The 264,142-nt window shown below is 44.8% G+C and overlaps 2 protein-coding genes and 2 non-coding genes across 5 annotated transcripts; all 4 read left to right on the plus strand.

Moving 5' to 3' along the window:
* Positions 1-18,114: 18,114 nt before the first annotated feature.
* TNPO2 (transportin 2) lies at positions 18,115-78,077 on the plus strand. The gene is given in 28 exon segments (XM_077470403.1): positions 18,115-18,253; positions 28,444-28,557; positions 33,637-33,712; positions 42,937-43,086; positions 46,110-46,216; positions 47,070-47,203; positions 47,324-47,405; positions 48,770-48,892; positions 48,974-49,092; positions 51,786-51,846; positions 53,897-54,065; positions 54,248-54,400; positions 55,807-56,032; positions 58,002-58,173; positions 60,733-60,819; positions 61,023-61,130; positions 61,218-61,376; positions 63,997-64,084; positions 66,508-66,606; positions 67,569-67,622; positions 70,218-70,288; positions 70,290-70,314; positions 70,428-70,465; positions 70,467-70,504; positions 70,602-70,701; positions 70,856-70,930; positions 73,088-73,235; positions 73,994-78,077. Coding segments are annotated over 26 exon segments (2,721 nt in total). The 5' UTR covers positions 18,115-18,253; positions 28,444-28,458; the 3' UTR covers positions 73,196-73,235; positions 73,994-78,077.
* Positions 43,903-43,972, plus strand: LOC143965209 (small nucleolar RNA SNORD41). Its single transcript, XR_013271590.1, has one exon. It is a non-coding gene; the product is annotated as a small nucleolar RNA SNORD41 (small nucleolar RNA).
* On the plus strand, positions 58,268-58,337 carry LOC143965210 (small nucleolar RNA SNORD41). Its single transcript, XR_013271591.1, has one exon. It is a non-coding gene; the product is annotated as a small nucleolar RNA SNORD41 (small nucleolar RNA).
* A 13,114-nt stretch (positions 78,078-91,191) lies between the features above and the next one.
* FBXW9 (F-box and WD repeat domain containing 9) lies at positions 91,192-185,139 on the plus strand. 2 transcript variants are annotated; one of them, XM_077470405.1, is made up of 11 exons: positions 91,192-91,338; positions 106,014-106,486; positions 109,357-109,496; positions 123,546-123,674; positions 123,827-123,939; positions 138,922-139,013; positions 143,559-143,707; positions 149,426-149,539; positions 166,327-166,416; positions 176,065-176,130; positions 185,050-185,139. In XM_077470405.1, the coding sequence occupies exons 2-11, from the start codon at positions 106,075-106,077 to the stop codon at positions 185,122-185,124; spliced, it is 1,380 nt and encodes a 459-aa protein (XP_077326531.1). In that variant the 5' UTR covers positions 91,192-91,338; positions 106,014-106,074; the 3' UTR covers positions 185,125-185,139. The 2 variants fall into 2 exon arrangements, with proteins under 2 accessions (XP_077326531.1, XP_077326530.1); XM_077470404.1 differs by lacking the exon at positions 91,192-91,338 and adding an exon at positions 96,452-96,678.
* The last annotated feature ends 79,003 nt before the right edge of the window (positions 185,140-264,142 follow it).

The following is a 264,142-nucleotide window of genomic DNA, read 5'->3' on the forward strand; positions in this document are numbered from 1 at the left end:
AGGAGAACCAGGACCATGAAGTCAGTACATCATTCTGGACCGGAACCCCCTAACTACATGACGTCCGCATTTTAAATACCCTCTCCCAGAAAGCACAGCAAGAGCGCCACTCCCACTGGGCGGGCTCCAAGAGAGAGTAACCTAAGCACCTAACCAGACCATAGTTCCATGCCTGCCAGAAGAGACAGTGCCTCCTGTGGCCAGGCTGAACATCTCACAGTCCAATCAGACTGATGCTGAAGTCCAAATTTAGACAATTGTACCCAAACCAAACTGCAGTTTAGGTATAATCTTAACTTTGAAAAATGTATAGCGCGTGCTCTTTAGGAGCCGCCGCTACACCCACATAAAAAAATAATAATTGTGAAGTTTTGCATAAATCCATGCCAGACTTTTATCCGGACATGTAAGCCAAATAAAAGGGGGGGGGGGGGGGGGAGCGTGCAACCATTCCCTCTCATTCCTACTAGAACCATACCAAACCACAAGCCTTCAACATGGGGTGATAACCCCTTTGGCAATGTACCTTATTCACACTGATGAAGATAAGGGCCTCGTCTCCACAATCCTGGCCCAGTGGTTGTGGGGTTCTGTGGGTGGGGGCTTATCAGGATCCGGAAGCCCCCTATAGCAGTTGTTAGTTGTGGTGGAGGCATTTGTTTTCTTTTTCTGGCTATGAACATTCTCGGGAAGATAAAATACCCATTGATCTTGCACTGCCGTTGTCGCTTCCTTTGAGCTGATCTGAAAACTGAAACATTTTTTTATCACATAGTTCCCAACTTTTCCTAATTTTGAGGGATTGTCCCTGATTTGAAACATTGTCCCCCTGTCCATCCTCATTTGTCCCTTGTTCTATATAGTTGTATATAAAATGCATTATTTATCTTTCAAAAAGTGTTTCACGTGTTAAACCTTTTAGGCCTCTTTCACACGGCCAATCCGTTCAGGTTAGCCTTTCAGTTTTTCAGGCGGACCTGAACGTATGCTCCATAGAGGTCTATGGAGTGTCAGATGTTAGCGGTGACACGTCCGCTGACATCCGACCCGCTGCGATCCGAAAAAGTGTGACAGAGGAAAAACCTACTTTTCTATCCATCTTCAGATCGGGTGACGATGGACTCTGCGGTCCGTCGTCGCCTGATCTCCCATAGGGGAGAGCGGCGCTCTGACAGGTCCGTCCCTGCACAGTGTGCAGAGACGGACCTGTCATCTTCCTGCTCAACTGGGATCAACAGAGTAATCATCACTGATCCACCCCGTGTGAAAGAGTCCTTATCCAGTTTCTGAATTGCTGCATTTGTAAATTTCAAAAGCCATTATAAAGCAATAATATTGGTAGAAATATGCCTACCTACTTTTTTAACAGGTGTCCCTCGTTCCCATCTCAAAAAGTTGGTATGTTTTTAGTTTTCCCAGCAAACTTCTAAGAGCTACAAAATAACTCCCCTTTATGTAATGGAGATGAAGAGAGTGGAGGAGTTAGTAGTCCTAACATACTTCTTGTTCTAAGGTAACAACACTGCTCTTCTATAGATACAGTGCAGCGAATGAGTGTTACAAGACAACAAACAGGGGGTGCCGCTCAGGGATCCAGCTGGCTCCTCTCCTGTAGTACACTGCTGGGAGTGCTTTCAAGGACAGAGCTCATCCCAGCTTAGAGTTGCCACCTCACCCCTTTAAACCCAAACACGTATGAATTACATAGGTTCTGAGGCTAAATGCAGATAAGGCACTAAGTGAGTTTAATCAGCCACAGAACCTGTGTAATTAATATGTGTTCGGGTTTAACCACCTGACCACTGGGCACTTAAACCCCCTTAAACCAGACCAATTTTCAGCTTTCGGTGCTCTCACATTTTGAATGACAATTACTCAGTCATGCAACACTGTACCCATATGAAATTTTTGTCCTTTTTTTCACACAAATAGAGCTTTCTTTTGGTGGTATTTAACCACTTGAGACCCGCGCTATAGCGAAATGACGGCTACAGCGCGGACCTCCTTTGCCGGGACTTATTTTTTTTTTTTTTGCATCTTTTTTTGTTTGTTTAGCAAAAAATAAAACTCCCAGCTGTAATTAAATACCACCAAAAGAAAGCTCTATTTGTGGGAAAAAAATGATAAAAATTTCATTTGGGTACGGTGTTGTATGACCGAGCAATTGTCATTCAAAGTGCATCAGTGCTGAAAGCTGAAAATTGGTCTGGGCAGGAGGGGGGTTTAAGTGCCCAGTAAGCAAGTGGTTAATCACAGCTGGGTTTTTTATTTTTTGTGCTATAAAAGAAAAAATACAGAAAATTCTGTAAAAAAATTATTTTTTCTTTGTTTCTGTTATAAAATTGAGCAGATTAGTAATTTTTCTTCATACATTTTGGCCAAATTTATACTACTACATATATTTGGTAAAAATAAGTACACATTGGTGGATATTATTTGGTCTGTGTGAAAGTTATAGAGTCCACAAGCTATGGTTCCAATACCTGAAAATTGATCACACCTGAAGTACTGATGGCCTATCTCATTTCTTGAGACCCTAACATGCCAGAAAAGTACAAATATCCCCAAATGACCCCTTTTTGGAAAGAAGACATTCCAAGGTATTTAGTAAGAGGTTTTTTTTAAGTTGTCATTTTTTCCCACAATTCTTTTCAAAATCGAGATTTTTTTTCCTTTTTTTTTTTTTTTTAACAAAATTGTCATATTATCAGGTTATTTCTCACACACAGCATATGCATACCCCAAATTACACCCCAAAACACATTCTGCTATTACTCCTGAGTATGGAGATACCACATGTGTGAGACTTTTACACAGTGTGGCAACATACAGAGGCCTAACATGCAGGGAGCGCCATCAGGCGTTCTGGAGCACCCAGGACAATTCTGACATTTCTCTCCTACATGTAAAAATCATCATTTATTTGCTAGAAAATTACATAGAACCCCAAAACATTATATATATATGTTTTATTTTAGCAAAGACCCTAGAGAATACATTGGTGATCGTTGCAACTTTTTATCTCGCACGGTATTTGCGCAGCAATTTTTCAAACACTTTTTTTTGGAAAAAAATACAGTTTTGTGCTTTAAAGAAAATAAAACAGTAAAGTTAGCCCAATGTTTTTGCATAATGTGAAAGATGATGTTACGCCAAGTAAATAGATACCTAACATGTCACCCTTCAAAATTGCACACGCTCGTGGAATGGCGCCAAACGTCGCTAGTTAAAAATCCCCATAGGCAACTCTTTACATTTTTTTACGGTTACATGTTTTGAGTTACAGAGGCGGTCTAGGGACGTTCACAGCGATACCTCACATGTGTGGTTTGAACACCGTTTTCATATGTGGGCGGGACTTACATATGCGTTCGCTTCTTCATGCGAGCACATGGGGAAAGGGGCGCTTTAAATATATATTTTTTTTTATTGTTCATTTTACTTTATTGTCCATTTATACAATATTTCTAACACATAGTATGTACATACCAAAAATGACACCCCAAAATAGATTCTCCTACTCCTCCTGAGTACGGCGATAACACATGTGTAGGACTTCCACAGCCTGGCCACATACAGAGGCTGAGTACAGCTGAGCATGGCTGAGAATGGCTGGGTATCACTGAGTATTGCAGGGTATCACCGAATATGGCTGGGTATTGCAGGGTATCACAGAGTATGGCTGAGCATGGCCGAGTATGGCTGAGTATTGCAGAGTGTCACCGGGTATGGCTGGGCATTGCAGGGTATCACCGAGTATGGCTGGATATTGCAGAGTATGGCTGGGTATTGCAGAGTATCACACAGTATGGCTGGGTATTGCAGAGTATGGCTGGGTATTGCAGGGTATCACCGAGTATGGCTGGGTATCACAGAGTATGGCTGGGTATGGCAGCTTATGGCAGAGTATTGGCAGGGTATTGCAGATTATTGCTGTGTATTGCAGAGTATTGGCATGGCATTTCTGGGTATTGCAGAGTATTGGCAGGGCATTGCAGAGTATTAGCTGGGAATTGCAGAGTATTGGCAGGGCATTGCTGGGTATTGCAGAGTATTGGCAGGAAATTGCAGGGTTAATTGTCGGTGAGCAGCGCTGTGGGCTGGATCTGCAGTGCCCACAGCGCTGCTGACACCGATCTCTCCCCTCTCACTGTACCGATCGGTACAGAGAGGGGAGGGAGGAACCGGCATGACGTCATAACATGACGCCGGTTTGTTTACAAGTGATTGTGCTATCATTTGACGATCACGTGGTAAACAGTCGTGATGAGTGGCCATTTGCCGTGATCCGTGATGCACCGGGTCCTGTGGACCCGGCGGTCATGGATGCTCTCGAATGCCCAAACACATGTGTTGTGTTTTTTTCTTTACATTTTTTTTCACCAGGTGAATGGGTAGGGGTACATGGTACCCCAATACTCATTCACATAGGGTGGGGGGCTGGTATCAAAATACATATTGGCCTAAATTGATGAATACATTTGATTTTTTACAATTTTTATTGGACATGTTTTATAGCTAAGTAAAAAATATTATTATTTTTTTTTCAAAATTGTCGGTCTTTTTTGTTAAAGCGGAGGTCCACCCTAAAGTGGACCTCCGCTCATCGGAACCCTCCCCCCCTCCGGCGCCACAATTGGCACCTTTCAGGGGGGAGGGGGTGCAGATACCTGTACAGTACAGGTATTCTGCACCCACTTCCGGGATAGCTCTCTGCGGAAAGGGGCGTAGATTACGCCCCTTTCCGCAAGTGCCCGCCCCTTTCCGCAAGTGCCCCGCTGCCTGCTGGGAAACACACAGATCCCAGAGGCAGCGGGGACCATCCTTATTGCGCAGCGTGATTCGCGCATGCGCAGTAGGGAACCGGGAAATGAAGCCGAAAGGCTCCATTTCCTGATTCCCATACCCAAGATGGCGGCGGCAGCACCCGACAAGACGATCTAGAGATCGGCTTCGGGTGCCTACATCGCGGGCGCGCTGGACAGGTAAGTGTCACTATTTTAAAAGTCAGCAGCTGCAGTATTTGTAGCTGCTGGCTTTTAAAAAAAAAAAAAAAAAACGCGGAGTCCCGGCGGACTCCCGCTTTAATAGCGCAAAAACTAAAAACCATAGAGTTGATCAAATACCACCAAAAGAAAGCTCTATTTGTGAGAAGAAAAAGGACATCTTTTTATTTGTGTACAGCGTCGCACGACTGCGCAGTTGTCAGTTGAAGTAACGCAGAGCCGTATCGCAATAAATGGCCTGGTCATGAAGGGGGTAAACCTTCCGGGGCTAAAGAGGTTAAATACGATTACTTTTGGGGGGCGTGGCCTGGCTGGCGATGGAGTAGGACGCGTGTGAGCTGAGCTCCGTACCATCTAACATCCTACAAGTCCATCCTTGAAGCCCGCAGATTTCCCTGTGTTTGCCCACTATACCAGTCGGTGTCCGGTTAGTGTGCGAGTATGTCCCCATCAAAAAGAAGCGCTGCGGCGGCCGCGGCACTAGACAAATTCCGAAGGCAAGAACGGGACCACGAGGACCAACATGGCGGCCCGGCCGCCCCGCCTGTGGAGCCTGCCGCGGCGGAGACGGCGAGAGTGCTGGACGCGATCTCCTCCTGCCAATCTGTCCTCACGTGCAAGATTGAGGAAGTTAAAGTGGACATCTCCCTGGTCCGCCAGGACCTCTCCAAATTGCGCGACAGGGTCACGGAAACGGAGACCAGAATTAGCCAAGCCGAAGATGTCCTGTTCCCGCTGCAGAACGCACAGGAGGATATCCACAGGAGATTGCAGGCACTGGCCCAGAAGCAGGACGACCTAGAGAATAGGGCCCGCTGGTCCAATCTGAGGTTCGTGGGTCTGCCGGAGGGCTCGGAGGGGACTGACCCGGCTACATTCTTGGAGAACCTTCTTATTAAATCCTACGGCAGGGAGGCCTTTTCTACCTCTTTTGTGGTGGAGCGGGCGCACAGGATGCCGGCGCGCCCGCCGCCTGAAGGTGCCCCTCCGCGTACCTTTATAGCCAAGCTGTTGAACTACCGGGACAGGGACACTATCCTGAGACTTACCCGTGAGAGAGGAAACATCCCTTTCCAGAATGGCCATATTTCCGTTTTCCCGGATTTCTCAGCAGAGGTTCAGCGGCAGCGGTCACGTTTTGTGGATATTAAACGACGCCTCCGAGCCCATCACATTAAATATTCCATGCTTTTTCCAGCCAGACTCCGTGTTGCGGGGGAGGACCGGGCACATTTTTTTGAGGACCCGGCGGCGGCGGTGGCCTGGTTGGATCAACAGGATGCGGCCCGTAACCGGCCGCCGCGGGATTGATTGCCTCCCGGCCCTGTGCATTCATTGTTTGCCCGCACCCGGCCTTCTTTGCCTCTGGGCGCTGTTGTTATGGCGGACTTGCGGACTGGGCCCTACCGCAGCGGCTGCATTGCTGACTCTTCTGGACCCCTGAGTTTCCCTAAGTTTACTGTGTATTGAATACTCTGCTCCCTCCGTGGATCTTGAATGGACACATCTATGTCATCCCTTTGTCCGGAGACTTCTTCACTCTGCAGAGGACGTGTAACGGCTGGCAACCATTTTATTGCGGTGACCGTACTCCCTTTACTGGTGTCTGTTGCCTCGTGGGGCCCCTGATGTAACGGTACTCCCCTACCCCGGTATCGGCCTTGGTTCCCCCCTCCATTTTTTCCTTTTATTCTTCCTCTTCTCCCCCTGTGTACCTGGTCCTCAGCCAACCCCCCCCCATTTTCTTTTTGTCCCCCCTCCTCGGTTCCCTCTCCCTCATGCTCTGTTCCACTCTCTCTCCCCTCTCGAGGCCTCTCACACTTTTCTCTTCCTCTTCTCTCCGTCACTCTTCTTTCTCTCTTCCCCCTCTGTTCCTCTCTGAACCGACCTTCCCCACCTCTATCTCCCCCGTGGCCGGGTTCCTACTACGATGGGGATTGTTGTACCGGGAGGCCTGGCGGATTTTCTCTGCTGGCACCTAGACCCGGGACTGGGTCTTTGGCGGGCACTGAACTTTCTCGTGAGTTCCCACAGTACGGGACATGCTGGTATACTTAATGACTTTTACGATTTGCATATGTATTGATGTGACTATTTTGGGCACTGTATGATTATGGTGCTGCGGGCTCGGCTCACTCATATGCCTGGCTGCTGGTTGTTGTACCAGTGGGCGGTGTGTGTGTGCCGCGCTCCATCGCTGGAATTGCACCCAGCGGACTTTTCGCTCTCATAATTTACCAGAGTTAAATCTGGTTGGGTTTCGTTTAGGGATGTATGCTCCGGCTTGGTTGGGGGGGCTGAGAGCAGGGAGGGGGGGGTTGGGATGTTTCACAGTTAATTTCAGGTTTAGTTGCAGGTTTTACTCGGGTGCTATTGTTCTCACACTACACATGGCCAAAGGACTTGCTCCGGTACCAGTTATACTTTGTATGATTCTTTCTGTGATGTATGACTATGCTGTGCTGGGGGGGGTCACTGTCTTGGGGATCGCCCGCCTTCCTCCTTCTCCTAAGTTTATAGCTTATTGTCTCAGGGTGAGTTAAAATTCCTGTCCTGGAACGTCCGGGGGTTGCGGGATAAATTGAAACGTACAGCGGTGTTTGACTGTCTCAAATCATATAGGGCTAATGTTATTGTGCTGGTGGAAACGCATATTACCGGACAATTGCAGTTGGCGTTGAAACGCCCCTGGATTGGCTGGGCGTATCATGCCACCTACACCCCCTATTCCCGTGGGGTCACTGTCCTGGTGACTAAATCTACCCAATTTGAGCTAATATCTATGCGGACGGATCCCCAGGGCAGGTACCTGTTCTTGCATTGTGTTCTTTGTGGGGTCCAATATCTTTTGCTGGCGTTCTATGTTCCTCCGCCATATAACTCTACAGTTATCACTGAGGGCCTATCCTATATGGCCATGTACCCCTCCACCCCCGCCATTTGGCTAGGGGATTTTAACATGGTACAAAATAGGGACTTAGACAGGGTGCGTATTGTTGGGGATGCCTGTGGCCATGGCGAGACCAGATTGGGTCGCACATTGCGAGAGTTTTCACTTGTGGACCCATGGCGTCACAGGTATCCCGAGAAACGGGAGTACTCGTGTTTCTCTGCAACCCATTCCTCTATGTCCCGCATCGATTATATTTTGACGGCTAAGAGCCTACTGCCCGGACTGGCGGACGCAGGGTACTGCGCCCGTTCGCTTTCGGACCACGCTCCCTGTTGGGCAACTTTCAAGCTGGCACGCCAGGCAGGTCCGAAGCAGTGGAGACTCCACCCCTTTTGGCTGTCGGCGTTGAGCGACTGCGAGGACATAGAGGAGGAATGGCGATTTTACTTTGACACTAACAGAGACTCGGCCCGCACGGACCACGTTTGGGAGGCCTTTAAATTGCATGCTCGCTCCACCCTCTCGCGGCGTATAGGCCGGCTGAAAAAGGCTTCTCTGACGCAGATGAAGCAGGCTACGGAGGCATTGGATGCGGTTACAGCCGACTTCTGTGCTGACCCCACCCAGGCCAAGGCACAGCTGCTTAGACAACACACCCGAGCGGTTGAACATTTACAATTTGAACAGGCTAAGCGGAAGCTCTTTTTCACCAGACAACGGGTATTTGAGCAGGGTGAACGTGCAGGGAAGCTTCTGGCATATCTGGCACACCAGGACTCCAGACCCCCGGGGGTGGTCTCCTTGACCAATCACCGGGGAGTTAAGGTGTCCGATCCACAGATGGTGGCGGAGATGTTTCGGGAGTTCTATATGACGACTTATACCTCTCAGGTAAATACACCAAGAATAGAGACTAGGACTTATTTGGAGGGAATATCTCTTCCCAGACTGTCCCCGACGCAGGTTGCAGATCTTGATGCCCCTCTGACTTGTGATGAGGTCGCATTGGCGATTTCATCACTGGCCTCAGCAAAAGCCCCCAGACAGGACGGTATCCCTCTAGATTTTTACGCCCAGTATTCTAATGTGTTAGTTCCAGAATTGTTGAAACTGTTCAAATATATGCTCGACTCGGGAACCCTCCCCGAGACGCTGCGTCAGGCCACCATCATTGTGCTGCCCAAGCCTGGCAAGGATCCACACCTTCCTGAATCTTACCGCCCCATTTCCCTGCTCCAGACTGATATCAAAATCTTAGCAAAAATCTTAGCCATCAGACTGAACAAGGTTATACTGTCCCTTGTACACCCAGACCAGACAGGCTTCATGCCGGGAAAGAACACGGCTATGAACATTCGCCGGGTATTTATGAATGTGCAAGCTAGGCATAGCTCGGTGGGGTCGAGGGTGGTGGTGTCCTTAGACGCGGCCAAAGCCTTCGACTCCATTGAGTGGGGTTATCTGTGGGAGTGCTTGGAGCGATTCGGTTTTGGCCCTGTTTTTGTGAAGTGGGTCACCCTGCTCTACTATCAACCGACGGCCAGGGTCGCGGTGAATGGTTGGGTGTCGGATCCCTTTCCGGTCGGGCGGGGCACACGTCAGGGATGCCCGCTGTCCCCCCTTTTGTATGCCCTCGCGGCGGAACCCCTGGCGGCCAGGCTCCGGCATCATCCGGGGATAGCGGGCCTCCGCAGTGGTACCCTTGTAGAATCCGTATGTATGTACGCGGATGATACCCTATTGTATTTGGAGGATGAGGGTCCATCGCTACGGAGTGCTCTGGAGGTGTTGGGGGAGTTCGGCAGCTATTCGGGTCTGGCCATAAATTGGTCCAAGTCCCAGATCTTACCATTGGACGTGTCGGTGCCGGACCGCTGTGCGGCCTCCCTTCCCCTCTCCAGGGTCTCCGAAATCAGATACTTGGGGGTACGTATTACCAGGGAGCCGCGAGATTATCTACTACTTAATGTTGAGCCCTTGTTTTTATTTCTTAAGTCACGTACTCAGGCCTGGTCCCGTCTCCCTCTTGGGGTGACGGGCAGGGTTAATCTGACAAAAATGATTTTGCTCCCCAAAATTCTATACGCGCTCTGGCACTCCCCGGTTTTGATCCCTCTTCGATTTTTCAAAACGATAGACACTATTTTGGGTACTTTTATATGGGGATCCTCTAGACATAAGCTGGCGTGGACTACTCTTAAAAACCCAACGGGATCGGGGGGGGGTGGCCCTTCCGTATTTTAGGGCATACTACTTGGCGGCGCAACTGTCACATTTTTATCACCTGCACAGGTCGGATGGGGCAAGATACCAGACGCTGGTGGGTGGTGGGGAGGGCGTGCACACTCATACTCCCCTTCAGCTGCTCTTCCGGGCTGGGAGGGCAGGGGGTGTCCCGACCCCCCTACTGTCCTACCACAGGCGGATTTGGAGACTGGCGTTGGGACTTGTTGGCGCTGACTTTTGCCACTCGCACACCCCACTGTGGTGTAACCCTGCGCTGAACGAACTATTAACTGTCCCTGGAGCCGCCCTTTGGGCCTCCAGGGGCATTGTCTTTCTACACCAGGTTATAACCCCTCTGGGCGTTCGCGACTTCTCAACGTTACGTGCGGAGTTTGACTTGCCTCATTCTATGCATTTCCGATACCTACAACTGCGGCATGCACTTCGAACCCAATTTGCTGAGGGCCCTCCCAACGTCCAGACTTTGTCTCTGGTTGAGCTGTTACTGAGTGACAACTCGGCCCAATTGATCTCCACACTTTACAGTTTATTGAGGATGAGGGAAATAAACCAGATTTCGGAGAGGGCTAGGATTAGATGGGAGGGTGACATGGGCCCACTGGACGGGTTGGATTGGGAGGAAGTGTTAGAAAACGTTAAGCTGGTGTCATTGAGTATCCCAGACCGCCTTACACAGCTATATATAATTCACAGATCGTACCTGACCCCTATCAGGCTGGTGAAGTTCCAACCTGGCTCTGATCCGGGGTGCCCCATGTGCTTCAGTTCTTCTGGATCTTTCTACCACTTAGTGTGGTTATGTCCTAAGATTCAAGTTTTCTGGATGCAAATAATTTCCTTCCTACATGACCACATGGGGTCACCTTTGCAATTGGACCCGAAAGTGTGCATATTAGGAATGTTCCCTGATGTCACGATTGATGTGTACCTTACCACGTTCCTACAGTCCACACTGTTTACCGCAAGAAAGCTGATAGCAAAGTTGTGGATGCGTTCAGCTCCCCCTGTGCTACGGGACTGGATCGTAGCAATTAATGATAAACTGCCTTATATAAAATTAGTGTACAGCCACCGTGGATGCCCTGCCAAATATAACAAGGTGTGGGATAGATGGTTAAATGCTGTGGAAACTTGTGTAGACTGATGTAGATACGCTTGGTGCTCGGGTCACGGGGCGGTTGGGGGTGGGTTGGATGGGAGGTCCGTATGGCAACATATTCTGTTATCTAGGATGACTCTCCTCATTGTGCTAGGGGTATGTCCAACATGGCATTGTTATACTGTGTGAGCTGTGTGGTTGCGCCCACTACCATTTTTTATTGTAACCTTTTTATATGATTAATAAATTGGCAGTTAGCTCTATTTTGCCCTCTACCATCTACTGTATATAAAGTTGCTTTATAAAGCACTTTATATCTGAACCTTAATGCAATACCTGAGAAAAGAAGTGCCTTAGAAAAGACGTACTCCACATACAGCATTTCTAAAGAATCAAAGCTTTCTGGAGTGCTGTTTCTGCTTTGGCTTTTCAGGTCACGTGAAGCTTTCCTGCTGCTCACAGTTGACAATGGCTTGGCTGGTGGAGAGGGGGATGTATGATGATCCCTGGCGCTCTGCTGCATAAGCTTTGTTTAATCCCTCCTGTGCACAGGCACGGTTCTGGGACTCGCTGAGCTGTTTGGAGGCAGATTGGTTTCTGTCAAAGATTGCCAGTGCTGTGATAAATGTTTATTGATGATCCAAGAACCGTATTTATTCTGTGCATTCAACTCAAACAAAGAGGTTGCCAATGCAATTTTATTGAAATACAGAGGGATCTTTTTATTAAAAAATTCATATAACTATTCGTCCAGTGAAACTTCTTTACATTAGTTCTGTGCGTTCAGTAACCAGCTGTTGTGGGAATGGGGGAAAATCAAATGTTTTATGGGTATTTTCTCTGCTGGTCAAATGTTCTTAGGGAAAATTCATACATTGCATTGTAAAACACCTGTCACTGCACTGACACACAGGAAACAACTGTTTTCTGTGTGTCCCATTCACACTGCAGCACAGCCTGGAGCTATGCTGCAGTAAGCTTGCAGCACACTGTGTACGGAACTGTGTAGCAATGTACAGCAGCGTAGCACATCGCACTGCTGCACAGTGCCATGAATTAAGTGTACTTTTGTACACTTCAAATAAGGTTTGTACAAAAAAAGTGCAGCACCCTCTACATGGGTAGGTGCTAGGGTTGCCACCTGTCCAGGATTCACCCGGACAGTTCGGGTTTGGAATCATGCGTCCAGGTTTCAGACTGTCTGAAACCCGGACACATTATTTAGACTGGACTATGGTTTCCCAGCAGGGTTTCTGGCTGCAGTTTTCACTGCTGAGAGTGTCTGTTACATTGTCTTTCACACTGCCCAAAGCCACCACTAACAAACCATACCCTCCACCCCCCACCAACACATACAGACGGGAGAAGAGAGAGGGCTTGATCTGCACCTCTTCCCCGGCGCTGTGCCTCAGAAAAGGAAAGTTGAGGCTAGAAATTTGAAGTCCAGCAGCCTCAGATCCATCTGAATGAGAGGTGCAGACTGCCAAGGGGTGAGTGAGCTCACCATCCATCCCTGTCTCTGAATGAAGTCTCCCCCCTTCCCTCTCCTTCCTCAGAGAGAGTACACTAAGTCAAATCAGGGTTCTCAGAGCACCCCTTACATCAGAGTTACCCTTTACACCAGTGTTTCCCCTTACAGCAGAGTCCTCTCTGTACATCAGAGTACTCAGTGTTCCCCCATAAATCAGGGTTCACAGAGTATCCCTTATGTCAGAGTCCCCAGAGTTCAGAGGTAAAAGGGGAACTCTGTGGACTCTGATGTAAAAGAGGACTTTTGTTATTAACTTATATACATATGATTAGAAATGTTATTTAGTAGCAAAATATATGTATAGCTTATACTATAAAAAATAAATTTCTGTGCGCCACAAAACTGCTCGGGTTTGACTTGAAGAAAAGGTGGCAACCCTAGTAGGTGCTAAAAGTGTAGTGTGGTAGGTTCTGTCAGTACAGGTAGATTTAAGCAGGCCTATGCTGCAAGTTAGGCCTGTTTGTTCTTGATCTGGGGGCAGGGAGAGGTTAGTGTAGCAGTGGATGTGACCACCTGTACTTTAGTTCTGAGGCGCCTCCCCTATTTCCAGGGAGAATGTTCTGGAAGAAGGGCAGGGCCTAGAACTGGAGTGGCAGGCAGCTCATGTGAGGAGCCCTGACCAATCCCCAACTGGAATTGGCAGAGGGCGGGTGTAAGAGAACTGCTCTGGCGCACACACGTGGGCAACAGCAGTGTAAGAGAACTGCTCTGGCGCACGTGCGCGCTCACTGGCAACAGCGGACTTCCAGGGCGCTGATGCGCATGTGCAACGGACTACGTGCAGGGGCGTGTCCTTAATGCCAATTGGTGCCTAATAGCCTATTTAAAGTGTGCTCTGACTCACATATAGTGCTGACTGGTCTTCAGCTGTGTTCTGATCCTTGATTCCTGTTATACCCTGCCTGATACCTGTTGCTGAATCCGGCTTTCCCTGACTCTGCCTCTGGACTCTGATTCATTCCTGATTACCGGTTCTTGATCTTGGCTTCCATATGACCTTGCTTCTGCGTATGCCTTTGTATCTCGCTGCCCATCTGTTACCGAACTCGGCTATTCTTGAGACTCTTCACCTGGCTCAAACACTGCCTGTTGTCCTGCCTCTGCCACCGAGCCTACTACTCCATCTGCAAGTTCTGCAAGCAACACCTACAGGCACTCGTGTTCCTCCTGGCCCTAGCCTCCATCTGTCCCACCTTAAGTGGGGCTTGGGCTAGAGATACAAGGGAGGCCGACCTCGTCATATCAGACTCCTACCAGGTACGTGACAGCGGGCCTCCTATATAAGCTGAGGTAACAGGCCACTGGGGGGGAGAAGTCGGCCAGGAGAAGTGGAGAATGGAGTACTAGACAGCAGCAGGGGGGCACCCCCATCTGGGGGAGGGTAAGCCGATCGCGGGAGGAGGCCTGGGAGAGCTGTGAGGGAGCTTCACCCTTACACGGTCATGGGTGAAGTCCTCATCTTTTCACTGTCATTGATGAAGAGTTCCTGGAGCAGAGGGGCAGGAGAAGCTGCGGGAATGTACGGTCCAGCTAATTTCTCCATCATAGACTCGGGGCAGAGAAAGGTCAGTGAGTGGACCACAGTGAAGTGCTGGATGTGGAGACATGCCAGGAAGTCTGGGAGGGAACCTCATCCTTACACGGTCATGGATGAGGTCCTTATCTTACACGGTCAATGATGAGGAGTCCTGGAACAGAGGAGAGAGGGGAATAGTGTCAAATAGTGGAACAGAGAGACTGTGGGGAATAGTGTCAAATCGATGTGCAGGCTTTGCAGGTCAGACTAGCTGGGAACAGTAGTCCACCATTCAACACATGTTACTAAATTACTAGGCCTCCAGGGAGAGGTACTGCAGACCTCTGGCCTAGTAGCAGCAACCAATCAGAGTCAGCATTAGAGACTATTTAGAGTGGGTTCTTTTGCATATAGAAAACAAGAAACATAATGTGCTACAGTATAAGATTGTGCAGGAGGGAAGGATTCATAGTTCATAGTTAGTTAGGTTGAATAAAGACACCAGTCCATCCAGTTCAACCTGAGTGAGTGTCTAAAATTGTCCCTATCCCTGTACATTGCACACTCACGTCGGTCCCTACCCTCAAGGAGCCCACAATCCAAGGTCCCCATTCATATACTAGGGCCAATTTTGGACAGAAGCCAATTGACCTACCTGCATGTCTTTGGATTCCTGGGAGCAATAGTCTGGAGGAGTTATGCTGAGGAGGTGCAATAATCTGTATGCTGATGCAGGGAAGAGACTGCAGATGTTGTACATGTGCATCATTTCTTCAAGGCTCAAACGAAGTTCTAATTTATGAATATGATGGCAAAGTAATTTGATCTATGGGCATCCCTTATATCCTTTCCTCCAACCAAGTTATAGTCCCCCAATAAACAAAAACAAAACAAAGCAAAAGACTTTTCATTGTCTACCAGTGTGACGTATGGATGTCTGGCAGCAGTGTGACTGGGCCCAGTCAGGATGTGGCACAGAAGTTGACTGACAGCATGTCAGGGCAAAATGCAGAGGTCTTGATAAACAAAGGCCCGCACTGAAAATATTGACTCTTTGCATAAACGTAATGTAATTGTCAATAAAAGCCTTCGACACTCATGAAATGCTTGTAATTATACGTCAGTATACCACAGCAACATCTGACAAAAAGATCTAAAAACACTGAAGCAGCAGCCTGTGAAAATTAATATTTGTGCAATTCCCAAAACTTTTGGCCACGGCTGTACTTACTTGCTCTGTGCAACAATATTGCAATAAAAAAAAAAAGGTTGCTTTCCTCCTCTTTCGGCAGTCCCCTGCCGGTGCTGTCAGCTTCTCCTTCCCCTGGGTGCCCCCTCTAACAAGCCGAGTGCTAAGGAGCACTCAGTGCTCCAGAGCTCAGCTGCGTGTATGCATCCACAGACTTACACAGCACTGGTAAACCACACCCCCTTCTCCCTCTTTACAAAAGTTTGATTGACGGCATCTGGAGCCTATGGCTTTGCTGCCCTCAGCTTATCCTGGGAAAGCAGGAAATGGGGGGAGCTGTGCTAGAGCCAAGATATCGCTAGAGTAGTGACAGGAGGCAGGTAAGTGTTTAAGCAGGTTAGAACAGGAAGTGGGCCATTTAAAAAACAAATGTTTACCTTAATGCAGAGAATGCTAGGGGAAAAAATGTTTAGACTTTAGTACCACTTTTAAAGCGGAGTTCCAGCCTGGGTGAAATAAAATTTAAAGTCAGCAGCTTCAAATACTGCAGCTGCTGACTGAATATTAGGACACTTTCCTGTCCAGTCATCCAGCAGTATCCTCGCCTGAGCCAATGTTCCAATCATTACCTACTGTGCACTGCTCTTTGTGACTAGCCCGGCAGCGGTGGGAAGTAGGAGGGAGCAGCGAAATTCCAGCTGAGTTCACGGCGGGGAATTCAGGCAGAAGTGGGAGTGAGTACCTGTCAAAACCAGGTACCCCTCCCCCCTGAAAGGTGCCAAATGTGGCAACAGATGGGGGGCAGACAAGCAGAGCTTCCCCTTTAAGGTTAGGGATTATTTATTTATTCATTTTTATTAGTATTCATTTATTATATTTATTTATGATTTTTATCTATCGGTGTATCTATTTTACGTTTATTTATGCATTTATTTATTTTTTAAATCAGAAATGTTGTTTATTAATCTGAAACAAGTATACGCAACAGATACAATTATGCCTCGTTTCCACAGAGCGGATCGGTTCGGTTTGGTTCGGTACGGTACGCTATTTTGAGTGTTTCCATTATGAAAATGGCCCATACAACTGAACCATACCGCATCATTCAGGGTCCTGCTTCAGATGTGGGGCCATAGAAAATGGTACGGTACTGTTAGGGCGGAGCTACTGGCATCACACAATACATTCCACTGATTGGCGGACAGAAAAAAACATCAATGCTCACGTCAAAGGCATTTTTTCTAAACCCCGTATGGCTCCTGGTGGTCCAACTTGAAGTGGAAACGATCACCTGAATAGACCAGACCATTGTAACCCTTCCAAACTGTACCAACCCGAACCGTTCTGCTCAGTGGAAACGAGGAATTTGTGACAAAGAGTTGCTTATGGTCCTGTGGTCGGACTCACGGAGCCCACGGCAGGCACGCGCGCGTCTGCTATGCAGGCCTCGTGAGATCACGTAATATAAAGAAAAAGAGAATCTCATCGCTCCAGGAGCACACATACAGGCTTTTAACTGTTCTCTCGGCTCGGGAGCCACAGGTGCTGGCGTTTACCAATAGTAACAGACGAAAAACAAGCTCTGGACTGCCGCACTCCTCAGAAAAACCATCTTACTTTATTGAAGGATCACATCACAGCTCAACAAGCACAGCAAACAAGGAAAATGCTGATGTTTCGCACTAGCTGTTGTGCTTAATCATAGCCTATGATTAAGCACTACTATAAAGTAAGATGGCTTTTCTGAGGAGTGCGGCAGTCCAGAACTTGTTTTTCGTCTGTTGCAGATCACGTAATATAACATGATTTTGCACAGTGGAGCGTGCTGTGCACACCGCATTATTACTCTACTTGGGGCACCCAAAGGTGTCCCAGGCCGCTAAAGTGTTCTAGGTTTGTCTTGAAGAAAAGGTGGCAACTCTAATTAAGGATCAGCTCCAGCGTGTTCGCACAGCCCACGTGCCGAGCCCGCCAGGAAGTCGGCGCTGTGCTAATCACAGGCAGTGAGACATTTCCTAATCTCTGCAGCCACGCATCGGGAAAATGTCTCACTGCCTGTGATTAGATTAGCGCCGTGCCAACTTCCTGGCGGGCTCTGCACGTGGACTGTGCGAACACGCCGGAGCTCATCCTTAACTGTAAGGATGCGCTCCGGCGTGTTCACACACTTCACGTGCAGAGCCCGCCAGGAAGTCGGCAGGGCACTGCGCTAATCACAGGCAGTGAGACATTTCCCGGTCTCTGCAGATGCGCATCGGGAAAATGTCTCACTGCCTGTGATTAGCACAGCACTGTGCCGACTTCCTGGCGGGCTCTGCACGTAGAGTGTGTGAACACGCCGGAGCTCATCCTTACTTAACTCTAATGGAGCCTTATGGGTATTGTGTGTCATATATTTGAAATTCCACTGCCAAAACCGGACTTTCCCATTCGGAAGAAGCTCTGACAGGAAACTTCCTCTTCCCAGCAAATCAAACTTGCACAGGCATGACTTCCCCCACCCCCTCATTGTTTACACATCAATTATTCATAAAGATTTTTTTTTGTTCTGCCCCAACCAAGATGGCGCCGCGGGCCTCCAGTCCCGGCGCGTCACGTGGCCCGGCAGGAAGTGGGCGTAGCCAAGTTTAAAATCCCTAGCTCGGGACGGGCTCGGCCACGCCCCCCAGCTCGTCACCCTATTGGTCGGAGGGGTGAGTTCGACGTCATCAGCCCGCGCTCGATCTCTTTTTCTGTATCTCCGCCGCCCGCGAGTCTGCTCCGTCCTGAGAGGTGAGAGCCCGGGGCCTGCCGGTACCGGAGGGGAGGGGAAACGGGGGGCGGGTGGAGGCGCTGGGTTGGCAGGCGGGACCCGGCAGGTCTGGTAAATGTGATATGCGTACGCTGGTGCCGCCGGATGCCCTGCCGGCTTATCGCACGCTGAGCCGGGCGGTGCTGCCGGAGAGCCCAATGGGCCAATGGGGGGGGTTACAAAGAGGCCTGTGTACAGAATAGACGCCACTACTACCATCATCCGCGCCTTTCTTCTTTTGTACAGGAGGGCGAGGAGCGGGCGGTGTACAGCAGAGGCTTCTCACCCAGGCAGTGCGCCATATACAAGAATAGGAAGTGTCCCCTCCCCCCCCCCCCCCATCTCACCACCTATACCCCACTGTACAGGGCAGCATGGGCCTCCATATGGGGCAATGCTAGTGGATAGTGCCTGGGTTTTTTATTTATTTAATTTTTATTTAATTTTTTTAGGCCAAAATTTAAAAAATTGTTTTTTTTTCCCCCCCCCAAACTTTTATTTGTATAATTTTTATACCTATTATGATCACCACCGAAAAAATTAAAATAATCTCTAACTTGCATGGGGGCACTGCATATGTTTGTTTGTTGTACTGCTAGTAAGGCCCAGAAACGAGTGTGCATATAACTTACATTTTTTATTTTTTGTAACTAATCTGAAATGCCCAGATGCTGACCATAATGATGAGGCCTCCAAAGTTCCGCTATGCTACGCAGTGAGCAGCCATTGAAACTAAACCCATCCATGTAACGGTTTCAGAAAACCATTAGACCCCCTTTCACACCTGCCCATAAAGGGTTTTTTTTTTTTTTTTTTTTTTTTTGTAGTTGTATGCTCAAAAAAGCAAACCTGTAAGGCAAAGGCATAATGCGACAGTATGCACCGCATACTAACTAATTCTGAAATATTTACCTTTTAGAACGAAACTCCCACAGGGCCGCCTGGTCACCGCTGAGGGAGATATGTTTCTTCCGGTGTCCGTGGCTTCCGGCGCTGTGAGTGACCGGGGCCGCAATGTCACTCCCACGCGCAGGCGCCCTCTGTTCTGGCACGGTACATCGGACCCTTACTGCGCAGGCGCTGCTAATGTCTGCGGCTCCATGCAGGGTGAATATCTCCAAAAACGTACTGGTTTAGGGGATGTTTATCTTACCTGCCGGTAAGCCTTAGTGCCGGTTCACACTACCGCGACTTGTCAGGCGACTTAGCCGCCTGACAAGTCGCGCTCCGTTCTGTACTACGGAACCGTTCTAATAGGAGCGACTCAAGTCGCTCCGACTTAGAAAAAGGTTCCTGTAGTATTTTCGGGGCGACTTCAGGCGACTTGCATTGACTTCTATACAGAAGTCATTTTGCAAGTCGCCGCTGAAATCGTGTGCAGGTCGCGTCTGTGAGACGCGCTGCAAGTCACGTCGCCCCTGTGTGAACGGGCACTTAGGGTGCTTACACGCTGCGAGTGCCAATAACTGTAAAGCGCTGCTATTTTTAGCAGCACTTTACTGTTGTTTTTTCAGTGCTTTTTGGGCGATAGCCCCCCCCCCCCCCACTAGCGGCTGGGAAATGGTTAAAACCACCTGCAAAGTGCAGTTGGCGATTCGGTGTCCCGGGCAGGGGTGCTTTAGGAGTGATATATATATATATATATATATATATATATATATTGCAAGGAAGCTGCTTGCAGGACTTTTTTGAAGTACTGCCAGTGCCCCAGTGCAGTTGAGGCTTTTTTCCAGGTGCTATTTTTTTTTAGCGGTAAAGCGCCTGCAAAAACGCCTCCAGTGTGAAAGGGATCTTATAATAGGCTTGCCTGTAGGTAAAAACTACCAAGCGACAATATAACTGCTTTAAGGTTACGTGTCTCAAAAAAAACATTTTGTGGTGTTTTTTTGAAGCGCTGCCCATTCATTTCAATGGAGAGGGGTGTTTCTGGGGCGCCTTTTATTTATTTTTTATTTTTTTGCGCTCCACATATGCTATTTTAGGTCTTTTTGCACTGCCTCACCAGTGTGCTACCCCAGTGTGAAAGCATCCATTGGAATAAATGGGAAGCAGTTTTCGGCACTATTTTTAGCACAAAAGCACCTCAGTGTGAAAGATCTTGGGGATTGCTAACTGTCATATTGCTTGTGTGTGTTCAACCCAACTGTGAAACAATCAAATGTCTGGTGTCATAACTGATCACATGTGCATCACCGGGGCAACTGCAGATCAGAGGCCAAGATGGCAGCTTCTTTGGCTAAAAGGGATAGGAGGGTGTAGTTCCTGTTAAAGTGGATGTAAACCCTCACATATACCCAGTGAAGTGAACAGTCTCAGATGATACACAGAGATGAAACAAATCTTCCTTCATAAGTTTTACATGTAGATCTGTTGTCTTCATCTTTATAAAAAAGCGATCGGCGCAATTATATCAACTAAATAGTAAATGAAATATAAGTTACTCCTATATAGCTATCTCCTGTGCGAATAGGTACTTGTATAGAGGCGCTAATAACTATAGCAATGTGCATAAAACTACTGTGCAAATTATAGCAAATGTGCAAAAATATATAGTAGCCGTGTGAATAAATATGAGGATCACAAATGGTCCTAGTAGAAGAAACTGCAACAGAATCAATAATGGTGTAATGATGCAAGATAATTCACTCTATGCAAATAAGCAAATCTGATCCTGTATGAATAAACGTAACAATAGCATAAAGTGCATGAACTTCTGTGCAAAATAGCAAATGTGCAATGTAAATCAATAGTGCAAAAATGAATATCAACCATGCGAATGAGTCCCAAATGGGCCTAATAGCATAAAGCAGCAACACAATAAAATAGTAATATGAAAAATAGTTCACTCTATCAATAATGGACCAATGGAAAAAGTGCTGAATGTGCGTCACGTGATCTTCAATAAATCTTTATGTGCACCACTTAATGGACTCTTGCATTAATTAGAAGTATATAATGCTACAGAGATAAACATGGCTAGGGAACAGCCACGGATCCTATAACAGCCAATGGTGTCTCCCCCACAAATGAAGGCTCCCGGATTCTCAGTGTATTAGTTCATGGAAACCTGACATATAAGAGGGATACTCCCATAGTGTAAAATCGTATAAGCTAACAAGTTTAAACAGCCAAATCACTTTACAAAGAAAAACATTTAAAATGGCAGAGATATGTATAATTCGGCATTAGACTCCCCTTAAGATCACTTCTGGTTTACTCGGTATCTGGCCACTCCCTATGCATTACGTTGCGGCATGTGACTTCATCAGGGGATTTTTTTTTTTTTTTTTTTTTTTTTAACACTGTCACCAGTCAGTGTCTCTGATCATAGCCACACCAGTTCTATAACGCTGAGTTACATTGGTGACAGTATGTTAAAAAAAAAAAATTTTACTTTTTTTTTCCAAATAATTGTGACAAAGTACAACCTCAAAAAAAACAAAACTGCCATGCCTCTTACTAAATACCCTGGACCATCTACTTTCCAAAAAGGGGGTATTTGTACTGTCCTCAAATTTTTCAGCCCATATTGTAGGGACATTTTTGTTACATTGTAGGGGTATTTCCTTTTTTTTTTTTTTTTTTTTGTTCTTGGCTAATTTGCATAAAATACAAAGGCTTCTGTGATTGAGCGGGAGGAGGAGAGGGGCGGGCATAGCAGCATCAACTGTTATGTTAAAGATGCTGAGACCTGAAGCATCACTCATTGGGCTCCCAGCAATACAGTGTGATGACCATCTTCTAGAAGTGCAATAAAACTGCCAGTTTTAATAAAGATGATCGCAGGAGATGTCATGAACCTCCTTGGACTTTACTCATTGTGTGCCCTCACTTTATTTATTTTTTTACAAAGGAGCTACATTTCCAGCATTCAGCTTTAACTACTTAAGGATCAAGACTCTTTCTGAGATTTGGTGTTTACAAGTTAGTAGTTTTTTTTTTTTGCTAGAAAATTACTTAGAACCCCCCAAACAAAATAAAATGGTAGTAGTCATTGCAATACTTTGTCACACCGTATTTGCACAGCAACCTTACAAGTGCACTTTTTTTTTTTTTTTAATTAAAAATAAGACCACAGTAAAATTAGCCCAATTTTATTTATTTTTTTATTATATTATGAAAGATAATGTTACGCCAAGTAAATTGATACCCAACATATGACGTTTCAAAATTGCGCCTGCTCATGGAATGGCGACAAACTTTTACCTTTAAAATTCTCCATAGGCAACGTTTAAAAAATTCTACAGGTTGCATGTTTTGCATTTAGAGGAGGCCTAGGGCTAGAATTATTGCTCTAACAATCGTGGCAATACCTCACATGTGTTTTGAACACTGTTTTCATATGCAGGTGCTACCTGCTTATACGTTCACTTCTGCGCGTGAGCGATTTTACTTAAAAAAACAAACAAAGGTGTAAAAATAAGTGCCACTTTTATTCCTATTGCAAGGAATGTAATCATCCCTTGTAATATAAAAAAGCATGACATGACCTCTTAAATATGAGATCTGGGGTCAGAAAGACCTCAGATCTCATATTTACACTAAAATGCAATTAAAAAAATAAAAATGTCCCTTTTTAAGAGCTGCGGGTGGAAGTGACGCTTTCGCCCTGCAATGATATAGAGATGGGTGGGGGCCATCTTCCCCTCACTTGTCTCCATGCCTAACAGGCCCCAATCGCCTCCGCCACTACCACCGGCTCCGGTAAGAAGCAGGGTGCATCGGAGGGGGTCGACCCTCTCCCGCTGCCAAGTGATCTCGTGGCAAATCTACTGCAGAGTCCACTTTTATCTGAAAGCGGACCTCCCAATGAAGAAAATGCTGGGGTTATGGCAGCTAGCTGCTGCCATGATATTCCTCTTCAAAGTAGCGACGTAAAACGACGGCGGGCGGCCTGTAAGTGTTTAAAGCAGAACTAAACCCTACTATCTACAGCGATGGAAGCCATCTCAGACTCTTTGCTCTGCAGTTGCCATGGTGCTGCACATGTGATCAGTTATGACACCAGACAATCAGTCATTTGATGGTTTGACAGTTTTTTTTTTTTTTTTTTTGGTTGAGAGCACAAGCAATTTGACAGCATTCCTGGTATGCTAGGAATTTAACTGTTTTTTAAACAGTTAATGATGGGTTTAGTTCTGCTTTAAAGTGGAACTAATCACGTTGGTTAAACAGATTCAAGGCATGCCATGAATGACAGTGTTGATTATCCACGGTGCTGTTTGCCAGTGGGGAGCCATCACTGCCAGCGACTATGGCTGCCACCAGTGATCACATGCAAATAATCCGACAGGTTGGTTGTACTGAAGTCGATCGATGGATCAACTTCAGTAGAATCAGCCTGCCCATACATGGTTTGATTCCGCTGGGATTTGATCCACCTTTTGCCGGCTTGACATGGAGCTGCGTACAGGCAGCATGTGTACAAACACAGCAGCATGTCCAGATTTGACTGGTTTCCCGCACCCACACATACATGCCTAATGCAGACCGTTTGCCTGCATTAAATTTCAGGCAGACTGTCTGAATGAATCCTTCCTTTTTAATATCGGGAGCTGTTATTGACAGGTTGTCTCTGTACTGTAGGTTCACGATTGAGCAGGCTCCCAGGAAAAAAATAATCAGTATAAGGCAAGTAAGCCAATGGCTATTGCTCTCCCAATGAGCCCAGGTGGCACCCAGGGTGAGAGAGGCTGGTGTAGACAGCCCTCCTCGAGCTCCTAGTTATTTTCAACTGGGCTGTGCATAAAAATATAAGGTCCATTTGTGTTGCAGCTCCCCTTCCCATCCAATAAAAAGTTTTCAGTGGAAGTTGAGACAAATTAGTGGGCGAAAAAAACGAAAAAAAAACCCAGCTCATATTAAGGTTCATACATCAGTCAGGTACACACTTAAAACGTTGTGCTTAAAGTGGAACTTTGATCATTTGTATTAAAAATTAAGTTGATGGCTACAAATGCTACAGCGCTGTAATCACCCGGGCTGGTTCTTCATCAGTCTTCGGGTCCCCGGCACCACCATCTTGCTTGTGGGAATCAAGCTGTGACTTCCTGCTGGCTCATAGCAGATCCCCTTCTGCGCATGCAGGCATCATGCTTCGCTTCCTAAATGGACCCGTAGCCCCCTGAGACATATATGTCACAGGTTGTTGCAGATGGGGGGGGGGCTGCAGACTTCTGTGCTCCCCTAGGCGATAGAAGTTTTTGGCCAACAAAGCTTAAGGTATTGATTTGTGTGTTAACCTAAATACAATCTGTGACAGTACAGGAAGGTGCCAGACCAGTGAGGGCTACTAGAAGGTAAGGAACAGATGTTTGAACTGTATCCCTGAGGATTATGGAGCACCAGTGCAGGAGTAGTCAGGAGCAAAGGATTCTGAGGTGACCTTTGTGGGGGGGGGGGGGGAGATCTGAGGATAAAAGGGAGGGATATGATTAGTTACAAAAGAGGTTTTCAGTTGAAGGAATCAAAATTGGTTTGTAAGTTTTACATGCAATGCACTAACCACTCAAGGAACAAAATCCTTCAGCCAAGGTAGCTGCCATCTTGGCCTCCTGTTTGATCTGCAGTTGCTATGGGGAGGGTTATTTACGAAAGGAAAGGACTTAAAAATTGAGACAAATGCACACTATAGAGGGATGTGCTTTTGTTGATCTTTCACTTCTGAGGTTTATTCACGTGAGAGTTCCGCAGATTTTATTTTTATTTTTTACAAATACTGCAGGTGCTGACTTTTAAAATAAGGACACTTGCCTGTCTAAGGTGCCCATGTTGTCTGCACCCAAAGCCGATCTATCCCTCGGCTGTCGGGTGCTGCCGCCGCCATCTTCGGTAGGGGAATCGGTTAGTGAAGAAAGCGCCGTAAGTGGTGTAGATACCTGCGGGTGGCTCGGATATCTATGCCCGGAACTGGGGGCAAAATACATGTATTAGACAGGTATCTGTTCCTCCACACCCCCCCGAAAGGTGCCAAATGTGACACCGGGGGGGAACCGGAAAAGCAGAAGTTCCATTTTTTTGGTGGAACTCTGCTTTAAAGCAATGGGTTTACTTTTTCTTGAAGAGATGCATCTTTAAAAAATAAAAATCCAGCTCTTCTCCCCCCTCTACTATTGCTGGCGATTGCCATGTGTTGTTTCATTGCATATGCTATTTTTTTTAACACTATTGAAAATAGGAAGCACTTTTCTTTTTACTCTTTAGTCATATTGTCTATGAATTACATGAAAGAAAAAAAACAAAAAACCTGTAAAACAACATTACCAAAGCATAGTTTGCCCCCCCCCCCCCCCCCCTCAAAAAAAACAATGTACTGTATGTATTCTGCATTTTTAAGTAGTCACAAAGTTATCAAATAGAAATATTGTAAGTGGGTCATTTGCATGTTTGGAGAAATGGCAGAGGATGTTCACATCCAGTCATAGGAGGCAGTAAAAGGGTTAAAGAATAGGACCCTCACAAGAGCATATGTGAGGGGGTCTGTGGATTAGGTAAAGCTCGGATTAAGTTAATTTGAGTGAACATTTGGAGCGTGGCATCATTGAAGTGCTTCCTTGATATTAGCAGTTGAAAGCCTATGAAATACACTCATGACATCCCATGTATGAGAGGAAAAAAAAATCTAATTTCCAGTCAGGTACATTAATCACTGAAAGCTGTTCTTTGTATAGATCTACGGCCTTTTTATTCAAATATGGTGACAGTGGGGGCTCCAGAGGTGATGCAGAAAGGATTCCCTGAGTATCATGAGGGTATTCGTATTCATACTGTCTGATCTGGAGAACCTATGTCCATCAGGAGCACGCAAAGTTTAACCACTTTGTTAGAACACGGTACATTTTATGTTGATCTAGAGAAGCTCAGAGAATAGGGCAGAACAGTTTTATAACTAGGGAGGTTTGAATGGGAAAGGCTTATTGCTGTAGGTCAGGTGGTCTCCAAACTTGGGGGGCCAGATGTGGCCTTTTGCTTGACTTTATCCGGCACTATAGATGCTATTCATTCCACTGATGAGATGCCCTATTCTGCCCACTGACACCAACAATGGGGCATAATTCCTACCACTGACACCAACAATGGGGCACTATTCCTCCTTCCTCCCCCAAATACAAACGATTGTGTACTGTTTGTTCCCATTGATGAAAAAATACATTTCTATTCCTGCTGGCCACAGTTCAGGCCCCCCCTAAGTCTAAAGAACAGTAAACTGGCCCTTTATCGAGAGTATGGAGACCCCTGCTTTAGGGGCACAATGCAAAGTTCCCTAGGACCATGTGAGCAAGCAGAGGGGGCGTGTAGGTCCAAACAAAATGATAGTCATAATTTAGTTTCTTAGTGTATTTTTTGCCTCCTTGTAATATCCTCCTGTGAGTTGCCAAACCTCTCCTCCTCCCCCTCACTTCTGTTTTATTTGGAACAAGCAGCGCATGTTGGTTGTAGTTTTGTGCACTTCTTTATGCACATTGCAAATTCCCCTAGTCCAGTGGCCCGCAACCGCCCTGGCACCAAGGACCAGACTCCTGGAAGACAACCCCCTCCATGGACCGGGGTGGGGGTGTTTTGGTGGTTGCTGCCCAATTATCACCTGCCACTCACCGATATGGCCTTCATAGGAGTTTCCATACAGCACAATCCAGTGTGGAGGCTCTAAACCCCCACAAGTTGCACGCAGTGCAGTGCAGCCCACAGCAGGGCCCCAGTCGCTAACCAAACAAACCATTTCCTTTGCAGTTTTATGCTTTTACTAATAAGTGATTTTTATTTGCGCTTGATCAGAGAATACCTGTAAGCAGTTATAGTTAATGGCAAGCTGGGTTAAACGGTACATAAACTCCCCCTCTAAAAGTGTGTACAGTAGTATGCCATATTTTTTTAAAAAGAAGGGTATTGTCATCTCTACCATCACAAATCCAAGGCTTTTATATAGTAATTCGCTATTTAGCCAGACGTTTCTTGTCTGCCTATGTTTGGAGAAAAAAAGATCACATACTGCATAGCAGAAGTCAATGATGTCACTAATCCCCAGCGAGCGCAGCTTACAGCAGGCCGCCAGCCTGACAAGAGGCAGAGACCAGGCAGCAATGTGAGCTGCTGCAAATACAGATCAAGCCTCGCTTGCACGCCTGCCCCCGCCATTTGGTCCTGGCCCCCATCAGGTCACACCTAGGCATTGCGTATAAAGGCTGTTTGATCCTGGCTTCTGATCCTCCCCTCCTTCCACTGTCCCCGGATAAAACTGAGTCTATGAAGTCAGGCTGCACATGCTCAATGTTATACTTACCTGCTCTGTGTAATGGTTTTACACAGAGCAGCCCGCTCTTTCTCTTCTTGGGACTGAGAAAAGGCTTCACTGAAAAGACCACTTTTACTTTACCCATTCAAAGAAAGTAATAGGTTCAATGGGTGCCCCACCAGCAGCTTATTCTTTCCCTTCACTTCACCACCTCCATATTCATCTGCTAACAAGTCTTAAGGTATAATTTCACTTTTTCACAGAAATGAAAAGGTACAACTCCCTGTGCCACTTCTGTTACTGCTGTGGCCAATTAAGTTTCATTGCCCACACAACCAATGCAAGGGTCAAGGGATCTGACAGTCATACAGTCATGGTCCTCTTCCCCCTCTTAGATGACAAGGTGGATCAGGGTGATTGACCATTTTGGTGGAATTACTCTGATTCATCCTGGAAGGAAACCACAGATTTGAAATCCTAGGACCCCCTCCAATCGCTGCATGGGCATTGATGGCTTATCATCCCCAAAAGTGCGTGCACCTGGGACTGGGGAGTGGTGAAAGGTGTAGTGTTCACCTTTTTCGTTTTTTGTGAAAAGGTTATTTTACACTTTATAACGCTTTATGTAGGCCTGGCAAAAGGCTCGCTACCCCTATGTGACAGGGCCGCGCACCGCTACCCCCTATGTGACAGTGCTGCCTACCTGAGAAGCCAGTTGGAAACTTGCTGTCCTATGGGAGACTGGAGTGTGCCTCCTTCCTTCCTTCCTTCCTTCCCCCCCTCCTTCTTTTAATACCTGGACATTTTGAGCATTTTTCTTCATTTGTGGCTACCTACACGGGATATTGTACTAAGGGTCTGCTCTGATGCTGCATAGGCAGAATTTATCGGCTTGGTTTTGCTTTGATGTTAACAGGTCTTCATTTTGCTTTGTTTCAGCTAGTGGCTATAACGATGGACTGGCGCCCTGATGAAGAAGGATTACAGCAGGTTCTGCAGCTCCTGAAAGATTCTCAGTCACCAGACACAGCCACCCAGAGAGTCGTCCAGGATGTATCCTTCTCATTCTGCATGTGTCCACTCTGCAACAGACCCAGTTGAATACATATTTTATTGTGGGCCAGGTAGTCACCGTCACACCAGAGTATTCAATCCCAGCACTGCTGGTTTGGTGAAGGTATCTTTCAGTCAGTGTAGAGATGGCAAGAATACAGAATAAGGGCTTAATTTAGGTGCTGTATCAGGTTATTTCAGGGATCATGGAGTAAAGGATTTATTTAAAAAAAAAAAAAAAAAAAAATGTAGCCAACCCAATTAGGTTGTATTTCAGTTTGTGCTAAAGTGTGTATTATTTTTTATTTTATTTTTTTTCCTCCTGAAATGTGTATGACCAAAAGCAAATTTTTAATATACGGCAGCTAACTGATCCTTAAATGTGGTTGCTTTAGTTCTCTTTTTTTTTTTTTTTTTTTGTCTGGTTCCCGATGAGCAGGCAGATAACCGATACGCGTTCGCTCTGCTATGCAGAGTGGACACAGACCGCTGTTCTCTATGGGGCAGCTGGATGAAAACCGATCGCCTGTCAGTTTCCATCTGACTCATCCGATCCACGACTAGACAGATGGTAAATGGATCACTAGTTGGTTTTTAGCGGACCGGATAGGGTGTTAGCGAACACAAGCAATGGATGTTCTGAGCCTTAGGGGGCCTTAGGGCAGTGATGGCGAACCTTGGCACCCCAGATGTTTTGGAACTACATTTCCCATGATGCTCCACTGCACTGCAGAGTGCATGAGCATCATGGGAAATGTAGTTCCAAAACATCTGGGGTGCCAAGGTTCGCCATCACTGCCTTAGGGTGTCTCTATTCTGGATGGAGACCCGGAGCCACTCTTGGACAGCAGCATTTTCAATCTGGAATACAGCAACAGGTTTTTTTTTTATATTTCTTTTTGAGATGGTGGGGGGGGGGGGGGGGTTTGCATGAATAAAGTGACCATCATAAGCACCCCTGTCAGTTTTAAATGGTTTGTCCCTAGCTTTTGCTGCACATCCTGGTCTGTAAAGAGAGTTGGAAAAATGTATTTACAAGGTGAAAAGAAAAGCCTAATAAAGGACCTTAATGCAGCCACCACATTTAGGTAATGTAGGCAGACCATGTCTGATAAGAGGGCCTGGCTGGGTGTTGCACATTTCTGAAAACATCAAAACAACCTGCTTTAAGCCTTCTCTTGTGCCCTTTTACTATAATAAAAACAGAGTAGGGAGGAGTTATTCAAATATCAAAATGCTCTTATGAGCAGGTGTCAACTTGGGTTGGGCATTCCTAGGCGCATTGTGTTTGCATGCAGCCTGCCCGTGGTAATGGCCTCATCTGATGCTGAGCCTCCATGATTGAAATAACTGAAATCCAGTGATAGAAAGGGGCAGATCAGGAACAGAGGGATTTGCGAGGAGAGGACTAGAGGATACTGGACATCCTCCACCCAGGAAAAGATGTAGGTCTATCTGATTTGTTGCCATTTCTAATGCACATGTTGTTTAATGTAGGTTCAATGCACACTGCTTGTCAATTTTATTACTGGAAAGGAGCCTGTACAACTGTGCAAGACCATAGGTAAGGAATGGAGTTCAATAATCTCCTCCTGTGTCACGCATTGAAATTTTTAAGCTTTTCCGCTTCAGTCTGAGGATACCCCGGTAGCATACACTGTACACCATTATTAGGCGAGTTTGTATTTTTGAGGATTAATTTTTGAACTACAGTGCTCTGTCAATTCAAAATGTTAGCAATGTCGAGCAACTATAGTGTGCAGAATTGTTATGCAACTAAATTAAAAAAAAATTAATCTGTTAAAGTGAGAATAAACAACTCAAAATCTTTCAAATAAACATTTGACATTTCCAAAAAAAAAATTCAGTGACCAATCTAGCCACCCTTCTTTTCAATAACCGTCAAGCTTTCCATTCATGGTCTGTCAGTTTCTTGATCTGATGACCATCAACTTTTTGTGCAGTAGCAACCACAGCCTCCCAAACACTGTTCAGTGAGGTGTACTGTTTTTCCTTTTAAATATCCTATTTAGGAAGAGCCCACAAGTTCTCGAGGGTTTAGGTCAGGTGAGGAAAGGGGCCATGTCATTATTCTTTCATCTTTAGGGCCTTTGCTGGCTAGCCACACAGTGGAGTACTTTGATGCATGCAATGGAGAATTATCCTGCACAAATATCATGGTCTTGAAAGATGCAGACCTCTGTGCCCATTACTGATTCAGTCCCAGGCCCATCCATCTGGTCCGTCAAGTCACTCATCTCATGAGTCCATAAAACCTTTGAAAAATCTGTCTTCAAATGTTTCTTGGCCCAGTCCATTTCAATGTATGTGTCTTGTTCAGTGTTGGTCGTGTTTCAGCCTTCCTTACCTTGGCCACGTCTGAGCACTTAATGCCTTGCACTTCTGGGCACTCCAGGTAGTTTGCAGTTCTAGAATATGACAGCACTGGAGGGTAATGTGTTCCTGATAGCTTCAAGTTTGATTCTTCTTTAAGTTTTGACAGTTAATTTTGCGTAGTGTTTTTTTTTATTTATTTATTTTTTTTCTCAACACATTTCTTGCAACCCTGTTAACTGTTTGCAACAAAACGTTTGGTTCTGTGATCACACTTCAAAATTTTAGCTATTTTAGAGTGCTGCATCCCTCTGAAAGATTTTTAAAACTTTTGACTTTTCAGAGTCGGTTAAATCTCTTTTCTGGCCCATTTTGCCAGAGGGAAAAAAGCTGCCCAAGAATTATGCACACCTTGATATAGGGTGTTGGTCTCCTTAGGCCACACCCTCCCTCATTAAACAAATGCACATCACCTGATATGCTCCAATCCAATAAGCATTGAAGTTTATACAGCATGGAATTGGACAATATGCATAAAAATTATGATTTGGTCAAAATACCCTACTAATTGTGCACACAGTGTAATTGCAATACCGTTTACAGTATACAAATCTTGGATGCACCCTGACTGTATCACTGGCTATTTTGGTATATAAATGTAATCAAGGTAAGCCTTTATAAAGAAAACCCCTTGGTGAAGAATTCCCTATGGAAGCAGCCATCCTACAAGTTCATGGACTGTATTGCAAAGCTGGAAGTGATGCAGATGTTCAGGACCTGATTTTGCAGTGATGGTTTTTGTATTCATACAGTCTGATCGAGGATATTGATGGTGTAATATGTGGCCTTGCCCTTTAAAGTTGCACTAAACTTGCCTGTCTGCAGCATGGCATAAAAGACAAACGTGTCATGCTTTAAGTACTTTTTAAGTGACAAGACCTGAGATCAGAGTTCAGACTGGCTGATTCTTCCCTTCAAAAGAATTCAACTGTTTCAAGCTCTCTTTATTTAATCAAACAGCGCTGAAAGAAGTTTGGAGATGCAATTTTTCAAAAACATTTCAGCCCCTCTTAAAGTGGAGATCCAGCAGGTCTCGTGCTTAAGTCAGCAGTCACAAAAAGTGTAGCTGCTGACTTTTAATAAACAGACACTCGGTCCAGCGATGAGTCCGCCCGAAACCCTCGCTTCTCTCCTGTGCTCTCCCTCTCCTTTGTAGCTCTGGCATTGCCAATTTTGTCATCTGGCTGTAACGGCTTTCAGCATCAGTCAGGTGTGCACTGCATATGCGCGAGCAGTGCTCTGTTTCGTGAATGGCCAGATGATTTTCTGGGACCTGTCCCAGAAGATTACAGGTAGGGAGGGGGGAGAATACTTCCGCTCGAGCCACCTAGGCCACCTGAGCGGAAATGGGAGCTGGGTACCTGTCAAATTGGGTATCTGCTTCTCTGTTAACCTCCCTGAATTACCTGCTAGATGTGGCATGTCGGGGTAAGGAGCACTTAAAGCGGAAGTTCCACTTTTGGGTGGAACTTTGCTTTAATCCTAATTTTATTGTGGGCAAGAATAATATGCCTTTTAAGCCTAAGAAATTTCCCTAATGTCAGCACTGTATGAGCATTATATAGAGCATCAGATATGCAGAACAATGCTGTTCTCTGGCAGGGGTATAGGGGATTTCCCGGAACAAAACCAAGTCCCGGTGAGTGCTGCTCAGCAGATCACAGGAGGCTTTGTATTTTTATGATCAAACAAGACTTCCTGATTCCACCTCCCCCACCTTCAGGAAACCTCATACTCCATTCATAAAATACAAAGCTTCTTGTGAATGCCCGAGCAGCAATTGGCCCAACTTGATTTTGTTCTGGGGACTGGAAGTCTGCTTTACCGCTGCTGGAACACAATGACTCTATACTTTGTGTTTTTATGATGCTCCTTATAGTTTATACAGCATTGACAGCGGGCACAATTAGTAATTTGTTGTAGTTTGTTTGGGCAAACTTGGACTTGTATTTAAAGTAAGAGAAGAACTAAAGCTATACTTTAAAGTGGTTCTAAGCACACACGATTTTTTTTTACCTTCATGCATTCCCAGTATTGGGGTAAAAAACATTCCAAACCCCTCTCCCAATCCAGAGCTGTGTTTGGCTGAACCTCCACTCCCCTTCTCTTCCTTTTTCTCACAGGAGACTGAGAACAGTGGGAGCCATTGGTGGGTGTACAGGGGTTGTGGCTGAGCCACGCTGTGTCTAAGGACATCGCACAGCCCAGTTCAGGAATGCAAAGGACTGAAAGAGGAGGCAGCCACTGCTCCTTGCGCAGAACAGGAAAGTATAACACATTTGTTTAAAAAACATTTTTTTTCTATAGGTCAGTTACTCTGCTTCTGAAAACTTTTATATACGTGCAAATAGCTAGGTTACCAGCCTGGCTGGTAGTACCCATCTCATGTAGGTACCTCAGCCTTCAAGCAGCTCCACAGAAACCAAATCCAAACAGTGCGTAGTCCTGGCTTAAATGATCTGCTGAAGGGCTCTTTTAGACTTTGAGATTAATATTCTTTTTGGCTTGGTGCCCCCCTAATAATCTCTCCAGTACCCTTGGCACAGTTCAAGCCTAGAAAACATTGCTATTCCACTAGTTTCATTGATCTTTGCTCTGTTACTGAATAAAGCTCTGTGTTCTTCCATCTGTATCTTTTTCCTGTTTATGTAACTGTAAGCAATATGGTCCTGAACTTGTTCCCAGAAACTAAAGCAGCTGAACCAATTTCCGGATTTTAACAATTACTTGATCTTTGTGCTGACGCGGCTTAAATCTGAAGGTGAGTGTTAGATTACATTTTTTTGCATGCCTTTATCAGTACCCATAATTTTAATAATCTGGGTAATTCATAAAATAAAACTCTATAGGAAGGGGAGCCAATCTTTCTAGGAAGACTTCTTTTTTTTTTTTTTTGCTGCTGCAAGAAACAGATGGAGGCTGTGAATTCTGCTATGGGTGTGATATTTAGTACCTGGCAAGATGCCCGAATGTTGCACATACGTGTATAATTAATTTTGACTTTTGCCTGACTTTGTTCACATTATTAAAACAAGGATTTTTTTTTTTTTTTTTTTTTTAAGTGTACATTAAAGGACATTGGGTATCTTAAAGAGAGAGTCCACCAAAAAAATGTTTATTAAAAGCCAGCAGCTACAAATACTGCAGCTGCTGACTTAATAAATGGACACTTACCTTTCCTGGAGTCCAGCGATATCGGCAGCAAGCAATCGCTCGGCTGCTGCCAGCGCGATTCTCAATGAGGGAATCAGGAAGTGAAGCGTTGCAGCTTTTCTTCCTGTTTGCCTGCTGCGCATGCGCGAGTCACGCAGTGCAATGAGGATGGTCGGCGTTGTCTGGGACCCGCGTGTGTCTCAGTAGACAGCGCGGCAGGACAGGAAGAGGCATAGACTTCCGTGGGAGTCTATGCCCAGAAGTGGGTGCAAATACCTGTCTTAGACAGGTATCTACCCCCCTGAAAGGTGGGAGGGTTCCGAAAAGCGGATGTTCAATTTTTGTGTGAACCTCCGCTTTAATATCTATTACAATAGGGTTATGCTGCCACCTTCAGGTCAGTGGTAAACTGGCAAAAAGACAAATCTTCTAAGCATAAAACTTTCCAGCAAGGCTTAATTTTTTGTAGACTACCATGAATCACAAAGTAAAGGTGTTGGATCCATTTTTGTCTTGTGAGGTACTCCAAGAAAATGATTTGGCAGGTAAACCATAAATGCCCCCCCCCCCTTTTTTTTTTTTTTTTTTTTCTGTTTTTCTTTGGCTTACATGACACAACACAGTTTCTTCATATATGTAATGATTGGCTTATGCTGCCACCTTCAGTTTAATTGACACTGGCCAAAAAAGGCAGACTTCCTGCTCAGGCATAACTTCTTACAGACCTCCAGGATTTTCCTTCCCACCAGACGCCCCCCACCTGTGTTGTTTTCTCCCCTTCTCAAGGAAGAAGCGCCAGGAGAAAAACAAATGGGGGGGGGGGGGCGGGGGGAGGAAGTGTCACACCGCCCTACTCGGTGGCTTCCAGGCACCCTCCTAGCCATTTTTTCCCCCTCACTGTTCTAATCCCATAGGGTCAGCAGCCCGCGCTCGTGTAGGAAAGCTTTTTTTTTTTATTTTTTTAAGAGATGAGGGAGGCTGTAGACAAGGCATCCTCCAACGTCCAGTGCAGGAAAGTGTTCTTGTGAGTTTTTTTTTTTTTTTTTTTTTTTTTTTTTTGCACCAGGATTACTGCTGCAAGCTGCAGAGGGACACGAGCAAGAGGGGCATGAAAGAGGTTTGGTGACACAGGCATTCCTTTTTTACACATTTACTATTGCATCAGGCTGAGCATTAATGGCAGTGGCTGGCTATTACTCAAGCAATGAATGCGATTTCTTCTGGTAGTACCTCTGCTTTGTGCATCGGGCTATGTTCAGGGGGGGGGGGGGGGGTTTGAAACCTCTCCAAAAAGACGCTAAAAGGGTCTCCCTCAAGCTCTGGAAAGCCTGCTCTACGAATGGCATCCTCCCCTGAGGGTGTGGCTGGTCAGAGTGAGCATCGGGGCCATGAAATGTTAGCAACTGTTTTCAACACTGCAGCCCTTGTTCATTTTACTATTTTTATGCAGCCATGGTAGGTTTTTAAGGTTTAGCAACTTTAATCACATCCCAGTGTGGTCAAGATGCGACAGGTTCTCTTCCATTTTCCTAGGACCCAGCTAGGGGCAGGAGAAGACCAATTCCCTCAGGGAACCGTGCTGAGGCTGACTCCTCTTCTGAGGTGTCAAATGCGGAAGAGTCAGCATTCACAATCTCTGTAAGATTGACGGTACAAATTCTTGCTGATCCGCTCCATTTATGCACCCTTAACTGAGTGTTTTGGTTTGCTAAAGCCTCCTCAAGCTGTGCATGCCTTTTTTCCTGTCCATTCTTTGTTCTTATTGTTTTTTTTTTTTGTATCTGGGGATCACTCAGATAAGCACTACTTTCCTTTCTAAAACGTTTTCACGCTTTATCCTATGGTAGAGAAAATTTACTAAGTAGGGTATACCAGTAATTAATGCTACGATATTCTTTTGTGAGCAAGTTTGACCTGTCCGGTAGACAATGCTCAAACACTTAGGTATCCAATGGATTAAAGGTTGGAATTCCTATTAAAAGAACACTCTTTTTTTTTTTTTTTTTTTTCTTGTCTTCCAGGTTGTGTATCAGCCTGCGCTGTCAGTAATTTGGTTATTCATTGAGAAACCAGTTTAAACAGGTGTTCAAGGTTACCCTGCTCAGCAGGTCCAAGAGGCAGCTTTATGTTTCCAATAGTTGCTATGAAAGCTAAGCGTCATGCAAGAAGCTCCTGGCTAGTTTTTCTTTTTTGCAATTAAAACGGCTATCTGGGGAATATTTTGGATAAAATGTCCAAAGAATTTCTAGTAAAAGAAAGATGCCCTTTTTTTGCCATTTAAGTGAAGGAGTAAATGTATTTATTTCAAAGCTCCTTCTGTACCAGGGGCATCAGCGTCCAGGCAGTCACAACAGCTTCCGCCGTCGGGTTCTAAGGGTAATACTCAGGGTTAAGAGACAAAAGAGGTCTTGGGGGAGGAAGCCTACAAGATACTGTAGCCTCCTTTTTTTGAGGAGGTGTCCCTGCTTGCTCAATGAGGAATTATTCTGCATTTCTCAGGGATCTGGCAGGAGTGTCAAGACGAGGGGGAGTTTCTCAATAGCTCCAACTTGCATACTGGAGTTCCAAGAGTTTCCGTCTCCAAATGGACATTCTGGATCTCCAAAAGATCTAAAATTCAATTCCTGAATATAATCTCTCTTCCTTTTTTGCATGTAGTCAGTCCAATCTGTTCTCCATCCTACAAGGAGGAGAACTTCTGGTATCATTCAACGTCAAAGATGTATATCTCCATATGCCTATTCCCTCATCACTAGTAATATCTACTTTCAAAGTGGGAAAGCTTAATTTTCAGTGTGTAGCTCTGCTTTCCGGTCCAACTGCTGCACCTCAAGTACAAATGTTCTAGCTCCTTCTTTTTTTTTTTTTTGTTTTTTTTTTTTTTTTTTTGTTTAGCCAGATTGAGGGCCCAAGGTATAACGATTATGGTTTACCTAGTCGATCTGTTCTTGATAGACCAGTCAGTAGCCTGCTTAGACCAAAGTAAGGTCACCATATTCGACTACCTGGAATATCTAGGTTGGATTCTCAGCCTAGGAGAAATCCTCTTTAAAACCTTGAAGAAAATACTTGGGTCCGATCATCGGTACACCCAGAAAAGGGTGGTGTTAACCCCAGGCAAAGATCGGTGCCCTTAAGGAACTGATTTAGTTAGTCAAAGCAAAATGATTTTCTCCTATTCAACTTTGCGTGAGATTGTTGGGAAAGATGGTGGCTTCATTCGAGGCTGTTTCTTATGCTCAGTCTTATTCTAGACTGCTGCAAAACAGTTTCCTATCGGCTTGAAACAAAGGGTTCAAGCTCTACATTCCCAATGTGTCTGATTCCAAAGCCTAAGGCCACGTTGCCCTGATAGCGCCGATCTCATCTGATCTTGGAGGCTAAGCAGGGTCGGCCTGGCTAGTACCAGGACGAAAGTCCACCTGGAAATACCAGGTGCTGTAGGCTGGGTGTGCCGGAGCCTCAGTTTATGGTTAACATCAAAAATCTGCAAAAAGGAAAATCTTTCAGTTACTTGGGAAAATGGTAACATATGCCAACCTTTTTTTGTTCAGGTTGGGGGACAGTCCTGAAAGAGGCAGCTGTCCAAGAGAAGTGGCCCAGATCAGAAATGGCCTTGCCCGTTAACATTTTAGAAATTCAGGCAGAGCACTTGGTCCTGTGGGCCCATGAACGTTCAGTTTAAGGTATTGTCCTGCCAGGATTCAATCAGTCTATGCCACAGCAATGACCTATACTAATCGCCAAGTGGGCACAGAAAGTTGTGCGGCCCAGAGAAAGGTGAATCTTATCTTCTAGGCAGAAAACAATGTACTTTGCCTATCGGCAGTCTTCGTTCTAGGAATAGAAAATTGGCAGGCGGAACTTGAGTCACCAGCAGTTGTTCCTGGGAGAATGGTTCCTTTACCCTGATATCCTTCTGTCCATATGTCAAGGATGGGGGATTCCAGACAAAGATCTGTTTTGCGTCCAAGTTTAACAACTTTGTGTCAAGAACAAAGGATCCGCTAGCATGTGGAATGGATGCCTTGCTATTCCTGTGGAATTTGTGCATTCCCTCCTATTCTGCCTGCGTCCACGATTTCTTCATAGGATAAATTGGGAAGGGAAGTTGTTGATTCTTTTGACCCCCCCCCCCCCCCCAGCTAGATCCAGGAAATCTTGGTATGTAGAGAGGCAGTAGGAGACCCATGGCACCTACCTACATGGCCAGATTGTCTTTCGCAAGATTCAGAGTTCCATCCTACTTTACATATGCTAAATTTAACGGTTTGACTATTGAGACCCACTCTCTAAAGAAGCCTGGACTGTCAAGTTCAGTCGTTTTTCTACCTTGGTTAATGCAAGGGCGCCAGCCTCCATGATTATATATTATGGAGTCTGGGAAACATGTCTCCTGGTGTGAAACCAGGAGCTACACCCCAGGAAATAAGTAAAGGGTAGAGTCTTTGACTTTTCTGCAGATGGAGTGAGAAATAAAGCTGGCCTTGAGTACTTCTAAGGACAGTTCTCTGCCTTATCTGTATTATTTCAATGACCACTTGCTTTGCATGCCTTGTTCATAAATGTATTCAGAGGGTAAAATGGCTGGTTAGGTAACCCCTGAACCCTTGGGACTTGAATTTTTAGTTTTGTCAGCATTACAGAACAGCCTATTTATTTTATTTTGGGGGGGGGGGGGGGGTTGGGGGAGATGCAACATATTCCCCTGGTCGTTTTTTTTTTTCTGGTAACTATCTGCTGCAAGAAGGGTATCAGTATTGGTTGCTCTTTCTTGTAAAGAACAGAAAAAAGGCCTAGGGCACCGCACATACCCCTTGGGATGTTCAATTAGATGGACCAGTATATATTTATAAATGTTTATTGAGGAAAAAGTAAAAAAAAAAAAAAAATTTTTTCTGAGATATATATGTACTTGGTACAATATGAAATCAGACAAACAGTATTTTCATGTATACATCACAGTACTGACTCAGAAGAGGCTTAAAACATATATTGAGAATGACGCCGACATATTCAGACTATCTGTCCTTTTTCACAGGCATTACAGTAATCTCATGTAAATATGGTCTATAATGTAAACAGTCAAATTAGTACAGTTGCATCAAAAACATAAAGGTGTGTAGCTCAGCGTATTAGCCATAGTATATAGCCACAAAGAAATTCTATATACTCACAAGCCAGAGCCTTCCCCTATATTCAACAACGGGGTAAAGATATTGTGATGTAAACTAAAATCATCTGACGGACTGTGGGTGAGATGAAACTATGTGCTTCTGATGGAAAAGTATCAGGGTGACACAACGCAGGCAATTTTGTAGTTGGGGACACTAGGCACTGCAAGATCTCCACTGACAAACAGTGCAGTGTAGCACCGGCTCAGATGTCCAATTAAATGTATCTAATAAAAAAGGTGCAAGTAAGTAAAAAAGTCCTCTATGAATAAGTAAATAGCTTGATTCATAAAAATCGCATATAGTATCGTAGGTCAGAGATAACATTGGAGTATTTGCTCACCTTTAAATATAGTATATACAGGGAATCCCAACAGCATGCAAACCCACAGCGTACTGAACGCCATGGGTGCAGGCCTTAAATAGCAAAAACGCTAATGGGATCAGCTGTGAAAAGGTGCCATCGGCAGCCTCCACAGCTGAAGTCGATGAGACGGACTGTTGCTCCATTGGCTGCATACAGTCTGTCTAAGGAGATCACTGACAAGGCTGTGCGGGGCCCTGCCCATTGTGGGTGGGGCCATGTCCGCGTTGTGACGTCATCGGCGAGCGGGAAGCCCGCCTATCTGCGCTCCAAGGTGGAACACGAACAGGAAAGAGCGCAGTAAGATAACTGTGCTCAATAGGGCAAAAGGACCACATGATCACCCCCCCCCCCCCCCCATGGAAATAGGGGAACAGTGAGTCTCCCGCACGCTGGGCAGTGATGGGCAACAGAGACAAAAAATAAAACCGCCCACGGTGTACAAAACCTTTTAGAAAACCATACGAATGGTAAGGTAGCATTGATAACTCCCTGGTGGTGACAAGAAGGTCCCTGGAATAGAAAAGCCAAGGCAAAAATTTGCTTCCTGAAAGTGTGCATAGACAGATTGAACTCCAGACTTGACTGCCTAAAGCCAAAATGCACACCATGATGTACTGTTGAGGAAGGAACTTTCAAGCCTCACACCAGGCAAAATAAGCTATCCTTGTAGGATAGTTGCACGTTCTTTTGAGGTCAACCTCTTACCCTGAGCAGTGCAGTAATAACGCATTTGGAAACGCCCCTGTCCTTCGGGACTTGAGCCACCATAACCATGCTATCAAAGCAAGCAACTCTGGGCAGAGTGAAATATTGGTTCCTGCTACAGCTGATCCAGAAATCCCATGGCTCGTCTACCAACAGGGTGGTATTATCTGTGTACCACATTCAAGGCCAATCCGAGTGATGAGAAACACCAACACATCTGTCTTTATCCTGTTCTGAAGGTGAGGCATGAGTATAGGTGGAAGGGAACATACAGTTCAGGGTGACACTGATCCCATGGAGTCACCGGGGTATCTACCACAAACTTCTGAGTACCCCTTCAAGAGACAAATCTGTCCACCTTGGTGATGAACCTGGATGCCTGAAAATCCATATACGGAGTCTTTAATCCCTGACAAAACTTTGCACACCTCCAGGGTGAGGCACTCTGGTTCAGCTGCTGACAACTAAGGAAGTCTGCCTGCCAACTTTCCATGCTCGGTAAATGCACAGTGGATAAAGCTGGAACATGCAGCTCTGCCATGGACAATATTACGTTTGCCTCCACTTGAGCAGCATGGCTTTATGTCCTTTCCTGGAGGTTGACATACACCCTTGCTTTGGCATTGTTCAACGTCACTTGCACTAGGTGCCCCCCGAAGGTAGCCAGACCAGAGTTGATGACACATGAATTATTTGAAGGTCCTAAAATGTTGTTCAGCAAAGTCCACTCCTAAACTGACCAGGTTCCTTGAACTGACCAGTTTGCCAGAGCACCACCCTAGCTTTAAATTGGAACTTTCTAAGCAAGGAGTTTCCCGTATTCAGCATCCAGGAAGAGTACCACTGCTCCAGAGCAGACCTGGCACAGATTCAGATGCAAAGACAGATCTAGGGACTGAGGTCTTTTGTCCCTGGCTGACCAAATATTGAGTTGCAGCTTCCTGAATGGTACTGGCAATATAGAACTGCATTGAAAGCGGAAGCCATCTTTCCAACACCCTTGTGCGGAAGTAAATTCAAGGATTTTCCAGAGACCCCAGGGACTCTATCTGAGATCGGAGGGAAAGGCACTTTTCCGTTGAAAGAAACCTTTTGGACTGAGTTGTGTCCAGGATTAGACCCACATATTCCAGATGTGTCGACCATGGCTGATTTTATTTTTTCCTTTTTGGAGGTTAATTACTGAACTGAACTGCTCGAAGAGCTGCACCAACTAACCTGTTTGGCCAGGTATGAGCCAACTGCTCTTGAAGAAGCAGGTTGTCCAGATACTCCATAACAGCAATACTAATGTGTACACCAAACCTCAGTAAACACTCTCTGGTAGCATCGGACAGGCCAAATGGCAAAGCCATAAGCTGTCGGTGGATCCGTGCCAGCAAATCTTGCAGACTCTTGTGAGGTTGAAAGATAGGGATGTGCACATAGCTGTATTGTGTGAGTCTATGCCAGGAATTTGATGTGACCCTTGAGGTCCAGAATTGACATCTTGATTCTGGCACCATAAAAGGCTTGGAACAGAAGCCAAAACTTCTACCCTTCCAGTGTGGTATAGTTGCACCCCTAGACAGTAGGCTTGCCAGTGTTGGAAAGCACTATTTTCAGAAGTTCCAAGGAGACCTTTTAAATGCATAAAGTACAGAAGAAAGCACCTTTGAAATTCCATCTTGTAATCCCTTGACACCCCACTGTGGACCATTTGTCATGTCCCAAGTCAGAATAGCGCAAAGACTGATAACATCGCCAACCCCGATGCGTAAGAGTGGTGGCACATATTCGCTGGAAAGAGGACATGTCTCCAGGATTAAATGCTTACCAGTTTTCCAATTGTCCAGCTTTTTTCTCCTGATAGTGTCCCCATAGCTCAATTGTTATGGCTATGAAAAAACCCTGTCTCTAGTGATGTATGATTGAGAAATGGTAATTGTCTAGTATTCCTAGATTAAAACAGACCAGCAGCTAAAGATAATAGGCTTTCCACATTAATTTTTATTTTATTTTTTCCCCTGAAGTTCTTCCTTTTTTTTTTTTTTTTTTTATTTTTTTTTTTATAGACAAAACTGTCCATCTGCAGTAATTTTTCTGCCAATAGATGTTGCCAGTGTTCCGGGTAAGGGACATGTGTTGCTGAACCTGCGTCTTCTGAGCTCACTACTGTGCTCACGTGCCATTTATGTGAGCTATGTTCAGTGTAGCAGTAAGGACTGCCCCTGCCACTACTAGGGGAGAAGGAGAAAAGGGACCCTTAACATTAGTGGACTGGTCAGGAGAACCTGGGGGCTGTGGGGGTGTGTGTGTGTTTATAAATTCTGATTTCCAAATGCCAAAGGGGTGTATTGTATGCTGTGAACCCCCATTCTCACTCACCAGGGGCCGCCTTACCTTGTTACAGATGCATGGACCATGACTTTTGTTTGCTGAATATAATGGCTATGGGAGTATAAAAGCCACTTATAAAAAACAAATGTATAAGGTCCCCCTGCCCTGATTTTCTGTAATTTGGTATTCCTTTCAATTGTTACGTTTTCTGTCTTGCTTCATCTTTTAGTTTTATTGGATAAAATGTTCTGTTGTCCTTTTTTGTAGATGAGCCCACAAGATCTTTGAGTGGTTTGATCCTAAAAAACAACGTGAAAGCCCATTACCAGAACTTCCCTCAGCCGGTCTCTGAGTTCATAAAGCAGGAGTGTTTGAACAGCATCGGAGATGGTTCTTCGCTTATCAGAGCCACGATCGGTAAATAACCTGAGAGTTTTGTGTTCTGGAAGTAATTCAGATGTTCATAACCTGATGTGCAGTAATGGTTTCTGTATTTACACTAATCTTTGTGCCCGTGCTACAAACCCTGAAAGTGCCTTAATACATTTAATACATAAAGCCAAACTAATTCACAGTGGCATAGTGTACATTCCCCAACACTGCAAATCTAAAATACTGCTATGTCTATAAAAACCTACATTTCATAAACCTAAGCTATTTCACAGTTGATCAAGCCCCACAAATCAACTTGTTACCAATGTAAATTTTTAAGTTGAAAAAAAAAAAAAAAAAAAAATGAACATCTTGCACTCCCCTGCGTTGTGCAGTGGCATTGCACAAAGCTGCCCGATATTCCTTTTCTTGGGTCCCCCAACAGTGCTCCTGGATCCTTCTTGTGTGTCCCCCATAGCAAGCCGTTTGCCACGGAGGCACACAGTGTGTGCATGCTCCCGAGCTGTGTCTTTTGAGCCATGAAATAGACTTGCACAGCGGGACTTGTGGGGGCCTACTTCCTTCTCACTGCATTTGATTGACAACAGTAGGAGCCAATGGGCATGCTATGTGAAGAAAGAGATGCAGCTGAGCAGAAAACTTTTTGGCTTTAGTATCACTTTAATGTGCATACTCCTAGAAATTTAAAAAGTCCACCAAATTTTTAATATTCTTTCAATCAATATAGCTCCTCCACGCATAAAAATCCTCTTCCTAAAGTGTCATACAATCCCAATTTCCCCTCTTTCACTCCACAATCCACCTCCTTGACATACATTGCTTGGAAGAGTTTAGAGTGTTCTGGAAGTGATGCAGATGTTCAGAACCTGATCTGAAGTGATGGTTTTCGTATTCATACTGTCTGATCCAGGACATTAATGGTTACTTAAGGGCATCTACAGAGTTAACAATCAGAATCAAAATAGTATTGAGATGCATGAAGGGAGCCAGGCCTACCTATCTGGTGCTTCTGATGAGGCACAATTTAACACTGCCCTAATATGCTCTTATCAGTAATATAGATTTGTAAGTATGCATTCTGTATTTTCCCTGCTTCTGAAGGAAATACCTGATACTTATGGGTACAGGTGACTGTCTGTGACAGCACTGGGCAAGTCAGTGCTGTCATATGGGAGGGTACATAACCATATGTGTTCTACATTTTCAGATACTTGTAGCTTACACAGGACATTACTTTCAATCTCAGCAGCTAATAAGTGTCGATAAGGGGTGTAAATGTTGCTGGGGAGGAGACAATAAGGTGAACCTGTTTCTTTGCCTTCTTTTCTACTCTACATAGTTTGAATAGAATTGGCATAACTGCCAATGAACTTGCATTTTTAGAAGTATAAATAAAGGAACATGTTGAGGAAAGGGATTAAAACACCTGTCAGTTTTTGCTTTCTGTGCCATCATTGGGGAGATTCATCCTTAGTCCTATTTACTATTACAACCATAAGTGACAGTAACAGAAAATTCCACATTTTGGGTTGTCCCCAGAACAGAAATAGAGGGGATACCTTCCAATAAGGACACCAGTTCTAATTGCAGCAAGGGATTTCCTCACTTTAGAGGGACTTTCCTATTTTGGCTATAGGACAGGAAGTGAAGGGGAACACGGATGTAAAAAAAATAAAACCTTACAGGTAGATCTGCATGATTCTGGCTTAAATGAAAATCGCAATTTATTTTATTTTTTTAATTCTTTTGCTTGGAATAAAGATCACGATTCTCGCTGCCTAACATTTTTGACTTCATGCAAAAAATTTGGGCTAACTTGGGCTAGCTGTGAAATTACAGTGTGACATTAAATATTGCAACAACCGCCATTTTTTTTAAGTGGTTAAACTGACCTTTTACACACACACAAGTTAATTACTTTGATCTAAGAATGAAATGTTACTTTGTTTATAGTTATCTCCGATAATGAGATAAACTTACCAGGCTGCCTGGATTTTTTTTATTTTTGTCAGAAGTGAGCAGAGAACTCTCTTCACTTGTTACATAGAATCAGTGAAATGCTGTTTTAAGATCGGCAGGGGGGTAGAGTAGTGATTTTGATTCTTTAACGATTAAATGTTTAGCTCTACTTACAGGGGCTATAACCCTCCCCATAACTCTAAAATAAAGGGAAAAAAAAGTTTAGCCTGTAGACCTACTTTTAAAAATTAGGTCAGCAGTATTGGCTTTCATAATTTTATCTCGCATATGTTCATTTGGATACCTTTATTGTAGAATGTGCACATACAGCGAGGAGAAAAAAGTATTTGATCCCCTGCTGAATTTGTAAGTTTGCCCGCTGACAAAGAAATGATCAGTCTATAATTTTAATGGTAGTTTTATTTTAAGTGAGACAGAATAACAAAAAAAATCTAGAAACGCATTTTGAAGTTATAAATTTGCATTTTTAACCACTTCCCGACCGGCGAATGACTATGTATGTTGGTAGAATGGCACGGACAGGCATATGGGCATACAGGTACGTCCCTTTAAGAATGCCTGCCGACAGCGCACGCCAAGCGGGACCCCTGTGAGTCTGGTCGCAGGTCCTGCGCACTCGATCGCTGCTGGGATACCCGCTATCGTGTCGCGGGGAGGCTGAACGGGGAGATGCGTAAGTAAACGGCATCTCCCCGTTCTGCCTAGCAACAAGTGACACTGATCTCTGCTCTGTGATTGGTCCCATCATGCCTCTGCCTTTGGGTGTCATGCTTGTGGCTATCAGTCTTGCTATGCTTCATGGGACTTGTAGTTCTGCAACAGCTGGAGGTCTGCTAATTGCAAATCCCTGCACTAGGTGGTGCTGTGTAATTAGGATGTTGGTATTGGTAAACTCTTAGCTTGGTCACAATAGCATGTCAGTAATATAGCTATGCTGGGCAGCTTGATTGGCATAGTGTTTCATCAGGGCCTTGTTTGTTCTTTCCCGCTTATGCCTCCCACTATACATTGGTTATTTATAAATCCAGTTGAATTCTGATTGATGTTGTGCTCCTGTTTCTCTCCAGGTATTCTCATAACCACTATTGCATCCAAAGGGGAGCTGCAGATGTGGCCAGAACTTCTACCTCAGCTCTGCAACCTTCTGAATTCAGAAGATTACAACACATGTGAGGTATGGTGCTGAGGCCTCTCCATTCTGCCCTGCCAAGCCTGAGCAGTTCCATCATTTGGCAATTTTGAAGATTATTTCTGAAAAAAACCCATAGTTTTGTAGACACTACAACTTTTGCGCAAACCAATCAATATATGCTTATTGGTATTATATATTTGTTTTTCTCCAAAAACGTGCAGCAGAATACATATTGGCCTAAATTGATAAAGAATGGATATGTTTTTTTTTGTTTATAGCGCATAAAATAAACGCAGAGGAGATCAAATACCACTGAAAAAATGGACATGCGTTCTATTTGGGTACATCGTCGCATGATCACACAATTTTCAGTTAAATTAATGTAGTGCCGTATCGCAAAAATAGCCTGGTCATGAAGGGGGGAGGGGGGGTAAACCTTTTTGAAGTGGTTAGGAGATTGCGGCAGTTTGCAATATAGAAAACAGCTGCAAATCCCCCACCTAGTCTAACCTGGCATACAGGATGTGAACTGTTTGTAGATGGCTCACACCTCTCTGCTCGTGCAATAATTACGCTGAACTTGCAGATTTTGCACATGCTGTCTCCTCCCTCCCCATCTCGGGTGAAAGAGGACAGTCGAAGGGATTGGATTCAGCTGCACTGTTCTGTGCTCTTTCTGTCAGCATAGAACAGGTAACAGATCAGTCCTAATTATCAAAGGGTCTTTTGCCACTTTCTTAATAAGGCGCAGGATCTCCTACATTTCACCAGCTTTGAAGAGTAGTCCAGGAATAGAGCCCGCAAAATTGTTAAAGCCCCCAAGGCATTTGTTTGATTTTGCTTGTATTTAATGACCTCCTTTTTAAAATGCGTTATTGTTTTTTTGCATTTCAAGGGTGCATTTGGCGCGCTGCAGAAGATCTGTGAGGATTCCTCTGAGCTTTTGGACAGCGATGCTCTAAACCGGCCACTCAACATAATGATCCCCAAGTTCCTTCAGTTCTTTAAGCACTGCAGCCCCAAAATCAGGTTCTTTTCTTGACTACTTCAAGTGACTGTGAAAAACGTTTCAAAAGCCCCAAACCCCCCCCCGCATGTGTAATGTATTTGTGTTTTTTTTTTTTTTTTTTTTTTTTTTTTTTGTCCTAGGTCTCATGCAATTGCCTGTGTCAACCAGTTTATCACAGACCGAGCGCAAGCCCTCATGGACAACATTGACACTTTCATTGAGGTGAGAGATGCCCCCTCCATTCTCAGGGAATCATTGAAAGCATACTGTCTCAATTAGGTTCCCTTTCATCCTCTTTTGATCTAGTTCTATGCTCATTTGTAGTGGCTCTCCCCTGCTCTGACAGACTTTGCTGAGGCAGCAGGTGCCATTGGCTCCCTGGACAGGAGGGGTGATAGCTACTGGAATTGTTCCCCTGAATTCTCCTCCTGCAGCACCTGAGAGGTCACCTTTCAGCTGCTGCAGGAGGAAAATTCAGGGCATCAGTTACAGCAAATGCCCCACTGCCCATCCTGTCCAGGCAGGTTTTGGGGGTTGGCAAGGAAGGGATGCAATCTACCCATCACCTGCTTGCGATTGACCAGTTGCCGGCCACTGCTTTTTACAGACTATTGGTGTAGTGTGTGTGTAAAAAAAAAAAAAAAAAATGTTATATATATATATATATATATATATATATATATATATATATATATATATATATATATATATATATATATATATATATATATATATATATATATATATATATATATATATAGCGCAACGGATCGTCACCGATCCATGATCCAAACGGGTCATCCCGATCGGATCGGCACATGCCGCGATCCGCGACATCGGCCTAGCACTGAAGCGGCGGCCATCTTTCTACACCCAGGCCGTTTTACACTGTGATCCAACGGAGCGATCACATGTAAACAAACTGGGTCATGTCATGATGCTGGTTCCTCTCTCCCCTCTGTACAGTAGAGGGGAGGGATCGGATGGAAGCAGCCATACTCTGCCGATACCCAGCCAATATTACAGTGGCGAGTATATGGTGGTGGAATTTTCATAGGTTTTCGAAAATTAAATTATTTGCTGATCCGTGAGTTTTTTTTGATCCGTTGCACCCCTGAAATAGAGAGAGAGATGAACAATATTTGTTTACATCTTCAGGGAGATAGTATTAAGCCCCGTACACTTGGGCAGAATGTCAGGAGACATTTGTCGGTTCAAAAGAACAAAACAAGAAAATAAGTCTGACATTCTGATGTGCATGCTGGAAAACCCCTTTTAGTGTGGATCTCAAAGGGAGAGAAGACTCGCAATACTTCATAAGGGAGTGGGGGATTCAGGTGGAGACAGAGGGGTGTCTTTAGCAAGACAGTGAATTTCCATCTTCGTATCAGTTCAGTTCTTCATGGTGTATTGGCATATTGCCGGTGCTGAATAAGAATCATGGTTGTAAATCCTCGTGTTTTTTCACCTTAATGCAAGTTTCTCTTGTATCCTCTATAACACATGGTACAACAGTATGATTGGAGGTTTTCGTGGCTGCATATATTCAGTAATAGATATTCTGTCCTATTCCTCCTTTGTTGCAGCATCTTTTTGCACTAGCCGTGGACGAGGACCCTGAGGTTCGGAAGAATGTGTGTCGGGCGCTTGTTATGTTGTTGGAGGTGCGGATAGACCGCCTTCTTCCTCACATGCACAGCATCATCCAGGTATGATAGTTCCTCTTTATATTGCTTCACTTTGTGTGGGAGCAGCAACAGTGAACAGTGCGAATTTTTATTTTTCTCCAGTATATGCTGCAAAGGACGCAGGACAGTGATGAGAATGTAGCCCTGGAAGCCTGTGAATTCTGGCTGACGTTGGCTGACCAGCCCATCTGTAAGGATGCCCTGTCCAATCACCTCTTGCAGTGAGTACTTTAGTTTTGTTATGTCCTGAAATACTGCCTTGCATAAACCAAAGCTGTGCCTACATTTATTTAAAATTGTGCACTTAACTAGAGCTTAAGGGCACGTTCCTCCCTTTGGACCATATTTCATAAAACATGAACACACACACACACACACACACACACACACACACACACACACACACACACACACTCCCCAACCACACTATAACCGTGTGCCCCCCCCCCCCCCCCCACTCTACCTTAGTTTGCTTGCGAACTGTTTCACGTTGGAGTATGGTGGCAGAGCAACTCCTGTGCCGAATTTTGTATCTAGTACATGATCCAGCTTTTCCAGGTAGGTGGCGTGCCGGCTGTGCTGTGGTTAGTCGCAGCACAAGCCGATCAGCAGGTGACGGATAGTTTGTAGGCACTTTATAAGTGGCTATTTACATTATAATCCCTGTTGATTTGATTGTTTAAAAAAAAGTGCAGTTATATACCTGTTTTACAGATCGCAGATTGGCGCTCACCACGTGACCAGCCAGCTCTCTCCTCTCTCGGCCTGACAGCTGTTGCTGTCAGGGCCGAGGATCCCTTTCTCACATCAGTCAGGAGGGGAGGAGGAGAGAGGCGGCCCCACCCGCTGCAGCAGTCATGTGGGAGAGGGGAGAGCAGGCGGGTCAGGTGAGCGCCGATCTGCACTCTGTAAACAGGTATATAGCTGCATTTTTTTATTTTACAAAGATTTTTATTGTGAAGTAACAAGTTTGAGTCAATACTATAGGCTTACAGTTGGATTTCAGTACAGGTAGTGTCAGTTAAGTACAATTCAAGCAGATTTCCTTCTAACCATGTACACATTCTCTGGATCAGAACATACCCTAGGTTTCACATAAATGTAACACAAACATGGCCTGGAGTATGCCCGAAGCCTATAGTAATCATGTCTGAAGTGGAAGGATGAAAAAAGAGAGGGAAGGAAAGAGGGGGAAAAGTGAAGGGACAAGAGTAGATTGGAGGGGGTAGATGGTGCGGAGAGCCAAAGGGGAATAGGGGGGGTCTGGAGAGAAGAGAGGGAGGTCAGCTGCATTTTTTTTTTCATAAAGCACAGTTGCAGGAGGACCTGACATGATTCAATCAAGAGGATAATGTAAATTTTAACCTTATTTTGAGCAGCAGGAGGGGAGGGGGCAGACACAATCACGGAGCTGGCAGGCAGGGGAGGGAAGGGGAGAGGACAGAAGAGACACAGCAGATGATGGCATGTAAACTGACCACGGTATCGGATCAGTAGCTGTGATATACGGTAGTATTTCAGGTGATAGAAGGGGCCAAATTAAACAGTAAATGCTTCAACTTTTGTGCAAACCAATCAATATACTCTTATTGGGATTTTTTTTTTTTTTTTTATACCAAAAATATGTAGCAGAATACCTATTGGTCTAAATTTATGAAGAATTTTGTCTATTGGAAATATTTTATAGCAAAAAGTAAAAATAGTTTTTGAAAGAAAAAAAAAAATCAGCTTTTTTTCGTTTATAGCGCAAAAAAAAAAAAACGTAGAGGAGATCAAATACCACCAAAAGAAAACTTTGTGTGTGAAAAAAAAAAAGATATAAGTTTCATTTGGGTCCAGCGTGGCATGACCACACAAATATCAGTTAAAGTAGAAGTCCAGCCTGGGCTTCTCCTAAGGGTCACAGGAGTGCAATTCGTTTTGCGCTCCTGTGACCCGTTTTTCAGCAGAGAGTGGTCTGAAGTACATTCACCAAGTTCAGTCCAGGCACCACGTCGTCTCGACTTGGAAAGTCTGGATCAGCCAGGTGCCTGGACTGATGGCAGTCTCAGCCTCTCGTGAGAGGCCTAGACCACCCCCCCTCCCCCCTCCACAGCTCAGCGCTACAGTGAGCGTGGAGGAGTAGAGCTGTTGATTGACAGTCAGCAGCTCTCCTCTTGGGGAGCTGAGAGAACCGAGCCATTGGTGATGATCGATGTCTGTCTCGGTTCTCAGATGCAACATCCACCTAGGTAAGTATGATTATGAGAAAAACCTAGATTCCCATACTTCTCCTTTAAAGTAAAACAGTGCCAAAAAGCAATAAATGGTCTGGTCAGGAAGTGAGGTAAATCTTCTGGAGCTGAAATGATTGATGGATGTGTCGTCTTTGCGGCTTCTGTTTTTTTTATTTTGGTGCCTGTTCATAGCTCTGCCTACATCAAGGTCTCTGAATCTAAATTACTACAAGTCCTATGTGGGACTGGGCAGAAACGCGTGTAAAGCAGGTTCGTGACATCATTGCAATTGTAGTCCAGCCACTCTTCGTTCAGCACCATAATAAAAGGTCTGTGCAGGCTTAGGACTTGGGGGTAAAATTTTCCTGTTCTTGGAACCTGTGTTGCACTGATGGTGGGTGCAATGCTCTGCAATCTACAATGCAAAAAAAATAGTAAATACACATTAATTATAAGATCAATGTTGTTGCATGTACTTTGTTGTATAAGGTGGCTTTTAAAAGTAATTCTGCAAATCTTGTGATTAACACATCTGCTATGAGAAGGAGTCTCTTGTTCTGCTTTGTGGCAAAGGCACTTCAATTGCAGAATTTAAAAATAACCAGCAGGATAAAAACTTCAGTTTATTTGGCTGGATGTTTAGTCCAGTGCTATGTATGTAAAGTAAATTTTTTTTTTTTTTTTTTCTTATCTTGTAGGCTGATTCCTATCCTGGTCAATGGAATGAAATACAATGAGATTGATATTATTCTTCTGAAGGTGAGGATGATTTGTGACTTTCGTTTTATGGGAACGCAAAAGTCTCATACTCTGCTTTCTGGGTGGAACATGGTTTTTGTAGGTATCTGGGACAATGAAAATTAAAGCCACTTTCTGTACCTATTAATTCTGTGTGTAGTCCCAAAATAATTTCTACCCTGGAAATAGTGGTTGACAGCTGTCAAAGCTAGATGAAGATGACTAGAAGAGGCAGACTCCTTCTATTTGAAGGATAGCATACTTCATTCCTTGCCGTTCTCTAGCCTTTCTTGCTCATTGCTTATCCTTGCTGGAGGTTGGTAGGGCTTTGAGCATTTCAACACATGATTTCTTATGCCCAATGTACACTATCAGATTTTCTGCTGTTTTTTTTCCTTCAGGTTTACCAAAACCATGTAGTGCAAGGGCCTGCCTGATTGCATACATATTGAAACTCCTAAAGTTTGACCTCATATTATATGGTTTTGGTAAATCTGAAGGAACAAACGCAGCATTAAAACTGATAGTGTGTGTATGGGGCTTAAGATCTAGTCATTGCCTGAAGACATTCATAGTGTTTCACTGACCTTGAGACAGAGTTGATCTGGCAGAGGAACCATTGATGGTCTCAGTAGGGTAAACTGACATTTTTTGGCAGTTTTTGCCTAAGCCCCTGAATGCACATGATTTCTTAGATATGTTTTCCTGAAGACATTTGGAGGGTTTCATGGACCATGAGATTGGAGATTTGAACTGGCAGAGGAACCATTTCTGGTCTCGGGATTGGGAACAGCACAAGAAATGCTGTATTTTAAAATACAAATAATTTACTTGAATAGAGAGAGAGTGATAAGATGTCTCTGAATTGTTTTTAAGAGAACTGGTCACCAGACCACTTCAACAAAAATCTTCCCAGAACATTATTTGTGCCTTTACTCCATCCATTCTTATACAAGGCGTTTGCATATAAACCCTTGTGTAGGCATCCAAAATGCCTGAGACTGCTACTGGGTGCCACTATCTTGAATATGATGTTAGACACACCTGTCGCGCTGTAGTCCTGGTGCCCAATTTGCAGGCCTGCATGTGGCCCACCAGCTTTTGGGCACCAGTCACATTGCAGAGCTGCATCTGGTAGGGCACTGTGTCCCACCATAAGAGAGAATGTATTGTGGGTTGGGTTGTCTGCCTGCGGGAAAAGCAAAGCCCCAGCCTGGGGGGGAGAGAGCATCGTGGGAGAGTGTGATGGGTAAGTTATCACCAAAGGGACGAGACTAACCTTTTCATTGACATGACCACCAATACACGGTTAATGGGGGGGGGGGGGGGGGGGGGTGTGTGTGTATATATCAACATTTTCACTACCATGAACAACAATATGGGGGATGGTTAACTTTCACTGCCATGACCAGCGTTGCTGAGGGGGAGGGGGCTTAAAGAGTTGGCAGTTTTACTGCCTCGACTACCAATACGGGGGAGTGGTGTTATTGTGGCCACTGACAGCAATTCCAGGGCTGGTTGTTGCAGCTGCTGACATCAGTGCTAGGGCTTATTGTACTCAAACTTCATCAGTGTGCACTGCGATACACTGGAAAAAAATTCAGCAGGACTGACCGTTTTTGGCTGCTGAGGTGCAAATTTGTGCTGCTATTGTGAAGCCCTCTGGAAGCATTTGGGGCCCTCTTATTTTCCAGTTGACCACCACTGCTTTTGTAGTAATCCCTTTTGCTCTGCCTCCAGCTGCTACATAAAAGGGGGGGTTGGTAAAGGGAGGAAAAGGAGTGGGGCCAGCACAGAAAGTAAGAGAAATGTGCTAGGAGAAGAGGGGGTTGTTTTAGGGAATTGTTCTGGTGTGGTCAAATTTTTGTACAAAGTTCTAAAGTATATTACAATTGGATAAAAATTGTTTATAGAAAAGAAAAGCCCTTCAAGTAAGCATTTAAAATAGATTTTCCTGTGCTTTTACCAACAATTTTGTACTTTAACAACCATCTCTATATGCAATATGCTATACCATAACTGAGGCACAACAAAGTTGCTTAGAATAGTTCCATTTTCTTGCTTTTATCAGGGAGATGTTGAGGAAGATGAAACCGTTCCAGACAGTGAGCAGGACATCAAGCCTCGCTTCCACAAGTCTCGCACTGTGACCCTGCAGCATGAAGAAGAGAGGGCTGAAGGAGAGGAAGATGCAGACGATGAAGATGACGATGATGATACATTATCTGACTGGAATCTGAGTATGTACCGTTGTTACAATGCTAAACAAATGTCTTCCTGAAATGATGGAGAATGCTTGTCCTGAGTTAATACTGAGGGTCCTTTGTATTCATACTGGCTGATCAGACAATCTTGTGTGCTAAATCATGAATGCACGTTGGTTTGCCTTACAAAGTAATCACAGCTTACTGCTTTTCTTTAGGGAAATGTTCCGCTGCAGCTCTGGATGTCCTGGCTAATGTATTTCGAGATGAATTGCTTCCTCACCTTCTACCCCTTCTCAAGAACCTCCTCTTCCATCCAGAATGGGTCATAAAGGAGTCGGGCATACTTGTTCTTGGCGCCATTGCTGAAGGTCTGTTTTTGTGTGTGTGTGTGTGTGTGTGTGTGTGTGTGTGTGTGTGTGTGTGTTCAGAACAGCTTTTTTTATCCCAAAAGTATGCTAATGGGTTATTGGCCGTCTGCCTGGTTCTTTTTATGACCGCATGTGAAATGTTGGCTTTTTAACTCCACCATTTGGTCTGTGATTTTCAGATCCTAAACTGCTGTGTATTGCCTGTACATAAATATGACAGATATTCTTAGTATCTGTCAAAACCTTCATAGGAGAAAATCACTTCAAGTCATGCTGTGCTCCATGCTTGTGCTCAATAGACAAACTCACCATTGGTGAAAGCTCTTGGATTATTCAGGTCAACATGCACTTATGATAACTTTTCCAACCACGTGTTATGTGCTTGTCCATTCCACTATTTCCTCAAGTTACCCAAAATGTATAATAGACTTGATACATTTCAAATCAAGAGAATGCTGAGACACTCGCTTTCTTTGAACTGCTCACCCACACCAGTTTATATAGGCATGTATATCTGTCTCCTGCAACTGAGACAATGTAACCGCCTTCAGCTGTCTGATGAGAGAGCTTGCGGTCCCAGGATTTTGCTCAGCTCACAGGCACTATAACACTGCTTGCAAGGCACACTGGGGTTTCTAGTGTGAAAACCCAATAACTGTTATATATTTTTTAACAGCCAATGTATAGCGAAGTCCAGTCTGTTCGAAGGAATAGGGCTTGTCTCCTTTTTGTGTTCAGTGTACTCTCTCTTTTTACATTTGTCTCTCAGATCATCTGTAGAAGAAGCTTTCATCTGTTTAGAATTGTCACTGTTCACACACATTGCGATGCTAATGTTTTACCCTTTACAACCACTTTTTGCTACAGGTAAGCCTATAATAAGGCTTACCTGTAGCTATCCTGGATATCTCCTAAACCTGCGTGGTTTAGGAGATAACCCTTTTGTATCTGCATGTGCCGACGTTAGCGGCACATGCACACTGAAGCAACAGCACATACATGCCGTTGCTTCAGTTAGACTGTGCCATTACCAGCGCGTCTTACGAATGCGCGGGAGTGATGTTATCACGGCTCCAGCCAATCACAGCGCCGGAGCCCGCAATACCCATAAGTAACTCCCGGGAGTAATGCCGGCCGGTGCGGTGAACGAGGACCGCTGCGGGGCCTTCGATCTAAGGTCATTAATACATAATGAGCTGGTATGCTATGCATACTAGCTCATTATGCCTTTGTCTTGCTTTTATTTATTTTTTTCTCATGGGTTTACAACCACTTTAACTTCTGTTTTTAAATTCTTATCCTAGGTATATATCACTTTTGTTGATATCCTGTGTTTAAGTTCTAGGTATCTTTAGAATGTTAACATCGTATACATTTTTTTTATTTTGTTTTTTTGTCCTGTACAGGTTGTATGCAGGGAATGGTTCCCTACCTACCAGAGCTCATCCCTCACCTCATCCAGTGCCTTTCTGATAAGAAAGCTTTGGTACGCTCAATAGCTTGCTGGACTCTGAGTCGCTATGCCCACTGGGTAGTCAGCCAGCCTCCCGACCAATACCTGAAACCCCTCATGACTGAGCTGCTTAAACGCATCCTGGACAGCAACAAAAGGGTGCAGGAAGCCGCATGCAGGTATTGCTATCAGTGGGAACTGACTTTAGATCAATATACCATATCTCTCATCCTTGTTTATTGAATTGTGAGAAAAGAAGCTAAAGTTGTATTAAAGCGGAACTCCACCCAAAAAAGGAAGCTCCGCTTGTCTGCCCCCCCCCCAATAATTGCAAAGTTTGACACCTTTCGGGGGGAGCGGGTACCTGGTATTGACCGCAGCGACCTCAGCCGGGAGTGTGGTCCTCCCCCCCTCATCCTTCCCCAGTCGCCGGGCCATTCACAAAACAGTGCGTGAAGCTGCAAGGCCGAGTCATGCTCGGTCTAGCAACCCAGTTTGCTCTGGAATGAGCATGCACGCATGCCCCCATAGCAAGCGTCTTCCATATGGTTGCATTTAGTGGTGGGGAGGAGCCAGGAGCACCAGCAGGGGCTGCTTTGCACAAAACCATTGTACAGAGCAGGTAAGTATAACCTGTGTGTTTTTTTTTTTTTTTTTTTTTTTTTTTTTAAATCTTCCTTTACGATCCCTTTACATTTTTTTTAGTTCTGAATCTGCTAGTATCACTACCCTCTCCCTGGACTCAGTGATGCTGTTCAAGGGTGTCTCGATTGCTCCTCCATACAGAGTTGGAGACACCCTAACACAGGAAGTTTGTTACTGGTAGGATCACCAGGTGAAAATAAAAGGAAACTAAGCCTAAAAAAGGAAGCTAATGCAGCCACCTCCCATTGAGGCTTTATCCCCCTTTAAGATTGCACATGGTTTTTATTCATTGAGATGAGTTATTTATTTTCATGTGTCTCCAATTTTTAGGAAACTATGACTAAATCTGGATACACACGATGCAATTTTCTGTAGATTTTTTTTTTTTTTTTTTCCCTTCATAGTTACCAAAACCATATAATATGAGGTCAATCCTTAGGAGTTTCAATTCATATGCAATCAGACAGGCCCTTGCACTAAATCGTTTTGTTAAATCTGAAGGAAATCTGGCAAAAGTTGCATAGTGTGTAATTGGGTCTAAGTCTTGCACTAATATATAGTGACTTGCCACAAGGGAAAGAATTGCTACAAAAAAAGTAGCTTGCATCTTCTTTTTTTTTTTTTTTTTTTTTTTTTTTTTTTTTTTTTTTATTGTGATTCAATTGTATACCAGCTTTATGCATTTATAGACGTTTTAAAACAAGCCCTTACAGAGCTTTTGCAGGTACTGTGGTGCAATTCACCCTGTGTTCATAATTGTCGCACAAAAGTTGAATATCTGGAGGTCTGCTCTCTCCTGTTTTTCGTCTATAACTACTGTGCTTTACCTTGGAGATTAGAAGGCTGGGAAACTCCGAAGACACTGCTGGGTGTGGAGAACTTGGACATTGAGAATGAGCAAAGCTAATGGTGAAAGGCTTTCTACTGGTAAACTGAGAATTACTCCACAGTGCTTGCAGTTTCTTCAGAGGTCTGAGGGCTTGTTTTTAAAGCCGTAGTAAACTTGCATGTGTGTTTTTTTTTTTTTTTTTTTTTATTTTTTTTTATTTTTTTTTTTTTTTAAACCTGCAAGGTAAGGTTATAATGTGCTAGTATACATTGCATACTAGCACATTATGTGAAACTTGCCTTAAAACAAAGCCCTCCAGTGACGCACTGTCACCTGACAGGGCTTCCATCTTCACCCAGTCTGCCTTCTGGGTTTGCGTGCTCCAGTCGTCGAGCTGCACGATATCACTCCCACGCATGTGCGCGGGAGCCGCTATTCGGGGCACAGGACTCTGAAGGAATAGACGGTGCATGTTTTAGGAGATATTTACTATACTTATATTTTATATTTGCTATAGGTAGGCTTTCCTATAGGTGAATTTCAACCCTAGGTGTTTACTCCCACTTTAAGCACATTTACTCCTTGTTAAGTGTACATATTTGAATGTCAAAATCCTGGCCACAGTTTTTTAGGGGATGACTCGATAAGTCACCGCTCCTTTCTTCTATCCACAGCGCATTTGCCACTCTGGAGGAAGAGGCATGTACAGAGCTTGTACCATATTTAAGCTTTATCTTGGACACACTGGTTTTCGCTTTTGGAAAGTATCAACATAAGAACCTCCTAATCTTATATGATGCCATTGGGACACTAGCAGATTCTGTTGGGCACCATTTAAATCAGCCGGTGAGTTTTTGTTTTGTTTTTTGCTGTAAGAGGGGCAGAGTCTGGGATGTGCTAGTAAATGAATTTTGGAACCATACCTTAGCAGAATGTGTCTCTGGAGGTGATGCAGATAATGCAATTGAAGTTTTCTGATGATGCTTCCGTATTCATACTGTCTGATCCAGAGATTGGAGCGCCAGCATTTAAAGAGGATATTTAACCTTTTCCATGGATTGGCTTCATGTGAATGTTTTCAGTTTGCTAAAGGCCAATGTCATCTCTGCCTAAAAAGTTTGGGGCTGGACTTAAATATTTAAAAGCAAGATTTCTTATGCATAGTTTTATTTTGTATGTACATGGGTGGAGCTAGATTTGCTCATAACATGCTGTTCCTTCCTCATGCTTTCAGTGCTGCATAATGGTTGTGACCAAAATACAAATCTATTTCCAGGGTAAAACCGGTTCACTTTAATAATGGCCATACCTGTTGATTTTTACCTTCCCTTTGTGCCCTCTGGTTGCTCAGTTTGGATGCAGAAAGTGAAGAAGTCACTTTAGAGATTCTTGGGAATAAATTGGCGAGTGTTGCTTTTTTTTATGTCCTACAGTATTTGTGCAACGGGTTTGCAAATGCAATTTTTGGGGGAAAAAAATGATAAAAAAACAGCCCCAATTTGTTTGAAAGCTGTTACGCCGAGTAACTAGATGCCTAACGTGTCTCTGCACATGCTCAGGAATGGCAACAAAATATGATGCTTAAAAATCCTGCATATGCAACGCTTTTAAAGTGACACTAAATGTAATTTTTTATTTATTTTTTTTTTTTTTTAATATATACTTGCATCCACTGTGCAGCTCGTTTTGCACAGAGTGGCCCCGATCTTGCTCTTCTGTGGTCCCTTGGCGGCTCTCTCGGCTCCTCCACGCATCAGATAACCCCTTAGGAGAAGAGCTGACCCGGGGGTTACCTTGCATGCACACTCCCGAGTCCAGCATTTGACGTCCATAGTCGCCGAATGCAGGATTCGGCCCTGCCCCCGGAGTCATTGGATTTGATTGACAGCAGCGGGGGGCCAATGGCTGCGCTGCTATCCGTATCCAATCAGCACCTGAGAACCCCCTAGCAGAGAGACTGCGTGTCCCCGTGGGACAAGTTTGAGGGCTCGGTTCAGTAAAACGTGGGTAGGGGAGGACTGCATTAAAGTGAGAAAATGCGAACCTTTACAACACCTTTAAATGTCTTACAGGTTACATGTTTAGAGTTAGGAGGTCTAGTGCTAGAATTATTGCTCTCGCAGCGATATCTTGCATGTGAGGCACGAATACTGTTTACACGTGCATGCGCAATTTACATATACATTAACTTCTGCACGGGGGAGTATTTTTTTATTTTTTTTTTTATTTTTTTTTAACATGTACCCATCACTAGGAATGTGAATTTCCCTTGTAATATAAATAAGGAAGATGGGCCTACATGTTCAAAAAGACCCCAAATCTTTACCTTTTTTAAAAGCAAACGATAAAGTGTTCTTTTTGCTTAAAAAAAAAATAATAATAATAATTACGGCCTGTACGGGAAACATGACATCACTCCAGTCCTCCAAGGTCATAGAAGCGATCAAAGTGGATCTACTATTTGAGCGCCTGTGGGAGCAGCCTGCTGCATTGCCTGATTGTTTCTCGGATAAACGATAAGCCCAAGATACACCGTCAAGAGGGGTGATCCCCTCCAGCCCCTTCTGCAAGCATTCCAGTGGCTCATGAGCACTTTCAAAGCCAGCCGCTGACTGTAAAAGACTATATCGGGGTTATGGCTGATCTCTTCGTATATTCTATATATACTTATTGCGGTCTTGAAGTGGTTAAAGTTTACAGAAACACCAATGCATATCAACTTCCTCAGGGGGTTGGAATGATCTGTAACATAAATATGTGAATACCAATGCTGTATTGGAGGAAGGTCCCATCCCATACATAAAAAATTTACCAGGGCACCCCCCCCCCCCCCCCCTTACATTTCTTGTGACCAAATGGCAGTGCTCCATAGGTCATGTTAATTATAATGAGCAAGCATTATGTTTAGCCAAGCCACTTGATTGGGTTGTAAAAAAAACTGTTATGGGCAAGAGAGGGAGCCAGAAGCACCATGCCCCCCTGGATAGTATATAAAGAGAAGGAAAATATTCTTGGAATTTAAGGTGCCAAATATTGACAATGCATTATTTGTCAAAGACTAAACCCTTTTAATCTGTGCTTCTTTAAAAACAAGAACTTTAAAAACATTTTTTTGTTTATTTTTGTTAACTAGGTCTCCTGTGTCTTTGATGTAGTAAGCTATTTTCCATAGTTGGACACAGTAAAAAAAATGGGTCCATCTTTATAGGCTATACTATCTTCCAGATGTCTGCTTTGTGTGTGTAGCAGTTACACACAGGGCCCACTTGTTGACATTCCTCTTTTTTTTGTCCTGTTGATTAAAAAAAATAAAATAATAATTTTCTATTTTCAACCAAGACTAATAATAATTCATGTTTACATGAATGTGGACATGGATTAACAATGATTTGTCTTCTATTACAGGAGTACATCCAAAAGTTGATGCCCCCTCTAATCCAGAAATGGAATGAGTTGAAAGATGAAGATAAGGACCTCTTCCCACTTTTAGAGGTACAATATTTTCAATTTATTTTGATGGCAAGGGTGATCACTAACTCATACTTTTACTGGGGTTTGATGTGGAACCAGAAGTCTGAATTCTCATGTTGGGAGTTTATATTCATACTGTCTGACCTCAGAGTTGCTATGCACTTAATTCTTCTCAGAAATATCTGTGGTTGTCATTTTGTAACCTTTATTTTATTAATTTTTAGTGCTTGTCCTCCATTGCTACGGCACTGCAAAGTGGGTTCCTACCATACTGTGAGCCTGTGTATCAGAGGTGTGTGACTCTGGTGCAGAAGACACTGGCCCAAGCCATGGTGAGTATTCTACAAGCTGATTTTCTTCATAATTCTCCACCCTGGGCCCACTTATCTTATGGATGTTGTCTGCTGTGTGTTTGACAGATGTACAGTCAGCACCCGGATCAGTATGAAGCTCCCGATAAGGATTTTATGATCGTAGCCTTGGATCTACTGAGTGGGCTGGCAGAGGGACTTGGTGGCAATGTTGAGCAGCTGGTGGCAAGAAGCAACATCATGACTCTTCTGTTCCAGTGCATGCAGGTAAGAATGGTTTCCTTCTGGCTTTCAAAGGTGGGTGCGCTATTTAACCACTACAATACAGGGCACTTTCACCCCCTTCCTTCCCAGCCCAATTTTCAGCTTTCAGCGCTCTATCGCTTTCAGTGACAATTGCGCGGTCGTGCTACACTGTACCCAAATGAAATTGTTATCATTTTGTTCGCACAAATAGAGCTTTATTTTGGTGTTATTTATTCGCGACTCCGTTTTTTTTTTTTTTTTTGCGATATAAGCGCAAAAATAGCGGAAATTTGGAAAAAAAACAATATTTTCTTTTTTCTATTTGAAAAGAAATCCAATAAAATCAAATTTTGTCATAAATTTAAGCCAAAATGTATTCTGCTACATGTTTTTGGTAAAAAAAATTCCGTTAAGTGTATAATAATTGGTTTGTGTGATCACGGACATATGTACGCAAATGATCATGTACATATGTGTGCAGGTGATCACGTACATATGTGTGCAGATAATCATTGGGACATGTGATTTTAGTGGGACATATGTGGGGGACATGTTTTTATTATTAGGGACATGTATTTTTATTATTTGGGGACATGTATGTTTTGGGGACATGTGTGTTTTGGGGACATATGTGAGGACTGTGTTTGTACTGTGTGGTGTGTTGTGTGCTTACACTACACTGATGATCAGTGAGTAAAAAGCTGTAAAAAGCAGCCCATACTCACTGATCATCAGCCGGCTGCAGCGTTCTGCTCTCCTCTCCTCAGCGGTGACTTCCGTGTGAGGAGAGGAGAGCCGATTACCTAGCAACCGGCTGTTTACATCACATGACGGCCGTGATTGGACACGGCCGTCATGTGATCAGGAGGGCCAATCACAGAGCCCTCCTGCCGATCTGAGATGTTGCGTGTCCGGGTGACACAAGCACATCGGGATCGCGCCGCTGCGCGGGCGCGATCCCGCTACTCCTGAAGGACGTTCCTGAACGTCCTATCAGGAGTAGACGGCTCCCACCCGGCCGTATATATGCATTGGCCGGGTGGGAAGTGGTTAAAAAAAAAAACACACACCCCTGGCATTAATCAGACCCTTCCAAAATTGGATGGTCTGGGAGTAGGGCTTTCTTCCAGCTCATTATAATAGCTTTTTGAGCATAGAACAAGGTTAAAGTGGAAGTAAACCCTGATAAGTTTACTTCCTCTTTGGTTCCCTGCAAAGGTGAAGCATAATGGACTACTATGCATTGCATAGTAGTCCATTATGTGTCACTTACCTGACACAGGAGCCAGCGAAGTCACCGCTGTCCCCTGTAGTCCGGAGCCTCCATCTTCTCGGTGGGTCTCGCTGCTCCGCCGCTGTCATTAGCCAGAGCCGCGATGACGTCACTCCCGCGCATGCACACGGGAGCCAACACTCGCGGCATATCGCTGTTGACAGCGGCGCGCTCAGTGCGCCTGCGTGCAGCTGTCTACGCGTAGCGCATGCGCCGTAGACAGCGGTGCCTGTGTTTTGGCAAATATCTCCTACCTAAACCGTGTAGGTTTAGGAGATATTTCTTGGACCTACAGGTAAGCCTTAATCTAGGCTTACCTGTAGGTCAAAGTGGTTTTTAAGGGTTTACAACCACTTTTAATTAGTTTTTTCACCTGGCCACAGTCGTTGACAGCTACTCCACCAGCCCCAACAGACAATAGCTAAGGTCACTTGGTACAGGTATCCGTGTCACATGACTAAATACTTTTAGGACCTCCTGCCAATATTATTTTATTATCGGACAGGTCCAAAAGATGAGAGCATTCACCAGGTTGATGCGAGCATCACACACGATAGTGAATGCGCAGTAGACCTCTTGTGGAGCCTGTGCGGTGTTTAATATGCAATGCAAAATCTTGTACTGGATTGTGTTATCTCTGGCTGAGATTAGGGAAGAGAATGGAACATTCCAGATCTCAGTCCAGTTGCAGAATATCTCCCAACCATTTCTGGCGTAGGCAAGACTGTTCAGGACTAGCGGCCACAAGCAAATAACCGTACAATTGGGAGGTAGCTTTCTCTAAGGTGTGTGGGGTTTTTTTTTTGTTTGTTTTGTTTTTTCCCCACTTTGAAAACTTATTCCAGTCTCTTCGTATTCTTGGAGCTCTCTTGCAGTTGTCCTTCATCTAAACTTATGTTCTTTGTCCAACTGGACACCACTGGATGAGTGAAGTGCTTGGCAGGCTACAGAAATGCCAGCCTTGGAACTCTCTCAGGTTCCATCTATCTCAGTGAGCGGGTCATATCTGCAGCCTGCAGTATAATCCACAGGCTGCTGAGTTACTAAACTGAGGTGTGCTGGTAGTAGGAGTTTTACCCTCGGCTGGCCTACAGGTTTTCTGGCAGTGTCCAGGCATTTTGTATATGGCAGTGTATAACCTTAAAATTTGGCTTTCGGCGTTCATCAGACTCCAAGAAACCTATAAAAGGATTCTACTACATGGAGTTTAGTAGTCCTCCTTTTTTTTTTTTTTTTTTTTTTTTTTTTTTTTCTGTGGCACATTGTCATTTGAGTCTTATCCATGGAAATGGCAAGAACGCCCCTCATCCCTCCTACAGGTTTCACTTTACACAGAGTTCAGAGCTTGCTTTCTCTTCCCTTTCTTAGGACATAATGCCAGAAGTTCGACAGAGTTCCTTTGCTCTCCTGGGTGATCTGACCAAGGCATGTTTCCTCCATGTAAAACCTTGCATATGTAAGTATCAAAAGTGAATACATTTTTTTTTTTTTTTTAGATTTTCTTAATGGTCAGGACTAGAAAACATAAATTAAAAATGCTGCCTTATTTTATTCTACCAGAAGATGTAGGTAATTTTTATATATTCCATTGCTTTAGCTTGTCTTTAAAGAAGCCCATATACAAACTCCTAAATCAATTTATAACCTTCCTTTCGATGAGGCCATAGGTTTGTTGCTTTGCTTGTTAAATAATTTTTTTTTCTTTAAAACATGCATACAACCAACCAAAATGGTTGGCACTGTACAACGGTAGTGCGCACATTACAAAAATGTTGTAATTGATCTCGCATAATGTATTGAATTATTTGCATACTTCTAGTATTGTACTAGCAAGAAGAGTCATTGTAACATGTTAACATGTCAATATCCACCACTTATAACCAATATATAAAATGTGTGTGTGTGTGTATGTATGTATGTATGTATGTGTGTGTGTGTGTGTATATATATATATATATATATATATATATATATATATATATATATATATATATATATATATATATGCCAAAACTTTCTTTTAGTAGCAAGTTATACAGTGATTAGGCAGAGGAAACAGCCCTGTATCGGTGCCACTAAACTGTTTTAAACCAGAACTAAAACCAAACCTGTCGTATTCAGCAAGATTTTTATTTTACACATGTCGACTATGTAATTCGAAGTCCGAACATATCAATTATTTTGAACTTTGACTTTAAATATGCTAGTTATCTGGCTTATTGATCCTATGGTTTTATTTCTTTGCGCTAAATGAGTGGACACAAATTTATTAAGATTGCTGCATACTTGTTTAGAGTAACTCTGGAGCTAATAAAGCCAGACAATTGTAATATCCAGGTAGAGATGAAAATCTGCTTTTGTTAGCTGGTAAAGGCAATGTTTTAAAACTCAACTCTGACATTTTAAGTAGACTAGCAGTGGAGTCAAAGCCTTTGCACACCTATTTTTGAGGTTGTCATGATTAAGATACATATCCACATCTGCTAGACCTGTTCCCTGATGAAATACTTTTGGCTGCTAATCTTCTCAATCCTCTCAACTATTTTTGATATGGTCTTGCAGCCCCCTGCTCAGAATGCCTTGCTAAAATATTAAACCTCCAGAGCTGACCATTAAGGATGAGCTCAGGCATGTTCGCAAGTCCATGTGCCTGCGCTCAGCACCCCTCTATCTGCCTGTGTCACTTCTGACAGGTTATCCTGAAACTAAGTGGTGAAAAAGAACAGTGAGGAAGCTCCAGGACACAGCTTATGATTGACAGCCTCAGCTTTGTTCCTGGGTGCTGCATGAAGGGCGTTTATTTTTTATTTTTTTGTCATTTCCCTCTGCAGAGTGCATCTTAAGCTCCCCAGCCCCTGCTTTCTGAAAGCACAGACAAGCTGTATACATTCTGTACTTTGAATAGCTGTAGAGAAGAGAGGACTTCAGATAAATGGGTACAGCTTATGTAGGATGATTTGTTCAATCTCTGTGTATCACCTGAGGCCAGTCACTTCACTGGGTATATGTAAGAGCTTACAAGCACTTTAAATTGCATTCTAACAGTGTTGCCCAACCTCCTTCTCCTTCTCCTTCTCCTTCTCCTTCTCCTTCTCCTTCTCCTTCTCCTTCTCCTTCTCCTTCTCCTTCTCCTTCTCCTTCTCCTTCTCCTTCTTCTCCTTCTTCTCCTTCTCCTTCTCCTTCTCCTTCTTCTCCTTCTCCTTCTCCTTCTCCTTCTCCTTCTCCTTCTCCTTCTCCTTCTCCTTCTTCTTCTTCTTCTTCTTCTTCTTCTTCTTCTTCTTCTTCTTCTTCTTCTTCTTCTTCTTCTTCTTCTTCTTCTTCTTCTTCTTCTTCTTCTTCTTCTTCTTCTTCTTCTTCTTCTTCTTCTTCTTCTTTTGTTGTTGTAAAGGCACCTTTGTGCAGAATTTTAAATCTTGAGGCACCCCATTCTAAATGGTAAAAAATGAAACTAGTAGCTTTACATCATGTGGGAACTTATTCTTACAAAGGAAATGCACCTATTGCACACTGGTGCTGGCTATAAAATTACACTATTTCTCCTCCATCACTCAGCTAAAGTGACCCCCAGTGTCGCTGGATAGGGGCAAACAAGGATGCTGTGCGGGCGTCTGCATCTTAAGTCTCCTTCATCAACAAATGACCTCATTGATTGTTAGGATGCCGGCAGCTTTGGTGCACAATGATGATCTGTGGTTTTATGTAACAAAAAGGTAGACTCAATGCCACCTACTGGTTTGTATACAATTTGTGGGCGTTTTACCAAGGCACCCTGGTTGAAAGAGAGACCTCTAATTTTATCAAAAGTGAAACAATGGCTGGTTAGCACCCTAGATACCTTATTTGTATAACTAATGCATTCTTATTGATCTTGTTTAACAGCGGAGTTCATGCCTATACTTGGTACCAACCTGAACCCAGAGTTTATCTCCGTCTGTAACAATGCCACCTGGGCCATTGGCGAGATCTGCATGCAGATGGGTAAGAATCAATTTGTTTTTCTTTAGTATTTTTACCATATACTGTATTTTAGCCACTTGCTTACTGGGCACTTAAAACCCCCTCCTATGCAGACCAATTTTCAGCGTTCAGCGCTGTTGCACTTTGACAATTGCACGGTCATACAACCCTGTACCCAAATGAAATTTTTTATCATTCCCCTCCCCAAACCCCCCCCCAATAGAGCTTTCTTTTGGTGGTATTTGATCACCTGTGCGATTTTTGTTTACATCATGTAATCAGCTGTCATTGGCTGACAGCCGATCACATGGTAAGGGGCCGGGACTGGCCGCTTAATCAGATCGGTGATCACCCGCGTCTCTGACTCTGTGATCACAGCACGCTCCGAGCACACGAAGGGAGGCGTGCACAGACGAGACCGTCATATGACGGCCTCCCGGGAAGGCACATACACATTGTGGCCGTCATTCGGCCGTAGCGCGGATGCGACTTGGCAGTTCCAAAGCGCTTAACAAATTGCACCCTATTTTCTGCAATGTAACTATTTAAATAACTTCGACTTAGTGGTGCCACACTGATTTAGGGGGGAAAAAAGGTTCCTGCACTATTTTTTGTAATTTCAGGTGCAACTTGCATAGACATGCATGAAGAATATCAGGCAAGTCGCACCTGAAATCATGTTACTTCAAGCACAATTTCCAAGTTGCATTCAGTGTGAACGGGGGGGGGGGGGGAGTAAATGTTGTTGCCTTTTCCACACCTGGTTACTTCAATGCCAGCAGCTGTAAAATTAGTATTTATTTTTTATTTCTAATATATTTGCCTTCAGTTTAGTTTAAAGCTCAACTCTGGTCAGATGTAAAATACACAAATTGATAACGTTCTGTGTTCATAAATACACCCTTAAAAGTTAATTTTTTAAGTACAAGCACGGCAGGTGCCTGAATTTGAATTGGTATCAGCCTCTTGCTTGCTTTTTACAGCAGAGTTCAGACTGGGAGAAGCAGAAAGAACTCAAGGAGCCAATCAGCTGATAGGTAAAATACCGATTAATTCATCAGTGATCATTGTACTGCTTTCGCTGTCCAACCTGGGGGAGGGACAAGATCTTTACGTGTTATTAAACTGCGGCAGAGAAAAATCTTGTTTCCTCCCCTCAGGGCTAAGCAGTGTAAATCACTGACCTGGATGGACAGAGATGCAAAACCCTTAGGCAAGGTAAACGTTCCCTTTTATGTGCTTCCTCTGTGTATTTAGCTGCTTGCTTGGAGTGCAGCTTTAACAATGGATCTGTTCACTAACAAAACCGTAGAGAACAGCTACAGAAAGCAGTTATGTCAAGCTCTTTAGCTGCACTCAGCCAGGATATTTTGTGTTTCGCACATTCCAATAGATGTAATCTGCTTTAGCTTCATACACACATGCTATATTCTTCTTTTCTAAATGGCTAGGCTCTTACAAGTTTGCAAATCTGCTTCATTTCCAGGCAGGTCAGACAAATGAATGCAGATTCATATCTATTAAAACTTTAAATGTATCTTTTTATGTATTTTATTTTATTTTTTTTTGTAATTAGTGTAAGTAGCTACATTTTAAGCCTCTTGCAATCCCCTGTAAATCCGAGCTCAGACTGAGAGAAGGAAGGCGGCGTTAAAAGCCATTCAGCTGTGCTGACTAGGAGCATGGTAGAAAGAAAAGATGACATTAGTGTTTTTCCTTTCTGTTTCCTTAGCAGGGTGGGGAGAGAGAGAGAGGACACCAATTTAATCTGAACTGTAACAGTTAAAGTGGTGACATCAGAGTGGGCGGGGGATCTTCTATTGGAAACGTGGGCAGGGCTTGTCATTTGAAAATGTGGGAAGAAAACCTTTCACTTACACCAATGGGATTTTACAGGAGATGCACCCCATGATTTCAGTATTCGCCCAGTGTCAGGCCCCTGCCCACATTCCCTTGTGTCGAGCCACTATGATGTGGTCTATTGTAGTCACCACCAGGAAACCTACCCTGAGAAATGCCATGTAGGAGTTGGGATTACAGGAAGTGGTACATCTTTTTGTAGCTAAAATGTGCATTTATTTATTTATTTTTTACATCGCAGACTTTAAAGAGGAAGTAAACCCTGATGAGTTTACTTCCTCTTTCATTCTCTGCAAAGGTAAAGCATAATGGACTACTATGCATCGCACAGTAGCCCATTTATGTGTAACTTACCCGACACAGGAGCCAGCGATGTCACCGCTGTCCCCTGTAGTCCGGCGCATCCATCTTCTCGGTGGGTCTCGCTGCTCCGCCGCTGTCATTCAGCGAAGCCGCGATGACGTCACTCCCGTGCGCATGCCGCTGACGGGTGCCGCGCTCAGTGCGCCTGCACGCCGCTGTCTACGGTGCATGCGCCCTAGACAGCAGTGCCTGTGTTTCGGCAAATATCTCCTAAACCGTGTAGGTTTAGGAGAGATTTCTTGGACCTACAGGTAAGCCTTAATCTTGGCTTACCTGTAGGTCAAAGTGTGTTGTAAGGGTTTACAACCACTTTAAAGTGTTGCGTGAATCCTGCAGACACTCAGTAAGCTATCTGCCTATACCTCTGATATGGCCAGGCAGTTACTGAATGGCAGGAAGAATCTGTGAACTATGAGGACGCTCACCAGCGCCCTTGCGGTTTGAGAACTACAGGCAGTCAGCTGCAGAGGCCAACGGTACTTGTCTAGTTCATTGACTGGAAACTGAATAAGAATGATGCCTGTGTGTGTGTGTGTAACCCCACATGGTCCCACTATTTTATTTTTTAGGGGCCAGTTCACAACATAGAACACACAGTCTGGATGCGTTCCAGATGCTTTTTACCGTTGTGTTTTTGATGCATTCCAATGCGTTTTTAATGCAGTCCAGTGCATTTTTACTCCACCACATCCCCCCACACACCCCCACACCTTTTTTTCCTAACCTTAAATAACAACGTGTGTTCCAGCGCATTTTTGATGCGTTTTACAGCAGTCCAGTGCAGGAAAAATGCAGCATGTTCTACTTTAACTGGAACTGCAGGCACTGGTGTGAACTATGCCATTGAAAACCATATAACTTTCCATGCGTTTTTGATGCAAAAAAAACGCACTGGACTGCATATGTGTAAACTGGCCCTTAATTGTGACAGCGGGGAGAAGATACCCCTGCTGCTTTCACAAAACAGGGAGCGCTGGCACCTGGGTTATATACTTTATATGTATAAGCGATTGGGATATTTCTTAATTTTATTGCAGTGTAGGTCAGTGACCAGACCTGAGCTGTAGCTCTCCTTCAACTTGTCTTATTTGCCCCATTTCGGCACTATATCCGCTTGTGTATTTGCATTTTGCAAAGCAGAGTAGGGATTGGCTAGAGAGGGGATTACTTTGATCCAGTGGGCCAACTTAATAATGTGATTTTTGTGTAACATTTGCTAGAAAGGGTGTATAGCAGCGTGCAAAGGGTTTTTTCAGAAGTTTGTGTGTTAACGTGGTCACACCTGTAAGCACCTGATGGGAGATATATTTTAATCTATTGACATTTAAATACAGGGGTATATTATTTCTAATGCATCAGTAACATGTTCATTCTAACAATGGCGGCTGTCTTGGTTTTCATCTAAACAGGAGCAGAGATGCAACCGTATGTCCCTATGGTTTTGAATAATCTTGTAGAAATTATTAACCGGCCCAACACCCCCAAAAACGCTTCTTGAAAACACAGGTTAGTCAATTTAGTATTGCATTTCTCGTATTGGCTATTTATTGGTGCCTCCTTTCACTTTTTTTATTTTTATTTATTTTTGTTCCCTTCTGGGTAATCTGTAACGATTGTAGCAATTACCATTGGACGTCTTGGCTGTGTGTGTCCCCAAGGAAGTAGCTCCCATGTTGCAGCAGTTTATCAGGCCTTGGTGAGTTGGTGAAATACATTTTGGTTGTGATGCACTATAATTGTAATTATTTTTTTTGTAATAGTTTTTGCATCAAATTATCTTTTTATTTTTTTAGGTGTACCTCACTTCGTAACATCCGTGACAATGAAGAAAAAGACTCTGCTTTCAGAGGGATCTGTATAATGATTGGTGTAAATCCGGGTGGGGTTGTACAGGCAAGTTTTCTAAATGTAGACTTTTGTTTGCTGCTAAGGATATTGTTTATGTCTGCTTATATAATGCGTGTGAGATTAGATATAAAACATTTTTAGACTTATTTTTTTTTTAATATGTTTAGGAGTATTAATTTTCTGTACTACTTTTTGACAGGACTTCATCTTTTTCTGTGATGCAGTAGCCTCCTGGGTCAGTCCAAAAGATGATCTGAGAGACATGTTCTATAAGGTGAGTTTGGAGAGGCGAGGCTATGTTACTGTTTCAACAGTGAAGTCCTGTGGGTCCTTAAAGTGGAGTTCCAGGCTTTTTTTTTTCGTTTATTAAAAGTCAGGAGCTACAAAAAGTATTGAATTTTAATAAACACACTCACCTGTCCCATGGTCCAGTGATGCGGCTACATGGAGTCTCGCTCCCCTCCCCCTCCTCTCCACGGTGCCCCATTCATACTGTGGTTACCTGGCCATGACAGCTTGTGGCTTCATGGCCGGGCACACACTGTGCATGTGCAAGTTGCGCTGCGCTCTGAGTGGACAGGCAATCTTCTGGGACCTGTGACGTGTCTCAGAAGATTGCCAAGATGGGAGGGGCCACCAAGGGGGAGAAGAGGAGTCACCTAGGCAGAAGTAGGACAGTAAGTCGCGCCCCCCCCCCCCCCCCCCCCCCCCCCCAAAAAAAAAGAAATGCCAAATATGGCATGTAAGGGGGCGAGGAGTGCTTAAAGCAGAAGTTCCACTTTTGGGAAATTGAGCTAATGAACAAGTATCTCGTTTGAAGTGTGGGCCGTCTGCGCTGTGCCTCAATAGACGCACACGGAACCGTTAAGCCTCGGCCCTGCTCCCTCCGGCGTTTACCTGACAGCAGTGGGAACCTATGGTTTCTGCTGATCTCAATGTCTCCTGTGAGAGTAGGAAGTGAGTAGACCTGTTTTCTGTGGATACTTTGCCCCTCTTTGTTATGGAGAAATTGAGGGGAAGTTTTCTGTAGTTCCAAAACTTTTCTTGTCCTAGGGTGCATTAAAATTGCACTTTTTTTTTTTTTTGCTAGCTGTAGCTAATCCCCAGGCTGAAGCCCAGTCTGTTAAAAGCAACGTGCAGTGCCCCAGTCTGCTGTCCCTTTACACATCAATAACCATTTCTAAATGGCTTCCCCAAGGAGGAAGTTATACAGACAGTAGAGCCAGCTGTTTGTAAATCTTTGACTGTGGCAGCAGTTTCTTGAGGCCCATCCTGGCAATCTAATATTTTTTTTTCCCTCTGGGAAAGCCACTCCCCCAGACGCAAAGCCTTTTCACATGAGCTTCTGCCAGCTCCAGGATGTGCTGAGCTGCTAACATTTTCAGGGTTACTCTACCCCCTTATCAATATTTTTTTTTTTTCCCCCACCATCTGCTCTTTCGTCTCAAATAGCATGGGCTCCACCTACCAGCCAAGCAGAGCTTTTTTTTTTTTTTTTTTTTCTTGACTTCATGTATGTAGGCACAAAGAGTCCCTGTAGAGATGACTGAGAGAGGTGAGGGAAGGCATTCATTCACCTGCATAGCTGTTTTGATCCAGGCTGGCCCCTTCCTCTGCTGCTGGAGGAGGCGTGCTGTCTCCTATTCACATCCACGTTCCAGTGTGAATGAGAATCTATGAAGACAGAGTGCATGAACCCCTAGTGCAACACCATTTAGTAAATGATTGAAAAGCTATGAAGGGGGGGGGGGGGGGGGGGCGGCCAGCTAGGGCAAGTGCACTTGGCCTTTTGGGGAATGCCATTAAAATAAATATATAATCTGATGTCACTCCTTTTTGGCTGAATTTCAAAGTTCGATGACTTCCCGTTTCTTTCCTTTTCCACTGCTCCATACTAGATGTGCCATGATCCTTTGAGCCTCTGTATTCAAAGGATGGGCTATGGGAGTCACTTGTACCAGTCCTGGGAGTTGATGTGGGTGGGTCCTAGGGTTACTGTGGGTGTTTTCATGTGGTGAAAGGTGTAAATGTATCCTACTGCCTCCTGTGTCCTTTTAGTCTTGCAGCATGCCAAAGAATAATGGCTTAATTCATGACGTACAAAGGAACGGCTATGGGATGTTATTATGAATGTGTTTCCTTCAAATGTAAATCACTTCACGGAGCGCAGGGGGGATTCTAAGAGGTAGAATCCTCTGTTCACACCGATCGGCATATTTAACTGGGCAGGATTGGATTGCAATTGTGATCCATCCAATCCTGCCCAGCAGCACAGCTAGCTTTCAGAATCCACTTTTTAAAACTATAATATGCATAGTGACATGCATTGTATAGTGCAACTTGTCCAGCTAAAACTATTTTTTAATGCCACTTTTATGTGATGCAAGCCTGCACCTTAATCTTTGTTTTTTGTTTTTTTTTTCCCGTTTAGATTTTGCACGGTTTTAAGGAGCAGGTGGGAGAGGAAAATTGGAACCAGTTTTCAGAGCAGTTTCCACCTCTGCTGAAGGAACGTCTAGCCGCATTCTATGGCGTGTGAATGTGAACTGGGGCAGATCTACACACACCCAGCGTGGGAGGTGAGATGTCTAATGTTTAGGCATGGGATGGGAGTTAAACGGCATCCATTATACTAAAACAATTCCTTGAAGGAGGGTATGAGAGGTAGTTCTTTGTTCTGCCAGTAAGGGGGGTTTTTGTGTATAGTAGCAGTCAGATTGGTGAACATGACCTGGCCTAAAATGTTCCTAAGGTGATAGTGTGCATTTGTGTTCATATTCTTCTCTGATCTTCTGTGGAGTCTTTGATCCTAGGTGCAGGTTGCATGTGAACATGTGGCCTCGACTTCAGCTGAAAGAGAAACTTCATATTAGAGTAAAGGCTCCTACACAGGGCAGACTGTCAGGAGACCACCCCCGGGTTGAACAAAAGAAAAATTAATGGTGCATTACCGGCTTAATCTGGATCTTATCTTATTCTGCCTTTTCCCTCTTTTGTGCAAATGCTCTGTTTTCAGGAAAGGATAGCTGAGATGCATATTAACAGCGGGGTAGGGGGTGCTAACATGCACAGTCACTGCTAAGAGAGGGAACATGGGAAGTTTAGCAGCTTTACTAAGGAGTTTAACTGCTAAAATGAAACAAAGTGCATGTGGCTATAAACGGAGGATGTGCTACTCCACAATGGCTGCAGCTAGCACAAAGGTCAGTGTGTTGTAAAGCATTACAGCTTGGTTAAATATGTACGGTATATATTTGAATGTTTGCCACACTTCAAAATTGCTGCAGGTCTGCTTGTAACTGTTGTATATTCAAATTTTTTTTTCTTTTTTCCCCAGGTTCCTGTTTGGTCCATGAGGTGATTGGGGAGAATGGTGTCCTACGCCCCACACATCAGTCTTTAGCAGGGTTTCAGGGATCAGTATCCAGGGCCAATAACATCCTTCCACTCCAGACTCCATCCACCTGACTCCCAAGGAACCTCAGTGGAGAACAGGAGGACGTGAACATCATCAACATCCTCCCGCCCCCTCCCCCCCAGGGATCTTTTTAGTTTATATGTGGAGCATGAGGGGAGTTGAGTCTTAGGATTTACAATGTTACCCTTGTAGGGTGGGGGTAGGGGATGTACTGGGGGGCGGAGCTGGTCCCACGTCAGGATCTGTTATTGGGCGGGTAAGAGGGAGAGGAGGGTTGGAGGGTTAGACTAATAGAGTGGGAGGGAGGAGGGGCATCTACAGGTAGAGACATTTGATTGTTCCCCTGCAATTCAGCGCAGGTTAGAATCAAACAAACATTAAAAGTAAAAAAATAAAAATTCACAGAAGAATAGGGTTGCAGCCACAGAACAGAAGGTCGGCCATCTTTTATAGGCCCAGAGTCAGAGAGAAGGGAAGAAATGTGAAGCTACGTGCTAGACACTTGGCGGATCTGCTTGGGTGAAAGAGGAAGTGTCTCGTTCCTTTGCCAGTTTGCACAAATGTTAATTAGCTGACTACATTTCATCCTTGTTTTCAGTATGCAAGTAGATTGGGTCAGTAATTTAAAAAATAATGTGAGAATTTAATTGTGCTGCTGCTGTGCTTAGCCATTGCTATTGCTTGCACTTTTACTAACAGCCGCCAGGTAAGTGGGGTCTGATAAGCAGAGATAGTGAAGGATCCTGTAGAGGTCACATTAGAAAATTGCAATCATATTGCACTAGATGATTTTGAGAAAATCAATAAAAAAAAAATTTGTGGTAGGTAATATTTCTGCATGGTTAATGCTCCATGTACAAAGGCTTCAAGGCTATGGGGCTGGACACCACAGCACATCTATTTTTTGCTTTTATGGCAGTAGATCAGTAATACTTTGGTTCACCTCTTGAGGGAGCAGTGGTTGCTGTGTAGTCTGTTGCACTGGGAAGTAACTGTGCAGTTTATGGTCCTTAAGATACATTAAACAAAAACCTTTGCTGATATACACAGGCTGTAAATGCTGATCCTTTCTTCTGAAAGGGCTGGTTTTCTGAAGGTAATAGTGACCGCTTTTAATGTTCTGACACTGTGCAAGTGTGCGCATCTGCAGTTTGTAGTTACTGGCTTTTTCCTGGCCAGTAACTATAAAAGTCCAGAGGCTTCGCACACCTGCAAGACTATGCTGCTTTTTTTTTTTTTTTTTTTTTTTTTTTTTAATTTATTACCAAAGGCAAACTTATAAAGAAATGCAAACAGTGACCCCATCAGATTTCACCTTTCTTTAAAGTTTGAGAGGTGACTTCTGTTTTAGCTGTTATAGGTTAGCTGTGTGCAAGCCTGATCCTCGAGGTTCCCTAGGGCTAGGTACACCCCAGAACCCTAACCTTGGTGTACAGACAGCTGTTGGAGAAGCATCACATTCGGCATGCAGTTGTAAAGCATTTAGACAGTATCTTGTGTTTCTCTGCGCAGCCTTTAATTCAGTTCTATGGGTAGTAACTATTATTATTATTATATATTTTTTTTAAACTACTGGCTGTATATTTTAACAGGCATTTAGCAGGGGACAGTAGTTGGGGATGAGCTCTGTAGATGTTAAATGCCTGCTGAACATGAGTAGCTCTCTTGCAGCTCCCTTCCTTGATCTGATTACAGATCTTAATGGGAAAGCTGGCTGTAGTTTTTAACAAACCTTTAAAAATCTCTGGGCTGAACTTTGCAGATTACTAAATATCTGCTTTAAAGGGAAAATTAACCATGGTTAAAAATATATATAACTGCACCGCAAGTCATTTTTGTGCTTATTGCTAAAAAAAAGATCAAAATAAAATAAATCCTATCGTTTTTAAACTGCAGCCCTCTGTTCTATAACTGTCAAAAATTCAATTGTGGCTTTTCTGTGACTGTGGCAATGCTAATTGCATTGTGTGCCACTGATTGTATGCAGTGAGTCTTCTGAAATGGTATGCAATTGCCCCCCCCTGCTCATCCCATCTTTCTCCTATTACTGCTCTGGGACTGATCCTGCGATTTACATCGGGCAGCCTGTGCAGTTCAAGAAGTGTCTGAAATCGTTGACCCCTTTTCAGCAGAACGGCATTAGGTACAGCTCCAATACTCATATACTAGAATTTTTGCTAAGTATGTGATGAACATGAAGAGGATTGTGTTTTTTTTTCCTCAATAATAGTGGGGTAATACTAATGTGTGGTGCTCTTCAGACTAGTGTTTCCAATCCGAGCTTAAAGCCGTATTATACTTTTATTTTAAGTCGGCTATATACATTTGTGGTGCATCCAAATAGTCTTACAGTTTTTCTTATGCTGCCGCAGCCTTAGTAGAAAAGCCCATCCCCTGCCAGCAGCTGTAAAGTTAGACTCTTCCTTACTTGGTAGTTTTACTTGGAGAAGAACAATATTCCCTCCACTGAGTCAGGCCTTTTAACTCTGCAATTGCTAAAACATAGGTTTCCCAATGATTGCAAAGATTTGGCTTTGACTCAGCAGAAGGCACGTCAAACCTCTGCAAAGATCAGGGTACACTTTACAGCTTGCTGGCAAAGGACTGGCTTTTCTACCTAAGCTGTGGCTGATTTTGAAAGAAAACAAACTAAGAGTTTAGATTTGAATGTGTCTGGACTGTATTTAGCCAATTGAAACAGGAATTTAGTTTAGCTTTAAAAAATGCCTGTAGTTTCTTTTTAGCCAAATAGGGTATGCTTTTACACCTAGGTCCTGCACAGTTGCTTGGAAGTGAATCGGATATACTCTAAAATCTTTCTAAGGTAACAGTGCTGACGTTTATTAACTTTTGCGTACCTCTGTTTAGCCTCCAAATTGATCTTCATGGAGCAACCATTCTCTGCGGTTTGTGGGTCCTTGACCTCTGTCCAAGTTGAAGTTAAGTCATCCTCCCTCCAGTGCTTAACTTCAACTCAAACTCTACTTTGAAATTCCAGTGGGCAGTGGAGACCCAGACATTTCACAGTTGAATGTCAGAGGTGGAGATGAATCTTTCCTGGGGCAAATAACAAGCTGTTATGTACTGTGTGAGCCTATTATTCAAAGGAGCTCCACAGGGATAGGCATACTAAAAAAAAAAAAAAACTCTGCAAACTAGGGAACTGTTGTAATAAAGGGTTTATTTAAAAAAAAAAAAAATCTTGACAATTTTTACACTATACCTCTCGGGTATTGGGGGCTGACCCAGATACATGCAGGCATCAAGGCCCTGCACTTAAGCACTGTCACTTTAGAAACGTTTGGTCCTGCTCAGGGTCAGTTGATAAACACAGCAACCATTAAACCACTCATGAGGTCTGCAAAGAAATCAAAAAATACAATAAAATGTAGTTCTGATTTGTTAACAATAGCCATTGGACTTGGTATGAGTTGCTGAACTTGGCATGTTGTACTTTGCCATGTTGAGGCCTATGCTAAAACATTCCACTTTTTGTTCCCCTAGCAGCGATATAAATATTTTAGGACTGGTAAGAATTCCAGGGCACAGGTAACGAAGGCATGATGTTGGATGACTTAGGATAGTATGTGCACTCAGCAGAAGGAGGCAGCAGTATGGAACATCTCTAGGTTTAGTATGTGTTTAGGACGGCATGGCCTTGAGCTTATGTGGACTTGTTTTAAGGGGGAAATAATGACGGTTTGCAAATTAGATGGTTTACAGACAGTGTAGTGTGAGCTCCTGGGCCAAGATGATGCTAGCGCCCACTCATTACCATCCTCACTTCCTGTTTTGTACAGTAGGGCACACCACTAGGCTCCAGTTGAATTCTGGGACTGTATATTGGTATTTGTGATGTAATGTTTCCTATGGTAAAACTGCAGTGTATTTAGTGTAAAGCCGTCTGCTTGCACCTTTGCTCAGATGAGAATTATATTCTCATTTTATGTATATTTTTTTTTCAATTTTTTTTTTTGTTAACTAAAATGCAGTTTTTTTGTGACTCTGTGTTCTGTGTCATGTTTTTTTGTTTGGGAATAGAGTTAATTGGTCTGTAGTGACAGAGGTAAAATGTCACATTACACCCATACACCACAACTTAATCCGAGCCATAAATTGGGTGCATATGCCCTTCCTTTCAGTGATCTATTCACCTAAAGTGGTTGTAAAGGCTCAAGCTTTTTTTTATCTTCATACATTCTATGCATGAAGGTAAAAAAAACACCCCTGCAGCAGCCCCCTAATACTTACCTGAGCCCCATCACGAGCCAGCTATGCGCACAAAAGCCTGGGGACTCCCCCTCCTTATTGGCTGTCAATCACAGCCAGTAAGCCAATGAGGAGGGGATGGGGCTGAGCCTCCACTCTGTATTTGAATGGACACAGAGCAACTGTTTGGGAGTGAGCCTGCTTGGGTGCCCAAGTAAGCTGCTTGCTCTGATGGCACTCGGCAGGAAGGTGGGGGTCAGGGGCACCAGTGGAGGATGTGGGGATAGGAGGAACGGGGCTGCTCTGTGCAACATGTATAACATAACATGCTTGCTATTTAAAAAAAGAAATAATAATTAAGACAAAAAGTTCACTTTTTCAGAGTATCACTTAAGAACAATTAGCAATTCAAAATCTTCTCGAGTTCAGTTTCACTCAATTAGGTTGCAAGACAGAGGCTGACATTGCTCATCTGCTCAAAAGGTTTGTTCTCTGGCTGTCTTTTGCCTCAATACTTGCAGTGGAAACTCCACCTTTGCCTACTCACTCCATGTCATTTGCTCTGAAACTGGTGAAGCCACCACTAGCAATTTCACAAGGCTTTTTCAACACCGACAGTTTAAGCACTTGAGCCCTGGAAGGTTTTACCCCCTTCATGAGCAGGGAATTTTTTGCTATTTAGCACAGCACTGCACTACTTTAACTAGCAATTGCCCAGTCATTCAACACACTGCGCAGATAAGTTTATATAATTTTGTTCACACAAATTAAGTTTCATTTTAATGGTATTTAATCATCGTTGGTTTTTTCTCAAAACAAAAACAAGTTTGAAAAAAAAAAAAAAGTTTCTACTCTGTTATAAAAACAAAATTCCCTTATACATTTAGTCCAAAATGTATTCTGCTACAGGTCTTTGCTAAAAAAAAAAAAAAAAAAAAAAATCTACATAAGTGAATGTTTTTTGGTTTGTGTGAAGTTGTAGTGTCTGTGAACGTTTGTGTGGATTGGCGACTATTTGGGGATGATTTGGACAAATACATCCAAATGCTTTCTAGTGGGAAAAGTACTCTTTTGCCAGTCAAAATAAAGTATAAACATCCTTCATTTAAGCGGATTCTTTCCCCTACGCCAGTGGCTTCCACCTCTAGGCAGTGACGACAGCCTCCGCCATCAGAATCTAGAGGAAAACCTCCGGGTCAGGCACAGAAGAAGGCCTGCGGCTGGAAACCTGCAAAGCAGAATTCCAAAGCCTCATTCTGAAGGCCCCATTTTTAGTTTGTAGCCTTGCCCTTCAGGCTAGCTACAGCACCCCAGGTGTTCACAAAAGTGCTGGCTCTACCTCTAGCCAGGTTAAGGGCATAACACTCTTGGCGTACGTAGATGATCTATTGTTAATAGACCAGTTGGTGGTTCGTTTGGAGCAAAGTGTATGTATTAGAACCTGTTACCTCGAAAGTCCTGGATTGGCTTTTCAACCTAGAGAAGTCTTCCTTAAAAAGGCTGGAGTATTTGAGCCTGATCATAGACACAGCCCAGAAAAAGGTGTTCTTGCCTCAAGCAAAAATCAACGCCGCAAGCGAGCTGGTGTGGATGGTCAGGCTGACATAAGATCCCTCCATTCGCCTTTGCTTGAGGTTTTTGGGGAAGATGGTGGCTTTTGAAGTGGTTCCCTATGCCCAGTTCCATTCGAGACTGTTGCAAAACAGTATCCTGTCTTCTTGTAACAAAACGATTCAAGCTTTAGACTTGTCCCCAAGGGTGTCCCCGAGCCTCAGTTGGTGGTTACTAAACCAGAATCTGTTGAAAGGAAAATCCTTCAGACAGTTATCGGGAAAGTGGTAATGACAGATGCCAGTCTTTTAGGCTGGGGAGCAGTATTAGAGAAGACAACTGTCTAGGGACAGTGGTCAAAAACCAAAAGATCCTTGCCCATGAACATGCTAGAGATTTGGGCAGTGGGTCTGGCTCTGAAGGCCTGGGGAATTTCACGTTATGGGATTGTCCTGTCAGGATCCAATCCGACAATGCCACAGTTGTGGCCTATATCTATCACCAAGGGGGGCACCAAGAGTCTCGCAGCACAGACATAACTGTGAACTATATTCTAATTTGGGCAGAAAAATGTTCTGTGCCTGTCGGCAGTCTTCATTGCAGGAGTAGAGAATGGGCAGGCGGACTACCTGAGTCGCCAGCAGTTATTCCCAAGGGAATGTCCCTTCACCCCAACTTTTTTTGGGCTCTTTGCCAAAGGTGGGGGACTCCGGGACGTAGATCTTCTGGTTTCCAGATTCAACATGAAGTTAGTCAACTGTGTCCGGGACAAGGGATCCACTCGCTTTCGGAACAGATGCGTTGGTGACCCGTGGGATCAGTTCTCACTGATTTATGCATTCTTTCCTATTCAGTTTCTGCCACAACTTCTTTGCAGGATCAAGCTGTAAAGAAAGCCGGTAATTCTGATAACGTGGCCCAGAAGGTCCTGGTATGCAGAAATCTTAAAGATGGGGGTGGAGGATCCATGGTCCCTTCCACTATGGCCAGACCTACTCTCACAGGGGCCAATATTCCATCCTACCTTTCGAACGCTAAATTTAACGGCTTGGCTATTGAAACCCACATTCTGAAGAAACTTGGGCTTTCCGGGTCGGTTATCTCTACCTAGCTAGCTTCCAGAACTATATATTACAGTATGGAGGGCTTATGTTTCCTGGTGTGAATCCAAGGGTTGGCACCCTCGGAGGTATATCATAGGCAGAATTCTTGCCTTTCTACAATTAGGGGTAGAGATAAAATTGGCCTTGAGTACTATTAACCACTTCAAAACCGGGCCATAGTCAAATGACACCCACAGATGGGATCTCCCATCCTGTGTGGGAGCGTAATATGACATCCTTGGTATTTCCTCGCTCCTGGGGGCCCGCAGCACGGCGATCGTGGATGAGGTGTCCCTCGGACACAGCCCATCCCTGATCTGTGTGATTGGCATCCCAATCCACCCCCCGATGCATGTTACCGGCCATGTCCAATCACAGCCGGTCACATGTACTGTGTACGTTGACAGCGCTCGTGCACGCGCCTAGGGCGTGTGCAGAGCGGCGATCGGGTATGCGGCTTGTCACCCTAACACAGCCCAACTCCGATCGCAGTAAAGAGCCAATGGAAATTGGAAGAGCCAATCAAATTGGCTCTTTACCACGTGCCCGGCTGTGTCCAATCACAGCCGGTCACAGAATGTAAACAAACCGCGGAAACGAGATGTTACCAGGTTCTCCTCCTCACACACCGATCGTGTGTGAGAAGGAGATTGCAGTAACATCTCGTTACCGCCTAGTGTACACCAATCACACTGATTACCCCCCCAAATAAAGAGGACCTGTGCTCACCCATCGCAGCCCATTGGAGTAGCTGTCACCAGCCCATCAGAGTACCTATTTGCAGCCCATGCCTCACAGAATACACGTTGAGGTGTTTGCTTTCCAAAATGAGGTAATTTTTGGGGTAATTCCATTGTCCTGGTGCTCCAGGACCTTCAAAAGTGTGATGGGTAGGAATGAAATGAGATGTGTAATTTATGCTCATAGAACGCCTGAAGGTACTTACTTCAATGTTGGCTCTCTGTATATTGCCAGGCTGTGTAAAAGTCTCACATGTGGTATCGCAATACTCAGGAGTAGCAAAATGTGTTTTGGGGTGTAATTTTTGCTATATACATGCTATGTGTTAGAAATGGACAACTTTGTGTAAAAAAAAAAAAAAAAAAAGAAGAAAAATTCATTTTCTTTCCACATTTTCCGAAGACTTGTGGGAAAAAAAAATGAACTGTTCAAAAGACTCATTATGCCTCATAGAATATACGTTGGGGTGTTTGCTTTCCAAAATGGGGTCATTTTGTGGGTAATTCCATTGTCCTGGTGCTCCAGGGCCTTCACAAATGTAATAGGTCGTTAGGAAATTAGAGATGTCATTTATGCTCCTAGAACACCTGACGGTGCTCCCTGCATGTTGGACCTTACTGTGTGGCTAGCCTGTGTAAAAGTCCCACACGTGGTATCGCCATACTCGGGAAGAGTTGCAGAATGTATTTTGGAGTGTAATTGGAAGTATGCATATGCTGTGTATGAGAAATAACTTGTTATGGCAATTTTGTAAAAAAACTAAGCAAAAAAAAAAAAATTATTTTTTTCACAAGAATTGTGGGAAAAACTCACCATGCCTCTTAATAAATACCTTGGACTGTCTACTTTTGAAAAAGGGGTTAGTTGGGGGGTATTTGTACTTTCCTGACATTTCAGAGCCTCAAGAAATGAGAGATCAATTTTCAATGATTTGCACCATAGCTTGTAGACTCTATAACTTTCAAAGAGACTAAATAATATCCACTAATTTTGGGTTATTTTTACCAAAGAGATGTAGCAGTATACATTTTGGCCCAAATTTATTGACAAAAATGACTTATTTGCAAAATTTTATCATGGAAACTAAAGGGTTTTTTTTTTTGTTTTTTTTTTGTTTTTTTCCCTCAATTTTCCCTCCTTTTTTTTTTTTTTTTTCACTTATGTCGCAAAAAATAAAAAAACGTGTGGTTATTAAATACCACCAAAAGAAAGCTCTATTTGTATGAAAAAAAATAAAATTTTTGTTTGGGTACAGTGTTGCATGACTGAGTAATTGGCATTCAAAGTGTGAGAATGCTGAAAGCTAAAAATTGGTCTGGGAATAAAGGGTGTATAAATGCCCTGTATTGAAGTGGTTAAGGGCCAACGCTTACCTTTTTATTCTTATTTCAAAGACCGCTTGCTACACATTCTTTAGTCTGGGGTTTTATGCAAATGGTGATGCAGATTAATCCGCCAGTTAAATCACCTTTTAAACCCTTGGGACTTGAACTTAGTTTTGTCAGTGTTATAAAAACAGCCATTTAAACTGATACAGGATATTCCCTCAGTCCTTCTGACATGGAAGTTGGTGTTCTTGGTTACTATATCCTGAGCAAGGAGGGTTTTGGAATTGGCTGCTCCTTTCTTGTAAAGAGCCATATTTGATTATTTGAGGACAGAGTGGTGTTGTGCCCTCCTCCCAGGTTTTCCACCAAAAGTGGTCTCAGGTTTTCACCTAAACCAAGATATTGTCCTGCCATCGTTTTTTCTAAAACCATGGTCCAAAGAAGAGAAGTCACTACATTGCCTTGATGTAGTGAGAGCCGTCAGTCTGTTTAACCACTTGCTTACTGGGCACTTAAACCCCCCTCAGTCCCAGACCAATTTTCAGCTTTCAGCGCTGATGCACTTTGAATGACAATTGCGCGGGTATACAACACTGTACCCAAATGAAATTTTTATCATTTTTTTCCCAGAAATAGAGCTTTCTTTTGGTGGTATTTAGTTAAAGCTCGGAGTTTTATTTTTTGCTAAACAAACAAAAAAAGATGCAAAAAAATCATGTTTTAATAGTTTGTTCTAAAATTTTGCAAACGAGTCATTTTTCTCCTTCATTGAAGTGCGCTGATTAGGCGGCACTGATGGGCTGCACTGGTGGGCACTGATGGGCTGCACTGGTGGGCACTGATGGGCACAGATAAGGCGGCACAGATGGGTACCACTGATAGATGGGACTGATGGGCGGCACTGGGGTGCAGCACCTTTGAGGCAGATTGTGGGCACTGTGGGTGGCACTGTGGGCACTGACGGGGGGGCACTAACTTTTATTAAATTGGCACTGCAGGGGACAGGTGGGCACTGGCAGGGGGCAGGTGAGCGCTTACATTACTGGCCGTGATCAGGACTGATGTCCCGATCACGGCCGCCGGTGATCGGCTTTTTTTTTTCTCCTCGCGCTGTCAGCGCGAGGAGGAATAATAGCCGATTACCGGCTCCGTTCTATCACATGATCAGCTGTCATTGGCTGACAGCTGATCACGTGATAAGGGGTCGGGATCGACCCCTTGCACGGATCGGTGATCAGGCGAGTCTCATGGACTCGCCGATCACAGAGCGGGGCGCGCAGGCCGCTCGTACATGGGACGACGTCAATCGACGTTGTCCCGGAAATGTAGGTCCGCGCTAATGCCGTCATTTGGCAATAGCGCGGTACCGAAGTGGTTAAAGACTGCTCAGCTCCAGAAGACTGATGTCTTATTTTTTCTGCCAGAGGGTCTTAAAGAAAGGACAGGCAGTGTCGAAATCCACTGCTGCTAAGTGGATTCGGCATGTTTTAATTCAGACTTATGATTTAAGGGGTAAGATTCCACCTTTTTAAGTCAAGGCGCACTCTACCAGGGCGGTCCTATTTTTTTTTTCTTTGAGTACATCATGGGACCCGCCCCTCTTTTTTGAGGATTCAGCGCTTGCTATAAAACTGAAGTACTTCCTGTATGGGAGGGGTGATATAGAGGATCACTTCATGTCTAAAGACCTTTTTGGTCTACCACTGTCCATTCATGTGGAGATGACCTGTACAACCCAGCAGGTATTAAATATTAGCCTGACTGTGTCCCATGATGTTCTTAACCACTTGGGATCCGCGCTATTGCCGAATGACGGCATTAGCGCGGACCTAGATTGCCGGGACTACGTCTATTGACGTCGTCCCGGTTACGAGCGGCCTGCGCGCCCCCTGAGGGGCGCGCGCGCTCTGTGATCGGCGAGTCCGTGAGACTCGCCTGATCACCGATCCGTGTAAGGGGTCGATCCCGACCCCCTTATCACGTGATCAGCTGTCAGCCAATGACAGCTGATCATGTGATAAAACGGAGCCGGTAATCGGCTAGTATTCCTCCTCGCGCTGACAGCGCGTGGAGAAAAAAAAAGCCGATCGCCGGCGGCCGTGTTCGGGACATCAGTCCCGATCACGGCCAGCAATAAAAGCGGACACCTGCCCCCTGCCAGTGCCCACCTGCCACCCGCAGTGCCATCCTGAAATAAAGTAAGTGCCACCCAGCAGTGCCCATAGTGCCCACAGTGCCACCCAGCAGTGCCCACAGTGCCACCCAGCAGTGCCACCCACAGTGCCACCCAAAATCTGCCTCAAAGGTGCTGCACCCCAGTGCCGCCCAGCAGTGCCACCCATCAGTGCCCAGCAGTGCCACCTATCAGAGCCACCTATCAGTGCCACCTATCAGTGCCCATCAGTCCCATCTATCTGTGGTACCTATCAGTGCCCATCCGTGCCACTTATCCGTGCCACCCATCCGTGCCCATCTTTGCCCATCAGTGCCGCCTTATCTGTGCCCATCGGTGCCGCCTTATCTGTGCCTATTAGTGCCGCCTTAACTATGCCCATCAGTGCCCACCAGTGCAGCCCATCAGTGCCCACCAATGCAGCCCATCAGTGCCCACCAATGCAGCCCATCAGTGCCCACCAATGCAGCCTATCAGTGCCGCCTAATCAGCGCACTTCAATGAAGGAGAAAAATGACCCGTTTGCAAAATTTTATAACAAACTATTAAAACATGATTTTTTTTTTTTTTTTTTGCATCTTTTTTTGTTTGTTTAGCAAAAAATAAAACTCCGAGCTGTAACTAAATACCACCAAAAGAAAGCTCTATTTGTGGGAAAAAAATGATAAAAATTTCATTTGGGTACAGTGTTGTATGACCGCGTAATTGTCACTCAAAGTGCATCAGCGCTGATAGCTGAAAATTGGTCTGGGACTGAGGGGGGTTTAAGTGCCCAGTAAGCAAGTGGTTAAAGAAATGGATGTTACAGGTAAGTATGACGGAAAAAAAATACAATTTTTCTACACTTGCACAAATTTTTAGGGGGTGTATGAGAGGTGCCAGGGATGCATAATGTATATTATATTTTAACCCCTAAAAGCCTGCATCACACCATATCAATGTGCATTGCACAACAGGATTATTTTTTTCAAAGCATTATGACTACGGCATGTGTATATGGCTCCTATGGTTGTCTGACCAGCCCAACTGCGAGTGTAAACTAAACCTCACTCTCTGAGGACACCTTTTTACCAAATCTATGACAAGGAAATGAACAATAAAATCTGAAGATTAACTACTTAAGAAAATACAAATATTTTCACTTCTAAGATTTTCCTTCACTTCCTGTTTATTCAAGGAATTAAAAGTAACCGCATACAACTTTTCCTTATCTTTTTTAAGATGTGGGCTTTGAAGAGAAGAGGGATTTTTGTTTGCTGATGTACCCAACAAGAGAATCCAAGGGTTCAAAAATTGTAGCATTGATCCTGTGGATTGTGGCGATAAGGTTTCTTTCAGACTTGCAGTACTGCTTACCTCCCTTCGAAAATGCTTGGTTTATTTGTTTATTTTTAGTCTTGAATAGCCAATATGTGATTTATTTATTTTTAACACATTGCAAGAACGTGACACCGCTGTGAGTCAAGTGTGCGGCTCCTGGTTGCAGTGCAGCCTCATTGAACTTGATAGGCAAGTTTTACAGGCACTGTCATTAGTCAATCTCTGCACCTAAAGTTAAAAATGCTGTGTAGCAAAGCAATTGTGGGCACAGAATTTGTACAGCCCTGTTTGCATGTATTGTTATAGTTCTAAGAGGTGGCTGAACCAGGACTCGACTGCCTTGTTTGTGTACTTGAAATGATGGTCAGAGACTGTGGTCATGCTACAGGCTTTGTTGGAGACTGGAGAGGTGCTGCAAAAGACCATAGAGCCTGGGGACTTGTTCCATGAGGCAAGAAGAGATCACTGTTCTTACCCCTTTACAAATCAATTACCCCACTACTGACTTCGGCTTTTAAAGTGTTGTGCCACAAGTACCTAAGGGTCTAACCGAGCCTGATACAGATACCAGATACAGTGGATAGAAAAAGTCTACACACCTCTGTTTAAAATGTCAGTTTTCTGTAAAAAAAAAAATGAGACTAAGCTAAATCATTCCAGTGTTTGTTTTTTTCATCATTTTTTTTTCTACCTTTTTAATGTGACTTATAAACTGTGCAACTCAATGAAACAACAAACTTGTAGGTGGAGGGAAGTAAAAATAACAAACTTAGGCTGTTCCGACACTTGATCGTTCTGTAATAACCAAGAACTAATTTTTAGTTCTTTATCTACTGCTATTTCTAATTAAAAAGTATAAATGTGCATGCACATTAGAAGTAAACACTCTCTGAGATTCGTTCAGCTCAGGCTACTTCTAACTTCTGATTTATTGGTGGGCGGTGTTAATATTTTATACAGAAAGATACGTCATTACTATGTCAGTCTAATAGGTACATCTCATTGGTTACAATACAAGAGAAATGAAGAAACTTGATGCTTGAAGTTTGGTTGACGCTGGTTCCCTTATCTCAAATGAATTCTTCTAACGCGGGGGATGTAGGGTGTAGACGCCATCTTGGCTCCGAACAGAAAGTCAATCTGTATATTACATAAGGAGAGTGGGAACATGTATACACATAAGCAAATAGACATTTTCTGATTATCATTATGTACATTGGATTCCTTAACAGTTCTTACGGGCGGCGGGAGGGGACGCCCCCTGCCGCCGCCCTCCGGTGCTTGTACCGACTCACAGCTTCCATCGGTGAGTCGGTGACAGGATCCTCCGGCCCCTGCCAGTTACCATATAGATCGTCCCCGGAGTCTCTATGATCATTCGGAGGCCGGGAGCGATGTTATGACGTCACGCCCGGCCACGGTATTCAAAATAATGGCGCCGATTTGGCAGGGAAGCCACGATCGTTTTTTTATTTATTTTATTCTTCCCAGCCTAGAAGTGAGATATGGGGTCTTATTGACCCCATATCTCACTGTAAATATGTCCGATCGTGCCATGTTCCTATTACAAGGGATGTTTACATTCCTTGTAATAGGAATAAAAGTCATCAATTTTTTTTTTTTAAGTCTCAAATTAAAAAAATAAAAATGAAATTAACAATAAAAAAAAAGTAAAGCGCCCCTGTCCCCATGAGCACGCATACGTAGGTCCTGCCCACATATGAAAACGGTGTTCAAACCACACATGTGAGGTATCGCCGCGAACGTTCGAGCGAGAGGAATAATTCTAGGTCTAGACCTCCTCTGTACCCCAAAACATGTAACCAGTAAAAAAATTTAAAGTGTTGCCCATGGTGATTTTTAAATACCAAAGTTTGGCGCCATTCCACGAGCGCGTGCAATTTTGAAGCGTGACATGTTGGGTATCTATTTACTCGGCGTATCCTCCTCTTTCACATTATGCAAAAAAAATTGGGCTAACTTTACAGTGTTTTTTTTTTTTAAGCATGAAAAGTGTTCGAAAAATTGCTGCGCAAATACAGTGTGAGATAAAAAGTTGCAACGACCGCCATTGTATTCTCTAGGGTCTTTGCTGAAAAAAACCCATATATAATGTTTGCGGGTGCTATATAATTTTCTAGCAAAAAAATTAGGAATTTTACATGTAGGAGAGAAATGTCAGAAATGGCCTGGGCGCGAAGTGGTTAAAGCGGGACTGTACTGGGAAAAAAAAATATTAAAAGCCAGCAGCCATAAATACTACAGCTGCTGACTTTTAATAAATGGATACTCACCTGTCCCGGGGTCCAGCGATGCCGGCAGCTGAGGCCGATCGATCTCTCGGCTGCTGCCGCCACCATTCTAGGTGAGGGAATCGGGAAGTGAAGCGAATCGGCTTCACTTCCCGGTTCCCTACTGCGCGAGTCGTGCAGCGCAATAGGAATTGTCCGCGCTGTCTCTGGGACCCGTGTGTGTCCCAGCAGACAGCGCGGCACGACAGGAAGAGGCATAGACTCCCACGGGAGTCTATGCCCGGAAGTGGGTGTAAATACCTGTCTTTGACAGGTATCTCCACCCCCCTCCCCCCTGAAAGGTGCCAATTGTGACACCGGAGTGATCAGCGGAACTTCCACTTGAGGGTGGAACCCCGCTTTAACATGAGCTTGAATGTGATTGCTTAATTCTGAACACAGCTACATCTCCCGTTATACGTGGGTGTGCATACTTATACAACCACATATATTTTCCCCGAAGATTTCAGTTTGTTTTTCAACTGAGTTGTACACTTTATAGGTCACGTTAACTGCTTGCTGCCCACTCATGAGATGACGGCGGGGCAGCTCTCATTCTGGGACAAAGTCATATGAAGTTGTTCCAGAACGGCCGCTCTGGCGCGCCTGCGGAGCTACGCAGCGTGGTGGCTGCACTGTGTTGCTAGGACATGAGCATATGCAGAGCATTAGTCCATGCATTACTGTTTTTTAAACATTATAGGGCTTATTTGTAATGTTTTACATAGTTATACCTGCAAACGGGGCCAACCAGAGGTGATCCATCAGGACTTAATTTTCTGATTAAAGGTCCACTTTAACTCAGAAAAGTCCCTTCTATTAGCCTCCTCCAAATCTCCAAATTATTTTATTATTCTTGCTGCTATGATGTGAATTCCTGTTAGAGGGTGGCTACATTCATCCCCCATGGTCCTGTACATACCCTGTGTGCTGCAGATGGCTTCCCTCCTGTTCTCTCTACTGCCGTTTTGGGTACACGGGGATGTTTCAGGATGGAGAAATATGTCATTTACCAGCCCCTTCCTTTTCTGAATGAACATAGTGAGTGATTAGTACCGGCCACTCACTGTGTTCATTCATAACTGAAGCACAGTATACTGTGTTTGTGAATGAACAGGAAGCCACAGAGCACTTCCCATTCATTCACTGTCCAGTGCAGCTGAGGCTGCAGATAAAGGGACTGGGGATTCTCTGTCCTCAGTCCCTTTCTGCCTCAATAGTGAAAGTAAAAAATGTATATATTAAAAAATTAAATCATAAAAACTACCAATCTCTGCCCTACTGACTGACACCCTCCACGGCCCTACTGATCCATGCCCTTCTGTCTGTGTTTTAATACATATTAAAATGTTTGTTTACCTTTTATTTATAAGCATGTGTATGAATATGTAGTTATCTATTTTTTATATATATATATATATATATATATATATATATATATATATACACACGCCACTTTATTAGGTACACCTTGTTGCTAGTACCGGGTTGGACCCCCTTTTCCCTTCAGAATTGCCTTCGTTCTTCGTGGTATAGATTCAACACGGTGTTGGAAAAACATTCTTCAGAGATTTTGGTTATATGGACATGATGGGCATCGCGCTGTTTCTGCACATCCATAATGCGAAGCTGCCATTCTTCCATATCCCAAAGGTGCTCTATTGGATGATTCTGGTGATTGTGTAGGCCATTGGAGTACAGTGACCTCATTGTCATGTTCAAGAAGCCAGTGGTGAGATGATTTGAGCTTTGTGACATGGTGCATTATCCTGCTGGAAGGAGCCATCAGAAGATGGGTACACTAGTTGTAAAGGGATGGACATGGTCAGCAACAATGCTCAGGTAGGTCGTGGCATTGAAACAATGCTTAATTGGTACTAAGGGGCCCAATGGGTGCCTAGAAAATATCCCCCACACCATTGCACCACCACCATCAGCCTGAACGATCCATGCTTTTTTAATGTAGTTTATTCCAAATTCTGACCCTACCATCTGAATATCACAGCTGAAATCGACTCATCAGACCTGGCAATGTTTTTCCAATCTTCTATTGTCCAATTTTGGTGAGCCTGTGCAAATCGTAGCCTCAAATTTCCTGTTCTTAGCTGAGAGGAGTGGCACCCGGTGTGGTCTTCTGCTGCTGTAGCCCAGCTGCTTCAAGGTTTGATGTAGTCAGAGATGGTATTCTGCATACCTTGATTTGTAACGAGTGGTAATTTGAGTTACTGTTGCCTTTTTCTATCATCTTGAACCAGTCTGCCCATTCTCCTATGACATCAACTTCAAGGCATTTTCCTCCCCACAACTGCTGCTCACTGGACACTTTCTCTTTTTCGGACCATTCTCTGTAAACCCGAGAGATGGTTGTGTGTGAAAATCCCAGGAGATCAGTAAGAATTTAATCAGCCTCTCCTGCTCGCTCCCGAGATGGACTATGGACTATAGGATGTGTAATGCTCAGAGCAGACCACAATCGTATCTCATTGGGGCTCGTGTTGCAGAGTTGCCAGTACTGGGGGAGATTTCAGACCCCCGCCTTCACAGAAAGGTAAGCACAAACCTGGGCAAGGTTCATAGTTACATTAGGGTGTTGGGCTTCTTCTTTTTTTTTTTTTTTTTTTTTTTTTTTTGGAATATAACGTACAGAATCTCACAAGTGAGTACATCCCCTCACGTTTTTGTAAATATTTTATTCTATCTTTTCATGTGCTAACACTGAAGAAATGACACTTTGCTACAATGTAAAGTAGTGAGTGTACAGCTTGTATAACAGTGTAAATTTGCTGCCCCCTCAACACCCAGTCATTAACCACTTAAGGGCCGAGCCTCTTTGTGAGATTTGTTGTTTACAAGTTAAAAACAGTTTGTTTTTTGCTAGAAAATTACTTAGAAAAGAAAAAAAAAAAAAATATATATATATATATATATATATATATATATATATATATATATATAGGGATTCTAACACCCTAGGGAATAAAATGGTGGTCATCGCAATGCTTTCTGTCACATTGTATTTGCACAGCGGTCTTACAAGCACACTTTTTTTTTTTTTTTTAAATACACTTTTTTGAATTAAAAAATAAGTCACCAGTAAAGTTAGCCCAATTTTTTTTTTATTGTAAAAGTTAATGTTGCGCTTAGTAAATTGATACTCAACCTGTCACGCTTCAAAATTGTGCCCGCTCGTGGAATGGCGACATACTTTTACCCTTAAAGCGGGAGTCCGGCGGGAGTTCCGCCGTGTTTTTTTTTTTTTTTTTTTTTTTTTTTTTTTTTTTAAAGCCAGCAGCTACAAATACTGCAGCTGCTGACTTTTAAAATAGTGACACTTACCTGCCCAGCGCGCCTGCGATGTCTGCACCTGAAGCCGATCTCTCGATCGTCTCTCGGGTGCTGCCGCCGCCATCTTGGGCATGGGAATCAGGAAGTGGAGCCTTTCGGCTTCATTTCCCGGTTCCCTACTGCACATGCGTGAGTCGCGCTGCGCAATAAGGATGGTCCCCGCTGTCTCTGGGATCCGTGTGTTTCCCAGCAGGCAGCGGGGGACTTTCAGAAAGGGGCGTAGATTCTGCGGAAAGGGGCGTACCTTCTGCAGAATCTACGCCGGAAGTGGGTGCAGATACCTGTACTGTACAGGTACCTGCACCCCCGTCCCCCCTGAAAGGTGCCAATTGTGGCGCCGGAGGGGGGGAGGATTCCAATGAGCGGAAGGTCCACTTTAGGGTGGACCTCCGCTTTAAATATCTCCATAGATGACATTTAAAAAATCCCACAGGTTGCATCTTTTGAGTTACAGAGGAGATCTAGGGCTAGAATTATTGCTCTTGCTCTACCCATTGCGGCAATGCCTCACAGGTGTGGTTTTAACAGTTTTCGTATGTGGGTGCTACACAGATATGCATTCGGTTCTGCACGTGAGCTTGGCATGACGGGGACCGTTTAAGAAAAAACAAAAAACTGTTTTTTTCTTATTTATTTAACTTTTTATTTTTACTGTGTTTTTTTTTTTTTTTAAACTGTCACTTTTATTCCTATTACAAGGAATGTAATCGTCCCTTTTAATAGAAAAAAAGCATGACAGGATCTCTTAAATATGAGATCTGGGGTCAAAAAGACCTCAAATCTCATATTTACACTAAAATGCAATCCAAAAAAAAAAAATCTGATCGCCTCTACCACTACCGCCAGCTCCTGTAAGCGGAGGAGGGCACCAGACCTGTAAGCGGAGGGCACCAGAGCGTGGCGCCCCCCCCTCTCCTGCCTCCGATAAAAGTGATCTTGCGTTGAATCCTCTGCAGAGACCACTTTTATCTGAATGTGGACTGCCCGCTGATGAAGAGGATATGGGGGTTATGCCATAACAACGATACTCCTCTTCAAAGTACCGACGTAAAACTGCGGCAGCTGGTCCGTAAGTGGTTAATATCTAAACCGCTGGCAACCAAAGTGAGTACATCCCTAAGTGAAAATGTCCAAATTGGGCTCAAAGTGTCAATATTTTGTGTGGCCACCATTATTTTCCAGCACTGCCTTAATCCTCTTGAACATGGAGTTCACCAGAGCGTCACAGGTTGCCACTGGAGTCCTCTTCCACTCCTCTGGTGGATGATGGAGACCTTGTGCTCCTCCACCTTCCGTTTGAGGATGCCCCACAGATGCTCAATAGGGTTTAGGTCTGGAGACATGCTTGGTCAGTTAATCACCTTTACCCTCAGCTTCTTTAGCAAGGCAGTGGTCATTTTGGAGGTGTGTTTGGGGTCCTTGTGTTGGAATACTGCCCTGCAACCCAGTCTCCGAAGGGAGGGGATCATGCTCTGCTTCAGTATGTCACCGTACATGTTGGCATTCATGGTTCCCTCAATGAACTGTAGCTCCCCAGTGCCGGCAGCAGTCATGCAGCCCCAGCCCATGACACTCCCACCACCATGCTTGACTGTAGACAAGACACACTTGTCTTTGTACTCCTCACCTGGTTGCCGCCACACACGCTTGATACCATCTGAACCAAATAAGTTTATCTAGGGCTCATCAGACCACAGTTCCAGTTATCAATGCCCTTAATCTGTTAGCCCACAGTTTGCTGAAGACTTTCTTGTGCATCATCTTCCTTCTGGGACAACAGCCATGCAGATCAATTTGATGCAGTGTGCACTGCATGGTCTGAGCACTGACAGGCTGACCCTCCACCCCTTCAACCTCTGCAGTAATGCTTGCAGCACTCGTATGTCTCTTTCCCAAAGACAACCTCTGGATATGACGCTGAGCACCTCCACTCAACTTCTTTGGTTGCCCATGGGAAGGCCTGCTCTGAGTGGAACCTGTCCTTTTAAACTGCTGTATGGTATTTGCCACCATGCTGCAGCTCAGTTTCAGGGTCTTGGCAATCTTCTTATAGCCTAGGCCAGTGATGGTGAACCTTGGCACTCCAGATGTTTTGGAACTACATTTCCCATGATGCTCTGGTACCTTGCATTGTAGTGGAGCATCACGGGAAATGTAGTTCCAAAACATCTGGTGTGCCAAGGTTCACCATCACTGGCCTAGGCCATCCTTATGTAGAGCAACAATTCTTTTTTTTTTTTTTTTTTTTTTCAGATCCACAGAGAGTTCTTTGGCATTAGGTTGAACTTCCCCCCCATTCACCCGTGAGACCTTGTAACACTAACGAGTCACGTGACCCTGGGGAGGGAAAATGGCTAATTGGGCCCAATTTGGGCATTTTCGCTTAGGGATGTACTCACTTTTGTTGCCAGCGGTTTAGACATTAATGGCTGTGTGTTGAGTTATTTTGAGGGGACAGAAAATTTACATTGTTATACAAGCTGTACACTCGCTACTTTACATTGTAGCAAAGTGTCATTTCTTCAGTGTTGTCACATGAAAAGATATCATAAAATATTAACAAAAATGTGAAGGGTGTAGAAAAGCTCCTTTTATTCTAGTTATGTGTTCATGATGACATGACTTCACATTCATTAACCAGTGCTGGTGTTCTATCAGAAAGCCGCTACCCATCAGGACATGCAACCGAAGTGACACAGCGGCCTACTGTGCATGCGTGATGCATTTCACGTGGACCTTATGTGTGATGGGTAGCGGTTTTCTCATAGAACATATTCAGAACAGCAGATGACATTTAAAGAGGTTTATGAACGATTGCAATAGAGAACAAGCGCATTGGTGCTGTAACAAATAATTTCTGTGAGATTCTGATGTTCTCTATTGCAATCGTTCATAAACCTCTTTACTTGTTATCTGCTGTTCTGTATTACAATCGTAAGCCTGCTCCGCTTGTGTGGTCAAAATTTGCTGAATATGTTTGATCAGAAAGCTGCTACCCATCACACACATCATGGCCGTGGAACGCATCGCGCATGCGCCGTAGGCTTCAGTTACATTTTCTGATGGGTGCAGGTGTCCTGTCACATAGCTGCTACCTGGCCTACTGTGCATGTGCGATGCGCAGCCGAAGGGACGTTGCAGTATTTAGAAGTCCCTAACACTTTTTTGATGTTTAATTTTAAAAGCAGCGGTGTTCAGTGAGATCAGCAGGCTTGCCACCACTTGCTGAGCAGCCGCCGCAGTTGTACTGTGGCAGAATGGCTCGGATGGGTAAACGATGTTATGTAACGTTGCGTCGCCCTGTGGCGAGGGGAGAAGAGACTGATCGTCTGTTTATGAACAGCGTTCTATCTCTTCCCCTACAGTCCCCTCCCCCCTTCAGCTAGAACATACACACTAGGGAACATAATTAACCCCTTCCCCCCCCCCCCCCCCCCAGTGTTAACCCCCCTCCCCAGTGTTAACCCCCCTTTCTGCCCAGTGAAATTTTTACAATAATCAATGCATTTTTATAGCACTGATTGCTGTAAAAATGCCAATGGGCCCAAAAATGTGTCAAAATTTCGAAGTCCTGATAAAAATTGCAGATCGCTGCCATTATTGGGGGAAAAAAAAAAATTATAATAAAAATGCCATAAATCTATCCCCTATTTTGTGGACGCTGTAACTTTTGTGCAAACCAGTCAATATATTCTTATTGCGTTTTTTTTTTTTTTTTTTGCCAAAAATATGTGGGAGAATACATATCGGCCTAAACTGAGGAAAACATTTTTTCTTTTTATATATTTTTGGAGGATATTTATTATGGCAAAAAAATATTGTGTTTTTTTTTTTAAATGGTCGCTCTTTCTTTGTTTATAGCGCAAAAAATAAAAACCGCAGAGGTGATAAAAATAAAAATCTATTTGTGGGGAAAAAAAGGAGGTCAATCTTGTTTGTTGCAACGACTGTGCAATTTTCAGTTCAAGCAAAAATTTTCAGTGCCGAATCGAAAAAAAAGTGCTCTGGTCAGGAAGGGGGTAAAATCTTCCGGGGGTGAAATGGGTTAAAATTCAACAACAAGAGAGTGTTGCGGACTTCTAAATACTGCATTTCACTATATAGGCTGAGTTTACTGTTAAAAAATAACTGCAAGACTCCTGTGGGTGTATAAAGATGTCCGCTTGCCGACTTCTAACCCCTGGCTTACTGCGGATCAGTGCGGGTGTACCAAAATGGCCGAGAGGTGACGTCATTTTGCTGCGCATGCGCAGTAGGCCGGGTAGCGGCTAGCTGACAGAACACCTGTCTGTTTTTACTGACATCGCCTAGCAACCACGCTTTATAAGGCCGCCCGGGTGATGTGACACTAAATCTCCCAGCATGCACCAGGCCCGCCTCATTGATAACCAGGCGTTTCAACACAGCTGGAAGAAAGCGCACGTGACCGAGCGCCACGCCCACCGGCTCCCCGCTGCTGTCGGTAAGCTTTTCTGAAGACCTGGCCGCGGCTGACGTCATCATCATCCGCCGCCAGAAATATGGGCGGTGTCCTAGGTGACAGGTGTGTATACATTGGGTTGTAAGGTGTTTATTGTCGCTTCATGTGAAATACATACATTGCAGGAGAAAATAAGGACTGCTTGTATTATATAGAGTGAGGATCAGATTAGATTTATATACATCGATTTAGCTGTCTATGAATTGGAGGAGATTTCATGTGTGTTTCCTCCAGAGCCAGGCTGGGAAATGTGCAACCGTTATCAGCTAGTGCATTTATTGGGGTGGAGGGATCATTCCAGAAACTTCTTTTAGGTCTACATAGTTATCTAGCAGTACTAATATACAAACTGACATTTTACAGCAGTTGGAAGATGTAGAAAAGGAAGCCGCTTGAATTCTGGATCATGCTAGCAAGCCGCCACCCATGGGGGGCATATACATGCTGCAGCGGGTGGGGAATGCCCCGGCCTCAGACAATTGGCCCAGTACAGGTGACCACTTGCCGGTGTCTTGTCTAATAACGTCCTCCATCGGATAGTGTCCGCTGTGTACTGCTCATGCGCAGTACATAGCAATACAGATTCCGAAAATTGCAGAGGATGAACGGCGCCTGCGCCGTGAGTCCAGGTTCTATCCCCACCATCCAAGTGGACATAGAGTAGGAATAAAAAAGAGCCGAGCGCAGCGAGGCTGCGCCCGAAGCGTGGCGAGCGAAGCTTGCCCGCGAGGGGCCCTTTAATACTCACAACCCTATGTCCGCTTGGATGGTGGGGCTACCACCTCCACTCACGGCGCAGGCGCCGTTCAGCTTCGGACATTTTTCGAAGCTTCATCTGCTCCGTACTGCGCATGCGCAGTATGGGGCGGACACTATATGATGGCCGGATACTATATGGCAGAACACCGGCACGCTCGTTCAGGTTGGTTCAAATTAGGATCTGAACACGCCTGACCTCGCCCATTTCATGGCCTCTTCCTCTACAACTTCCAATCCGAGCACTCATACACTGCCCAACAAGAATTCTCTTGCCTTTGCCGCGCCCGTTTCCGACATACAGACGAATGCTCTGCTCTTTAGGGGTACTGTTAATTCTTAATAATACCCCACACATTGGAAAACGTGGGGTGCAATTAAAAAAAAAAAAAAAAAAAGCTCTGGGACTTCTTTCCTTGCATTTTTGTGGGTAGGGAAGCCCATTGAAATGCATGGGCTGCCCTGCATGCAGCCACGCAGATGTGAACCAAGGGCTTGTTGGAGGGGCAGTAAAACCACATGGTTAAACTTTTTTTACCTCCCCCAACTTCTCCCCCTTTAGCCGCAGAGGGAGCAGCTGGGGGTGTACGCATGCTGTGGCTGCAGCTGGAGGTATATCCAGGGTGAATGGGCCTGCACTGCAACTACCCCGCAACTGTGTGAATTGCACAGCTGTGGTATAGTGATGCTGCATTTATGGGCTTAAAAAAGGTGGTGAGGAGGCAACATAATGCCTGTTTACCACCTGTCAAATGCCTCTGAAAAGCGATCTGTGTATGGATTGCTTTTCAGAGGAGCAGCAGTCTTGGCTGCTATCACACACACAAGCCCCACAAAAGCAGTTCTGATGGTACAAGAAAAGGGGGGGGGGGTGGTCTGGATTAAAAGTAACACACATGCACACATACATATACACATACATACCGACACATGCATATACTTACATGCACACACACACATACAGACACAAGCATATACATGCATACATATACAGACACATGCATACACGTACATACAGACACACATACACGCACAGACATACATGCGCGCGCACACACACATACATGCACACACATACAGACATACATGCACACAGATACACATAAATAACACATACAGACATATATATATATGCATATGCGCACATACAGACATGCGCGCGCACACACACACATACAGACACACATGCGCGCACACACACACATACAGACATACATGCGCACACACATACACACACATACATACAGACACACACACGCGCACACACACACATACAAACACATAAATGAAGCCTTTTTAAAATGTAGCTTGTAGCACAGTACAGTACCTTTCCAGCTTCCTCATTCAGCCGAGTACTGCATTGTAGGGGGAAGCAGAGAGCACAGCACACTCCTCTGCACTTTACTTTCACATTTGAAGCCAACTGAGCTTTTCACAGTGCAGGAGATCGGGCTCATCTGACAGCCCTGATCCCGCAGCACACCAGACGGGCCGTTCAAAACCGAATCGCGGGCCGGACTTTGGACATGCCTGTACTAAACCAGTGTTCTTTTCTTGGCATCTCTGTCCTCATTTCTTGTCCTTGTGACACTCTGGGGGGGGGGAGGGATTTACGTAAACTGGGGCACACAGAAACTGGTGTAGCTCTGCATAGTAACCGATCAGTTTCTAGGTTTTTTTGTGAAAGCTTAAAGTGATACTAAGAGCCGGTTCACACAGGGGCAACATGACTTCCAATGCGACTTTTGTAGGCAACTTGGACACGACTTGTCAACACGACTTGGGGCGACTTACAACACGACTTTAAGTCGCCCCAGGCCAGGCGACTTTGGCCGTGGCCAATCAGAGAATGAGCTCTCGAGGGGGAACTCCACGACAAAAAAAAAAAAAAACTGCATGGGTTCCCCCTCCGGGAGCATACCAGGCCCTTAGGTCTGATATGGATTTTAAGGGGAACCCCCCTACGCCGAAAAAACGGCGTGGGGTCCCCCCCAAGGTCCATACCATTCACTTATCTGAGCACGAAGCCTGGCCGGTCAGGAAGCCCCCCCCCCTCCTCCTGGACCGTACCAGGCCGTGTGCCCTCAACATGGGGGAGTTGGTTCTTTGGGGAAGGGGGTTCCCTGCGGTCTCCCCACCCCAAAGCACCTTGTCCCCATGTTGATGAGGACAAGGGCCTCTTCCCGACAACCCTGGCCGTTGGTTGTCGTGGTCTGCGGGCGGGGGGGCTTATCGGAATCTGGGAGCCCCCTTTAACAAGGGGGCCCCCAGATCCCGACACCCCCACCCTATGTGAATGAGTAAAGGGTACATCATACCCCTACCCATTCACCTGGGGAAAAAGTGTCAATAAAAAAACACAACACAAGTTTTAAAAATAATTTATTAATCAGCTCCGGGGGTCTTCTTCCGACGTCAGGGGGTCTTCTGACGACTACTCCGCTCTGTCTGGCCTCTTCTCCCGGTGTCCGGCCTCTTCTCCGGCGTCTTCTCCCGGGCGCCTCCGCTGTCTTCTTGGAGCTCTTTTACTAGCGGAGGAGCCCAGTCTCCTCCGTCCTCTGTCCTTCCCTCTTCTTTCTTCTTTCTTCCCTCTTCTCTCTTCTTTCTTCTTCCGATGTTGACCCGGCGCTGTCTTCCGCTGTACTGGCTTGTGCAACGTGCGCGACGACTTATATAGGTATAGAGCGTGCTCACCGGGTAGTGTCACACGGTGACCCCGCCCCTTTATGACGTCACAGTCCCAGCATGCCCCGGGATGTGACATCATAAAGGGGCGGGGTCACCGTGTGACATCACCTAGTGACCACGCCCTATACCTATATAAGTCGCACAAGCCAGTACAGCGGAAGACAGCGCCGGGTCAACATCGGGGGAAGAGGGAAAGAGGACGGAGGAGACCAGGCTCCTTCGCTAGTAAAAGAGCTCCAAGAAGACAGCGGAGGAGCCCGGGAGAAGAGGCCAGACACCGGCAGAGCGGAGAAGTTGTCAGAAGACCCCCCGACGTCGGAAGAAGACCCCCGGAGCTGATTAATAAATTACTTTTAAAACTTGTGTTGTGTTTTTTATTGACACTTTTTCCACAGGTGATTGGGTAGGGGTATGATGTACCCCTTACTCATTCACATAGGGTGGGGGGCCCCTTATTAAAGGGGGATTCCGATAAGCCCCCCGCCCGCAGACCCCGACAACCAATGGCCAGGGTTGTCGGGAAGAGGCCCTTGTCCTCATCAACATGGGGACAAGGTGCTTTGGGGTGGGGGGGCCGTAGGGCGCCCCCCTTCCCCAAAGCACCAACCCTCCCATATTGAGGGCACGCGGCCTGGTATGGTCCAGGAGGGGGGGAGCTCGCTCGTCTCCCCCTTCCTGACCGGCCAGGCTTTGTGCTCAGATAAGGGTCTGGTATGGATCTTGGGGGGGGGGGGGGGGACCCCACACCATTTTTTCGGCGTAGGGGGTTCCCCTTAAAATCCATACCAGACCTAAGGGCCTGGTATGCTCCCGGAGGGGGAACCCACGCCAGATTTTTTTAATAAATTTGGCGTGGAGTTCCCTCTCGAGAGCTGATTATTCTGTGAGAGTCGCCTCAATATAGACGGAGATCCGACTTGGAGGCGACTTCCATTGAAATCAATGGGTACCAGTCACCTAGAAGTCGGATAGAAGTAGTACAGGAACCTTTTCTGAAGTTGGAGCGACTTCAGTAACGTGCATTAAGACGGCTCTCATTCACTTACATTGATTTTTACATGTTGTCCGACCTGAGGCGACTAGGGGCGACCTGAAGTCGGATCCTGAGTTGCCCCTGTGTGAACCGCCTCTAAAGCTTTGTTTTTCTTTTTTTTAAATAACAAACCTGTCATACTTGCCTCCACTGTGCAGCTTGATTTGCACAGAGTTGCCCCGAACGTCCTCTTTTGGGTTCCCTCGGCGGCTCCTCCCTGCATTAGATAACCCCCCAGGAGAAGCCCTTTCCTGAGGGGGTTACCTCACGGGCATGTTCCCGAGTCATTCGTTCGGCATTCATAGAAGTCGAATGTATGACTCTGCCCCGCCCCCCTGGGGTCATTGGATTTGATTGACAGCAGCGGGGAGCCAATGGCTGCGCTGCTATCAATCTATCCAATCAAAGCTGGGACTCCGTGGAGAAAGGGACACCGAAGAAGATGGGGGGGGGGGGGGGGGGCTAGGGGGCCGGTAACTGCCAGGTGTTTTTTCACCTTAATGCATAGGATGCTTTAAGGTGAAAAAACACAAACCTTTACAACCCTCTTTTAACCACTTCAGCCCTGGAAGAATTTACCCCCTTCCTGACCAGAGCACTTTTTGCGATTCGCCACTGCACCGCTTTAACTGACAATTGTGGCTCCCAAACAAAATTGATGTCCTTTTTTTTTTTTTTTCCCCACAGATAGAGCTTTCTTTTGGTATTTGATCACCTCTGCTTTTTTTTTTTTTCGCTATGAACAAAAAAAGAGCAACAATTAAAAAAAAAAAACACATTATTTTTTGCTATAATTAATATCCCCCAAAAATATATAAAAAAAAATGTTTTTTTCCTCAGTTTAGACTGATATGTATTCTTCTACATATTTTTGGTTAAAAAAATCGCAACAAGCGCTTATTGATTGGTTTGCGCAAAAGTTATAGCATTTACATATTTATGCATGTACATATGTATTTATTTTTTTTAAATGGCGGCCATCAGCGATTTTTATTGTGACTGCGACATTATGGCGGACACATCGGACATTTTTGACACATTTTTGGGACCATTGTCATTTATACAGCAATCGGTGCTATACAAATGCACTGATTCCTGTGTAAATGACACTGGCAGTGAAGGGGGTTAACCACTAGGTGGCGGTGTAGGGGTTAAGTGTGTCCTAGGGGCATGTTTCTAACTGTGGGGAGGCGTGGCTGTGTGTGACACGTCACTGATCTCTGCTCTGATCACAGGGAGCAGAGATCAGTGACGCTGTCACTAGGCAGAACAGGGTGATCCTCCATCCTTCCTCCCCGTGAGGCGATCAAGTCCGCGAGACCTGCGACCCGACTCACGGAGTTTGGCGCGCGTGCCCGCTGGCCGCCTCTTAAAGGGCAATGTGATTCTGCTTGTACGAGTCCTTCTGCCGACGTATATCGGCGTAAAGCGGTCGGCAAGCGGTTAACCACTTGCCTACTGGGAACTTAAACCCCCATCGTGACCAGACCAATTTTCGGCTTTCAGCGCTGTCACACTTTTAATGACAATTACTCGTGTAATACTGTACCCAAATTAATTTTTTGTCTTATTTTTCCTACAAATACAGGTTTCTTTTGGTGGTATTTGCTATAAATGCTCTAAAAAAATTATTTGTTTCTGTGTTAAAATTTTGCAAATTATTAATTTTTCTTCGTACGTTTTGGCCACAATTTATACTGTTACATATCTTTGTTAAAAAATAACCCAAATTAGTGGATATTATTTGGTCTTTGTGAAAGTTAGAGAGTCTACAAGCTGTGGTGCAAATCATACAAAATTGATCACACCTTATGTACTGGTGGCCTATATAATTTCTTATGACCTGAACAAGCCATGAAAGTACAAATATCCCCCAAATGACCCCCTTTTTTTTTTAAAGTAGACATAACAAGGTATTTAGTAAGAGGCATGGTGGGTTTTTAGATATTGTCATTTTTTTCCCACAATTCTTTGCAAAATGAAGATTTTATTTTTATTTTTTTTTCCACAAAGTTGTCATTATAATAGGTTATTTCTCTCACATGGCATGTGTATACCACACATGACACTCCAAAATGCATTCTGCTACTCCTCTTGAGTATTAGGATACCACATGTGTGGGACATTTTCACAGCCTGGCCACATAGAGAGGCCAAACATGCAGGGAGCACCGTCACGTGTGCTAGGAGCATAAATTACACATCTAACTTGTTGACTACCTAATACACTTTTGATGGCCCTGGAGCACCGTGGCACTGATGGCACGTGACACTGACGTGGCACTGATGACAGACGGCACTAATACGTGGCACTGATGACCCTAATAACAGATGGCACGTGACACTAAGTAAAAGGGCGGTTCTGGAGGGGTGCTGCATCACAGAAGGTTTTTCACCTTATACATAGAATGCATTAAGGTGAAAAACCCTGAGAATTTACAACCCCTTTAACTGTAAAAGCTGACGTTAGAAGCTGATTGGTTACTATGCACAGCTGCATCGGGTTCTGTGTGCACCAGTTTTAGTAAATCTCCCCCCAGAGTGCCACCAGACTAGGCAGTTGAGGACAAATGTATGCAAAGGAGATACAGATCACAATAAAGCCTGACACAGGTTCTGACCCCTCCTGCCTTGTACAAAAATGAACATGTTACAACCGTTTTTTTAGGCGGAACATGTAAATTCTTCCCACTCCTGCAACCTATCGCCAACACCCCCCCCCCCCCATTGTGGCAGCGGGCCGAGGATCTTCTCCCCACACCTGCTGTCACAATTTGAAAAGAGCGCACCGTCACATCATTAATTCACAGGAATCTGTGAACGAATGAGCTTTAAGTACTAACAGCCTTTCCAGCTGTCGGCTTGTAATTATCAATGAGCTACCAGGGTGCTATTGAGTGCTCTTTGTAGTTAGTTGAGTCTTTCTGTCATTGTGTAGCCTGCCAGCCTATACGAGCAGACAGATATACTGACAGCCTATGGGTGCAGCGATTTACAGGCTGTACTACTTTTGGCGACTTCAGGGTTCCGATTTCCATAGACATCTGTGCAGCAAACCGCACAGGTGTCTCTGAAATCGGCCTCGAAGTCGGACTGACATGTGGGAATGAAATTGTGCGAGTTCAGCTAAACTCACACAATTTAATTCTCGCTGTCATTGTGAACTTGGGCTGAAGGACTGAACTGCCAGCTGTCAGTGACAGCCGGTATATAGCACTAAGCTCAAAAGCTGATATGGTAAGCTCCTCGGCTTGGAAACTGATGCACAGCACTTCCTTACTGTGTTCTATATTGGAAGTGATGTGACTGTATGGCACCTCCTTTTACTTCGTAGGGAGTCTGGATCAGGTATTTGGGGTTGTGTTTGATATGTCCAAAGAGAGATCACACAAATACTTATAAATGTAAAATTTATTTAAAGAAAATATGACAAAAATACTTAACTAAAGATGCTGTTTTGCCATGGAGTCCCCTTGCACATGCAACATGGCTAGATGATCAGATCAGACGCTTGGTTGGAAGCTCTGGTGTGAGACTAACTTATTCCAGTTTGGGTTGTGGTATTTGGACTTGTGTATCGGGAATAGACAACCCCCAAGCCAACTCCCTTTGCAATATGACCCTTCAAGGGCCTGTTCAGTTAACAATGACATGCCATTGGTATAAGGTAAAGCTATGCTTATGTCCTTATATGGCCTTCATAAAGAGGCTTTATTATATATTTGTGATGTCAACCATAAAGTATAACTAAAGGCAAAGCTTTTTTTTTTTTTTTTAGTTTTGGATAGGGTGGAGAGGGATTAGTAGAACACCTGTCAGGTTTTTATTGCTGCCTGTACCCCCATTAGAGAGATTCTCCCTCTATTTGTCCTGTTTACCATTACCATTGAAAGTAACAGAAAATCCCAAATTTTGGGTTGTCCCCAGAAAAGTAATATAGGGGAAATCTTCCTTACTAGTTCTGGTGACCTGGGGGTCCCCAAAGATTTATTTTCATGTTCAGGGATTTCCTCTCACTTTCTGTTTTGTTATGGGACAGAAAGTAAGGGGAAATCTTGGCAATCGCACACAGATGGTGAAAAAAAGTAAATCTGACCGGGGTTATAGTCCGCAGTTACTCAATCCAAAATGAAAAAGTTTTGCCTATAGTTCTACTTTAATAGGGAAATTGCATATTTCATATTCCTTATCAAACATGTTACGTCATATTTTATTTGGTAGACTTTGCTGATTTTATGGGGGAAAAAATCTGGCAAATTATATAAATGTTGCCTTGGAAAATATATCAGAATTTTTTTTTTTCAAAATTTTCACCATTTATTTTCTAAAAAACACTACAAAATTTAAAAGCAAAAGCTTCTATCAAATAAAGCTATATTTGTCCTGAAAAAAAAAAAAACATATACAATATGTTAAGGTAGGCTACAAACACTAAAAGGTATAATGTGCCTAACCAAAATCCTCCAAAGTCAAAAATGCTCTGCGACTCGGGAGATAAAGGCTCGGAGATGAAAGTGAAAGAAGAAAAAGGGGAAAAAAATTAAAAAAAAAAGCTTTGGTTTGAAATGAGCTTTAAAGAGAATCTGTCACTTTGGCCACTCAGAGCAAAATGACTGGTAATATTAAAGAGACAACCCCCACCCACTGATACCATCTCTCCACTTCCCTGCAGGTGCCTGCTAGATTCCCAGGCATCTGCTTATATTCTGGAGAGTCCAGCGGGGGCATGACACCAGTTATTGGCTTTGCGATGGCCAAGACAGGGCATTCTGGCGATATTTTGCCATTGGCATTCAGGAATAACAAGCAAAGCCAGCATTTGATTCAGCTTGCTAGCAAATACATTGATGTATCCCTTTAGATCCTATAATGCTGACGTAAAGTGATCACCAAATATTCTCTGTACTTTTCTCTTAATAAAGGTCTAGCTGTGGAAGCAGTGATTAACCGCAACAGGAACTTCTATGTCCTCCATCACTTAACATGGCTACTTCTCAGGGGGTGGACTCCGATAATGACTCTGATGGTGAAATTTCTGAAGATCCAGAAAGGCAGGCACTAGATTATGTATCCAGGGTACTTGGCACTCTTACCCTGCAGGACAATGTCCAGCAACCTCCACACACACTGCCTGTGGGGGCTCAGGAAAGTATCAAGCATGAAGGTCTGGATTTGAAGATGTCTCCAGTGACCGGAGACCATGGGGAGATGTCATCAATTCTTTTACGTCTTCCCTTGGAGCTGATCCTGCACATATTGTCCTATCTCGATCCCCGGTTCATCCTTGGCGTTTTGCCTCTTGTGTGCCGCACTTTCCAGGATTTTGTGGTGGATGAGATGACATGGAGGTTACGGGTTCAGAAAAGGATAGGTGCTAATTATCCAGTAGTAAAACGTGAGTAATTCTATAGAGCAATGAATCCTTTTCTCCTAATACACAGTATCAGTACACCCGGACCTCTACCCGTCTTCTAATACACAGCAATCAGGACAGAATGACCTCTCCATTCCTTCTAAGCCCTTGTACACACGGTCGGAGATTCCGACGGAATGTGTCCTATCGGACCGTTTTGTGGGATAATCCGACTGTGTGTGGTATGCATCGGACTGTTTCCGTCGGAAAATCCATCGGACCCAATTTTCCAACTTGTTGTAAATATTTTCTGACAAACTGTTCCGATCGGACATACTCCGATCATGTGTAGAGAATTTTGATCGGACAAAGTGGCACGCATGCTCAGATCAAATTCCTACACCAAAGCTATTGGCTACTAGCATGAACGTAGTCCCATTGTAACGAAATAACGTCATCACGTTCTGAACGATCGAGTTTTGCGACAACTTGGTCCGACCGTGTGTACAAGGGCTGAACGAATTTGGTTGGCAGAATGTCCGACTGTGTGTACAAGGGCTTATACACAGACATCAGGACAGAATGACCTCTCCACTCCTTCTAATACACAGACATCAGGACAGAATGACCTCTCCCCTCCTAATGCCGCGTACACACGTAGCGGACTTACCGAACTGGCTACTTGCCCACACACGGTACTTTTTCAGCAGACTAATACGGCGTACTAAGTCCGCCGGACTATCCGCCGTACTTTTGAAATGAACGGACTCGCCCACGCGGAGGAAAGTCCGCTCATTTTGAGCGCGTCTCCAGGTAGGCGGGGCCTGCGAAGGATGCGTCGCTGGCCCCGCCACCTGGTATGGACTTAAAGGGGAACCCCAACGCCGAAAATCGGCGTGGGGGTCCCCCCAGGTCCACATCAGACCCTTGTCCGAGCACGCTACCCGGCCAGCCAGGAAAGGGGGGGACGAGCGAGCGACCCCCCCCCCCCCCTCCTGAGCCGTACCAGGCCGCGTGCCCTCAACATGGGGGGGCCCCTTGGGGAAGGGCGGCCCCCCCACCCCAAAGCACCTTGTCCCCATGTTGATGAGGACAAGGGCCTCTTCCCGACAACCCTGGCCGTTGGTTGTCGGGGTCTGCGGGCGGGGGGCTTATCGGAATCCGGGAGCCCCCTTTAATAAGGGGGCCCCCGGATACCAGCCTCCCACCCTATGTGAATGAGTATGGGGTACAATGTACCCCTACCCATTCACCTGTAAAATAAAGTACAAAAAAACACAACACACAAGATAAAATAGTTTATTGCACAGCTCCGGGGGTCTTCCGTCTTCGGGGGTCTTCTCGCCGGACTCCTCCGCTATCTTCTTCTAGCTCTTTTACTAGCGGAGGAGCCCGGCTTTCTTCCTCGCCGCCGCCCTCTTCTTCCGACTTCAGGGGTCTTGTCCCCCTCTTCGGTTCTTCTGCCGGGCCACCGCGCCTTCTTCTAGCTTTTTTTTACAGGCGGTGGCCCGGTCTTCTGTCGTCGCCGCCGCCTTCTGTTCTTCTCTTCAGATGTTGCCTCGTCGCATCCTCCGCTCACAATGACGGGGACAAGGCGCGTGGCGACTTATATAGGGACATCACCGGATGATGTCCCTGCCCATTATGGTGTCACAGTCCCAGAGGATGCTGGGACTGTGACATCGTGTGACTGGAATTGTGACTGAGGAAGAAAGCCGGGCTCCTCCGCTAGTAAAAGAGCTAGAAGAAGATAGCGGAGGAGTCCGGCGCGAAGACCCCCGAAGACGGAAGACCCCCGGAGCTGTGCAATAAACTATTTTATCTTGTGTGTTGTGTTTTTTTGTACTTTATTTTACAGGTGAATGGGTAGGGGTACATTGGGTGGGAGGCCGGTATCCGGGGGCCCCCTTATTAAAGGGGGCTCCCAGATTCCGATAAGCCCCCCGCCCGCAGACCCCAACAACCAACGGCCAGGGTTGTCGGGAAGAGGCCCTAGTCCTCATCAACATGGGGACAAGGTGCTTTGGGGTGGGGGGGCCGCGCCATGTTGAGGGCACACAGCCAGGTACGGCTCAGGAGGGGGGGGGGGCGCTCGCTCGTCCCCTCCTTTCCTGGCCGGCCGGGTAGCGTGCTCGGACAAGGGTCTTATGTGGACCTGGGGGGGACCCCCACACCGATTTTTTTTTTTTTTTTTTTTTTTTTTTTTCTTTCGGCGTTGGGGTTCCCCTTTAAGCCCATACCAGGTGGCGGGGCCATCGACGCATCCTTTGCGGGCCCCGCCTACCTGGAGACGTGCTCAAAATGAGCGGACTTTTCTCCGGGCGGGAAAAATACGTTCATTTCAAAAGTACGGCGGACTGGCATACGCACGGCCGGATTGTCCGCCGAAATGCAGAGGGAAGATTGGAGTGCAAAACTACTTTCTAAATCCGCCGTACTTTAGGGTCAAAAAGGTCCACCGGAGGCTACACACGGGGGGATTGTCCGGCGGACTTGAGTTTGCCGGACTTTAACACCCGATTGTTTGATCGTGTGTACGCGGCATAATACACAGACATCAGGACAGAATGACCTTTCCCCTCTTTCTAATACACAGACATCAAGACCCACTGACCCCTTCACTCCTAATACACAGACATCAGGACAGAATGACCTCTCCCCTCCTTCTAGTACACAGACATCAAGACCCACTGACCCCTTCACTCCTCCTAATACACAGACATCAGGACACGCTGACCTCTCCTTTCTTAATATAGAGACATCAGGACAGAATGACCTCTCCCCTCACCCTAATACATAGATAATAGAACACATTGACCTGGTACACAGACACCCCCACCCTAGTACATAGATTTGGGTACACCCAATCCTGCAGTTCTTTACTTATAATTATTTATGTACTCTTTCCACAGAAGAACATTTTGATTGGCCAGCTGCTTGCATTGAATTGGAAGAGCAGGTGTCTAATTGGTCAGATGAAGGAAAGAAGGCAGATCATTTCTCATTGTCTGAAGGCCATTTTGCCCCCGTGGATGCCGTGTTGCTCTTGGAGGTGGGTTTGCTTGACTGGCCCCATTACTTCAAAACAAAGCAGTCAAGTAAAATGTTTAGAAAGTAACATTAAAGTAGAAAGTTCAGCCTAACGTCACATGTCTGACAAAGGGGTCCTGTGTGATTCTGAAACGTTGCACTTATCCTGTTGTGATGTTATCTTTCTGCAATAAAAGTTTTGAACTGAAATTCAAGATCCATGGTATGCTGGCGAACATGTGCATTTATCTGATATATCCAGTGTCCAGCTGGCGATCGGTGCAGCACCTACTACAGTGCCTTGAAAAAGTATTCATACCCCTTGAAATTTTCAACATTTTGTCATGTTACTACTGCGTCTGTGAACAGCAATTTTCAAGTCTTGCCACAGATTCTCAAATGGATTTAGTTGTGGACTTTGACTGGACCATTCTAACACATGAATATGCTTTGATCCAAACCATTCCATTGTAGCTCTGGCTGTATGTTTAGGTTCTTTGTCCTGCTGGATGGTGAATCTCCACCCCAGTCTTTTGCAGACTCTAACAGGATTTCTTCTAAATTCGCCCTGTATTTGGCTCCATCCATCTTCCCATCAACTCTGACCAGTTTCCCTGTCCCTGCTGAAGAAAAGCACCCCCACAACATGATGCTGCCACCACCATGTTTCATGGTGGGATGGTGTGTTTAGGGTGATGTGCAGTGTTAGTTTTCCACCACACACGTTTTGCTTTTAGGCCAAAAAGTTCAGTTTTGTTCTCCTCTGAAAAGAACAACTTCTTCCACATATTTGCTGTGTCCCCCACATGACTTCTCGCAAAAACTGCAAGCGGGATTTCTTATGGCTTTTTTTGAACAATGGCTTTCTTCTTGCCACTCTTCCATAAAGGCCAGATTTGTGGAATGCACAACTAATAGTTGTCCTGTGGACAGATTCTCCCATCTAAGCTTTGGATCTCTACAGCTCCTCCAGAGTTACCATGGGCCTCTTAGCTGCTTTTTGGAATAATGCTCTCCTTGTCCGGCCTGTCAGTTTAGGTGGACAGCCATGTCTTGGTATGTTTGCAGTTGTTAAAGATCAGTGAAAAATGTAGCGCTAAAAATATAAAACAATAAACATTGAACAATATATCAAGTATTGTGTGTAAATCATGAAAAAAATTGTTATAAAAATCAATCTCAAATATAATGAATATAAAACAGAACATGTATATAATGAGTAGAAACATATGAGCGTCCCAAAGGTGAAACAATCCTATGGTAAACATATATGAAGTCCACCACGAAAAGTTATTGCTCAGAAGTGGGGTACAAAGGCCTCAGCATGCATGTAGTACATCAGGGATAGTGTGTCCTCCACCCGAGATAAGTGGTATACACTCTTACCGGAAATAGTGGACTCGAATGTCGGCAACAACGAGTCAATCAAGCGAGGATAGCCCGATCAACAGATTTCCAAAACGATCCAGGGAATCCAAAGAGCTCCAAGAAGTAATCCCAGGAATCGCGCAGGTAACCGTGAGGCTGGAACTCAGATTTTAAGCAGCCAGACTGGAAGGCCAAAAACTTGTTACAAGATTACATTGTTGAGTCATCAAAAAGTTCACATTTATCTCTTCTCTCAACAGTGGTAGCGGCTAGTTCCTACCCTTCTACTGGTGAAGAATGTGAAATTTTGGATGACTCGACAATGTGATCTTGTAATCCAGTTTTTTGCTTTCCAGTCTGGCTGCTTAACATCTGAGTTCCAGCTTCACCGTTACCTGCACGATTCCCTGGATTCATTCTTGGAGCTCTTTGGATTCCAGGGATCATTTTGGAAATCTGCTGATCGGGCTATCCTTGCTTGATTGACATTGACATTCAAGTCCACTGTTTCCAGTAAGAGTGTATACCCCTTATCTCGGGTGGAGGACATACTATCCCTGATGTTCTACATGCCAGCTTACCCCACTTCTGAACAACAACTTTTCGTGGTGGACTCCATCTTACCATAGGATTTTTTTCACCTTTGGTACCTTCTCATCTGTGTTTCTACTCATTATATACATGTTCTGTTTTATATTAATTATATTTGAGATTGTTTTTTATTATTTACAAACAATACTTGATATATTGTTCAATGTTTATTTTATATTTTTAGCGCTACATTTTTCACTGATCTTTTGCATTGAATTTTTGCCACATCCTTATGTAGCATCTGTTCATTTTTCTTCTCTAATTGCGTTAGCGCAGTAATATCCCCTATATCCTGGTTATCCTGGTTTGCAGTAATGCCATACTTTTTCCATTCTCCATTGATGGATTGAACAGTGCTCCGTGAGATGTTCAAAGCTTGGAATATTTTTTTTTAATAACCTAACTTTGCTTTAAACTTCTCCACAACTTTATTCTGACCTGTCTGGTGTGTTCCTTGACCTTCATGATGCTGTTTGTTCACTAAGATTCTCTAACAAACCTCTGAGGGCTTTATAATTAAATTACACACAGGTGGACTCTATTTACTAATTAGGTGACTTCAGAAGGTAATTGTTTCCGCTAGATCATTGTTAAGGGTATCAGAGTAAAGGGGGCTGAATACAAATGCACGCCACACTTTTCAGATATTTATTCGTAAAAAATGTTGAACGCCATTTATCATTTTCCTTCCACTTCACAATTATGTGCCACTTTGTTTTGGTCTATCACATAAAATCCCAATAAAATACTAGTCTAGACTAGTGCACCGAAAATTATCGTCCGAGAACTGTTTTCTGCATGCTGCCGAAAGAAGAAAAATGCAGCTAATAGAGCGCCGAAAAAGGGCCAGGTGCCGCCCATTGTGGGGGTGTCCTCTGTCCTCCCCTCTTCTCCTCTCCTTGCAGAGCCGCGATCTCCGTCTGTCATGGAGCTAAATTGTCCGGGCAGCAGCAGTTACAATGTTCCACCTATTTGGATAGACGGCACACTGATCCAATGGCGGGACATTGTTATTGCAGCTGGGAAGTTCAAATACAGCTCTGTGATACAGTGGGAGATCGCCGCTCTGATCTGGGCACAGGCAGGCTGCATCTAATGAGCACTGGTGATGCTGCGTCTTACTGGCACTGGTGATGCCACGTCTTACGGGCACTAGTGAGGCTGCATTTGATGGACACTGGTGAGGCTGCATTGATCTTTTGTATCATGTCTGCAGTCCCTGACCATCTCCTGTATCATATCTGCTAGAGGTGCACTGAATAGAAATTTTGCTAATACTATTAGCAGTGTGTTTATGTAAGATTGCAAACATGATACAAGAGATGGTCAAAGACTATGGGCACGATACGAGAGATGGTCAGAGACTGAGGACATGATAAGAGAGATGGTCAGAGACCGAGGAAATGATAAGAGAGATGGTCAGAGGCCGAGGAAATGATGAGAGAGATGGTCAGAGACCGAGGAAATGATGAGAGAGATGGTCAGAGACCGAGGAAATGTTGAGAGAGATGGTCAGAGACCGAGGAAATGATGAGAGAGACGGTCAGAGACTGAGGAAATGATGAGAGAGATGGTCAGAGACCGATGAGAGAGATGGTCAGAGACCGAGGAAATGATGAGAGAGATGGTCGGAGACCGAGGAAATGATGAGAGAGATGGTCAAAGACCGAGGAAATGTTGAGAGAGATGGTCAGAGACCGAGGAAATGATGAGAGAGACGGTCAGAGACTGAGGAAATGATGAGAGAGATGGTCAGAGACCGATGAGAGAGATGGTCAGAGACCGAGGAAATGATGAGAGAGATGGTCGGAGACCGAGGAAATGATGAGAGAGATGGTCAAAGACCGAGGAAATGATGAGAGAGATGGTCGGAGACTGAGGACATGATGAGAGAGAGATGGTCGGAGACTGAGGACATGATGAGAGAGATGGTCGGAGACTGAGGACATAAGAGAGATGGTCAGAGACTGAGGACATAAGAGAGATGGTCGGAGACTGAGGACATAAGAGAGATGGTCGGAGACTGAGGACATAAGAGAGATGGTCGGAGACTGAGGACATAAGAGAGATGGTCAGAGACTGAGGACATAAGAGAGATGGTCAGAGACTGAGGACATAAGAGAGATGGTCAGAGACTGAGGACATAAGAGAGATGGTCAGAGACTGAGGACATAAGAGAGATGGTCAGAGACTGAGGACATAAGAGAGATGGTCAGAGACTGAGGACATAAGAGAGATGGTCAGAGACTGAGGACATAAGAGAGATGGTCAGAGACTGAGGACATAAGAGAGATGGTCAGAGACTGAGGACATGATACAAGAGATGGTTAAAGACTGCAGACTGCATTTTTCTAGACCTTTCTTGCACTAAAGGTGCCAATAATGGGCAAAAATAAATTCATATGAACTGAAATTGATGATATTAATGAAAAAGCCAAATATAATACAATTTTATATATAAATATTTTTTAAAAACTGTCATTTTCGATTTTCGGCAAAATACATTCTGTATTTTTGGTTTCGGCGCTAAAATTTCCATTCGGTGCACCCCTATAGAAATAAATTTACATTTTTGCTTGTGACATGACAAAATGTGGAAAATTTCAAGGAGTATGAACACATTTTCAAGGCACTGTACAAAGGAGCCTTTAATGCAGGAACGTGTGCGATGGGAATATAAACAAGACTTCCCAGTCATTGTCGGCTGTCAATTCCACACAGCATCTGCCGCTGGAGCTCCAACAGATTGGCTGCAGAAAAGTTATGTATAGCGATTTTTTTTTTTTTTTTTTTTTTACAGTGTTTATTTTAAGCCCTTGTACACACGGTCGGAGAATCCGTCGGAATGTGTCCTATCGGACCGTGTCGTCGGATAATCCGACTGTGTGTGGTATGCATCGGACTGATTCCGTCCGAATCTCCGTCGGACCCAATTTTGCAACATGTTGGAAATACAGTACAGACCAAAAGTTTGGACACACCTTCTCATTCAAAGAGTTTTCTTTATTTTCATGACTATGAAAATTGTAGATTCACACTGAAGGCATCAAAACTATGAATTAACACACGTCCAATTATATACTGAACAAAAAAGTGTGAAACAACTGAAAATATGTCTTATATTCTAGGTTCTTCAAAGTAGTCACCTTTTGCTTTGATTACTGCTCCGCACACTCTTGGTATTCTGTTGATGAGCTTCAAGAGGTAGTCACCTGAAATGGCTTTCCAGTCTTGAAGGAGTTCCCAGAGATGCTTAGCACTCGTTGGCCCTTTTGCCTTCACTCTGCTGTCCAGCACACCCCAAACCATCTCGATTGGGTTCAGGTCCGGTGACTGTGGAGGCCAGGTCCTCTGGCGCAGCACCCCATCACTCTCCTTCTTGGTCAAATAGCCCTTACACAGCCTGGAGGTGTGTTTGGGCTCATTGTCCTATTTGAAAAATAAATGATGGTCCAACTAAACGCAAACCGGATGGAATAGCATGCCGCTGCAAGATGCTGTGGTAGCCATGCTGGTTCAGTATGCCTTCAATTTTGAATAAATCCCCAACAGTGTCACCAGCAAAGCACCCTAACACCATCACACCTCCTCTATGCTTCACGGTGGGAACCAGGCATGTAGAGTCCATCCGTTCACCTCTTCTGCGTCGCACAAAGACACGGTGGTTGGAACCAAAGATCTCAAACTTGTACTCATCAGACCAAAGCACAGATTTCCACTGGTCTAATGTCCATTCCTTGTGTTCTTTAGCCCAAACAAGTCTCTTCTGCTTGTTGCCTGTCCTCAGCAGTGGTTTCCTAGCAGCTATTTTACTATGAAGGCCTGATTCACACAGTCTCCTCTTAACAGTTGTTCTAGAGATGTGTCTGCTGCTAGAACTCTGTGTGGCATTGACCTGTTCTCTAATCTGAGCTGCTGTTAACCTGCGATTTCTGAGGCTGGTGACTCGGATGAACTTATCGTCCGCAGCAGAGGTGACTCTTGGTCTTCCTTTCCTGGGGCGGTCGTCATGTGAGCCAGTTTCTTTGTAGTGCTTGATGGTTTTTGCCACTGCATTTGGGGACATTTTCAAAGTTTTCCCAATTGTTCGGACTGACTGACCTTCATTTCTTAAAGTAATCATGGCCACTCGTTTTTCTTTACTTAGCTGCTTTTTTCTTGCCATAATACAAATTCTAACAGTCTATTCAGTAGGACTATCAGCTGTGTACTGTATCCACCTCCTGCACAACACAACTGATGGTCCCAACCCCATTTATAAGGCTTGAAATCCCACTTATTAAACCTGACAGGGCATACCTGTGAAGTGAAAACCATTTCGGGTGACTACCTCTTGAAGCTCATCAACAGAATGCCAAGAGTGTGCGGAGCAGTAATCAAAGCAAAGGGTGGCTACTTTGAAGAACTTTTTTGTTCAGTATATAATTCCACATGTGTTAATTCATAGTTTTGATGCCTTCAGTGTGAATCTACAATTTTCATAGTCATGAAAATAAAGAAAACTCTTTGAATGAGAAGGTGTGTCCAAACTTTTGGTCTGTACTGTATTTCCCGACCAACTGGGTGGGTCAGACATATTCCGATCATGTGTAGAGAATTTTGATCGGACCAAGTGCCACGCATGCTCAGATCAAATTCCTACATCAAAGCAATTGGCTACTAGCCTGAATGTAGTCCCATCGTAACGAAATTACGTCATCACGTTCTGAAAGATCGGATTTTTCGCCAACTTTGTCTGACCGTGTGTATGCAACAGTTTCGGACAAGATCCGATGGACAAAATCCGACGTCAAAATCCGACGGATTTGGTTGTGGAAATCTCCGACCGTGTGTACAGGGCTTAAGATGGCTTTATAAAGATTTTAGAAGTCTTTTATAGATACAAACCCCCAATTAAAATCTGACTGTATAAAGTAAAACTATGCCATTATGCAAAGAACATTTACTTGTTATGACTCACTTCCTGGAGTGTTCTTGCTTCGGATTTCGGGATTTTCTCCCAAAACGCACAGATTTTGGGAATCTAGGCCCGGGATACAGATTTTGGGTCCTTTGCGCCCAAACTGCTATAATCTGTTAAAGTGTTATGTGTGTCTTTGCCCCATTGTGTGCCTCCTAGGTGTGAATTCCCATAGTAAATATAGTCATCTATTGTTTCTGTCTGTCTGCTCATCTCTTAGAGATGTTATTAATTTTGTGTCCACTTTACCTTGTTGTTGAATCATTGTGGGATGCTATGTGTTTATGCTTATGATAATGTGTAATGTACTTTGTGTATCCAGGTTTGTGGGCTTGGTGCCGAACGGTCTGAGCACCTAGACTTGTTTAAGTGACTAGTTGTTTAATTCGCTTAATGTTTATGTTGTCTGTTCCTTAGCTATAATTAAGTTTATTCTGGTTCACAGTTTGCATTGTATACGATAATGTGATCAGGCTCACCTGATCTTGTGTACTATATATTCTGTGTGAATTTGCAATATCGAGTTCCAGTTTGCACCTAAGCTAGTGTAGTCTAGATCTTGGGTGCAATATCCCGCTATACCTGGTTCCTGGGTCCAGACTGAAGGAAGCTGTATCTTGATAGAGGAACCCAAGCTGTGTGCCAGATGTTCCGTCGCCATGATCCTCTTCATTGCTCCATCATCACCGCCAGCACCTTTACCCAGTCTTCTTCCATGTTCAGCGTCTTCAGCCACCTTGATTGGCTGGCCCGTGATGACCTAACTTCCACTCATGGGCATAGAGTTAACTCATCATGGCACCTAAAGCATGCTTGGTGTACGATTTAGAAGAAAATTCTGAAAAAAACACAGAATCTTTCATGAGAGAAGAGACATACATAGTCTGTATTGTGGTAAAAGCTTGTTCACTTGTATTTAAAATAAAAAAAAAACTAAGTTCTGCTTTAACCACTTTAATACAGCCACATATTAAAAGAACAGTGGAGAGGTGGATGCCTATTTTCTTGGGCGCCGTTTCTAAACAGCACTACAGCAAAAAAGGTAGCAAGTGGACCTGTCGAATGGCTGTGATCAGGCTGACCAGCACAAATAACAGGCTAAATGCACAGAGCCAATCTTGAGTGGCTTTGTGCCTTGTAACAAGTGTGATGGCCAATCACAGCAGTCACAAATGTAAACACTAGTTCTGTTTTCATTTCAGGGCTCTCCTCTCACAAGGGGTGAATAAATTAATGAATGAAGAGATTGTAGGCAGAAGAACATTCAATGTGGAGGAGTCTAATTATTTTGATTGTGGGCTTGTTTTGTTAACATAGAATTCCAGGCTAAAGCTAACTAATCTTAAAAATACTCCTTCCTAACACCTTTTGCTGACTAACCTGTGCAAGAAACATCTATTTTCAGGCCAGTCCAGTCACGTGGTCTGGCACCCTTGTGTCAGTCAGCGGCGACTGCAGGGGAAAGGAGGGAGCACCGACAATAGATGGGTCATAGGAGTCTATGGGTGATGTCAGCGCTTCCAGTCATTCTAATCCGTTATCGAAGTGCTCCTCTCCCCTGTAGCTGCCACTGGCTGACACAGGGCAGATCATGTGACTGGACTGGAGCGGCCTGAAATAAATGCTGTGCTAATTGCTGTGACCCCAGATTAAACCAGTGAGTGTGTGACTAATTGAAATATAAATTCAAACAGTGCTCATCATGTATAAATACACATATACTATATTACCAAAAGTATTTGGGCACATGAACATTTACCATTCTTCCAGAAGCACATTTGTGAGGTCAGGCACTAATGTTGGATGAGAAGGCCTGTCTCGCAGTCTCCACTCAAATCCATCCCAAAGGTGTACTATCGGGTTGAGGTCAGGACAAGTTCAGGTCAAGTTCCTCCACCCCAAACTCGCTCATCTATGTCTTTGTGCACCAGTGCACAAATCAAGGTCCATATTCATGTTGCAACAGGAAGGGGCCATCCCTAAATTGTTCCTACAAAGTTGGGAGCATGAAATTTACCAAAATGTCTTGGTATGCTGATGTTAAGACTGCTTTTCACTGTAACTAAGAGGTCCAAGCCCAACCCCTGAAAAACAACCCCACGCTATAAACCCCCCTCCACCAAATGATTTGGAGGGGTGGCCCAATACTTTTGGCAATATAATGTGAATGAGCGAGTTTGAGGTGGAGGAAGTTGACTGGCCTGCACAGAGTGCTGACCTCAACCCCTTTGGGATGAATTAGAGTGGAGACTGTGAGCTAGGGCTTCTGGTCCACATCAGTGCCTGATAGGGGTGCAACGGATCAAAAAAAACTCACGGATCGGATCGTTCCTCGGATCAGATAATTTTTCAGATCAGCAAATAATAATTGAATTTGCAAAAACCTATGAAAATTCCACCACCATATACAGTGGTGTGAAAAAGTGTTTGCCCCCTTCCTCATTTCCTGTTCCTTTGCATGTTTGTCACACTTAAGTGTTTCGGAACATCAAACCAATTTAAACAATAGTCAAGGACAACACAAGTAAACACAAAATGCAATTTGTAAATGAAGGTGTTTATTATTAAAGGTGAAAAAAAATCCAAACCATCATGGCCCTGTGTGAAAAAGTGATTGCCCCCTAAACCTAATAACTGGTTGGGCCACCCTTAGCAGCAACAACTGCAACTAAGCGTTTGCGATAACGTGCAATGAGGCTTTTACAGCGTCCTGGAGGAATTTTGGCCCACTCATCTTTGCAGAATTGTCCTAATTCAGTTACATTAGAGGGTTTTCGAGCATGAACGGCCTTTTTAAGGTCATACCACAACATCTCAATAGGATTCAGGTCAGGACTTTGGCTAGGCCACTCCAAAGTCTTCATTTTGTTTTTCTTCAGCCAGTCGGTGGTGGACTTGCTGGTGTGTTTAGGATCATTGTCCTGCTGCAGAACCCAAGTTCGTTTCAGCTTGAGTACACGAACAGATGTTCGGACATTCTCCTTCAGGATCTCTTGGTAGACAGCAGAATTCATAGTTCCTTTTATCACGGCAAGTCTTCCAGGTCCTGAAGCAGCAAAACAGCCCCAGACCATCACACTACCACCACCATATTTTACTGTTGGTATAATGTTCTTTTTATGAAATGCAGTGTTCCTTCTACGCCAGATATACTTGGACACACACCTTCCAAAGAGTTCCACTTTTGTCTCATCGGTCCACAGAATGTTGTCCCAAAAGTCTTGGGGATCATCAAGATGTGTTGTGGAGAAATTGAGACGAGCTTTGATGTTCTTTTTGCTCAGCAGTGGTTTTCTCCTTGGAACTCTGCCATGCAGGCCATTTTTGCCCAGTCTTTTCCTGATGGTGGAGGCATGAACGCTGACCTTAACTGAGGCAAGTGAGGCCTGCAGTTCCTTGGACGTTGTTGTGGGGTTTTTTGTGACCTCTTGGATGAGTCGTCGCTGCGCTCTTGGGGTAATTTTTGGCGGCCGGCCACTCCTGGGAAGGTTCACCACTGTTCCATGTCTTCGCCATTTGTGGATAATGTCTCTCACTGTGGTTCGCTGGATTCCCAAAGCTTTGGAAATGGCTTTATAACCCTTTCCAGACTGATAGATCTCAATTACTTTCTTTTTCAATTGTTCCTGAATTTCTTTGGGTCTCGGCATGATGTGTAGCTTTTAAGGATCTTCTGGTGGACCTTACTGTGTCAAGCAGCTCCTATTTAAGTGATGCCTTGATTGTGAACAGGTGTGGCAATAATCAGGCCTGGGTGTGGCTAGAGAAATTGAACTCAGGTGTGGACAACCACAGTTATAGTATGTTTTAACAAGGGGGGCAAACACTTTTTCACACAGGGCCATGATGGTTTGGATTTTTTTTCACCTTTAATAATAAACACCTTCATTTACAAATTGCATTTTGTGTTTACTTGTGTTGTCCTTGACTATTGTTTAAATTGGTTTGATGTTCCGAAACACTTAAGTGTGACAAACATGCAAAGGAACAGGAAATGAGGAAGGGGGCAAACACTTTTTCACACCACTGTAGTCCCCACTGTAATTTCCACAGTCTCCCCACTGTAATATTCACGTCATCTCCCCCACTGTAATATCCACAATCTCCCTCACTGTAATATTGGCTGAGCATTGCTGGGTACAGCTGAGCATGGCTGGGTACAGCTGAGCATGGCTGGGTATGGCAGAGTATTGGCAGGGTATGGCAGAGTATTGGCAGGGTATTGGCAGAGTATTGGTGGGTATTGGCTGGGTATGGAGGGATGGCTGTCACAGAGCAGCGCTGTGGGCACTACAGATCCAACCCACAGTGCTGCTGACACCGCTCTCTCCCCTCCACTGTACAGATCAGTACAGAGAGGGGAGGGAGGAACATGACACCGGTTTGTTTACAAGTGATCGCTCCTGACGGAGCGATCACATTGTAAGCTGCCTGGGTGTAGAAAGATGGCTGCCGCTTCGGAGCTAGGCCGAAGCCGCAGCCTTTCCTAAGGCCGGGAGCGCGGCGTGTGCCGATCCGAGCGTGGTGACCCGTTCGGGTCACGGATCAGTGACGATCCGTTGCACCCCTAGTGCCTGACCTCACAAATGCGCTTCTGGAAGAATGGTCAAACATTCCCATAGACACACTCCTAAACCTTGTGGACAGCCTTCCCAGAAGAGTTGAAGTTGTTATAGCTGCAAAGAGTGGGCAAACTCAATATTGAACCCTACGGACTAAGCCTGGGATGCCATTAAAGTTCATGTGCATGTAAAGGCAGGTGTCCCAGTACTTTTGACAAGATAGTGTGTAATTCAAATAATAGGCACAGAAAATGTAAAGTCCAAAACAAAATATAGTTGTGCAAAAAAGTGAAGAAGATGTGACCACGTCCACCAAGGAAAAATACTGGAAATAAAGGTATCCGAAGATGGCTAAAGGAGCCTCCACCAGAGAACAATATGCAAGCTTACCAGATGGTAATGACCTTCTAGCTAAAAGATCAAAATAAGCATCAACACAGTTGTTTCACAGGAGTCTCCTTTTATATGCTCCACAGAATATTGGATTACTCTGGTTCCCATCAGCAATGTGTGACTAGAATATCCTTATTTAACCATCCATCCATATAACTCATACAGGGAAAAGCAGAAAGCCCCACATAGTGTAAAACCGTAGAATAAATCTTTTTGGCCCCTTTTACACGGGCGTATGTCTGTTTTTCATCCGTTTTCAGATGAAAAACGAACATACATGTATCCCTATGGGATAGCAGATGCCAGCAGATGAACATCCGATGACATCAGTCTCCACTATGCTCCATTTCTGATGACGGAGGAAAACCCTATTTTTCCCATCCGTCGTCGGATTGGATGAAAATGTGTGCAGAGACGGACTAGTCATCCACCAGTTTATCGGGGATCAACGGAGTGATCCCCGCTGAGCAAGTGGATGTCCAAAAACTGATCCTCCCAGGATCCACACGTGTGAAAGGGGCCTAATAAAATAGTATTACATTCACTTTTAATATTTCGCAATTGCACTTAAAAATACTCTTCGGCCAATAAGATAATGGTTTCCAGAGGACAGTTATGCGATGGTGTCAACAGCGGGCTCTGACCTATGCGTTTCGTCGCACCTGATGTCTTCCGGGGCACGTATATACATCTTTCTTACACAGGCTAGTCAGCATAGGTGTTAGGAGAGGGGAGGGAACATTTGTAACCACTTCAATACAGAGCACTTATAAACACCTTCCTGCCCAGACCAATTTTCAGCTTTCAGGGCTGTCGCACTTTAAAGAGGAAGTAAACCCCTTCAAACCACTTTGACCTACAGGTAAGCCTAGATTAAGGCTTACCTGTAGGTCCAAGCAATATCTCCTAAACCTATATGGTTTAGGAGATATTCGCCCGAAAATGGGCACCGCTGTCTACGGCGCATGCGCCGTAGACAGCGGCGCGCAGGCGCACTAAATGCGGCAAGTCCAAGAATGGATTTGCCTAATTTGTCGACTCCCGTGCGCATGCGCGGGAGTGACGTCATCGCGGCTTCGCCGAATGGCAGCGTCGGAGCTGCGAGACGCGACTCCCGTGTGCATGCGCGGGAGTGACGTCATCGCGGCTTCGCCGCTGTCATTGGTCGGAGCTGCGAGACGCCACCAGCAAGATGGACGCGGCGGACTACAGGGATCAGCGGCGACTTCGCTGGCTCCTGTGTCAGGTAAGTGACACATAATGAGCTACTATGCGATGCATAGTAGTCCATTATGCTTTACCTTTGCAGGGAAAAAAAGAGGAAGTAAACCCATCAGGGTTTACTTCCTCTTTAAATTAGACAATTGTGCAATCATGCTACACTATACCCAAACTAAATTTTTATCATTTTGTTCCCACAAATAAAGCTTTCTTTTGGTGGTATTTGATCACATCTGGGATTTTTATTTTCTGATAAACAAATAAAAAATAAAGACCAAAACTTTGTAAATAAGTTTTCTCCTTCACTGATGGGGTTGCACTGACGGGCACTAATGAGGTGGCACTGATGATAGGCACTGATATTCGGCACAGATGGGCACTGATAGGTGGCACTGATGTACACTAATGGATGGTACTGATGGGCATCACTGGCAGGCATTGTTTGCCACTGATTGGCATCCATTGTGGGCACTGGCATTCATTGTGGGCACAGATTGGCATCCCTGGAGGTCATAGGTGGAATACCCGGTGGTGATTAGTGGTGGCGTCCCTGGTGGTCCAGTGTGGGTATCCTCTGGGGGGCTGCGTTGTTAATCAGCACAGACTCCCCCTGTCAAAGGAGCAGCCGATCGGCTCAGTGTAAACAGGAAGAGCCAATCAACAGCTCTTCCTGTTCTGTGATCAGCCATGATTGGACACGGCTGATAAAGTGGTAAAGAGTCTCTGTCAGAGACTCTTTTTCACCTAGATCAGAGTTGCGGTGTATCAGACTGACACACCGCAACAACGATCGCTGGTCAGGATATCACAACCACTTTGCCGACGTCATATTGCTATATGGCAGGAGGCAAGTGGTTAAGATTGTCGCTGTTCAGCCGACAACTTTCCACTTGGCTTCTTTGATTTTTCAGTTGTTTAATCACCTAGATTGTGCAATGACATCACATTCTAACATCATATGCTATCATTTCTGCAGAGAGGGTCACTGTGTATGTCTGGATCCCGGGACAGAAATGTCATCCTTTGGGACCTGAAACAACTGGGGAAAAAAGAGGAAAAAGTAAAAGGCAAGATGCTGGGAACCACCAAAACAGGAACACACAAGGTAAAGATGCCTGTCCTACCTCCTTTATACACTATAGGGAGCACTAAAAGCATAATGGATTTTGTCACAGCTCTTAAACAGTTTTTTGTTTTTTGTAACATTGTGCTAAACGGAACAGAGGAAAGTAAGCTTTCTGCCTTTGAATGTTCTAGGGGTGGGCCTGGTCCCTTGCCGCCTGTGACAATCGTGTCTGCTCGGGCTCTTGGGATAGCACCATGAAGATATGGGATATAGCAGCAGATGGACAACAGGTTGGAGAGATCCGGTATGAAGGCTATTTTTTTTTAAACAAATTGAAGCAAATTAATCATATAGTATATGTAGATCAATCGTAAGTGATTCACAAGGGTGCAATTAAAACAAATTCATTGTGTACCTTTTTTAATTTTTAATATTTTTTTTTGCCTTAATCAACTTTGGGCCAGTCGATACTGCCACTCTTTGTTGCTTATTACGATAGATCGCATTAGCTACATACAGTATACAGTGCTGTGTTCCAGCAGTGGTACATCAACTTTCCTTCTGCTGCCAGACAAAAAAGTTGACTCGGGCTGAGCACTGCTAAGCCTTTGACGGGAAGCATTGTGTTCTTCATTAACCACTTCAGCCCTGGAAGTATTTACCCCCTTAACACCAGGCCATTTTTTGCGATACGGCACTGCATCACTTTAACTGACAATTGCGCAGGTGTGCGACGATGTGAAAGTTAATACCACTTGGTAGGTACACTTCTGCTGCTTAGCCTCCTTTCAACCTGTAAAGAATGTACGAGCACTCGAAAATAGGACACCAATACATGTGTGGTCTTTCAGTCTGAATTCAAATTGAGACCAGTCAGGATAGCTTATATACAGTTCAAAACGGGGATGTGACATTAGTCCCCCCAGACCAACTAAAATATACATAGAATATTTAGGAGCAATGATCAATACATATATACATCATAGGAAATAGTAGTGCGTAAGTAATGACAATCTGAAATGATAAACAGGGTGTATGTACGTAAAAGGAAACAGATGTATACATAACAAGAAAAACTAACTCAGGAAAGAGAACCTAGAATTAAGCAGAAATAACAGGAAAATGCAAATATTCTCAGGCTCTAGATAACAATGGGAGGAAGCTTACAGCCTCGAACACAGAAATGTCTGAGTTACAAAAACAGAGCATTTCAGCACAATTAGAAGTTAAAGTCTAACTCCAAAAAAATCAATTAAGCATGGCTATATATAACATTTAAAACAAAGCATAATTCTTACAATCTCTCTCATTTGTCACAAAGTGACAATTATAGCTCTTGTCTCCAATATGCATTATCTCGTGTTGCCTTTCTGTAAATGCATTGGCCTATCTTTATGAGAAACTATATAACGAGAAGAAGCAATAAACATTAAGATTAACATTCTGGCTTTTCTAAACCATGATAATATAGACCCAAAAAAATCTCCAAAACTTTCCGATCCCTTAAGAGGATTCCACCCATCAGTAACAATTTTCCTGGCTGCTGGCTGAAGTCCTGCTACCTCCTTTCGAAGCTGATTAATTAATTCATAATAATCGGGCACTTCCATATTTGTATTATAAATCCATGTACAACACTTGTAATCTTCTGTTACTTCAGAGTCCAGCAAGTGCAGCTCCCATGGATTCAGTTGCTAGCTCATGTAGCATTCACTGTTTCCCTAAGGCCCTTTATTCCCGATTAACCACTTGAGCCCCAGACCATTTGGCTGGCCAAAGACGAAAGCACTTTTTGTGATTCTGCACTGCGTCGCTTTAACTGACAATTGCGCGGTCATGCGATGTGAAAAACAAAATTGATGTCCTTTTTTCGCCACACATAGAGCTTTTTTTTGGTGGTATTTGATCACCTCCGCGGTTTTTATTTTTTGCGTTCGGTAGGGGATCGCAAATTCAAGGAAATAGATGCATGATCCGAGAGGGACTTGATGCCAATCTTTGCAGATTACAATAGTGGTAGATCCCTTTGTGGAAAAAAAAATGTAGTCTATTTGTGTATGTTGTGTAGGGCCAAGAAGTACGAGAAATCTCTGCCCGTAGTGTGAACTGTGCGCCAAGTATCCACTAGTATGAGAGAAGTCAATAGCGTTTTAATTTTTCTTTGTTTTTTGTATGGCAAACTGTCCAGGGATGGGTTCAGCGATAAATTAAAGTCCCCACCTAAGATGATACAACCCTGAGCAAAACCCTTCAGTTCCTCAACCACATGTTGACAGAATGATACTTGGACCGAGTTTGGGAAGTTGTCAGAAACCATGAAATCAGGCTGAGACAGTAGTACAGTTAAAGCAGTTGTATAGTCCTTTCTGTAACTTTTACCTGTACGGTTTAGGAGATATTCCCCTTTCAATGAGCCACTGACTTCAGCGGCGCAAGTGCACAGGGGATTCTCGGCTGAAGGTCCAGCAGACGCCAGACCCTGCTGGGAAGAAAACTCCCGCATGGGAGTGAATGCATGCGTGGGGGTGACGGTATTGCGGCTCCGGCCGCTCACAGCACCGGAGCCGCGATACCCGGAAGACACGCAGAGGGAATATGTCAACTCCCTTGGCGTGGACCGAGTGAGATGGTAAGTATTTCATCATATGGTGCATACTAGCTCATTATGCCTTTTCCTTTACAGGTGTAAAAAAAAAAAAAAAAGGCAGCGGGTTTACTCCCGCTTTAAATTACACTTGTTTAATAATAAAAGTAAAAAGAACAAACGTAGTCAAAACATAGGCCGAGTTCAGTAACCGAAACGGATAGTCAGCCAAGCCAAAAGTCAGGGATCAATGTAGTGGAACAGCTAGCAGGATCTGGAGCCAGAAGAGATGTTAGCAAAGCAAGTCTTCAACAGGATCGCAGGAGATAGTTTCTGTAACGTTGACCAAAGCGAATGCAGAGAACGGCTTAAGTAGGCAGGACTGACGAGCAAGATATCATCAACAGCTGAGTGTGGAGCGATAGGAGCTGGCAATTAGCTGACAGCTGAGCGGCCAGCTCAGCGAAGGAAGGGCTGAGCCAACCCCTGACAGAAATACATGTTGGCCAACGTGATTGGTGCCCCTGCCCACTTACCTTTTAAGAAACCGGAATCTCCCATTCGAATTGGCGTATTGCTGTGAAATGACCAATCCTGCATTTTTATGGAGCATAATAGATACTCCTTTGGATTTGGAGTTGTAATTTGTGAAATGAAAGGTCTGGGTATAATGTTTATGTTCAAGTTTGTGAATGGGTTTCTTGTAAAAAAAAATATTACATTTTGGTTTAATTTTCTTTATTTCCTTAAGTAGACAGGTACGTTTTTCTGGTGTGTTTTAGTCCTCTCACATTATGTGAGACCAGGAAAGGTCGTTCACCAAAGGTAGAATAGACCATTTCAGAATGTGTTATTTACTTTTCTAGGACTACTCCCTCTGGTTCTGATCGGGGAAATATATGGAGATTAGATCTCAGCAGCCTCAGGTGAAGGATAAAGGTATAGAGAAGAAAAAGGAAAGAGAATACAGTTTATGTAGCTTGTATTTATGTGGCCTAGTAAGTGGCTTTCAATTATAGTGAGCACGTGCTTTACGTAGCTGAGCCCTTGATGAGAGACAGTAGAACAGAAGAAGAAAGTTGGAGTATATATCTTCAGGCAACAACCTTGAGAGAGAAAAGAGGGATTACCTGCTCAGCTGTTCAGCTGTCCGTAATCCATTTGTAGAAGCAGCGGGAGGAGACACAGCAGAAATATATGGAGGTATATATCCAAATATTGTTGTGTTAACCGTATTTATATCAGGAGCTCCTCCATGATACCTCCCACGGCCTCTATATTAAAGCCCTCATAAGGAGCATATGTGCCCCTTTCAGCCCTAAATAATCTAAACTTACATTTTCAGAAACAAGTGTTCAGAAAGTTTTTTTTATCATAAAACAAATGCAGGACAATAACCACAAGAATAGTGGTGACTAATGGCACGGATAGCCCAATCTAACTATGATCAGAGGATCTAGATTAACTTGGTCAACCCATTTTATAAGGTGACATGATATGGTAAATAATCTCCTTCTGTATAATTTGCAACATTAACATATAAACCGATAAACACAGCTTCTATCTTAGGCCTCATGTACATTGCTGCTGGTAAACTGACGTTCAGAGGCAGTTGGATCCTTTTTTCAGTTGCCCCAGAACTCATCCAATGTTATCTTATGTGTACATGCACACAGGTTAGTTTATTGTCAAGGCAAAAAAATTAGTTCAGACGCAAAACGCCGGTAAACGTGGTACTGGTGTTTAGCCACGTTTTCGTTTAGAAGCATTTTTTACAGGTGCCCTATTTTTTTATTTATTTTTTTTTGCATTACAAATTTATAAATGATCACAAATGATGAAAAAAACACTAAAAAATATTTTAAAAACTTGTAATTGCTTGCTATGCTTCATAGACCATTTATATACCCCTAGTGAGCTCATGATCCAATCCAATACACCACTAGCATTGCTGTTGGCCAAAGTAGAATTGGAATTTGACCTATATGTTAGATTTCAACCAGATGACCCCACCATTGAGCTTCACCCCCAACTTGATCAAACATAGTTGCATGAAATTTAGGGTTAGGGTTTCTTATTAGGGTTAGGGGGTTATCTCCTTGAAGAACAAGTTTAGGGTTAGGGTTTTCCATTAGGGTCAGGGGGTTATGGCTAGGGTTTTCCCCTTGAACAAGTTTAGGGTTTCCCGTTGGGGTTAGGATTTCCCATTAGATTTAGGATGTTATGGTTAGGGTTTTCCCCTTGAAGAACAAGTTAGGGGTTAGGGTTTCCAATTAAGGTTAGGGGGTTATGGTTAAGGTTAGGGTTTTTCCCTTGAGGAATAAGTTGGGGTTAGGGTTAATAAAAAATATTTAAAAAATTGCAATTAAAATTTGCAGAAAAGACAAAATAAATGAAAAAAAAATAAAATTACACATACAGCTTTAAAAAAAAAAAAAAATTAACAAAAAAAATATAATATTCAATTGCAATTTAACAATTAAATATATTTTAAAAAATTTCAATTCAATTTTGCATAAAAATGACAAAATAAATAAATAAAAATATGAAAAATATGAAATTACATATACAACTTATAATAAAAAATAAACAAAAAATATACTAATCAGTTGCAATTTAAAAATAAATATTAAATATATTTAATAATTTAATTTTTTTTCCTTACATATGATCATTTTGGGACCCATAGTAAAAGCACCGAAATTGAGGTAGATATAAGTACACTGCTGCTCTCTCAGCTATTGCTGCTCACTCTGGTCTCACAGAATGGCTGTAAAAATAGAAAATGGCCTCACAAAATAATAAATCAAGGATATAACCTTACAATATGCTCCCTCATCCCAATTGTATATGGAATAAGTGTTTGAGACCTCTGGTCTCCAGCCAGAAGTGTCAAGGAAATGTGAGCAAGGGGACTATTACGGTGCACATTAAATAAATAAACCACGTAGGGGAAAAAACACTTGAATAAAAGAAGTATAGTTCAATTTATTTCAATATAAAAACAACATACAACATATTGAGAACTCATGGGGAAGGTGAGGTATTTTGACTAGTTTCGCTTCTTAGCTTCTTCAGGAATTACCTACATCTAGAAATACATATATTAATTACTCTTTGGTCAGTAAAAACTATGTAAGGTGACCATAAATAGCAAACAAATAAATGAAAAGGGGAGACAAATGGGTAACAAATACAGAATCTTACCCAAACGCCCTTGCCCCAGAAAAGCTCAAACCAACCAGGAGGAAGCCTCCCCCCGGCGACTGGGAGGGGTATTAACCCCGGCACAAGCCGATAGCTATATGGAAACATATATATTCAATTAACTAGTTTAAAAAAGAGGGGGTACCCTAAAGCAATTTTAGGTAGTGGTCGTGTGGATTCCATGTAACCGCCAATGACCAGGTGTGGGAAGAAAAGGAATGGTGGGGGTGTGAAAGAAAATGGTGCCCAGTGACAAATCGTTATTTTTTTATTGACCTAAGTAATTAATATATGTATTTCTAGATGTAGGTAATTCCTGAAGAAGCTGAGAAGCAAAACTAGTCGAAATACCTCACCTTCCCTAAGAGTTCTCGATATGTTGTACCTTGTAATGTTTTTATATTGAAATTGAACTATACTTTTTTTATATAAGTGGTTTTTCCCCTATGTGGTTTATTTAATATTCACCGTAATAGTCCCCTTGCTCACATTTTCTTGACACTTCTGGCTGGTGACCAGAGGTCTCAAACACTTATTCCACTCACAGAATGGCTGAAATAGTTAAATAATACTGGGTTTTTTTTTGGGCTTTGGGAGGGTCCTATGATGTTATCTTTAAATAAACGCTCCCAGACGCAAACACGGCATGCAAACACAGCAAAATGTTTTTTTTTAAATGCCGTTTTCAAGCTGTCAAAAAATTATTTCAGAGGAGGTTAGACTCACAGTTATCAGCTTATATTCAACGGTTCTACTATCACAGTGTAACTTTACCATCCTGTATAAGGAAAAATAACAGCATTAAGAACAGTAATAACATGGAGCTGGTTGTGACCTTCTCAATTGGGGTCTCTGCCCCTTAAGAGTGTTTCCCAGCATAAATCCCCCTTTACTGGTTCCTAAATAGGGAAAAGGCTCTGAAGTGAACCAAGTTTGGAAATGTCCTTATGCCTTGTTGCTAATCAGCCCAGATATTTGGGGATGCAGTCTATCTTAACAAGGTAAGTTAAGGTAAGGCGGCAGTCGGATGAATGTGACCACTGTGTAACCGTCCGTCCAGTTAGTCACTATAAGGCTTTATATGCTTGGTTGGAAATTCAGTTGTAGTACTGGCTGGTGTCACTAGATGTCATCTTTTGGACAGCACATCTTATTGGAGGTAATTGCCAATTTGTATAGTTAAATTGGTTGTAAACCCACTTTGAACAAAAAAGCAAAAATTAACACCTGCAAGACAAAGGCATAATGAGCTAGTATGCATAGCATACTAACTCATTATGTATGTAATACTCACCTGAGATCAAGGCCCTCGCTGCGGTGCCCATACACCGCTCCGGAGGTTACTTCCAGGCATCGTCGCTCCGGTGCTGTGATTGGCCGGAGCCACGATGATGTCACTCCCGCGCTTGTGCACAGGAGCCGCAGGTAACGGCATACTCACTGAAGCAACAGCATATACGTGCCATTGCTTCAGTTTGTGTCGGCACATGCAAATACAGGGGATATCTCATAAACCGTGCAGGTTTAGGAGATATCCTGAGTAGCTACAGGTAAGCCTTATTATACCTGTAGCACAAAGTGGTCTGTAAGGGTTTACAACCACTTTAAAGACCAGCGTTACATAGTCAAGGACTGTTTCCAGGGAAGGAGCACGGTAAATGGGAGATGGTCATCCAAAGTTCAGCTGACCCACGATTTTGAAATAAGGGACAAGCTAAAAAGTTACCTTAAACCAGTATTCAGTCATAGCAAGTAGAACATGTTCCATCTGCAGTCATTGTCTGCAGATCAGAAATAACTGAAACGGCTGTTTATTCCTGCAGTTCGGGTATTTTCTTGATACCTGAATCCCTTAGCCGCATATGGGGATTTGCCATAGTTGGGGCCTGTTTACTTGTTTTATTTCGTTTTTTTTTTTTTTTTTGGATGAGGGAGGTTTCGAAGGAGAGGCTTGTGGTGTGTGAGGGGGTGTAGAATTGAGCATAGGGATCCTGAATTCTTGATACCATTCAGGTAGATCGATCAATGGTAAATTCAGCTGCTCACAGAAGTATGGAATATCTTCTGATAGTCGAAGGTAGTGTTGCTTGCCTTGATACGTAGCATTAAGGGCAAAAGGGAATCTCCATCTGTAAGGTATCCCTTTCTCTCTCAGAACGGCGAGCACGGGACGCAGTGCTGACCTGTTTTTGAGGGTAATCTGGGAGAGATCCTGGAACAGGGAAATCGTTCTGCCTGGATTTGCCCAGGTAGGCAATTCAATGCCCTGTAAGCCCTGACCAGCTCTGCCAGTATTTTTAGGGTGTCCAAGGCGCTCAATAAAGACAGCATGAAGTGCTTGTTTGATCTGATTTGGTTCCACAGTTTCAGGGATCCCCCCGACGCTGATATTTTGCCTTCTCCCTCTGTTGTCAAGGTCCTCCAAATGTCTATTGATTTGTATAAAATAAGTAGCGTGTGTGGATACAGCAGTTTCCAAATGTGCAATCACCCTGTCTCCTTTGGCTTCTGCTCTTTCTTTCTTTTCTGTGCTGGCCAGTCTCTTAGTGAGGGAAATGTGGTCAGCTTTTAAATTGGTTATAGCTGAGGAAAAAATGCTTTTCATATCTTCAGCTATTTGATTCATCCCTGAGAGCTGCAGTGGGTGATCTGCGTATTCTCTGCCTCTTACCAGATCCTCTGAGGCTGACAAGGAGTCCTCGCTGGGGTCTGCCTCATGTTGCATTGAGGCCATCTTGGATCAAGTGCGGCCCCTCGTCCGTGGAGTCTGAAAGCTGAATAACTCCTGTATGCTGTGGTTTCCCAATGCAGAGAAAGCAGTGCTGGCTGGGACCTGTGGTGCGTTTGTCTCGCTTGCCCATATCCAGATCTAACAGGCTGGAAGGGTGTTAAGTGCCGCGGGTGTGAAAAACTCCATTCACCAAGCGTGTGAAATTCCCTTACAATCAGCTGCTACAAACCGTCTTCTTTGCCATATTTTGCCCAAATCGCGTACCACTCCGAAATCGTATTTAGAATCTGTGTAAATGTTTACATCTTGTCCCTCAAATAACTGACATGCAAGGGTTAAATCAATCAACTCTGCTACTTGTGCTTAACAATGGGGAATGGCTGTGGCATTCCACACAATGTCTGGGAGTTGTACTACAGCATACTCAATTAAATATGTCTTGTCATTTGGTCCAGTACAGGAGCCATCTACAAAAATGTCTATACTACCTGGTTGGGGATCTTGCATCATGTCTGCTCTGGGTGTGGTATCCTCGTGAATAACCTGTACACGGTCATGTTCTTCTGGTGGGGAATCTTCTTCACCCTTAACGCCTAGTATTCTATTAAGAATGGCTATGGGGCCTGAAGTTGGGGAAGCATATTTAACCACTTCAGCCCCGGACCAATAAACACCATAAGGACCAGAGGTCTTTTTCCAATTTCGCACTGCGCTGCTTTAACTGGTAATTGCGCGGTCATGCAATATTGCACCCAAACGAAATTTGCGTCCTTTTCTTCCCACAAATAGAGCTTTCTTTTGATGGTATTTGATTGCCTCTGCGATTTTTTATTTTTTTTGCGATATAAATGGAAAAAGAGCGAAAATTTTGAAAAAAAAAGATATTTTCTTCTTTTTGTTATAAGAAAAATCGAATAAACTAAATTTTAGTCATACATTGAGGGCAAAATTTATTCAGCCACATGTCTTTAGTAAAAAAAAATGTCAATAAGCGTATATTTTTTGGTTTGCGCAAAAGTTATAGCGTCTACAAACTAGAGTACATTTTCTGGAATTTACACAGCTTTTAATTTATGACTGCCTATCTCATTTCTTGAGGTGCTAAAATGGCAGGGCAGTACAAACCCCCCCCCAAATGACCCCATTTTGGAAAGTAGACACCCCAAGGAAATTGCTGATGGGTATGTTGAGCCCATTGAATATTTATTTTTTTTGTCCTAAGGGATTGAATAAGGACAAAAAAAAAAAAAATTTTACAAAAAGTTGTCACTAAATGATATATTGCTCACACATGCCATGGTTATATGTGGAATTGCACCCCAAAATATATTCCGCTACTTCTCCCGAGTATGGGGATACCACATGTGTGGGACTTTTTGGGAGTCTAGTCGCGCACGGAACCCGGAAAACTAATCACCACCTTCAGGATTTCTAAGGGTGCAAATTTTTGATTTAACTCCTCACTACCTATCACAGTTTCGAAGGCCATAAAATGCCAAAATAGCACAAAACCCCCCAAAATGACCCCATTTTGGAAAGTAGACACCCCAAGCTATTTACTGAGAGGCATGTTGAGTCCATGGAATATTTTATATTTTGCCAAAAGTTGCGGGAATATTACAAACTTTTTTTTTTTTGCACAAAGTTGTCACTTAATGATATATTGCTCACACATGCTATGGGCAGAAGTCAAATTACACCCCAAAATAAATTCTGCTGCTTCTCCCGAGTACGGGGATACCACATGTGGGGGACTTTTTGGGAGCCTAGCCACGTACGGGACCCTGAAAACCAAGCACTGCCTTCCGGATTTAAATATAAAATGCTACCAAAAAAACTGTTAGCGATCGCAGGGATCAGGCCTGACTCTGCGATCGCTGCAGTTATGTGTTTAGTGTTTTGTAAGTGACAGTGATCGATCGATACTGCACTTGGGTGGGCTGGGCAGAGGGGCAAAACGCAGGTGCTAGCAGGTATCTGGGCTGATCCCGCTAACAATGCGTTTTTTTGGAACCCTGAACTGCTGGGGACGCTAGTATAGATCTGATCAGATCAGATATTGATCTGTTCAGATTCTATACCACTACGGGAGGTGTATGCTTTGCGCGTGGGTGTTAGCGGTACTGGCACTAACCTAGCGCTGCCTGGGGCGACGCAGACCCTGACCCTAAAACCTAATTGATATCACCCGCCGGGTGATCAGGGGGTTAAACCTTTATTGGGTAATAAATGGTGGGTGCCCTGATGCTATAAAAAGCAAACTAACCAGAGTCACCCGTAACACTTATACGGTGATCAGTGGTGAAAGGGTTAACTAGGGGCAATCAGGGGGTTCAAATTTTTATTAGGTAGTATATGGGGGTCCCTGGCGCTATATAAAAACCTGACGGGGAACCTAAATAACTAACTGGCTAACCAGCGTCACCAGTGACACTTATACTGTGATCGCTGGTGAAAGGGTTAACTAGGGGCAATCAGGGGGTTAAAACCATTATTGGGTAGTATATCGGGGTACCTAGCGCTATAAAAACCTGGCGGTGAACCTAAAAAAATAACTAGATACCTAGCGACAGTAGCGACACTAATGCAGCGATCAGAAAAATGATCGCTTAGTGACAGTGGCAAAAGGGGGTGAAAGGGTTAACTAGGGGCAATCAGGATGTTAAAACCATTATTGGGTAGTATATCGGGGTACCTAGCGCTATAAAAACCTGGCGGTGAACCTAAAAAAATAACTAGCTACCTAGCGACACTAGCGACACTGATGCAGCGATCAGAAAAATTATCGCTTAGTGACACTGGCAAAAGGGGGTGAAAGGGTTAACTCTAGGGGCAATCAGGGGGTTAAATCTTTATTGGGGGGTGATAGGGGGCTACCCTGGACCTAACACTAACTGCCCTGACAGTTTTTACTTTTACAACTGACACTGAATGCATTGATCAGTAAAGAAATGATCAATGCAATCAGTGACACTGTGACTGGGGGGGGGGAGGGGGGGGATCGGGGGGGGGTTTGTGTACCTATGTGTACCTATGTGTCAGTGTAGTGCTTTGGTGCACTTACTTTGTGTCTTCTCCTCGTAGTCCGGTCAAAAAGACCGCCCAGAGGAGAATGACATCACTTCCTCCTTCCTGTGTAAACAATACACAGTGGGAGGAAGTTCGTCATTGGCCAGGAGCGATCGAGAGGGGGTGGCCAGAAACCAACGGCCATCCCCTCATCACGGATCGCTCCCGGAGGGAAACAGACCTCCGTATCCAGCGGGAGGGGGTCCGATCGGACCCCCCCACCCGCTGGAAAGCAGGCACGTACATGTACGTGCTTGTGCCTGCCTGTGCCATTGTGATGACGTACAATGGCAATACGGCGGTCCTTAAGTGGTTAATAGACAAGTTACTGGTCGAAGTCAAAATAACTTCATAACCAGATGCTCGTTGGGCCATCATGGGTGGGTGGTCAAATTTTTCAATACATGTAGTACATTTTAAGTAGTGTGTAAAATGTTTTCATGTCCCAGTGATACTGACAAAGATAACACAGGTGAGTCTATAACCTTGAGGCAGTCTCCGCCAGTTAAGCTGGCGGCCATCAAATGTGGAACTCAGTAGTAGTTGTGTCTCTTGGTCCACTAGGACAGAAAGAAAAAAACATTTGACAAGTCCAGCACAATATAATACTGAGTGGTACAGGGAATAGAGGTAATCAATGACGGTACATCTGAGACAATTGGTGCTACTGGGACTATCAAATTATTAATAGTCCTAAGGTCTTGATTAAATCTATAAGAGCCATCAGGCTTCTTCACTGTATTTATTGGTGTATTGTAAATAGATATCACAGGGCTTAATATACCTTGTTCTAAGAAGGACTCAGTTATTGGCCTAATTCCCTCTATTTTCTCTTGTGACAAAGGGTACTGTTTCTGGTACACAGGATTAGTGAAGGGCTTCGGTGTAACTTTATAAGGTGTGCATGGAAATAACCCTATATCTACCTAACTTGTTTTTCGCCCATACCTGTGGATTTATATCATCAAGTTCAACAGCTGCTAGGAAGCAATATGGTGATTCCATGTGTATGCCACCATTAGGGTCTCCCTTCAATTCCAAAATCTTTCAGTTGCTTAATAGGTCCCTTCCAAGTACATTTACAGGGCAATCTGGGATGATTTTGAATGAATGTTATAAAATGTTATCTGTACCATAAAGACTGGTTACCTCAAGGGGTGGGGTTTTCTAGGTACGAGTCAATACTCCATTTCTTCCCACAGAAGGTTCACACTCTGGCAGGTACCCCTCATATAATTCTGATCATATGGTGGACCAGGTAGCTCCTGTGTCTATTATAAAATGGACAATTGCGCCATCTACCAAGGTATAAAGGTTTAAAGGTATAAAAGGTTAAAGGTGTTGTTGACTGATCAGAAAATTGAGAGGATATCTAAGGGAGCATGAGGAGACTACATTCCGGGCAACCCTATTGTTTTTTCCCTGCCATTGTAATGGGTATTTAATGGTGTGCTGCTCATTACCCTGGAGTTACTGTCTTTGTTGGGGGTAGTTTCCAGGATTTATATCTTGAAGTACCACCCTTGGATTGTGGTTCCTCCAGTGTCCAAATTCCCCACAAATGAAGCATCTCTCATTTCTCTCTTCTGAACCTCCTCTTCTATTCAACACTCACATAGAGCCTCTATCAATCCTCTCAACAACACAGGAGCTTTATAGCTTAAAGTGAGCAAAAATCAGAATACCTCTAATACTCCGCCTCTCTGACACTTGCATTCACCTTTCTCTGAGTCAACGGCGTGAGCCTAGCCAGAGGGGCGGCTTGCAAAGATCAAGAGCACAAAAATTCAACATTTCATTCTAACAGCACATTAAGCAATGCAACAAAAGCGCAAAAAGCAAAGCATGCATATCCCTCTTAACAGGCTGGAGGGAGTATTTCTACCACTATTTAACTTTGCCTAGGCTAATCTGTCTGTGAACTACCTCAGCTCAAATAGATCTATCTCCTGTGCTCCCACAGCACTATGGTTCTTTGAAATGTGGCCGCAATCAGGGTGTCATAAGATAAGATGTCTTATCTGATGGCAAAGTCCCATCCCAGCTTCTGATCACCAGTTCTGAAAGGTAATGCCCCTTGGTAGGTACAGCGATTTTTATTTTTTATTTTTCTTAGCGGGACTGCGACATTGCAGCGGACAAATCAGACACTTTTGACACTTTTTTTTGGCACCAGTGACATTATTACAGTGATCAGAGATAAAAATATGCACTGATCACTGTATAAATGACACTGGCAGGGAAGGGTTTAACACTAGGTCAAAGGGTTAGCTGTGTCCTAGAGAGGTCGTTTCTAACTGTGGGGGGAGTGGACTGACTGGGAGTACAGAGAGATCGCTGTTCCTGATCACTAGGAACAGACTGTCTTTCTGTACTTCCCGTTCTGCCTCTCTGTAGAACTATCGCGGGTGGCCGGTGGACATCGTGGCTGCCGGACTCGCGCATCGGCTCCCCCGCCTTGCAGCGGGCTCGCCCACATGCCTCCGGTGGCATACACACACCCAAAGTGTTTCGTGCATGAAACGACGTAGGGGTATGTCGTCTCGTGCAATAGGGCCGCCCTGCAGCAGTATATATGCGGTGGGCAGTCCTTCAGTGGTTAAGCATGGAAAATTCAGCTCATCCACCCCAGATGATGACCGGTGGGTCGAAACGCGTCGGGAGGACTCCGCTACTGCCATTTTTTTTTCTCTGACATGCTTTACTGTTCATCTTGGAAATGTGAGTTTGAGCAAATTTTTTATTAAAGGTTTTTTATAAAACGTTATTATGCCATGTTGGCCTTGTCTCTTCATCTTCCATGCCTGAGTCGTTGTCGGATTTGTATATGTACATGAAGAACAGTGACTACATCTAGTCGTTTGTGGGGATCGTATATGGCACGATTGACACATCCAATCCTTGGGACCATTTTGGCTAGGATCATAAGCTTTGATTGACCCCTGAGGCGTATGTCTACTAGGGTCATACAGATCCGGTAAGCCTGTACCCTATAAGGTGGTGGGATCGTCACAGGGTGAAATATCATCTTCTTTGGTCATAATACCACAGAATCCTGGTTGTTATCACAACACGTTCAGATTGACATCTTGCACGTTTTTTTTTACGGACTATATATTTGCTTATGGACTTTATCACTGTGATTAGTTATATTTGTATATATTTATAGCTACTGTTTGTTTTTTCACTGGGATAAATATCCACACAGTCACTATTTTGGTTCACATATATATTCATAGGTCACTATATATATATATAATTTTTTCTTTTTCCTATTTTTGTTGCAATACAGTATCATTCCCCTTTGTTTTGGGGCTACTCTATATATATTTTGACACACAGGAGCACATATGATTTTGTATCACTACAAGAAACACATATATATAAGTTGAGCGCTTACACTTTATCTTCGACATGTTTTCCAGCTAAAAGGTCCCTAATTTTAGCGTGTCAGCAGCTTATTGCTTATATTTTCCTTCTTTCAATTTTTCAATTTTTCTTTTTTCCATTTGCGCAGTATTGTTGGTGAATAGCTTTTTCATGGAAAATTCAGCTGACATTTTATTTATTGACTATGAAGAAATAAAAGGAAGTTGATATTTTTGGAATAACTATCGCGTAGCCACATTAATGGCAACTTTTGTGCTACTTGTAGTATATTACCGGAAAATTCACACTTTTTTATTTATTTTTAGTGGTCGGGCAGCAATCCTGTGCCTGGCTTATCTACCGGACATCTTGGTGGCAGGATCCTACGACAAGAGAGTGAGCATGTATGATCCAAGAGGTAATAAATGAATGCATGAAGGTAAAAAACCTTGAGCCTTTACAACCACTTTGTTACCTTCTTCAAACTGTTTAAATAAATTCAGTAAACACATTCAAGATTGGGTCAGATTCAAGATTTATTTTTTTTTTTTAAATGTCATAAAGCATTTCCAACATCATTAGTCAGGTTTCTATTGAGGGCCTTCTAGGGGGATTGCAGCTAGTTCCTTGGGCGAACAGGAAAAATGAATACATTCTGAAGATCAGACCTTTCTTAACCTAGACCTGTACCACTGACGTGATCTTGGGGTAAGTTTGAACTGTGCCATTATGGCATGTATCCGCTATAAGTATAGAAAGAAATATTTTTTTTTTTACTTGAATAAAAAAATAAATAACAAAGCAATCCTTAGAAAAAGTGTATTCAGTTTGGAGCTACAATAAAGTTTTAAGGGTGTTTGTACATAGTTGTAAACATACAGTTGAAATCTAAAAAATCGACACACCCGTTAAAATGTCAGGTTTCTGTGATGTAAGAAAAGAGACAGATAAATAACTTCAGAACTTTTTCCACCTTTTTTAATGTGACCAAAAAACTGTACAACTCAGTTGAACGACAAACTGAAATCTTTTAGGTGGACGGGAGTAAAAATAAAAAACGAATATGGTTGCATGCCCTGAGGAAGGCTTCAGCCGAAACATGTTAGCACTTTAGATGTCACACTGCTATTAGTGCTCAGTAAACATTTAGACCCCTTTCACACCGATGCGCTTTACAGGCCCTACATCGCTAAACATAGCACCTGTAAAGAGCCTCTCTGTACACCGCTGCTGCCCATTGAACTGGATGGACACCATTGCCGAACCGCATTTTGCGGGTCGTTTTAATCCCCGCTAGCGGCCGAAAACCCCCGCAAAAACAACGATAAAGCGCCGCTAAAAATAGCGGCACTTTACCGCCGACGCCCTAGTGTGAAAGGGGCCTTAAGAAGAAGCAGTTAAGTTGCCGCCATTTCTTGCTATTTTGATATTTATGGGACATAACAAGCCTGAGCATCGTTATTCAGCTCATCATTCTACAATCATGCGGTAGAGCTTGGGAGAGTTTTTGTCTACATTACATTACCACATAAGTGTGCACACCCTTAGATAAATATTTTGTTGAAGCACCGTTTAATTTTATTGCAGCACTCAGTCTTTTTGGGTATGAGTCTACAAGCATCTTGACTTGGCAATATTTGCCCACTTTTGTTTGCAAAAACACTCCAAATCTGTCAGATTGCGAGGGCATCTCCTGTGCACAGACCTCTTCAGGTCACCCCACAGATTTTCAATCGGATTCAGGTCTGGGCTCTGGCTGGACCATTCCAAAATTTTAATCTTCTTCTGGTGAATCCATTCCTTTGTTGATTTGGATGTATGCTTTGGGTCGTTGTCAGGCTGAAAGATGAAGTTCTTCTTCATGTTCAGCTTTCTAGCAGAAGCCTGACGGTTTTGTGCCAATATTGACTGGTATTTGGAACTGTTCATGATTCTCTCTACCTTGACTAAGGGCCCTGTTCCAGCTGAAGAACAACGTCTCCAAAGCATGATGCTGCCACCACCATGCTTCACAGTGGGTATGGTGTTCTTTTGGTGATGTGCAGTGTTGTTTTTGCACCAAACATATCTTTTGGAATTATGGCCAAAAAGTTCAACCTTGGATTCATCAGACCAGAACACATTTTCCCACATGCTTTTGGGAGACTTCAGATGTGTTTTTTGCACAATTTAGCAGAGCTTTGAAGTTTTTCTTCGTAAGAAAAGGCTCCCATCTTCCCACTCTACCCCATAGCCCAGACATATGAAGAATACTGGAGATTGTTGTCACATGAACCACACAGCCAGTACTTGCCAGCTTCCTGCCGCTCTTTTAATGTTGCTGTAGGCCTTGGTAATGTCATTGTTGTGCCATATTTTCTCCACTTGATGATGACTGTCTTCACTGTGTTCCATGATATATCTAATGCCTTGGAAATTCTTTTGTGCCCTTCTCATGACTGATTTAACAATGAGATTCCTCTGATGCTTTGGAAGCTCTCTGCGGACCATGGCTTTTGCTGTAGGATGCGACTAAGAAAATGTCAGGAAAGACCTACTAGAACAGCTGAACTTTATTTGTGGTTAATCAGATGCACTTTAAATGATGGCTGGTGTGTACTGACTCCTATTTAACATGAGTTTGAATGTGATTGCTTAATTCTGAAGGGTGTGCACACTTATGCAACCACATTATTTTAGTTCTTAATTTTTACTCCCCCCCCCTCCCAATAAGATTACAGTTTGGTTTACAACCGAGTTGCACAGTTTATAGGTCACATTAAAGGTGCAAAAAGTTCCGAAATTATTTTCTCCTTGGAAAACTTTTTTACATCACAGAAACCTGACATTTTAATAAGGGGTGTGTAGACTTTTTATATTCACTGTATTACTTCCTGAATATCTCAAAAGGTGCTGTGCTATGGATAAAGTACTGTAGTTCCAGTATGTTTGGGTTTTCTGATAAAAGAGTATATCTTACTATCCTTTTATACTGCATGTGTTTTTTCATAGCCAGCCAAACCTTTTGTTGTGAAGTATGAGTAGGGTAGTTTGAATTTGGAGAGCAGTCCTGTCTCCTGTAATTATATGAATGAGAGAGGAAGGAAAACCTCATTATTATTTTTTTTTTTATGGGATCATCTTTATTCACTTCCTTCCATTTGACCATGAACTGAAGTTGAGATGCTATATAGTATGGTATGGTAAATATGGCTAATTTGCCTTTTCCCAGCTGTTTCTGTAATATTTCCACTCTAATTGGAGCTCACCCTCTCTTTAAAATCAATTACCTAAAGATGGAGTTAATCTGATTAAACCAACTTTACTGTATATCATTACTTATTGATATTATAACACCCTCTTATTCTGTAGCACATTACAGTAATATATAATATAAATTTAATTGTTCTATTTATCAGTCTAATAGGGAGCAGGAAAACGGACCAGATATACACTATGTTATCAAAAGTATTGGGACACGTGCCTTTACACGCACATGAACTTTAATGGCATCCCCGTCTTAGTTAGTAGGGTTCAATATTGAGTTGGCCCACCCTTTGGAGCTATAACAGCTTCAACTCTTCTGGGAAGGCTGTCCACAAGGTTTAGGAGTGTGTCTATGGGAATGTTTGACCATTCTTCCAAAAGTACATTTGTGAGGTCAGACACTGATGTGGACGAGAAGGCCTGGCTCCCAGTGTCCGCTCTAATTCATTCCAAAGGTGTTCTATCGGGTTGAGGTCAGGACTGTGCAGGCCAGTCAAGTTTTGTTTCCCTTTGATTCAAGAAGGAAATTACTTACAATGTTTCATTTTAAAAACTTGGCAGACTGCCCGGATGTTTTCTTTTGACAGCTGAGTGAGCAGATAAGTTTCTCCACTTGTTATATGAAAGAATCTGCAATAGAGATCTTCAGAAGGATTGAATCGAGATCACGATTTTTTAACGATTAATTGTGCAGCTCTAATATATATATATATATATATATATATATATACATGGCAGGTGTCACAATACTTTTGGTAATATAGTGTATGTGAGTGTGTGTTTAGATACACCCTGGTCCTGCCAAGTAGCTGGTATGTATTTAAATGCAGAGGGTAGCCATAGATTGTCATATATCTTTTCGAGGCAATGCTTGTTAATGGATGAGTCTGTCTAAGATGGTGACTCACGGCAATGCTCACCCAATCCTGGAATAGTTGCTACTGTGATATTTTGATCATTTCCTCTAATTGGTTGGAGATTGTGACATCATCTGCCCTCCTCTCTATTTCAGCAAATTGAAGCAAGCCTTGTATTCAGTCAGAAAATACAAAGCCTCCTGTGAATGGCTGACTCAGGAGCGCTCAGCCCGACTCAGTTTTTGTTTTGGGAGAAAGGCAGGAAGTTCACTTACCATTGCCAGAACACTGCTCTGTATACTTTGTGTAGCTGATGCTACTTACAGTTTATGCAGCGCTCCTAGCTGGTACATGTATTACTGAAGGAAATGGTTTATTTGGACCAGCTTTGTCCAAACAAACCATTTAAACCTCACTTGGACTTCAGCTTTAATGAAAGAGGAAATTGAGTCTTTGAGCAGAGCGTTCACATTGAGGGCGGGTTTAAATTCGGGCAAGTTCAGCTGAACTCGCAATTTCAAACCGACATTTCAGTCCAACTTCGGAGGTGATTGGACAAACATCTGTGCGGGTTCCTGCACCGATTCGGACGGACTTGGCAAATTGGCCCAATGTGAACTTTTTGCTTCCCTCAGTAAGGCCAAAACATCAGTCCAGGCATTGCAAAGGCTGATACCAGGTCAAATTTAGATACTTAGACTAGTTATATTAAATAAATAAATAAATAAATAAATAAAAAAATATATAAATTTCATAATTTCAGATTTGTGTATTTTATGACTGCGTGGAATTTAGCTGTATACTAAACTGAGCAAATATATTAAAGTGACTGTTGATAACTTGGCTACTCCTTTTTCTAGCCTCTAATCCATTAATCAAATCCAGAAGGTTACATTCCAGTCCAGTGTTGTCACTTGTGGCCGACGATCGTCACATTGTGTCAGGTGGTGAGGACCGAACATTGGTGGTGTTTGACCGCAGAGCGAATGCAGTTCTGCAAACCATACAGGTAAGGCACAAATGTTTATATGTGTGTACAATATTCTTCATGTCCCTTTTTTTCCAGGTAACAATTCAAAAAGACAACTTTCACACTCTGCCGCCCATAGCGTCAGCGGTAAAACGCTGCTATTTTTAGCAGCGTTTTACCATCGGATTTGTGGCGCTTTACGGCCGATGGCGGGGAGCTTTTAACCCCCGTTAACGGCCGAGAAATGGTTAAAACCACCCACAATGCGCCGCAATAGCATCGTTTTGCCGGCGGTATAGCCGTGCTGCCTTATTGATTTCAATGGGCAGGAGCGGTGGAGGAGTGGTAAACACACTGCTCCTTCACCACTCCAAAGAAGCTGCTGGCAGGAATTTTCCTGACGCCCTGCCAGCGCACCGCTCCAGTACTGGAGACAATGGAGTAGCTGTTTGAGGGCAGATTTCAGGCGCTATTTTTAACTCTATAGCGCCTGCAAAACGCCCTCAATGTGAAAGGGGTCTAATGGGATGATTTTTATTTTCTCAGTTAAACCTGGAGGAGCTTATGTATAAACGTTCTTTCTTTTTGTGAGCTGGATCATTTCATACACTTTTTCAATATGTGTAAAGTTGTACAGCTTTCTAACCTGTCAACAGAGCAGAGGAAGGGACGCTTATTACAGCGGAACTTCAGCATGTGTTGCATTTGAAATAGATACAGCGCCTTGAAAAAGTATTCATGCCCCTTTTCCAAATTTTCCAAGTTTTGTCATGTTACAGCCAAAAACATAAATGTATTTTATTGGGATTTTATGTGATAGACCAACACAAAGTGGCACGTAATTGTGAAGTGGAAGGAAAATGATAAATGGTTTTCACAATTTTTTACAAATACCGTATATACTCGAGTATAAGCCGAGATTTTCAGCCTCTTTTTTGAGGCTGAAAGTGCCCCCCTCGGCTTATACTTGAGTCATCGCCGTCTGCCTGCCCGATCAGCGTGTCGAGCAGACAGACAGCAGCCATTCTACAATTCAAAAGCCGCGCCTCCCTGTCTGTGATAGGCGGAACACTCAATTTCCCAGCAGTCAGTGGTCCGCCTATCACGGACATCCGCTCATCCTCATACTACGGACGAGGATGAGAGGATGTCCGTGAAAGGCGGAACACAGACTGCTGGGAAATTGAGTGTTCTGCCTATCACAGACGGAGGCGCGGCTTTTGAACAGTGGCATGGCCGCCGAGGCGCCGACGCTGTCTGTCAGACGAGAAGAGCGGCGATCCGGGCATCAAGGAGAAGATCCCAGGCACCGTCTGTGGAAAGGTCAGCAAGATGTCATTTTCTGTTTCCCCCCCTCACCACCTCTGCCCTTGTAGCTGACCCGCCTTGTGAACAACCCACTGCCTGGCACTAGCAGGGTGTTTTGACCCCCCCCAATGGCGGAACTTCCTACACTGTGCATGGACGCCTGCTGCAGGAGGACCCAAGCACCATCCTGTCTTTTGACTACCTGACCCTCAGATGTGCACATATATCCCACATCCACTGTGAAATGATCTATTGGGGGCTTTTTCGTTTACTGGCGAGCGTTTTAGCAAAACATTGCTACTAGCTCGTTTAGTCTAAGGCTGCTATCTCTTATTGCAGCCTCCTAATTACTTGGTCTAACCTGAACTTGCCTACTACTGGACACACACACACAGGGATGGATGGACACACACACACAGGGATGGATGGACACACACACACAGGGATGGATGGACACAAACACACAGGGATGGATGGACACACACACACAGGGATGGATGGACACACACACACAGGGATGGATGGACACACACACACAGGGATGGATGGACACACACACACAGGGATGGATGGACACACACACACAGGGATGGATGGACACACACACACAGGGATGGATGGACACACACACACAGGGATGGATGGACACACACACAGGGATGGATGGACACACAGGGATGGACAGGCATGTCTCACCCTCGGCTTATACACGAGTCAATAAGTTTCCCAGTTTTTTTTGGGTAAATTGGGCGCCTCGGCTTATATTCGGGACGGCCTATACTCGAGTATATACGGTATATGAAAAGTGTGGGGTACATTTGTATTCAGCCCCCCTGAGTCAATACTTTGTAAAGTATTTCACTGCACCTTTCACTGCATTACAGCTGTAAGTCTTTTTGGGGATGTCTCTACCAGCTTTGCACATCTAGAGAGTGACATTTTTGCCCATTCTTCTTTGCAAAATAACTCAAGCTCTGTGATTTGGATGGAGAGCATCTATGAACAGCAATTTTCAAGTCTTGCCACAGATTCTGAATTGGATTTAGGTCTGAACTTTGGGCATTTCTAACACATGAATATGCTTTGATCTAAACCATTGTAGCTCTGGCTGTATGTTTCGGGTTGTTCTGCTGCTGGTAGGTGAACCTCCACCCCAGTCTCAAGTCTTTTGCAGGAGAACAACCCGAAAACATACAGCCAGAGCTACAATGGTTTAGATCAAAGCATATTCCTCCATCTATCTTCCCATCAACTCTGACCAGCTTCCCTGTCGCTACTGAAGAAATGCATCCCCACAAAATGATGCTACCACCACCATGTTTCACGGTGGGGATGGTGTGTTCAGGGTGATGTGCAGTGTTAGTTTTCCGCCACACATAGCGTTTTTTGCTTGTAGGCGAAAAAGTTAAATTTGGAAATTTGGGTAATTTATCCGACCAGAGCACCCTCTTCCACATGTTTGCTGTGACCCCTACGTGGCTTTTCTCAGACTGAAAACGGGACTTCTTATGGCTTTCTTTAAACAATGGATTTGTGGAGTGCCCAACTAATAGTTGTCCTGTAGACAGATTCTCCCATCTGAGCACCACCTGCTTCTCTGAATAATGCTCTCCTTGCCCGGGCTCTCAGTTTAGGTGGACGGCCATGTCTTGGTAGGTTTGCAGTTGTGCCATACTCTTTCCATTTTCAGGTGATGGATTGAACAGTTCTCCATGAGACGTTCAAAGCTTGTGATATTATTCTTATAACCTAACCCTGCTTTAAACTTCTCCATAACTTTATCCCTGACCTGTCTGGTGTGTTCCTTGGCCTTCATGATGCTGTTTGTTTACTATAATTCTCTAACAAACCTGAGGGCTTCACAGAACAGCTGTATTTATACTGTGATTAAATTACACACCTGTGAACTCAGTTTACTAATTAGGTGACTTCTGAAGGCAGTTGCTTCCACTAGATTTTAGTTGGGAGTATCAGAGTAAAGGGGGCTGAATACAAATGCACGCCACACTTTTCAGATATTTTTTTGTAAAAAAATTTGAATAATTTATTCTTTTCCTTCCACTTCACAATTATGTGTCACTTTGTGTTGGTTTATCACATACAATCCCAATAAAATACATTTATGTTTTTGGTTGTAACATGACAAAATGTGGAACATTTCAAGAGGTATGAATACTTTTTCAAGGCACCGTAAATGCTTCTATTGTAAAAACAAAAATACTAAAACGCTAAAATGGATAATAAGTGAAATGTGCCTAAATGAAAACAGCTGCTAACACTACAAAATGGCCAGTCACCAAAATGATTAAATAACAAGATAAATAGTGTTGCGCTACAATCAATATTCCACCTATAAAGCTGAAAGTGCTAAGTGCAAGATATCGCAAAAAACAACTGATTGCAATAAAAATTATTTTAATTATTAGTGTGGGGGGGGACCCCCCAAAAACTCCCCTACTCCTTCAAGATATATAAACGTGGTTCCAAAGAAATAAATAAATATCAATAATTACCATGTGAATACATGACAGTAAAGTGCGAAGTGCAGGGGAAAAAAAAAAAAAAAAAAGTTATAATTACCAACACCCTAGTAACTAGCGTTAAGAAATAGTGCATAAATTCATATATGCCTGGGAAGATTACGAAAAAACTGTGTATCAATTTTTTAAATTAATAAATTTAAGGTGTAAAGATATGATGTGAAGAAATAAATATATATATATATATATATATATATATATATATATATATATATATATATATATATATATGTGACAGGGTGACAACACAGGAGAGCTTTGGGAGACCGTTGTCACCCCATAAAAGGAAGTGCCTGAACAAGGACTTTCATTGCAGGATCACCAGTTTATTTTTATTTTTTGCAGATTTAGAAAGATTGAATGCAACTTTTGAAACCGTATTAACATGTTAATACATCTAATAGATTGTAGTGAGTGGGTTTAGAAGATCTACCTCAGCTTAAACTGTAGTGGATAGGTGTTTGACAGTGGCTGAGGCTTTCATTTATCATTTCATCAATATTCTAATTTATCAGTCTGTATCAGTTTATAATAACTCCTGTTGAAGCTGCACAATTCTGGATAAAATCAGAATCACAATTTTTTTGCTTAGAATAAAGATCACGATTATTGTGACGTAACATAATCTTTCACATCATACAAAAAAATTGGGCTAACTTTATGGTTTAGCTTCTTTTTTTTTTACTTCATTGGTGTATTTTTTCCCAAAAAATTGTGTTTGAAGGACCACTGCGCAAATACAGTGTTTGATATAAAATATTGCAATGACCGCCATTTTATTCTCTAGGGCAGTGATGGCGAACCTTGGCACCCCAGATGTTTTGGAACTACATTTCCCATGATGCTCATGCATTCTGCAGTGTAGTTGAGAATCATGGGAAATGTAGTTCCCAAACATCTGGGGTGCCAAGGTTCGCCATCACTGCTCTAGGGTCTCTGCTAAAAAATATATATAAAATGTTTGGAAGTTCTAAGTACATTTTCTAGCAAAAAATACTTATTTTAACTGACAAGTGTCAGAAAAAGACTCATGCCGCGCACAGACGATCGGACATTCCGACAACAAAACATGTTTTTTTTTCCTTCAGATGTTGGCTCAGACTTGTCTTGCATACACACGGTCACACAAATGTTGGAAATTTCCGAACGTCAAGAACGCGGTGACGTACGACGGGACTAGAAAAGACGTTCAATAGTCAAAAGCGGCTCTTTTGTTTGATTCCGAGTATGTGTGGAATTTTGTGCGTCGGAATTGTTTCTGACAACGGATTTTGTTGTCGGAAAATTTGAGATCAAGCTCTCAAATTTTTGTTGTCGGAAATTCCGACAGAAAATGTCCGATGGAGCCTACACACGGTCAGAATTTCTGACAACAAGCACATTTGTTGTCGGAAATTCCCATCGTCTGTACACGGCATTAGTCTTTAAGTGGTTAAACTGACCTCATTTGCAGACTGAAGTTCATCCCTTTGACCTGGTAAATGAACAGAAAGACACAATGTTTCTTTTTATCTCTTTCAGAGCTGAGCAATGTTTTTGATAAACTTTGCCGGCTGCTTTTCTTTTTTCTTTTCTTTTTTGACAGCTGTGAGCAGGGAACTGCTCTGCACTTGTTACATGAATTGTGGAAATGCCGGATTAAGATTGATATTGAGATATATATATATATATTCTAGATTGTAAGCTCTAACGAGCAGGGCCCTCTGATCCCTCCTGTATTGATTTGTAAAGTGTACTGTCTGCCCTCACATTGTAAAGCGCTGCGCAAACTGTTGGCGCTATATAAATCCTGAATAATAATAATAATTATATATATATATTATATAAATATAATATATATATATATTTTTTTTTAAACGATTAATCATGCAGCTCTAACTCCTGTCATCTTTGTTCCTCTCTTGCCTAGATGGACTATTACATGTTCTGCATGGTTTATGAGGCACCACAGCTATGGGCAGGAAACAACCAAGGGCTAGTCCATGTGTACGAAAGCCAAGGAGGGACATTCCAGCACCTGCGGGTACTGGAAATTACAGTTTATTATTGGTATATTGTGGATATTGTGGAGGGAGATTTAAGTGCAATTGTACAATTACTTTATATAATCATTGTAATGAATGGTATCTGCTAGAAATGGAAACCAGCAGCCAGAACCTTTACGATTAATCTAAGAACAACAACAGATGAACAGTGTCTGGGTTGTGGGATGTTACAACAATCCAAGGTTAAATTCCAGAAAGCAAAAATCTGTATAACAAGCTGAGAACAGAATCCTGGCAGCCAAGATCCAAGCCAAGGTCAGAATACAGATATCGAAGATCAGAGTCCATGTAACAAGCTCAGATCAGAATCCGGACAGTAAAGTTTATGTAAGAAGCCCAATAACTGGGCTAGGAAGCAGTAAACTAAGTGGAGTTATCTTCATAATAATTCCTCACCGCATCCTCAGAATCGATATATAATCATATCAAGTGCAGACAAAATTCAACATTTGTGAATAAAGATGACAAAACCATACATAAATAAAAAACAATAATGTAATAAAAAAAAAAATCCAACACAAATTTCCCGTTCAATGTGTCCTTATTTAAACTTTTGAAACTTCTTGACAAAAACATCTTCTGTCCTTCACACACATTGTACCAAACAACCACCACCATGGTGGTCTTCTTTGGAGCCAACTAAAGAACGCACACCCCCCCCCCCCCCAGATCTCCCACATAGATGCTCAGGAAAAAAGCCATATGGAAACCATCATAGTGCTTAAAATTATCCATATTTTATTTAATAAAACCCGCAAAAGGAAATACACTCATGATCAAGGTGCACAAAACTGATGCACCACAGATATCTTGCATATAAAAGACCACCAGGGCTGCAGCTTGTAGATTAAATCCCAGTGCTTATTGTACTATTCCCCTGTAAATATATTAGCTCATAGGCAACATCGTTCCTCTCCTGTAACACTATTCACAGGTGCATCCAGCGTCTTGCATCACCGGCTCTACCCCTTACGCGTTACGCCATAGGTGTAACACACACATTGCAGGGAAAATTTGCTTTGGCTTTAATTATTTTTATGACTTTTTATTTATGTATGGTTTTGCCATCATCTTTATTCACATATGTGGGATTTTTGTTTGCACTTGATATATGATTATATATTGATTCTGTAGGTGCAGCGCGGAATTATTATGAAGATATTTTCTGCTTGGTGTGTGGTACACTAGTAAATTCCAGCGGCAGCTCAGTTTTCTCTTATATTCACCGACTGACACAGCTTCTCTCTTTAGACCATTGGGTTGTTATGCCACCTTCAGGAGAAGACCAGGCATTACTTAACATGTGATAATAAAACCAGAACTTTCCAGTTCCGCCCAAGGGGTGGTCCCTTAGGTAACAACCCCTCAGCATGCTACTGCAGCCTCAGTTTTATTTTGCCTAGTGAAGGAGAAGGACCTAGGAACCCTGACGGGCCCATCTTCTTTTCTTCTGCAGAAGCTTGGCTTTTTGTGCAAGATGCTAGATCCTGTGATCTGCTATCAACAGCCGACTGGGTGACAGGCTGGATATCCTTATCCTTGTAGTCTCCCCAGCCTGGCCATGAAGCGTGTGCAGACCATAGCTCCGCGCTGGGTCAGCCACGATGAAACCTCAGCTCCAGAGGTGGTCGTGAGCTTTTATTCTCCGGGGCGCACATATGACCAGGCTACTGATGTCTGCGTCAGTGTGCCGAGGCCAGCAGCCACCCTGTACTGATCAGAGAGGGGGTCTGTAATGGAATGTCTCCCAGCTCTTCAGGACTGGTAAGTACAGCTCTCCCTGCCTCGGTGGGGCTGAGCAGCTGGGCATTCCCTGGGAGGTCGATTCGGGGGTCCCTCCCCTCCCTCTCTTTTCTCCCTGTCCCTATCTTCCCCCCCCATGAGGGATGCTGCATGTGGCTGCTGAGCGGTGTGTGTATGTCTGTACAGGGGCTCTCCGAGGGGGGGCTCTCACCTGTGGGGGGGCTGCTCTGGCTGGCTGTGTCCTGAGTTTCTCATGTCCCTGGAGGTGCCTGTGAGGCTGTGCCTGTGTCCCCTGCAGTGCTGATCACCACCATTTGTTCAGCTCTATCCCTCATGGCAAGGGAAAGCATGCTCTCCTGTGCTTCGGCTGCCATTTTCCCTGCGATTTGTCCTTATACTGGATGCCGGCGGCCATTTTCTAGAAGCCTGAACACGTTTCGTTTTTCAGCTTTCTCTAGTGGCAGCATGTGTCCCTGTGCTCTGGCGGCCATTTTCCCAGTGTTTTATGTCCTTATACTGGACGCTGGGTGGCCATTTCCTTTGAGCCTGAGCACATTGCAGAGCGGTTTCAGCACCATTAGCAGCAGCTTCCACTGACACAGAGCAGATCCCTCTGCACCTGGGAGCCAACAGAGACCACAGGCACTACTTGCTGTATAGCGCAGAAACCTTCAGGGTGGCGAGTCCTGCGGGAAAGAGCCCCTCAGCCAGCAGCAGTACGGAAGGTGGGACTGTCACTGTCCTAAGTCCCCTTCGGGTGGCAGACAGGGTAGGGTCAGCATGGCTTCAGAAACTGGTGTTTCTTCCCCCGAAGTCCAGGCTATTGCAGCTGGTTCGCCTGTGGAATGCGCAGTGCCCTTGGACACCTTGTCAGCGGTCCTCAATTCGTTCGTTGCCAAGATGGAGGCGGTGCGTGGGTGCAAGGTGCTAAAAAGCGCCCCCTGCCCCCGTCCTCTGAGGAGAGCTCTGACGCAGACTCGGACCCTGCTGAGGCTGGTGACCCCTGCTCTGTCATTTCAGATGACGCTGACCAGGACCGTTTGTACAGTGAGGATGAGTCCCCTTCCGGGTCCTTGCACAACAAAGCGCTTGTTGAAGCACTTATCACAGCTGTGTGTGATACCCTGAAGATTCAGGAGCCAGCAGATCCCTCTGCTGATGTAGCAGTCTCTTTTGGGTCCCGTAAACCAGCCATTCACGTAAGGTGTTCCTGTATCGGACTTATTTTGACAAGTTAATTTACAAGCAATGGGGTTGACCGCAACGGACCTTTCGGTCCCCAAATACATGGCGGAGCGTTTCCCCTTTGAGCATGGGCGTCCGCAGAACTTTTTTCAAGGGGGGGCATCATTTCAAGGCCACTCATGCTCCGCCCCTTTTCGACAATCTCATGAAAATCTTTCCACTGGTAATACATATGTGTTATATAACAGATAATTCATCTTCACTTTGTATTGGAAGTTACTCTGGCGGCTGTGTTCCATGCCCATATAGCCTAGAGGATGTATATCTTTTTACATTGCAATACATCTGTTGTGGCCATATTTTGATCTCATATTGTCACTGTATTGGCTGTTTTCATCAAGATAAAAATATGGCAAAAACAGATGTATTGCAATGTAAAAAGATGTCCATTCTCTAGGCTATATGGGCATGGTACGCAGCCACCTGAGTAACTTTGCAGACGCCCATGCTTTCAAATACCAGCCCTGGAAAAAATTTCATACCAGCCTCACAGCATTATTATACCAGCCCAATAGCATAACGTCATTATTTTCTTGTTCATGAAAGGGAAAAACCATGCATTTTAAAGCACATTTGATGAAGAGAGTATTAGATATAGATATGAAATCACATAGGGCTTTATATATATATATATATATATATATATATATATATATATATATATATATTCAAATTCCAGTTAATAGTGGTAAGTGATCAATCATCAAGGGGGACCCCAGAAACTCAGAACGTGGGGGGGGGGGGGCACCTTCTGCAGAAAGAATACTCTAAGTTAAGGGGGGTGGGTTACTAATATAAGGAGGAGACCCTTTATATCAGTGCCCCTTACATTATCGTGTTCACTCCCCCCTTACATCAGTGACCCCCCCCCCCCCCCGACTGGCCTGACGGTGCTTTCACTGACCTCCTCTCAGGTGCACTGTGCAGGGCTTAGTCAGTCGGCTCCAGCTTGGTGGCTCTGGTTTTATCCTATAGTCTCCTGTCCACAGTCCACACAAGTCTGACTTCTCCCATGACCCCCATCCCGGCGGTGCGCCCACTCTTGACTCCTCTCCAGACTCCCTCAGAGACTACAGACATGCTACAGGAGGTGGACAGAGACTGCAGACTTGATGCAAGAGCTCAATGCACCCTCACCAGTGCCCATCAAATTCAGCCTCACTGTGCCCACCAAATGCAGCCTTACAGTGCCCACCAAATGCAGCTTCACTGTGCCCATCAAATGCAGCGTCACTGTGCCCATCAAATGCAGCTTTACTGTGCCGTGAATGCAGTCTCACTGTGCCCATCATTGCAGCCCCTCCTGTGCCCCATATCCCAGTCTGCAGTCCCTGTCTGTGGGAAGGTGTGTTGTTGATGCTCAGTACAATACCTTGCATGCCAGCAGGATATCCATGACGGCCAGCAGCAGGCAGGGTCTGTTCTCGTTTTGGATGGGGGCGGTGCTCCTTCCAGAGGATCTGTCTGCTGTGAGATGGAGTGGTCCCTGGCCACCTGCACCTTCAGCCATCCTCATTTTCCGGCCCCAGTCAGCCTGCCCTCTGGTCCTGAGGAAGTGGAGAGCACTGAGTGGGAGTTGGAGAGAAGGGGGAGCAAAGAGTACTGGCGGGGTTGGAGAACGCATGGGTGGGGGCAAAGAGCGATAGGGAGTGGAGATCACAGGGGTGGGGAGCGGAGAGCGCTGGGGGGGAACTTGAGAGTACTGGGGGGGCCAACAAGAACAGGGGTAGAGAGCACGGTAGGCTGAGAGCACTGGGGGCGCTAAGAGTGTGGGATGGTGGAGAGCACTGGGGGGGCTAAGAGTGTGGGGTGGTGAAGAGCACTGGGGGGGCAGAAAAACAGGGGTGGAGAGCATAGGGGCTGGAGAGTACTGGGGGGGTACAAAGAGCAGGGGGGAGTGGAGAGCAATGGGGGGAGCTTGAGAGCACCAGTGGGGGCCAGAAAGAACAGGGGTGGAAAGCACGGGGGACTGGAGAGCACTATGGGGGGTGGAGAGCACATGGGTGGGGGCAAAATGCAGGGGGAGTGGAGAGTACAGGGGTGGGGAGTGGAGAGTGCTGGGGGGGAGCCAAAAAGAACAGGGGTGGAGAGCATGGAGGGTAGAGAGCACTGGGGGGACTGAAGAGCACCAGGGGGCAGAAAGAACAGGGGTGGGGAGAATGGGGGCTGGAGAGCACTGGGGTGGGGGTTGAAGAGTGATGGGGAGAGCTGAAGAGCACTGGGGGGGGGGGAGAACAGGGGGGAGAGCACTGGGGGGAGTGGAGAGCACTGAGGGGAGAGCACTGGGGGGGAAAGAACAGGAGGAGAGAGGAGAGCACTGGGGGGGGGGGAGAACAGGGGGGAGAGCACTGGGGAGAACGGGGGGAGGGGAGAGGACTGAGGGAGTGGAGAGCACTGTGGGGGGGGGAGAACAGGGGGGAGAACAGGGGGGAGCACTGGGCGGAGTGGAGAGCACTAGGGGGAACAGGGGGGAGAGCACTGGGATGATGGCTAGAGAAGGATGGGGAGAGCTGGGGAGCAGCAAGAACAGGGGAGGAGAAAACTGGATCACAGCGCTGGATGGCTGTGTTCGGCGGCCGCTCTGTAACACAGTCCCGCCCCTCCAGACCGGCTCATGTGATAGGCGGAACGTGATTCTCTCTACTATCATACGAGCTGGTCTGGGGGGGCGGGACTGTGTTACAGAGCGGCCGCCGAATACAGAGGCGGCGCTGTGATCCAGAAGAGAGAGCGGAGGATGCAGCCGCCAGCGGACTCAGAATAAAAAAGCAGCATGGCGGCGGCGGCAACACCTTGGGGATTCCAGGGGGGGGGCGCTTGACCCCCCTTGCCCCCTGCTGCGGACGCCCATGCCTTTGAGGAGAGCCTTCTCAAAGTGGTCGGCTCCTCCAATCATGGACCCCCCAGTATCCAGGTAAAACAAAGTAACCACAATCCCGGTAGAGGGGACTCTTGCATTTAAGGATACCACGGACAGGAAGGCCGAGGTAGTGGCTCGTTCCTTGTTTACGGTTGTGGGGTCAACCATACGACCAGTACTGGCATCCGTACTTGTGTCGCAGACACTAACTGAGTAGGCAAAACTGTTGCACCGCAAATTGGGAGAACAGCAGGCTTCTCCTGTCTGTGTGGAACTAGCAGACCAACTACTGCATGGCCTTAAGTATGTTTGTGACGTGGCCCTGGATACCCTCTCCCTGTTATTCAGGGCTTCAGTGTCAGCAGTGGTGCTGAGGCACCTGATTTGGTTGAAATGCTGACCAGGTACCCAAAAAAGCCCTGACGGATCTTCCCTTCCTTGGCAGCCATCTCTTTGGATGACATTATTAAGAATGCCACAGGTGGTAAGAGTACACTACTCCCACAGGCCAGGAAGGCTAAGGAGCCACGCCGTAGGCAAGGGCCCTCTTTTTCCGCTCACAAACGGCTTTTTCGTCCGCCCGGAGCTTTGGCTAAACGTTCCCAGTCCGACAGGACGACCACGAAAGGGCAAAAATGTCCCTGGAACCGCAAGCCTAACAAGCCTGCAAACAAAAGGTTTGCCCCCAACCCATGATTCAGGTGGGGGGTCGCCTTCGGGAGTTTGCAGCCCGGTGGTCCTCTCGACTGTCCGACCAATGGGTCTGCGATCTGATTTCCTACGGCTACAAGATTTCCTCTCTTGGCAGGAAAACAGATTCTTCCCCTCTAGCATACCCGTTCTCCTGGCTCGCTGGGAGGCCCACTTGGGGGCAGTAGGGGACCTGCTGAATTGCGGGGTGATTGTACCTGTTCCAGAATCGGAAATGTTTCCAGGGGTTCTACTCAAACCTGTTTGTAGTTCCCAAGAAGGAAAGGGGTACATCCAATCTTGGATCTAAAAGCCCTCAATCACTTTGTGAAAGTGCAGAGATTCAGAATGGAATCAGTTCGCTCAGTAGTCGATGCACGCCATCAAGGGGACTCCCTGGCATCCTTAGACATCCAGGATGCGTACCTGCACATACCCATATGCCTCCGGCATCAAAAGTTTCTGCGATTGCAGTCGGGGAAGCCCACTACCAGTTTCTCTCTCCCTTTTGGTTTGGTTTGGTATCAGCCCCCCGAGTCTTTACCAAGGTATTGGCTCCTGTGTTGGCGTTGCTACTGCAACACGGGATCACGATCGTGGGTTACCTAGATGATCTCCTCCTGAGAGCTTCTTCCATCTCAGAGTTAGAAGAGGATGTGACGATCACCATGCAGACCCTGCAAGAAAAAAGTCGGTGATAGTACCGACTCAGCGTTTGGAGTACCTAGGCTTGCTGCTGAACTCCAGGGAAGCGAGAGTGTTTCTCCCTTCAGACAAGCTGCAGACTCTCAGAGCTGCGGTAAAACTGCTGTTGAACTGCAAGTGGTAGTCGCTGCGCTGCTGCATGCGAGTCCTGGGACTCATGGTGGCCTCCTTCGAGGCAGTACCATATGCCCAGTTCCACACCAGAGTTCTGCAGAAGGAGATCTTGACAAAGTCGGACAGATCTCCATTGTCCCTGGATCGACAAATCCAGGTGAGCCAGTTAGTCAGGGGTTCCCTGATCTGGTGGCTGAGGTCCCCGGTGCTTCAGTCCGGGAAGTTGTTCCTACCTCTGAAATGGACGGTGATAGCAACGGACGCCAGCCTATTTGGCTGGGGGGGAGTGATGGAAGTTCAGTTAACTCAGGGCCTCTGGTCAACGGAGGAATCCAAGTTGCCAATCAATCCGCTCAAACTGAGAGCGATCAGGCTATGCCTCTCCACATGATCAATGAGACTGCAAGGGCGTCCGATCAGGATCCAGTCAGACAACGCCACTGCTGTGGCATACATCAATCGCCAAGGAGGAACAAGAAGCTTGGCCGTGGCACGGGAGGTCACTCACATACTTCAGTGGGCAGAGCGACATGTACCGGCCCTGTCGGCCATTTACATCCCGGGTGTGGGGAACTGGCAGGCAGACTATCTAAGTCGTCGGAGGCTGGACCCAGGAGAATGGGCGTTGCATCTGGAGGTGTTCAGGCTACTGTGCCTGTGGTGGGGCACACCAGACGTGGATCTTCTGGCCTTCCGTCTCAATCGGAAGGTGCAAAGATTCGTGTCCAGGACAAGAGATCCGAGGGCAGACGTGTCAGATGTGTTGGTGGCTCCGTGGGATTAGTACCAGCTGATCTACGCCTCTCCTCCACTGAAACTGTTACCACATCTGCTTCGCAGAGTGGAAGCCGAGGGGATCCCAGTAATACTGGTTGCCCCAGATTGGCTTCAGCATCCTTGGTACGCAGACCTAGTGCGCCTGGTGGCAGACGCTCCCTGGTGACTGCCGTAGCGAGAGGACCTTCTGTCTCAAGGTCTGATTCTCCATTTACCATCGCTGGCTTTAACGGCATGGCTATTGAGAGCCAGGTGTTGAGGAACCGGGGGCTGTCTGACTCGGTGATCCCAACTATGTTGAGAGCACGTAAATCTTCTTCTCGGAAGATATAGCTTCGTACCTGGAAGGCTTGCATCTCCATGTGTGAGGAGAAAGTATGGCATCCGTGCTCCTTTTCTATATCCAGGATCCTGCTGTTTCTTCAGCAAGGGGTGGACCAGAAATTGGCGTTGAGCACCATTAAAGGCCAAATATCAGCTTTGGCTGTCCTTTTTCAGCGACCCCTGGCGTCTCACTCTATAGTGGGTACTTTTGCTCAAGGGGTGCGACATGTAGTCCCTCCTGTGCGTCCACCGTTACCCCCGTGGGATCTGAATCTGGTATTATCGGCGCTTCAGAAACCGCCATTTGAAAATATCAGAGTTTCCCTTGTTGACTCTTTCCCAGAAAGTGGTCTTTGTAGCGGGCATCACATTGGCCAGGAGGGTTTCGGAACTGGCGGTCTTGTCCTGCAAGTCGCCCTATCTGGTTATCCACAAGGATAAGGTGGTGTTGCGTCCGCCAAGCGTCTTTTCTGCCAAAGGTAGTCTCGGCGTTTCACATCAATGAAGACATTGTGCTACCATCTCTGTGTCCTAAGCCGACACATCCTAAGAAGGTGGTCCTTCATGCTCTGGATGTGGTTCGGGCTCTGAAGGTGTATTTGTCTGCCACAGTTCTCATCCGGAAGTCAGACTCGCTGTTTGTTTCGGTGGCTGGTCCAAAGAAAGGCATGACGGTCTCGTCGGCCACCATTTCCAGGTGGATCAGACAGATTGTAGTACAAGCCTACACCTTGAAGGGGCAGGTGCCCCCCTTTCCGGTCATGGCCCACTCCACGAGGGCAGTCGGAACGTCTTGGGTCTTCCGACATCAAGCGTCTGTCACTCAAGTGTGTAAGCGGCGACCCGGTCGTCTGTCCACACGTTTACAAAGTTCTGCAAGGTAGATGTCAGTGAATTGGGTGATGCCTGTGCCCAATGGTCTAAAGAGAGAAGCTGTGTCAGTCGGTGAATTACAGAGAAAAGGATTTTGTGGTGAGTACAAAAAATCCTATTTTTACAGTAAACTGGGGTTATTGTAGTTTTTGAATGTATATCATTTTTTTTTTTTAAATATTGAATTTTTGGCTTTCATATTGACTGAAGCAACTAGTGTGGTGTGTGCAGGGGCAGTTTTCTTTTTTTTTTCTTTTTGTATCCAAACTCAGCAGACTTAAAGTACATCCAAACCCAAAAACAAAAATGTATTATATTGCAGCTTACCAGTCCTTGGGTGTGGTGGCTGCATTTGTTTTATATTTTCAGTCTTTTTCTTTCTTTCTTTTAACCAGGTAATTCTGCAAAAATTCATTTCATTCACACTTCCTACACTTATTCCTCCGCTGTATCTGTTCAGGGAGCCATGATTGTCACACAGGCTGGAATACAGTCATGCCTACCTTTTTGTTCATATCCATTACATAAGGGACATCCATTACATGGGGGTTTTACAGAATGAAGATAACATTATTTTATGCTTTCAGTGCCACTCACTCAGGAAGTGACAAGCATACCGCATTTCTGGTAAGTTCGATATATATATATATATATATATATATATATATATATATATATATATATACACACAGTGGTGCTCATAAGTTTATATACCCTGGCAGAATGAATGATTTCTTGGCTATTTTTCAGAGAATATGAATGATAACACAAAAACGTTTCTTTCACTCATGGTTGGTTAGTGTGTGGCTGAAGCCATTTATTATCAATCAACTGTGTTTACTCTTTTTAAATCCCAATGACAACAGGAACTACCCAAATGACCCTGATCAAAAGTTTACATACACCGGTTCTTAACCGCTGGCCGACTGCCTCACGCCAATATACGTAGGCAGAATCCCGTACCTGTACGTTGCCCTTTAAGAGGCGGCGCGCACCCGTGGCAAGCTCCGTGAGTCACGCCTCGGGGATACCCGCGATAGCCTCACGGGGAGGAAGAATGGGAAGATGCTAATGTAAACGGGCATCTCCCCGTTCTGCCTAGTGAGAGTATTACTGATCTGTGGTCCGTGTGATCGGAGCAGAGATCAGTGACATGTTATACACAGCCATGCACCCCCACAGTTAGAAACATGCCCCTAGGACACACTTAGCCCCTATACTGCCACCTAGTGGTTAACCCCTCCACTGCCAGTGTCATTTACACAGGAATCGGTGCATTTGTATAGCATTGCTTGCTGTATAAATGACAATGGTCCCAAAAATGTGTCAGAAATGTCTGATGTTTTGGGACCATTGTCATTTATACAGTAATCACTGCTATATAAATGCAGTGATTCCTGTGTAAATGACACTGGCAGTGAAGGGGTTAACCAGTGGGTGGCAGTGTAGGGGTTAAGTGTTCCTAGGGGTGTGTTACTAACTGTGGGGGGGTTGGGTTTTCATTTAGTGAACACTGATCTCTGCTCCAATCACATGGAGCAGAGATCAGCATCACTAGTTGCTAGGCAGAATGGAGAAATGTTGTTTACACAGCATTTCCTCCATTCGGCCGCTCCGTGAGACGATCGCGGGGATGCCCGCGGCGATCGAGTCCGCGGGTCCCGCGACCGGACTCACGGGGGTCCTGACCAGCGCGGGAGCGCACCGCCGGCAGAGCGCTCCCGATGGCAGGGCGGCTTGGAATACTGGACGTACCTGTACGCCAATATGCCTGCCCGTGCCATTCTGTCGACGTACATCGTCGTGCGCTGGTCGGGAAGTGGTTAAAAATGGCATAAAACTATCCCCTATTTTGTAAACGCTATAACTTTTGCACAAACAATTAATAAGCGCTTATTGTGATTTAAAAAATTTTTTTTTACCAAAAATATGCAGAAGAATACATATAGACCTAAACTGAGGAAAAAAATGTTTTTTATATATTTTTGGGGGATATTTATTAGAGCAAAAAGTAAAAAAGAATGTGTTTTTTTCAAAATTGTCACTTTTATTTGGTTATAGCGCAAAAAAATAAAACCCACAGGGGTGATCAAATACCACCAAAAGAAAGCTCTATTTGTGGGGAAAAAAAAGAACGTCAATTTTGTTTGGGTGCAATGTCGCACGACCGCGCAATTGCCAGTTAAAGCACCGCTGTGCCGAATTGCAAAAAATGCTCTGGTCAGGAAGGGGGTAAATTCTTCCATGGCTGAAGTGGTTAATACCGTGTATTGCCCCTTTTAACATCAACGACAGCTTGAAGTCTATTGTTTTATTTGTGGATGAGGTTTTTTATCTTCTCAGATGGCAAAGCTGCCCATTCCTCCTGGCAAAAAGCCTCCAGTTCCTGTAAATTATTGGGCTGTCTTGCATGAATGGCACGTTTTGAGATCTCCCCAGAGTGGCTCAATGATATTGAGGTCAGGAGACTGAGATGACCAATCCAGAACCTTCACTTTATTCTGCTGTGGCCAATGACAGGTCAACTTGGCCTTGTGTTTTAGATCATTGTCATGTTGGAATGTCCAAGTACCTCCCATGCGCAGCTTCCTGGCTGATGAATGCAAATGTTCCTCCAGTATTTTTTGATAACATACTGCATTCATCTTGCCAACAATTTTAACCAAATTTTCTGTGCCTTTGTAGCTCACACATCCCCAATACATCAGCGATCCACCTCCGTGTTTCACAGTAGGAATGGTGTACCTTTCATCATAGGCCTTGTTGACTCCTCTCCATATGTAGTGTTTATGGTTGTGGCCAAAAAGCTCAATTTTGGTCTCATCACTCCAAATGACTTTGTGCCAGAAGGTTTGAGGCCTGTCTTGGATATCTTTTTATATCCTTTCCTGTTTTATACAGTTCAACTACCTTTTCCTGCAGATCCTTTGACAATTCTTTTGTTTTCCCCGTAACTCCAAAAATGTCAGTACAGCACTGGATAAAAGATGCAAGGGTCTGTCAGGAGTCTGGAAACTCATTGGCCTTTTATACACACACTAATTACAAGCAAACAGATCACAGGTGAGGATGGTTACCTTTGACCACTTGCCTACAGGGTACTTACACCCCCTTCCTGCCCAGGCCGTTTTTCATCTTTCATCGCTGTCATACGTTTAAATGACAATTGCATGGTCACGCTACAGTGTAATTTAAATTTTTATCATTTTCTTCACACAGAGCTTTCTTTTGGTGGTATTTAATCACTGCTGGGTTTTTTATTTAATTTTTTTTTTTTACTTTGTTTCTGTCAAAAAAAAATTGTCAATAAAGTAATTCTTCTCCTTCACTGATGTACGCTGATGAGGCGGCACTGGTAAGGCTGAACTGGTGGGCACTGATGAGGTGCCACTTATGGGTACTGATAAGGAGGCACTAATATGCCACACTTATGGGCACTGATAGGTGGCACTGATAGGTAGCATTGATGGGTGGCATTGATGGGCAGCACCATTCATATTCTCTGAAAAATGGCCAGGGCATGTGAACTTACGAGCACAACTGTGTGTTTGTGTGTGTATGTGTATAATATATATATATATATATATATATATATATATATATACACACACAAAAGTGAGTACACCCCTCACATTTTTGTAAATATATCTTTTCATGGGACAACACTGAAGAAATGACACTTTGCTACAATGTAAATTAGTGAGTAGGGGTGTACTCACTTTTGTTGCCAGCGATTTAGACATTAATGGCTGTGTGTTGAGTTATTTTGAGGGGACAGCAAATTTACACTGTTATACAAGCTGTACACTCACTACTTTACATTGTAGCAAAGTGTCATTTCTTCAGTGTTGTCACATGAAAAGATATAATAAAATATTTACAAAAATGTGAGGGGTGTACTCACTTTACTGAGATACCGTGTGTGTGTGTGTGTGTGTGTGTGTGTGTGTGTGTGTGTGTATATATATATATATGTATGTGTGTGTGTGTGTGTGTGTGTGTATATATATATATGTGTATATATATATATATATATATATATATATATATATATATACCGTATATACTCGAGTATAGGCCGACCCGAATATAAGCCGAGGCCCCCAATTTACCCCCAAAAAACTGGAAAACTTATTGACTCGTGTATAAGCCGAGGGTGAGACATGGCTGTCCATCCCTGTGTGTCCGTCCATCCCTGTGTGTGTGTCCGTCCATCCATCCCTGTGTGTGTGTCCATCCATCCATCCATCCATCCCTGTGTGTGTGTCCGTCCATCCATCCCTGTGTGTGTATCCATCCATCCATCCATCCCTGTGTGTGTGTGTGTGTGTGTGTGTGTGTGTGTGTGTGTGTGTGTGTATCCATCCATCCATCCATCCATGTGTGTGTGTGTGTGTGTGTGTGTGTGTGTGTGTGTGTGTGTGTGTGTGTGTGTGTGTGTCCATCCATCCATCCATCCCTGTGTGTGTGTCCGTGCAGCCTTGTGTGTGTGTCCAGCCTACCTGTGTCCCGAGCCTCCGTCCCGAGCCGCCGTCGTCCCGAGCCTCCTCCGTCCCGAGCCTCCTCCGTCCCGAGCCTCCTCCGTCCCGTGCCTCCTCCGTCCCGTGCCTCCTCCGTCCCGTGCCTCCTCCGTCCCGTGCCTCCTCCGTCCCGTGTCGTGCCGATGGATCGCCGCTCCAGGATCGCCGCTCTTCTCGGCGGCCATTCTACAATTCAAAAACCGCGCCTCCGCCTCCGCCTGTGATAGGCGGAACACTCAATTTCCCAGCAGCCTGTGTTCCGCCTATCACGGACATCCTCTCATCCTCGTCCGTAGTATGAGAATGAGCGGATGTCCGTGATAGGCGGAACACTGACTGCTGGGAAATTCAGTGTTCCGCCTATCACAGGCGGAGGCGGAGAAGGAGGCGCGGCTTTTGAATTTTAATGTCCGCCGTCTGTCTGCTCGATACGCTGATCGAGCAGTCAGACAGCGGTGACTCGAGTATAAGCCGAGGGGGCACTTTCAGCCTCAAAAAAGAGGCTGAAAATCTCGGCTTATACTCGAGTATATACGGTATATATATATATATATATATATAAAATTTATTTATTTTTCTCAGAAAATGTTATCTCTGAAAATTTTCTTAGCTTGAAAAATTAAAACTAATGCAGTTACCTCTTCTAAGGATTAATGATCATTTTTGCTTTTGGGTTTAGCTATTCTTTACTGGCCAAAGACTGATTGGGCAAACAAGGAGACACAGGAGAAGCCACTAAATAGATCGGGTATAAAAGCATCTATGGCACACACAATCGCTCTTAAACAGTTGGCAGAAAAATTTTGCAGAATCGGTAGGTCCTGGTGCAGTCCACAAGAGACTTGGGTTTCAAGACCTTCATCTATGTCAGTTGACTGTGTAGAAAGTCCATCCACACCAGAGATACAGCCTGCCTGGAGTTTGTATGTTCTGTATTGGTTTTCTCCAGGTTTTCCAGTAACCAAGCAATGTATTCAGCCTCCAACTTTAATGTATGTATCCTAATGGAGGATGTGGTAGGACATTAGAGTGTGGTTGCATATGAATTACTACAGTATATGTAGTAACCCTATGAATGAGTAAAATAAAATAGGCCGTTGTTTCTAAGTTTTGGTTCGTATTGTTCTCCAACACATCCTGATTTCTGGACTTTCAGTTTGAAGCAAAACTGGTTAGAAAGCAACAGCTTTTGGAAGCATGCTAGTTCTTCACCTGTGATTCTGGAATTAGGTAAAACTTACCAGCTTGGAGGTCGTCTGAGGCTGGTTAAAGCCCCGTACAGACAGTCCGAATATTGGCTGCAATCAGCTGCTAAAGTAGAAACCTGTGTGTACAGCTGCTTGTCCGACAGAAGGCGATCTCAGGACTGGCTTCTGTCAAATGAGCATGCTCGAAAACTAGCAGCTGATCAGCGCTTGCAGCCCATGGCTGCTAGTGCTGGCAGGGGGGGATGGTTCCCCTGTCAGAAAACACTAGCTCAGTGGGGGAGATCGCTGTACTAACATTGCATAGATAGTACAGCCACCTCTCAGGTTTTTTTTGTTCTGCAATATAGGCTTTAATAGGCTTTAGATACAATCTTGACCTATACTTGTGTAGTAAAAGTGCTGATCATTCAGGTGATATGAATAATTATATATGTATTCTCCTACTAAACTTTTTTTTTTTTTTTTTTTGTGTGTGGTTTTTCTGCCTCTCTTATGGTCACATTTATATTCCTGTCCATTGCTGCTATTTTACTCATTTTTATCCTTTTTTTGTCTATATCCTGTTTTTACTAATTCTTTTTCATCCATCCCCTTCCATCATCCCTTTTTTTTTTTCCTTTATCTTTCACCTTCGTCTCTTTACTCTACTCTTCCTCTTTCATTCTTCCTCCTCCATTCATCCTCCTCATTGTACTCCCCCCCTCCTCTTCTCTTTACTCTTCCTCCCTCCTCTTCTATTCTTCTCGTTACTGTTCCTCCCTCTTCTCTTTACTCTTCCTCTCTCCTTTGGTCCTCTCTTTTATTCTTTGTCTCGTCTTCTGTCCGCTTCTCTTTACTCTACTCTACTCTTCCATCTCCTTCCATCGTCCCTTTTTTTCTTTATCTGTCTCCTTTATCTCTTTACTCTTCCTCTCTCGTCCTTCTGTCTGTCACATCCCTGCTCTTGTGTGTGTGTGTGTCTCTCTCTCTCTCTCTCTCTCTCTCTCTCTCCCTCTCTCTCTCCCTCTCTCTCTCTCTCTCTCTCCCTCTCTCTCTCCCCCTCCCCCTCTCTCTCCCTCTCTCTCTCCCCCTCTCCCTCTCTCTCTCCCCCTCCCCCTCTCTCTCTTCCCCCCCTCTCTCTCCCCCCTCTCTCTCTTCCCCCCTCTCTCTCCCCCCCTCTCTCTCTATCTCTCCCCCCCTTCTCTCTCTCTATCTCTCCCCCCCCTCTCTCTCTCCCCCTCCCCCTCTCTCTCCCCCTCCCCCTCTCTCTCCCCCTCCCTCTCTCTTTCCCCCTCCCTCCCTCTCTCTCTCCCCCTCCCTCCCTCTCTCTCTCCCCCTCCCTCCCTCTCTCTTTCCCCCTCCCTCTCTCTCTCTCTCCCTCCCTCTCTCTCTCCCCCCTCCCCCTGTCTCTGTCCCCTCCCCCTCTCTCGTCTCCCCTTCCCCCTCTCTCCCTCTCCCCTTCCCCCTCTCTCCCTCTCCCCTTCCCCCTCTCCCCTTTCCCCCTCTCTCCCTCTCCCCTTCCCCCTCTCTCCCCCTCTCGCTCTCTCCCCCTCCCTCTCCCTCTCCCCTTCCCCCTCTCGCTCTCTCCCCTCCCCCCTCTCGCTCTCTCCCCTCCCCCCTCTCTCTCCCCTCCCCCCTCTCTCTATCTCTCTCTCTCTCCCCTCCCCTCCCCTCTCCCTCTCTATCTCCCCCCTTCCACCCCTCTCTCCCTCTCTCTCTCTCAATAGTGTTTTGATGTGGGTCACACCTCACAGATCACGGGTATCTGTCACTCCGCAGGTACGCTCTACACAACTTCCACTGATAAAACCATGAAGGTGAGTGAGCAAAATAGTAGGCACATGTAATGTGGATTCTTTTTTAGAATGATGAACAATGCAGTGTGTGTGTATAAGTAAAATGTTTTGAGCTGGCTATACACTGTATGAATTCAAGGCAAATTCCTGATGAACTGCACAAAATTAGCTTTGTTGGTGGTGCTGATGTTCCTTCCCTACCTGCTATCTTTTAAACGAAGGCGCCAGGCGAAAAATTGTGTAATGAATTTGGAACTGAAGAATTTTTCCCCCCCTAAAAATAAATTACAAATCCAATAACCAGGTCATTTTAAGGGGGGGGGGGGGGGGGCTCCAGTGAAGTGAACTTGTAAGAAGACTTTGAACTTTGTAGACCCTCTGTGTATGCCTGTATATGTGATTTTTTTTATTTATTTTTTTGATACCCCAAAAATTCCCTGGTTAGCGGCCTTGTGATTTAGAATATGGGATGTGGTATTTGTTCACTGATCTTGCGACAAGATATTTGATATACCTTTTGATATTTATTTATTTGGTAAGTCATTGTGTTTGAATGTAATGTATCTTCTAGAGTTCTGTTTTAAAGTAAATTTGGCCTGGCCTATGCCAAATTACGGGGTAGGCCAAATTACGGGAGATCAATGGGAGGAAGCGTTACAGTCAATAACCACCTGCTCTCTAAATGTAGCCCAAATAGTCTCCCAACGGTACATAATAAGGGTACACTACACCCCTGAGAAACTACATAAGATGGGCAGACTGGCAGACCCTGTGTGCTGCTGCTGCCGGCGACAGGGAGGGGACCTCATCCACCTCCTGTGGCGCTGCCTGAAGCTCCACCGGTACTGGACCGAGGTGATGGACATGCTTAACATGGTGTTTCAAACGAAGGTACCTGGAGGAGGTAGTTCCTGAAGAACTGGTCAGGGTTGCATTCTCGAGGGCATTGTTCCAAGCCAGGAAGCTGCTCCTGATGGGATGGAAGGCAGCATTGCCACCTACTAGCACCTTTGGATAACACATATGGGAAACACCTTTATTATGGAAAAATGAGTCTATCAACATAGGGGATGCCCGGGCAGGTTTGAACATATATGGGTAAGATGGCTGGATACACCAGGTCAGAGTCCGAATGAGCTTGTGATGTCCCGACTGCTGCTATGTCCCTAGAGGGGAGGATGTATTTGGGATGTATTTTGGATGAATCAAGTATGCTATGGGCTTTGCTGGCGGAGGAATGGCGTGAAGGACATGATATTGTATAAGTAGATGATTGAGGATCGTTAATATGTACATGCACATTGGATGATGATAAGTTTAATAAAAATGTTTCTGATTTAAAAAAAATATAAATTTGGCCTGGCCTATAAAATTTCTAACAGCATTGCTGAAGGGCAGCACCTTATTTTGCCCAAAAATACCTTTTATTTTTTTAAACAGATCCCTGTGTCTCCTAAAACCCCTTGGATCCTAGGACCAATTTCTGCATTGAGCTCCTGCCCAAGTCATGGTTAAAGCAATTTTGTCACATCATAAAAAAAAGAAGACTGTTATGTGTTATTACTTATCTGTCCTGCCACCCATGCCTTGCATCTTCAGCCTTTTGAAGAGCTTTACTGTCTAAAATATGTGTCCTGTAGTGGCGTAGTGACCGATCGATAGATACAGTGCACAGTAGGAGACCAGGCAACCAGCACACCTTCAAGTGTGATGGGTGCAGAATATTCTGTGGCCTGCGTGCCTGTTCCATAGGTGAAGATTGAAGGTATGGCAGCTGAACACATAACTATTATTGGTCTTCTTTTGCAGGGACATGACACTTTTTTTTTTCATTTTTAAGCTAACAAAGAGTTGCTTTAAGCCATACGTTTTTTTCACTCAACTTTCAAATGACAGAGCATCTACTGGCCAGAAGTTTCACACTGCCCTTTTTAGCGTGTGGGAAGCTTTCCATTTTTGGCTAAATTGAGGCCTGGGGGTGGGGGGCGGTTGCAGCAGCATTTTGGTGCATGACATAGTAAAAAAAAAAAAAAAAAATTCTCTTTTTCTTTATCGTACATCACAGGACACAGTGCCATAGTATTAATTATATGGGTATACACGTATATAGGCACCTTCAGGTGATGGACACTGGCACACCCAAGACAGGAAATTCACTCCCTATATAATCCCTCCTCCTCCCAGGAGTACCTTAGTTTTTTTTCGCCAGTGTCTAAGGCAAGGCTTGACAAAACCCCGGGCGCCAGGTCGCATTTGCGACTAGAATTAGCGACCTGGCGTCTGGGGCAGCACAGCTGGGGGTATCCTGTCTCCGTGGACCCCCCGGCTTGATCGCGTCGGGCCGCGCCGCCGGCGGCCGGTAATTGAGCCCCCGGCTTTGAGGCCTTCTGCGATCCTATGGTTCCTTCTGGAATCTGGCGCCCTCTTGTGGTGGCCGTTGGAATGACAACCAGCAATGCTAATGGAGCTTCCCCTGCCTGCCAGCCTATCTCCTTCCCTTTACTTAGAACCCCTAAACATTATATATATTTTTTATTCTAACACCGTAGAGAATAAAATGGTGGTCGTTGCAATACTGTCTGTCACGCCGTATTTGCACAGCGGACTTAGAAGCGCACTTTTTTTTGGAGAAAAATAATGTATTTAATAAAAAAAAATAAGACAACAGTAAAGTTAGCCCAATTTTTTTTTGTATTGTGAAAGATAATGTTACGCCGAGTAAATCGATACCCAACATGTCATGCTTCAAAATTGTGCCCGCTCATGGAATGGCGACAAACTTTTACCCATTAAAATCTCTATAGGCGACGTTTAAAAAATTCTACAGGTTGCACATTTTAAGATACAAAGGAGCTCTGGGGCTAAAATTATTGCTCTCACTCTACCGATCGCAGCGATACCTCACATGTGTGGTTTGAACACCGCTTTCATATGCGTTCGCTTCTGCACGCAAGCTTGGCGGGACAGGGCGCGTTTAAAATAATTTTTTTTTCTTATTTTAACTTTTTTTTTTTTTTTTTTTTTTTTTTTTTTTAACTGTTCTTTTAAAAAAAAAATGTGTGTCACTTTTATTCCTATTACAAGGAATGTAAAAATCCCTTGTAATAGAAAAAAGCATGACAGGTCCTCTTATATATATATGAGATCTGGGGTCAGAGAGACCTCATATTTACACTAAAATGCAATTTAAAAAAAATGTGTCATTTGAAAAAAATAAAATAAATAAAATGTCCCTCTAAGAGCTATGGGCAATGACTTGGAGACAGGTGGGGGGCTGGGGGCTATCTTCCCCTCACTCGTCTCCATGTCAGGCCAGGGACAGGTCCAGATCGCCGTCACGGACCTGGCTCCTAACTTTTTTAGCTGGCTCCTAGATTCCAAGCAAATTTGTCAATCCCTGGTCTAAGGTGTTGGTCAGGAATGAAGATGTGCTCTGAAGAGCTCCGCTGGAGGGATCCCTATTGGATTTAAACAGCCTCCACCGACTGGATCCATCCAAAGTGCCACTGAGGCCGAGGTGGATGATACCCAGGCCTTGTATAAGAAGAGTGAGGTTTTGCCTGTAACACTTCTCCTTGGGGGGTTGGACCCCGGGACCCAGTGCTTTGGTCATGCTCACATTACCTAAAGTTTTTCCTGGCAGGGTGCTATACAGGTCCAAGGGAGTGGAACCCAGATAAAAAGGGACCTGGTCCTTGAAGGTTTGCTAAACATAGCCCGCCGTGATGGGTAAAGTTTGGATTTGTCCGTCATCAGCAATATCCTGCGGCGAGGATAAGGTAAATGAAGAAGCCTAGGAACTGTACCTGGTTTTTCTTCCTTGAATAAAATGTCATGCCTTAAGTACTCCACTAGAAGGAGTAAATGCACATACCTTTGTACGTTGCCTCTCAGTTCAGCTCTGTGTCAAGCAGCTGAGACAGCATGTGTGTGGTCTCGTTCATGCAGCCTTGTTCAGGGGGGATTCCTATCCAGGAAAAAGTTTGCGATTGGCTGCATTTTCCCCCCTGAGGGAACTAAGGGGCTGGGAGGTACAGCAGCAGTTTGTACTAAATTCCCCCACCCCCAACCCACAATGCGGCGGCTTTCCCTATATTGTATTTTTATGCTGCCATGATCTGCAGACCCGAATGCTGTTTGTGCATGGGAACTGCTTGAAATTTTAAAACGGGGATAGGCGGCAAGGTGGATTGATGGGCGGAGGGGGTGTGGCTTAAACACAGCACCATGTGCGGGATGTAGCGTCCACGAGGACACACGGCGCTGGGGGCACCGAGCCCAAAATACAAACTCCTCAGCTAGTAGCTGGAGAGTACAGCTGCTGATCACACAGGACATAGGAGTGGGGGCACATAAGGCACTGTATTTAGGCATTTTCAATTAGAGGAAATGCATTTTACTCAGCACCAGGCTGAACTTTATTAGTGGCATTGTATTGCTAGACTATTGCTCAGCAACTAGTGTATTTACTTAGTGCCTCTGCTTTTGTGCTTAGGACTATGCCTCCCAAAAAGGCTGGTGCAAACACCTCAAAAAAGGTACCTAAAGCATCACCCCTCGGCGCTGAGGACGCTAGTCATGACTCAACATTGTCATCTATTGAAATACCAGAAGTGGCTAGCCAGGGTGAACTATTGGAACCAGTGGGTGTTGCAGCTGCTTCTAACATCTCAGCCCCTGTATGCATGACTGAAGATGCTCTTTCCTCTGCCCTGCTGAAGCTAAAGGAGAGACTAGTGGCTTTAATCGCATCTTCCATCCAAAGAGACAGGAAGCGTGGTAGATCCTCTTCCCCTACCTCGGATCCTTTATCATGGGAGCAGTGGATAGAGGATGAGGTATTTTCCTCAGGGGATCAGGAGGAAAGGCAATCCAATGACTCCTCTTCTGAGGAATCAACGGTAGATGAACACTTTTCAGCGGTTGACGCTGCCATATCCAGTGTGAATAAAAGTCTAACTTGTCCAGTAGACAATGCTCAAATGCTAAAGGATCCAACAGATAAAAGATTTGAATTCCTGTTAATATCCTCTTTTTCTTTGGCAGGTGCAGTCGCTGCAATAGACGTCTGTCAATCCCTGAAGGACCAATTTAGACAGGCCCTTAAGGAGGTTCCTGTACAACAGGCCCGAGACTTGGCCGAATTGCCAAGAGCATTATGTTTTGCTATTGACGCCATCAAGGATTCTATCCTCCAGGCGTCTCGCCTTTCTGTTGTGCTTGTGCACATGCAAAGGATCCTGTGGTTAAAAAATTGGTCAGCTGAAGCACCCTGTAAAAGGCTCCTGACTGGTTTTCCTTTTTATGGGGATGAGCTATTTGGGGATGATTTTAACAAATACATCCAAAAGATTTCAAGTGGGAAAATGCCCTTCATTTAAGTGGACTCTTTCTCCAGCACCAGGGGCATCTGCCTCTAGGCAGTTGCAATGGCCTCCACCATCAGAGTCTAGAGGAAAACCTCAGGGTCAGGCCCAGGCGCAAAAGAAGTCCTGGGGGTGGAAAACGGCAAAACAGAATTCTAAAGTCTCATGAAGGGGCGCCCCCACTCACCAAGCTGCAGTTCCCAGAAGTCTGGCAGGAGGAAATTCAGAACAGATGGGTCATCTCCATGATAACTCTAGGGTACAATTGGAATTTTGGGAGTTTCCACCTCCTCGTTTTCTGAGGTCAAGTTTTCCCAAAGATCCAGGAAAAAGGCAGTCTCTGTTTTGGGAATTGGACAGATTACTGGCTCGGGGTGATCATGAAACTCAGAAGAGCAAGGTTTGGGGTTCTATTCAAACCTCTTTATGGTACCAAAACCGAATGAAGATGTCAGACTCTAGAGCTAAAGAATCTAAATCAGTTCCTGAAGGTCCGCCCTTTTCGCATGAAGTCGTTCAGGTCGGTGGTTTCTATCCTACAATGAGGAGAATCTCTCTTATTGACATCAGAGATACATATCTGCATGTTCCTATACTTCCCGCTCACCAAAGGTTTCTGCAGTTCGAGGTAGAACAGCATAATTCTCAGTTTGTAGCCTTGCCCTTCGGGCTGGCTACTGCTCCCCAGGTATTTACAAAAGTTCTGGCTCCACCTCTAGCTAGGTTAAGGGCGCAGGACATAACAGTCTTGGCGTACCTGGACATTCTATTGCTTATAGACCAGTCAATGGTCCGCCTGGAGCAAAGCGTGCGCATTACAACCAAATACCTGGAAAATGTAGGTTGGATTCTCAACCTAGAGAAGTCGTCCTTAAAACCGCTAAAAAGGCTGGAGTACTTGGGTCTGATCATAGACACAGCCCAGAAAAAGGTGTTCTTGCCTCAGGCAAAGATCAATGCCATAAGAGAGCTGGTGCAGATGTTGCAAAACTGTTGCAAAACAGTATCCTGTCTGCTTGGAACAAAACGGTTCAAGCTCTAGACTTGCCAATGTAGCTGTCCCCAAAGGTGTCCCAGAGCCTCAGTTGGTGGTTGGTAACACGGAATCTGCTGAAAGGGAAATCCTTCAGACCAGTTATCTGGAAGGTGGTAACGACAGATGCCAGCCTTTGAGGTTGGGAAGCAGTATTAGAAAAGACAGCTGTCCGGGGACAGTGGTCAAGAACTGAAAGAACCTTGCCCATCAACATCCTAGAGATTCGTGCAGCGTGTCTGTCTCTGAAGGCCTGGACATTCAGGTTACGGGGTCGTCCTGTCAGGATCCAATCTGACAATGCCACGGCGGTAACCTATATCAATCATCGGGGGCACCAAGAGTCTCTCAGTGCAGAGGGAGATGAACCAAATCCTAACTTGGGCAGAAAGGAATGTTCCTTGCCTATCAGCAGTTTTCATTCTGTGAGTAGAGAATTGGCAGGTGGACTACTTGAGCCGCCAGCAGTTGCTCCAGGGGGAATGGTCCCTTCACCCCAACAATTTTCTGTCTGTTTGCCAAAAATGGGGGACTCCGGACACAGATCTTCTAGCGTCCATGTTCAACATGAAGTTGGTCAACTTTTCGTCCAGGACAAGGGATCCACTTGCATGCGGAACAGATGGTTGGTGACCCCGTGGGATCAGTTCTCACTGATTAATGCATCCCCCCCCCCCCCCCTATTTAGTTGCTGCTACAACTTCTTTGCAGGATCAAGCTGAAAAGAAAGCTGGTAAATCTTGTAGCCCCAGCATGGCCCAGAAGGTCCTGGTATGCAGAAATCGTAAAGATGGCGGTGGGGGATCCATGGTCCCTTCCACTACGTTCAGACCTACTCTCACAAGGGCCGATATTCCATCCTACCATACAAACTCTAAATTTAACAGCTTGGCTATTGAAACCCACATTCTGAAGAAACGTGGGCTATCCAGGTCAGTTATTTCTACCTTGATTAATGCAAGGAAGCCGGCTCCCAGAATCATATATTATAGAGTCTGGAGGGCTTATGTTTCCTGGTGTGAATCCAAGGGTTGGCACCCTCAGAAGTATAGCATAGGCAGAATTCTTGCTTTTATACAATTAGGGGTAGAGATGAAACTGGCCTTGAGTACTATTAAGGGCCAAGTCTTGGCCTTATCGGTCTTATTTCAAAGACTGCTTGCTTCGCATTCTTTGGTCCTGGTTTTTATGCAAGGGGTGATGTGGCATAATCCCCCAGTTAGATCACCTTTGAACCCTTGGGACTTGAATTTAGTTTTGTCAGTGTTACAAAATAGCCTTTTGAACCGATACAGCATACTCTCTTAGTCCTTCCGACAAGGAAGTTAGTATTCTTGGTTGCTAGGGTTTCGGAATTGGCTGCTCTTTCTTGTAAAGAGCCACATTTGATTATTCACAAGGACAGGGTCGTGTTGCGTCCTCATCCAAGTTTTCTGCCTAAAGTGGTCTCAGGGTTTGACCTGAACCAAGATATTGTCCTTCCATCGTTTTTTTCCAAAACCATGTTCTAGGGAAGAGAAGTCACTATATTGTCTTGATGTGGTGAGAGCGGTCAAGGTCTATTTAGAGGCGACTGCTCAGATCCAGAAGACTGATGTCTTATTTGTACTGCCAGAAGGTCCTAGGAAAGGACAAGTAGCATCAAAATCCACTATTTCTAAGTGGATTCGGCAAGTTATAATTCAGACATATTGTTTAAAGATTTAGATTCCACCTTTTCAAGTAAAGGCACACTCTACCAAAGCAGTGCATCACCAGGCCTCCATGACTCAGATTTGTAAGGCCACAACTTGGTCTTCAGTACATACATTCACCAGGTTTTAACAGGTGGATGTAAAAAGGCATGAGGATGTCGCCTTTGGGCGCAGTGTGCTTTAGGCAGCAGTAGAAGTTCTCAAGTCTGTGGGCACCCTGTGGGTTGTGTCTCCCTCCCCTCAAGTAGCATTGCTATGGGACGTCCCATATAGGTAATACTATGGCTCTGTGTCCCGTGATGTGCGATAAAGAAAATAGGATTTTTATAACGGCTTACCTGTAAAATCCTTTTCTTGGAGTACATCATGGGACACATAGGTCCCACCCCTCTTTTGGGATTTGTGTATATTGCTTTGCTACAAAAACTGAGGTACTCCTGGGAGGAAGAAGGGTTATATAGGGAGTGAACTTCCTGTCTTGAGTGTGTGAGTGTCTATCACCTGAAGGTGCCTATATATACCCATATAGCTAATACTATGGCTCTGTGTCCCGTGATGTACTCCTAGAAAAGGACTTTACAGGTAAGCTGTTATAAAAATCCTATTTTTTTTTCCTGCTTTATTTAAAGTGCCCAAAATAACATTTAATTCATGTCACTGCAGAGCATGGTGCATTGCACTACTGTACGGTGACATGTAGTGCCTTCCCTTGGAGCTGTGATAAAATGCAGCATGTCTGCATGTTATTGCTGCTCACTGAACCACACCTGCAGGTGCTGCTTTACAGTGAGGAAGGGGGGGAGGCACATAGAAAACAATTGTTTTTATGTGCCCTAGCGGTGACTCGTGTTCTTCCAGTGTGGAAAAACACCAGTATCACTCGTGTGAACGAGCCCTTAATCACAGCTTGGGCAGAGGTTGATTCCCCATGTACCATATTGAACCTGTGATGCAAAGGGCTCCACTAAGTGACAGACATCAGTCTGAAAACTAACAGCGTTATTGGAAGACATCACAAGAAGCTGCTTTTGAGGTTTCTATTTCCTTAAAAATATTTCTCTTTTAAAGTGTACCTTCAGTCATTTTTTCAAATTTTTCTATTAATTCTTCTGTCCTTGTTGTTTTAACTTTGGATAGTAAAATATTTTTTTTTCTCCCAGTAAATACCTTATACAGCCCTCTTCCTGTTCCTTGTCTGATAAAAAGCCTAGACTTATGACATCATGCACAGCTTTCTCTCTCTCTCACTCTCCTGAGAGTTTGGGGATGAGTCATAAGAGGGCCAATGACAGCTGCAGAGCTGGAGGTATGTGTTCGTGTAAATTCAGGAAGTGAACAGACAGCAGCTTCAGCTGGCCACAGTTAAAATGGCTGCGGGCAGACTCGGCAGAGGGAGATTTCTGCAGTATATTTGGCAAGTACAGAATCACAGTGTATACAAAAATAATAGGCAAAGTGGTTGGGGGGAAACTTCAGAATGGCAAAGATGTTTTTATTACAAATTGTGTGAACAGACTGCAGTTCCTCTTCTACCTGGACTAGAGTTAGCCATTAACATTGTGCTTTCTACTTCCAGGTCCACATTCCTACTGACCCTCCACGCACACTGTGCACACTGGGACAAAACAACGTGGTCAATGGGGTAAGTCTGTTGTTTCAAAAGGAAAATTTAGAGAGCTACTTATTTAAATGTATTATTTTAATATAAATATCGATGATTGAACATTTTGCAGAATAGACACTGTCTCAAATCCCTGGTAATGCTAAAAGAGAGGGGGGAGAAAAGAGTCAGTCTCTTTAACCACTTCCCGACCAGCGCACGACTATGTACGTCAACAGAATGGCACGGGCAGGCATATTGGCGTACAGGTACGTCCAATATTCGATGCCGCCCTGCCATCGGGAGCGCGCCGGCGGCGGCGCGCTCCCGCGCTGGCCGGGACCCCCGTGAGTCCGGTCGCGGGACCCGCGGACTCGATTGCCGCGGGCATCCCCGCGATCGTCTCACGGAGCGGCCGAATAGAGCAAATGCTGTGTAAACAACATTTGTCTATTCTGCCTAGCAACTAGTGACGCTGATCTCTGTTCCATGTGATTGGAGCAGAGATCAGTGTACACTAAATGAAAGCCCAACCCCCCCACAGTTAGTAACACACCCCTAGGAACACTTAACCCCTACACTGCCACCCACTGGTTAACCCTTTCACTGCCAGTGTCATTTACACAGGAATCACTGCATTTATATAGCAGTGATTACTGTATAAATGACAATGGTCCCAAAAATGTGTCAAAAATGTCCGATGGGTCCCCCACAATGTCGCAGTCACAATAAAAATCGCTGATCGCCGCCATTACTAGTAAAAAAAAAAATAATAAAAAATTATTAATAAAAATGCTATAAAACTATCCCTATTTTGTAAACGCTATAACTTTTGCGCAAACCAATCAATAATCGCTTATTGCGATTTTTTTTACCAAAAATATGTAGAAGAATACGTATCGGCCTAAACTGAGGGAAAAAATATTTTTTTTTATATATTTTTGGGGGATATTTATTATAACAAAAAGTAAAAAATAATGCGTTTTTTTCAAAATTGTCGCTCTATTTTTGTTTATAGCGCAAAAAATAAAAACCGCAGGGGTGATCAAATACCACCAAAAGAAAGCTCTATTTGTGGGAAAAAAAGGACGTCAATTTTGTTTGGGAGCCACGTCGCACGACCGCGCAATTGTCAGTTAAAGCGACGCAGTGCCGAATCGCAAAAAGTGGTCTGGTCTTTGACCAGCAAATTGGTCCGGTCTGAAAGTGGTTAAAGAATAATGGGATTTTAATTGGGACATTATTCTTTTAAGAGACTTGTCTCTTTTCTCCCCCCTTTCTTTTGTATTATTGTAATGTTTATCTTAATATAATTTTGAATGTGAACTTCTGACTCGTTTGTCATTCCATATTGGATATGCTACTTTGGAAACCATTAACGTGTTGGATTGTCATCTGTTTATCAATGTCTGCAACTAGCAGCTCTACATGAGAATCTGGCAGGTCTGTCAGAAACCATGAAATCAGACCTAGACAGAGGTACAGTTAAATCACACTTGTTTAATAATAAAAGTAAAAAGAACAAACATAGTCAAAACATAGCCAAAGTTCAGTAACCTGAACGGGTAGTCATCAAGCCACACGCCAGGGATCAATGTAGTGGAACAGCAAGTAGGATCTAGAGCCAGAAGGGATGTCAGCAAAGCTTTAAACAGGAGCGCAGGAGATGTCTCTGTGATGTTGACCAAGGCGAAGGCAGAGATCTGGACTGGATGGCTTATGTAGGCAGGACTGACGAGCAGGATATCATCAACAGCTGAGTAACTGCCAGCTCAGAGAAGGAAGGGCTGAGCCCAACCCTGACAAGGTTCTAAATGTTGGCTAAGTTAAAAATGCTGCTGAAGTATAGGCCACCCTGTGGTGTCTGCAAGGACGTGATGATCTTCAAGTCAGTCCCTGCATTTTTGTGGGGCCCCTGGATTTCAGACCCAGGCTTTATACTCAGCCTCCACTTCTGTCTTTTGTTGATAATAACCCAAGCCCCACCTTTGCTGCCTAACAATTCCAATGCCAGATCCTCAGTAGCCAGTAAAGTTGAATGCTGGGAATGGAGTTAGTGCCATCTCTCTAGCGGCGTTGCCAGCTGAGACAGTTTTTAGGGCATGACAGGTTCACTTTGAAGAGAGAGGCTCAGTTATGCTGGGTACACACGATCGGAATTCTCGTCGGAAAACGCTCTGATGGTTTTCCCGACAGAATTCTGACGGAATTCGGCTCAAGCTGTCTTGCCTACACACACTCCCATCAAATTCCGATAGTTTATAACGGGGTGACGTACAACACGTACGAGGGGACTTGAAAAAGGAAGTTCAATACCCAGTAGCCAATAGCTTCTGGCTCGTAGTTGAATCTGAGCGTGATTTTTGGCGTGTCGGAATTGCATACACGCGATCGGAATTACCAATAGAAAGTTTTTCCTTCGGGAAAATTGAGAACATGCTATCAATTTTTGGCTGGCGGAAATTCGGACAGCTAAATTCCAATGAAGCGTACACACGGTCACATTTTTTTCCGATGAAAAGCTCTCATCTGTCTTTTTTTGGGCTGTAATTCCGATCGTGTGTACGCGGCATTAGTCTTTTGGCCCGTTGCTATCAACCCGGTTGGATCTGACCACCAGACATTAGTAAAAGAGAGAAAAAGTAAAGCCTCAGCATTGTGTTGCATGGCAAAGCAGGAGGCTGATACTGCAGTGAAATGTGTTTGCTACAATATTTAAGGAGTCCATTTATAAAAAAAAAATATTGGAAGAATGTGACAAGAATTTGCCTATGCTTGATGAATTCAGACTGTATTATGCATAATGCCTAACACCAGCTTTTGTGTTACTTTTAATAGTTCATTTGGGTCAAAAGGACCCAAACTAATTTTTTTTATTGCTAAGAAATGCAGCTACTGTCAGCACTGCTCCATCAGCAGAAGGAAGTCCCTGTACCGCTGCCAGAACACAGCCCTGTATACTGTATATAGCTAATGTTACATACAGTTTATACAGTGCTGACAGCAGACATGTCTTGGCAATGGAAACAATTTGTTTGGGGCTGCTTGACCTAAATTCCTAAATTAACTATTTAAAGTGGTTGTAAACCCTCCCCCATAACTTTGTCCCATGTAAATCAGCATAAAAAACCCTAATGAACACTGCTTGTAGATATCTCCTTACTTGCTTAGTATTGTTGTAATCCTTGTTGTTCTGTAGAATGAAGTCACTGAGCATGCCCAGATCTCCCCTGATTTAAGGCACACTCTCTATGTCTTATCTATCTGTTATCAGGACTTCCTAGGGCACAACACTGAACTCTGCTAATCACTTAGAGCTTCCTCCTACACACCATGTGACCTCACATACAGTCTAAATTTTGGCCATTACTGCAGTCTTATCAGCTGAAGCTGATAAGACTGACAAAGGGAAACATTAGACAATCGGCACAAGTAAATACTATGAAATAAACAAGTAAGCTATGAACAGGGAAGCAGGGTTGCCATAGAAACTTTGGATCGAGAAGGAGGCTTGGTTAACAGTACAGGAAGTGCTCAATGTAAGGGCAGAAATACACTCCACTGTGGACTCAGAAAACAATACTTAAGATGGCGCTGCCTAACCCCTGGAAACAAGTTTTTTAAAGTTTCTTTAAACAGTAAGTAATATGCGATTTGGGCTGGATTACAGTGGCTATAGTCTGATAATTACTTATTATAATGGACTAAATGAAAAGAAGCATCAGAGTGGGAGAGTTTACTTCCTCTTTAAAGTAACACAAAACCTGCTGTTAAGCTTAGTACAGTGATGTCTTATGATTGTCAGCTCCATCTTGTGGCTATAATGCAGTATTTTTCCTGAAATACCTCAATCAGAAAAAAAATACCCTGTTGTGGCCACTGGATGGAGCTGACAATCATAGTAAATAACTGTATTAAGCAAAATGTGACCATACCTTTGTAAGGATGGGCGAACGCCTGTCAAATTCAGCCAACAATTTTTTATATATAGTATTCATACGCCTTTCCACATTTTGTCATGTTACAACCAAAAAACGTAAATGTATTTTATTGGGATTTTGTGTGATAGACCAACACAAATTGGCACCTAATTGTGAAGTGGAAGGAAAATGATAAATGGTTTTTAAATTTTTTTTACAAATAAATATGTCAAAAGTGTGATGTACATTTGTATTTAGCCCCCCTGAGTCAATACTTTGTAGAACTGCCTTTCACTGCAAGTCTTTTTGGGGATGTCTCTACCAGCTTTGCACATCTAGAGACATTTTTGTCTATTCTCCTTTGCAAAATAGCTCAAGCTCTGTCAGATTGGATGGAGAGCGTCTTTGAACAGAAATTTTCATGTCTTGCCACAGATTCTCAATTGGATTTAGGTCTGGGCTTTGACTGGGCCATTCTAACACATGAACTTCTTCACAACTTTATCCCTGACCTGTCTGGTGTGTTCCTTGGACTTCATGATGCTGTTTGTTCACTAAGGTTCTCTAAAAAAACCTTAATTGGTTCCACTAGATTTTAGTTGGGAGTATCAGAGTAAAGGGGGATAAATACAAATGTACACCACACTTTTCACATATTTATTTGTAAAAAAAAAAAAAAAAGTTTGAAAACCATTTATCATTTTCCTTCCACTTCACAATTATGTGCCACTTTGTGTTGGTCTATCACATAAAATCCCAATAGAATAAATTTAAATTTTTGGTTGTAACATGACAAAATGTGGAAAATGTCAAGGGGTGTGATTACTTTTTCAAGGCGCTGTATATCCCTTAAAGCAGAGTTCCACTCGTTTGTAAGTTTATTAAAAGTCAACAGCTACAAAAAGCGTAAGCTGGCTTTTAATAAACAGACACTCACCTGTCCCGCAGTCCAGTGGTGCGACCACCCGAAGCCTCGCTCCTCACGCCCTCCTCTCCGCAGCGCCGTTATTGCAAGCGCGGACACCCAGCTGTGATCGCATGTGGCTTCACAGCTGGGTGCGCATGCGCGAGTTGCTCTGCACTCTCTGTTGCCAGGCAATCTTCTGTGACATGTCCCAGAAGATTGCAGAGAGGGAGGGGCTCCCTAGGGGGAGATGAGGAGTCGCCTAGGTGGCGAGGAGTGATTAAAGCGGACCCGACACTAGTTGGTTAGAGTTGATGTTAGGTTACTTTCCATTCCCCCTCTCTAGGGTTTCATTCCCCTTTCCCACTACCCCTATTCGCCTCTACGATAATGATGCCACGTCTGAGTTTCATCTGAACATTTTTTAAACTCTGTACAAGATAAAAACAGCATTGTGCATGACAGGGTACCGAAACACACTGATAAAACAACTAAAAGTCTATACAGTTCAGGAAATATACTTATGCAGCATTAGTGGCAGCCCCCTTGGGAGCGAAGCAGTCGCTGGGGACCCAGAACAACGGGAGAAAAACAAGGTGCGCCAAAAAATAAGTGCAGGAGACGATACAACGAATGGTATATTTAATTTAAATCGGCCAAATGGCTGCTCGCACTTCTATAAAGATCAGTAGGCATATAATAGTATAATACCGTGGTCACTCAGCGGGTCCCCGGTGGATGGTGGTGTGTAGATGTTAACACAAGAGGAGAGTTCCATGCTGGTTCCAAGATGACGAGACGGCTGTCCAGCTGGTTGTTCCTCTCTTCTACTTTTGTGTTAACATCTACACACCACCTTCTACCAGGGACCCGCTGAGTGATTAATCACATGACATTCTGTAACGACTGTACAGTGTTTCCTAAATATATCAAGGTGTCGTCCGCATATAAAGATATACCGGTAATAACTTTCCGCGGACCTCTCAAAAATCTTGTGATGGAAGTAGAAGCCCTGACGTGTATGGCCAGTGGTTCCAATGCTAGGGCAAACTATGCAATGAAAAGGACTCTGATAACTCCCCATTTATCCTAAGTTTAGCCGATGGAGCTGCATATAAGCATTTAATCAAGTCAATAAAAATCAGGCCTAAACCAAAACGTGAAAGCACCTCCCACAAATCCATTAACAAATTAGCTCCATTATCTACCTTTATTAGCATATTTAACCACTATAGATCTGCGCTCTAGCCGAATGACGGCTACAGTGCAGACCTGCTTTGCTGGGACTATGTCTATTGACGTCATCCCGTGCACGAGCGGCCTGTGCGCCCCCTGAGCACTCTGTGATCAGCGAGTCTATGAGACTCGCCTGATCACGGATCGGAGCAAGGGGTCGATCCCGACCCCTTACCACGTGATCAGCTGTCAGCCAATGACAGCTGATCATGTGACACAACAGAGTCGGTAATCGGCTATTTTTCCTCCTCGCGCTGACAGTGCGAGGAGAAAAAAAAAAAAAAAAGCCGATCACCGGCAGCCGTGAGAGGGACTTCAGTCCCGATCACGGCCAGCTCATCAGTGCCCACCTGCCCCCTGCCAGTGCCACCTAGATATTAAAAAAGTGCCACCCATCAGTGCCCACAGTGCCACCCATCAGTGCCCACAGTGCCACCTATCAGTGCCCACAATCTGCCTCAACAACAGTGCTGCACCTCAGTGCCACATATCCGTGCCCATCAGTGTCATCTACCAGTGGCACCTATCAGTGGCACCTATCAGTGCCTATCAGTCCCATCTATCAGTGGTACCTATCAGTGCCCCTTTGTGCCACCCATCCGTGCCACCTATCAGTGCCATCTTATCTGTGCCCATCAGTGCCGCCTTATCTGTGCCCATCAGTACTGCCTTATCTGTGCCTATCGGTGCCACCTTATCTGTGCCTATCAGTGCCCACCAGTGCAGCCTATCAGTGCCCACCAGTGCCGCCTCATCAGCGCATTTCAATGAAGGAGAAAAATGACCTGTTTGCAAAATTTTATAACAAACTATTAAACATGATTTTTAATTTTTTTTTGCATCTTTTTTTGTTTGTTTAGCAAAAAATAAAACTCCCAGCTGTAATTAAATGCCACCAAAAGAAAGTTCTATTTGTGGGAAAAAAATGATAAAAATTTAATTTGGGTACAGTGTTGTATGACCGCGCAATTGTCATTCAAAGTGCATCAGCGCTGAAAGCTGAAAATTGGTTTGGGCAGGAGGGGGGTTTAAGTGCCCAGTAAGAAAGCGGTTAAGAACAGTCGACGTAGATTTTGTGCAGTAGATCTCATCATGATAAATCCCTATTGATCTCTGTGAATTTAATTTATGAATTAATCTATTTAGCCAATTAATTAGCCAATCTATTTGCCAAAACTCGGGTTAGAAGATTAACGTCCAATGTGAGTAGAGAGATGAGCTCAGAAGAATCCGGTGACCTAGCCTTCTTCCCGGGTTTCAATAAGACTACAATAATTGCTCGTTCATAGAGGAGGGTAATCTGTCGTTTCGTAGAACCTCATTGTACACCTTCAGGAGCATCCGCACCAGCTGAGGAGCATATTTCTTATATACCTCAGCATGTGCCAGGGCTGTTAGATTTTCCTCCTCAGATAATGGTGCATTTTATATCTCGGAATGTCTTAGGGAGAAAGTCTGGGCATGAGGTAGGCACCCAGGGACCCCCTCAAAGTCTGACTGTGAAGGTTGTACCTTAGAGGAATAAACATCTATATAAAAAGCATGGAGAACTTAAAGTATTTCTGGAGTGGTGTAATAGGAGGCCCCCTGGGCAGTGACGGCCTGTGCATGGAGGGCACATGGGCGCCGGCCCCCTATCCATGCACTCCTTTCAGAATGCCGGTGCATGGATTCCTACGGCGGAGGTCTTTTTTTTGTTTTGTTTTTTAAGCACGTGATTAGAGCCAGGGGCTCTAATAGGCTTCAAAAAATTGTGTGACCATAGCGATTTAATTTTTGCTATTTTCACACTAAAGTTCCTCCTCGCCTATCAGGAGGCAGGTCAGTGAGACCTGTTTCTCGATTGGCCAATGCGCCAGGCTATCCTATTTGGATGCCTAGTGTTTGACAGAAGAGGAGACACAGTGGAGGAAGCATGAGGAGCGGACAACTCGGCTGCCTGAACTGGAGGAGACACAGGCCAAAGGACATCACAACCCCGTGAGTGCTGGATCTCCTGCAAGGAGTGTGTGCTGTCAGTGCTATATGCCCTATCTGTAATGCTGACCTATATACCTTATCTGTAATGCTAAGCTATATACCCTATCTGTAATGCTGAGCTATATACTCTGTCCTGTGATGCTGAGCTGTATACTCCTGACACTATGGGTGGAAGCAAGTGGAATACAGGGGACGGGGTGGGGCTTATGAGTAGCGGAATGGGTCAGAAAGGAAGGGCGGGGTCTGGCCCTGGGGGTCTGTAATAGCTTGTATATATGAGGCTGTCTGTTGCATTTTAGTAAGCATAGCCTGTAAATGACCAGTGTTCTCTCCCTCCTCTAAATATTGTTTTAGGAAGAAACGTTTATTCTCAGCTAGTTGTAACACTAATTGCTGTGAAAGGATTGGGGCGCTAACCATGCCCCCTTCTTGTATCATCTGAGGGATAGGCAATATAATTGGCCTCTGTTCTTTGCAGCTCTGATTAATACAATGAATGCATTTTATGAACTGTCCTCTCATATACGCCTTGGAGACATCCCGCACCACTTCCAGCTCTGCCGTATCCGCATTATGTTCAAAGAATTCAGTTGACAAATCTACAATCGGATCTGGGTCTGGGAATAAAGAGCCAAAAAGGATTAAGCTTCCAGCATGTCTGTGTAGGATAATCAGAGATAATCATTTTAAAGACACAGACACCGGTTTTCATATGCTGCTTGGCAGAAAGTGCTCAATCTTGTAGTCTGCTGCGATCCAGAAAACCGCACATGACTTAGTTCTTTAGCAGGACTGAAAATGAGGATTCTGTTATGAGCTTGCACCATTGGATTGGCTTAATATTTTGCCATTCCACATTTTTTTTTTTTTTTTTTAATATTCTGTAACCCATTCTCATTGTCTTCTTCTTTTCTATCACAGGTCAGTGCGGCTGGAAGCACTGTGGCTGCAGCTTCTGGAGAACAAACTGTGGAGATCTGGAGGTTTCCAGAATAAAATCTTTACCTCCCACTTGTTCTTGTGTCTCGTGATTGTACTATATATACTATAGCTGGGTGTGTGTGGTCAATGCAAAAGAGACCAATTTGTTACCATTTAGAGATGAGCTTATCATGCCATGATATGCCTTTTTATCTGATGGACACCATTTAGACCAGGGATACGCAATTAGCGGACCTCCAGCTGTTGCAGAACTACAAGTCCCATGAGGCATAGCAAGACTCTGACAGCCACAAGCACAACACCCAGAGGCAGAGGCATGATGGGACTTGTAGTTTTGCAACAGCTGGAGGTCCGCTAATTGCAGATCCCTGATTGATTTAGACCATTATAACCACCAGTGAGTAATCTGTTTTTATTGTCTTCCTCTGCATTACAGAAATCAGTCTGACATTAGGAATGCCAGTGTGACCTATAAGACCAATAACAACTTGGTAAAAAATGTTCTTTAGCAGGAAACATCAAAATCAGTGTGTGCTATAAATTGACTCCAGCATTGCTCCTGTTTCTTCTTGCTGGAGGCTGCCATTTTGTTGAAGCTCAGAACCCCTGAGCAGCAGTATATCTTTAGACTGTCAGCAGATTGACCTCTAGTGGCTCTGATTTTCGGCACAATGCCAAAAACAGAGAGCAACTAAGCATGTGCAGAGCAGTGTGAGATTGTGTATTACCGTATATACTCGAGTATAAGCCGAGATTTTCAGCCTCTTTTTTGAGGCTGAAAGTGCCCCCCTCGGCTTATACTCGAGTCATCGCTGTCTGCCCGCTCGATCAGCGTGTCGAGCAGACAGACAGCGGCCATTCTGATTCAAAAGCCGCGCCTCCGGCTCCCCCTTCGCCTGTGATAGGCGGAACACTGAATTTCCCAGCAGCCTGTGTTCCGCCTATCACGGACTTCGTATCATCCTCGTACTACGGACGAGGATGATACGACGTCTGTGATAGGCGGAACACAGGCTGCTGGGAAATTCAGTGTTCCGCCTATCACAGGCGAAGGCGGCGGCGCAGCTTTTGAATTTTACAATGGCCGCCGACGAACGAAGAGGGCACGGGACGGAGGCAAGGCACAGGACGGCACGGCACGGGACGGGACGGGACGGGACCGGAGGCAAGGCACGGCGGCGAGGCACGGCGGCGAGGCACGGCGGCGAGGCACGGAGGCAAGGAGGCTCGGCACGGGACGGAGGCTCGGGACAAAGGCTCAGGACACAGGTAGGCTGGACACACACACACACACACACACACACACACACACACACACACACACACGGATACACACACACACACAGGGATGGATGGATGGATGGAGACACACACACACAGGGATGGACGGACACACAGGGATGGACGGACACACAGGGATGGACGGACACACAGGGATGGACGGACACACACACAGGGATGGACAGGCATGTCTTACCCTCGGCTTATACACGAGTCAATAAGTTTGCCAGTTTTTTTGGGGGTAAATTGGGGGCCTCGGCTTATATTCGGGTCGGCCTATACTCGAGTATATACGGTACTAGATTTTGGCACTTATTTTTAATGTTTTATACAGCTATACCTGCAAAAGGGGCCAGCCTGAAGTGATCTAGGAGGACTTCATTTTATGACTAAGATTTCATTTTAACCACTTTAGCCCCTGAAGGATTTACCCCCTTAATGACCAGGCCATTTTGTGCGTTATGTCACCGCGTTACTTTGACTGAAAATTTCAGGGGCGTGCGAGATTTCTTTTGGTGGTATTTGATCACCTCTTTTTTTTGTTTTTTTGCGCTAACAAAAAAAGACCATCAATTTTGGAAAAAAAAAAAAAAAAAACAATATTTTTTACTTTTTGCATAGCCAATAAAAAAAATTGTAAAAAAACAAATGTATTCATCAGTTTAGGCTAATATGTATTCTTCTACGTATTTTTGGTAAAAAAAAAAAAATCACAATAAAGCGTATATTGATTGGTTTGCGCAAAAGTTATAGTGTCTACAAAATAGGGGATAGAATTTAACATCATCTGACTCTTCTTCAGATGTTGACACGACACTCTCTCCCACTGTAATGCCAGCTACGAGGTGCGCAACGACTTATATTGGCACGGGGTGTGGTCACTGAGTGATGTCATCCAGTGGCCACGCCCCATGCCAATATAAGTCGTTGCGCACCGCATACCCGGCATTACAGTGGGAGAGAACGTTGTGCCAACATCTGGAGAAGAGGAAAGAAGGCGACGGAGAAGACCAGGCCACCGCTAGCAAAAGAGCGGGCCGAAGATAGCGGTGGAGCCTGGCAGAAGATACCGGAGAGCGAGGGGAGAGACCCCTGAAGTCGCAAGAGACCCCGGAGCTGCCCAATAAAATACTTTAAAAAGCCGTGTTGTGTGTTTTATTTTTGACATGTTTCAAGGTGAATGGCTAGGGTTACAATGTACCCCATACTCATTTATATAGGGTGGGGGGCCGGGATCTGGAGGCCCCTTTTATTAAAGGGGCTCCCAGATTCTGATGAGCCCCCCGCCCGGCCAGGGTTGTCGGGAAGAGGCCCTTGTCTTCATCAACATGGGGACAAGGTGCTTTGGGGTGGGGGTGCGTAGAGCCCCCCTGCCCCGAAGCACCTACCCCACATGTTGAGGGCTTGCGGCCTTGTACGGTTCGGGGGGGGGGGGGGGGCTCACTTGTTCCCAACCCCTTTCCTGACCAGCCGGACTGCATGCTCGGATAAGAGTCTGGTATGCATTTTTGGGGTTTTTTTTTCAGCGAAGAGGGTTCCCCTTGAAATCCATACCAGACGGTAGGGTCTGGTATTCTCCGAGGGGGGGGGGGGGGGCCTCACCCCAATTTTTTTTTTTTTTTCATTTTGGCGGGGTTCCCCTTCATCCTCAGCACACAAGTCGCACCGCAAGTCGGATCATGATGATCCGACTTCTGGTGCGACTTCTATTCAAATCAATGGGCTCCCATAGGGAACCATTGATTTTGAATAGATGCAGAGAAACTCCGAACGAGGCTTAACACTCTTTTTACAGCGTTAATCCTCGTTTGAAACCTTTTACCGGTGTCTGGCGTTTACAGTACTGCTCTTGAACGCGATTTTATGGCGTTCAGAAAACAGCCCATAAACTCCACTTGCTGATAAACTTCCAACAACGTCCGTGCATGGACACATAGGATAAGACAGAGTGGAGTTTATGGGTTTTTTTTTAACTCCAAAAAAACTGCCATTTATGAGCTCCAGTGTGCATAGAGCCTTAGGACCATGTGATCTTTGAGGTTTTTCTTTTTTAAGAAATCTGCAAAAACGTTAACATATATATATATATATATATATATAAACACTGTGTGCGTGTGTGTGTATACACACACAAATATATACATACACATATACACACAACATAGTTTGTAGACACTATAACTTTTGCACAAACAAATCAAAATGTAGCAGAATACATCTTGGCCTAAATTTTATAAAGAATTATTTATTTATTTTTTTGGCTAGGTTTTATAGTAGAAAGTAAAAATGATTGTTTATTTATTTTTTGCAAAATTGTCGGCCTTTTTTTGTTTATAGAGCAAAAAATGAAAAGTCCAGCGGTGATCAATGACCACCAAAAGAAAGCTCTGCTTGTGGGGAAAAGAATTACATGATTTCCATTTGTGTCGCATGACCGTGCAACTGTCAGTTAAAATAACGCAGTAGCAAAAAATGGCCCAGTCATGAAGGGGGGGGGGGTAAATCTTCCAGAGGCTAAGTGCCTAAACATGGTTAGAGGCATTTACACGTTTTGGTATGAGGCATTTTTTTCTGCCTAAACACTGCTGCTCCTGAATTCACTGGCAGTTGGGGCTTTTTTTTTTTTGCCTTTAAACGCCTGTAAAAGGCATATAGGTGCATAGATACATAGGCTATATTACATTGAGGGGCGATTAGAGGCAGAAAAAAAAAAAGCAAACTGCGTGTAGAAGTAGCATTTAAAATGCCCAACGTGCAGGAGATCCTAATCTGTCTTTTAAAGCTGTTCTAATCCAATGAGCAGGCAGATGGCACGAGAAGCTTTCAAGCTGCAGTAATGGATAGCGATGTTGGGTCGCTGGTTATGACATTTGGCATGGATGTGTACATGTAAAAGACTAGCTGAGCAGAACGACATTCATTTCAGCTTTTGTGTTTTAATGGTTTTGACTTTCCTATTTTTAACCCTTTCCTGCACAGATATGAGCCTGTGCTAACTCAAGTCTGAAGATTCTCACCACTTCAGCTCTAGTACCTTTTGAACCCCTTTTGGACCTGAGCAATTTTTCCATTTCCATTATGGACCTGTCTATTTGGCAATAACTTTGCCACTATTTTATTTATTTTTTCTAACTTTGTCATTTTTTAACCCCTTCATGACAAAAGTAAAACAAATTTTCAAGGCTGAACTCAGCTTTGTAACTTTGACATGTGTTAGTAAAAACTGTACATACACTATATTGTCAAAAATATTGGGACACTGCCTTCACCTGCACATGAACTCTAATGGCGTCTTAGTTCGTAGGGTTCAATATTGAGTTGGTCTACCTTTAATAGCTTCAACTCTTCTGGGAAGGCTGTCCACAAGGTTTAGGAGTGTGTCTATGGAAATGTTTGACCATTCTTCCAGAAGTGCAATTGTGAGGTCAGGCACTGATGTTGAAAGAGAAGGCCTGGCTCACAGTGTTTTATCTGGTTGAGGTCAGGCCACTCAAGTTCCTCCACCCCAAACTCGCTCATCCATGTCTTTATGGACCTTGCTTTGTGCACTGATCCAAATCATTTGGTGGAGGGGGATTATGGTGTGGGGTTATTTTTCAGGGGTTGAGCTTGGCCCCTTAGCTCCAGTGAAGGGAACGCTTAAAGTGGAGTTCCACCCTAAAGTGGAACTTCTGCTCATCGGAACCCTCCCCCCCTCCGGTGTCACATTTGCCACCTTTCAGGGGGGAGGGGGGTGCAGATACCCAAGACAGGTATTTGCACCCACTTCCGGGCATAGACTCCCATGGGAGTCTATGCTTCTTCTTGTCCCGGTGCGCTGTCTGCTGGGACACACACGGGTCCCAGAGACAGTGCGGACCATTCCCATTGCACTGCGCGACTCACGCATGCACAGTAGGGAACCGGGAAGTGAAGCCGCAATGCTTCACTTCCTGATTCCCTCACCGAGAATGGCGGTGGCAGCAGCCGAGAGGCGAGCGATCGATTGGCCTCGGCTGCCAACATCGCTGGACCCTGGGACAGGTGAGTGTCCATTTATTAAAAGTCAGCAGCTGCAGTATTTATATCTGCTGGCTTTTAATAATTTTTTTTTGAGTGGATTTCCTCTTTAACCACTTGCTTACTGGGCACTTAAACCCCCCTCAGTCCCAGACCAATTTTCAGCTTTCAGCGCTGATGCACTTTGAATGACAATTGCGCGGGCATACAACACTGTACCCAAATGAAATTTTTATCATTTTTTTCCCACAAATAGAGCTTTCTTTTGGTGGTATTTAGTTACAGCTCGGAGTTTTATTTTTTGCTAAACAAACAAAAAAAGATGCAAAAAAAAAAATCATGTTTTAATAGTTTGTTATAAAATTTTGCAAACGGGTCATTTTTCTCCTTCATTGAAGTGCGCTGATTAGGCGGCACTGATGGCTGCATTGGTGGGCACTGATGGGCTGCATTGGTGGGCACTGATGGGCTGCATTGGTGGGCACTGATGGGCTGCACTGGTGGGCACTGATAGGCATAGTTAAGGCGGCACTAATAGGCACAGATAAGGCGGCACTGATGGGCACAGATAAGGCGGCACTGATGGGCAAAGATGGGCACAGATAAGATGGCATGGATGGGTGGCACGGATAAGTGGCACGGATGGGTGGCACGGATGGGCACTGATAGGTACCACTGATAGATGGGACTGATGGGCACTGATAGGTGGCTCTGATAGGTGGCACTGCTGGGCACTGATGGGCGGCACTGCTGGGCACTGATGGGCGGCACTGCTGGGCACTGATGGGCGGCACTGGGTCGCAGCACCTTTGAGGCAGATTGTGGGCACTGTGGGTGGCACTGCTGGATGGCACTGTGGGTGGCATTGTGGGTGGCACTGTAGGTGGCACTGTGGGCACTATGGGCACTGATGGGGGGCACTTACTTTTATTCAGGATGGCACGGCGGTGGGCAGGTGGGCACTGGCAGGGGGCAGGTGGTCAGCTGTATTGCTGGCCGTGATCGGGACTGATGTCCCGATCAGGGCCGCCGGTGATCGGCTTTTTTTTTCTCTCCTCGCGCTGTCAGCGCGAGGAGGAATAATAGCCGATTACCGGCTCCGTTCTATCACATGATCAGCTGTCATTGGCTGACAGCTGATCACGTGATAAGGGGTCGGGATCGACCCCTTGCACGGATCGGTGATCAGGCGAGTCTCACGGACTCGCCGATCACAGAGCGCGCCGCGCGCGCCCCTCAGGGGGCGCGCAGGCCGCTCGTATCCGGGACGACGTCAATAGACGTAGTCCCGGAAATGTAGGTCCGCGCTGATGCCGTCATTTGGCAATAGCGCGGATCTGTAGTGGTTAAGGCGCCAGCATACCAAGACATTTTGGCCAATTTCATGCTCCCAACTTTGTGGGAACAATTTGGAGATGGACCCTTCCTGTTCCAACATGACTGCGCAAAAGTGACCAAACAAGGTCCATTAAATTTCATGTGCATGTAAAGGCAGGTGTCCCACTACTTTTGGTAATATAGTGTAACCTCAACATGTTAAAAATCCCATAAATAAAATTCTCAGGCACTATCGCTCACACGTAATTAAATGTCATAACATGTTTGTCCACATATTCATAATGTTACACGTGATGCATTTTCCTCAGGGGTAATGTGTTGGACCTTAAAGTGGTGTTGCCACCAAAAAATAAAAATTTGCTTAAAATTCTTTAAAAAAAATAATAATTGGCAAAAAAAATTTTTTTTACTCACCTCTAAATACCTGTTGCTAGGGGGTCCCTCGTAGTCTGCCTTCTTCCTTGCCCGAGCTGGTGACATTACTTCCCCTTGCGCCGCACATTTACCTGGGACCTGTCACGCCGTTCACGCATGCGCAGTGGGTGCCCGGCTGTGAAGAAACAGCCAGGTGCCCACAGTACGCATGACGGCGGAGCGGGGAACGAGGGGGGGCTTCGTTCCCCCGCATTGCTGGACCCTGGGACAGGTAAGACAGGTAATTTTTTTTTTTTAGGGGGTACCCCACTTTAATGTTGAAGAAAAAACAAACTAGTTTATCAATGAGTAAAACTACATGCCAGTATGTGTTTCCGCTGCATGTTAGCCAACAACCCTTATAACAGTGATGAAGGGATGCAGAAATCTTCTAAAAAACAGTCAATGTTTGCTCTCCCATAATGGCCTGGACAGGGAAGGCATCAAATGGTGCATGCAGAGATTCTCAGGACACTGGAGTAAAAAAAAAATAAAAAATTATGTTGTATTTTATATATTATATAATAATAAAAATTGTAAAATATTTCTCCAAAAGAATGAATAACAAAACAACAAAATCTGCTTCAGTGGTGAAGGTTAGCGGACGGGATGTTCCCCTATATAAACCCCCCCCCCCCCCCCCACCATGGTAGGGATCAGGGGATTGGTTATCTGGATCCATTCCTACAGCTGAGATGCTAAAGATGGATGGTACCTGGGCCCTGCTATGATTGGAGAGGATATTTAAGCAGGGATTGTCTGTAATGTGAGCGGTCAGTGCTAGACCCTGCAGATATGGAACCCCTGCGCCAGAGGCTTATCTAGTGAAAATGGCGAGCACTGAAACTACAAAATATTTGATATCCATCTTTCAGATAACCTTAACAAAAAAAACTACAAGTCAAGCTATTTAATCTTTAAATTAACAAATTATGGATTGGCACTGATGAGCTGCGCTAATGGGCACTGGTAGGCAGCACTAACACTGATATGCAGCACTGATGGGCACTAATAACTGTCAGGTGGCACTGATGAGCTGCACTGATAGATGACACTGACAGGTGGCACCGATAGGTGACACTGACAGGTGGCACTGATAGGTGACACTGATGAGCTTCACTGATAGGTGACACTGGCACTGATGAGCTGCAATGATAGGTGACACTGGCACTGATAGGTGGCACTGGCACTGATGAGTTGCACTAATGAGCACTGGTAGTGATAAGCCTAGGAGGCACTAACTGCCCCCACCCTGCCCGCCCTCTTTTCCTTTCCAAACAGCCCACTTCAGTCAGAGCCAGTACACTGAGCTGCACTTATCTGCCTGACATCCCTAGCCCCGTGCAGAGGCAGAGCTTACTTGTTCTTGTCTTGTCTTGGCCGTTCGTCAACCAGCCATGTTGCGGAATCGGTGGAGATAACGTGTAATTTATTACTGGCCTTGGACTTATTGCTTTGACCCAAGTCCAGTCCAGGAACAGGATGAGGAGGATTTCTTGGAGCAAAAATTGGTTGCTTTATTAATCGCGACCAATTATGTCATATACCTTTGCTGCGGGAGCTCCAGGGGAATAATCCAGATGATTTTCAGAATTATCTCTAGACGACGGACCCTTGCTTTCACCAACTCTTGGCATTGTTGACCCCCTATATTAAGAAGGACACATGCATGAGGCTTTTATTAAATTTTTTGGTTGAATAATGATTTGATTTGTTATATTTTTGGATGCATAGAATGCACTTTTTGATTAAGTTCTGTTGGCAGATAGCATGTCCAATTTTGTTTTCTTTTTTAATGCACAATTAAAAAAAAAAATTGTGTAGAATAATACTTGGCTATGTATTTTACTTCAAATGACAGTTTGGGAGTAGGCAGTTACATTTAAAAAAATACAATGTACAATTGACAAGGGACACCAACATAGTTGTGTCTTTGATCTTAAAAACTACAGGATAATGGTGTTGTGGTAACTTGCCCCCCCCCCCCCCCCCCCCCCCCCAAAAAAAAAGCATAATATTCTTGATATCACTAGAAAAAAAATCCTTTGAAAATTTGTTTGCAATAACTCCATCAGTATCACCAGCAAAGCAGCTTCATTATTATCCCATTAAAGAAGAGAATTGTGCGCTGTATTTTGAGATTTCATAATTTGTGCTGCCAAAGAGATTTGCCCAATGTTATCCAATGGAGGGAACATTTTTGATAAATTGGAGCATGCCGTGACAGTTTTCTATCTCAAGAAGAATTTAACTTGCACAGTTGATGATGTTCAGGTCTTCAAAGACCTGGCTAACAAGAGATTGGAGACGCTGTAAAAGCCTCTTTTTCTTTGGCTGGACCTTCTATGCAGCCGGCGGTGGCAGCCGTTGGAGTATATCAGAGTCTTAAGGATCACATTAAGCGGTTGATTAAAAAGAGCCTGTCACATGCTGAAGGGGGGGGGGGAGGGGGGTTTAATGGAGTTACCCTAAACTCTTTGTTTTGTGATAGATGTCTTAAAGGAATCTATTTAACAAATCTGTCAGTTCGCCCTGGTATCCATTCACATGTGCAGGGCCCTGTGGTTGAAAAGCTGGTCTACAGAGTTGCCCTGCAAAAAATTGTTAGCAGAATTTTCTTTTCATGGGGACTGCTTATTTATAGATGACTTGGATAAATATATACAAAAGATTTGTGGAGGTAAGTGCTCTGCACAGAGCGGTCCCTTACCTCCTCTTCTGGAGTCCCCCTCAGAGCGCTCTCTGTTGCTCCTCATCTGAGTGTGCCCCATAGTAAGTTGTGTGCTATGAGGGCACATGTGTTGGCTTGTTCCCGAGCCAGGCTGTGTGGGTCAATAGACCCACACAGCCCGGCTCTGCCCTGCACCCCACTCCCTCTTAATAAGATTTGATTGACAACAGTAGCCATTGGCTCTTGCTGCCATCAGAACCTCCAGCGAATACAGGACGAGGAGAGAAGAGCTTCATCAGACGGGCAACAAGGTTGGCTTGAGAATGGACTGGTAAATGTTTAAGGGGGAACTGGGGGAAGGTGCTATTGAAAGATTGTTTTTTTTATCTTGATGCAGAGAATGAATTAAGGTAAAAAAATAAATAACCTTTTGACTTTAGAACCAATATATATATATATATATATATATATATATATATATATATATATATATATATATATATATAATGATATTGGTGTGTATTTATTCATTTACACTATTTGCACTTTATATACAGTTTTTGCTTGAGACACATAATGTGCGCAAGCATTACATTACTTATGTAATATTTGCACAATGTGCTGTTTCATTGGGGTTTATATATTTATCAATAATTTGTGATATTTACACTGCTGCTTGTAATTTATCTCCGGCACTTAGTTTTATTATCCAGAATTGATAGATATATACAGTATCTCACAAAAGTGAGTACACCCCTCACATTTTAGTAAATATTTTATATCTTTTCATGTGATAACACTGAAAAAAATGACACTTTGCTACAAAGTAGTGAGTGTGCAGCTTGTATCGCAGTGTAAATTTGCCGTCTCCTCAAAATAATATATTGTCTAAACCGCTGGTAACAAAAGTGAGTACACCCCTAAGTGAAAATGTCCAAATTGGGCCCAAAGTGTCAATATTTTGTGTGGCCGCCATTATTTTCCAGCACTGCCTTAACCCTCTTGGGTATGGAGTTCACCAGAGCTTCACAGGTTGCCACTGGAGTTCTCTTCCACTCCTCCATGATGACATCACAGAGCTGGTGGATGTTAGAGACCTTGCACTCCTCCACCTTCCATTTGAGGATGCCCCAAAAATGCTCAATAGGGTTTAGGTCTGGAGACATGCTCGGCCAGTCCATCACCTTTACCCTCAGCTTCTTTAGCAAGGCAGTGATCATCTTGGAGGTGTGTTTGGGTTCGTTATCATGTTGGAATACTGTCCTGCGACCCAGTCTCCGAAGTGAGGGGACCATGCTCTGCTTCAGTATGTCACATTACACGTTGGCATTCATGGATGAACTGTAGCTCCCCAGTGCCAGCAGCACTCATGCAGCCCCAGACCATGACACTCCCACCACTATGCTTGACTGTAGGAAAGACAAACTAGTCTTTGTACTCTACACCTGGTTGCCGCCAAACACGCTTGACACCATCTGAACCAAATAAGTTTATCTTTGGCCGCGTACACACGGGCGGACTGTCTGCCCAACTTAGTCCGCTGAACAGTGTTTCAGCGGACAATCCGCTCGTGTGTGGGCTTCAGCGGACTTTTTCAGCGGACAGTCTGACGAACAAAGTCTTACGGAATTTCCGTAAGACAGTCCGTTCAAACTTGGTTTTGTCCGTCCAAACTTGGTTTCAGCGGACAGTCCGCTCGTGTGTAGGCAAGTTGGACGGACTAAGTATGGCGCATGCTCAGAAAGGGTTTACACGGCCGAAGGTTGCATTGCAGTGTATAGGACGTCGTTTTTCTAGTCCCGTCATACGTGCTGTGCACGTCATCACGCACGCTTTCAGCGGACTGTCTGCTCATCGTGTGTGGTCAAGTCCGTTCATGCAAATTTTGAACGGACTGTCTGTCGGATTGTCTGCCGAACTTAGTTGGGCAGACAATCCGCCCGTGTGTACGCGGCCTCAGTCTCATCAGACCACAGGACATGGTTTCAGTAATCCATGTCCTTAGTCTGCTTGTCTTCAGCAAACTGTTTGCAGGCTTTTCTTGTGCATCATCTTTAGAAGAGACTTCCTTCTGAGCAGGGGAGGGTTGTCAGCCTTAGGCCTGGAGGGCAAGTCCAGTCAAGTGGCCCATTGAACCCCCGAATCAGCTCACCATCCATCTACACCACATTCCCCGTACAGAGAGGGAGGGAGACTGCTCCACATTGCCCCAGAGAGAGAGAGAGAGACTGCTTGACACTGCCTGCACAGAGAGAGTGACTGCTTCACACTGCCGGTCACTTTCTCTGTGCAGGCAGTGTGAAGCGGTCACTCTCTCTGTGCGGGCAGTGTGAAGCGGTCACTCTCTCTGTGCGGGCAGTGTGAAGCGGTCACTCTCTCTGTGCGGGCAGTGTGAAGCGGTCACTCTCTCTGTGCGGGCAGTGTGAAGCGGTCACTCTCTCTGTGCGGGCAGTGTGAAGCGGTCACTCTCTCTGTGCGGGCAGTGTGAAGCGGTTACTCTCTCTGGGCAGGCAGTGTGAAGCGGTCACTCTCTCTGGGCGGGCATTGTGAAGCGGTCACTCTCTCTGGGCGGGCAGTGTGAAGCGGTCACTCTCTCTGGGCAGGCAGTGTGAAGCGGTCACTCTCTCTGGGCAGGCAGTGTGAAGCGGTCACTCTCTCTGGGCAGGCAGTGTGAAGCGGTCACTCTCTCTGGGCAGGCAGTGTGAAGCGGTCACTCTCTCTGTGCGGGCAGTGTGAAGCGGTCACTCTCTCTGTGCGGGCAGTGTGAAGCGGTCACTCTCTCTGTGCGGGCAGTGTGAAGCGGTCACTCTCTCTGTGCGGGCAGTGTGAAGCGGTTACTCTCTCTGGGCAGGCAGTGTGAAGCGGTCACTCTCTCTGGGCGGGCATTGTGAAGCGGTCACTCTCTCTGGGCGGGCAGTGTGAAGCGGTCACTCTCTCTGGGCGGGCAGTGTGAAGCGGTCACTCTCTCTGGGCAGGCAGTGTGAAGCGGTCACTCTCTCTGGGCAGGCAGTGTGAAGCGGTCACTCTCTCTGGGCAGGCAGTGTGAAGCGGTCACTCCCTGTGGGGGCAATCATTTTGGAGCAGTCTCTCAGAGACTGCATGATTGCCCCCAGAGAGACTGAGAAAAAGAGCTTTCCCCTTCCCCATACCCAGTACAAAGACCAATAAGACTGCAGGAAGATGAAGACTTAAGACTGTGCTGTCACTGCCCCACACTAAGTGCTACCTGTGGAGGCTGGAGTTTCTCTGGTGAGTGAGCACCACACCACTGGGCAAGCCAAGCCAGCAGAGTAGCCGAGAATCACAGCGAGTTCAGCAGGCTAAACACGCAAGTCCTGCTTTCTCCCTGGCATGACCACCAGATTCACCAGGGTGCAGGCTCCTCCTGTGTCAATTGCGGGTAGTGAGAAAAGCACATGCAGGTGCACACCGGAGCACCAGCCAAATTAAGGGCATCGTGGGCCTGGTGCTGCAGTGGAGCAGGTTTAGGAGTGGCAGGAATATGAGGCAAGTAATATCATATCCCAGCTCTCCTCTTACTGGCCACCCTACCATGTTTCCAGAAGCCTTTCACACTGGGGCGGTGGGTGCGTCGGCGGTAAAGCGCCGCTATTTTTAGCGTCGCTTTACCGTCAATTTTGTGGCGCTATTTGGCTGCTATCGGGACACTTTTACCCCTGGCAAGCGGCCAATAAAGGGATAAAAACCACAGCAAAGCGCTGCTGCAGCAGGGCTATGCAGGTGGTACAGCCACGCTGCCCATTCATTTCAATGGGCAGGAGCGGTTTAGGAGCGGTGTGTACACCGCTCCAAAGATGCTGCTTGCAGGAGGTTTTTTTTTAACGTCCTGCAAGTGCACCGCTCCAGTGTGAAAGCACTCAGGCTTTCACCCTGGAGAGACAGGAGCGGTGTTTTACAGGTGCTATGCAGGCACTATTTTTAGCGCTGTAGTGCCTCTAAAGCGCCTCAGTGCGAAAGGAGTCTTATACAAGCTGTACACGCACTACTTTACATTGTAGCAAAGTGTAATTTCTTCAATGATTGAGGGTTAGGTGTATTTTCATTTACAAAATGTGCATTTTAATATGTGTGGGCAAAATTTTTATGAAATGGCAGCAAAATGATTAATGGACCAGTTATTTACAGCAGATTTAGGTTTGCTTTATGACTTAGATAGTAGTAGTAGTAGTGATAGATAGACCTGTTTTTGTGCTGTTGCTGCAGAAAATCAGGTAAATCCTTAGGGCATTTCTCACAGTTCTTATTCCCATGCCTGTGTTTTCAAACTACAATTACCACTAAGGAAAGTAGAATGTCTCTGAAGAATCTCGTGTTATGCAGGTTATGGTAAAGCTGACATTTTCATTGCTCATCCAAGTGAACACACCCTACCATTTACACTGATCAGCCATACCTTTATGACCACTGAGAGGTTAACCACTTTAGCCCTGAGCCTCATTTTGAGATTTGGTGTTTACAAGTTAAAAACAGTTTTTTTTTGCTAGAAAATTACTTGGAACCCACAAACATTATATATTTTTTTCTAACACCCTAGGGAATAAAATGGCGGTCCTTGCAATACTTTCTGTAACACCGTATTTGCGCAGCGGTCTTACAAAAAAGCATGACAGGATGTCTTTAATATGAGATCTGGGGTCAAAAAGACCTCAGATCACATATATACACTAAAATGCAATAAAAAAACAAATGTTTGAAAAAAATAAAAAAATTCCTTTTAAGAGCTATGGACAAGAGTGACGTTTTGACATTGCTTCCGCCATGCAATGGTATGGAGCCGTGCGGGGGTCATCTTCCCCTCGTTCAGCTCCATACCACAGAGAGGACAGGATCGCCTCTGCCGCTACCCATGGCACCGGTAAGCAGCGGAGGGAGGCCTGTCTCCCGTCACCGATAAAAGTGATCTTGTGGCGAATCTGCCGCAGAGACCACTTTTATCTGAAAGTGGACCACCCGCTGAAGAAGAGGATACCGGGGTTATGGCAGCTAGCTGCTGCCATAACAACAATACTCCTCTTCAAACAGCCGACGTATAACGATGGTGGGCAGTCAGCAAGTGGTTAAGGGAATAGCACTGATTATTATTATCTTTTTACAATGTCATCTGGAAGTGGTAGGAAATAATAGGTAGCAAGTAAAAATGTTGTCCTGGAAGCTGATCTGTTAAAAGTAGAAAAATGGGTATTGCAGTTTATGTATGGCACTACGTAGCTGGGGGCCGATCAGGGTGACTATGTTGTCCCGTGTCCACAGCTAAAAGTGTCTACGTTAGGCACATGAGCATCAGAACTGGACCACAGAGCAATGGAAGAAGGTGGCCTGATCAAAAGAATTGCTATTTCATGGGTGCATGTTCCTCTCTTACCTGAGGAAGAGATGGCACTAGGATGCAGTATGGGAAGAAGGCAAGCAGGCAGAGGCAGGGCAATACTTTGGGCACTGTTCTGCTGGGGAAACCTTGGCTCCTACCATTAGTGTGGATGTTATTTGACACGCATCACCTACCTAAAGATTACAAGACTTCAAGGATCTGCCACAGGATAGGTACACAGGCAGGTCACCCTGGCGGATGACGCAGGCTCACCCGAGGTGCAGAGTCTAAGAACTAACTGATGTTTACCAGAGCTCCTGATGGTGGAGATGGATTTTGCTGCCTATTAGTACCAGGTTGCAGTCCTCGGGATCGACCCACCAGGGGGTGAGCAAGCCGGGTTCCAACTATTTGGTAAAAAAAAGAAAAAATGTGTGCATAGCATGCTGCCAGCCAAATACTTGTAGGTGTGGGCATTTGCGTGGGTGTTGCTTTACAGTGTAAAGGAAATTTGTAAGTTCTGTATATAATTGTGGAAAAAGAAAAAACTGCGCTATTAACTAAACCCACTCCGTGAGCAGCAACTCAAATCGCTATACAACAACACACAACAATTATCAAATATAAGGAGTAATATAATTGTATTCTATTTTGTATGTATTGCACACTGCCCTTCACTGTGCACACGGCACTAATAATGTTTTCATTACATGTTTGCATTCTTTCAAGTCCTGATTAGAATTAGTCTGCCTATGCTACGTCCCTTGTTACCATAAACGTACAATTATAATATTAATGCGATACCTACGTAATCATGTGTATAAGCCCTTGTACACACGGTCGGAGAATCCGTCGGAATGTGTCCTATCGGACCGTGTCGTCGGATAATCCAACTGTGTGTGGTATGCATCGGAATGATTCCGTCGGAATATCAGTCGGACCCAATTTTCCAACATGTTGGAGATATTTCCTGACCAACTGGGCCGATCGGACATACTCCGATCATGTGTAGAGAATTTTGATCTGACCAAGTGCCACGCATGCTCAGATCAAATTCCTACATCAAAGCTATTGGCTACTAGCCTGAATATAGTCCCATCGTAACGAAATTACGTCATCACGTTCTGAAAGATCGGATTTTTCGCCAACTTTGTCCGACCGTGTGTATGCAACAGTTTCGGACAAGATCCGACGGGCAAAATCCGACGGATTTGGTTGTGGAAATCTCCGACCGTGTGTACAGGGGCTAAGAGTTGCCTATCTATAAAATGTCCAGGTCAACAGCATACAGATTAAAGTGTGGCATCATTCCCCTTTAAATTCACACTGCTGTGCTAATTACAAAACGCACACTCAACTATTGTGACATGATGCAATAAACATGAAAATAAAAGAAGAAAGGATAAAAAGTGAAAAATGCAAATAATACTCTCAATGGAGGTTATTTACTAAAGGCAAATCCACTTTGCACTACAAGTGCACCCACAAGTAAAGTCACTGTAGATCCGAGGGGGACATGCAAGGAAAATAAAAAACAGCATTTTAGCTTGCACATGATTGGATGATAAATCACCAGAGCTTCCCCTCAGATTTACAGCGACTGCACTTCCAAGTGCACTTGTAGTGCAAACTGGATTTGCCTTTCGTAAAAAAACACCCCCTGTGTCCAAATTGGAATCCACCAATGTGCAAGTGAAGAGATAAGTCTTATGAATCTGGATGCTTGCAAAACTTCTGTGCACCACCACCTGAAATAAACAGGACTCTTACCGGAACGCCAAGATTTTAATTTATCGCCTCCAAATCTCCATAAGCAATCAATGAAATATCCCATCAAGTGGCTTAGAATAGTTGACCATAATGTAAAAGAGAATCGTAAATTTCTCATAGCGTGAAACCATATAAATCCTTTTATTATTGTAAAAAAAGCATAAGTGGCCACTCACAATGTTAAAAATATAAAAGCGCTTAATACAAATAACAATCCCAGGAATAAATCAAAACACTTCCTGCTTCGAACGAGCATGGTGACGTCATGAGTGTAATTCCGCCCTACGTGTTTCATCACCACTACAGGTCGACCAATATGGGTTTTTCTCTGGCCGATGCCGATATTTAGAAATCACGGCGGCCGATGGCTGATATATGATACCGATTTTTTTTGGGCCGATATGTTAGGCCGATTTTTTTATTTTATTTTCCTTTTTTTTTCCCCCGTTCATCACATAAAATCTAACAGTCACCTTTCCCACTGGGGTGTTTTTCAGGCGCTTTTGGGCTAAAAATAGCGCCTGTAAAGTGCCTGAAAAACGGCTCCCCTGCAGTCTGTGTGAAAGACAGAGTGCATTCACACTGAGGCGATGGGCTGGCAGGATATTAAAAAAAGTCCTGCAAGCAGCATCTTTGGAGTGGTGTATACCGCTCCTCCACCACTCCTGCCCATTGATATGAATGGGCACCACTGCCGAAGCGCATGCAATGCGATTTGGCAGCGGCGCTTCACAAGCGCATTTAACCTCTTCCTCGGCCGCTAGCTGGGTTATAAGCACCCCGCTAGCAGCTGAATAGCTCTGCTAAAATGACGGTAAAGCGCCGCTAAAACGCTTGCCCGCTCCAGTGTGAAAGCAGCCTTAATAAGTGATACAGAAAATTTCTTACATTTAAACATTTATTAACCGGTTCCCGACCAGCGCACGCTGATGTACGTCGGCAGAATGGCACGGGCAGGCATATTGGCGTACAGGTACATCCAATCTTTAATGCCGCCCTGCCATCGCTGGTCGGGACCCCCGTGAGTCCTGACTTGGGTCCCGCGGAATCGATCGCCGCGGGCATACCCGCGATCGTCTCACGGGGCGGCTGAACAAGGAAATGCCGTTGTAAACAGCATTTCCCCGTTCTGCCTAGCAACTAGTGACGATGATCTCTGCTCCATGTGATTGGAGCAGAGATCAGTGTTCACTAAATTAAAGCCCAGCCCCCAACAGTTAGTAACACACCCCTAGGAACACTTAACCCCTACACTGCCACCCACTGGTTAACCCCTTCACTGCCAGTGTCATTTACACAGGAATCAGTGCATTTGTATAGCACTGATTGCTGTATAAATGACAATGGTCCCAAAAATGTGTCAAAAATGTCTGATTTGTCCGCCATAATGTCGCAGTCACAATAAAAATCGCTGATCGCCACCATTACAAGTAAAAAAAAATAAAAATGCCATAAAACTATGCCCTATTTTGTAAACGCTATAACTTTTGCGCAAACCAATAATCGCTTATTAACTGAGTGAAAACAATGTTTTTTTATATATTTTTGGGGGATATTTATTATAACAAAAAGTAAAAAATAATGCTTTTTTTCAAAATTGTCACTCTATTTTTGTTTATAGCGCAAAAAATAAAAACCGCAGGGGTGATCAAATACCACCAAAAGAAAGCTCTATTTGTGGGAAAAAAAGGACATCAATTTTGTTTGGGAGCCACATCGCATGACCGCGCAATTGTCAGTTAAAGCGACGCAGTGCCGAATCGCAAAAAGTGGTCTGGTCTTTGACCAGCAAAATGGTCCGGGGCTGAAGTGGTTAAACAAAACAAACTTCCAATCAGTTTACTTGTATGTATAATTTAGATAAAAAAAAACAAAAAAACTATATATTAAATAAAAACAGGTAATCAAAACTTTTGGACGAAAAAAAAAAAAAGGGCTAACTTTACTGTTTTCGTTTTTTTTTTTTTTTTTTTTTTAATCATTAGTGTATTTTTTTCCAAAAAAATTGCGTTTGAAAGGCCTCTGTGCAAATGCCATGTGACATAAAATATTGCAACAACTGCTATTTTATTCCCTAGGATCTCTGCTAAAAAAAATATATATATATATATATATATATATATATATATATATATATATATATAATTTTTGGGGGTTCCAAGTGATTTTCTGGCAGAAAATACAGGATTTTTACTTGTAAGCAATAAGTGTCAGAAAAGATTTAGTCTTTAAATGGTTAAACTGAGAACTCTACACACAGAGCTTAGTCATTCATAAGTATAAACACTGTATCTCTTTGCTCTTTTCTTGGCAGACTGCCCAGAGAGGAGGAAAGTTGCTTCACTGAAGACTCAGGCAACATTTGGGACAAACTATGTAGACCATTTAAATTACTCTCTCCACATTTACTCTCAAGCCCCATACACACTATCAGATTGTCTGCTGAGTTTTTCCTTCAGATTTACCAAAACCATATAATATGAGGTCAAACCTTAGGAGTTTCAATGTGTATGCAATCAGGCAGGCCCTTCTACTACATGGTTTTGGTAAATCTGAAGGAAAAACTCAGCAGACAATCTGATAGTGTGTACGGGGCTTTACGCTCCCTATTTGGCCAACCACTCTTTTACCCAGCCTTCACCCAGCCTGTCTCCTTCCAGGCCTGGACTCAAGCCGGCCTGGAATGCATACGTGACTTCATCTCGAACGGAGCCATTAAACCTTTCCCAGTCTAAAGCCTCATACACACGGTCGGACTTTTTGACAACAAACACGAACGTAATGACGTCACAACGTACTGACGCCGCTTCAAAAGAGGACATTCAATGACTCCAGCGCCACCTTTGGTGAACTTCTGTATTGTAGTCTGATCTTTTGCATTGGTTCTGAGCATGCGTGTTTGTACCTTGTACAAAAGTCCGATGCTTTTGCATACACACGGTCGGACTTTGCTCCATCGGACTTTTGTTGCCAGAAAGTTTGTCCATTCGCACAGCCAACAAAAGTCCGATGAAAACAGAAAAAGTTTGTCCGATGGAGCGTACACACAGTCGGATGTTGCTCCAAAACAGCTAATTTGCATGTTTGTTGTCAAAAAGTCCGACCGTGTGTACGGGCCTTTACAGTCACAGACGCATATTTCTCCGCGGGAGTGCTTTAGATACCTCCAAATGTCCCACTTTATTCAAACAATTATGGGCCCCCATAGACTATCGAACAACCTATCTATATTCAAGAGTGTATGCGATTCGGACCCACATGCTCCAGGTATAATTTCCAACCTCTATGCGCATCTCACGTCCTCCCCATCCTCACCTGCATCATATGCCTCTGCCTGGTCTAATGGCCTGACCATAAATTTAGATGCGAATGATTGGGCAAGCATATGGGCAACAACTAAGCTATCATCACAGAATGTGGTCGCATTAGAAGCCAGTTATAAAGTTCTCATGAGGTGGTACCTGGTTCCGACCAGGATCGCTAGATACCTTCCGTCTTACTCTCCCAACTGTTTCCGTGGGTGCGATACAGGGGGCACCCATCTTCATATATGGTGGACATGCCCAGTGGTGGAGTACTTCTGGGCAACAATATTCCAAATGGCTTCTGTCCTGTTTAATACAACCCTTATCCCTGACCCAGCCCTTGCCTTGCTTAACCTCCCCCCACACGACTTTTCTAGGGCACAGTTGCGTCTTTTCCTTCAGCTCACCACGGCCCCCAAGCAGACCATTGCGAAAGCTTGGAAGTCCCCACTCCTGAACACTGCGGAAGTTAAAAATAGAGTCACCCAGGCCATGATACACAGTAAAATTGAAGCCACAATATTGGATAAGATCCCTCAACATCTCAAAATTTGGCATCCATGGTCGGACCACTATCTCCCCCCTGACTTTGATAGACATCTCCTGGAGCCTTGATCCTACCCACAGAGGCTGAAAGCGGGTCTTAGCCTTCCACGGCACACACGAGCGTCCTGGGCAGTACCTTTTCTCTCTTTGCCTCATTTTCTTTTTCCTTATTTATTTTTACCTTTTATGTTTCTCTTCATTTTTGGTTCCCCCTTCCTTTTTCCTTTCTCGCCTCCTTCTTCTCGCACTTTTCTTTCCACTCATTAACTCCTATTGATAATGTAGCATGTACTGCACATTACGTATCCGTTACTGACTGAGTATCCCCTTCATTTGCCGTTTCCTATACTTATTGGGCCTACAACCCCATGTTATTAACACCGATGTTGCTTATTTGTATATGCTTCACATTGTGCTTTAATGAGTTATATACTCTGTATTTCTACATATAGTCCTTGCCTTTTTTCTGTGCAAATGCTCTGCCAAAAAATTCTTCTATGTAAAAACGTTTGTAACAGTAACTGTTTTTTTTTCTTCGCTTGTTATCAATAAAATATTTGAAAAGAAGACTCAGGCAACTTGCATTGACTTCTATTACAGAAGTCATTTGCAAGTCGCACTGTAGTTATAATCGGCCTTTTTATCAGCACAATCGGCTGATGCAGATTAATTAAAAAACTGAAAATATCGGCCGATATATAGGTCGACCTCTAATCACCACCACATCAATAAATACTCCACTCTAAGGGAATTGCTCACATACTAATTAATCAAACCAGGCCTTGTTTTGATTTTAAAATGGCTGAATTACTTCTATATACAAATTGAACAGAACCAAGCCTCATTCTGGGATGACTATAAAGGGCCGTGCCTCCTCTTAATGTAATTAGAAAGAGTATCAAGCCTCATTGTCATTTTATAAATGGCTGGATCCCATCCATTACCGCCAAACGGACTGGAATCAAGCATAATTTCAGTTGAATTAAAAGGAAGTCCCCCTTCCTATAACAAATAGCCCAACCTTTATATAAATATAAAAAGGGCTTTACTGCCGGCTTCCTTTAGTGAAGCAGATTGAAGAATCAGCTCAGGTGCCGACATCGTTGGATCCCTGGACAGGTAAGTGTCCTTATATTAAAAGTCAGCAGTTTATTCCTATTCTAATGGAATAATTGTGAACCTCCTTAACCAGGACCTAAGGGATGCATTAAAAATATCAATAGAATTATGCATTATCAATTAACGCATACCATTCGATGTTCATGCCATGCAGGGCAAAAATTCTAAGTTTGTGAATTCAATGAGTTTCTTTGTCAATAGCCAAGAACAGGGTCCCACAGGGGTTCTTATTGTAATGACAGGCATAATGCTTGGGGACACTATGTTCTCTTTCTTTATTATTATTTTTTTTTAACGTTCTTAACATGTTCATTCATGTGCATGCATTGAGAAGGACCTAGTGGTCCTACCCACATATTGTTTACCACAGGGACAACGTATCAGTAAACAACATTTTTTGATGCGCATGTGATAAATCGTTTGATGGAATAGGATTTAGATGTGACTGCATCTTCTTACCCCTAATTGTGTTTATTTGGCAAACTGAACATTTTTACAAGGGTAATTCCCAATAAGACCATGAAAAAAAGATTATTTTTGGGCAGATCAATAATGTTGGGGGCCACCCTGGCCTGAAGAGAGGGTACTCCCCTAAAGACAACCCCATGTCTATTGGTTAACAGAGGACCTAAGATGCTGTCATTCTTGAGTAATATTGCCCAATATTTATTAACCACTTTCTGCCTGCCGGCCGTCATATGACATCCTTGGTTTGTGCGGGTATATCTGAATGATGCCTGCAGCTACAGGCTTCATTCAGATATCGGCTTTTTCAGCCAGTGATTCCCTAAACCATAAGAATGATCATAGCGCCTCATTCACCGCTTGATCATTCTTACAGGCAGCGAGAGGGGACGTACCCCGCCACCCTCTGGTTTTTCTACTGACTCACCACTTCCATCAATGAGTCAAAGATAGGATCCCAGATGTTTACCATAGAGATTTCCGGGGGACCAGATGGTCGCCAGAGTCTATATGATTGTTTGGAGGCCTGGCGCGATGTTATGATGTCACGCCTGGCCTCTGCATTCAAACGGCGCTGCCTCGGCTGGGAAGCCAAGATCGGTTTTCTTTTTTATTTCAGGCTTCCCCGCCTAGAGGTGAGATGTGGGGTCTTATTGACCGCATATCTCACTGTAAAGATGACCGATCGTGCCATATTCCTATTACAAGGAATGTTTACGTTCCTTGTAATAGGAATAAAAGTGATCAAAATTTTTTTTATTTTTTTTTAAGTGTCAAACAAAAAAAAAAAAGTTAAATTAACAATACAAAAAAAAGAAAAAATTTAAAGCGCCCCTGCCCCATGTGCTCGCACGCAGAAGCGAACGCATACGCAAATCCCACCCACATATGAAAACGGTGTTCAAACCACACGTGAGGTATTGCCACGAACGTTAGAGTGAGAGCAATAATTCTAGCACTAGACCTCCTCTGTAACTCAAAACATGTAACCAGTAAAAATGTTTAAAGCGTTGCCTATGGGGATTTTTAAATACCGAAGTTTGGCGCCATTCTAAGAGCGTGTGCAATTTTTAAGCATGTTAGGTATCTATTTACTGGGCATAACTTCATCTTTCACATTATGCAAACAATTGGGCTGACTTTGCTGTTTTTTTATTTTTTTTTTAAGCACAAAACTGTTTTTGTATTCCAAAAAAAAACACGTTCGAAAAATTGCTGCGCAAATATCATGTGAGATAAAAAGATGCAATTACCGCCATTGTATTCTCTAGGGTCTTTGCAAAAAAAAAAAAAAAAGTTGGGGGGTTCTATGTAATTTTCTAGCAACAAAAACATATGATTTTTACATGTAGGAGAGAAATGTCAGAATTGGCCTGGGGGGCAAGTGGTAATTTTATTTTTAACCTGATACTTGATGCTGTACAGAAAAATATGTGATAAAATATGTGATAAAAGACTATTTGAAATTGTCAGAATTATTCTATTATCTCTATATCTTGTAACAAAATTCTCTGTCACAATATTTGGTTAATTTCCACATTTAAAGAGTATTCATCATATACTTTTTGAATAAACCGACTCTTTATAAGAGGAGTGCCTGTTTTTCATAATCCTTAATGTTGGTGCAATTGTGTCATAGTCGAACAAATTGATTGCGAGGCACAGATCACAACCCAGCTTTATGGTGGCAAATATCGGTAGGTATAAAGGAATTACCACTGGTGGATTTAAGATACTTACTAGTTATTAACTTATTATTTACCACTCTAATTTCCAGGTCTAGAAAGTGTACCAACTTGCTACTAGCTTCAAAGGATAATGAAATACCATGATTGTTGGAACTGAGATCTCCCATAAATAATTCTAATGATTGGATAATTCCATTCCAAAGGAGGAAGTCATCTATATACCAGGTCTATCCTCGGCATAAATGACATCTTCCTCTCATTTGGCCAAAAAAGATAGGCCAAACTCGGGGCAAACTTAGCCCCCATAGCACTACACCCTTCTTTTGGATATAAAATGTATTACTGAACCAACAATAGTTGTGCGTGGTGGCAAACAGGGACGTACGGTGAGGTCAGTGGCTGGTGAGGCATATCAGAGCCAGATACACACAGGTTACATATTCACAAGTTACGTATTCGATTCTCATTATGTAGGCGATTACAGTTCTCCTAGTTCTACTTGTTTAACAAAATTTTTTACAAACGCTGTCCCTTTAAGATGTTTTTCAGTCACCCTATTTGTTGATGCTGAAAACAATATTACTAGCAAAGATGACAATAAAGATTGTATAAAAAATAAAAAATTTATTTTTATTTTCTGAAGCCAGAAATATACCATATTTATCGGCGTATAATGCACTTTTCCCCCCCTAAAATCAGGGGGAAATCGGGGGTGCATGTTATACGCCGACCCCCCGCTGTTGCTACCCGTTTCTGCCGTTCTCGGCTGCTTCCAGGTATTTTCGGCCGCGCTTGGCCGTTCTCGGCTACTCTCAGCTATTTTCGGCCACACTCGGCCGTTCTCTGCGGCTTTCGGAAAGCCGTCGAGAACGGCCGAGTGTAGCCAAAAATAGCCGAGAACGGCCAAGTGCGGCCGAAAATACCCAAAAGCCGCCGAGAACTACCGAGCACCACCGAGATACACAGGACATCCGCTCTGTATCTCGGCGGTGCCATTTTTAAACGCCAAACACACTGACAAGGCTGCAATGGACTGACAAGGCTGCAAATGACACTGATAAGGCTGCATTGATGGGCATTTAAATGGAAGTTTTTTTCCTTAAACTTCCCTCCTAGAAGTTTTTTTCTTTTAAATTCCCTCCTAAACTTAGGGTGCGTGTTATACGCCGGCGCGTGTTATACACCGATAAATACAGTAAGTAATATTCAGTAATAAACAATAAAGGGTTCCTGCTCACAACATCCCTTGATAGGCCCCACCATTCATGCATTCCGACACACGTGCAAGTCTCTCCATATTGATCAGCCACACGGACTGATGACTCCTCTTTCCCTGAACCCAGACTTTCCCCCTGACATCTTAAGTATTAGCGACAGAACCACACTTCTCTATCTTCTCTATCTTCCCATAAGGTTCCTTCCCCTCTCTTTTTTCAACTCTCCCTTTGTGGGCTATCTTGTGTCTAAGTTTTTATTTATCTATTATTAATTATTATCCTGTACTGCTTATGGTTTATACTCTGCTGGCCCCTGGAAAGCTATAATAACAAAAACAGTTTTTGCTCTATTGAACTATTGCTTTTTCCACCTTGGGGACATTTGTCCCTTAATAACGTTAACTACAAATAGAGAGTTTTTTCATGTCAGATTTCAGTAATTTTCTTATAATGTACAACCAATGTGTCATAATTTGTTACTATGTAGCGTTTCTGCTACTGTGTCTCATTTATAACTCCCTTATTGTCTAGAGGGGTAAGCAATTTTTATTTTATTTTTATCTTTTACTTATAATTTTTTCTGATATGTTTTACAAGGTAATAGCTGGAATAGACTCTCATATAAACGAAATGGCTCTGCAATATGACCAATGGCCACTAGAGGGTTCCCTTCCTCCCCGGTTTTTTCCTTTTTATTTATTTTTCCTTTTCATTCATTTTTTCTCCATCCATTAATATATTACTACTCTGGGGATCTACCTGGAATAATGAGATATAGCCTACCCCCTTTTTTTGCTTATAATGATATGCGTTTTTTTTTTGCTTATAATGATATGCGGTTTTTTGCACTACCTCCCTGATAGTTATACCCATGTGCATGTAAATATAATATAATTTGGGCTAGTTCTTCAAATACCTAGGGGACGGCCCCATATTACGTAGAAGATATGGTAATGCATCGGGTATGTGGGGAACTCTCAATTCGCTGACTCACCTCCTGGCCTTTTTTTCCCAGAGCCAATGGGTGGCCTTTCTCTTGAATATTTAAGATGTGTGTGCGGTGGCGTGGTATCGTCGCTGAAGACGTCCTATGACGAAACGCGTCTGATGTACCACGCACACCACTTCCAGGTTGACGAGCTGAGACGGAGCGCAGGCTGGAACACACGCCAGCATCGTGCCCAGATCCCCGCTCGTTCCTCGCTCGCTTACCGGCGTTTCAGACCGCTAAGGTCTCTTTCTTCTTTTTTGTATCTGGCAAAGACCAGCGGTGAGTGTTTCCCCTCCCTAGGGTGTCACGCTTTGGAGGTGCACAGTGACCCCAGGGCTTGGGGTTATCTCACCTAAGGGCTCCTCTGCTTATACTGTTTACTCAGAGGGGGTGTGCAAATGCTCTTGCCCTGGTCTATCAGTATAATTTAACTTTCTAGTACTATATATAAAAAAAAATTATAATAATTTTTAAAATAAATTACATTTTTTCATGGTTTAGCTACCTGCTCGGGACTGTGGTTCTTGGTATATTATGTAAAACACTTCCCGTGTGAAATTTTTTGTTATCTGATTATTATTTTTTGTCATTTGATTGTTTTTTTTTTTTAATTTTTATCTTTTTATTTTTTATTTTTGATGCTCTAATAAAGTTTACAATTTTGAAACTAATTTTTGAAATCTTGGAGTTACTGCACTATGAGATCCTTTCTATTTCCCTGAGGATACCCTGATATACTATCACCAACCGAGTGGAAATTATTCCACACATTAAGGAAGGAAGGTCGTTTTCTCTGGACGTGCTTCCTTTGGACGTGCTCACCCGTGGAGTAACCAGACCCTGCATTGTGCACTATAAGAGGCCTCTTCGCCCCGTGTGGGCATAGAGATTTGGTGAGTGGGGACCTGAGGGGGCGAGCACGGAAGTCACCTGAGTTTTTTATGTCTGAGCACCAGTCACCTTTATCTGCATTTATTGGAAGAATTTGAGATTATTCACATCCTGATTTGGACTGCACTTTTGTTTTTGTTTTTGGTCTTGTGTTTGGCCTTTGGTGTTTTTGTTTTCATAAGGACTGCACCTATTGCCTTTGAAGGACGTTTCACTGATCAACGAATGTATCTGTTTATGAACTTTATGTAATAAGCTACAATTTTTGCATATTTTTGCACATTATTCTTTTGCACATTTTTGCTGGTTTTGCACATTTTTTGCTTCTTGCACATTTGCACATATTTTTTGCACATTTTTTACATTTTTTGCCTAATCCTAGCACTTATGTTAAATTGGGTACATGCACATATTTAGTACTATCTACATGCATCTATGACCTCTTATAGTGCTACTTAGGTTGTGCCTATACACCCCCTAGCCACTAGCCAGTATTGTAGTTCTCTTCTTCTCTTCTCTCTCGGAATTATTTATATTTACTATTTATTTATTGTCTATTTATTTATGTACGTTTTTTGGGCAAGATCCCCTGGGCGAGAGTTACATGTCACTAGTACCTTTTTGTAGTACCTCTTTGTAGACTGCCCTTGCCTACTCCTCTTTTCTGGATTCCTTTCACAAGGTTTATTTTTGACTTTTATTTTCCATTTTTATCTTCCGTTTGTGTTTAGTGAGGGAATATAACTACCACTCAACCTGGAGTCTATTCCCCTTTGTTGGGGGTACTAGCTTGCATACATACATATTTTTCATATATTTTTTATATATTTACATAATTTATTTAGTTATGTCAGGTAGCGCCTGGGCCTCTTTATTTTGATATCATTTTTTATTAGAACCACACTTCAGACTAGCAAATATAGAGCTCACCAATTTTTTGCACATGGGGCCTTGTTGTCACACCCTGCAATGACCGAAAGATTCCCTGAGCTGTATCTACCTTTTTTCAAATTCCTTCAAATTCGACACTTTTTTACTTCAACACAACCGTTGTCACGTTGGCACAGAGCTCTTACCCCCTTTGAATCCCTATGCTCCAGTCCGGAACCACAAAAACACTTGATCTCAATTATAGCGAAACTGCTAACCTCTAACATCACTCCACAGAAGCCCATCATACAGCAATGGGAAACAGACCTTGGCTCCACCTTCACAGCAGATCAATGGGCCCTGATATATGAACACATGCATAAGAGGACTAAATGTTTCGACACAGGAGAATCGATACAAAATTTACTCCAGATGGTACCGCACACCTGACAAAATTGATAAAATCTTCCCTGATATTCTCCCGTCCTGTTGGCGATGCAACGCTGCAGTCGGTAACTTTTTACATATTTGGTGGGATTGCCCTGTGCTCCAACCGTTTTGGAAAGAGATTCATGACACCATCATTAAAGTCACTACATATCACCCAGAGTTCTCCCCTGCCCAATACCTGTTACATCACACACCCAAAAAGAATTTATAAGAAATCGATCATTCCGTTCATGATTAATGCAGCCACTCAATGCATTCCTCGCCATTGGGGATCAGTGACACCTCCATCGGTTGAGGAATGGTATCGACAACTTGATAAGACAGAAAAGATGGAAAGATTAGTCCATCAAGCTCATGACAAACACGATAAATTTTTCCACACATGGGCATGCTGGATACACTTCCGAACTCTCACACCCCCCACCACCACGGCCATTGCTACTCACCCTGCACTAATACTGGACCATGGGTCCTCTTCCTTACCCTCATGACCGTCATCCTTATATCGGTCCCTACCACCCTTTCCTCGATACCCATTCCCTGGTCTCCCCTCAGGAATATATATTAATTACCGCCTTATCCTGTCTCTTTCATCCTATTTCACCCTCACGTTTACACTACTTCACTAACCCTATGTTCCCCCCCGCCCCACCCTTGTGGGCACACAGGTGCCCCCCCTCTATTCCTTACACTTTACTTACACTCTTATGACTGTTCTATCGAATGTAAATAATTCACTCACTAGCTCTTATGGTGTCTCCCCCACTATCAAACATTGCATTTTTTAACCCTCACCCATCCATAGCGAGATCCCTTTTGGGGTGGATGGCTGCTACGGAGACTTGATACGAGTTCCATGAGCCCTCAATATTCATACTATATTTTTCTTTCTCTCATCTTTATCCGTTGCTTAAGTGGATACTTCCCTTAGAGCTTAGTATCCTCTGTCAGCTCATATTAGACACAAAATTGGGAAGTGGACATGTGCTGTGTTCTATAGGCACCCGAACCTTATATTGGTTTTTCTCAACAATTCCTATATACAACTTTTCAATTGTTACCTTCATAAGATTCTGTGCTCGACTGCTTATGTATACACATTTGCTTTCAATGTATGTCTTACTTATTTGAGTACTAATAGTTTTCTAAGTTCGTTTCTGTTTAATTGATATAAATTGAACTGCATTTCCCTTGAGATGTTCAATTACTATTACTATATCTTGATGTACGTGTATACGTTGTTTGTATTTTATGATACTTAATAAACTTTATTTGGAAAAAAAATTAAAAATAAAGGGTTCAGGGTTATTTACTAAAAGGTGAACTGCAGGAGAATTTAAAACAAAAGGTTTTTACATGTAGGAGAGAAGTGTCAGAATTGGCCTGGGTGGCAAGGGTTTAATTACCTCAAGTAATATACAAATAATTATTATATATTATTTATAAGGTAATTTACTATATTTTCAATAACTGTACTCAAGCAGGTGGCTAAACGGTCAAATTACTGAAGTTTTAAGTTATAACTTCAAACTAGTCATTTCATAGTAAAATAAAAAATTATTAGGTTATAACTAATAGCATAATAATATACTATTTAGCTTGATTAAAAAAGTAACTTTTCAGCAGCCGCAGATTCTCCCTCTTAACTGAGTGAGAAAAGCATGGGATTATGGGTAAACCTTATACCTATAAACCCAGGTTTTTTCCTTGTAGTTAAGAGGGCTGGGCTGGAAGAGAGCATGTGAGATAATATACCTTTTTAACTTAGAGCGAACTACGTGTTTCCATCCCTGATTCCAATATTAGAAGGAAACGGTGAAGGGGAATATGGGACTTTAACCACTTCAGCCCCGGAAGAATTGGCTGCTCAATGACCAGGCCATTTTTTTTCACCTGGGATGCTGAGCATTGTTGGGCTCTTTCACTGGACATGTCCCCACCACAACTTCCAACCATGATGCCCCCAAGTGATCCGTGATTCCTAGTATTACACCATCAGTACAAGGTTTTCTGTAAGTAAGGTTCCCCCTCTCCCATAATGGTATATGACATAATATTTAGACCCATTTTTATTCTATTTTTTATTGTAGATCTGCCACAAGCCTGCTCCTGACGAGTGGTTTACAAACTACGAAATGCGTAGAGACAATATATGCCTTGTACTGTACCAATCATGTGGTCAATTACATATTTTTTATAATCATGTTTATCTATTTTAACTTTACTGGGAATAGTAAGGCCATGGGCCATGCAGGTATTATCTTGAAATGATGTTGTATACATATCAAATTTGGTGGAATCTAGTGATTTATTATGTCATGCAATTGATATCAGTATTATTATCATGGTTACTATATGGGATTAATTTCCCTACTTTTCTCTCTATATATTATGTGTGTATATCAGTGTTTTGTACCAATAAATACTTTTTTACATGTCCCACTCTCTTGCCCTCTTTTTTGTCCCTTTTATATATGTATATATAAGTAGGATTATTTTTCAATGAGCCATAAGTGTCTTGGTCACTAAGAATCTTACACATTTCCTGCTGGTAGTCATGTTTATCCAGGATCATCTGTCCCCCTTTGCTTTTCCATGATTTAGGCTAAATAGTGCCTTGCAAAAGTATTCACCCCCTGGGCTTTTTACCTATTTTGTTACATTACAGCCTTTAGTTCAGTGTTTTTTTTAATCTGAATTATATGTGATGAATCAGAAATCAATAGTCTAAGTTGATGAAGTAAAATTTTAAAAATATATACATAAAACAATTTTTCAGAAATAAAAAAACTGATAATTGGCATATGTGTAAGTATTCACCCCCTTTGTTATGAAGCCCATAAAAAGCTCTGGTGCAACCAATTACCTTCAGAAGTCACATAATTAGTGAAATGATGTCCACCTGTGTGCAATCTAAGTGTCACATGATCTGTCATTACATATACACACCTTTTTGAAAGGCCCCAGAGGCTGCAACGCCTAAACAAGAGGCACCACTAACCAAACACTGCCATGAAGACCAAGAAACTCTCCAAACAAGTAAGGGACAATGTTGTTGAGAAGTACAAGTCAGGGTTAGGTTATAAAAAAAATATCCAAATCTTTGATGATCCCTAGGAGCACCATCAAATCTATCATAACTAAATGGAAAGAACATGGCACAACAGCAAACCTGCCAAGAGATGGGCTCACACCAAAACTCACAGACCAGGCAAGGAGGGCATTAATCAGAGAGGCAGCACAGAGACCTAAGGTAACCCTGGAGGAGCTGCAGAGTTCCACAGCAGAGACTGGAGTATCTGTACATAGGACAACAATAAGCCATATGCTCCATAGAGTTGGGCTTTATGGCAGAGTGGCCAGAAGAATGTCATTACTTTCAGCAAAAAACAAAATGTCACGTTTTGAGTTTGTGAAAAGGCATGTGGGAGACTCCCAAAATGTATGGAGGAAGGTGCTCTGTTCTGAGGAGACTAAAATTTAACTTTTTGACCATCAAAGAAAACGCTATGTCTGGGGCAAACCCAACACATCACATCACCCAAAGAACACCATTCCCACAGTGAAACGTGGTGGTGGCAGCATCATGCTGTGGGGATGTTTTTCAGCAGTCAGGACAGAGAAACTGGTCAGATTTAAGGGAAAGATGGATGGTGCTAAATACAGGGATATTCTTGAGCAAAACCTGTAGCACTCTGTGTGTGATTTGAGGCTAGGACGGAGGTTCACCTTCCAGCAGAGCATTGACCCCAAACACACTGCTAAAGCAACACTTGAGTGGTTTAATGTTAAACATGTAAATGTGTTGGAATGGCCTAGTCAAAGCCCAGACCTCAATCCAATAGAAACTCTGTTGTCAGACTTAAAGATTGCTGTTCACAAGCGCAAACCATCCAACTTGAAAGAGTTGGAGCAGTTTTGCAAGGGGGGAATGGGCAAAAATCCCAGTGGTAAGATGTGGCAAGCTCATAGAGACTTATCAAAAGCGATTTTGAGCTGTGATAGCCGCAAATGATGGCTCTACAAAGTATTGATTTTAGGGGGGTGAATAGTTATGCACATTGACTTTTTCTGTTATTTTGTCCTATTTTTTGTTTGCTTCACAATAAAAAACAAAAAAAAAAAAAAAATAACAATCTTCAAAGTTGTGGGCATGTTCTGTAAATTAAATGATGCAAATCCTCAAACAATCCTTGTTAATTCCAGGTTGTGAAGCACCAAAACATGAAAAATGGTGGAGAGGTGGGGGGGGGGGGAGATACTTTTGTAAGGCACTGTAGGCTTGTGGCTTTTTTGAAGATAAAGTAGGAGTAAATTGAACCCCATAATCGGAGACAGTGAAAGAAATAAATAGCCCCAGCATTGGTGTCAGTGGAAGTAATACTAATGTCCAGCTTTGGCTTGATGTCGGTGGCCACAAAAAACAAAAACAAAACCCAGATTTGGTGTCAGTGGCATTACTATTTAATCATTGGTGGGCAGCTGCAGTGATATTTGATTCCCTCCAATGGTGGTCAGTCAGTAGAAGTGTGTAGCAGGTTGTGTTAGATTGACTGTACTGTGTGTATGATGAAGCAGTGTTGTCACCCTAGGACAGGAAGTGTGTTAGGGCTACAGGTAGGACCTCCACCTATCATCTCTATAACACAGAGTAGGTGTTCTGTTGTTCAGAGGGCACAGAGTTCAGAGGACAGTACTGTATTTAAGGCAGGATCAACAGGTATTATTTACACTCTTTAAATATTTTGTATTTAATAAAGAGATATAGCAAAAAGCTTTCAATGGTATAGCTGGCAGAACAAAAGGGGAAAAATAGGACAACTTCATTGTTATACCTTAGATAGAAAATGACACCTTTACAGTCTCCAACTCCTTCAAAAAGTTCAAAGTCTACTGGTGCAGAATATCATACATAATAAAACAAAAAAAAAACAGTTTGAAAGACTACAACGGACTATAAAAATTCCTCTCATCCAATATACACTATGTTGTCAGAAGTATTGGGACGCCTTTACACGCACATGAATTTTAATGGCATCCAAGTCTTAGTTCGTAGGGTTCAATCATTACATAGTTGGTCAGGTTGAAAAAAAGACACAAATCCATCTAGTGCAACCAAAAAAAAAATAAAAAATCATACAGAGCCGTATACACAATCCTTTCACCCCAGGTGAAAAACCCCAGCAAAGCATGCTCTAATTTGCCCCCGAGGCAATAGGATTTTCCCTGGATCAACTTTACCTACAAATGTCAGTACCCAGTTATATTGTGTACATTTACAAAATAATCCAGGCCTCTTTTAAAGCAATTTACTGAGCTTGTCAGAACCACTTCTGCAGGGAATCTATTCCACATTTTCACAGCTCTTACTGTGAAGAAACCTTTCTGAATTTGGATTTCCTCTAGATATAAAGAGTGCCCCCTTGTCCTCTGTGATGACCTTAAAGTGATTAACTCCACATCAAGTTCACTATATAGACCACTTATATATTTGTACATGTTGATCAGATCCCCCCTTAATCTCCTCTTCTAAAGAGAGAATACATTCAGTTGCTCTAATCTTTCCTCATAGCTGAGCTCCTCCATGCCTCTTATCAGTTTGGTTGCCCTTCTCTGCACTTTCTCCAGTTCCCCGATATCCTTTTTGAGAACTGGTACCCAAAACGGATCTGCATATTTCAGGTGAGGTCTTACTAATGATTTGAACAGGGGCAAAATGATATCTCTCTCTCTGGAGTCCATACCTCTCTTAATACAAGAAAGGACTTTACTCGCTTTGTAAACCACAGCTTGGCGTTGCATGCTATTATTGAGCTTGTGATCTACCAAAACCCCCAGATCCTTCTCCACTATGGATTCCCCCAGTTGCTCCCCCTCTAGTATGTATGATGCATGCATATTCTTAGCCCCCAAGTGCATACCTTTACATTTATCAACATTAAACCTCATCTGCCACACAGTCGCCCAATTAGACAGAGCATTGAGGTCGGCTTGTAAATTGGAGACATCCTGTATGGACATTATTCCACTGCATAGCTTGGTGTCATCTGCAAAGACAGAAATTTTACTTTTAATCTCAGACTCAATATCATTATAAAGATAAAGCTTGGCTTGGGATTGAGCCCCCACAAGTGACCCCATGGCAGCCTTACTTTGGGGGCATTCGAAAAGCAGGAGGTTTGAGGATCGCCGGGAACCCGGAGGAGGATGATCGAGGCCACTCAGTGCAAAACCATTACACAGAGCAGGTAAGTACTGTAGAACTTTGGTTTTTAAAGAACCTTTACAATGTTGGTATACTGTTTTCTATAGAGACTATTTGATACATGTTTAAATATCTGGGGTGAATATGATTTGTATATTTATCTAGTATCGATGTAGTATAGGATGCAGGACAGGTTGGAATTTTAACTGGCGTACTGTTACCATGGTGTTTTAACAACATGATTGTCTAATAAAGATCTAAACAAGACCACGGCTCCATGATTATTATTGGATATGTAATTTATTGGATAAGAGGATTTTTTATGGGCTATTTTAGCCATTCAAACAAGATTTGTTCTTTGTTATGTAGGGTTCTCTTGTACTTTTAGGCATAGGAAGACCGCGGAATTCTGACCTGCAGAGTTCACCCTCCTATGGTGGTCCATCTAATTTGTTAAGCAGTTGTTTGGACCTCCCAATTTACAGGTATTTGCATTGCTGACTACACAGGACTGCTTCTAATAGAAACTTTTGTTCCCGGACTCCTGGCTGAACCACCTGATTGCCCCAGTATTGGTGTAAACCTCATAAGGACACTAACTCTATAGTAGCAGCAGTGGTGGCTGTTGCTCAATATTTGGGGGGGGGGGTGGAAAACAAACCTGCCCCCCTCACTCGCACCAGTCTCCACCTCCCCCCCCCCATGTGGGAGATGTAAGGGAATTGGTGCAGGCTCGTGGAAGCTGCCCCTGGCCCCCTCACTCGCACATGACTCCCCCTCCTCCGCGAGACGCCTTCCATGTTCCGCCGCCACCCCTCACCCCCCCCCCCCGCGGGAGATGGATGGGAATCAAAGGTTGTGTGGGCTCCTGGAAGCTTCCCACCACTTTTTTAAGCCAATTGGATCCACAGGCTCTAATCACGTGCTTCAAAAACAAAACAAAAAATCCATTGAAATCCATGCGTCCTGGATGCAGATTAGGGGCTGGGCGCATGGATTAGGGGGACGGCACCCCTGCACACCATATAGAGCAGCCGCTACTGAGTAGCAGCTATCAGCTAGCAGCTAAAATATCAAGCATCTTGATATTTTAAACCTGAGCTTGTGTCAATTCAAGACAATAATATTCAAAGGTTCGAGCCCCTACCCATTCTCTAGAATCACTGTAAAAGTGACTCCTCATATTCCAGTATAAAGACAAGTAGTAAGAGCCTGCAGTCCCCTCCAAAAGTGATGTGAAAAGCTTCCAAAATCTCACTTTTAGGGCTCATTTATACTTGCTGCGGCTTCAACACACATGAATGACTAGTTTACACTTGCTTCAAAACAAGGCTTCAGACAGGCTTTGTTAAAGCTCTCTGAACACTGTCACTAAATAAAATGGTTAGCTTACAGTGCTGTTTACACGTTGCTTTTGTTTTGCTTCAACTTCGCTTCACAATTTATACCCCATTTAGCTTCAGTGGTGCTTCAAAGCATCTTAAAGCCTCCAAAGAAGTCTATGGTAAAGCTCGCTTGAAGCCCCACCGAGGCCTCACCAAAGCCCTATCGAAGCTCCATTAAAGCCTCATCGAAAACCCTATCAAAGCTCCATTAAAGCCTTATTGAAGCCCTATCGATGCTCCACCAAAGCTTCATCGAAGCTTCACCGAAGCCTCATCGGAGCCCCACCAAAGACTCACCTAACCCCCACCAAAGCCTCATCTAAGCCCCATTAAAGCCTAATCGAAGCCCTATCGAAACTCCACCAAAGCCTCATCGAAGCCCCACCAAAGCCCCACCAAAGCCCCAATTTAAGCCCCACCAAAGCCTCATCGAAGCACCAGGAAAAAGCAGGTATAAACGGGACTGTAAGCTAATTATTTTATTTATTGGCAGGGGCTTTGATTGGCATCCAGAGAACTTTAACAAAGCGAGTCCGAAGCCATGTTTTGAAGCAAGTGTAAACTAGCCCTTAACCACTTGCCTACCAGGCACTTACACCCCCTTCCTGCCCAAGCCATTTTTCAGCTTTCAGTGCTGTCTCACATTTTCTTCACATGAATAGAGCTGTCTTTTTGTGGTATTTAATGTTTACTTTTTTTCTGTCAGTAAATTTTGTAACTAAGTAATTTTTCACGTTCACTGATGTGAGCTGATGAGGCGGCCCTAATGGGCACTGATAGGCTGAACTGGTGGGCTTTGACGAGGCTGCACTTATGGGCACTGATGAGCACTGATAGGCGGTGCTGGTGGGCACTGATAGGCAGCACTGGTGGGCAGTGATAGGCAGCATGGAAAGGCACTGATGGGCATTGATGGGTGGCACTGATGGGCGACACTGATGGGCATTGACAGCATAGATGGGCAGCACTGATAGGTGGCACTGATTGCCAGCACTGACTGGCATCGCTAATGGGCACTGATTGGTGGCACTTGTGGGCAGTGGTGGGCACTGATTGCTGACACTGGTGAGCACTGATAGCTGGCATTGGTGAGCAGTTGGTGGGCACTGATTGGTGACACTTTTTTTCTTTATTGTAATCAGGGCACTGATGATCAGTGCCCTGATTCCATTTCTACATATCCCCCTGTGAGGAGATACTGCTGATCGGCTCTTCTCTCCTCGCACTCTGTCAGTGTGAGGCGAGGAAAGCTGATTACCGGCACTTCCTTGTTTACATGTGATTGGACAGAGCCGATCACATGGTTAAAGAGCCATGGATGCGGCTCTTTACAGAGATCGGGGTCGCGCCGTGTCCTAGCAACAAGGCAAGGCCACGATCGCTGTAGCGCTGCGTGCTACATGAGAGCTGCACTGCTCCGCCATCATTTGACGGTAGGCGGGCAGCAAGCAGTTAAAGATAATCTCATATGAAAGGTAGGAATCCAATTAGAAAGCAGGCATATGAAATTTGTTGTACTTGTTGTACTTTTCTCTTCTGCCACTAGGTGGCCAGGCACTTGTTGGCATTAGATGTGAGAAGGATATTTCAAGGTCAAGTTATGGGTATATGGCATATCTCAGCCAATGGGCAGGGGTTTTCTTGAATCCCTTAGCCTGCTGGGAGAACCTATATATATATATATATATATATATATATATATATATATATATATATATATATATATATATATATATATATATTCGGGTGGAGTCAGGTGATCTATGTTCTGTGAATCTGTGTTCTGGGTGGACGTGTGTTGTCTACCCCAGGCTTCTAGGCCAGAGTTTGGGCCTATCCCAGGGGAATCCACCTGCTAGGCTGTGTGAGGGCCTATGCAGAAGTAAGAGGGCAGCGCAGGGTTGGCACTGCAGCTTGCAGTCCAACCAGAAGTGACGGCTCTGCCGGCCGGAGAACCCGTCAGTGGTCGGAGGTAGAAGGGAAGCTGTCACCACGGTGGAGAATCGGGAAACCTCAGGTGGTGATCGAGTCAGGGGCCCATACACTGAAGGTGATGCTTGCAGAGCAGCCTTATGTGTCAAGCCAGGGACTGAGCCAGTCAGCAGGGGTGAACCTTGAAAGGTATCTGGAGTGCCAAGCTAGAGACCAGCAGAGAAGCGTGAGAGATGCTTGAGGGAGATACCACAGCAAAAAGCTTTGAGTAGCTCACGGGATTCAGAGTCAGTGAATCAGAGAGTCCAGTGAGAGACTAGGAGCTCAAGAAGCTCTACAAGTGGACGTTGTAGTGAAGCTGAGAGAACTGTTGAACTTTGCATTAGGAACTGTTAAATTCTGTTGCCAAAGGAGATAGAAAACCTACACGTGCAGAAGTGGCACCTTGCTGTGGCCTTTGCCTTTACGGCTGTCTTCCTACTGAAGTCTCGGAGTCTGCCTATTGAAGTTGCAACTACTTAAGGGTGTCCTGGCCCCAACCCTCTTTCCCTTGCAAAATATAAAAAGGACTGTTAAAAGAAATAAAACCTCTTTTGCATCCATGAAATGTCTGGCGCCCAATGACTTTCACCATCTTTGCACCCACTATGCCTTGCAACCCACTACATATTGAAGGATGTCAGCGGTCTGTGGCCTCAAATGCCTCGCTTGCACTGAGCGGATCGGTTCGGTTTGGTTCGGTACGCTATTTCGAGTGTTTCCATTATGAAAGCGGCCCATACAACCGAACCATACCGCACCATTCAGGGTTCTGCTTCAGATGTGGGGCCACAGAAAATGGTACAGTACTGTTAGGGCGAAGCTACTGGCATCACACAATACATTCCACTGATTGGCGGACAGAAAAAAGTCAATGCTCACGTCAAAGGCATTTTTTCTAAACCCCCTATGGCTCCTGGCGGTCTGTCTCGCGGTGGAAACGCTCACCTGAATAGACCGGACCATTGTAACCCTTTCAAACTGTACCGACCCGGACCGTTCCGCTCAGTGGAAACGAAGCAAACGGTTCTCATTAGACTGGAAGAGGTTAGAGGTTCTGTTACATGTGTAACACATTAATATCATCTAATCCAATCAGCAAACATGTCATGCTGCTGTTAATTAGGAGCCGCCTGTACATAAAACTACAGCTGATCCCAAGAATGACTACACAATCAGAAAGTATCATTCCACTTCTCTTTGCAGCTACTTGCAGACATTCACAGTCCAAACATTAAAACGGAAAATTCCTATCAAAATACTTACCGTAATTTTCCTTTCCTGATGGACTCCATGGCAGCAACGTGTGGGTTAAGTCCCGCCTCCACTACCCTATAGGACACTACTCCCATAAATCTTTGCTCCCTGCCCATGGCCGTGTTCGATAACTAGCCTACTCCAGCCATTTTGGGAGGGAACTCCTGCTGCCATGGAGTCCATCAGGAAAGGAAAATTACGGTAAGTATTTTGATAGGAATTTTCCGTTTTCCTGACAGACTCCATGGCAGCAACGTGTGGGAAATAACTCGCCAAACACACTCGGGTGGGCAAAAATGCTGAACCAAGATTTATTTAACACTGTCCACTGACAGCACCTTTAAACCAAAATCAACAGAAGATAAACTGGCAGGTTCGACACAATAGTGAGCCATAAATGTATGAATGGACGACCAAGAGGCAGCCTTGCAGATAACCTCAGGAGCCACATGACGTGAAGCTGCCCAAGAAGTAGAGAGACTTCTCGTGGAATGTGCCGTAACCGCCTCAGGAGGAGCCAAGCCCTTCTCTTTATAAGCCCACTGGATCGCCTGAACCACCCACGTGGAGATGGATCTGACCGAAGCCCTAAGGCCTTTGTTTTTGCCATGAAAAAGAACAAAAAGGTAATCCGATTGCCGGAAAGAAGCTGTCGCCTCCAGGTACCGTTTCAGAATAATTCCCATGTCGAGAGGATGAAGATCCTGACTCCCAGCGGAATTAAAGGTAGGAAGACCGAGGTAACCTTTGGGTTTGAACCCAGCATTGGCACTAGGACCACTCTGTCAGGGAAGGATGTGAGGAAAGGTTCCTTTGATCCTAAAGACTGAATCTCAGAGACTCTCTTCGCTGAGGATATGGCTACCAAAAAAGATGTCATTAGGGACAATTCTTTGACTGAAAGTGATCTGTCCAGTTGAGAGAAGAAGTCGAGAACTAAGGGTAAATCCCACTTGGGGAATCTGGGTTTCCTCTGTGGTCTAAGTCTAATTGCTCCTTTAAAAAATTGCTGAACCAAAGGATGTTTAGCCCAAGATATTCCAGAAAAGGCTGAAATTGCCGAGACTTGCACACGAAGAGCGCTGACAGATAGGGGAATGTCTAGTCCGGACTGTAAGAAACTCAGAACATCCTGAACCGTCAAATTACCATCGGAGCAAGACCTGGAAGATAAGTGATTTGTGAATCTAGACCAAATCCTCTCATACACCTGGTTGGTACTTTTCCTTCTAGCACTCATGAGAGTAGGAATGGCCTCCTTTGGACAACCCAGAGCCTCTAACCTTCCCCTCTCAAAAACCAGACCCTCAGACATAGATGGGCCGGGCAGGGATGGAGCTTCGAGCCCTGGGACAGAAGATCGGATCTGAGAGGTAAGGGAATCGGATCCCTGACACTGAGGAGCATTAGAAGCGGAAACCATGGCCTGTTGGGCCAATAAGGTATTACAGCTATCACCTCTACTGCTTCTGATTTGAGTCTCCGCAGGAACTGTAGAATAATAGGAGTTGGAGGAAAGGCGTAGGCTTTGTTGAACCACCATCGATCCGTCAGAGCATCCACTCCGTAGGCCTGAGGATCCCGAAACCTGGAATAGTATCTTGCCAGTTTCTTGTTGCAAGGGGAGGCAAATAGGTCGACCTCTGGGACGAACCACAATGTTAGAATCCACCTGAAAACTTCTACGTGAAGGGACCATTCGTTGTTGTCCAGACTGACTCGAGACAGAAAGTCCGCCTGGACATTCTGTGTTCCTGGAACATAAGTTGCTGTAATGTTGACCAGGTTCTTCTGAGCCCAAGACATGATTGGCTCTACCTCCTGAAGAAGGGAGAGACTCCGAGTACCTCCTTGTCTCCTTATATATGCCACTGCTGTTGTGTTGTCTAGTCTGAGTAGGACCGAGGTTCCTGAGACCAGATGACGAAAGGCCAGGAGTGCCTGAAAGGCTGCCCTCAATTCTAGAATATTCGACACCGTCCCCCTGGAAGGGAAGTCCCAGGTGCCTTGTGCTACTTCCGACAAACAGTGGGCGCCCCAGCCCCTGTTGCTGGCATCCGAAGTTATTGTTATCCACGAGATGGGGAGAATGGAATGACAATTGAATAGGTTCACCTTCTGAAGCCACCAGGGCAGAGAGATTCTCATTGAAGATGTGATCCGGATAGGTTGAGTCTTGTCGCCTAGCCATTGGTAAAGAAAACCTTTTTGAAACGGTCTCATCTTCCATTGGGCCCACTTCACCATCGGAATCGTTGCCACCATGGTGCCAATAATTCTCAAGCACTGAAGAGCCGGAAGATGGGAGGCTGAGAGGGCCGGACGGATTCTGTCCCGAATTACCACTACTTTCTCCTCGGGTAATGAGATGGTACCCCTCACTGTGTTGAAGAGTGCGCCTAGGAATACCAGAGACTGGGAAGGAATTAACTGACTCTTTTCTAGATTCAGGATCCAACCGAATTCTTGAAGAGTGGAGATGACCTGCTCCTTGTGCACTAACAGACGGTCTCTGTCCTGGGCTAGCAGCAGAAGATCGTCTAAATAGTGGTGAAGACGAATTCCCTTGGTTCTCAATAGAGCCACTACGGCCAACAACACTTTTGAAAACACTCGGGGGGATGTTGAAAGTCCGAACGGGAGACAAACGAACTGGAGATGTAGTTTTCCTACTGAAAATCGCAGAAACTGCTGAAAATCTTCTGCCACAGGGACATGAAAGTACGCGTCCTTTAGATCTATTGAAATCATCCAGTCGCCTGACTGGACTGACTGTTGTATTGTCGACAAGGTTTCCATCTTGAACCTTTCCTTTCTGATAAAATGATTCAGATGTGTAAGGTCTATGACTGGTCTCCAAGAACCGTTTTTCTTTTGGACCATAAAAAGAGGAGAATAAATTCCTCTCCCTCGTTGATCGTCTGGCACGGGTACGGCAGCGCCTTGAGCCAATAAAGATTTCACGTAGGCCAACAAGATCTGCCTTTTTTCTTCTGAGGCTGGAAGGGAGGTGGGAACAAACTTTAGTCTTGGGGACCTGCTGAAGGTCCAAGAATGGCCTGAAGAGACCGTTCCGACGGTCCAGAAGTCCTTGATTGAGGCCGCCCAGACATGCCGAAAATGTAGAAGACGAGCCCCCACCTGGCCTATCTGAGCGGGCCCAATCTCAAAAAGATTTGGTTGGTTCCCTCTCTCCTGTCGCACTGCTCTTGGCAGATTTCTTGAAGGATGACTGCCTTGATTTCCATGATCTAGAATATTCCCGACCCGGTCTATAGCTACGGGCCTCCCTGGCTTGCTCCTGATACTGTTTTTTAGGAAAAAATCTCTTCTGGCTTTTTAGACGTCTGTCCTGAGGAAGAAACCCCGATTTACCACCAGTGGCCCGGGATATGGCGCTATCCAATTTATTCCCAAAAAGGGAAGAACCTTCAAAAGGGATACGGCACCACACCTGTTTTGAAGCTGGATCAGCCAGCCAGGGACGGAGCCATAGGGCCCGCTTTGCGGTTACAGCCGAAAGCATAACCCGGGACACTAGGCGGATGATGTCAATCGAAGCCTCCCCCAGAAAAGCCGAAGCAAGCCGTAACTCCTGAATAGGAGAACTTTTAGCGACTTCCTCCGAAATGTTTCTGAGGGTATCATCCACACCGTCCGTCCAGACTTCCATGGCTTTGGACATTGCCGCTAAAGCCAATGCTGGCTTGCATGCCATACCGGCAGTGAGGTAGACTCTCTTTAAATCGGAATCAATCCGTCTATCTAAAGCATCCTTAAATGAAACTGTATCCTCCAAAGGAAGGGTCACGTGTTTTACTAGTCTCATCACCGCTGCATCCACAAGAGGAGCCGATTCCAGATGCTTGACCTCATCCTCCTTAAAGGGATATAACCTTAGGACTTTTGAGAGCATACTATTCTTTTTCTCCACTTTACTCCGTTCATCCGTGATGACCTCACCAAGTTCAGACAGAAATGGAAAGTTAAGACGCTCACTTTTAAGTTGCTTAAAATACTTCCTTTGCTTGGAAGGATTAGCCACCTCATCTTCCCAGTTCAAAGCCTCTCTGATGGCCTTCACCAAGGGGGAAAGTAAAGCAAAATCAAAACCCACACAGGGACTATCTTCCTCAGATTCACTGTCTGAAGCAGCAGCTGAATGATGGCTGGTTAAAGAGGATTCCCAGAGCTCTTGAGCATGCGACTCCCTGACTGGTGACTGAGGTGACTCTGATTGAGGCACAGGGGTCTGATTGGCCCTGATCCCCTTGAGGGACTCCTTCACCACTTTTTCCACAAGGGATCTTAGTTGCTGGTCCGTACCCCCTCTCTCACTAGAGGCTTTGGAAAAGCAGAGGTCACACAGGGATTTTCCAATGGGAACTTGTGATCTGCATCCCCAGCAAGAGTTGATAACTGAGTGGCTGGAATGAGCCCTGGAGGAGCGAGATCGATCCTCGCTACGGCGCCCAGATCTAGAGGGTGAGCCGTGATGCTTAGACTTGGAATATGAGTGCCGGTGGTAAGATTTAGAAGAATCGCTTCCTCTGTGCGTTGAGCTGCGTTGCTGTTCTGATCTAGATGGGCTAAGACAGAGATAGAAGAGACATACAGATAAGGAAAGATAACAGACTGACTAATACCGGACCCCTCCCCCCCCCCTTACTTCCCCCCCAGACAGTACCTATTATGAGAGGGCTGGCCACATACAGGCGGAGGTGAATCCGTATCTCTAAGGGTCTCCATAACTGCTGCAAAGACATATAAGTAAGGCTGAGGATGCTATAAACACACACACATGCCCACCCCCATCTTCCCAGAAGGCCACCTACCTCCACAGCAGAGAACCTGGACAAGGGGAAGTCACGAAATAACCTGCAAGCATTCCCAAGGCTTGCAGGCTATATCCCATGTTTAAATAAGGCGCCTTAATGACGTCATCACCGCGTCCCGTGCGCCGCTACCGCGCATGCGCGAATAGCGTCACTTTGCCGCTATCGCGCATGCGCGAACCAAGCCTCGATCCTGAGTCGTACTCGCGCATGCGCAGAACGAACGTATTAACGAAAACCAGGAAGTGAGCGACGGCTGGAACGCAGGCTAATCCGACCGCAATGTCTAAACCCATATACCTATACACAGGAAAAAACGAACAGAAAAGAAGGGAAGAAGGCAAAGAACAAACACAAACTGCTGCCATGAAAAAAGAGGAACAATCTTACCGCTCCCACACGAACGTCTCCAGGCCGAAGGTAAGCACAATACATACCGGACTTCTTAGGGCACAATAGGTCACCTGCTATTTAGCTGGGCTATCCGACCAAATGCGCAGCCTGCCTGCCAGTGGCTAGGCTCCTGGCTTTCCTCCAGCGCTTATATCCAACTGCCCACTCCATACCCCGCTAGTAGCTAGGGCTTAACGGAGATATGCGACAACTTCGTCCACAGTCGCTTTTCGGCCAAACCAACGACGGAACCGTGTGGGAGCAATCTTCAGGTAGAAAGACCATACGTCTGGTCCTACGGAGGAGGACAAAAAAAGAACACGGCCATGGGCAGGGAGCAAAGATTTATGGGAGTAGTGTCCTATAGGGTAGTGGAGGCGGGACTTAACCCACACGTTGCTGCCATGGAGTCTGTCAGGAAAGCGGTATTAAAGCCTAAAAAAGAAAAAAAAAAAATGCAGTCACCGTATCTAAGAATTATTAAACTGCAATATAATACATTTTTGCTTTTGGGTTTATTTCTTGATTTGCATATGTCCAGCAAAAATGGCAGTTTCAATGTTGAGTCAAACTATTTACCACTGACAGGATTGCTTAACCATATAAGCCCCGGACCATTTTGCAATGCAATTGCAATGGTCAAAGACCAGAGCATTTTTTGCGATTCGGCACTGAGTCGTTTTAACTGCCAATTGCGCGGTCTTGGTTCCCAAACAGAAATTATGCCCTTTCTTTTGGTGGTATTTGATCACATCTGCGGTTTTTATTTTTATAAACAAAAAAAAAGGAGCGACAATTTTGAAAACTTTTTTTTTTACATTTTGCTATAATAAATATCCCCCAAAAATATATTTTTTCCTCAGTTTAGGCCGATACGTATTCTTCTACATATTTTTGGTAAAAAAAATTACAATAAGCGATTATTGATTGGTTTGCGCAAAAGTTATAGCATTTACAAAATAGGGGATCGTTTTATGGCATTTTTATTAATAACATTTTTTTACTTGTAATGGCGGCGATCAACGATTTTTATTGCGACTGCGACATTATGACGGACACATCGGACATTTTTGACACATTTTTAGGACCACTGTCATTTATACAGCAATCAGTGCTATACAAATGCACTGATTCCTGTGAAAATGACACTGGTAGTGAAGGGGATAACCACTAGGTGGCAGTGTAGGGGTTAAGTGAGCCCTGGGGAGTGTTTTTAACTGTGGGGGGGGGGGGCATGGCTGTGTGTGACACATCACTGATCTCTGCTCCGATCACAGGGAGCAGAGATCAGTGACACTGTCAATAGGCCGAACGGGGAGATGTTTGTTTACATTAGCATCTCCCCATTCTTCCTCCCTGTGACACGATCGCAGGTATCCCCACGGCGATCGAGTTCGCTGGACCCGCGATCGGACTCATGGAGGTCCTGACCGGCGCGACGCCACGGCGGCAAATTTAAAGAGACATACCTGTATGCCCATTTGACTGTCCATGCCATTCTGCTGACGTACATCGGCGTGCGCCAGTCGGCATGTGGTTAAAATGGTCAGTTCTATGCATTTATGCAAAACCTTTAACAAAATATTAAAAAAAACAGCACTGAATAAATACCACCAAAAGAAAGCTCTATTTGTGGGAAAATAATTATAAATAAAATGTCATAGGGGTAAAGTGTTGCATGACCGCGCAATTGTCATTCAAAGTGTGACAGCGCTGAAAGCTATAAATTAGCTTGGGCAGGAAGGGGGTAAAAGCACCCAGTAGGCAAGTAGTTAAAGTGGTTGTAAATAATGAAGGTTTTTACATGCATTCTATGCATGAAGGCAACTGCCCCCTCAGCTCCCTAAATACTTATCTAAGCCTGATCTCCATCCAGTGATGTGCAGGTGAGTCGGGGCTCTCCCGGGTCTCTCACTCCTCATTGGCTAAGATGCAGCAGCAGGAGCTATTGGCTCCCACTGCTGTCAGTCACAGATTACATGAATATTGGACAGGTACTGTAAGTTTGTGTATTGTAGTTTTATATAAAATGCTCAGTACAGTATATAAGAATCTGGTATTGAACAATTTAAATTTTGTAGGATGAAAAGACAGGTGCAAAGCAGTTTCTATTATTAAAACATTTTTTATTTATTTTTTTGTTTAAAAACAAAAAACAAAAAAAAAAAAACAAACACATTTGTTGCTCAGAAAACATCCACTGTAAGTGAGCCTGTCCATTCATTTTTAAATTTACATTTAGGATTTCCAAAATTGATAATTCCATTTGTTTTTGGAACTTTATCATTTTTAAAAGCATGTAAACTTTATATATATATATATATATATATATATATATATATATATATATATATATATATATATATATATATATACACACACATTTATATATACACACACACACACAGTCAGTCCAGTATATATATATATTTATATATATACACACACACACACACACTCTACATTTAGTGTTGAAAATATTTTTATTGAACATTTCAAGTAAAAACAATAAGACAGTAACCGTCATGAGGCAAATACAAGCAGGAACAGTAACAGGACTACATTTATGAATGGACGGCTAACGACTATCAACCACAGTCGGTCCCGTCGGGAACGTTTGGAAAACAGGGAAAACAGCCTGTTCCCGATCCACAAGGCCACAGTAGGGAAAAAATACTCATGGGTTAATACATGAGACAACGTGTAATTAGTATTACGAAGAAGACAGAAAGAAAGAGAGAAAAGAAAGGGAAGAGAGGAGCAAAAGAAAGAGGAACAGAGTGTTACAGGAAAAAATTAATATCAAGATGAGAGGAGAGGGAAAAGGGGGGAAGGGGAAGGGATACGGGTCACACTCTACATTTAGCATAGACTATAAATTCAGTGTTTACTCTATATTCAGTGAGTGCAGGCAGAGTATTATATGCTGTATATACAGTTATATATACTCTGCATCCAATGTAGCCTATATCTACAGTGTATTCCGTGGTGTACCGTTTCTAATACACTTCAGGCGGTGTACACAGTATCTAATAGAGTGTGTACAGTGTCTACTACACTTCTGGTGGTGTACACAATATAAAATACAGTGCAGCCTTAGTACAGTTGCTAATACAGTGCAGGCAGTGTACACAGTATCTAATACAGTGTGTACAGTTTCTACTAAACTTCTGGTGGTGTACACAATACAGTGCAGCCGTTGTACTGATTCTACTACTTTTCTGGTGATGTTGTCAGGGCTGGCTTTGCCCTTCCTCCTCTGGGCTGGCTGCTCAGCTGTCGGCTAATTGCCAGATCCCTTCTCTCTCCACAGTTACCAGCAGTTCCCGATGATGCTCTTCTGACCTGCCTATTTAAAGTCTTCCAGCTCATTTGTCCATTGCCTTCACGTTTGGTCACATCACAAGGAACCATCTCCTGCTGTTTGTTTCAAGACTGGCTTGCTGACATCCCTCCTGGCTTTTTATCTGGCTTGCAGTTCCTCTCCTTGGATCCCTGACTTCTGGACTGGCTGATTACCCGATCTGGTTTATGAACTTTGGACTGGCTGACTACCCGATCTGGCTAGTGGACTCTGGCTATGCTTGACTACACTTTTTTCTATTTACCTTTTTATTTTTATTTTTAATAAACAAGTGTGATTTGATTGTACTTCAGTCTCAGTCTGTTTCATGGTTCCTACTACACTTCTGGTGGTGTACACAATACAGTGCAGCAGTAGTAGAGTTGTTAATACAGTTCAGGCGGTGTACACAGTATCTAATACATTGTGTACAGTGTCTACTACACTTCTGATGGAGTACACAATATAAAATACAGTGCATCCGTAGTACAGTTGCTAATACAGTGCAGGCGGTGTACACAGTATCTAATACAGTGTGTACAGTTTCTAATACACTTCTGGTGGTGTACACAGTACACAATACAGTGCAACCGTAGTACAGTTTCTGCTACTTTTCTGGTGGTGTACACAGTATCTAATACAGTGTGTACAGTTTCTACTACACTTCTGGTGGTGTACACAGTACACAATACAGTGCCGCTGTAGTACAGTTTCTACTACTTTTCTGGTGGTGTACACAGTATTTAATACAGTGTACAGTTTCTACTACACTTCTGGTGGTGTACACAATACAATGCAGCTGTAGTACAGTTTCTACTAGGGGTGCAACGGATCGTCATCGATCCATGATCCGAACGGGTCACCCCCTTACTGATCGGTACACGCCATGATCCACGGAGTGCTCCGCGGTCTCGGCCTTAGGAAAGGCTTCGGCCTAGTTCCGAAGCGGCGGCCATCTTAGTGCACCCGTCGGGATTTACAATGTGATCGCTCCGTCAAATGACGGAGCGATCACTTGTAAACAAACAAGGCTGCATCTGTAGAGCCCACAGCGCTGCTCTGTGACAAGTGCAGTCGCAGCCATCCCTCAACACCCTGACAATACCCTGCCATACCCTGCCAATACTCTTGCCATACCCTGCCAATACTCTAGCCATACCCTGCCAATACTCTAGCCATACCCAGCCATACCCTGCAATACTCGGCGATACCCAGCCATACTTGGCGATACCCAGCCATGCTCAGCTAATATTACAGTGGGGGAGTGTCAGAAACCATGAATCAGACCGAGACAGAAGTACAATTAAATCACACTTGTTTATTAAGTAAAAATAAAAAGGTAAATAGAGAAAGCGTAGTCAAAGCATAGCCAGAGTCCAGTAACCGGATCGAGTAGTCAGCCAGTCCAGAGTTCAATAACCAGATTGGGTAATCAGCCAGGCCAGAATTCAGGGATCCAAGTAGAGCAACAGCAAGCAGGATAAGGAGCCAGAAGGGATGTCAGCAATCCAGTCTTTGAACAGAACCGCAGGAGATGGTTTCTTGTGATGTGACCAAGGCGAAGGCAGATATGAAGTGAGCTGGACAGCTTTAAGTAGGCAGGTCAGACGAGCTGGATAAGGAACAGCTGGTAACTGTGGAGAGAGATGGGAGCTGGCAATTAGCTGACAGCTGAGCAGCCAGCCCAGAGAAGGAAGGGCTAAACCAGCCTTGACAGGGAGATGTATATTACAGTGGGGGAGATGTATATTACAGTGGGGACTATATGGTGGTGGAATTTTCACTGGTTTTTGCAAATTCAATTATTATTTGCTGATCCGAAAAATGATCCGATCCATGACTCTGATCTGAGGAACGATCCGATCGTGAGGTTTTTGATCCATTGCACCCCTAGTTTCTACTACTTTTCTGGTGGTGTACACAGTACACAATACAGTGCGGCCATAGTACAGTTTCTACTACTTTTCTGATGGTGTACACAGTATCTAATACAGTGTGTATAGTTTCTACTACACTTTTGGTGGTATATACAGTATAAAATAAAGTGCAGCCATAGTACAGTTGCTAATACAGTGCAGGCGGTGTACACAATATCTAATACAGTTTGTAGAGTTTCTACTACACTTCTGGTAGTGTACACAGTATCTAATACAGTGTAGTGTGGTGGTGCAAAACAACATATACATCATGTCCAGAAGGCCACCAAGGAGAGGCAGACGCTCACAAGCCACTAAAAGAGGGCAAGCAGCCTCTATGTCTACAGTCAACAGTGCTGGTCGTGGACACGGTGCATCCTCTACAGGTCTCCGTGAGGCACACTTGTCCTTTTTTTCTGCTGCTGGCCATGTTATTGAGCCAGAACATGCAGTAGAGTTGGTGGCGTGGATAACAAAGCCGTCCTCATCCTCTGTCACTCTCAGGCTCAGAGTAGTTTGCCTGCCAATGCAGCTGCCAAACTGCCGCCTTTTCAGCTGGTAAACTCTGCCCCCTTTCATGAATTTGTGGAATGTTCTGTACCTCAGTGGCAGGTTCCAAAATGTCATTTCTTTTCATGGAAGGCCATTACGGCTCTCTACTGGCATATGGAAGGCAAAGTTTTGGCCTCGTTGGACAGGGCGGTCAGCAGTAAGGTGCATATTACCGCTGACTCATGGTCCAGCAAGCATGGGTAGGGACATTACCTTTCCTTCACAGTGCACCGGGTAACTCTTCTGGCAGCTGGGAAGGATGCAGGACAGGGTTCAGTATTGTTGCAGCTTGTTCCGCCACCACACCTCCAAAATGCTAGTGGTGATTCTGCCACAGCTCTCTCCTCCACCCCCTCCTCTTCTTCTCCATCTATGGCCTCTTCTACAGATTTGTCCTCTGAACCAGCGGTGCTCCGTAAGCAGTCAAGGGGCTATGCAAATAGTCAGGCAAAAAGATGCCATGCGGTGCTTGAGTTAGTCTGCTTAGGGGACAGGAGCCACACTGTGGCATAAATTCTGTCAACTTTGGAGGGGCAGGCGCTCAGAGGTGGTTGACGCTAAGCCAGCTTCAGCCAGGAATGGTTGTATGCGACAATGGCACCAACCTTCTCTCCGCCCTCTGACATAGACACTTGACCCATGTTTGGCACACGTCCTGAATTTGGTGGTGCAACGGTTCTTGAGCAGGTACCCAGGCTCACAGGATCTCCTGAGGCAGGCCTTTGGTAGTTTCCACAGGTCATACAATGCCAGTGCTTGGCTGGCTGACATTCAAAGGGAATGCAACCTGCCCACCAACTACCTCATTTGTGACATGCCCACCAAGTGTAACTCAATGTTGGCAATGCTGCAGCAGCTGTAGATGCAGCAGAGGGCATCAATGAGTACCTGTGTGAGTATGGCACCAGGACAGGGTCAGGAGAGCTTGGCTTCTTTTCGCCACACCAGCGGCTACTGATCAAGGATGCATGCACTGTCCTGTCACCATTTGAGGAGGCCACGAGGATGGTGAGCAGCAACAATTCATGCATCAGTGACACTGTCCCTCTTGTTTTCCTGTTGGAGCACACACTTTGTGGAATACTGGACAGGGCACTTGAGACAGAACAGCGGGAAGACGAGGAGGACTTCCTTACCTCTCAAGGCCCCCTTTATCCAGATAGTATTCCTGCGGGCCCGCCAAACACACAGGAAGAAGAGAAGGAGAAGTATTGTGTCAGCATGGACGTGGAGGATAACACTCAGCAGCAGTCTGCAAGGCATGGTTTTCAGTCCCCAGAAACCCAAGGAGTTGTACGTGGCTGGGAGGAGGTTGTTACGGATTGTGTGATCCTTAGTGACCCAGGGGACTCAGAATCAAATGCCTCTGCAAACTTACCCTGCATGGCCCCCCTGATCATAATTCAGACCAAAAAAATATGGTGCGAAACGAGTCAAGTTAAATACTCAGCCCAATTGCTCCTATATTATTGTCAATTACACCAATTTCTCAAATGTATTAAATGTACTGGTATGGCTAAAATTACATAAGTAAAGAATATCAATTAACAGTTAGGGACGAGACAAATCAATCAACTGATCAAACCTTGGCGCTGAGCACTGAAAAATAGTTTAAAGGCATCAGTCAGCCGGCCACCTTCTCCACCGCTCTTCCTCTGACTGAACTAAATCTCAGCAACACGTTGTCCAGCACCAGGAAATTGTAACCTCCCAGGGTCTGGAAATGCATTGCACAAACCTTTCTTCAAGGCCACTTGAAGATGTTTCATCCTCTGCTCCGACTGCGAAGGTTGGATGGGGTTTTCAACCTTACCCTTGTAGCGTGGATAAAGAATGGTTGCCAGCCAGTAATGATCCCTCTCCATGATACCATGAATCCTAGGGTCCTGTTAATTGATATTCTTTACTTATGTAATTCTACCCATACCAGTACATTTAATACATTTGAGAAATTGGTGTAACAATTGTTGACAATAATATAGGAGCAATTGGGCTGAGTATTTAACTTGACTCGTTTCGCACAATATTTTTTTGGTCTGAATTAAGTTTTCTAAAAAAACAATTTCTTTGGCCCCAAAGATCTGTAGGCCCCACAGGTCAGCCAGGATAAAGCTAAGTTGTGAAATGTTCAATATGATCAGGCCACAATTTCATAGTTACATAGTTAAACAAATGCACTGCATCAGGGCACACTCTCCTGGAGCACTTTGGGGGTCTCAAGGAGGAGTTGGGGTTAATCCGACATGACCTGCAGAAAACCAGAGAGTGCACCACGGCAGCTGAAGGCTGCATTAGTGAAATAGAGGACAAACTAAGAGATACACAGATTACAGCCAGACTTGTGGGGCTCCCGGAGAAGACGGAGGGTAGAGACACCACTGCGTTCATGGAAAAATGGCTCCTTGATGTCTTTGGAAAGGAGGTTTTCACTCCGCTGTACTCGGTTGAGCAAGCTCACAGAGTACCATCCCGGCCCCTTCCACCGGGTCTCCCACCACGCATCCTATTAGCCAGGCTGCTTAATTACAAAGATAAGGAAATTGTGCTTCGCCAGGCACGGGAACAGCGTAATATACAGTTTAATGGAGTTCGCATTTCATTTTACCCTGATTACTCTGCAGAAGTGCAGAAACGCAGAGCCAGATTTTCTGGTGTGAAGAAAAGGATGCAACAACTGCGTGCTATCTACGCCATGCTGTTTCCAGCAAAACTCTGTGTCACGGCTGCAGGTCAGACACATTTATTTTCTTCTTCATGCCTGGATGCCAACGAAAATGTTTTTTTCGCCAGGCCAGGAGAGGGGCTGCAGAGGGTGATTGACACTGCATCCCAACGGATCAAAAAAGTGATGTTTTACCTTGTTTGGCTGGGAAGCCGCAACCAACAGCTACATCGTAAGTGCTGAGAGCAAGTGAGTTTAATGCAAACTGTTTAGTGAGTTCTTACCAGTTGCTATGTACAAGTTTAACCCAAAAAGAACTTAGAGTTTCCCGAATGAATTACAAGTTGTGTTGCCCAGAGCAACCCTATGTTTTTTTCTTCTTTAACCGGTTATCTGTTTTTTTTTCTGCAACTCCCTCCCCTCTACCTATTGGCCTGTGGGGTCAGTCCTTGCAGGCCTGAGGCTTCACCAGTATTCACGCAGAGATAGAGATGCGTTTGTTCTTTGTATCGTATTTTTTCCTTATTGTTTTACTATGTTCATATTGTACCATGATTCCAGCACTAGGAGAGCTAACACGCAGTCACGAAGGCCTGTGACATGAATGAGTCATACTACCTTTGTATTTTACCATATTTATCATATTGCTCAAACTTCCTGCTTGTCCAGTTTGGCCTGTGCACTGCCCCGGGCGCCCATGATGCAAGTGATGTCTTACCCTACATTTCATGAATAACTGCATTCAATTAAGTACTGTCCCTTTGCTTTCATTGAACATTAGGGGCCTTCAGAACCCTCTTAATTGTACCATGGTGTCCGCTGTTCTTAAAAATTACTTACCTGCTATATATGCTCTTCAGGAGACTCATCTGGTACCGGAGACTGTGTCTAGTGTGAATTTTTCTTGGGTAGGCTGGGCATACCATTCTACTCATCCCTCTTACTCGAGGGGGTTGAGTATACTGGTGCATCACTCTGTGGATTTTCAAGTGATGGATACATTGATAGATAATGAGGGGAGATATGTGATCCTACTGTGTATAATTTATCAATTGAAGTGTATTCTCGCTGCCGTATATGTTCCGACCCCTTTCAACTCTGAGGTATTGAGAATGCTTTTCGTGTACCAGTCCGGACATACCCCTCATTGTAGTGGGGGACCTTAACTGCATTATGGACCCTGTTTTGGACAAACATCCCCCTCCGGTGACTGGCTGCAAAATTGTCAGAACGGCATTGTAGAAATTCACAGAGGAGGTGGGATGGACTGACCCATGGCAAAGCTGTAACCCACAGCAGAGACAATTCTCCTGTTTTTCTAAAACACATCTCCCCCTCTCGAGGATTGACCTCTGTTTATGTACACCCCAAAAGTCACACTTATTGCAGGATATCCAGCATCTGGTAAGGGGAGTGTCAGACCACTCTCCTCTGTTGGTCTCTCTAAACGCCAAACCTGCCACAAAATTGCCAAGGGTGCCATGGAAACTTAACGCATTCTGGTTACATTTATTTAGGGTTCAAAAAGTTTTTATTGTCATATAAACAAACATCACAATGAACAACAATAGGAGTAAAGCCGCGTACACACGGGCGGACTGTCTGGCCAACTAAGTCCGTCAGACAATCCGACGGACAGTCCATCCTACTTTCGAATGAACGGACTTGACCACACACGATGAACAAACAGTCCGTCGAAAGCTTGCGCGATGACGTGTACAGCACGTACGACGGGACTAGAAATAGGACGTCCAATACACAGCAATGCAACCTTTCGCCGTGTAAATCCTTTCTGAGCATGCGCCATACTTAGTCCGTCCAACTAGCCTACTCACGAGCGGACTGTCCGCTGAAACCAAAGTATGACGGACAATATTACGGAAATTCCGAAATACTTAGTCCGCCAGACTGCACGCTGAAAAAGTCCGCTGAAGCCCACACACGAGCGGACTGTCCGCTGAAATGTGTTTCGGCGGACTAAGTTGGACAGACAGTCCACCCGCGTGTACGCGGCTTTACATTCGATGAACAGTCACAAATAATCATATATACGTTCAGTCAGCCATGGTTACATTTATTTACCTCGCATGAACAGATATCTGCTGAAATCTAAATTCTGGCGGTGCCACGCAGACCACCCTGACTTAAATGTACTATGGGAGACATTTAAAGCGTTTCTCAGAGGTATTCTTATAACTGTTACGGGCATTAAAATCAAAACGAGTACTCAAAAGGAACAGCCTGCGCAGCTGGCAAGTCGGTTGGAGGCAGAGTTTATAGCTAACTCTTCTGATGCCATCATTGAAGAAAATATCAGGGTTAAGGCAGCTATCTGCTGCCATAACCCGGTATTTAACATCAAATGACCGACGTATATTGAAGGTGGGCAGTCTGGAAGTGGTTAATAGCAGGTAGAAGGATTTGTACCAGCCAAGAAGAAGGTACCTGATCTCCAGTAGCCTCGTTGGCAATGGAGATCATAAACACACAGTAACCGGAGATAAGTAACTGTTAAGCGTTCTACTGTTACAGACCATCCTTTCTGCTTATTTGCTAGTGATCTTGCTATAGATATCTGCCAACCTTGTACTGCATTCCTAATATTGTAATAGTTTTGTATGTACAGCAGTGGTGGCCCGTCCATTAGTGGCACCCAAGCGCCTCCCCCTCTCTCCTCGCCACCCTTATATGCAGTGGATAGATTCATGCATAGCATGAATCTATCCACGGCCACCGCAGCCGCCCCCTATTCATAAGTCCGGCCTGTTTCAGGGCACGTGAATTACAGTGGACAGGTTTGTTTTTTTTAACCACCTAATTAGAGCCAGAGGCTCCAATAGGCTTCAAAACAGGGTGGCCTCGGGTCACAGAGGATGCCACTGGAGCCCTGTGCTGCAACACTTCTCCTGGGAGACACACAGGTCCCAGAAGACAGCAGGGGCTAGTGAGGACGCGCAGCAGGGAACCAGGCCGTGAAGCCACCCTGGACAGGTAAGTGTCCTAATATTAAAAGTCAGCAACTACAGTATTTGTATCTGCTGACTTTTTATTTTTATTTTTTCGGCAGAACTCCGCTTTAAGCACAGGGCTAGAATATGGCCGCATCAGCTCTGACCACTGCTCTCAGTGCCCGCATCCAGGGTTAAGACAGCGGGTGGTGTGGGGGTGTTAGTGCCTTGGGGGGAATAGGGGCAGTTGTGCTGGTGCCATGCCACTGGCGGCCAGGTGCCGCCCCCCCCCCCCCCCCGGAAAAAAATAAAAAAAATAAAAAAATAAAAGGCACATTTACACAATGCAGGGGTCTCAGGTTCCTTGCTTATATTGCAAAGTAACCTTGATAGAAAACTAGAAAACTGTAAGCAAAACAGCATCATCTTACACTCCCTGAGACTGAAAAGTTTTCTTTCTAGGCTGGGATCACCATTAAGGTATTTGTATACCGCTATCATATCTCCTCTCAACCGTTTCTTCTCCAGGAGAATACATTTAGTGCTTGTAGTTGTTCCTTGTAACTGAGGTCTTCCAGTCCACTTATTATTTACAATTGTTTTGTAAAATGATGGTAGCATAAAGGTGAATGATTTCTTTGCTTGAGTGAAGAGTGAAATGTTGTTTCTCCATGGATGTGGTAGTCAACATGATAGGGGTAGCTTTGTAGCATTATATATAGTATGCCTTATTATTTATTTTTCTTAACACAGAGTGCATCTCCAACCCCTGATGAAGAGTTCTTTCGAAACACGTTGGACATTCCCACATAGAACAATACTATGTGTGATTGTGGGCATGTTGCTTAGTTGTGGGAATCTAAGGAATAGACAATTTGTGATCAGATGTAACAATATGTCAAGGGCTGGAAGGTTAGCTGTGAACAGGTGATCCGGACGAGCCCCCAAATGTAGCTATGCCCCCATAGGGGTTGCTGAATGTAATGGTTCACCTGTCATCCTGCCCAGCCAGACATCTATTTCTCAGTCACTCAGAATCATATAACAGTCCATAGCTTTGTTTTGTTTTTAGTGAGGGGATTAAACTTGGATGGGAAACTGGGAATTATGGGACGCCCAGAAATAGTCAGTGCAAACTTGCCTGGGACTTATATATACACTCCAACCTTCTCTCCAGCACAAACACTTGTTGCACACCGTTTCTCCTCTAGCACTTCACTTGTTGCAGATTGTTACTCCACCAGCACTTCCCTTGCTGCAGACTGTTACTCCTCCGAACTAGCTAGCACCGCATGGGTAGGTCTGACACTGCTTCAGCCAGGCCTTAATGAACTGCCTTTTGCGGGCAGGGACCATAGGCCCCTGTGGTATAGAAATAGTTCAGATGCTAGCTATTCTCTATTCAGCTATCACTCCCAGATAGCTCTCTTCAGGTCCTACCAGCCAGCCTGGCTGCAATGACCTCTCTCCACTGCCCCTCCCACAGTATTCTCTTCTGGTTACAGGCAGTCCCTGAGTTTCGAACGGGTTAGGGAATGCCGGTTTGTTCTTAAGTCAGATTTGTTCGTAAGTCGGAAGCACGTGCGCAAAACGACAGAGACAATGTTTTCTGATGTTCTGTCAAGTAGCCGAGAATGCGCAAACATCGTTTTCCAATGTGCCCGCCGCCGTTCGTAAGTAGTCGTTTGCAAGTCGGAGGATAGTAACTCGGGGACCTCCTGTATGCACCCATCTTAAACTGCAAACTCCCACTTCTCTTAGGCGTGCCTCCCCAGTCCTCCCAACTGTGCTCACTCAGGAGCCCTCCCGGCTGCGACCAGTAGTCCTTCCTGGAGATTCTTGTAATAAGTTCTCTCCCACTGTCTTTTACTTGCTCTCTCATGTACCTCTCCCTCCAGGATCTCGCCACTCCTCCTGGATGCACCCGGGCCCAACCCAGGGTCACCTCCCCCGACTGGGGAGGTCCCCGTGGGCCCCAACAGTTTCCACGCTCTTTAACTCCAGCTCTTCCATCCGACAACTCCTCCCCAGCTGGGCTGACCCCAAGTATTTAAGGGGGCCTGCCCCCTGCCAATCCAAGTTGGGGGATTGATCAGACCTTCTTAAAACACCCCAGACAGCTCCACCTCTCCCTTCCTCCTCTCCTTCCAGATCTTTCTAGCATGCTCTAGAAGGAAGAGGGAGGTGTTAGATGCTGCCTATGAGTCACCAGCTACTACCCCGAGCCATTCTCAGCCAGATTGAAAATAAACATGCCTAGCAATCAGCTAGGCCTGCCTAAATTTACCTACACTGCTAGAAAAATCCTCATTCTAGCACCCGAATGACGGCTGCAGTGCGGACCTGCTTTGCCGGGACGACGTCTATTGACGTCGTCCCGTGCATGAGCGGCCTGCGCGCTCTGTGATCGGTGAGTCTATGAGACTCGCCTGATCACGGATCCGAGCAAGGGGTCGATACCGACCCCTTACCACGTGATCAACTGTCAGCCAATGACAGCTGATCATGTGACAAAACAGAGCCGGTAATCGGCTATTTTTCCTTGTCGCGCTGATAGCGCGAGGAGAAAAAAAAAAGCAGATCACCGGCGGCCATGATCGGGACATCAGTCCCGATCACCGCCAGCGTATCAGTGCCCACCTGCCCCCTGACAGTGCCACCTATAGAATAAAAAAGTGCCACCCATCAGTGCCACCCATTAGTGCTCACAGTGCCACCTATCAGTGCCCACAATCTGCCGCAAAAACAGTGCTGCACCTCGGTGCCACATATCCGTGCCCATCAGTGTCATCTACCAGTGCCCATCAGTGCCACCTATCAGTGCCCATCAGTCCCATCTATCAGTGGTACCCATCCGTGCCACTCTTCCGTGTCACCCATCCGTGCCATCTTATCTGTGCCCATCTTTGCCCATCAGTGCTGCCTTATCTGTGCCCATCAGTACTGCCTTATCTGTGCCAATCGGTGCCACCTTATCTGTGCCTATCAGTGCCCAACAGTGCAGCCGATCAGTGCCCACCAGCGCCGCCTCATCAGTGCATTTCAATGAAGGAGAAAAATGACCTGTTTGCAAAATTTTATAACAAACTATTAAACATGATTTTTTTTTTTGCATCTTTTTTTGTTTGTTTAGCAAAAAATAAAACTCCCAGCTGGAATTAAATGCCACCAAAAGAAAGCTCTATTTGTGGGAAAAAAATGATAAAAATTTCATTTGGGTACGGTGTTGTAGGACCGCGCAATTGTCATTCAAAGTGCATCAGCGCTGAAAGCTGAAAATTGGTCTGGGCAGGAGGGGGGTTTAAGTGCCCAGTAAGCAAGTGGTTAAGAATGCCTAAAAAGTCCCAAATATTTTTAAATTCTCTGTAGCATATCTGGCTTAAATGATGCTGGCATGCTATATACCTGTGTGTAGGTCAGTGTTTCTCAACTTCAGCCCTCAAGGCGCCCCAACAGGTCATGTTTTAAGGATTTCCCTCATGTGAAATGGTTGCGGTAATTACTAAGGCAGTGAAACTGATCAAATCACCTGTGCAAAATAATAGCAAACCTGAAAACATGACCTGTTGGAGTGCCCTGAGGACTGGAGTTGAGAAACACTGATGTAGGTGAAGGGAAGCACTGTGAAATCAATTAATTAAGTCTGCTACATCTGAAAAACCTGAATACCAGGATTAAAAAGTGATTGATAATGTGACGATGTGTAAGGAGTGGGAAAACCCATAGTGATATATAAAAATAAAAAATTATTTATATATATATATATATATATATATATATATATATATATATATATATATATATATATATATATATATATATATATATATAATGCACAAATTATGTTGCCTAATGTGAACACACTGAAAAAAAGAAAAACAAGTGAGTGGTCAAGATTGAACTGTGACACATGAGAATCTGCAAATGACTGTGTATGCACAATAAATAGGTATAAACCAAATCGAACAGACGCCAATCCCAAGGTGTATGGACACTTTAGTATGAAGGTACCACCGTGCTCAAAAGTGATAAAAATTGGCTGCTTACCAGACCCACATAGGTCACAAGCATGTGCGCTGATCCACAGCTTTGGAATGAATTCCTCTGTCTGCCAAATCTCAGAGGTTCATAATGGACAACAGCTCCCAGCAGACCCTGATTGGTAAGCATGGATCTGCGGCTGATGAAATGGATTCCTCTAACTTCCTGCGAGGGCTCAAGTGGATCTCCGGTGCACAGCTCATCATGAATGGTAAAAAATTGGAGGAAGTCTAATAGTGCATTATCTTTTGATAAAAATTCAGTTTATTTAATATTCACTTAAAAATGTTACAACAAAAATTATGGCATGGCCACCTGCAGTGCGGTCTGTGCTCCCTGACATTACAACTGGCTCCTTCCAATGCGTTTCCCCTGAGGAGGCATCAACTGGGATTGGAGATGCAACGTCAACCATCACATTTAAATAGAAAAATTGAACTCCAGATGACATGCAGAGGAACCCCATGGCTCAGAAATAAAAATGGGGACTAAACAATTTCCGACAGAGAAAACAGTTTGTTAATTGACTGATCTTCTATATACCTATCACTTTGTACACTGTTAAAGATTCTTAAGCACATGGAGGGCTATTTACGAAAGGCAAATCCACTTTTCACTGCAAGTGCACTTGGAAGTGCAGTCGCTCTAAATTTAAAGGGCAGATCTGAAATGAGGGGAAGCTCTGCTGATTTTATCACCAATCATATGCAAGCTAAAATGCTTTTTATAAATCTTCCTTGCATGTCCCCCTTGGATCTACAGCAACTTTACTTCCCAGTGCACTTGCAGTGCAAAGTGGATTTTCCTTTAGTAAATAACCCCCATGGTGTATTTACAATTCATAAACATGGCCCGTTCACACTGTGGTAATGCACACTTTAGCATATGGCATGATACATGTGTTGGGGTGCTGTGGGGCAATTCACTAATAATGGCACCCCAATTCACCTTCCTGACACACCTGTGCTGCACTGCACTACAATGCACAATAACATGCAGCTTTGAGTTACCAAAAATGCTGCAGGAGCGATCTTTTGGTCTGTTGAGGTGCATTAGGCAGCCCATTCAAATGAAAGGGCTGGATTAACGCAACGTGCGTTAAACCCACCGCAACCGCCCTGACCGATGTGAATAAGCCCAGCTATAGGGATCAATGTTAGCATATGAAACAACTGTCTCTCTAATGGAGCTTGCACAGTTTCACCCTTGCTGTCTTCTTACAACAGAATGGTTGGCAGAATTCACGTACACAGGCAGCTTGAGGAGTGAGCTAATTTAAGCTAATTCATTCTTGATTTTTAACTCCTAGCCGCAGGGTGAGGTGGAGAATTTCAAAACTGATAGACGACGAGAGGGAGGAGAAAATGTAATTGAGAAATTCAAGTGACCCATATTATTCAGGCTGAATGTTCTCGGGGGATCAGATGCCTTTCAACCTGGGGGAGATAAATATATTATATGCATGCCTCTTACCCCCTGAAATTTAAAATGGTCCGTTAGGGTGGGGAGATACGTAATTATCAACCATGTGTTGATTGCCTATCTTGTTCTGTATGGACGGTTAAATTATACATTATGACTGCTTGAAATGCCTAATTTTTCTTATTGCCATATAAAGAAGACTGTTCTTCAGCAGACTGTGGAGGGTGTTCACACTAGGGGCCCGTTCACATTTTAGTGGTGTGTTAATATGCGTTGCGTTCGAGTGACCCACTGAAATGAATAGGCTGCTTATGCATCATAACAACGTAAAAATCAGATGCAGCCTATTTTATGTAATGCAATACACTACAACATACTTCCTTGCACTTGCTGTGTGTTGCAGGGCACTGCAACACGGGTACATTGCCTAAGTGCAGTGATAGTGAACCTTGGCATCCCAGATGTTTTTGAACTACATACCCCATGATGCTCAACTACACTGCAGAGTGCATGAGCATCATGGGAAATGTAGTTCCAAAACATCTGAGGCGCTAAGGTTCGCCATCACTGCCTTAGTGCATTGTGGTGTCACTCAAAATGCATGTAATGCAACAACCTACAGTGCCTTGAAAATGTATTCATACCCCTTGAAATTTTCCCCATTTTGTCATGTTAGAACCAAAAACATAAATGCATTTTATTGGGATTTATTAATAGACCAACAAAAAGTGGAATATAATTGTGAAGTGGAAGAAAAATGATAAATGTTTTTTCTAATTCTTTACAAATAAATATCTGAAAAGTGTGGTGTGCATTTGTATTTAGCCTCCCTTATGCCGTGTACACACAATCCGCCCGTGTGTGGGCTCTGGCGGACTTTTTCTTCCCAAAAGTCCTACGGACTTAGAAAGAAGTCTTGACTCAAAATGGTCCACCGGACTCGGCAGTCTGGTGGACAATCCATCCGTCTGTGTGCTAGTCCGGTAGACGGGACTAGTGAAGGAAGTCAATGTCGCCGCCTCCATCGGCGAGATTGACACTTAGCTAACCCGTCACCTGGTATGGATTTAAAGGGGAACCCCTACGCCAAATAAACAATGTGGGGGTCCCCCCAAAGTCCATACCAGACCCTTATCCGAGCACGCGCCCCGCTCCTGAGCCATACCAGGCCGCGTGCCCTCAACATGGGGGGTGCTTTGTGGAAGGGGGGGCCTCTTCCCAACAACCCTGGCCGTTGGCTGTCGGGGTCTGCGGGCAGGAGGCTTATTGGAATCCAGGAGTCCCCTTTAATAAGGGGCCCCCAGATTCTGGCCCCCCACCGTATGTGAATGAGTATGGGGTACAATGTACCCCTACCCATTCACCTGGGGAAAAAAAGTGTTAATAAAAAAACACAACACAGGTTTTTAAAGTACTTTATTAGACAGCTCCGGGGGTCATCTTCCGTCTTCGGGGGTCTTCTCGCCGGGCTCCTCCGCTATCTTCTGCTCTTTTGCTGCTCTTTTGCTAGCGGAGGAGCCCGGCTTTCTTCTTCGTCGCCGCCATCCGGGGGTCTTCTTCCGACTTCGGGGGTCTTGTCCCGCTCTTTGCTTCTTCTGCCGGGCCTCCGCTATCTCCTTGCAGCTCTTTTACTAGCGTTGGCCCGGTCTTGTCGCTGTCACTGCCGCTATCGCCTTCTTCTTCTTCTCCTTCCTTCCGATGTTGACACAACGCTCTCTCCGGCCGTAATGGCAGGCACACGCTGTGCGGCGACTTATATAGGCATAAGGGCCACAGGGTAATGTCACGTGGTGACCCCGCCCTTTATGATGTCACAGCCCCGATAGTCTGATCGCGTGTATGCGGCATTAGTCAAAAATTTGTAGAACCACCTTTCGCTGCAATTACAGCTGCAAGTCTTTTTGAATATGTCTCCACATCTAGAGAGTGAAATTTTTGCCCATTCTTCTGTGAGAAATAGCTCAAGCTCTGACAGATTGGATGGAGAGCGTCTGTAAACAGCAATTTTCAAGTCTTACTACAGATTCTCAATTGGATTTAGGTTTGGACTTTGACTGGGCCATTCCAACCCATGAATATGCTTTGATCCAGTGGCGGAATTACCAGGGTCGCAACAGTCGCACTTGCAATGGGGCCCTGGCATTCCGACACTGTGGGGGTCCCAGCGGGGTTGGTCTTCACAGGGCCCTGAGCGGATAGCATGTCTCTCATGTAAAAGCAGCACAGAGACTCCGGCATTGACAGTTTTATTCCCACTCCATCCATCCTCTCTCGCACGGGATGACACAGGACACAGCTGATCTGCTCCCCCTTCTCCCCCCTCTCCTGTGCACTCCGCAGATAGTCAAGTGTGATGCTAACAAACTCACATTTCCTGTAGAGCACACAGGACAGGAGAGGGGGAAGAAGGGGGAGCAGATCAGCTGTGTCCTATGTCATCCCGTGCGAGAGAGAACGGACGGAGTGGGAATAAAATTGTCAATACCAGTGTCTCTGTGCTGCTGTTTCATGAGAGACACACTCTCCACTTAGAGCCGTGCTGTTCTGAGAAGACAGATGACTCTGATGGGCACTGATAGGAGGAACTGATAGGGGACAATGATAAAAGGCACTGATGGACACTGATAGAGGACACTGATGGGCACTGATAGGGGACACTGATAGGGGGCACTGATAGGGGGCACTGATAGGGGACGCTGATAGGAGACGCTGATAGGGGACGCTGATAGGGGACGCTGATAGGGGACACTGATAGTGGACACTGATAGGGGACACTGATAGCGGACACTGATAGAAGTCACTGATAGTGAGGTACCAATGGGAGGCACTGATAGGATTTACTGGTGGGGCACTGATGGGAGGCACTGATAAGATTTACTCATGAGCACTGAAGAGAGGCACTGATAGGGGGCACTGATAAGGCACTAGGGGGTACTGATAGGAGGCATTGATGGCCACTTATAGATGGCACTGATGGGCATTGATGAGCACTGATAGGCAGAACTCATAGGCTGCACTAATGGGCACTGAGGAACACTGATAAGCAGAACTGAGGCAGTATTGATACGCACTGATGGGCAGCATTGAAGAGTACTGAAAGGTAGCACGGATGGACACTCTTAGGCAGCATTAATGAGTACTGATAGGTGGTGCTGATAGGCAGATTTGATGGGCACTAATAGACAGCATTAATGAGCACTGATAGGTAACACTTGTAGGCGACATTGATGGGCACTGATAGGCGGCATTGATGGGCACTGATAGATGGCACTGATGACTGGGGCACTTATTATCAGTGTAAAAATTTACTGACATTCTTGACAGTTAAAGCGGAGGGCCGGTTATAAAAATAAAAAAAAAAAGTCAGCAGCTGCAAACACTGCAGCTGCTGACTTAATAAACACACTCACCTGTCCAGGGCGCCCGCGATGTCGGCCGCCCGAGGCCGACCCGTCCCTCGGCTCTCGGGTCCCGGCGCCGCCATCCCTTGTAAGGGAAACAGGCAGCGGAGCCTTATGGCTTCACTGCCCGTTTCCTACTGCGCATGCGCGAGTCCCGCAGCTACTGCGCATGCGCAAGTCCCGCAGCGCTTTCTGAATGGGACGCGCTGTGTTCTGGAACACACAGTTCCCAGAACACAGCGCGACTCATTACCCAGAAGATGCCGCGACGAAGAGAGAAGACAGAAGATCTCCGCGGAGGAGGAAGAGGAAGATTAGGATAAAGTGCCTAGCAACAGGCATTTCTGGTAAGTAAACAAAAAAAAATGTTTTCATTTTTTTTTTTTTTAGATTTTTTGTAATTTTTAAAATTTTTTTGTTTTTCAGGGTGGCCCTCCCCTTTAATGACAGTCCTTTCCTAACACAGACACAGCGTGGGAGGAAAGGGCTGCGGGTAACCGGCAAGTCTGTTTACATGTGATCAGCTGACACATGGTAAAGGGCCACTGTGATTGCGCTGAATGCATGTACCAGGGGGCATGTGGGAAGCTCGGTTTTGGGAGGATGTCCATGGACACCCTCCCAAAATTGGAAGCCCAGGGCTCAGATGGAAGGGGGGGCCCATCATGGTTTCTTGTACCGGGGCCCTGAAGGTTCTAGTTAAGCCTCTGCTTTGATCTAATCCATTACATTGTAACTCTGGCTGTATGTTTAGTGTCATTGTACTGCTAGTAGGTGAACCTTCGCCCCAATCTCAAGTCTTGCAGACTCCAACAGGTTTTCTTCTAAGATTGCACTGTATTTGGCTCCATCCATCTTCCCATCAGTTCTGACCAGCTTTCCTGTCCCTGCTGAAGCAAAGCATCCCCACAATATGACGCTGCCACCACAATGTTGCACAGTGGGGATGATGTATTCAGGGTGATGTGCAGTGTTAGTTTTCCGCCACATATAGCGCTTTGCTTTTTTTAAGGCCAGAAAGTTCAATTTTGGTCTCATCTGACCAGTGCACCTTCTTCCACATGTTTGCTGTTTCCCCCAAATAGCTTTTCGCAAACTGCAAATGGGACTACTTATGGCTTTCTTTCAACAATGGCTTTCTTCTTACCACTCTTCCATAAAGGCCAGATTTGTGAAGTGCACAACTAATAATTGTCCTGTAGACAGATTCACCCACCTGAGCTGTGTAACTCTGCAGCTCCTCCAGAGTTACTATGGGCCTCTTGGCTGCTTCTCTGATTAATGCTCTCCTTGCCCTGCCTGTCTGTTTACTTTCAATGATTTTACTTTCAATGTTTTTACTCTCAATGATTTCTATTGAAAATTTTAAATGAGACAGAGAGAAAACACATATTAATCATTTCGACAACCAGAGCCCTGGTACAAGCTTTCACAAACAGCAAAAAAGTAACATTCTTCAAATTGCAAAGCCTTATAAAGGAAGATTAAATAATCGCAGATTGTATCCCACCAAAATAAGACTGGAGAAGAGAACCATATAGAATGTCTATGTAAGCCTTTTTCAAACAGGGTACCTAGGCACCATGGGGTGCCTTGAGGTTTCTTCAGGTGGGCCTTGGCAAAATGCCTAAAAATTGCCCAAAATTGTATGCAAGCCAGCAGATGGATCAAGCCTGCCTTTTAGTTAGACAAAAACACAGGTTTTTATTGTGCACCATTACAACCTTCCAGTCACTGGCATCCTAACAACCAGCGATGTCATCTGTATTGATAAGAAGGGGTCACATTAGCGGAGGGATGGAGAGAAACTGATGGAGAGGATAAATAATGAAATACTAGTTGCTACTAGTGTGTAAAAGTGTATTTGCTTTGTAAGAATAAATCACCTCTAATGTTGGGTGTCCTACGTGTGTCAATGCTGCCACATTATGTAAAACTATTAGCATAGTTTTTTATATTTTAAAGTGGAGTGCCTTGAGACTGCCCATAATTTTAAAGGGTACCTTGACTGAAAAAAGGCTGAGAAACACTGGTCTACCAAAACTTTCACCAAAAATGCTCTGGTGGTGAATCGATCACTGTCCCTTAAAATACATACACCTACTGAAGAAGACGAAGACCATGTGCTTCATATGATTGGTCTGAAGGTATCTTCAGTATGGATAAAAAAAAAAAGTATGGATTAAAAAAAAAAAATACACAAGGGCCCCCCAGGGGATTAGACTTTTCAGTACCTTCTACATAAGAAGGCAGCTGACCATAATGAGATGATCTGTACCCACTCCAGCATCTGTTGGAATCAGTGATACTATTACAGTGCCTTGCGAAAGTATTCGGCTCCCTTGAACTTTTCAACCTTTTGCCACATTTCAGGCTTCAAACATAAAGATATACATTTTTTTTTTTTTTGTGAAGAATCACCAACAAGTGGGACACAATTGTGAAGTGGAACGAAATCTTTTGGATATTTTAAACTTTTTTAGCAAATAAAAAACTGAAAAGTGGTGTGTGCAAAATTATTCGGCCCCTTTACTTTCAGTGCAGCAAACTCACTCCAGAAGTTCAGCGAGGATCTCTGAATGATCCAATGTTGTCCTAAATGACTGATGGTGATAAATAGAATCCACCTGTGTGTAATCAAGTCTCTGTATAAATGCACCTGCTCTGTGATAGTCTCAGGGTTCTGTTGAAAGTGCAGAGAGCATCATGAAGACCAAGGAACACACCAGGCAGGTCCGTAATACTGTTGGAGAAGTTTAAAGCTGGATTTTGATACAAAAAGAGTTCCCAAGCTTTAAACATCCCAAAAGAGCACTGTGCAAGCGATCATTTTGAAATGGAAGGAATATCAGACCACTGCAAATCTACCAAGACCTGGCCGTCCCTCTAAACTTTCAGCTCAGACAAGGAGAAGACTGATCAGAGATGCAGCCAAGAGGCCCATGATCACTCTGGATGAACTGCAGAGAACTACAGCTGAGGTGGGAGAGTCTGTCCATAGGACAACAATCAGTCGTACACTGTACAAATCTGGCCTTTATGGAAGAGTGGCAAGAAGAAAGCCATTTCTCAAAGATATCCATAAAAAGTCTCTCCAAAGCCTCGCACACACACACTCAGCATGATGGACGAAAACCTCCCCCCTGTCCCTTCCTCTCCTTCCCTAATTTTTTACTTGATTTCTGTCTGACCTCGATTATCTTGACATGGTATTCTAACAATGTGCACATTGCTGAATCTCTCACTACACCACACACACGCAGATAAGAGCGCTATAATTTTTAGTGCACTTGGAAACTCCTCCAACATCTCTTTTATATTGAGCAGATAAACATATGTAATGTATATCTATGCTTCCACTGAGAGACTTTATACTGTTTATACTGTTTTGTTCACTTATACTGTTTATTTACTCTCGGTAATTATTACCTATTATAGGGTGTCAATTCTCTGTATACTGTTTTATTGGAAAACAATAAAAACTTTTTGGAAAAAAAAAAAAAAAAAAGTCTTGTCTAAAGTTTGCCACAAGCCACCTGGGAGACACACCAAACATGTGGAAGAAGGTGCTCTGGTCAGATGAAACCAAAATCGAACTTTTTGCCCACAATGCAAAACGATATGTTTGGCGTAAAAGCAACACAGCTCATCACCCTCAACACACCATCCCCACTGTCAAACATGGTGGTGGCAGCATTATGGTTTGGGCCGGCTTTTCTTCAGCAGGGGCAGGGAAGATGGTTAAAATTGAGGGGAAGATGGATGCAGCCAAATACAGGACCATTCTGGATGAAAACCTGTTGGAGTCTGCAAAAGACCTGAAACTGGGACGGAGATTTATCTTCCAACAAGACAATGATCCCAAACATACAGCAAAATCTACAAAGGAATGGTTCACAAATAAACGTATCCAGGTGTTAGAATGGCCAAGTCAAAGTCCAGACCTGAATCCAATCGAGAATCTGTGGAAAGAGCTGAAAACTGCTGTTCACAAACGCTCTCCATCCAACCTCACTGAGCTTGAGCTGTTTTGCAAGGAAGAATGGGCAAGAATTTCAGTCTCTCGATGTGCAAAACTGATAGAGACATACCCCAAGCGACTTGCAACTGTAATCGCAGCAAAAGGTGGCTCTACAAAGTATTAACGCAAGGGGGCCGAATAATTTTGCACGCCCCACTTTTCATTTTTTTATTAGTTAAAAAAGTTTCAAAAATCCAATAGATTTCGTTCCACTTCACAATAAAAATTTTATATCTTTATGTTTGAAGCCTGAAATGTGGCAAAAGGTTGAAAAGTTCAAGGGGGCCGAATACTTTCGCAAGGCACTGTATAGTTGGCCTCAGACACTAACCAGTATGGTGACTTTAACGTATAGCCATGACTGTTGTATAACAGATGTGCTGTGCTTCCACACTGCCTGACCATTGTTAGCTACAGCCCCTTTACCATTTTCCCATTAATAGAGACCACACCAGGTTGGAGTAAACTTTGGCCGTAGCAGCCCCTTTATTAAACCATAAATGTAAATGAACATAACCATCAACATCTGATATTTGCATTGGTCTTTGCATGCACTTCTCATACCATCTGTTTAATAATAGTAATGCACTGCGGTACCTTTTAAATCAGATAATAGGCCTCTCGCCGACATACTGGCTCGGAGACGACCAACTGACCGCAGTGCACCCGTTAACCAAATTCCAGTTAAACCACCGTTAGCTGGAATACCACCATCGGGAACCATACCACCATGGGTCCCGGACTCTCCATTTTCCGAGGTTTCTTCATTCACCTGCAAAGACCAACACCCGCCACAGCGCACAAGGGAAAAACCTTACCCTTGGGCGCCCCTCCAACCCCAACCACCTCTACATGCTGCTGTAAAACCCTGAGCTCCCAGATGGAACCCCCAGCATAAGAGTTACTCCGTCACCTTGACCGCACCTCTAGCTGCCCACCGACCAACCTCGCCAGTCCAAACCCAGCATCTACTGACCTCCCCAGGAAACCCCTATGACGCTATGCTCATACCCTCCACCGACCAGTCCATCACCAAATAGATAGGCCGGCGATGTTAGGCCCACCGCCAGTGGCCCCCAAGACAGCCCTGCGGACGTGCCCGAAACCACCTTCATAACCCTCGGCCTGTTCCACATAGACTGCGAGCGCCCCTGGTTGCTGCCGCCCCGCGACACACAGTACCCAGCGGCCCCCCCTTTTAGTCCCACCAAGCTACCCACATATTGACAACCCACCACCACAAAAACATACCTGTTTGTTAATTAATGTTTTTTTTTTTTTTTTGCCACCTGACACCCGTAATTCGATAGCCAAAACTGTCTTGAAATCTGGACCTGGCACAACCATCCCGACGTGGCAACAGAGACCCCCCCCCACGCCTGCGGGCTCACCGTTCACATTTGCGCCCCAACTGGGCGTTGCCCCCTCCTGAACCTCTCAGGAGGGCTAACCCAAGCGCCGACCCCATGTGCCCGAACGGAAACGCCAGTGAGAAACCTTCCCTCGGGAACAAGGAAACTTCTTTACCGATAAAACCCACCAAACCCACTGAGCTAAATTTTAATAAACAAAGAATACATAAATGCACTCCGGAAACTCTAAAACTGCACAGTGTGGTCCGTGTACAGGCGCAACGAGAGGATAGATACCCATTCAGCGCTGATCTGGTAATGAGGTCCCAGCAGTCCTGCGAATTTGTAGAAAAAACACACAAAACCACCGCCTCATGGTCCGCAACCCCCAGCGCAAAACCAGCGACCCCCACTTTTGCCCCACCGTGCCTACGCTGCACGAAGCAACAACGACAGGCATGCCTGCCCAAAACCCCGCAAGGATGAAGCAAAGGTCCTTGCCTTATCGCCGTTATCGCCTGACCCAACCACCAGGGATCCCCACCCCGGCAGGCGGGACACAGAAAAACCACTTGGTTGTAAAGTCGCCATTACCCCCTTACCGAGCTCCCACATGACCAAAAAACAAAGCTGAAGCCATGACACTCCCACCCCCGAGATGTGGACAGCACCCCTAACTGAGGACTACAAATCTCTCAATCCTAAAGGACAGAACAGCCCGACCCCCAGCCAAAATTAGACTGCAAACGTCTGGTAACCCACACCACCCATGTGACGTCTCCATTGAAGCACCCGACAGAAACCCCAAACATACTCACCCCAACCTCCAGAGCCAGCACCACTGGAAACCATACCGGTGATATGCATTATGTATCCCACCGGCGTACTTCCGAATGCGGATGGAACCCCCCGTCCACTGGCCCAAGGAGAAAGCCTAACCGCCTGTCCTTCCGGTAGCACACCCATACCTGCATGTCCGGCATCACCCTTACCCAAGAACAGACCATACCTAACCACTGAAACCACCTCGCCTAATGCCCTAATATCTATGCAACGCCCCATATTCGTGCTTGTAACAAACAACCACTCACCAAATACTCACCGATGCCCCGCTGTACCCTTGCGACCGTAAAATTCACCACTTACATACTTACCAAATACTTACCGTACACCACCATGCCACCAACGCGATAGTAAAATTAACCAGTCACGTACTCACCAGACACTTGATACCCCAAGGTCACCACCATAATGTCAGGAAAGGACCCCCATCCTCCGATGGGCCCAACCAACATATCCAACACCGAGTAAGGGACACCCATACCTTCGATGGGCCCCCACCCACAGAATTCCAGCGTAAGGAGGGGCCACCCATAATTCCGATGGGCCCCAACCACATTTCTCCACCATTAGGAAAGGCCACCCACGACTCCGATGGGCCCCATCCAAGAATTTTTTTTTTTTTTTTTTCCTTTGAAGGGACACCCATACCTCCAATGGGCCCCACCAACATTTCCCCAGTGAGGAAGTGACACCCGCCCACCGATGGGCCCCCACCAACAGTTGTGCACGGCAGGAAGGGACCCATCCCTCCGATGGGCTCCAACCAACCGCTACCCCCCATCTGGAAGGGACAACCATACCTCCGAGGGGCCCAGCCCCCCCGACATCCACCGCTACTAAGGTACACCCATACCCCCAAAGGGCCTCGACCCACAATCGTCCACCGGTAGGAAAGGACCCCCATCCTCAAATAGGCCCGACCCAGTGCAGAAGGGACCCACGTACCTCCGATGTGTCCAACCTACCCCCTTCCTAAACTCAGGAGGGGCACCCATACCCCGCTGGGCCCCCCCCTAAGTCCCCAACGTAATAAGGAAAGACCAAATCCAGGCCACCAATGGGCCCCAACCCCCCCATCCTGTACCAAGCAGGAAGGGGCCCCCACACCTCAGACTGGCCCCCAATCCACCGGTTTATGACCGTTGGAACGGAAACCCCCACTCCTAAAATCAGCCACACCCACTACTTACCCCAGTTAGGAAGGGCCCCCCCAACTCGGATGCGCCCAACCCACCGTGGCATTTCCCAGATAGGAAAGGACCCCATTTGTACCAATAGGATCGGGCCACCCCGCCTCAGATGGGTCCAGCCCCACCTATTGTCCATGGGTCCCCCCACCCCGTCTAGATGCCCACTGTTTTTTTTTTTTTTTTTTTTTTTTTTATTATTATTTTTTATTATCAATCACCGACCCACCCCAGCCAGGAAGGGGCACCCAATACAGATGGGCACAAACCCCCCGCCTCCACCGAGGCAGAAAGGGGCAAATAAACCCCCTCAGGGCCCCAATCGCTACTGTCCCCCAGGCATGGCGATCCCTCCATACCCCCGAGGGGGCCGGCCCTCCAGCCCTTCCCATGTGGACCCCCGCCCCGGGGTAAAACTCCCCCCTAATCGCTAAAGCCAGCACCGAAGAGGGAAAATCCTGCAAGCGCCCACTGTACCGCCGCATTCCCACATCGTGTTCCCCGTTCGCCGTACCCCAGCTGTCTATGCCCCACGTCCAAAGCCTCCAGGCACACCGTGCCCCAGCCCCCACCTTCCACAGGTGACCCTAGAACCCCAAGTAAGGCGCGCTTCGTGGGGCCCTCACCAGCACCCACCCTGCCTCGTAGGTCAGAGGCAGATAAAAAAACCCCAGCCACCTGAGCACTAGCCGCCTCCAGCCCCGCGCACCCCCCTACATAACCAGGCTACCGATGGGCCCCCCAGCCCTCTATCCGGAAACCCCCATGCTTCCGTATCCACCCTGGCTTGTGCGTGAATGTGGGCCAAAAGCACCCGGGTAAAACCCCCACGCAAACCCGACCGCGTGTCCAGCCCCTTATGCCGCGGCCTGGGCCCCCCCTATATCGATCCCCTCCGCTAACACACAGTCCGCCAAAAATTTAAAAAGTGTGAAAGGCATCACCCAGCAGCCTGGTGCGAGTCCCACCAGCCGAAGGTCCCGCCGATCGTCTCCGGGGCTCTTCCTCCTCTTCTGACACCGACCATGCATCTCCCTCGAAAGTTGCTCCAACTGTCCGTCCCCCAGCGATCCGCAGCCCTCCTGGGGAAGCCCCCCAGGATGCCGAGCATCCGCGCGTCCTTTGCCCCCACGCGCCGTAACTCCATCGCTGGGCCTGGGCATGGCTGAGTGGGGGGGGGGGGCACCCCTGTCCCCATCAGTCGCAACCACTGATCAGTGCGTTGCAAGCCACCGGCCAGGCAGCGCAGGCCCGATGTCCGCTGCAGTAGTCATCAGTCCAGTAAGTCTGTTGGAGCCGAGCTCCGCCCCCCTGCCGACTCACTGCCAGGGGGGGTTGAGGGAGCCCGCGCGTTCCTCTCGCCTCAGTGTGTGGGGGGGGGACCCCCATCCTCAAATAGGCCCGACCCAGTGCAGAAGGGAAGAAGGGACCCACGTACCTCCGATCAGTGCGTTGCAAGCCACCGGCCGGGCAGTGCAGGCCCGATGTCCGCTGCAGTAGACATCAGTCTAGTAAGTCTGTTGGTGCCAAGCTCCGCCCCCCTGCCGACTCACTGCCAGGGGGGGGGTTGAGGGAGCCCGCGCGTTCCTCTCGCCGCAGTGTGGGGGGGGGGCGCAAAAAACTGCCCAGGTCCCCCGATCGCCCGCCTACCACTGGACGGTGTGGGGGGGGGGCTGTGCACCCGAGGCGGCCTCCGGAGAGCGAACGGCCGCCGGCCATGGACTCCACCAAAGCCCCGCCCCCGCCGCCAGCAGCGTACCACACGTGCTCTTGGAAGATCGGGACCGGGTGCCGCCACCGCCGCTCACCCCACCGTCCCCGGAGGCCCCCCATCGCCGAGTGCCGTTGGGGGGGGGTCAGGATCCCCCATCCATGTGCACCGCGGGCAGCACCCTTCCGGCCCGTCGTTGTCCCTGGGAAAAGACCTGTGAGAGAGGCTCCAGCGGCACTGGTCTGCCAGCACGTGGGGACTCCTGCACATGCCGCCTACCGTTCCGCCGCCATCCAGCCCTCCGTGCCGACGATCCAGACCGAGCAAGGCTCCTCCAAGCTTTCTCCTGCACGTTGACTGATGCCTGGGGGAGGAGCCAGCTCCTTTTTACTCTCCTATCCCCTCCTCCCCAGTCTCCTCCAATCATGCGAGCCCTCGCACTTCTGGCACCCCCTGTTAACCCAGTCATGCCCAGCCCTACGCTATTTCTTCATTTTATTTCTTTTCGCTCCGGGCTTTCCTAACTAAACCCACAGATACAACATTTTCCCAAAACAGTTACAATCATGACATGCCGTGAATGTTAAGCCGCGTACACATGGGCGGACTGTCTGGCCAACTAAGTCCGTCAGACAATCCGACGGACAGTCCGTCCTACTTTCGAATGAACGGACTTGACCACACATGATGAACAAACAGTCCGTCGAAAGCTTGCGCGATGACGTGTACAGCACGTACGACGGGACTAGAAATAGGACATCCAATACACAGCAATGCAACCTTTCGCCATGTAAATCCTTTCTGAGCATGCGCCATACTTAGTCCGTCGAACTAGCCTACTCACGAGCGGACTGTCCGCTGAAACCAAAGTTGGACAATATTACGGAAATTCCAAAATACTTAGTCCGCCAGACTGCACGCTGAAAAAGTCTGCTGAAGCCCACACACGAGCGGACTGTCCACTGAAATGTGTTTCGACGGACTAAGTTGGACAGACAGTCCGCCCGTGTGTACGCGGCTTTACTGTCACAATTGTTTGTGCTCTCAAGTGAACTGTCAAGCTATCAAAATGTCTGGCATCATAACTGATCACATGTGCAGCACTGTGGCAACTGCAGATCAAATAGAGACCAAGATGGCAGCTTCCTTGGCTCTAAAAGATAGGAGGGTTTAATTCCACTTTAACTGCTTAAGCACCTCCTCTTACACATATACGTCAGCAGAATGGCATGACTGGGCACCATCACGTACCTGTACGTTGCTCTTTAAGTGCTCAGCTGTGGGTCGGGAGCTCCGTGACCGTGGCCGCGGGACCAGTGGACCCGATCACCGCTGGTGTCCCGCGATCGGGTCACAGAGCTGAAGAACGAGGAGAGGTCTGCGTAAACAAACCTCTCCCTGTGCTTCCTACCGAGCCTGTCACTGATCGTCTGTTCCCTGTTATAGGGAAAGATGATCAGTGAAGTCAGACACCAAGCCACGCCCCCTACAGTTAAAAAAAAGCACACACACTTAACCCCTCCCCGCCCCCTAGTGGTTAACTCCTTCGCTGACAGTGTCATTTACACAGGAATCAGTGCATTTAAATAGCACTGATTGCTGTATAAATGACAATGGTCCCAAAAATATGTCAAAAATGTCCGATGTGTCCGCCATAATGTAGCAGTCACAATAAAAATCGCTGATCGCCTCCATTACTAGCAAAAAATAAAAAATATTAATAAAAATTCTATAAACACTGCAAGAGGTTAACTCGGCAAGGCAAGGAAGAGGAGGTATTTGTCATGGGTAACCGAAGGAAAGAATAGCTGTAGCAACCAGTAGTTAGGCGTGGTACCTGGTTAGCTGACAGCTCCTCCCAGGGCCGTCTTTTCACATGGGTACGCTGGGCAGTTGCCCGGGGCCCCACTTGCCTGGGGGGGCCCCACCTGCTCAGCGACCCAGGGCCGTCTTACCCAGGGGCCCCAAGTGCTCATGGGGCCCCATCAGGGCTGGCTCCAATCTAGGGGGAATGCAGTACTCGCGCTCGGCTCCACTGCGCATGTGCAGTTCCCGGTTGGAGCCAGCAGAGACCGAGAGTCTCCGATCATCTATCTGAGTGAGTGAAGCTATTTGTACCCTCCCCCTTTCTCTCAGCGCGCCTTATTCAAGTTCCTCACAGGAGAAGCTGAGAGGGGGAGGAGTGGAGCCAGCTTGCAGTGGAGGACGGAGTTCAGCCTAGCCTAAGGTAAGCTAGCTGAACAACATGCAGTCCTGGCTTTCGGTGGGTTATCTTAGGCCCCTTTTACACTGGGGTGGGAGCGGCGCCGGTGGTAAAACTGCACTATTTTTATCGCTTTACCGTCCTTTTAGCAGCGCTTTTACCCCCCGCTAGCGGCCGAGAAAGGGTTAAAACCACCGCAGAGAGCTGCTGCAGCAGCGCTTTGTCGGCGGTATAGCCACACTGCCCCATTGATTTCAATGGGCAGGAGTGGTGAAGGAGCGGTGTATACACCGCTCCAAAGATACTGCTAGCAGAACTTTTTTTAACATCCTGCTGGTGCACCGCTCCAGTGTGAAAGCCCTCGGGGGTGTGAAAGCCCTCGGAGCCCTCACAGCAGCGGCTGTTTCAGGTCGGTTTGCAGGCCTTATTTTTAGCGCAATAGCGCCTGAAAAACGACCCAGTGTGAAAGGGGTCTTAGTGGGCAGGAGGATGGAGAGAGGACGGGCTCTGTGTAGCAGGCTCCTATCTCATGCTGTTACACTAGATCATTTTTGTGTGTGGCTGTGAACTGCTCTGCTTCTAAAGAGAGCACGTTTTCTGAGATCTCCCCCCAATCTCTATTACACATCCTTCCCTGTCCCTACCCATTACCTTCTCACCAGGCACAGCCTCCTCTCCTGCATGACCACCTCATGTGTCAGGCTGTGGCACTACAAATCCCAGCATGCCAGGAGAGGAGAGGCAGCAGCAATATCACAGATGAGGCTGGTTTTGTAGATGAAAAGTGCTGGTGTTGTATTGTGTTTGTTTTATAAAACGTATAATCATTATATATTTGATTATTGTGCTTGATTGTCTTAAGGTGTTTATTATTCATATATTTGTAGCACTAACCCCCGAAGGATCTGCTGGTTATTTTTGGGCTTACCGTTACCTTTCGTGTGTGACACGTCTAGGGGATGTCCCGTGGTAGATGGCCCAGTAACTTGAGACTGACAATAGATCCAGTTGAATGGATTTTATTTGCAAACGTCAACCATTGAACAATCTTTTAATTTTGGATCAGAGGGTTGGAAAGAAAAGTTCAGGTACTCTCAATGTCAAAGTCCATAAACGTTAAGGAACTTGCTTTCTTTGACTGCATCCAGAGAATAGCCATTCGCAGCTGGACGAGCACTCAGGTTGGACAGTCCCTCTCTCACAAGGCCTAGCAGCCAACAAGGTGCTTACTCAGGAACAAAGTCTTTATCACTGACGTTGTTGAAGAACACGTAGGGAAACTAAGCTGTAGAACATTTGTAGGATACCTGGATCTTTCAGCCCACTTGGAGATATCCCCAAGACCGGATTCTCTTGGTTACTTCAGCCCTTCCAGGCTCTTGTTAAGAAAACCAACCTCATGCGTGGTGTTCTTCTAAAGAGTCCTCCCCTGGAATGCTCGAAGTACACTGGCTCTCTCCCGGACCGGAGACAGCACCCATCCACCTTGGAATCCTTCCTTAGTTCCCTTGCCTTGGGCTAGCCAGCCCAGAGGCATCAAAGTCGGGTGGAACCGCACCTCAGGCCATAGCCTCCCCGGGGGCTGGTCAGAAGGACCAGGACCATATACTCAGCACAGCATACTGGACCAGAACCACGTGACGTCCGTGTCTTAAATACCCTCTCCCAGAGGGCACAGCGGGAGGGTCACTCCCACTGACCTGACTCTGAGAGGGAATAATTCAAGCACCTCACCAGACCATATTTTCACGCCTGCCACCAGAGACAGTGCCCCCTGTGGCCAGGCTGAACATCTCACAGTCCAGTCAGACTGACACAGAAGCCAAATTTAGTCAAATAGGGCCAAACCAAACTTTAGTTTGGGTAAAGATCCAACTTTGAAAAACATAGTGTGTGCTCTTCAGGAGCCCGCCGCTACATATTTTTTTAGTAAGCAGTGAGCAAATTTAGTGTGGAAGTGCACTGGAGTATTTTTATTTGTTTATAATGGAAAGAGAGTAGTGGAGTGATGGGGGGAGGTGGATGGACAAAGAGATGGAAAGAGTGAGGAGTGAGTTAGGCGACTTTCGCACATACACGTTCAGGTCTGTCTGTCAGTTTTTCAGGCAGACCTGATCGGACGCTCCATTCATCTCTATGGAACGACGGATGTCAGCGGTGACATGTCTGCTGGCATTCAATCCGCTAATCCAGATGGATGGAAACCCTATTGTCCATCCCTCTGGCAGATGGGATGAAAACGGACAGGCAGATCCCCCATAGAGGAGAGAGGAGCTCTGATGGGTCCTTCTCTCCACAGTGAGCAGAGACGGACCTGTCATCTGCCAGCTCGGCGGAGCGTTCACTGCTGAGCCATGGAAAGAAAGAGGGAAAGACAGAATACTAGAGGGATGAAAGTGATGGAGGATAGAAAAGGTGGAGGAATATAAGGCACAAGAAGATGTGGAAAGACAAAAGAAGGGAGGGATAGACTAACAGATGGATGGAAATGATGGAGGGTGAAGAGGTTGGAGGGACCTGCAACAGAGGGACGGATGGAGACAGGGGGTCTTTAGAATTGGGGACATACATTCTTGTGATCCTGGTTGCTACCTGGGATTGAGTTGCGTTTGGTGAGCAGTAGTACAGGCTTGTGGGGGCCCCAGTGCACTACTTTGCCCAGGGGCCCACAATGCTATTAAGATGGCACTGGGTCCCCCGATAGCGAGGGGGGGGGGATTTTCTGGCTCCCTCCCTAGTAGTCCGTCTCCCCTGGTTAATGAGAGCAGATTAGCGTCACGGAGATCTAAGGCCTGGTCACGAGGTACAGGAAAGAAGGAGTTCATGAGCTATGTGCTTGGCAGGACCCAATTCTGTTACTGGGAGAGAAGTTACAAAGGGTGCTGGACTGGTGGAGTGGGTGCAGGCTCAGCATGTCCCTCCCGATGCAAAATATCCAAGTACAATATGTAGCAACATGAGACTAACCACCTGTCAGAGGAACTTTGCACTTCTACACTACACACAGTGAGACTCATCTCGAAGTCTGGGACCTGCCTTAATGTTCGATTTTCCACATGACCGCAGTCCCCGCCTGGTCC

This window comes from Lithobates pipiens, unplaced genomic scaffold, assembly GCF_037356315.1.
Source record: "Lithobates pipiens isolate NorthernLeopardFrog02 unplaced genomic scaffold, aLitPip1_a1.2 Scaffold_8, whole genome shotgun sequence".
Lineage (NCBI taxonomy): Eukaryota > Metazoa > Chordata > Amphibia > Anura > Ranidae > Lithobates > Lithobates pipiens.

Bases quoted from the DNA above. Each gene is read 5' to 3' on its own strand.
- FBXW9 (XM_077470405.1), top strand. From the start codon at position 106,075: ATGGCTACTTCTCAGGGGGTGGACTCCGATAATGACTCTGATGGTGAA. The intron at 143,708-149,425 runs GTAAGGCACAAA...TCTCTTGCCTAG, and splicing joins CAGTTCTGCAAACCATACAG to ATGGACTATTACATGTTCTG. The intron at 149,540-166,326 runs GTACTGGAAATT...CTCTCTCAATAG, and splicing joins GGACATTCCAGCACCTGCGG to TGTTTTGATGTGGGTCACAC.